Source organism: Grampus griseus (assembly GCF_964374135.1).
Source record: "Grampus griseus genome assembly, chromosome: 3".
Taxonomy (NCBI): domain Eukaryota; kingdom Metazoa; phylum Chordata; class Mammalia; order Artiodactyla; family Delphinidae; genus Grampus; species Grampus griseus.
The window spans coordinates 154,647,018-154,891,090 of record NC_139019.1 but is presented as its reverse complement, the minus strand read 5'-3'; the positions used below and the strand labels follow the sequence as shown (position 1 = coordinate 154,891,090).

Here is a 244,073-nt window from a genome sequence, read left to right as displayed (position 1 = left end):
GTTTGCGGGGAAAATGTAGAGAAACAGCATTTGGAGATACAGTTTTGGCTGATTGTGCAGGGCAAGCCAGTGCGTGTTAACATTGGAAAGGGTGGCTGGAAAAGGGTTAGTCGATTTTGGTAACTCAATTTTGGCACTTGGGCCTAAGACAAAGAGAACCTCCGGGAGTCCAGGACAGGTTGTCAGGAAGCTCTGAGGCTGGCAGGGTCTTCAGAAACCAGTGCAGTCCCTCACTTTATAGATGGGATCACTGAGGCTGAGTGGTCTTGGGGTCCGGGGCAGGGCCTGCCCTGGGGCCAGCAGGGGCTTCTGAACGGGTATGGGGCGGGCAGCAAAGGGAGGCTGGGGATGTGGATCCCTGCTCTCCCAGTGCTGGCCTGTAGGGGTCGACCGCCTCACAGTCCAAACATTGACCCTTTTGAGTGAACGAGAGAGCAGTTAAATGCCGTCTGGGGCAATAGGCATGAATCCAGAATATCCAGGGCTAATTGGGATGCAGGATCTGGCCTGAGGCCGCCAGAATCCGGAAGGAGGCCAGAGGGAAGGGGGCACTTTAGAATCATCCCTGGAGGCTTAAGGTGTTTTTTTTTTAAATAAATTTATTTATTTTTGGCTGGTTGGGTCTTTGTTGCTGCATGGGCTTATCTCTAATTGCGTTGAGTGGGGGCTACTCCGCTGCAGTGCGCGGGCTTCTCATTGTGGTGGCTTCTCTGGTTGCGGAGCACGGGCTCTAGGCGAGCGGGCTTCAGTAGTTGTGGCACGTGGGCTCAGTAGTTGTGGCTCGCGGGCTCAGTAGTTGTGGCTCGCGGGCTCTAGAGCACAGGCTCAGTAGTTGTGGCACACGGGCTTAGTTGCTCTACTGCATGTGGATCTTCCTGGACCAGGGCTCAGAACCCGTGTTCCCTGTATTGGCAGGCAGATTCTTAACCACTGCTCCACCAAGGAAACCCCGGTTGTCGTTTTGATTGTTGAACTGTAAGAGTTATTTATATATTCCAGATACTAGACTGTTATTGGATATATGATATTAAGCCTACTTTCATTATTTTAAATCCAATCCCCACTCATTTACCCTACGAGGTAGATATTTTAAGATCCATATTAAAGAGATAAAACTGAAATCCAGACAGGTGAAGTGATTTACCAATTTCATACTAATAAGTGGCAGAGGTAATATTAATGTCCAGACCTTTAAGGTTCCAACTCTATTCTACATGTATTGGACATTGGCTGTTTTTGCCCCAACATCCTTTTCTTCCTGTGCAGCATCATGATTTTGCTGTGGCAACCACACCTTACAACTCTCAGCTCCTATCTTTCAGGTGAAGCTGAATGCACTCCTGGGCTGCAGAAGTAGAGCCCATGTTGGCCTTAGCTAATGGCACATTCTACCTCTGTGACCATAGTGGTTCGGTGATGTCCATGTGCTTCCAACCAAGCCAATCAGGGTCAAGGAGATGCCATTCTGGTCTCCTGGGGAAGTAAACCAGCTCTTGTGCTGATGGGGCTATGACCTCTCTGAGCCTGAGAATGCAGTTTACTTGGAGGAAGCAAGGCTAGCAAATGTGTCCTGGTGTCAGTGTCTGAGGGCCAAACCATGCTATAAGTGACGTAAGCATACCCATGGCATTTAAGCTTTTGTGAGACACCATACTTCTCTTTGGCTTAAGCCAGTTTGGGTTGGGGTTTCTGACATTTGCAACCAAGAGTCTTCACTGATACAGGTTACCACCAACAGTACTCCATGTGGCCAATGCATCTTTTTCAATAGGTTTTTATTGAAATGGTTATATTAGCAAATCCCACACATACAGGTATACACTATTGGAATATAGGTATATACCATACAAGTTTACTACTTAATTATACTTACATCAACCATACATTTCAAAGGGCTAAGATCTGATTGCCAAGAAGTCAGCTCACATTCTACTTGCAGGTGCCTGTGTTCTAGACAAAGTAACCCCCCTATAGTGAGCTCCCAAATTAAGCTAATGATCAATTTTGCTTCTTGGATATTTGATGTGTGTTCTTTATGGCACGAGCTATCCAATGGTGAATTAAATTTAAGTGCAGTTTCCCTTTCATCCCTCAAGGTGGACAATGTCATTAGCTACATTTAGGTATATCCCAAGCCTCCCCCACCCCAAATTACCTTTGCTACAGTTAGAAAAATAGTTTTGTAACTCACCCTCTGAGATGTTGTGCATAGTTAGCAGGAACCCAGAGTAAGAGGAACTCTTTGAGTGACCTAAATATGAAAGCAGTAACTTTGATATGAGTATAAAAGCTACTGAAGGTAAAAAAACAATTGTGACATATGTGGCCTAGGACTTGGACCAACTCCTTCTCTTGTACAGGAACAGGATTGTTCTATTAGGTGATGGTGTTCCCCATATTCCAAATAGCATGTCCTAGCTTGGAGTCTTTTCCTGTTTCTGTAATCACACTGGTCAAGTTTCCTTAGCCAGAGCCATTGCTGCTCAGAAGTAGACCCTGCTTTCCATTCTCAGCTTAAGACACCAGATTCTGGCCCCAAGCATGGTCCGAGGGTACCCCTCATCCAGCTGGGTCAGCAAGACAGGCCTGGGCTTCTAGGGGATGAACAGACATAGTGCCCTCTCCACTTCTCTCTAGGATGGCACATGTCATCTCAGGCTGGGCACCCAGCAAAGGAGCTAGGACTCTGGCACGGGCCGCACCTACTGACCTGGTCCACGTGGGATGCAGTGGCAGTAAGCAGTAGGCAGTTAGCCTTTCTGCTTAGGAACAGCTTACTCACCTGGGAAAGATATGGCCTGAGGTGTGATAGTTTACCTATCCCACATCTTTTGTATTCCACAAACATCTTGGCTCAGTACCTCCGAGTCACTAGAAAACTCCTTTAATATCACATAGTGTAAATATCCTTGGACCAAATTATGGATGAAGGATAATTCTAAGAGCAAATTAGAGTTCACTTTGTGTTGGGTTAAATTTGTAAAAAATAGCTCAGAACATTCATCTGTAACTAATAGCTGTAAAGAGAGCTGGAGAGAGAGGGTGATAATCAGCTGAGGGATAAGGAGCTGATGAAGGTCAGTCAGACTTGCCAGATGACCGGCATGACCCTTCCTTACACACACACCTGCCCAAATGGACTGGTGACAAATAAGCCGTTTCAGCCCAGCATTAAACGAGGGGGGGACCCTAGAAGCTGTGTCCCAGGGGATCAAGGGCCCACTGCAGCTGAGAAAAATGTGCTAATGACATCCTCCAGCTCTTGGCTTTTCCACAGAAGAATGTGTGTGGTTTGTAAAGGTGTTTACAGCTGAGCTGGACGCCAGCCTTGGCTTGAGCATGCATGCTCTGGCAGCTGCCTCTGAGCCACCAGCAATGCTTCCCCAGGCCTGTTGTTTCTGAGAAAGTCACTCCTTTCAGGCTGCCAAACTGGGTCTGTGTCACTTCAAACCTCCATTTTTTTGTGTATGTGTATGTGGAAGAGTCAGTGGGAGGGACCAGGAAAGCCTGGGACAGGTCTGAGTGACTCCAACTGCACTGAATCCTTATGAAACTTTAATTCTCAAGTTTGTATGAAGTTCAACGTTTCTCTGTTTTTTGTTTGTCATAAATTATCTTCCCTCTTCCCCAAGTCAGAGTGAAGAAAAAAATGGCTTGAGCTATGGTGGAACTGCAAGAGGCAAAACCCCAGATAAGTCCCAGGTTACGGACTGGGCCCCCCCACCAGGGCCTTGTGAGACCATTAGAACCAAGTCTTGGGCAGACGTGTCCTTTTAGCAGTCGAGACCGTTGGCATCGCCTCCCCTCTGTGGTCACTGAAGGCTGGTGGGACGCAGCTCTGGAGAACACAGGTGACTGCTTTTACCCTATGTCTGGTGAGGACCCACTGGACTCTCTTCTTCAAGGCTCAGTCTTTTGGGATCTTTCAGGGCACCCCTAAGAAAGAGGGCAAACCTCCTGACTTGACTCCCAGAGGAGTGATAGAACCTGGCCAGTTGGGGACACGGCCCCTGTGGGAGAAACCCTTCTCCCTGGTTGTGGGAACTGGCATGCTTTGCTTTTCCTGCTGCTTTGCAGGGCAGTAAAAAAAAAAGCACAGTTCCACGAAGGAAACACAGGCACCTTACTTCTGTATCCTTCTTTCTGAATTTTCTCTGATGTTATGAAGCAAAATCTTTAAGGCATTTTCCAGTCCTGCTGAAAGGATCTTAACCATCTACAGATGTCAAATGAACCTGTATACTCGACATTCATTTCTTCCTTTTCCAAATGGACTTTGGAATGATTTACCAACAAAGCCAAAAGAAAAGGCAACACTAGATGCATCCCACTTGTAACAATTGCCTTTAACAGGGAAGAGACACTTATTTTAAGCTGTGGGTGTCGACTCCCGTATGTGGAGTTGGGAGTGAATGCTGAGTTTAATAACTCCAAACCCCATCTCTGGGCATGAGTGAGGCTGCTCCTGGCATGGCAGTGAGGTGAACACCACTTTTCTTGAATAGGGAAGTTACACTCAGTGGTTTTTCTAAATCAGTTGCTGTCTATAGCCCCTTCTGTCCTTAAATATCAGTGTACCCAGGGCTTTATCCCAAGCCTGTTTCTCAAATCACTGGGCAGTTTTCACCCCATTCTGATTTCCATCATCATCTGAACTTAGCTTAGGAACCCCAGGCCTGGCTGGACACCCACTCTGGGAGATTCTAACTCCAGTGAGTGTGTGTGGGAGGGGGGAGAGGGAGAGATTTGGGGCACCTGAGGGACTGGATTACATGGAGACTACTTTGGTAGGTGTAGGTGACATGTACATTTAAAACACAGCTTCCCAGGATTCTGAGGCACAGAGGGGCCTCACCAAACCACTGCCTGAGATCCAAGGTTACATCTCTGTGCCTCCCCTAGAGGTCCTGCCAGCCCCCAGATCTAAAGTGTCCCCACAAGGGCTCTCTCTCCCTGTGTCCCACCAACAACCACTGGGTCACCAAGACTGGCGCCTGGGCTTCCTCTTCAATCTCATGGCTCCCTCCTTTCCCACTGTCAGACCCCAGCACTCAGGCATTGCAGGGCCTACCCAGCTCACCCTGACCCCATCTCCCTCTCTTTCCAAAACAGAGGTTTGGGCCCTCCCCATAGCAAAGCCGTCCCTGCCCAGGAGGTGAAACCCACGGCCTTGCTGGTCTCAGCTTCTCTTGGCCTGTCTTCACTGGGGGTGTAGCATCCTCGGCAACCACAGGTCCTGTTGGTGGGGTCCCTGTGCTGCACCGTGCCCTTCCATCTATGCCCTGAAACCCCCTCTTCACCATTCACCATCATTTCATTTGGGCTTATATCCCAGTTGGTTGTTAATGTGCCAGTTCCCATAACAGCTAAAATTTTAATAATCACTGGATTCAACTTAACTCCCTGTATGTGTGTTTGGTACATAGTGAGAACTTACTACCTTTTTCCTTCTAAATGCTGCTTCCTGGAAATAGTGCTTTTGTTTCACGACATTTATGAGCAGCAACCATTGTCAAGGTGACCTGACATTAACACCATCTCCTTGTTTTCCTACAGCAGAACCACTGCCTAGATAATAAAGGTGAACAGCAAGCAAGATAACATTTTGATTTTTCTTCAATTAAAACCAGTTTCATTTAACATGTAGATCAAGGAAAGAACTGGATGTGAGGGATAATAAAAATAGGAGAAGAGCTTATGAAGTCCACAGGAAATATCAAGTTAGTCAAATTTAGTAATCCTATTTTGCTTAAACCCTTTGCGGCCGCATCTTTCGGAAGCTAGGCTGTTGCATGCATCAGTTCAAACCGGTGTTCAGGGAAGTGCTTCATGATGTTCCTCTGAGACAGGGCTGAGGAGGGACCAGGAGATGGAGCCTTTCTTCAAAAGTGGGACTCACCAGACTTTGTCAGGGGGTATTAACCACCTGGTGGTGGAACGTGTCTTCCCCTGAGGGGGTAGAGGCAGGCAGCCCTGGACAGACATGCTGCCCACTCACACCACCAAGCCCGACCCTTGTACTGCGGACAGTTTGGCTGTTATCTGGCCAGCCGCCTCTCTGCTCTCCTGAAAATAACAGGAAAGGAGGGCTATGGGCAGTTCTTCCCTTAGGAAGTTAAAAATCACCAAATTGTAAGCGTTTGCATTTTAACTGTCACAACCGAATTCCTCGCAGATCAGCTGACGGTTCTGGCTGCTCCGGACCCTGCTCCACCCTCGTCCTGTGGTGCCTGCTGGTTCTGTACCCAGCTCAGCTTGGAGACAAGGTAGAGGCCTTGGCAGGAGGAAGAGGCTGGAGTCAGGCCCAGCTCAGAGCAGTCCACTGGAGGGACAGAGGGTTTATGGTGTAAGAAGCTCACTCCTCTGCCCCTTCCACTCTTCAGATAGTACTCCCCACCCCCTTCCCCCCAAAGCCTACAAAAAACAATCAGAGGTTATCATATTATTCCTGGCTAATGATCACTGCAGCCGGAAGACTTGCAACAACTGAGATACTCATACAGGGCAGAAGCACCTCTCCACACCCCAACTTTGCCACATGGCCAAGGCACTCGGCTCCCCGCACCGCAAGCTTCTCACGGGCAGGACTGCCCACGGTGAGAAGTGCCTTCTCACAAAGCTCACAGGACAAGCAGCCCTGGTGCCCTATCCCCTGCCAGGGTCCTGGGGGCGGCTGGGCCGAGGCTTTCCCCTCGACTCAGCAGACAGCAAAGCTCTGTTGTTTGGGATGAAAAATGCTACCCTCGCTATTCCTGGAGTATATGACCTCCCCAGAGAAGTTACTGCCTCTCCTGACAAAGGCAGGACATTCTCTAGCTGAGCAGGAAAGTGGCCCCAATTTTTAGGAAAAGGGTGTTGAGCTGGGATCTAAAGCACTATGCTGAGAGAATTCCCCTGTCAGAAATGCCTCCTTGGTTATTTGACAGTGAATGTGTGCCTAGATTTACCAGAAATTCAAATATTATATTAATAGGTGGACTTTTAGGCACCTGAATATTTAATTTCATCTCAAGTAATTTCATTTCTTTTCAGTAATATCTGGAGTGAAATTTAATGTATACGCTTTTTTTTTTTAAATATATATGAAATGTAGTATTTGTTTTATTTATTTATTTATGGCTGCCTTGGGTCTTCGTTGCTGCGCCTGGGCTTTCTCTAGTTGCGGCGAGCGGGGGCTACTCTTCATTGTGGTGCGCAGGCTTCTCATTGCAGTGGCTTCTCTTGTTGTGGAGCACGGGCTCTAGGCACGCGGGCTTCAGTAGTTGTGGCAAGCGGGCTCAGTAGTTGTGGCTCGCGGGCTCTAGGTGCGTGGGCTCAGTAGTTGTGGCGCACGGGCTTAGTTGCTCTGTGGCATGTGGGATCTTCCCAGCCCAGGGCTCAAACCCGTGCCCCCTGCATTGGCGGGTGCATTCTTAACCACTGCGCCACCAGGGAAGCCCCTGTATATGCTTTTATAAGATTTTACTAATCAGAAGAAAACACTCCATTCGGATCTGAGTTCTGGTTCAGGAAAACAAGGTCATGGTAGGGTCGACATAGTCAGAACTAAGCCATTTTCTCTGTCAGGTGAGCCAAACCAAAGATAAACGCAGGTGAGTGTCTGGAACCTCTGGCAGACTGAGTTCTAATCTCCTTGAGACATATTCTCTCACTGTAAAGCCAGTGGGACAAACCTGTCTTTCTGAATAGTGTTCTCTTGGAACTGTTTATCAAAAATATTTTTACAGTACAAAGACTATAGTACAAAGGAAAACCAAACAAAAGCCCTTGGTTAAAGGTAAAAAGAAAAAGCTGCTACAACCTTAAAATTCTGCACTGTTCCAGCCTCAAATGATAATAACATGCTGCTGGTCACTCGGAGGTGATGTCACTCCCTGGTTCTCTGAGGGGTTTTGTTCCAGGCACAACTGTGTCTGAGGCATCTTAGCAACACATCACAAGAGGAGAAGCCAGCTGCACACGAAAAATGGCAAGTGTTCACTTCAAACTCTGTCCTACAGAGTCAATACAAATCACAGGGCAACTCTGCATGGCTTGCTGCTGGATCTAGGCATATGGAACTGAAGTTTCCACTCTCATACAAGGATGTGAGGATTTACATTTACATCTCTCCATAGCTTATATCGATGGGAGAAACAGGCTGAACTATGATGTGTCCTTAAGCAAAAAGGATGCGTAATTTTTATAAATTTACTCACTGTGGTTCTGTGTTGGGATTACTCTTAAGATACATGTTTCTTGCGATGTTAACCTGACGTCATCCCAGGCATGTGGGAAGAGCATGTGTGTCCCTCATGTCTGCCACGCTGGCTACCAAGGCTTTCCTGTAAGCTCCTGTGCCTGCTTCATGCTGAAGCTGAGGCTGGTGGGAGGGGACTGGGCTGGATGTGTGAAGACTGAAGACGGGTGCTTATATGGTATTTAACAGCAAGGAGGTGGTTTGGTTTTCTCAAGAAAGCACTCAGAACATTCTGATTTTGACAACCACTGGCCGTCACCTGGGGATCACCATGCCCAGCTGGCCTCCTGGGCACTATCTCCCCATACACCTCAGCAGTTGCCAAGAAGACAAGTCCACTGGCCTCAGGGACAGGGCCTTCAGTGTTTCAGTGGTCACATAAGCACTTGTCACCTTATGTCATGCTCTATGAGGGACGCTGGCAACAACACAGACAACTGCCCATCCTGCACAGCCTGCAGCTCCACTGCAGTGCGCTGGGTCAGTCTCAGAGGAGGGACAAAAGGCAAGGCTTTCTCTTAGGAACCTTTAGAAAGAGGTCCTTTAACAGGAAGTAAAGTAAGAGACAGGAAAATACAGAGGGGGCCAAGGAGCAGCAACTTGTGCCCTACATCAGTAAGAAGCAGTGCCTGCAGGCTTTAGTATGCATTATAAGTGGGGGGCACAAAAGGTATTTAAAAACCCCCAGCGGCACCCCAACACAGAATAGCATGTGATTATTCAGAGACACGTTGGCAATGCAACATTAACCCCTGGGCCCCGCCTCTTCTCTGGAAACAGCCAGGCTTGCTGGGGCCCATACTCAGTGGCTAGCTTTGGGTAGGTTTTCGGTGCCATGAGGCTACCTGGGCAATAACGTTGTCCTCAAAGCCTCACCTTGGGGGAACTTGGCAATTTAACCCTAAGCCCCAACCTGTGCTTGGAAAGCACTGCCATTCTTCCAAAATGGACACTGACAGAAGAATACAAAATAAGAAAGGTGATCATAAATCAAATCACAAAAGAGGTGACAGCCCATTTTTAAAAATCAGGTTTTGTTCTCATCATACATGTCCAAAGAAGGTTCGATTGTGGAGAATTCACTTTCATACACCAGGCTCCGAGGGGACAGAGAGTTCCGATGAAAGAAGTGACCGCCTAAAAAAGGAACAAGAAAAACAGACTTAATAGGTCGTCAGGCCTATACTCCCCACATGGCTTGAAGGAAAGAACACAGACTACTTCAAACGATCACATTTTCTCAAATATCTCCATTTTGGGCTCTTATCATGAAAAGAATACAGGCATCCCTCAGTGTAAGCACACTTTAAACACATAAATTCCAGTGCTTGGATCCCCAAGAGATTAACCACTGGAGTTCTTCAAGCAAAAGCTGCCTGTCTTTTTCTTAAGAGAAAAAGATTCCACTTATACATTTGAAGACTTCTGTCTGGGGACACACGGTCACGTGGAGAACTGTCAAACCTCCTGTTTGAGCACCTGTTCTGGGCTGAGCCCGATGGTGGGGGTAGGGTGGGCACAGAGTCATCAGCTGAGCAGACTGACAGATGTGACTTTGAAGCTCTGATAATGCATTAAGAAGTTTTTATTTATATCAAAGTTCATTTACATTGTTAATTCTACACATGTTAAGACCAGTAATCTCCAGTCCTCCTTTCTCAGACAGCCACTTTGCGCTGATCCATGTCCCTAAATAATATGCCTGTGTTGATCCTTCCTAATTGTTTCAGTCTTAGACTTTATCTACTACACTCCTCCTATGGAAAATGAGGATTTTTCCCCTCCCCTCTACCACATCCACACATATTTTCCATTGCCCCAATATAACTATATTTTGATTAAAAAATTCAGTGTTAACAACAAGGTCCTACTGTATAGCACAAGGAACTATATTCAATATCTTATAGTAAACTATAATGGAAAAGAATATAAAAAAGTATATATATATAGATACATACCTATATATCCATATATATATCTGAATCATACCAGAAACTAACACAACATTGAAAATCAACTATACTTCAATTTAAAGAAAGATTTAGGGCTTCCCTTGTGGCGCAGTGGTTAAGAATCTGCCTGCCAATGCAGGGGACACGGGTTTGAGCCCTGGTCCAGGAAGATCCCACATGCTGTGGAGCAACTAAGCCCGTGCACCACAACTACTGAGCCTGTGCTCTAGAGCCGGCAAGCCACAACTACTGAGCCCACGTGCCACAACTATTGAAGCCCGCGCACCTAGAGCCCGTGCTCCGCAACCAGAGAAGCCACCACAATGAGAAGCCCTTGCACTGCAATGAAGAGTAGCCCCTGCTTGCTGCAACTAGAGGAAGCCCGCAGGCAGCAACGAAGACCCAACACAGCCAAATAAATAAATTAATTAATTAAAAAAAAGATTTAAAAGATTGTGTCTACATTATTTGACTATTTGTGCTATTCAGAGCTGAGCCATGCTTACTCTGGTCCTTCCTTTTCTGAACAACTGTTTGTTTTTACAGCCTTATTGAAGTATATGTGAAATACAACAAAATACAACAAAATGCACATATTTAAGGTGTACAGTTTGACAAGTTTGGACATATTGTATGCACCCCTGAAGCCATCACCTGAATCAAGATAGTGGACACCTCCATCACCTTCAAAACTTTCCTGGTGTCTCTGATAATTCTTGCACTTCTCCAACTCTACTCCTATCTCTCCAGGTAGACCACAGATTAATTTGCATCTTTTTAGAATTTGATTTAAGTGGAATCATATGGTAATTTATTGGCTTTTACAAATAAAAAGCTGCTATGAACATCTGTGTACAAGTCTGAGTGTGGACATGTGCCTTCCTTTCTCTCTGGTAGGTACCTAGGAGTGGAATCACTGGAAAAGTATGTTTACTTTTCAAAAATGGTGGTACCCCACCAGCAGTGAATGAGAATTCCAGTTCCTTGGCTCCTCGTCGGCATTTACATGGTCAATTTTTTACATTTCAGTCATTCTAGTAGGAGTGTAGTAGTATCTCATTGTGGTTTTAGTTTGCATTTCTCTGATATTTGGCATCTTTTCCTGTGCTTATTAGCCTTCTTTTGTGAAGGCTTTTGTTCAAATCTTTTGCCCACTAAAAAAATTGAGTTGTCTTCCTATTATTGACTTGTAAGATTTTTTTAAAAAAAATTCTAGAAACAAGTCCTTTGTCAGATATATGTTTTGCAAATATTTTCTCCTGGTCTGTAGCTTGCCTTTTAATTTTTATAACAATGCCCTTTGAAAAGGAAAAAGTTTTGAATTTTGATAAAATCCAATTTATTGATTTTTCCTTTTATAGTTTGTGCTTTTTGTGTCTGAATAAAAAAATATTAGCCAAATCCAAGGTCATTAAAATTTTCTCCTATGTGTTCATGTTTTATATTTTTAGCTCTTACATTTAGATGATCCACTTCAAATACATTTTTGTATATGGTGAGAAATAAAGGTTGAAGTTCAGCTTTTGCCTATGGATATTTAATTGTTCCAGCATCATTTGTTTATAAGATTATCCTTTCCCAATAGAATTGCCTTGGCACTTTGGTTGAAAATCCATTGATCAATGTGTATGGTCTTTTTCTGGGCATTATTCCAGCAATTCGTTTGTCTATCTTTACACTAATATAACACTGTCTTGATTCCTACAGCTTTTTAAATCTTGAAATCAGGTATTATAAGTTCTGTAACTTTGTTCTTATTGTTCAAATGATATGATGGGCAGGGAGGAGAGGAAGGCTGTTATAAGGAGTATAGACAAGTATTAAATGAAAGCATTTCATGCACTAGTATGAGTAGTAGGACCATTTCTATTTTCTTGTTTAACTTTCCTATATTAAAAACTTCTACATTTAAAAAACTGGGATGAATTCAAAGATGCTTACCATCTGTATAAGCAGACCTCTTAGAGGAGTCCCAAGTAAAAGATGGGATCTTTGATCTCTGACAGCTGAGTCTCAACCCTCAGAGGAATCTGCATAGTCCAACAGGGCTAAAGGGTTAAAGATTTTTTTTTAAATTTGGTTGCACAGGGTCTTAGTTGCAGCAGGCAGGCCCCTTAGTTGTGGCTCCAAGGCTCCTTAGTTGTGGCTCACAAGCTCCTTAGTTGTGGCATGTGGGCTCCTTAGTTGTGGCATGTGAACTCTTAGTTGTGGCACGCATGTGGGATCTAGTTCCCTGACCAGGGATCCAACCTGGGCCCCCTGAATTGGGCAGAGTCTTATCTACTGTGCCATCAGGGAAGTCCCAGGGTTAAAGATTTAAAAACCAAACCAAACAAACAAAAGAAACCCAGCAAAAGAAGAGGCTTCCTGCTCTGCAGGAAGAACTAAAGCTGCCAGAAGTGGAAATGACCTAAGTTTTTGTGTTAGTGTACTGATCAGCTGACACTAAATCTTTGGTAATAAATAATGGGTCAGAATTTACTCAGTAATCTACCCAGCTATTAACCAGTTTACTTGAGAAAAATATAATATCAAGAGAGGAACACACAAGCAGCTGAATTTCAGAGAAAGGCATGATGCTGGCTTTGCCAAGAAAGCACAGCATATTTTTCAACACCTGGAAACATCCTATTTACTGATTAACTGATTATTATTATTTTTGTTATTGGCTATGTAATGTTATTAAGTGAACTCTTGAGGTATAACCTATATACAGATGTGCACAAAGTATAAGTATACAGCTCAGTGAATTTTTACAAAGAGAACACACCCATGAAATCACTGGATCAAGAACTAGAACCCTACAAGCACCCCCCAAGGACCTCTATTGATCCCAGTCACTAGGCCCTCTCTTCTCCTCCAAAGGAAACCACAATCCAGACTTTTCAGACCATGGTTTAGTTTTGCCTATTTTCAATTTTACATAAATAGAAACAGAGTATATCTTCTTTTGTGTCTGGATTCTTTCAGACAATATTATGTTGTGACATTCATCCATGTCATTGAATATAGCAGTAGTTTGTTCATTTTCACTGCTGCATGATATTCCATTGTATGACTACCCCACAATTTATTTATCCAATCTTCTATTGATGGACGTTTGCTTTGTTTCCATTTTGGAGCTATTATGAATATTGCTGTTAGGAATATTCTTGTGTTTCTTTTTTGTACATGTGTATGCAATTCTCTTAGGTAAACTAGGGGTGAAATTGTTGGGTCTTAGGGTATGCATATACTGGCAGTTTTGGCAGATACTGGCAGTTTTCCAAAGTGGCTGTAACAATTTTTACCCCCACCAGTGGATAAGAATTCCAGTTGTTCTATATCTACACTAATTGTTGATATTTTCTGACTTTTAAATTTTTGCACTTCTGGTGGGTATATAATGGTATTTCATTGTGGTTTTAACTTACATCCCCTGATGTCTAAAAAGGATGAGCACTTTTTAATATGTTTTTAGGCTGTTTATACATCTTGCTCATCCTGAAACATGTATTTATTTCTTTTGCTCATTTTTCTATCAGGTTGTCAGTCTTTTCCTTCTTTATTCTGAGTATGAGTCCTTTGTCGTAAGTATTACTTATGACATTATGTAAGTAATATATGTATTAGTTATTACTTTGCTATAAGTATTATAGGTTTTCTTCTAAAATAGTGTATTGTGATGAACAGAATTTCTTAATTTTAGTGTGGACCAATTTATCTATCTTTTATTTTATGGTTAGTGCTCTTCTGAGTCCTGTTTAAGAAACTGCCTATCCCAAGGTTTTGAAGATATTCTACTTTATCTTTCAGAAGCTTCATTGTTCTACCATTCATATTTAGGTCTATGCTCCACTTCAAATTCATTTTTGAGTATGGTGTGAAGTAGGAATCAAGATTCATTCTTTCTTTACAGATATTCAGTTGATGCAGCACCACTTATTGAAAAGACCATCCTTATACTCACTATGGTACAGTGATACCTTTGTATGATTCAAGTGTTCATAAATGCATGGTCGTTTTAGGACCCTATTCTGTTCTATTCAGCTATTTGTCCATCCTTGTATCAATACCTCACAATCTTAATTACTGTACCTTTATAAAAAGTCTTAATATCGAGTTCAGTAATTCCTCCACTTCATCATTCTTCAAGATTGTCTTGTTATTTTTGGCCTTTTAAATTTCCATGTAAATTTTACAATCAGCTTGTCAAATTTTACACACACACACACACACACACACACACACACACACCCCTACTGGGGTCTGTTTGAACCTGCAGTGGTCAATCTGGGGAGAATTAACATCTTTATAATATTGAGTCTTAGAACCTATCAACCTGGTATATTCATTTATTTCAGTCATCTTTAATTTCTCTCAATGCTTTATAGTTCTCTGTGTAGAAATCTTGCACATATTCTTTTAGATTTATTCCTCAGTATTTGATGCATATTTGATGCTTTTGTAAATGGTATCTTTTAAAAAATTTCATTTTTAATTGCTTATTGTTGGCATATAGAAAGAAAATTGACCTTGCTAAATTTACTTATTCATTTTAAGAGCTGATTTGTGGAGTCTTTTGGAGTTTTTACATATACTACTATGTTGTTTGTAAATAGTGACAGTTTTATTTCTTCCTTTCCAATCCTTACATCTATTTCTTTTTCTTGTCTTTTCATATTGGCTAAGACTGCCAATAAAATGTTGGAGAAATCACAGGAGGTATCTTGATTTCCAATCTTAGGGAAAAGTTTTAAATATTTCATTATTTAGTATGATGTTTGCTGTAGTTTTGAAAATACTCACTATTAGATAAGGAAGAATGGGTGCTGAATTACAGCAAATGTCTTTTCTGTATCTATTAAGATAAAAATACGACTTTTCACTTTCATTCTGTTAATGTGTTGAATCGCACTGATTTTCAACCTTGCATTTTTTAACAAATCTAACTTGGCTGTAATTTTTCCTACTTATATATTGTCAGATTCATTTAGCTAATATTTTATTTAGAATATTTGTATCTATATTCATATAGTAAATTAACTTGTAATTTTCCTTTTTGTAATGTCTTTGTCATGATTTGGTGTTAGTGTTATGCTGCTCTCAGTGAAGGACTTGGAAGTATTCCTCTTTTTCTCTTCTCTGGACAAATTTGTGTAAGACTGTTTTATTTCTTCCTTAGATGTTATAAACAATTCATCAGTGAAACCACCTAGGCCTAGAGTTTAAAAATTTTTTTTAAATTAATTAATTATTTAAAAAATTATAGTTGATGTTATAACATTAATAATATAATATCTATAATGTTACATTAGTTTCAGGTATACAGCATAGTGATTCAATATTTTTATAGATTATACTCCATTTAAAATTATTATAAAATTTGGCTATATTCCCTGTGCTGTACACTATATCCTTGTATCTTGCTTATTTTATACATAGTAGTTTGTACCTGTTAATCTCCTACCCCTAGAGTTTTTCTTTGAGGGAAAATTTTAAAATATGACTTTAATTTATTACTTAGATGTAGGAGAATTCAGATTTCCTGTTTCTTCTGTGTCAATTTTGGTAATTAGTATTTTTCAAGGAATTTGTCCATTTTCATTTAAATTTCAGAGATTCTTAACACAAAGTTGTCATAATACTCTTATTATTAATTTTTTTATTATAGTAAAAAACATAACATAAAATTTGCCATCTTAACCATTTTTAAGTGTATAGTTGAGTAGTGTTAAGTATATTCACATTGTTGTGAAACATCTGAAGAACTTTTTCACCTTGCAAATCTGAAATCTATACCCATTAAACAACAATTTCCATTTGCCCCCCTCCTTCTGATCCCTGGTGACTACCATTTTACTTTCTGCTTTTATGAACTTTATTATTCTTATTTTTAATGTATGTAAGCTCTGTACTGATGTCCTCTTTTTTGTTCTTCTTATGGGTCATTTGGGTCTTTTTTCTTGATCAGCAGAGGTTGTCAATTTTATTAGTCTTTTCAAAGAAACAACTTTTACTTGGTTAATTTTTTTTCTACTGTATATTTGTTTTCTAGTAAATTAATTTATGATCTTTATTATTTCCTTTGATTCAGTTTGCTGTTCTTTAACTGAGAGGAATGCTTACAAAACTGATTTTTAGCCTTTCTTCTGTTCTAATATATGCATTTAAAGCCACAGATTTCCCTCTAACATGGCTTTAGCTGCATCACACAAGTTTTTTTTTTTTTTTGCGGTACGCGGGCCTCTCACCGCTGCGGCCCCTCCCGTTGCGGAGCACAGGCTCCGGCCGCTCTGCGGCATGTGGGATCCTCCCGGACCGCGGCACGAACCCGTGTCCCCTGCATCGGCAGGCGGACTCTCAACCACTGCGCCACCAGGGAAGCCCCATCACACAAGTTTTGATATGCTGTGATTTTATTGGCATTCAATTAAAAATTTTTTTTATAATTACAGCTGCAATTTCTTGACTCATGAGGTTTTTTTTTAGAAGTTTATTACTTGATTCCTATCATTCCAATATCTTTTTGTTATTGATTTCTAACTTAATTCCAGTGGTCAGAAAACATACTCTGTATGACATCAATCCTTATATATTTGTTGACATTTGCTTTATCACCAAGAATATGGTCTATTCTAGTAAATGATCTATGTACACTTGAAAATAATATATATCCTGTAGTTGACGAGTGCCATATATATGTCAATTACATTTTGTCTATTAATTATGTTGTTCAAATCTAGATCCTTAATGAGTATTTCTCTGCTTGTTACCAAGAGGTGTGTTTAAAATTCCCACTGGGACTTCCCTGGTGGTGGCACAGTGGTTAAGAATCTGCCTGCCAATGCAGGGGACACGGGTTCAATCCCTGGCCTGGGAAGACCCCACATGCCGCGGAGCAACTAAGCCTGTATGCCACAACAACTGAGCCTGCGCTCTAGAGCCCGTGAGCCACAACTACTGAGCCCCTGTGCCACAACTACTGAAGCCCAGGTAACTACAGCCTGTGCTCAACAAGAGAACAAGAGGCGCCACTGCAATGAGAAGCCCGTGCACCGCAATGAAGAGTAGCCCCCGCTCGCCACAACTAGAGAAAGCCTGAGTGCAGCAGCAAAGACACAACACAGCCAAAAATAAATAAATAAAATTAATTAATTAAAAAAATAAAATTCCCACTGTGATAGTGGAACTGTCTTATTTTAGATCTGTCAATTTTTCCTTCATATATTTTGAAGATATATTAGGTGCAGAAATTTAGAACTGTTTTCTTCATGATGGATTAACTCCTTCATCATTATGAAGTGTCTCTCTTTACCTTAAAGCGTATTTTGTTATATTTATATAAGAATTTTCTTTTGGTTAATATTTACATGGTATATATTTTTCTATCATTTTACTTTCAACATTTCTGTCTCATATTAAAGAACTATTACACATTTATTGATGTATATGTATATAAATTTTAAATCTAGTCTATATTTATCTTTGAGTATTTAAGCATCCATTTACATTCATTACTGACATATTGGGATTTAAATTTATCATTATATTGTTTTGTATTTATCCGACCTGTTCCATATTATTTTCCTCCTTTTTATTTTTAACTCTTCTTAAAGATGACTTTATTATTCCATTCTCCCTCATAAGTTTATTATATATTATTTATTATTCTTTTAGTGGTTTTGCTAACCTAGAGACCATTATTTTTTTAGTTGTTACCCTGGATCACAACATGTATCTTTGATTTATTAACATCTAATATAAATTGGTGTTTTTAATTATTCCTGTAAATACAAGTGTCTTAAGAATACTTTTATTCCATTTATCCTCTCCCATCTTTTTGTGCAATTAATGTCAACTAATTTCCACAAGACATTATTATTAGTGTTTTATATTACATCGATTGTCATTTTACCTGAATATTTACCCTTGATGTTGCTGTTGAATTTTCCTGCATCTCAATGTTTTTATCTGGAATAATTTTCTTCTGCCTGAAGAACTCCCTTTCAGTGTTTCTGTTTGTTGGAAAATGTCTTGTTTCATCTTTATTTTTATAAGTTTATCTTTATTTTTAAAAAAACTTTTAAGAGTATCATAATTAAAAAAAAAAATTTATTTATTTATTTATTGGCTGTATTGGGTCTTAGTTGCAGCCCGTGGGCTCTTTGTTGTGGTGTGAGGGATTCTCTCTAGTTGTGGTGTGCAGGCTCCAGAGTGGGCTCTGTAGTTATGGCATGAGGGTTTAGTTGCCCCGCGGCATGTGGGATCTTAGTTCCCTGACCAGGGATTGAACCGGTGTCCCCTGCATTGCACTATGGATTCTTAACCACTGGACCACCAGGGAAGTCCCCTCATCTTTATTTTTGATGAATTTTTTTCCCTATGTTTTTAGGTTGGCATGTTTTTCCCATAACACTTCATTCCACTGTTTTCTGGTTTCCATTGTTTCTGTCAAGACACCAACTGTCAGTCCTCTGTTGCTACTTTAAAAGTAATATATTTCATATAAGATAGATAACCAGCAAGGCCCAACTGTACAGCACAGGGAACTGTACTCAATGTTCTAGGATAACCTATAAGAGAAAAGAATCTAAAGAATAATGAATATATTATATGTATAACTGAATCACTTTGCTGTACACCTGAAACTAACACAACATTGTAAATCAATGATACTCCAATAAAATTAAAATTAAGAAAGTAATATATTTCATATTGAAGGAGGAAAAACAGAGTTGGAAGACTCACACTTCCCAATTTCAAAGTTACTACAAAGCAACAGTAATCAATACCATGTGATCCTGGCACAAGGACAGACATAGAGTCAATAAAATAGAATTGAGAGTCCATGAATAAACTCATATATTATGCTCAACTGAATTTTGACAAGGGTACCAAGACTATTCAACAGGGAAAAATGAATAATCTCTTCAACAAATGGTACTGGGACAAATGGATATCTACATGCAAAAGAATTTGTATCTCTACCTCACATCACATACATATGTTGACTCAAAATGGATGAAGATCTAAACATAAGAGCTAAAACTACAAAACTCTGGAAGTTTTTGTGACTTTGAATTAGGCAATGGTCTCTCAGATATGACACCTAAAAACACAAACAATGAAAGAAAAAAAAGACTCCTTCAAAATTAAAAATTTGTGCTTGAAAGACATTATCAAGAAAGTGAATAGACAAAGAATGAAAGAAACTCTTTGAAAATCATATATCTGATAAGGGTGTAGTATCTGAAATATATAAGGAACTCTTACAACTCAGTAACAAAAAGACAAACAATCCAATTTAAAAATGGGCAGGGCTTTCCTGGTGGGAGAGTGGTTAGGAATCTGCTTGCCAATGCAGGGGACACGGGTTTGAGCCCTGGTTTGGGAAGATGCCGCATGCTGCAGAGCAACTAAGCCTGTTCGCCACGACTACTGAGCCTGTACTCTAGAGCCTACAAGTCACAACTACTGAGCCCGCACACCACAAATACTGAAGCCCGTGCACCTAGAGCCTGTGCTCTGCAACAAGAGAAGCCACCACAATGAGAAGCCCACCACCACAATGAGAAGCCCGTGCACTGCCACAAAGCGGAGCCCCCCACTCGCTGTAACTAGAGAAAGCCCACATGCAGCAATGAAGACCCAATGCAGTCAAAAATAAATAAATAAAATAAATCAATTTATAAAAAATGGGCAAAGGACTTGAATATACATTTCTCTAAAGAACATATAAGTGGTCAACAAGCACAAGAAAAGATGCTCAATGACATTAGTCATTAGGAAAATCAAATCAAAACCATGATGAGGTGCTACTTCACACCCACTAGAATTGGCTATAATTTAAAAAGAAAAGGAAAATAATAAGTCCCGATGAGAATGTAGAGAAATTTGAATCCTTGTACATTGCTGGTGGGAATATAAAATGGTTCAGCCACTGTAGAAAACAGTTTGGAGGTTCCTCAGAAAGTTAAACATAGAATTAATTATCACATGACTCAGCTATTCCACTCCTAGGTATATACCTAAAAGAATTAAAAAGAGGGATGCAGGGGCTTCCCTGGTGGCGCAGTGGTTGAGAGTCTGCCTGCCGATGCAGGGGACACGGGTTCATGCCCCGGTCTGGGAAGATCCCACATGCTGTGGAGTGGCTAGGCCCGTGAGCCATGGCCGCTGAACCTGCAAGTCCGGAGCCTGTGCTCCGCAATGGGAGAGGCCACAACAGTGAGAGGCCCATGTACTACGAAAAAAAAGAAAAAAAAGAGGGATGCAAACAAATTCTTGTACACCAATTCATAGCAGTATTATTTACAGCAGCCAAAGGTGGAAGTAGACCAAATGTTCATCAATAGATGAATGGATGAACAAATTGTGGCATATATATAGATACAACAAACTATTATACTATTATTCAACCATAAAAGGGCATGAAGCATAGATACATGCATACTATGATGTGGATGATCCTTGAAACATGCTAAGTGAAAGAAGGTAGACAAAAAAGGTCACGTATGCCATATGATTCAATTATTAGAAATATCCAGAACAGGCATACCCATGGAGACAGAACACAGATGAGGTGGTTACCAGGGGCTGGGGAGAGTGGAATAGGGAGCAATGACTTAATGGGTAGGGGGTTTCCTTTTGGGATGTTGAAAACTTTAAAAAACTAGATAGAAGTGGTGGTTACACAATATTGTGAATATACTAAATGCCATTGTTCACTTTAAAATGGTTAATTTTTTGTTATGTGAATTTCTTCTCAGTTAAGGAAGTATCTTTTATTCCTCTAACTGCTTTTAAATTTTTCTTTGCCCTTTTTTTTTTCACTTTTACTATTGGTGTGGTTTCCTTGAATCAGTGGTTTGATGTCTTTTGTTAGTTCTGGAAAATTCCCAGCCATTATCTATCCAAATATTGCTCTGCCTCAATTTATCTCCTTGCCTTCTATGACTTGAATTACATGTAAATTAGATTTTTTTCATCACAATCTAAACTCTCTTATGCCTTTTCCTGTATTTTTCTCCTCTTTTTCTTTTTGTGTTTCAGGTTGCATATTTTCTCCTTTCCAGGTCATAAATCCTTTCTTCAGTGATGTTTAAGTTGATGTTAAACCTTCTATTGAGTTATTACTTTCAACTAGTATATTTTTCAGTCCTCACATTCCATATAATTCTTTGTTGTTTCTATTTAGTTGCTGAAATTATCCATCTTGTCATTGGTTTCCTAAAAATACTTAAAGTTATTTTAAATTCTATGTCTTATATTTCCAATATTTGTATTTCTTGTGGGTGTAGTTCTATTCTTTGCTTTTTCTCTTTTTTGGTCACTTGGTCATCTGGTATGCGTGGTACTTTTGATGGATTGCTAGACATTATATATGAAAAGTGTGATAATCTGAGGCTGCTGATGGTGGTACCTTCCTCCAGAGGATTTCCTATTGCCTTGGGTGGAAACATACCACTTTTAGGGTATGGGTATGTCACGTTAATCCAATCAGAAATTAAGCAAATTCAGAGTTGCACTTCAGTTTTTGAGAAGGCTAGTCAAATTCTAGTTCATCCTCTAGTTGCAGAGTAAGCCCTCTGGGGATTCCAATGGAAAGCCTAGGGTGTTTATCAGGGTTTGTTCTCCTTGGTGGGCCCTGAACTCTAAGTTTTGTCTCACAAGCCCAACAGGACTGCCTGAGCTCTCCTCATCTCCGTCTGTCAGCCACCACATTTTGGTCACTTCACAGCTATTGTTTATGAATTAGCAAATGCCTCAAATGCTCATTGTTGAACTTCCTTTTTCTCTGGGCTTGTGGCTCCTGAAGTCCTCACTGCATTGATAGCTCTTCAATGTCTTAAGATAGAATGTTTGAAAAAATGCTTTTTCCATATTTGCTGGTTGTGCTTGGTATGATGGTTGAACTGCAACAAGTTAGTAATGACATAACCACATTTCCAATAGTGGAAACCTGATCAATTTATTATCAATTGGCTTAGAGTTCTCTTAGTGTGGCTTAAAGTCCCTTCTAGACCTTCAAATCCTGAAATTGATGAATGCAATTTAAAAAGATAAAAGAGAAGATTTTGCAATTCTCTGCAATATATAAGTACCTGATTATGTGTGTTGTCCTACTTGTTGTTGTTGTTTTTTTTTTAATCTTCCTTCCCCAATTAGACCAAAAACTACTCATGGATACAACTCAGATATATTTTATTTCAGTGTCTTCACATTGGGCCAGTAAATACTCCATAAAATTGAGCTGACTGGGATGTATACTATCCCAATTAGCAACCACTAATTAGTGTTTAAATAGTTTTAACTTGGAACTCTCTCAGCATGAAATAAAAAGGGCTTTCACAGTAAGATACAATCAAAAAGCCAGTAATTAACCACCACTTGCTACTTCTGTATATCACTGATTTTTGGCAGCTATATGACTTTCATAAAGATTATGAAGATTTTAAGTAACTGAAATGTCCATCAATTGAGAACTGATTCAATACACAATGCATTTGTTAATATTAAAGAAAATGAGGCAGACAGATATGTATGCACTGATGTGGGAAAATCTCCAAATATTGGGGGAGAAGAATATAATGGTCTGCATATTATTTTCTGGATAACCTATTGTTTCCTAAATTCTTGGTCTCAAATTTTAAGTATATGTTTTCTGACTCAGTTCTAGCAAAGAGAAAATGGAAGCCTGTCTATGCCTTGACATTGCAAGCTTTTGTAAAAAGGAATTTAGACAGTTAAGGGGATAGTTGATGCAGATGTAAAAACGAAAGAGAATCTTGTAGAGCCATTTACGGGACACTTGTAAGGTTAACATGAAGACAGGAAACATTCACAAAAGCATAAGTCCTAATTGTTTACAAATGTAACCATTAGAGCATCTTGTGACAGTATTTGTGAGTCTCTCTCTGAGATTTCTTTACTTCAAAGGTGTAAAGTTTTCTTCAGGGATGTTAACATTTAATTCTTGAAACACCCTAGGCTAACTTGTCATCTAACTGTTTTCTGTCTTTGGTTTGGCAGAAAGCCTCAGAAATGTCTTTCTTTTTTTTCCTTTGGGGATAAAGGAAAATTAATAGATCAGTGACCAATAGATAATATGTTTAAAACTATGTATAGGAGAGATTTTGTGGGGGGGAAGCATCATATATGATGCTAGTAACTGTTTTAAAAAGGTGCGTGTGAAAGAATATGCTTCTCTCTGCATGAAATCTCTCTGGAACTGTACATGTAGGCAACAGAGACTGCTGGATGAGGCCTGGGGCACTGGGTCAGGGTGACAGGGAGATGTACTTTTCACCTTACACTCTTCTGTACTATTTTGACTTTTTAAAAAATCATGTACATACATTATTTATTCAGAAAAATAATTTAAAATGATTTCTAAGTACAAGAAAAAGGTGATAAAAGGGAAAAACTTAACATTTATTTTTAAAATATTTATTTATTTATTTATTTGGCTGCATCGGGTTTTAGTTGCAGCATGCGGGATCTTCGTCACCGAGTGCAGGATCTTCGTTGTGGCATGCAGGTTTTTAGCTGTGGCATGCACACTCTTAGTTGCAGCATGTGGGATCTAGTTCCCTGACCAGGTATTGAACCTGGGTCCCCTGCATTGGGAGCACAGAGTCTTAGCCACTGGACTACCAGGTAAGTCCCAGGAAAACTTAACATTTATATACAATTTCACAACAATCCCATAAGATAGAAAAGTTATTCTTATTTCACAGAGAGGAAACTAAGGCTCAGAGAGATTAAAAAACTTGCTCAAGATCATAAAGCTAGAAGTTGAATCCTGGTAAATCTGAATCCAAAACTTAAGTTATCTTTCAGTTTTGTACTCTTAAAACATAAGTAACTTGGATTACAGTTATGATCAAACTGCAAAAAACGTTTAACGATAATTTAAAACACCCTAGTTGCAACACCATTAACTGATTTGTTTTTTATGCTGCATAAGAAATGGCAATAGTAAATAAGAAGGTATACCTTTTCTAAGGCAATCAAAATTTAATTAAACTTCAAAAACTTCCCAAGGACTTTACAAAAGTCCTGGTAACAACTTGGATTTAAAAAATACTATGTTGGGCTTCCCTGGTGGTGCAGTGGTTAAGAATCCGCCTGCCAATGCAGGGGACACGGGTTCGAGCCCTGGTCCAGGAAGATCCCACATGCCGCGGAGCAACTAAGCCCGTGTGCCACAACTACTGAGCCTGTGCTCTAGAGCCTGCGAGCCACAACTACTGAGCATGTGTGCCACAACTACTGAAGCCCGCGTGCCTAGAGCCTGTGCTCCACAACAAGAGAAGCCACTGCAATGAGAAGCCCACACACCACAACGAAGAGTAGCCCCTGCTCGCCGCAAACAGAGAAAGCCCGCGCACAGCAACGAAAACCCAACGCAGCCAAAAATAAAAAAAAAATAAATAAAAAATAAAAAAATAAAAAATACAATATTGCTACTACTTCTCTTTCTTTTCAAGAAATTAAAAAAATAGAACATAAGTGAAGACACAAGTTTTCAGCAAATTTTAAGAATTACTTTCACTATGGAAACCTTGCATTCCTATAATTAATGTAACAATGTAATCTACAAATCTTTATCTTGTGTCTTCTTAAAGAAATTAGACAATGCTCAAGTCTTCTTTACCCTGAGGAATCAAGAGTTCACTTGGAGTGAGGCTCCAGGGGTGACGGTGCTTAGCTCTGTGAATGGGGGCTACTACACCCCCCTTCCTAGTCCCCTTTCCTCCTATTTTCTTTGCGTCATTTCTAGCCTGTGGGCCCCATTTCTAGATCAGATGCAAATATTTGCTCACAAGCAGCAAAGCTTTAGGTTTAATGGTGGTTGCACCTGTTGAAAAGTGATAAATGACCAGAATTTTCCCATAAGCTTTCCTCATGTAAAACAGGGATCGTGGTTGGAGGTGAGACAGCTTTTCCAAGAGACCTTTCAAAGGGCTTCATGAGTTCTCACCTGGACCCAGGACCCCTGTTCCTTGATGAAGATGAGCATGGGTAGACATGAGGGAGAGGTAGTGGTGCCCAATGGACCCAAGCATGGAATAGAAGATCAGTTGTAAAACCTCAGCAGTGTGGAGCCTTTCCTGGTCCGAAGGATGCCTGAGCAAGGCTTTCCTATTATCAACACTAGGAAGGACTTTTATAGGTCAGTCCATCTTTCCATACAAGGAAGGAACAAACATTATTGGGTAACACTATATGCCAGGCACCTTCACAAATCATCTATTTCTCACAGCCCTGTGTGGCTATTATTGTAACTTTCATTCCACTGCTGAGAAACTGAGGTTGTGAGAGGGTAAGTGACTGACCCAGTCAGGAAGGGGCTGGTCTGGGACTCATACCTCTGTCGCCTGACTACACGTTCGAATGTGTGGATCACATCGGTCTACAGCACCAAAGAGATGCTGCTTTGTTGTTTCAGTTAACTTAGCTGGCTGTGTAGGTTAAGTATTCCGAGGGTCAATAAAAATTCAATTTGCTTCTCCCAAAGCTTAGCAGTGCTGGCCTTGACAGGAACCTAAATACTATGCTCTGCTGCTGTGAACTTTTATGTCTGTCTTAGGCTGCACATGAATACTTCTGTTGAAGAGGATTCCATCCCGGTTTAGAGAGTGGGAGCCTGAGTTTCAATGTACATTTATATACCCACTCAACAATAAATGCCAGGAGAGAAAGGTGGAAGAGGAGGGTGAGAGAGAGAACATTTAAATAGTGGGGGTGAGTCTGCCTGTCACCCCATACCAGGAGTATCTGCCCTGCTAGAAGAGTGACAGGAGTGCATGACTCTGACGTTTCTTCAGTAAGTTGCAGTCTCCTGTATACCCCCTGTCAGCATTTCACTGGGATTTGAGGGATTTTTCAAATGTAATTTGGGCTACACTTTGTCTTTTGCCTTTATAAACTACCCCTACCTGCTAAGACACAACTTCCCTACACTATAGTTATGATATGCCTGTGACCGAAAGCAAAATGCTGGAGAACTCCCTTTTCTGGGACAGAAATTAAGTCATTTGTGCCTTGAATTCTGAACATTCTTCGTTGCCCACGTGTGTAGGCTGTTCTTGTTTTAGTCACGTGTGGTAGCGTGTGTGTATGGAGGTCATGAGGCAAGAAGCCTCCCAGAGGAAGGGTCAGGTCAGGTCCACCTCTGGCCAAGTGCCCAACTTCGCCCTGAGCTTTGGGGCAGCCTGAGCAGGAAGAGGCACCCCCTTAAGGCAGAGGGCAATGGTGCCTCAGCTTCCTCACCCAGGGTGAGAAAAGCCCTTTTCCCTTGATTAGGAAAGACTGACTGACACTTTCCTCAAAAGGAACTTTCATGAAAAAGGAACTGGATAATTTGAAGATTTACTAGATTTCTTCTCAGTTTTTTGAAGCCTCGTCAAAGAATGGCCAGGCTGTTGCCACCAATATAGCCCACCCATCTTGGGCATCTTTTCATCACCTGGGTTTGCCATTACCCTTTCTTATGCTCAGGTCAAACTCAGGTTTAGCTGCTACCCTAGCTCCTGTTATTTATACCTGCTTTTTGACTCCTCAGTAAAGAAAGTATTTCCCCAAGACAATTTCAAAACTCCTCTCTGAGCTGTACTCTGAGTCAGCATAAATGCACTCATAAAGCTCTGCTGCACTGAGTGAATTCTTCCTAGAGGTCTCCTTACTTACGGGTTTCTAGAATCTTCCCCTTGTCACTGACCCAACTGTTTTCATCCCATTTCTTACCTGCTGGCTTGTTTAAGGTAGCTTCTAAGCTGTAATGTTCTAAACCAGCACCTCTACCTGCTTTCTTCAGTGACCCCAGTATTTTAATTTCAGGAGTCAGTCTGCCTCTAATTCATACCTGCTAAAATGCACGAGCCTCTTCATGGCTCCCCACTGGAAAGCCCATGCTCTGTGCAGAGCATCGCCATCTCTAGCTCTAGAAAAACTCTTCTCACCAGCCCTGCTTGTGTCCTAAATCCAAGCCCATCACACTTCTCAGACTTTCCTACTATTATGCTTTGCACACATGGGTCCTGTGGTCAGCATGCCCTGTAACCTACCTTCCACTTGGTGAGCTTCTCTAAGAGACAAAGCAGAAAGGGGGTTAGAACAGACACCGGAGCCAGGCTATATTCACTGGAGTCTAGCTGCAGCTACTTACTAGCACTTTAACCTTGGCAAGTTATTGGATTTCTCTAAACTTGTTTCCTCATCTGTAAAATGGGGTTAATAATAGGATTGTTGCAAGGATTAAATGAGTTAATATATGCAAAATGTTTAGAAGAGTGCCTATCACATAGTAAGCACTATAGGTTAGCTATTATTATTGTGGTTATTCATTAACTTTAAAAACATAGTGTGTGTATATATACTCTGTCCATTTTTCTGTGATACACACACACTATATATAAAACAAATAAATACATACACTATATATTGGTGTGTGTATATATATATATATAATATGTGTGCATATATAAAGCTTTCCCTTCAGTTCCCTCTGTTTATTTTCCTGTTTTTCTCCTGAGACTCTGAATTCCTCAAGTACAAGAACTGTGCACAGGGCTTCCCTGGTGGCGCAGTGGTTAAGAGTCCGCCTGCCGACTCTCCTGCCCCGGTCTGGGAGGATCCCGCATGCCGCGGAGCGGCTGGGCCCGTGAGCCGTGGCCGCTGAGCCTGCGCGTCCGGAGCCTGTGCTCCGCAACGCGAGAGGCCACAGCAGTGAGAGGCCCGCGTACTGCAAAACAACAACAACAACAAAAAAACTGTGCCCAACCTAACAAATACTGGCCCAATTGTCTCATGGATGAAGGGTGGCCAGCAGTTAGGAACAATAACCCTGGGCTGCCAGGGTCTCATTTCTGACTTTGCCACTTAATAGGTGAGTCATTTTGGCCAAGTTACTTGACCTTCTCTAAGCCTCAATTTCTTAATTTGTAAGAGAAGAGCTATAACTTCTCTCATTGGGATGCTGCCAAGATGAAAATTATAATGTATATAAAACACTCAGCATGGTGTCTGGCACATCCTGTGATCTGAACTGCTAGCTATAGTTAAGTTTTCTCCTGCCCAGCTTCACAGCAGAGATCTAGAATGGCAGTTTCTATTTCAACTGGATTCTTTGTATTATCTGTTGCCATTAAGTTCTATTCTTAAACTGTCTTGATAAGGAATTTAGCATAACCAAATAATTTGGTAGATAAAAAGTCAAGGAACCTTCAGGATCTTTTCTCAACTATTAAAAAGCCTAAAGTTACAACCCAGCTGGCCAAAGAGAAGTCAGATTTAATTTCTTCAGGTCTGAAGTTGCCAGGCAGGATCAAGTAAGCTGCATTCCTGTTGGAGGCTCTTTGGACTAAATTCTTACCAACTTTTGGTCTATTGTAAACACTGAGGCTTCCTTGAAATAAAATACTCTTGAATAATACTATATGTGTGTGTGTAAAAAACAAAACAAAACAACCTATGCCTCATGCATTACAAAAGTCTGTCCAAGAAGGGTTTAAAAACTCTGAAATATCACATCTGTTCCAGACTAATTTCTGATCACTCAATAATTTTTAAAATAGTAAACAAGAAATTATTCAATTTCATACATTGCTTCAATTCATAAAGCTGATTTCTTAGTTGATAGCACCATGCCCATGAAGAAATAAGCAACTGTATTTTGATGCTAATTCTAACTTTGGTTCTAAGGAACAAATCCCACACTTTAAAGAGCACTGAGACCATGAAATAATTGAGATGTAAAAACTTGACAATGTCAGTTCAATCTCAAAGCCACAAAACAGAAGGTTCAAATTTCAATGGATGATGCAAATCTTCCCTAAGATTAATGGAAAGCCCTATCCTAGTAATTCACTCATTTTATTTCTTAGCTTTTGTAAAAAGTCTGTATTTGGTCTGAACAGCACCTACTTTTCTTAGTCTTACTCTCTGCTAGGACTTGAAATAATGTGAAAAGGGTGAAAGTAACAGTAATAGAAACAGTAACATTGCCATTAAATAGTCCTACATTTCCTGACTGTTGATGAAGGAAAATAACAATTCATCATAAATGGGAAATAGAGGAGCGGGAACAACTAATTTGATTTTCACTGGATAAAGGTAGGCGGGGAGGAACTATACTATTAATTGATGAAAATACTAATAAGTGAAAAACATTTTGTAGGTATTAAGGAGAATGTCAAGGCAACAGAACCCATTCTAGAGGGTAAGATCAAACACACTGAGCTTAACTCTCTAGCATTTAGAGTTGGCTGGAAATATCAGGAGGACGACTGAACCAGTGAATCTCAATGAATAATGATGTAATGAATAACCTGTGCAGCTTTTAAAAATCCTTTAACCCCATATGCACTTAACAAGAGAGCCTCCAAACACATGAAGCAAAAGCAGACATAATCAAAGGGAGAAATAGACAATTCAACAACAGTCATTGGAGGCTTCAATACTTTACTTTCAATAATGGATAGAACACTAGATAGAAGATAAAGAAGGAAAGAGAAGATTTAAATAACACTATTAACCAACTAGACCTATAGAGCACTCCACCCAGCAACAACAATCTATATATTCTTCTCAACTGCACATGGAACATTCTCCAGGATAGACCATATGTTAGGTTATAAAACAAGCCTCACTATAAGTAAAATGACTGAAATCATACGAAGTATGTTCTCCAACCACAATGGAAAGAAGTTAGAACTCTATAACAGAAGGAAATTTGGGAAATTCACAAATAGGTGGGATTTAAACAAGCAATGGATCAAAAGGAAAATCATAGCAGAAACTAGAAAGTACTCTTAAGATGAATGATATAAAAACCAAAACATACTAAAATTATGGATGGGTGAAATTGTGCTTACAGAGAAATTTATAGCTGTAAATGCTTATATTAAAAAAGAAAGATCTGAAATCTATAACATAATCTTCCACCTTAAGAGAAGAAGAAAAAAAATGAGACCCAAAGCAAGAAGAAGGGAGAAAATAATAAAGATGTGAGTGAAAATTAATAAAGTAGAGAATAGAAAAATAGACAAAGCAATAAAACCAAAAGTTCATTCCTTGAAAAGATCAAAATTTACAAACCTTTAGCAAGGCATAACTAGCTAAACCATGGATAAGTGTTAGGTGCATATATCTTTGACCAGGCAAAAAAGAACTCAAATTACTAAAATCAGGAATGAAAGGGGACATTACTACTGACACTGAAGAAACAAAAAGGATTATAAGGGAATCTTATGGACAATTGTATGCCAACAAATGTGATAACCTAGATGAAATGGACAAATTCCTAGAGAGACACAAATTACTGAAATTGACTTAACTAGAAATAGAAAACCTGAATAGGCCTATAAGAAGTAAGAGAGTAAATCAGTAATCAAAAAACTTCCCACAAAGAAAAAACCACGACCGGATGGCTTTACTGGTGGATTCCACCAATTAAGAATTAACACCGGGGGAAGGCGGAAGATGGCGGAAGAGTAAGACGCGGAGATCACCTTACTCCCCACAGATACACCAGAAATACATCTACACGTGGAACAACTCCTACAGAACACCTACTGAAGGCTGGCAGAAGACCTCAGACCTCCCAAAAGGCAAGAAACTCCCCACGTACCTGGGTAGGGCAAAAGAAAAAACAGAGACAAAAGAATAGGGACGGCACCTGCACCAGTGGGAGGGAGCTGTGAAGGAGGAAAAGTTTCCACACTCTAGGAAGCCCCTTCGCGGGCGGAGACTGCGGGAGGCGGAGGGGGGAGCTTCGAAGCTGCGGAGTGCACAGCAACGGGTGCGGAGGGCAAAGCGGGGAGATTCCCGCACAGAGGATCGGTGCCGACCGGCACTCACCAGCCCGAGAGGCTTGTCTGCTCACCCGCCGGGGCGGGCGGGGCTGAGAGCTGAGGCCGGAGCGCAGGGAGAGGACTGGGGTTGGCGGCTTGAACATAGCCTGAAGGGGTTAGTGCACCACAGCTAGCCGGGAGGGAGTCCGGGGAAAAGCCTGCACCAGCAGAAGAGGCAGGAGACTTTTCCTTCCCTCTTTGTTTCCTGGGGCGTGAGGAGAGGGGTTTAAGAACGCTGCTTAAAGGAACTCCAGAGACGGGCGCGAGCCGCGGCTAAAAGCGCGAACCCCAGAGACGGGCGCGAGCCGCGGCTGAAAGCGCGGACCCCAGAGACGGGCGCGAGCCGCGGCTGAAAGCGCGGAATCCAGAGACGGGCGCGAGCCGCGGCTGAAAGCGCGGAATCCAGAGACGGGCGCGAGCCGCGGCTGAAAGCGCGGAATCCAGAGACGGGCGCGAGCCGCGGCTGAGGGCGCGGACTCCAGAGACGGGCGCAAGCCGCGGCTAAAAGCGCGGACCCCAGAGGCGGGCGGGAGACGTTAAGGCTGCTGCTGCCGCCACCAAGGGGCCTGTGTGCGAGCACAGGTCACTCTCCACACCCCTCGTCCGCGGAGCCTGTGCAGCCCGCCACTGCCGGGTTCCCAGGATCCAGGGACAACTTCCCCGGGAGAGCGCACAGCGCGCCTCAGGCTGGTGCAAAGTCACGCCGGCCTTTGCCACCGCAGGCCCGCCCCGCACTCTGTGCCCCTCCGTCCCCGCCGGCCTGAGTGCGCCAGAGCCCCCAATCAGCGGCTCTTTTAACCCCATCCTGTCTGAGCAAAAAACAGACGCCCTCCAGCGATCTACACGCAGTGGCAGGGCCAAATCCAAAGCTTAGCCCTGGGAGCTGTGAGAACAAAGAAGAGAAAGGGAAATCCCTCCCAGCAGCCTCAGAAGCAGCGGATTAAAGCTCCACAATCAACTTGATGTACCCTGCATCTGTGGAATACCTGAATAGACAACCAATCATCCCCAATTAAGGAAGTGGACTTTAGGAGCAAGATCTATGATTTTTTCCCCTTTCCTCTTTTTGTGAATGTGTATGTGTATGCTTCTGTGTGAGATCTTGTCTGTATAGTCTTGCTTCCACCATTTGTCCTAGGGTTCTATCCGTCCATGTTTTTTTTTTAATTTTTTTTCTTAATAATTAATTTTAATAACCTTATTATACTTTACCTTCGTTCTTTCTTTCTTTCTTTCCGTCCTTCCTTCCCTCCTTTAGACAACGAATCATCCCAAATTGAGGAGGTGGTCTCTGACAGCAAGATTTAGGATTTTTCCCCATTTACCTCTTTTAGTGAGGGTGTATGTGTATGCTTCTGTGTAAGATTTTGTCTGTATAGCTTTGCTTCCAACATTTGTCCTAGGTTCTTTCCGTCCCTTTTTTTTTTTTTTTCTAAATAAGAAGTTTTTAATTCAATAACTTTATTATACTGTATTTTATTTTTACTGTATCTTCTTTCTTTCTGTCTTTTTTCCTTCTTTCCCTCCTTCCTTCCTCCCTCCCTCCCTCCCTCCTTTCTTTCCTTCTTGCCTTCTTTCCTTCTTTGCTTCTTTCTTTCTTTCTTCCTTCCTTCCTACCCTCCTTTCCTTCTTTCTTTCCTCATACTTCTACTAATTCCCTCTACTTTTTCTCCCTTTTATCCTGAGCCTGTGGATGAAAAGCTTTTGGTGCTCCAGCCAGGAGGCAGGGCTCTGCCTCTGAGGTAGGACAGCCAACTTCAGGACACTGATCAACAAGAGACCTCCCAGCTCCACATAATATCAAACGGCGAAAATCTCCCAGAGACCTCCATCTTAACACCAGCACCCAGCTTCACTCAACGACCAGCAAGCCACAGTGCTGGAAAACCTATGCCAAACAACTAGCAAAACAGGAACACAACCCCACCCATTAGCAGAGAGGCTGCCTAAAATCATAATAAGGCCACAGACACCCCCAAACACACCACCAGACGTGAACCTGCCCACTAGAGAGACAAGATCCAGCCTCATCCACCACAACACAGGCACTAGCCCCCTCCACCAGGAAGCCTACACAACCCACTGAACCAACCTTAGCCACTAGAGACAGACATCAAAAACAGGAGGAACCACAAACCTGCAGCCTGCAAAAAGGAGACCCCAAACACAGTAAGATAAGCAAAATGAGAAGACAGAAAAACACACAGCAGATAAAGGAGCAAGATAAAAATGCACCAGACCTAACAAATGAAGAGGAAATAGGCAGTCTACCTGAAAGAGAATTCAGAATAATGATAGTAAGGTTGATCCGAAATCTTGGAGATAGAATGGACAATAGATTGGACAAAATGCAAGAATCAGTTAACAAGGACCTAGAAGAACTAAAGATGAAACAAGCAACGATGAACAACACAATAAATGAAATTAAAAGTACTCTAGATGGGATCAATAGCAGAATAACTGAGGCAGAAGAACGGATAAGTGACCTGGAAGATAAAATAGTGGAAATAACTACTGCAGAGCAGAATAAAGAAAAAAGAATGAAAAGAACTGAGGACAGTCTCAGAGACCTCTGGGACAACATTAAACGCACCAACATTCGAATTATAGGGGTTCCAGAAGAAGAAGAGAAAAAGAAAGGGACTGAGAAAATATTTGAAGAGATTATAGTTGAAAACTTCCCTAATATGGGAAAGGAAATAGTTAATCAAGTCCAGGAAGCACAGAGAGTCCCATACAAGATAAATCCAAGGAGAAATACGCCAAGACACATATTAATCAAACTGTCAAAAATTAAATACAAAGAAAGCATATTAAAAGCAGCAAGGGAAAAACAACAAATAACACATAAGGGAATCCCCATAAGGTTAACAGCTGATCTCTCAGCAGAAACCCTACAAGCCAGAAGGGAGTGGCAGGACATACTGAAAGTGATGAAGGAGAAAAACATGCAGCCAAGACTACTCTACCCAGCAAGGATCTCATTCAGATTTGATGGAGAAATTAAAACCTTTACAGACAAGCAAAAGCTGAGAGAGTTCAGCACCACCAAACCAGCTTTACAACAAATGCTAAAGGATCTTCTCTAGGCAAGAAACACAAGAGAAGGAAAAGACCTATAATAACGAACCCAAAACAATTTAGAAAATGGGAATAGGAACATACATATCGATAATTACCTTAAATGTAAATGGACTAAATGCTCCCACCAAAAGACACAGATTGGCTGAATGGATACAAAAACAAGACCCTTATATATGCTGTCTACAAGAGACCCACTTCAGACCTAGAGACACATACAGACTGAAAGTAAGGGGATGGAAAAAGATATTCCATGCAAATGGAAGCCAAAAGAAAGCTGGAGTAGCAATTCTCATATCAGACAAAATAGACTTTAAAATAAGGACTATTAAAAGAGACAAAGAAGGACACTACATAATGATCAAGGGATCGATCCAAGAAGAAGATATAACAATTGTAAATATTTATGCACCCAACATAGGAGCACCTCAATACATAAGGCAAATACTAACAGCCATAAAAGGGGAAATCGACAGTAACACATTCATAGTAGGGGACTTAAACACCCCACTTTCACCCATGGACAGATCATCCAAAATGAAAATAAATAAGGAAACACAAGCTTTAAATGATACATTAAACAAGATGGACTTAATTGATATTTATAGGACACTCCATCCAAAAACAACAGAATACACATTTTTCTCAAGTGCTCATGGAACATTCTCCAGGATAGATCATATCTTAGGTCACAAATCAAGCCTTGGTAAATTTAACAAAATTGAAATTGTATCAAGTATCTTTTCTGACCACAACGCTATGAGACTAGATATCAATTACAGGAAAAGATCTGTAAAAAATACAAACACATGGAGGCTAAACAATACACTACTTAATAATGAAGAGGTCACTGAAGAAATCAAAGAGGAAATCAAAAAATACCTAGAAACAAATGACAATGGAGACACAACGACCCAAAACCTGTGGGATGCAGCAAAAGCAGTTCTAAGGGGGAAGTTTATAGCAATACAAGCCCACCTTAAGAAGCAGGAAACATCTCGAATAAACAACCTAACCTTGCACCTCAAGCAATTAGAGAAAGAAGAACAAAAAAACCCCAAAGCTAGCAGAAGGAAAGAAATCATAAAAATCAGATCAGAAATAAATGAAAAAGAAATGAAGGAAACAATAGCAAAGATCAATAAAACTAAAAGCTGGTTCTTTGAGAAGATAAACAAAATAGATAAACCACTAGCCAGACTCATCAAGAAAAAAAGGGAGAAGACTCAAATCAATAGAATTAGAAATGCAAAAGGAGAGGTAACAACTGACACTGCAGAGATAAAAGAGATCATGAGAGATTACTACAAGCAACTCTATGCCAATAAAATGGACAACCTGGAAGAAATGGACAAATGCTTAGAAAAGCACAACCTGCCAAGACTGAATCAAGAAGAAATAGAAAATATGAACAGACCAATCACAAGCACTGAAATTGAAACTGTGATTAAAAATCTTCCAACAAAGAAAAGCCCAGGACCAGATGGCTTCACAGGCGAATTCTATCAAACATTTAGAGAAGAGCTAACACCTATCCTTCTCAAACTCTTCCAAAATATAGCAGAGGGAGGACCACTCCCTAACTCCTTCTACGAGGCCACCATCACCTTGATACCAAAACCAGACAAGGATGTCACAAAGAAAGAAAACTACAGGCCAATATCACTGATGAACATAGATGCAAAAATCCTCAACAAAATACTAGCAAACAGAATCCAACAGCACATTAAAAGGATCATACACCATGATCAAGTGGGGTTTATTCCAGGAATGCAAGGATTCTTCAATATACGCAAATCTATCAATGTGATAAACCATATTAACAAATTGAAGGAGAAAAACCATATGATCATCTCAATAGATGCAGAGAAAGCTTTTGACAAAATTCAACACCCATTTATGATAAAAACCCTGCAGAAAGTAGGCATAGAGGGAACTTTCCTCAACATAATAAAGGCCATATATGACAAGCCCACAGCAAACATCATCCTCAATGGTGAAAAACTGAAAGCATTTCCACTAAGATCAGGAACAAGACAAGGTTGCCCACTCTCACCACTATTATTCAACATTGTTTTGGAAGTTTTAGCCACAGCAATCAGAGAAGAAAAGGAAATAAAAGGAATCCAAATTGGAAAAGAAGAAGTAAAGCTGTCACTGTTTGCAGATGACATGATCCTATACATAGAGAACCCTAAAGATGCTACCAGAAAACTACTAGAGCTAATCAATGAATTTGGTAAAGTGGCAGGATACAAAATTAATGCACAGAAATCTCTGGCATTCCTATATACTAATGATGAAAAATCTGAAAGTGAAATCAAGAAAACACTCCCATTTACCATTGCAACAAAAAGAATAAAATATCTAGGAATAAACCTACCTAAGGAGACAAAAGACCTGTATGCAGAAAATTATAAGACACTGATGAAAGAAATTAAAGATGATATAAATAGATGGAGAGATATACCATGTTCTTGGATTGGAAGAATCAACATTGTGAAAATGACTCTACTACCCAAAGCAATCTATAGATTCAATGCAATCCCTATCAAACTACCACTGGCATTTTTCACAGAACTAGAACAAAAACTTTCACAATTTGTATGGAAACACAAAAGACCCCGAATAGCCAAAGCAATCTTGAGAACGAAAGAAGGAACTGGAGGAATCAGGCTCCCTGACTTCAGACTATACTACAAAGCTACAGTCATCAAGACAGTATGGTACTGGCACAAAAACAGAAAGATAGATCAATGGAACAGGATAGAAAGCCCAGAGATAAACCCATGCACATATGGACACCTTATCTTTGATAAAGGTGGCAGTAATGTACAATGGAGAAAGGACACCCTCTTCAATAAGTGGTGCTGGGAAAACTGGACAGGTACATGTAAAAGTATGAGATTAGATCACTCCCTAACACCATACACAAAAATAAGCTCAAAATGGATTAAAGACCTAAATGTAAGGCCAGAAACTATCAAACTCTTAGAGGAAAACATAGGCAGAACACTCTATGACATAAATCAAAGCAAGATCCTTTCTGACCCACCTCCTAGAGTAATGGAAATAAAAACAAAAATAAACAAATGGGACCTAATGAAACTTCAAAGCTTTTGCACAGCAAAGGAAACCATAAACAAGACCAAAAGACAACCCTCAGAATGGGAGAAAATATTTGCAAATGAAGCAACCGACAAAGGATTAATCTCCAAAATTTACAAGCAGCTCATGCAGCTCAATAACAAGAAAACAAACAACCCAATCCAAAAATGGGCAGAAGACCTAAATAGACATTTCTCCAAAGAAGATATACAGACTGCCAACAAACACATGAAAGAATGCTCAACATCGTTAATCATTAGAGAAATGCAAATCAAAACTACAATGAGATATCATCTCACACCAGTCAGAATGGCCATCATCAAAAAATCTAGAAACAATAAATGCTGGAGAGGGTGTGGAGAAAAGGGAACACTCTTGCACTGCTGGTGGGAATGTGAATTGGTTCAGCCACTATGGAGAACAGTATGGAGGTTCCTTAAAAAACTACAAATAGAACTACCATATGACCCAGCAATCCCACTACTGGGCATATACCCTGAGAAAACCAAAATTCAAAAAGAGTCATGTACCAAAATGTTCATTGCAGCTCTATTTACAATAGCCCGGAGATGGAAACAACCTAAGTGCCCGTCATCGGATGAATGGATAAAGAAGATGTGGCACATATATACAATGGAATATTACTCAGCCATAAAAAGAAACGAAATTGAGCTATTTGTAATGAGGTGGATAGACCTAGAGTCTGTCATACAGAGTGAAGTAAGTCAGAAAGAAAAAGACAAATACCGTATGCTAACACATATATATGGAATTTAAGAAAAAAATGTCATGAAGAACCTAGGGGTAAAGCAGGAATAAAGATGCAGACCTCCTAGAGAACGGACTTGAGGTTATGGGGAGGGGGAAGGGTGAGCTATGACAGGGCGAGAGAGAGTCATGGGCATATACACACTAACAAACGCAGTAAGGTAGATAGCTAGTGGGAAGCAGCCGCATGGCACAGGGATATTGGCTCGGTGCTTTGTGACAGCCTGGAGGGGTGGGATGGGGAGGGTGGGAGGGAGGGAGACGCAACAGGGAAGACATATGGGAACATATGTTTATGTATGACTGATTCACTTTGTTATAAAGCAGAAACTAACACACCATTGTAAAGCAATTATACCCCAATAAAGATGTTAAAAAAAAAAAAAAAAAAAAAGAATTAACACCAATTCCTCTCAAACGCTTTCAAAAAACAGAAGAGAAGGAAACACTTCATAATTCATTATATGAGGCTAGCATTACACTAATACCAAGTCAGACAAAGACATCACAAGAAAATTACAGACCAATATTCCTCATTGAATATAGATATAATAATCCTCAGCAAAATACTAGGAAACTGAATCCTGAAACATAGAAAAACATAATCCTATTATGACCAATTGGGATTTATCTCAGGAATGTAAGGTTGGTTCAACATATGAAAATCAATTAATATAATATACCATATTAATAAAATAAGACAAAAACCACACGATCATCTCAACAGGTACAGAAAAAGCATTTGACAGAACCCAAACTCGTTTATGATAAAAACACGCAACAAGCTAGAAGCAAAAGGGAACTTTTCAACCTGATAAAAGGACATCAGTGAAAATCCCACAGCTAACATCATACTCAACAGTGATAAGACTAAACGCTTTTCCCTCAAGATCAGGAACAAGACATAGATGTCTGCTTTTACCACTTCTATTCAACATTCTACTAATGAAGGCTCTAGCCAGGGGCAATTAAGAAAATGGGGCTTCCCTGGTGGCGCAGTGGTTGAGAGTCCGCCTGCCGATTCAGGGCACACGGGTTCGTGTCCCGGTCTGGGAAGATCCCACATGCCGCGGAGCGGCTGGGTCCGTGAGCCATTGTCGCTGAGTCTGCGCGTCCGGAGCCTGTGCTCCGCAACGGGAGAGGCCACAACAGTGAGAGGCCCGCGTACCGCAAAAAAAAAAAAAAAAAAGAAAATGAAATAAAAGGCAGCCTGACTGGAAAGGAAGAAGTAAAACTATCTCTATTTGCAGATGACATGATCTCGTATATAGAAAATTCTAAGGCATCCACTAAAAAACTATTAGCGCTAGTAAATGAGTGCAGCAGGGTTGCAAGGATAAAAGATCAATGTACAAAAATCAATCACATTTCTGCAGAAATTAAATAAATAAATAGGAAGGCATCTCCTGTTCATGGATTGGAAGACTTAATATTGTTAAGATGACTCTACTACCTAAAATGACTTGCAAATTCAAGGTAATTCCTATCAAAATCCCAGGGGGCTTTTTTTGCAGAGATTAAAAACTGATCCTAAAATTCATATGGAAATGCAAGGGGCCTTGAATAGCCAAAACAATCGTGAAAAAGCTGGAGGACCCACACTTCCCAATTTCAAACTTACTACAAAGTAATAGTAATCAATACCATGGGATACTGGCACAAGGACAGAATAGGGACCAATAAAATAGAACTGAGAGTCTAGAAATAAATTCATATATTATGCCTAACTAACTTTTGACAAGAGTGCCAAGACCATTCATCTGGGGAAGAGAGAATAATCTCTTTAACAAATGGTACTGAGACAAATAAATATCCAACATGCAAAAAAAAAAAAAAAATGAAGTTGGACCTCTACCTCACATCATATACATATATTAACTCAAAATGGATGAGAGAACTAAATATAAGAGCTAAAACTATAAAACTCTTGAAAGTTTTTGTGACCTTGAATTAGGCAATGGTTTCTTAGATATGACTCCTAAAACACAAACCAAAGAAAAGATAGACAAATTGGACTCCCCCCCAAAAACCCCCAAAACAAAAAAACTTGTACTTCAAAAGATTCTATCAAGAAAGTGAATAGAGAACTTATAGGAGAAAATATTCGCAAATCACATATTTGATAAGGGCCTAGTATCTGGAATGTATAAAGAACTCTTACAACTCAGTAACAAAAAGACAAATAATCCAATTAAAAATGGGCAAAGGACTTAAATAGACATTTCTCCAAAGAAGATATTCAAGTAGCCAACAAGCACATGAAAAGATGTGAAACGTCATTAGTCACTAGGAAAATGCAAATCAAAACTACAGTGAGGTGCCACTTCACACTCACTAGACATGGCTATAAGTTTTTAGAAAAAGGAAAATAATACGCACTGGTGAGGATGTAGAGAAACTGGAACCCGTACATTGCTGGTAGGAATGTGAAATTGTACAGATGCTTGGCAAACAGTTTGGTAGTTTTTCAACAAGTTAAACTTAGAGTTAACATATACCCCAGCAATTCTACTCCTAGGGATATACCCAAGAGAATTAAAAAGATATGTTCACACAAAAATTTGTATACAAATGTTCATAGAAGCATTATTCATAAAAGTCAAAATGTGGAAACGACCCAAATGTCCATCAATGGATGGATGAAAAAAATGCAGCATATATCCATACAATGGAATATTATTCAGCTACAAAAAAGAACAAAGTACTGATACATGCTACAACTGGATGAATTTTGAAAACAGTATACTAAGTGAAAGAAGCCAAACACAAAAGGCCACATATTGTATGATTCTATTTATACAAAATGTCCTGGACAGGGCTTCCCTGGTGGCGCACTGGTTGAGAGTCCGCCTGCCGATGCAGGGGACATGGGCTCGTGCCCCGGTCCAGGAAGATCCCACATGCCGCGGACCGGCTAGGCCCGTGAGCCATGGCCGCTGAGCCTGCGCGTCCGGAGCCTGTGCTCCCCAACGGAAAAGGCCACAACAGTGAGAGGCCCGCATACCACAAACCCAAAAAACAAACAAAATGTCCTGAACAGGCAAATCCATAGACACATAGAGTAGATTAGTGGTTTTTGGGCTGGCAGGGGTGAGAGGTTACTGTTAATGGGTATGAGGCTTCTTTCTGGGATGACAAAAACGTTCTGGAATTAGATAGTTGTGATGGTTGTACGACCTTGTGAACATACTAAAAACCACTGCAGTGGCTTTACCCTTTAAAAGGGTAAATTTCATGGTATGTGAATAATATCTCAATAAAAAAAAGAAAAGAATCTTCAACCCCTACTGATTTGAGTATTGACTGCTGTAGTGGACCTATTACTACTAGTGGGAATATTCTCAACTCTCAGGTATGCTGAGGTGGAAGGTTGGGCACATTTACACATACTGATAATCCCTTCAAGCATAAGATTCATATAACATAAAATATTTCAACATCTTCCTCACAAGTAATGCAAAAAAACTTCATTTATACATGTAAAATTGCTCTCATCCAAATTCAGAATTCACTGTTTTTAAAAGAATACAGTACAAACTACATAAAAAAAAAATCTCGGACAGATATAATTTATTACTAATCAGTTATGTATTTTGGAAAATTTTTCGTACACTCACGCTTTCATCCCACCAAATATTTATTGAGCACTTACTATGTGCAAAGTACTCTACTAGGTACCAGAGATACAGTGGCAAGTGACACAGTTAAATGTCCCTGTGGCTGTGGAGCTGACGTTCTAGAGGAGTCAGATCAACCACCGACAAAGGAACAAGAAATTATCAGAGAGTGAATGGCGACCTTGAAGAAAACAAAATGGAGCAACTCAGTTCAGGGCCCGAGGGAGCATCACCACACAGGATGTCCCCACACTTGGGTCCTACCTGGGCACAACAGGAGCCAATGTGAAAAGACCAAAAGAAACAGCATCACTGTTCCTCCCCTGGGGAGTACGAGCATGTTCTGTCTCTGAAACACACACAAATGAACTTTGGGTATGTGATCTCCAAATCAGCCTTCCAAACACAAGTGGGTGAATAACACGCAACAACACAGTCTTTTAATTTTATTATTTATTTATTTTAATACAAAGCTTTGGCATTAGCAATTTTATGAAAAAATAAAATGTACTAAAAATAAATGCTTGTGTGGCATGATTGGTAAATGATGCACAAAAATAGGTTCTTTTTTCCCTCAAGGCAATCAGTCAGAAAGCATTCTTTTCCTTCTTCAAAACCATTCTACCCTATGGAATAAAAGGAAAAAAGAGAGGTCAAGAATTAGTTAACGGGTAGTTGTCAATGTTTTAAAATAACAGAGAAAGTAATCCTAACTGAATGGTGGCCTGGGGTTGTCCCCAAGTATTTCCCAGACCAATTGGGTAAAGCCAGTAAGTCACTAGCATTTTCCTGAACTCAGCAGCTATAGATCTGAGGTCAAGTGGCTCAGTCACTTAAAAGTGTGTTAGTACTTCCAAAAGGAAGGCAGGGAAAAGTACAGGTTAACAGCACTTTGTTTAAAAATGCAGGGACAACTGTGGTACAATTTACAACTTTTCCTGGTTTGAACACATGTTCTAAATGCTGAGTGCCCTGAAATCTGTAGCTGCTGTCTTTACAATATGCTCCTGCTTTATACCTCAAACAAATATGTCATTATTTATTTTGAAGTAAGATTTGAGGAGTACAGACTCCCAGGGATGTAAGGCTTTCTTACAGGAATTCCCCAGATTTTACGTGCGTGCGTGCGTGTGTGTGTGTGTGTGTGTGTGTCCCTAAATCAGGTGCCTGAAGGTACCTGACATCTTTGGAAGTTTCCTGCATTACCCTCAGGCTAATGCTGCCCCCTCTGCAGCCTGGCACTGTGGGACTGCCCTAGTTCCTGAACCCTTACAGAATCTGGTTCATTTCTATGGTTCCCACATCATATCTTCAATTCTGCTCTCTTTTTTCTCGGCAGAATTCCAGACCCATACTTCAAACCTCTTAATCTTTGGTCAACATACAACTCTCCAGCATCTCCTGTTTTATCTCCTCCCCATCATCCTGACTTTCTCCTTCAGCTCTGTATTTTCACCTAACCTACCTTCTTGCTTCCAGTCTCTACCATGAAAGCAACTTCTCAGCCATCAGCAATTTTCTTTTTGCTGAAAAGCCTTAGATATCACCTGCTAGTTACAAAAAAACAGTCCAAATTCTGTAGTCTGCCTACTGTCGCCACCACCTACAGCAGACACGTCAAACCACACAACTCCCTGAACCTGCTCTGCTTTTTCCCACCTTGTGCTTTAATTATGCCTGGCCTGATTTCTAAGTCACTCCCTCCAGGAAGCCTTTTTCAACTCCCTCAGGGCAAAAGTAGCAGTTCCCCTGTGTCTGTGTGATACTCCTGTCATCTTGTGCTGGGTCCGCAGGTACTCCCTGGCTCTTCCGTCACTTCAACCAGCACCGCAGTGCAGAGCACTGAGCAGTGCAGCCCCCTTCCCTTTCCCCAGGGCTCCTGCAGGGCAAGGCCTGGTGCCTCAAACACTGGGGAGATGGTGCCTAATGAATGAAAGGCTGGGTATGAAGGCCATTCACAGAAACTGCAAACAGGGCTCTACACTTGTTTATTGTAGGTCATATTTAAGACAACACATTGTTTTTATAACATTTCCTCTGAAAAACTGGATATAGGACTTTCAATGGGCAAATAAAGATTTTTAAGCTTACTTTTTTTTTTCTGCCTAAGAAATTATAAACAACTATGCAGCCAAACATTAAAGGCACTTCTGAAAAGTGAAAGATTGACCACTGTCAAAGACAGAAGTCCAGTCAAGGCTTCTGCTGCTGTAATCTTCTTTTTGTCACCATGTTTTTAGAAAACCAAATTTATCTTTTTCATCCGCATTATTTGGAGCCCTTAAATGGCTCTCTGGAGTAGTCAAAGACAAGCAGTGTAAAGGAAAGAGTTGGAACCAGAAATACTGGGCTTGAATCCCATGCCCTTCTTCCTATGGCATTTCTTGGGGGTCACTCAGCCCCTCTGGGCCTCAGGGTACTCCTCTGTGTATATATCTCAGGCTCAGAGTGGCTAAAAGAACTAAATACTAAGACAAAGAAGAGTATTCATGATCAAACTGGGGGCAAATCTTTGCTGGTATTGCTACAAAAAAGGCTGTCTCAGGAAAATAAACAATCAGAGATGTGTGCTAGTGTGAGCAAAAGTTTTTAGGTTGAAAACTAAAAATTCAAAAATCTTTAGATCAGTGTTTCTCAAACTGCAGGCTGTAACCTATTAATGGATCATAAAATCAATGCAGGAGTTCATGACCAACATTAACAACAACACAACAAAAAAGCACAGAGAAGAATAGATCAGAGAATACTGATGTAGTAAGGAAAATGTCTGTGGAACTTCTGTTTCAGTTATACATGTGGGGGCACGGTCAAAATATAAAATGTATTTCTTACAGTAGGAAATGGTTAAAAAAAGAGTTTTAAAAACATTGCTTTTGGACTTCCCTGGTGGCACAGTGGTTAAGAATCCACCTGCCAATGCAGGGGACATGGGTTCGAGCCCTGGTCTGGGAAGATCCCACATGCAGTGGAGCAACTAAGCCCGAGTGCTACAACTGCTGAGCATGCATGTGCTCTAGAGCCTGCGAGCCACAACTACTGAAGCCCACACACCTAGAGCCTGTGCTCCACAACAAGAGAAGCCACTGCAGTGAGAAGCCCGCACACTGCAACGAAGAGTAGCCCCCACTCACCACAACTAGAGAAAGATGGCGCGCAGCAACAAAGACCCAACTCAGCCAAAAATAAATAAGTTAAAAACAAACAAACAAACAAAACATTGCTTTTGACCCTGAAGGTTCTAAAAGAGGCAGCCAGCAGAGACCCCTACCCCTCTCCTTGGGCTCTGATCTCTCCTAGGAAGGGACCATTTAGGACAGACAATTCAAGAGGAACTCTGAGAACTAGAAGGAGTCTTAGAACTTCTACCTGACTCAGGATCTGCCTCCAAACAGCTCAGCCTTGTAACTTCTGTCTGAATACGCAGGTCCCAGCAAGCTCATTAGCTTTCAACACAGCCCATGTCAGGGATGGACAATTCTGACTGGCAGGAAGTTCTTTCTTACATGAAATGGAAATCTACCTCCCTGTAGATATCTCCAGAGCTACACAGTAAGTATCACCCTCTGTATGCACTGGCTAGTCACCACAGGACCATTATGAGTATTAAATGGGGCAATGTGGGTAGTAACAGAGCCCAAAACAAGAGTAATTTCTTGGTAGGCATACAATAAACAGTAGCTGTTCTCATCTTTGGCGGTCCTCCAAATACCTGGGGACACCTCTTACATCACCCCAGTCTCCTCTAAGGTAAGCATCCCTAAGATAGAAATGATTACGTTTTCAGACTCTTTCATACTGAAATATGTCAACGTTCCTATTAAAGAGTCCGAGCAAAACAATTCAGAAATATTGAGTAGAGAGTAAAATAGAAACATCAGTTCCTTTGACCTGGCTTAAAAATTTCTACCACTAACCTCAGAGGAGGACAGCTCAAGGGGAACACTGGTGTGGACAACTGAAGACCAATGACCTGCCGCAGAGCTAGGGCTTCTTGGTCTTCAGTTATGCTACAGGATTTCATATTTGTTCCAGTTATTTCATCAAGTTAACCACATCAGATTCATTTCCTCCTCCTGCGACTGTTCTGAATCTTGAATGCCTGGGCTACAATCCTCTGCAAATCTCAGAACATGATTTCTATGCATCAGAATCCAGGAACTAAGAAAGGGCTGTAGAGAATACCTAGCTGAACCTCCCATTTGACTCAAAATCTCTCCTACATCATCCACATATCTTATAACTTGTTCCTCAAATAAAAACAAATATTATTTTTCAAATAAACATTTACTTTTTTATGTTGAGGGAAAAATGGATTTATATAAATGTAAGCTGGTAAATGTTGGGATTTAACAAGGTTTACTTGAATAATGAAGTAGAGCAGAAAACCTCCTCTGGGAACTGAAATTCAATAATGTTGCTTACTTAGGTACAACAAGTGTTAGGGAAGCTAATATGTATAAATATATTTAACTTACATTTATTTGCCTCTTTGACTACTATCCTGTTTAAATTTGCAAAGTCTCAAAATTCAGTAGATTTGTTTGTAGTCATGGTTGAGTACTTACATAAATAGTATTTCATCACGATAGAAGGGGGTGACCCCAGATACATGGACTTTTCATTGATCTCTGAGTTAGGCCCTGAGTGAACACGCAGAGCGTAGTGAGGGAGGCGGAGTGCTTTCACCCCTAGTGGAGCAGCAACCCATGGAGGCCTGGACCTGCCTGGGTTCCGCAGCCCTGCCTTTATATATGGCCAGTACTGCTTCATCTTGCCCACAGGGTTTTACCAGTGACTAGACTGGGTCAAGGTCTTATTGACATCACAATACAATCAGTGTAACACTGTCAGAAAAGTAAACTATAACAGTAGATAGAAAGCATAAGGTGGAATTTACTACTAATTTCCAGACAAATCATTAAAATGTGAAAAGATAGAATCTATTTATACAGAAGACTATCTTACAAATGGATGAGGTTACCCAGAAAATTGAAACAGAGCAATTAAATTGAAAAGGCAATCTCACTTTGATTGTAATTTTTTGGTAAAAGTTAAAAGGTAAGATAGATTTCAAAGACTTCATTAATGAAGAATAATTATAAATTTATCTGCTAAAATAAACTTTTCTCCGGAATTAAACCACACAGGAATTTTTCATCAACATTTTTGGGAAAGAGACATTGAGTAAGAGTGGCTATCTTTTTTTTTTTTTTTTGGCTGCACTGCACGGCTTGTGGGATCTTAGTTCCCAGACCAAGGATCGAACCCAAGACCCTGGCAGTGGAAGTGCAGAGTGCTAACCATTGGACCACCAGGGAGTTCCTGGCTATTATTTTTTTTATCCCCTACAATTAAAAGGGTCTTTAAAAAAATTAAGTAATTACAGTTACAAAAAAAATCAACACATAAAAGCACAACAGGAGAGCAAAACATCACCCAAAATTGTACTAAATTAAGATAATCACCATTAATATTTTGGTGACCATCCTTTCATGCATCCATATGTGTGTGTATACACACACACACACACACACACACACTCTCTCTCTCTCTCTCTCTCTCTGTTTCTCTCTCTCTCTCCCCCTCCCTCTCTCTCTCTCAATTTCTCTCTCTAAATGGAATCATGGAAATTGTCCTTCAGAGTGGTTTTGACTGAAGGCACAGAAATAATAGTCAAATGAACAATTGTAGTATCAACCCTCTACAAAGGCTAATGGGAGAAGGGATGGACTAAGACATGGATCTAAGATCTATGACTTAGATTCTGAGTCATGCAGGCATTTATGAGCGGAACTCTAACTTACAATAGGTAACATGTCTATTGAGCATTCTCTAAAATATCTGATACATGGACTGAGCACCTGGATGATTCTGAGTGGCAGTAAGGTGACTACTAAATTACTTAATAATTCTCTAAAAGTGCCCAGTGTGCAGCTACTTGCTGTGATTTGTTTTCACTCTTTTGTGAAATTTTAAAGAAGTGGGCTTACATTATCATCTAGTTTGATGGGTTGGTATGGGAGTAAACAAAAGAGGTGACTGCAGGTGAAATAAATATTTCTCTCCAAACTGAGGTTTGCATTACAGGTACTCATGAGCTCTTATGATTCGGTATTCTACTTCATGGAAGAAAATTAAATTCATTTGCCAAAGGATAAAGGCAGATGGCCATCTTATTCATAGAACTCTGAAAGAATTGCAGAGGAATTGTTTTGGCTAACATTTATTGAGCACTTATTATGTACGAGGCACTGTGCTAAGCACTTTATATGCTAATTCTCACAACAACCCTATGATGTACTCCTAACTTCTTGTTTTATGGATGACTAAAATAAGCTTCAGATAAATATAACTGCCTAGGTCTCACAAGAAAAATATGGAGGAGCAGGGAGTCAAGTCCAGGTATGCCTGACTCCAGAATCTGGGCAATTAACATTGTGCTATGTTGAAGTAAAACTGCATCAGGTGGGCCCAACAGAAGCAGCTAGCTGTTGACCTGCTGGATGAGGCTGAGGCTATTTATCTGCAGGTTGAAGAATGCCAACTGACATGACATCCTCCCAATATACAATATGTCAAGGATGCCAAAGGGTACTTCTTACAAGTATCTAGCCAAAAGATCAGGTTAGAGGTAATAAAATCATGTCACTGGAAGTGGAGGTTACTTGCCCATTGTTTCTACAGTTGGACTATGAGTATTTAATTAAATCAATTAAATGAGCTTGGTTGGTTGTTATCAATCAATTAAAATGCCAGGACATAACTGAATATAGAGAGCACAGGAATTCTACCAATTCAGGTTCAAATTTGGGCAGTGTCCCAGGGATGCTTTCATCTTGAATTAGTTTTCATGAATACTCCTTAAAAGAAAGGACTGAATAGTATCCTACAGTAAATGCCAAAAATTTAAAGCAAAATAAATAAAGCCAATAAAACCTTTTCTTTATCTTACCCCCATGGAAAGCTACTCTTGGAAAACCATTGGATCAAAATGGACCTCAACTGTTACCCAGCCCAATTTTCCATCCTCTGAAAAACGTTTTACTGACAACAGCCTTGACAACACCCAGCTTCCTTCCGCCTGCATTCTTATCCTGAGCACTCCCTACCCCAACGGCAAACCATCTCACTGGTAAACAGCCTTGCTGACAGATGTTCTTCTTTTTACCAAGGCGAAATTTTGCCTTCCTGTAACCTACCCTTTGGTTCTCATTTTGTCCTATGGAAATATAGTTTATGCTTATTTTCTTTTTCTCCTGACAGTCTTTCTAATATTTGGAAGTCACAGGTCTTTCTGACTGCTTCTTTCTTGCAGGTTAAACATCCATGTTCCTTTGACCACAGGCCAGGGTGCCAGTACTCCACCAAAAGCTAAGTAGATAAGACTCCAGGTAAAGTCTGATAAGCACACAGCGAAGTGGGGCTAATCCTGTCTATGATTAGGACACGGGCATTCTCCAAATACTACGACTGTATTGGTTCCCTTGGCATTTGTTCCATTGTTGATTTATTCTAAGCTTGTGGCTAATGAAAGCCCTGAGATCTTTTCTAAAGTGAGCAGTTGTTGCTGAGCAAGGTGAACTCCCAATCAGTGTTACTGTTCATGAAATAAACTATTTTCCTAGGTATGATCCCATCAGGATCAGTATGAAATTGGTAGAAGGCAATTCTCATGATCTTTATGAAAATTACATATTCTCTTGGGATCATCTGGCACATGCAATCCAAGAAACAATTGGTTACTTACTCATTAGCATTCAAGCTAGCTGTGGCTCTGATGATCATGTAGCAGAGTGTGAGAGCACTGAGGAGGCCAAAACTGGCAATAATAAACCATTCTTCTGTTGACAAAGGAAAGGGAGGAAATCACTCTGGGGAGAAGGCTTATGTCAAATCGATGTCAACATTTCCCTCAAATGCAACGAAGCAGACGTCAACGGAGGTGTAAGCCAAGACTGGCCCAAGGAAGTGAAGCAGGAGGAGGTTTGCCAGAGAGCTACTAAGTGGAGAAGGTTAGTGGAAGTAGTGGTGAAAGCTGCAAGGAAAGCATGGCCCAAACATTTCTTCCAGTTAAAAGTCCTGAGGTTTGTGAGAAGTGTGGCCACCAAAAAGTATGTAGTAAAAAGATGTATATAAAATCGCACATGGACATAGGTTTTAAAAATTGTTAATTTAAATGACAGTAAAGTGGACTAGCCATACTTATAACCTTTCTTTCTTCATTTTGTCACTTCTGCATGGCTGTGTCCCTCATTCTTAAAGAAAGGCTTAGAAATATGGAGCAGTGGTTCCCAAAGATCTCGTGGGTACTCCAAGCAGTCTGTGGGCTGGCCTTCCATGGCATTCACATCTATATTCTTTTCGCTTATGAGTGGGTTTACTTATAGTCTTTATTTAAAAAGGACATCTTATTGGTGTCTCCTGCAAAGAAAAGAACTACCCTTCACAACCCCACTGCTGGGAAGCGGCACTGGCTGTTCTGGCTTTATTAAACAGAAGTAGAAAGGGTAGGTTATTCCAACTCTTGGCTCATCAAAGAGTTGAAAACCTCTGGTACACAGAACTCTAAAGGTTTTTTATCTAGTTTCTTTCTAGATCCAGGAAATAGGTTAATATTTTCCCTTAAGTTTTAAAACTCTGTATCATCAAGGTAACATTCCAAAAACTGTACTTACTGAGAACCACAAAAATAACCTGAGAACCAATCTGACTTCCTAAAAAGTCTTAACTATATTTCCTAAAATATAAACAAACTAGGGCTGGTTTAACAAAGTGTTACACAGTAAAGTTCCCTATACATCTGCAATAATGCAGAGAAGAAATTTATACTTGGAATGCCAAATGTTTATATGCGAAAGCTTTGTATAACATGGGCGTTTCTTAATCTGGTTTTCATGAATCCTACATCTATGCAAAACTGTGTGTGCCTAGGAATTTTTCTAGAAAAAGGTTATTATACTTTCACTGAATTTTAAAGGTTGTGATCTTCAAAAGGTTAAGAAGAACTGTTCTTCAGGATTCCAGGATGCTGAGTTGTTCTATGCGCATTTCTCTGCCCACCTTGGTTTACATTATTAAAATGCACAGCAAACTCTTTCATTTTAGATAACAGTGCAGCCACTGCTTCTTGGAATACAAATTCCTCATCAATAGAGTGAATTTACAAGGTTTTTATTTAAGTCAAAATAAACATTGAAGAACCCATGCAAAATCCACCATTTTTACCCACATATATTTTAAGTTAGAAAAAATATATACTGGCATTTAAAAAAAATTAAGAGATGGCTGATAATCAATTTCAAGAAGCTTAACATAGCATTCTTTATTTTTTTCTTCTTAGGCTTTTATACATGATAAGCAGACTAACTTTTAGAACTTCAATTATGTCTATGTTTCCAATTTGAATATAGCATCCATACATGCATGGCATTTCAGTTATAAAAATTAGTAACCAAAAAGAAGTAAACACTGTCGTAATAATACCCGATGGGCCCAGAGGTATTTTAGCACCAACCTACTGCAGCTGGGATCTCGGTCACCTCTGTTCTCCTCAGTGTGTAGTTAGCACAGTGCCTTGCAAACAGTGGATGCTGGTTGAACGCACTGTGGTTACTATGGCACTACAGACCTTTGATGTTAAAGTAAAGGTAGCTTTGGTCTAATTTAACCGCATGAGTTTTATTTATTAACATGTACAAATTCTGCTGAAGGTGATTAATTTGATACATGAAGTAATATTTTTATCATCAAAACATAAGATTTTGAAAGGATATTTCTATATAAAATATAATGGGATCAGTACTTTATGTAGTAGTAGGTGCTCAATAAATGTCGATCAATGAAGGACCTACCAAAAACTCATTAGTAAACAGACAACCTTTGTCTCCTTTATTACTACTAGATCAATTTTTAAAAATCTAGCCCATAAAACCTAAATGTCAAAGCAGGACAACATGAAATGCTGTTAAAACAAACCATTGGTAAATGGTAAGAAATCAGTCAAATTGTATCAAAGAATAGTTTTACTTATTTTATAACTGAATGAAGTCTCCTTGAGTTTAGAAAATGAGAAAATAAAACTTGGGAAATCATTTTCTAACAATAATTTTTGGTTAGTTAAGATCACGTATACTTCAATTGAATAGACCACACAAGTCTTACTATTTAAGGGAAAACTCTTTTTAACAGCTTTATCCATTTTACTGACTCCCAGAGTTGAGAGGAGTCCCATTAGGGTTAGGGCTCGAAGCTATAGGTAAGCAACAGATATACTGAAAAAGGCAGCACCAGGGTGATGACGAGGAAGATGGGGTGAAAGGTTGTTAGATGAAAGTAACACATAAAGAATGGATTGAAAACAGCTGGCTTGTTACGGGGTGAATGTCCACGAGGCCCACTCGCACGCCTGCCAGCCCACTCATACTTTGGCAAGGCCATCAAAACACTCAGAGCATTTTTTTTTTCCTTCTCGTCAACAGTTCAACAATCATGACGTTCATAATTAGCCCAGAGCATATTTTAAAAGTAGATTACCTTTTGGGTCTTCTCACACTTCTTGTACAATTATACCAAAGAGGTAAGTGCTAAGACACCAAATTTCATAAAAGTGTAAAATAAAGTGAGCAGCAGCTGGCCATCTCAACTGAATTTTTAGGTTCAAATTCTGGATTAGTTTTTTACTAGGTTGCCTGCAGCCTAGGTACTAGAGACCACTGGTGCTCACAGTGCTCACTGAGATGCTGCTGACGTCCTACCTTACATCCCTGTCTGCAATGCAATCGTTTCAAATCAGGCTTATAACCAGCTATTAAGACAAACCTCTGATCAGCTAGTCATCAAATGGCAACTATTCCTATTAACTACACACAAGTACACAAGCTTCTTACTATAAAGGAAGTTTTGTTATTCCAAATATCTGTTTTAACAAAAGTAACCATTACTTTCTCAGTTACAGACTAAGTCACTGTCCCTGGTGATTGCCTCAACTCTCCACCACACATGAAATACCAGCAGCAAATCTGTCCTGTGCCCTGGGCACAGGTCCCACTTACTTGTTACTGCGATGTTGATCTCTCCTGTTCTAGGAGTGAGATCCCCATCCTGAGGAAGAGGCGAGATCCCCGAAGTTCGAAGTGGCTCGAGGCCAAGGGAGTTGTCACTGGCGAGGTCACCTAGGGCTGATCTTCGGTTAACTGCTTGGGTTCTGGTGAGCCTTTCCATATCAAATGCTACGTTATCAGTACATGGCAAATTTGGCTGCAAAATATTTCCAGATTAAAAGTACTTGTAAGATTAACAAATCGTTTTATACAATTCTAAATGTTTGACATCCTGTTGCAAAGACTTTACCAAGTTTTTTCCAGGTGATTTCCTCTCATTTCTCTCCCCATCTACACCTTCCACTCTAATTCCAAGAATTTTTATTTAAAAGAAACAGATGATTTCTTCCACAAAATGGTACTAAGGAAAGCCAAAATCCATTGCAGAACTGAGAAAATTGAACACTTCATCTTTATAAAGTGACAACCTTTTGTGGACATGGCTCACAGGCAGAAGGATTATTATAAAGCTGACAAACAGTGCAGTGTATCACTGGCTCGTATGTTAATACAGGTAACATAAAATATCCTTTCACCCTATTAACTTCTCTGTAATACCCCCATCTATCTGCTAGTCAGTTTTTAAATATCTTCTATCTTTAAACATAAGTAAAGCATACAACCAAGAGCAGATCAACATTGAAAAGACTTTTGAACTCTAAGAAAACTATGTTTCAAAACCTAAGCATTGGGACTTCCCTGGGGCCACCGTGGTTAAGACTCTGCGCTCCCAATGCAGGGGGCCTGGGTTCGATTCCTGGTACGGGAACTAGATCCCACATGCATGTCGCAACTAAGAGTTCGCATGCCACAACTAAGGAGCCCGCCTGTCACAACTAAGACCCAGTGCAACAACAACAACAACAAAAACCTAAGCATCTAATGCTGAAGAAGAGGTACAGAGCTGCTGTGGGGTCAAAGCCTACCAACTAAAAAGTGGATATGAAAGTCCAGGGATGCTGCTAGACAGTGTCAAGGACGGCCCTCGCCAGAAGGAATTACCTAGGCCAGTGTCAGTGGTGAAGAGGTGAAGAAACTACAACATCACTGATGTGATCTCTGGAGATGGAGGATAAATGGGGCATCACTATCTAACTAGATTACATCTAAACTGTCATCTGATAACAGATTTCAAATAGGACTACTTAGATCTGTAAAGCTAAAACAAGGAATTCATCTGTTGGGTCAAAATAAACTTTCCTCTCTATATGGAGATTATTCATTCACTCTTTTATGAGACCAGAAAGTATTTCACTTTCCTGTAAAAAGCAATAATCCTGGACATACACTTCTCTTAAGGAAGGAACTGCAGGAAGTCTCCAAGGTCCTCAGTTAGTCAGTGCTGACTCTCCTGGCCCGGGCTGAAGTGCCCTATGTGGCCGGCACCCAACCAAAACCCCTGCCCAGCTGTCAAAGGTCTGCCCAGGGCTGGCACTGCCCACCTTCACTGACTGCAATTACCATCGCCCAGGAGAGCAAAGCCAAATTTAAGAGGAAGGAACATAAGTGATGACATAGTTTTATACCATGCTGAATGCAGAACAAATTACTATTGGACCAGAGTTAAAAGTCTACATTCTATTCCTTAAAAAAAAAAATATTGGAATAGAGGAAAATCACGTCCTTCTCTCTACCTCAGTTCTTCATCACACATCCACCACCCAACAGAAGCAGGCTGTAAAGTGGACTAGCACAGTTCTTTATCTGCTCTTCCAGAAGTTCCCTGAGGTGGGCTGGACTTTAAGTAATGTGGGAAAAAAGGCAGTGTTGGACTAACAGGATTATCTGGCAGAGAAAGCCAGTGTTTTCTTGTGAGACTTTTAACCATCCACTTGTGCTATGTTATGTTATGCTTAGAGATAACACTACACAAATGTATTAACAAAATAGGAAACATACCACAATTCCCAGGGCCTTCAAAATATTAAGTTTGCACATAGGACAGGTACAATGTTCACTAAGCCAGGGATCCACGCAGGATTTGTGGAAAACATGCCTATAAAAAAAATGGAGAATTATATCACAAATTATATACTAAAAAACTCCTAGGCCAAAATGTAAAGAAATGGAATTTTTAGTTAGTCTGTTTGGTACCAAGAGACAGATATTGGGGATGTATTAAAATTGAGCTGGCATTTGTGGAAATTGAGCTGGATTTGTGGAAAACATGCCTATAAAAAAAATGGAGAATTATATCACAAATTATATACTAAAAAACTCCTAGGCCAAAATGTAAAGAAATGGAATTTTTAGTTAGTCTGTTTGGTACCAAGAGACAGATATTGGGGATGTATTAAAATTGAGCTGGTAATCTGAATCCAATCTTGTATGTTGATAGCTGAATGAGCTGGCAAGCTGAATCCAATCTTGTATGTTGATAGCACTGTATAATGAGTACTGATACGTAGTATTTGGCTGTTTGGTGTTTTTACTCCACCAAATTCCAAAAAAGATTTGAGGAAAAGTAGGAAATTTATTAACAATGAAGATAATGAATTATACCTTATAAATCAGTTGTTTTCAATAATATCTAAAGTAGAAATAGAATTTCAAGAAAATATTAACCAGAAGTTAAAATGAAGAGTTCTCTATATAATTAGTTTCATGGACCTCTGTTTAAATGTCATTTAAAATATTATTTAAAAAGACTTCTAAGCAACCCAGGTTAAATGTTTGTAAAGTTATAAACATTGGGTGGTTGGAAATATTTTTAGGGATGCTCTGTGCTTAAGGATCAGATAACATTTAGTAGCAATTTCCAGTTGAAATGTTGAAGGGAGAGAGAGGATGGGTGATTTTCTCTCTTATTCCAGAAAGCAGAAAGTCACATCCTTGTGACTGGAAATAAATCATGGACGGTTTTGCATTCTTGAAAAAGATGCCTGTGTCCTTTGGAAAGGAGAAAAGATTGTGAAGGAGCTGTTGACATCATTTCTCAAGCTCAAGTACCTCTCCATGGTAGCTCTGAGAACCTGAAATGAGGCCACACGGAAGCCCCAGAGTCCTGGCCAAGCAGAGGCAGGGGCAGGTGCCAGGACAGATGTTCCGGGCACCTTTGGAAGCACTATAATCAGAGTGTTCAGATAAGCCAGAATAAATTTTGAGAAAGATATCAAATTGAACCATGGTTTGCCTTTTAAACTTTGTTAATGTATAATTTATATATAACTTATAAGCAGTTATATACACCTGTTTTAAAATGAAGTTTTGATTTTAAAAAGTAGGAGATCTAGAAAACTCACTTTTAAAATTGGGATTTGGAAGAAACATTCATGCTTACAGCTTCAACCCAAACAACCTAACATCACTTGGTAGCCTTGTACCCATTTCTTTGGGGTAAGAATAAAAATCTTGACAATTAAATATATTCATCTAGTCTGAAATTTACAGATAATGCAATGAACCAGAACCTCATCAGCCTTGGAGGCTTTTATTTAAAACTGAGGGTTTTTACTTAAGAGGTGAAAGTCATCAAACCATAGGCAAGACCTAAATTCATTCAGTATACACAATGCACTGTCACGTCTGTTTCCTGTTCCTTGCATCCAAGTATGAGTGTACTCCAAAAGGGAGATGAAGGCTCCTTACCACAGGGTTCCACCGAGGGCGTGTTCTCAGATGTGGGGTTTACTCCCCAGCAGCTGTGAACTGTGCCAGTGCTGGCTGTGGCCTAACAAAGACTAGAACAAGACCTCTAGTCCTTTTTGAAGATACATACCCTTTAGGTCTGACATAAATGACAGATTCTCCCCCTTGCAAGGGTGCATCTGCCTAATATCTGGCATACTTTTTGAAAGGCCTATGGACCACTGAGGGTTTGGTTAGTGTTGGGTGGCCGGGAAGGTTCTCTAAGCCAGTTCTATGTAGTGTGGACAATGGACTTTGGCCAGCTGGCAGGTGACAGAAGAGATAAGGTTTTGTGATCTCTGATGCAGCTGCTTTGGTGTGGGGCAGCTGACTTGAGCCGGCTGTTTGTGGGGACCTTGGTTTAAGCCAGCAGCGGTGGCCTGGCTTTCACCTTCCCACTCTTACCAGCGTTTTTGCTTTCCCCTTTTCTTATTGTCTGGTCTTTTCTATTACTGGTTATTCAGAAAGGAACAAAATGGTATAATCCTATATTTAATTTTTAAAGCTGCATAAGTTGAGTGTTCTCTATTTATCTGTTCCTTTAACCTTAGTTATAAATGGATTTCTCTTATGTTGGGGTTCTTAATTGTTTCCTTGTAGGTTTGCTGATCTAAAAGAAAGTATCTGGTCCCCTGCTGTGGGGCACTGTAATCAAGGAAAACAAAGACTAACTGGTTTTCTAGGGACAAGCTGAGAAAGAAAGCCTCCCCTCCTTAGCTAACTCAAAATCACAAAGAAATATTTTCTTTCATAAAAAAATAACTTTTCCTTTTGACTATCTGTTTACCCCATGGCTTTCCTACCCCCTGTCCCCAGCCCAGCCAGTGATCCGTCCCTCCCTCCCTCCCACACTCCCTCCTCCATCTGTGCTGTCTTTCCAGGTTCCCAACAGTCCAGCTCCTGCACCTGGCCCAGAGACCATCAGTCCGATTCCCACAGCACATCTCCCTCTTCTGAAAACAAAACCTGACAATGTCTGTCTTCACCTACTGGCCCTTCTGACACATGCCTATCACTCTGCTTCAGGTCACTGACAGAACTGTGGTGAAGAGCTGCCCTGTACTCATTGCTTCTTTGTCACCCATCCTTTTTACCTCTTGCTTCTATCTTCTCAGGTCTACTGTTTTACCAAACTCCACATGGCCTTCCCTTCCTCCTAGGGAAAGTTCTGCTACTACAACACTCTGAGCCTTGACAAACTGCCGTTTCTGACTCCCAGCTGTCTCATCTGAACACTGCGGGTGTGGGTCGCAGTGGGGAAGGTTGCCTGCCATCTATCTTGTGAAGCTGTTTGGAGCAGTAAGTGAAAAACTTAGAAAAGGCACCAAGGACATGCAGATGAAAGGTGTCATTAAACATACATTCAGGCAAAGTAATGTCAACATTTCACATGATATCCTGATACGTGGTCAGAACACTTGAGTGTGCCTCAGGTCCCAGCATGGCCAGCACCAGAGTGACCTCTTACAAGCTTGCAGACATACCACAAGCATGCACAGACACCTCAGAGGGCGGCAGCTGGGGCCAGCCAGACCTTGAAAAGAAGCCCCCTTCTCATTTTTATAGAAGACTTGAATAATAAAAATGCACATAAAAGCAGAAAAGGGCCCAACATATTTAGGGCTGAGTGGTGTACGGGAATGGAAAGCAGGTGATGTGCTGAGGAACAGTGAAACGTGAAAAGGATAAGCGTATCAGAGCTTCAACAAAAGTCCTTTATTCCTATTAGAAATACTTTGGGATACAGAATGTGAAGTGTATAGAACATAAAAGGAACCAAACCAATAATACTGAAATACGATGCTTTCCCACTCTCCCACTTCCCACGTACACCATAAGCTAGAGTGATCAGAACAACGGCTGGGGGTGGGGTGAGGAGTCTACACTGAGGGTGAGTTGTTTTCACAGTTCTGCAGCCTCTTGGTGCCGTGCAAGAACCTGGCAAATATAAAAGGATCCAGGATTATTAAAGGTCAGAGGAAAGAACTCTTTTCCCTGAACTGGGACTGGCAGCAGACAATGTTGAAACAGGCCCTCCCTCTGAGGAGGGGGCATCACGGTAATGCCTCTGCCAGCAGCCAGATGACTGACCCATCTTAGCTCCCGAAGTGGCATCTTAGACATACGGTTATCTAAGCTGCAGAACTCTACTTCTGAAAAGTATTTTTAACCACTAAACATTTTGTGGCTGACCTTTAAATAAAAGAGGCCTAAATAAAGTGCCAGTTTTCCAGTTTCTAAGATGTGTTGGCTAACATCCAAAGGATGATCAACTGTAATCAACTGCCACAAGTATGAGGTCCCAAAGCAATGCCAACTGCCATCTGTCCACAGTAAATTAACAGGACAGAAGGTAAAAAGTAAAGGTCATGCAACAAAAAGCCAGCAATCCATGAGAGGTTTGCTATCTACAGAAAGTCTTAGTTCAGTCTCGAGATAGGCTTGTTAAAAGGAAGGACAGACAAAGGCATCTGAGCTTTTCTTCTCCCCTTACTCAGGGGAAGAAGGGACAGTGAGTGCAGATGCTTTCCAGAGTCTGGCTGTAAAGGGGAGAAGCTGTAGAGTGGTACAGCTTTGGAGATGGGTTTGAAAGAGAATTATAAAAACTGGATAGAAAATGCTTGAGCATGATGAAATGCTGGTGGGTAGAGACAGAAACAACAAAAACTGGAGGGAGCAGATAGTCAATACAGCAAGGTCCCCAAGGAAGGGAAGGTGTTGGCACACAGAGGCCTAGGTTGAAAGAGCACATTAGAACCAAGGAGGCTGTCCTCTCCATCCTAATGGGAGGGAAGGCTGCAAGGGTGGGTGTGGAGGCAGGTACGCATGAAGGCTTGGGGACAGCAGGCTGGGAGAATTTCGGCTGTCTAACAGCCATTATTTTCTGTGAGATTTATGGTGAAGTTACCTGATGAGAGTGAGGAATAAAGGGATGAGTTAGGGTGTTTAAGGAGAATGAATACACCTGGATGTGCTGCTTGAGGAGTAGGGAGAAATGACCAGGGAAAGAGAGGGGCTCCGGGCAGTGCCCCCAGCCCAGCTGGAGGGCTGGTTGGAGCCCCACGGGAGGCAGGGAGGTAGCAGAGCTGTCTGGCAACCAGAGCTAAAGGAAGGCATAGCAGAGTCACACCTCGGCTCAGTTTTAAAGACCTATAGACAAAAGAGGAAGGGCAGGGTATCTCAGGCAGAGGGAAAAAAGCAAGTAGTGGCACTAGAGTTAATTCAAAGGTACTTGAGAGGAATCCACTGGAAAACAGAGGCTTGGAGAAGATAAAGATGAGTAAAGATGAGTAAAGTAAAGATGAATATTTGTGTTGAGCCATCCTCTAGGTCAGTGGTTCTCAACCGGAGACATCTGTGGTTGTCAGAACTGTGTGCAGGGGGTGCTATTGGCGCCTAGTGAGTGGAGCCAAAGATACAGCTAAATAACCCACAATGCACAGGCAGCACCCCAACCTGCCCAACAAAGAATTATCTGGTCCCAAATGTCCACAGTGCCCAGGTGGAGAGACCCTGCTCTAGGTCAAAAGTTGTCAACTTGGGTCATACAAAATGTTGCTTGATGTGCAAAGTTAGTCTTTACTGCACCTGAGAATCATGCTGTTGTCACCATTTCAGTTAGGTGAAATGTTTTGCTGAGGAGGCTGTGCAACACAGAGAAAGCTACAACCTGCTTCAAAGCAAAAGGGGAAGTCGGGGCAGTGGGCAGGTATAGTCTAGACAAGGATCAAAGGACAACCAAGTGAGCAGTGACCTAATTACAGGTGCATAGAAATGCTGTTAAGTTTGCCAAATTCTCATACTGGAAAGCAGACCACAAACACAAAGGTTGAGACCCCTCCTCTGGTGGAAGGTGCAGCCATAGAAATGGCTGAGATCAAGCAAAGCTCTAGACTTCAATAGATGGTATGGAGAGATTGGGAAGATGGCGGAAGAGTAAGACGGGGAGATCACCTTCCTCCCCACAAATACACCAGAAATACATCTACACGTGGAACAACTCCTACAGAACACCTACTGAACACTGGCAGAAGACCTCAGACCTCCCAAAAGGCAAGAAACTCCCCACGTACCTGGGTAGGGCAAAAAAAAAAAAAATAAACAGAGACAAAAGAATAGGGACGGGACCTGCACCAGTGGGAGGGAGCTGTGAAGGAGGAAAAGTTTCCATACACTAGGAAGCCCCTTTGCGGGCGGAGACTGCGGGTGGCGGAGGCGGGGAGCTTCGGTGCCGCGGAAGAGAGCACAGCAACAGGGGTGCGGAGGGCAAAGCGGTGAGATTCCCTCACAGAGGATCGGTGCCGACCAGCACTCACCAGCCCGAGAGGCTTGTCTGCTCACCCGCCGGGGCGGGCGGGGCTGGGAGCTGAGGCTGGGCTTTGGTCGGAGCGCAGGGAGAGCGTGAACACAGCCCGCAGGGGGTTAGTGCACCATGGTTAGCCGGGAAGGAGTCCGGGGAAAAGTCTGCACCTGCCGAAGAGGCAAGAGACTTTTTCTTCCCTCTTTGTTTCCTGGTGCGCGAGGAGAGGGGATTAAGAGCGCTGCTTAAAGGAGCTCCAGAGACGGGCACGAGCCGCGGCTAACAGGGCGGACCCCAGAGACGGGCATGAGACGCTAAGGCTGCTGCTGCCGCCACCAAGAAGCCTGTGTGCGAGCACAGGTCACTATCCACACCTCCCTTCTGGGGAGCCTGTGCAGCCCGCCACTGCCAGGGTCCCGGGATCCAGGGACAACTTCCCCGGGATAATGCACGGCGTGCCTCAGGCTGGTGCAACGTTCCGGCGGCCTCTGCCGCCGCAGGCTCGCCCCGCATCCGCACCCCTCCCTCCCCCTGGCCTGAGTGAGCCAGAGCCCCCGAAGCAGCTGCTCCTTTAACCCCGTCCTGTCTGAGCGGAGAACAGATGCCCTCCGGCGACCTACACGCAGAGGCAGGGCCAAATCCAAAGCTGAGCCCCGGGAGCTGTGAGAACAAAGAAGAGAAAGGGAAATCTCTCCCAGCAGCCTCAGAAGCAGCGGATTAAATCTCCACAATCAACTTGATGTACCCTGCATCTGTGGAATACATGAATAGACAACGAATCATCCCAAATTGAGGAGGTGGACTTTGAGAGCAAGATTTACTATTTTTTCCCCTTTTCCTCTTTTTGTGAGTGTGTATGTGTATGCTTCTATGTGAGAATTTGTCTGTATAGCTTTGCTGTCACCATTTGTCCTAGGGTTCTATCTGTCTGCTTTTTTCTTAAAAATTTTTTTTTCTTAATAATTATTTTTTATTTTAATAACGTTATTTTATTTTATTGTACTTGATTTTATTTTATCCTCTTTCCTCTTTCTTTCTTTTCCTTCTTTCTTCCTTCCTTCCCTCCTTCCTTTCTTTCCTCTTTCTTTCTTCCTTTCTTCCTTTCTCTCTCCCTCCCTCTCTCCCTCTCTCTCTCTCTTTCTACTTTTTCTCCCTTTTATTCTGAGCCGTGTGGATGAAAGGCTCTTGGTGCTGCAGCCAGGAGTCAGTGCTGTGCCTCTGAGGTGGGAGAGCCAACTTCAGGACACTGGTCCACAAGAGACCTCACAGCTCCACATAATATCAAATGGCAAAAATCTCCCAGAGATCTCCATCTCAACACCAGCACCCAGCTTCACTCAACGACCAGCAAGCTACAGTGCTGGACACTCTATGCCAAGCAACTAGCAAGACAGGAACACAACCCCACCCATTAGCAGAGAGGCTGCCTAAAATCATAATAAGTTCACAGACACCCCAAAACACACCACCAGACGTGGACCTGCCCACCAGAAAGACAAGATCCAGCCTCATCCACCAGAATACAGGCACTAGTCCCCTCCACCAGGAAGCCTACACAACCCACTGAACCAACTTTAGCCACTGGGGACAGACACCAAAAACAACGGGAACTACGAACCTGCAGCCTGCAAAAAGGAGACCCCAAACACAGTAAGATAAGCAAATTGAGAAGACAGAAAAACACACAGCAGATGAAGGAGCAAGATAAAAACCCACCAGACCTAACAAATGAAGAGGAAATAGGCAGTCTACCTGAAAAGGAATTCAGAATGATGATAGTAAAGATGATCCAAAATTGTGGAAATAGAATAGAGAAAATGCAAGAAACATTTAACAAGGAACTAGAAGAACTAAAGGTGAAACAAGCAACAATGAACAACACAATAAATGAAATTAAAAATACTCTAGATGGGATCAATAGCAGAATAACTGAGGCAGAAGAAAGGATAAGTGACCTAGAAGATAAAATAGTGGAAATAACTACTGCAGAGCAGAATAAAGAAAAAAGAATGAAAAGAACTTAAGGACAGTCTCAGAGACCTCTGGGACAACATTAAATGCACCAACATTCGAATTACAGGGGTTCCAGAAGAAGAAGAGAAAAAGAAAGGGACTGAGAAAATATTTGAAGAGATTATAGTTGAAAACTTCCCTAATATGGGAGAGGAAATAGTTAATCAAGTCCAGGAAGCACAGAGAGTCCCATACAGGATAAATCCAAGGAGAAACACACCAAGACACATATTAATCAAACTGTCAAAAATTAAATACAAAGAAAACATATTAAAAGCAGCAAGGGTAAAACAACAAATAACACACAAGGGAATCCCCATAAGGTTAACAGCTGATCTTTCAGCAGAAACTCTGCAAGCCAGACGGGACTGGCAGGACATATTTAAAGTGATGAAGGAGAAAAACCTACAACCAAGATTACTCTACCCCGCAAGGATCTCATTCAGATTCGATGGAGAAATTAAAATCTTTACAGACAAGCAAAAGCTGAGAGAGTTCAGCACCACCGAACCAGCTTTACAACAAATGCAAAAGGACCTTCTCTAGGCAAGAAACACAAGAGAAGGAAAAGACCTACAATAACAAACCCAAAACAATTAAGAAGATGGGAATAGGGAAATACATATTGATAATTACCTTAAATGTAAATGGATTAAATGCTCCCACCAAAAGACACAGACTGGCTGAATGGATACAAAAGCAAGACCCATATATATGCTGTCTACAAGAGACCCACTTCAGACTCAGAGACACACACAGACTGAAAGTGAGGGGATGGAAAAAGATATTCCATGCAAATGGAAACCAAAAGAAAGCTGGAGTAGCAATTCTCATATCAGACAAAATAGACTTTGAAATAAAGACTATCAGAAGAGACAAAGAAGGACACTACATAATGATCAAGGGATCAATCCAAGAAGATGATATAACAATTGTAAATATTTATGCACCCAACATAGGAGCACCTCATTACATAAGGCAAATACTAACAGCCAGAAAAAGGGAAATCGAGAGTAACACATTCATAGTAGGGGACTCTAACACCCCACTTTCACCAATGGACAGCTCATCCAAAATGAAAATAAATAAGGAAACACAAGCTTTAAACGATACATTAAACAAAATGGACTTAATTGATATTTATAGGACATTCCATCCAAAAACAACAGAATACACATTTTTCTCAAGTGCTCATGGAACATTCTCCAGGATAGATCGTATCTTGGGTCACAAATCAAGCCTTGGTAAATTTAAGAAAATTGAAATTGTATCAAGTATCTTTTCCGACCACAACGCTATGAGACTAGATATCAATTACAGGAAAAGATCTGTAAAAAATACAAACACATGGAGGCTAAACAATACATGACTTAATAACGAAGTGATCACTGAAGAAATCAAAGAGGAAATCAAAAAATACCTAGAAACAAATGACAATGGAGACACGACAACCCAAAACCTATGGGATGCAGCAAAAGCAGTTCTAAGAGGGAAGTTTATAGCAATACAATCCTACCTTAAGAAACAGGAAACATCTCAAATAAACAAGCTAACCTTGCACCTAAACCAATTAGAGAAAGAAGAACCAAAAAAAACCCCAAAGTTAGCAGAAGGAAAGAAATCATAAAGATCAGATCAGAAATAAATGAAAAAGAAATGAAGGAAACGACAGCAAAGATCAATAAAACTAAAAGCTGGTTCTTTGAGAAGATAAACAAAATTGATAAACCATTAGCCAGACTCATCAAAAAAAAAGGGAGTAGACTCAAATCAACAGAATTAGAAATGAAAAAGGAGAAGTAACAACTGACACTGCAGAAATACAAAAGATCATGAGAGATTACTACAAGCAACTCTATGCCAATAAAATGGACAACCTGGAAGAAATGGACAAATGCTTAGAAAAGCACAACCTGCCAAGACTGAATCAAGAAGAAATAGAAAATATGAACAGACCAATCACAAGCACTGAAATTGAAACTGTGATTAAAAATCTTCCAACAAACAAAAGCCCAGGACCAGATGGCTTCACAGGCGAATTCTATCAAACATTTAGAGAAGAGCTAATACCTATCCTTCTCAAACTCTTCCAAAATATAGCAGAGGGAGGAACACTCCCAAACTCATTCTATGAGGCCACAATCACCCTGATACCAAAACCAGACAAGGATGTCATAAAGAAAGAAAACTACAGGCCCATATCACTGATGAACATAGATGCAAAATTCCTCAATAAAATACTAGCCAACAGAATCCAGTAGCACATTAAAAGGATCATACACCGTGATCAAGTGGGGTTTATTCTAGGAATGCAAGGATTCTTCAATATACGCAAATTAATCAACGTGATACACCATATTAACAAACTGAAGGAGAAAAACCATATGGTCATCTCAATAGATGCAGAGAAAGCTTTTGACAAAATTCAACACCCATTTATGATAAAAATCCTGCAGAAAGTAGGCATAGAGGGAACTTTCCTCAACATAATAAAGGACATATATGACAAACCCACAGCCAACATCGTCCTCAATGGTGAAAAACTGAAAGCATTTCCACTAAGATCAGGAACAAGACAAGGTTGCCCACTCTCACCACTCTTATTCAACATAGTTTTGGAAGTTTTAGCCACAGCAATCAGAGAAGAAAAGGAAATAAAAGGAATCCAAATCGGAAAAGAAGAAGTAAAGCTGTCACTGTTTGCAGATGACATGATACTTTACATAGAGAATCCTAAAGATGCCACCAGAAAACTACTAGAGCTAATCAATGAATTTGGTAAAGTAGCAGGATACAAAATTAATGCACAGAAATCTCTAGCATTCCTATACACTAATGATGAAAAATCTGAAAGTGAAATCAAGAAAACACTCCCATTTACCGTTGCAACAAAAAGAATAAAATATCTAGGAATAAACCTACCTAAGGAGACAAAAGACCTGTATGCAGAAAACTATAAGACACTGATGAAAGAAATTAAAGATGATACAAATAGATGGAGAGATATACCATGTTCTTGGATTGGAAGAATCAATATTGTGAAAATGACTGTACTACCCAAAGCAATCTACAGTTTCAATGCAATCCCTATCAAACTACCACTGGCATTTTTCACAAAACTAGAACAAAAAATTTCACAATTTGTATAGAAACACAAAAGACCCCGAATAGCCAAAGCAATCTTGAGAACGAAAAATGGAGCTGGAGGAATCAGGCTTCCTGACTTCAGACTATACTACAAAGCTACAGTATGGTGCTGGCACAAAAACAGAAATATAGATCAATGGAACAGGATAGAAAGCCCAGAGATAAACCCACGCACATATGGTCACCTTATCTTTGATAAAGGAGGCAGGAATGTACAGTGGAGAAAGGACAGCCTCTTCAATAAGTGGTGCTGGGAAAACTGGACAGGTACATGTAAAAGTATGAGATTAGATCACTCCTTAACACCATACACAAAAATAAGCTCAAAATGGATTAAAGACCTAAATGTAAGGCCAGAAACTATCAAACTCTTAGAGGAAAACATAGGCAGAACACTCTATGACATAAATCACAGCAAGATCCTTTTTGACCCACCTCCCAGAGAAATGGAAATAAAAACAAAAATAAACAAATGGGACCTAATGAAACTTCAAAGCTTTTGCACAGCAAAGGAAACCATAAACAAGACCAAAAGACAAACCTCAGAATGGGAGAAAATATTTGCAAATGAAGCAACTGACAAAGGGTTAATCTCCAAAATTTACAAGCAGCTCATGCAGCTCAATAACAAAAAAACAAACAACCCAATCCAAAAATGGGCAGAAGACCTAAATAGATGTTTCTCCAAAGAAGATATACAGACTGCCAACAAACACATGAAAGAATGCTCAACATCATTAATCATTAGAGAAATGCAAATCAAAACTTCAATGAGATATCATCTCACACCAGTCAGAATGGCCATCATCAAAAAATCTAGAAACAATAAATGCTGGAGAGGGTGTGGAGAAAAGGGAACATTCTTGCACTGTGGTGGGAATGTGAATTGGTACAGCCACTATGGAGAACACTATGGAGGTTCCTTAAAAATCTACAAATGGAACTACCATATGACCCAGCAATCCCACTACTGGGCATATACCCTGAGAAAACCATAATTCAAAAAGAGTCATGTACCAAAATGTTCATTGCAGCTCTACTTACAATAGCCCAGAGATGGAAACAACCTAAGTGTCCATCATCGGATGAATGGATAAAGATGATGTGGCACATATATACAATGGAATATTACTCAGCCATAAAAAGAAACGAAATTGAGCTATTTGCAATGAGGTGGATGGACTTAGAGTCTGTCATACAGAGTGAAGTAAGTTCGAAAGAGAAAGGCAAATACCGTATGCTAACACATATATATGGAATATAAGAAAAAAAAATGTCATGAAGAACCTAGGGGTAAGACAGGAATAAAGACACAGACCTACTAGAGAATGGACTTGAGGATATGGGGAGGGGGAAGGGTAAGCTGTGACAAAGCGAGAGAGAGGCATGGACATATATACACTACCAAACGTAAAATAGCTAGCTAGTGGGAAGCAGCCGCATAGCACAGGGAGATCAGCGCGGTGCTTTGTGACCACCCAGAGGGGTGGGATAGGGAGGGTGGGAGGGAGGGAGACGCAAGAGGGAAGAGAGATGGGAACATATGTATATGTATAACTGATTCACTTTGTTATAAAGCAGAAACTAGCACAACACTGTAAAGCAATTATACTACAATAAAGATGTAAAAAAAAAATAGATGGTATGGTTTTGCAGCATCAGAGTCACCCAGGTACTTAATAAAAACAAACATGCCCGGGTCTCCCCTCAGGATTTGTTTCTGAAAGCTCCCCACTGATTCTAATTTTTGGAAGAAAAAAAGAGAAATAAGAATGAAACTCTTGAAAAAGCCAATGCTTGAGGGACAGAGAGAAAATGGAGCAAACTTCCCAGCATAATCTATTTTCAGCTGAGGCTCCCCTGAGGAAAACAGTGTCACCTTATTAATAACCATCAGTGGTTTTGGCAGCTTTCGTTCTTAGGTCTCAGATGGTCCCAAGGGCCCCTGGACTGAGATACGAAGCCAGAGAAGTTTGAAAGACTCGGCTTCTTCCTGGCTACTCCAGTGTCAAAAGAAATCTGTGCAGGTAAAAACAATTTTTAAAAGCAAGTAAGAGCTGATTATGCTTTATAATGTATCATACTAATCTTTCCCCTGATCTGCATAGTTGACCTTTGAACAACCTAGGGGTGGGGTGGGGTTAGAGGTGTTGATGCCCCCATGCAGCTGATAATCCACATATAACTTTACAGTCAGCCCTCCGTATCCGCAGTTCTGCACATTCAACCAATTGCTGATCATGTAGTACTGCAGTATTTACTACTGAAATAGGTGGACCGGTGCAGTTCACACCCGAGTTGTACAGGGTCAACTGTATTTGTATGTGTATTTCCTTTAGCCTCATGTTTTTATACTGGAAAAACTGTAATTACACAGTTTAATTTTCTATAGCACAGGTTAAATTTAGTTTTACAGATTTCCCTTTATATGTAAACTAAATGATTTGACTTCCTGAATCTTCGTTTTCTGTTTCAGTATATGGAATTATTCTTAAGTTTTGATTTAAAAAACCCAGATCTTTCTAGGCTCAAAATATATAACTTTGTGAATAAGTAAACTAACACCAGTAGCCTCATGGAGACAACTACTACTAATTATTCTATTCATTCACATGTTCCATATAATTAGAAGGTAAGAGTTATGTGGATGTCTTTTAAAAGAGAAGGGAGAAGGAAAAGTCTTTTGATTTTAGGCTCCTCAGTAGGTGACCTCATATTTTTCCAGTCAATGCTCAGAATTGTGTATCTTAGTGTCTCATACTCCCTAGCTTGGCATAGCACCATGGTAGAAATCCACACACTCTTTTTAGGGCACCAGAGTATAGGTGAACATCCTCCTTTTGGAGGGAGGCATGTGGCCCTACATAAAGAGCAGAAATAATACAGAGGCACACCTTTATATTGGCTCTGCCATTTCTGACTTGTGTGACCCTGGCAGCTCTACTATTGACTTTGCCATCCCTTACTGGACAATGGGGAGAGAGTAGATGTAAACTGCACAGAGCAGAGTACCTGACGTGGGGCAGGCACACAGCACATACCAGTCCTCCCCACTTTACACAGCCAAGGCTCAAAAAAAGATTTAATCCAAGTCCTAGAGTTCTGGTACCCAGCACCAAGTGAACACTGCTGAGGCTTTATCAGAGAGCCTAGTGATGTACCCTGATTTAAGAAGGAGAGGAACAGTGGCTAGTTCTGAAAACCACAGAAGTTACAGAAATAAAAATTCTTGACCTTAATGTTTTTAGGCTACTAATGTGCCTCCACACAACCTGTGGAGGTTGTGCCCCTGTGTTTCTCATAACTAGAAAAGGCTTTGCAATCAGTTCTTGCTGAGGCACATGGCTCACCACTATGTGCAGTGTGCAGCTGGGCCTCTGCCTACCAGAAAAGCCGTGGGTAAGGTGGCTCTCAAAATTAAGTGGATACCCACTCTGAAAGGGAGATGTACAAATCACATTAGTATCATTCTATTCTTTTTTAAATTTTTTTGTGGTACGTGGGCCTCTCACCGCCGCGGCCTCTCCCGTTGCGGAGCACAGGCTCCGGACACACAGGCCCAGTGGCCATGGCCCATGGGCCCAGCCACTCTGCGGCATGTGGGATCCTCCCAGACCGGGGCACGAACCCGTGTCCCCTCCATCGCAGGCTGACTCTCAACCACTGCGCCACCAGGGAAGCCCAGTATCATTCTATTTTAAACGAAGAAATTTGACATACTTGCAGGGGAGAATCCGGACAACATCATTCTGTTTATAGCTTTCTATGCAGACTGCACAATGATCAAAGTCTGGGTCTGTTTCCTGAAATGAAAAGCACAGCAATGAAAGTTATACGCTAAAGCTATAAGTACCTAAATGGAGGAGATACGATCCAGCTAAGATTTTTCCTGTGGCAACTGTGGTAAACAGGTGATTATAAAGTGAAAGGTTATAAAAAAAAAAATGTAATGTTTCCATTTGCTTAACTGTATTGACCCAAATTGTAACTAAGCCAGTCTATTTTGTTTTTAAACTATGGTGTAACAATTAATACTAATTCTTTTTGTGAAACGTCTTAGAAATCAGAATACTAATTTTTTTTTAAGATTCAAATCAGCTATCACCTTGGACCATCTAGTGCTGCATCACTATACTGGTCTGAGTAGGTTTTCCTCATCAGGACGCTCATCTGACCACACAGTTAAGTACAGGCAGAAAAGATGGTTGAGCCCCCTAAAGACTCACCCCAAGGATAGGAGCTGTGCATCTGGTCATAGATTTGGGGTAGAGAACAGTCATGGACTCAACTCTATACTAGGTCTTTATCAAGGGTCAGGAAGAGTCAGCCAGGTTTTTGGTCACCCAGGGTAATTGATCTCCTTCCTCCTCTGGATTGGGGAAGGGTTCCCCTGCCTTGTCATTAAACAGAGCACTACCAGGAAAGGCAACACTATTTGCTGTGTCACTGCCGCTTGGACTGAAACTCAGTAGGGTAACTCTTGACAGGTCTAGGAGGTACAAACTTTAAAAAAGTGTTGGTTTTAATAAGGAAAGATGGTTTTGTATTAGCATGGGGGGACAAAGTAGGATGGGTAGGTTGGGTGAGCTCCAGGGAAGTTCAAATTAATGTGGCAGCTGAAGGCTACCAGGTCAAAAAAGCATTTATATTGGTGACCACTCCTCTGGGGTTAAAGTACAGCTGTTGTGATGCTGCTTATATTTTCTGCAAGTGTTTTTACTTTTTTCTTTCTTTAGTATACCATGAAGTTCATTGAAAATGTTTCTATCTTCTGGAGCTGTGTCAAGGAAAACTAGATGTGGGGTGTCAAGGCAGTGGGAATAAAAATGAGTAAAGTCAAGAAAGTGGTAAAACTTAAGAGGATGGAGAATCACCTGTAATTATCCTTCCAGAGCTCTCTGGTAAAAAATTAGAGTTGGTTTTGGGGCAGAAGACAGGTTTGGTTTTATAACTTCAGAGATGCAATTTCTTCATTCTAGATAACCTTAAATATATTGAACACAGGGTCTCACATTAAGTTGCTGTTTTGTCCATAGAGAGCAGAAACAGGGCTCTACCTAATTTTGAGATCTGACTGAAGAATTAGGGTCAGGAATCTCAGCCATAGATGGCCTCTATCACTACCTCTCTGAGTCATTTCCCCTAAGCCACTAGATCCAACCCTAACAAACTGTGCCCTTCTTTCAAACTGCTTAGCCCACTGTACAGAAAGCACCTTGTTAACCAACACTCCCTTGAATGTGGGTCTCTAGTTCTCCAGCTAACTGGTGAAGAACCAAAACATAGAAGAGAGACGCAAAGTCGCATGAAGCACAGGAAGAGAATGCACGTTCCTGGCTACTTAGAGTTCTTCCCCCAAATATGCTAGGTTTTAGCAGAAGAAAACCGTTGAACACCACAGCTAGGGAAACTGTAAGTAGTCCGGTGATGCTAATTATGACAGGGGCATTTAAAATCCAGGAAAATTAGAGAACTGTATGGAGGGTCTCTGAATGACAGGCATACTAAAAATAAGATTTCAAAGAGAAGCTACTTTAGATAGTATGCTTGGAGAAAAAGAATAATCTAACAAAGGAGACACAAATGGTTAGGGTATACTCCCGCCCACCAAATCAAAAGCAAAATACTTTACTGTTTTTATAGTGTTAAAGTGATTTCATTACTGTACCTTATCACCCTTTTTCACTGTTCTGGTTGTTAATTTGCTGATGGCTTTCTTGGCTGCATCTCCAAGACGACGCTATGAAAATTGCAAAGAAAAACAGACATTAAGTGCAAGATCTCTGGATGTTCTTTTTTTTTTTCTGATATTTCAGCTAACTTTATTTTATTAAAATTTTTAATTGAGGTATAATTGAGATACACATTATATTAGTTTCAGGTGTACAACACGATTTGATAGTTGTATGTTTTGAAATGATCACAATAAGTCTAGTTAACATCTATCACCATACAGAATGTTTTTCTTCTTGTGATGAGAACTTTTAAGATGCACTCTAGATGATGTTCTTTATTTTAAAATAATTAAATGTATAAAGTCCCTATTATCCTACATTACTTTCCATGTCATATCGTATGAGAGGATTCTAAAAAAATAATTTAAAAAAGAGAAAAACTGGCAGTTTTCCCCACAGATTTAGCATTCTGGTAAATAAGTGTATATAGTAAAAAAGCCAGGTGTCATAATCACCATTGCATTTTGTATCTAACAAATGTGAAATATTACAGCATTATCAACATCTAGTTCTTGTACATGTCAGAGCTACTGCCACTGTTCTAATAGCTTTCCTGTTCTGCTCCAAGGATGACCCTTATTAGATATATAAGCTCTGTCTTTGTGAAAAGACACCTCTAAAGCTCCTTAAAATTGCTTATCATATCACTGTGGGAGAAGGGATACAATCATGAGCTCTACTTCTGACTCTGCCACTGCTATGCTCCGTGATCTTAGGAAGGTGCATTTACCTTTCCAAGCTTGAGTTTTTCTCATTTGTCTAAGAAGGTTAAGTCAGAAAATCTCTAAGGCTGAATTTATCCAGCATTTTGCAGACATTGCCAACACTGTTAGACACCAAGTACCCAAAGATGAAAAGACAGTGTACCCCTAACCTTGAAAAGCTAACTGAATTGGAAAGCAGACCAGTAAACACATTTTCATCAAGTGCTGTATGACGGAGCATGCCCAGGTGGTGTGGCAGCACAAAGAAGGCAAAATAATGCAGGTGGGGTGGGATAGGGCAGCAGAGGACTGCCAGGGAAGGCTTTGAGAAAATGATGCCTGAGCTAAGACTTGGAAAAGTGAGTAGGAAGGAGTTAGATAAGGAGAGCATTGTGATAGGAAGGGGGATTCTGGACAAAGGAATAGTCTAGTAAAGACAAACAGGTGTGAAGCACAGGTATGTGAAGGCAATTACAGTTCGATATAACTATAACTAGGGTAAGCATATATTACTCAAATTAGAATATTTTGAGAGTCAGAGGGCCCTGTTAATAATTACACTGGGACAACGGGCGCAAACCAAGACTGTTCCAGGCACACTGGGACAGATTGTCACCCTGCATATAACCAGATCCTAAACTGTGGTGCGAGGCAGATGGTGAGGCTGAAGGGGTATGGTGGGAGCTAAAACAAAGGAGACCTTGGATTCTACACTGAGGATAAGACAAAAACAACATAAAATTTTAGGAGGAATTTTAAAGTACACAAAAGAAACCGGAATTTAATGGACCTTTAATGTATTTATCATTGACTTTCAATTATCAGTATTTACCTATATTCTTCATCTATTCCCCCCCCCCTTTATTATGCTAGAGGATTTCAAAGCACATCACAAGCACTGTAGGCTTTCACCCATAAAGTCACCCCAAGTGAACTATGTCTAACAGATATGGGCTTTTGTTTGGTACCACTGTCTTATCTAACAAAACTAACAATAATTAATCAACATAATCTAACACTCAGACTATTTCCCCAGCTGCCTCCAGAATGCTTGAATCAAGATACAAAGTCCAAACATTGCATTTGGTTGCTATGTGTCTCAAGTCTCTTTTAATCTGAGTCCCCTCTATCACATACATGCATATATACATATACATGCATACATACATAAATATTTTTAAAATAGCCTTATGGAGATATAACTGACTTAAACTGCATAAAGTGTACAATTTGATGTTTTAACTTGACTATGAAACCATCACAACAATCAACATAGTCTATCATCCTCCCCAAATTTCCTTGTGCCTCTTCTTAATCCCTTCTTCCTGCCACCTTTTCACTTCATCCTCCATGAACTACTTTCTGCTACTATAGTTTGTATTTTTGAGAGTCTTATATAAATGGAATGACAGTATGTTCTATTTTGTGCATGCTTTCTTTCACTCAGCATAATTATCTTGAGATTAATCCATGTTGTTGCATGCATCAATAGTTCATTTCTTATGCTATGTAGTATCCCATTGTATAGACATAACACAACTTATTTATCCTTTTCCCTGTTGATGGGACATTTGTATTGTTTTCCAGTTCTGGCTGCAATGAATAAAGCTAAAAACAGCAGTCTTTACTTTTCAAACAGCGTACATGTCTTTGTAAGGATTTATACTTTCCTTGTGCTGGGGTAAATAGCTATGAAGTAGGGAAGACTGGCTAATATGGTAGGCGTGTGTGACTTTTTAAGAGACTGCCAGAGTGTTTGCTAAAGTGAGTGTACCATTTTACATTTCCACCAGCAGTGTATGAAAATCCCAGTTCCTCCAAATCCTCACCAACACTTGGTATGCCCAGTCTTTTTCATTTGATTGTAACCATTCTAATAGGTGTGCAGTGGTATCTCATTGTGGTTTTAATTTGTATTTCTATAATGACTGATGATGTTAAGCATCTTTTCATGTACTCATTTGCCATCTGCATATCTTCTCTGGGGAAGTGTCTGCTAGAATCTTTGGCCCATTTTTCTAGAGTTGTTATTATTGACTTGAGAGTATTTTACATATTCTAGAAGTCCAGTGTGCTATCCATTGTGCTACAGAGCCACCTAGAGAGTAGTTTACATACTCGAGATATAATTCATTTTGCATATATTTTCTCTCATTCTGGCAGAAGTTTTTAATTTTGATGAAGTCAGTTTATCAATGTTTCATTTGTTGATTGTGCTCTGGTATTGTATCTAAGTAATCTTTGCCTTATCTCAAGGTTACAAGAGTTCTCCCTATTTTCTTTTCTAGAAGTTATATGTAGGCCTTTATATGTAGGCCTCTGATCCATTTGAGTTACTTTTGCATATGGTTCAAGGTATGGATCAAAGTTTTTTTTTTCATATGACACACAATTGTCCCAGCACCATTTGTTGAAAAGGCTGTCCTTCCTCCACTGAATTGCCTTTGTACGTTTGGCAAAAATCTGTTGCCCATATATGTGTTGATCTATGGCTGAACACTATTTTGTACCATGTATCTATTTGTCTATCATTAAGCAAATACCACACTGTCATGATTTCTGTTGCTTCGTAACAAATCTGAAATCAACTCCAATTTTTTTCTCCTTTTCCAATGTCTTTTTGGTTGTTCTTGATCCTCTGCATTCCCATATTAATTTTAGGTCCATCTTGTCAATTTCTATTAAAAACAAAAGCCTCCTGGGATCTACACTGGGATTGCACTGAATATATAGAACAATTGGGAGACAAATGACATCTTAACAATATTGAGTGGTTCCCCGAACACTGTATATCTCTCCATTTATTTAGTTTTTATTTTTCTCAACAATATTTTATAGATTTCACTGTATAGATCTTATATATCTTTTGTGAGATCTCTAAGAATTTCCTGTTTATGTTATTTCCTGTTTGATGCTAATGAAAATGGTATTTAAAATATTCAATTCCCATTCATTTCTTGTATAGAAATAAAATTCATTAATGTATAATGATCTTGGGACTTCCCTGGTGGCACAGTGGTTAAGACTCTGAGCTCCCAATGCAAGGGGCCCAGGTTTGATCCCTGGTCAGGGAACTAGATCCCACATGCATGCTGCAACTAAGAGTTCACATGCCACAACTAAGGAGCCCACATGCCACAACTAAGGAGCCAGCAAGCTGCAACTAAGGAATCCGTGAGCCACAGCTAAGGAGCCCACCAGCCGCAACTAAGACCTGGTGCAACCAAATAAATAAATAAAAAAAAATATTAAAAAAATAGTTATAAAAATGTATAATGATCTTATATCTTGCAACCTTGTTAAACCCATTTGTTACTTCTAGTAGCTTTTTAATAAATGCCGTCAAATTTTCTTCATAGACAATAACGTCATCTGCAAATGACAGTTTTACTTCTTCATTTCTAATATGGGTACCTTTTATTTTTCTTTTTCCTTATTGTGCTGGCTAGAACCTCCAGTATAATGTGGAAACAAAAGTCATAAGAGCACACATCAGTCTCGTTTCTAATCTTAGGAAAAACCATTTAGTCTTCCCCTTTAAGTGTGATGGTAGCTGTCAGTTTTTCATAGATGCCCCTCTTCAGTTTAAGGAAGTTACATTTTATGCCTACTTTGCTAAGAGATTTCTAAAATGTAATTCAACCCTTACTGTAAAAAAAAAAACAGAAAAAAATAAAAACAATGGAAATAATGCACAAGATGATCATAAAAACACATTAGTGAGCCACAAGTACTAGAAAGAAGCGGAAAAGGCAGCAGGATGGTTCTTTTGCAGCCTCTGTCACCAAAGGACAGAGTCACACAACGTCCATACTAGTCTTCAAAAAATGAGAGAAAGCCTCATATGATGAAAGAGGGGTTTTAACAGTACCTCTTTAAGAAGTCAAGTTCTTGTAATCCAAATGGGTTTGGACCCAATGGCCTACTGACCTTTGACGTTTACCAACAAAGTTTGTGTACGGCCAGATCTGACACCTTTCACTTGATTTTTTTTTTTTTTTTTTTGCGGTACGCGGGCCTCTCACTGTTGTGGCCTCTCCCGTTGCGGAGCACAGGCTCTGGACGTGCAGGCTCAGCGGCCATGGCTCACGGGCCCAGCCGCTCCGTGGCATGTGGGATCTTCCCAGACCGGGGCACGAACCCATGTCCCCTGCATCGGCAGGCGGACTCTCAACCACTGCGCCACCAGGGAAGCCCTTTCACTTGATTTTAATGGCAAATCTGTGCCTGTGGTCTTGGCCTCACTGTTCACCAAGGTACTGGCTGTACCTACAAGAGCTCGTGAAATACCATAGGTGCTCAAAAATCCGTGAAGTGAACAGCTGTCTGCTCAAAACCATTTTTTAAAAAGTTTGTTGGGAGACTAAAAAGGATAAAGGATGGTAGGTCATGTGTAAAAAGGATGGAGGCTTCCCAAATTCCACGGGGATGGAAATGGGGGTAATCAAGGATTAGAAATCATTCCCTTGGTGAAGATGCAATGAATGGACCCTGAGGTCAGTTCTGGGAGAAAAAAAAAAACTCACCTAAATTTCTAAGAGACACACAAAGCATGTTCCCTGATTCTCTTTACTGTCTGGCCATGGAGGGAAGGTTGTAATACTGATCTCTAATTCTGCTTTACGGTCTAATGTGGACCTCTTACACCGGTTGAGGGCACTTGCTGGTGCTATCCTCATCCCTGTCCCTGAGTACAGGGGAGGAGACAACTGTGAGAAGGTATCATGGGCAATGAAGTAGGGGAGGCAAATGGGATTGGTGGGTTTTCAGGAGGTTCGTGGGAGATGGCTTGGAAGGGCTTCTCAGTTTTGAGATGGGCTCACAATGCTGCCCCATTGCTTCTTAGTTGGGCATATCCTCCTCCTTCTGCTCCTTCTATCCAAGTCAAAGTCCTCAAGCTCCTGCAAAACCTCATCCATGAAGTGTACAGGGTGTTCTAAGACACAGCCAACTGAACTGCATCATTGGAAAGCTTTTCACTGTTGGTACCATCAGCGGTTGAGACAAAGTATGGGAGCAGGGAGAACTGGGCAAAACTGAAGATTTTGGGGGTCACCTTTATGTCTGCAACAATTTTTTTGGCCACCAGATGCACAGGATCTCTGGCCTGAACTCCCAAAGCCCCATTTCCCAAGGTGCTCAGGTTCTTGTAGGTGACTTTCCTCTGACATCAAACAGCACGATGTAGGTGTGGGCCTTGCAGTAGGAGGCATGTGTGCTCTGGAACTGCTCCTGGCTTGCTGTGTCCAAAAAGTCCACAAAGATGAGACCAGTAAGATACTGTCCACCATGGCCATGTGCTTATACAGGGTCAGGGTGTATGTGGACAGCTGCTGTGGCTGAAATCCATCTATGATAAATCTCTCCATAAATTTGGGCTTGCCCATGGTGCTGTCCCACTGGCAGATGATCTTCATGTTGTCATCAGCATTGTATTTCTCTTGGTTCAGCTCACAGGGTTTGGCTCTGTCCTGGGCCACTGGCTCCTGGCTATAGAGGGGCCCAGCCCAGGGGAAGGGACTCTTGTCACTGTCAGCCTGTCATTCCAGGAACCAGGCCCTCCGTCTGGCTCAGGGCCCAAGGAAGGCCTCAGAGAGGTGGTTCCCACATGCTGAGCCTGCCATTGGGGAGGCTTTGTCCTCTTGGATAGTCTTGGGTGAGGGCTGGAGACCAGGGATACTGCAGGTTGGCCAACCCTTGGCCAGCTGACCCCTAGGCCCTGTACACTGCCGTCCCTGGACCCTATATCATCCCAGACACCCTGCTAAAAGTTTTTAATCAGGAATATATGCTGGATTTTGGTAAATGTTTTTTTCCTGCATCTGTTGAGATCATATGGTTTTCCTTTTTTTGGTCTGTTAATATAGAAAATTATATTAATTTTTTTTTTTTTTTTTTTTTGTGGTAAGCGGGCCTCTCACTGTTGTGGCCTCTCCCATTGCGGAGCACAGACTCCTGACGCGCAGGTTCAGCACCCATGGCTCATGGGCCCAGCTGCTCCGCGGCATGTGGGATCTTCCCGGACCGGGGCACGGACCCGTGTCCCCTGCATCGGCAGGCGGACTCTCAACCACTGCACCACCAGGGAAGCCCTGATTAATTTTTTGAATGTTAAATCAACCTGCATTCTTGGGATAAATGCCACCTGGTCATGATGAACTATCTTTTTTATATATTGTTAGATATGATTTGGTAAAATTTGTTTAGAATTTTAAAATCTATGTTCAAGAGGGATTCTGTAGTTTTCTGTTTTGTAATGTTTTTGTCTGGTTTTGGTACCAGGATGATGCTGGCTTCATAGAATGAAATGGGAAGTATTCCTATCTTTTCAGTTTTCTGGAGTTGGCATAGAATTGTTATTATTTCTTCCTTAAGTTTTTGTAGAACTCACCAGAAACCATCTGTACCTGGAGTTTTCTTTTTTCGGATAGTTTTAAATGCAATTTCCTTAATAGATATAGGGCTATTTAATTTATCTATTCACCTTGAGTGAGCTTTGGTCATTAGTATGGAATGACCACACTAATGGAATTCATCCATTTCATAGAAGTTGTCAAATTTATTGGCATAAACTTGTTCACAAGATTTCCTTACTATCTCTATAATCTGTAGCGATGTCATCCCATTTTTGATATTGCTCATTTGTGCCTTCTCTTTTTCTCCTGATCAGTTTGGCCAGAGGCTTATCAATTTTATTGACTTTCTCAAGGAACTAATTCTTTGAGTAATTTTCTCTGTTTTTCTGTTTTCTAGTTCACCAACTGCTGCTCTGATCTTTCTTATTACCTTTCTTCTGTCTACTTTTGGTTTAATTTGCTCTTCTTTCTCCAATTTCTTAAGGTGTAAGCTGAGAGTATCAATTCCAGACATTCTTCTCTAATATAGAAATTGCTTTAGTGGCACATTCAAAATTTTGATATATTGTTTTCATTTTCATTCAGTTCAAATGATCTTCTAATTTCCCTTTTGATTTCTTCTTTACCTCATGGGTTATTTAGAAGTTCGTTTCCACATATTTGGGGGTTTTCCAGAGATTTTTCTGTTACTGATTTCTAATTTAACTCCAGGAGGTCAGAGAACATATTTTGTGTGACTTGAATCCTCTTAAAATTTTGAGACTTGTTTTATGGCCCAGAGAGCATTTCCAAAGAATGTATGTTCTGCTTTTGTTAGAGAGAGTGTTCTGTAAACATCAATCAGGTAAAGTTAGTTGATTATGCTGTTCAAGTCTTTTACGTACTCAATGATTTTCTGTCTCCTTATTCTTTCAATTGAGAGAGGGGTAATGAAATCAGACTATAATTGCAGGTTTGTCTATTTCTCACTGCAGGTCTACCAGTTTTCACTTCATTTTTTTTTTAGCTTTGTTATTACCTGCATAAGTGTTTAAGTGTATCCCTGGCAACAGGTTTGCTCTGAAATCTCCTGATATTAATTAGCCTCTTCAACTTTATTTTGATTTGTGTTGGTTTTGTGTAGCCTTCTTCACCCTTTTAACCTATTTATATTTTTATATTTAAAGTAGGTTTCTTACAAGCAGCATATGGTTGGGTCTTCCTTTTTTAATCCAATCTGCTAACCTCTGCTTTTAACTGCGTGTTTAGAGGGTATACTTTAATGTGGCTATGATATGATTATGTTTATGTATATCATTTTGGTATTTGTTATCTATTTGTCCCATCTGTTCTTTATTCTCTTTTCCTGCTTTTTTCTGTTTTGTTTAGGATTGAGTTTTTTGTTTTGTTTTGTCTTGTCTTTTTACAATTTCATTTGTCTCCGTTGGATTTAGCTATAACTCTTTGTAGTGTTACTTTAGTGGTTACTTTAGGTTTTAAGTATGCATCTTTAACTTATCACAGTCTAATTTCAGGTGATTATACTACTTTACATATAGTGTAAGAGCCTTACGACAGTATTCTTTCATTTCATCCCTCTCAGCTTTTGTGCTGTTGTCACCCATTTTACTCATATAACTCCACTATATATTATCACATTTCTTTATACAAATATCTTACAAATTAAAAAATCTTTTAATTGTGGTAAAAACATGTAACATAAAATTTACTATCTTACCCATCTCTAAGTGTACACTTTGGTAATGTTATGTACATTCACATTTTTATGCATCAAATCTCCCAAACTCTTTTGTCTTGCAAAACTGAAACTCTATATATCCATTAAACATTCCCTCCTTCCACCCCCACCCCGAGTCTCTGGCAACCACCATTTTACTTTCTGTCTTTGAATTTGATTACTCTAGGTACCTCATGTAAGAGGAATCATACAGTATTTGTCTTTTTATGACTGGTTTGTTTCACTTGCCATAGTGTCCTCAAGGTTCCTCCACAATGTAGCATGTGTCAGAATTTTCTTCCTTTTTAAGGCTGAATAATAATGAGGCTTAATAATATTTAAGGCTGAGTGATATTGTATGTATACACTACATTTCCTTTATACATTCATCTATTGATGTACACCCAAGTTGCTTCCACTTTTGGCTATTGTGAATAATGCTGCTATTGAACATGGGTATAAAACAATCTCATTGAGATCCTGCTTTCAATTCTTTTGGTATATACCCAGAAGTGAAATTGCCAGGTCGTATGGTATTTCTATGTTTAATATTTTGAGGAATTGCTATACTGTCTTCCACAGTGGCCTCACCATTTTGCAATGCCTAAGGGTTCTAGTTTCTCCTCATCCAAGAAATATTTATTTTGTTTTTTAAAAAATATTAGCTCTAATGATTGTGAAGTGATATTTCATTGTGGTTTTGATTTGCATTTCCCTAATGATTAGTATGTTGAACATCTTTTCATGTGGTTATTGGCCATTTGTATATCTCTCTTTTTTGGGTTGCTTTGGGTCTTAGTTGTGGCACGTGGGATCCTCGAAGCGGCATGTGGGATCTTTTGTTGAGGCACACGGACTTCTCTAGTTGTGGTGCGCGGGCTTAGGTGCCCAGCGGCATGTGGGATCTTAGTTCCCCGACCAGGGATTGAACACACATCCCCTGCATTGGAAGGCAATTCTTAACCACTGGACCACCAGGAAGTCCCTGTATATCTCTTTTTGAGAAATGTCTTTTTAAGTCTTTTGCATATTTAAAAAACCAGGTTTGCCTGTTTTGTTGAATTGTGGGAGTTCTTTATATATTCTGGATATTAACCCTTGCCAGATACACAATTTGCCAATATTGTCTCCTATTCTGTGGGTTGCCTCTTCATTCTAATTTACTGTGTCCTTTGCTACACAGACATTTAAAATTTTGATACAGTCCAATTTATCTATAATTTTTATTACTTGTACGTTTAGTGTCATATCTAAGAAGTCACTGCTAAATCCAATGTTATAAAGCATTTCCCTTATATTGTTGTATAGTTTTAGCTCTTATGCTAAGGTCTCTGACCCATTTCAAGTTAATTTTTGTACATAGTGTAAGGTAATGATCCAACTTCATTTTTTTGCATGTGGATATCCAGTTTTCCCAGCATCATTTGTTGAAAAGACTGTCTGTTCCTCACTGAATGGTCCTGGCACCTTATCAAAAATCATTTGAACATATATGTGAGGGTTTATTTCTGGGCTCTCAATTCTATTCCACTGGTCTGTCTGTATGCCAGAACCACACTGTTTTGATTACTGTAGCTTTGTACTAAGTTCTGAAATCCAGAAGTTTGAGACCTCCAACTTTGTTCTTCTTTTTCAAGGTTGTTTTGACTATTTGGACCCCTTGAGATTCAATATGAATTTTAGGATAGGATTTTCTATCTTTGCAAAAAAGCAATTGGGATTTTGATAGGGATTGCACTGAATCTGGGTACTATTGTCATCTTTACGATATTAAGTCTTCTAATCCATGAACATAGTATGACTTTCCAATTATTTGCATCTTTAATTTCTTTCAGCAACGTTTTGTAGTTTTCAGTGTATAAGTCTTTTACCTCCTTGGTTAAGTTTATTCTTAAATATTTTACTCTTTTTGATGCTATTGTAAATGCATATTGTTTCCTTAATTTCCTTTTTGTTCAGTGTTAGTATACAGGATATATTTTGAAGGTAGATCTGAGAGGACTGATAGATTAAGTGTGGAATATGGAGAAAGAAAGGGGTCAAAGATGATGCTGAGCAGCTTAGAGACATAAGGAAGATTCAGGAAGAGCAGATTTGGAAGGGGAAATCAAAAGTTCAGTTTTGGGTGTATGAAGTTTGAGGAAGTATCCCGAGAACTAAGAAGTGACTACTGGAGATGGCAAGTAGAGGTCACGGTGGCCTCGACAATAATCGTTCAGTGGAAGGACAGGAAGAAAAGCCTGATGCAATGGCCTTCAACTGGCACAAGGTGGTGGTGTCAGTGTACCTTTTAAAATCTTACCAAATTTCCTCATAAAAATGCACAGAGAAACTTTGAGAGTAAAAGTAAAAGCCCACAAACATCTTTAACAAAACCAGGTGAAAGGGTATCTCACAAACCCCAGACTACAAGTAGGTGGGGTCAAACCACAAACTACAGCATTATTCTACAGATACACAATCAGCAGCTGTGCTGAAGTAGTGGAGGGAAGAGAAAACGGGTTCTGACAGTCCTAAGTGCTTGATCCATCCATTATGAAGCTCCCATCAGTCTTTCATCTGATTTTAGCATCCACAGATGAGCACTATAAATCCATCATTTCATTGAGGGTAATGAAATGGTGATTTTCTAATTCTATAATTCATTTGTTAGTTGGAATTCTTCTATAAAGAAGTTTCCCTCATCAACTAGCTGGTTACTATGCAATACAATTTGTACAGAAAAAATAGATGAGTCAGTTTTTAAAAACTGATTTTCAGAATAACAAATTGGTTCTCTAACAACCTGCAGTTTCAATCAACTGCAATATTTATTCCCTGAATGCTCAGTCTCATATTTGACTGATATAGGGAGCTCCTTTAAGATGGCACCCAGGTCATTTTGATACCACCACAGTAGTCTTCAATAGCTTCCTTGCTAATTGGTACAATATTCATCTTATAAATTTGCTTCCCTAAACCTAAAAAAAGCCTTTTCTCCAAGGATGCCTGGGTGGTTTTTTTTTGAGTGGGAAATGGTATTTGAAAATAACCCTAGAGCAGTCTGAGGGTGGAATGGGGTGGGAATGGAGATTCATTATTTTATTAAGAATATAAAATAATTTTCTACTTCTGTCATTCCTTCTGCATTTATTTGGCTGCATTGGGTCTTTGTTGCTGCACACAGGCTTTCTCTAGTTGCGGCGAGCAGGGGCTACTCTTTGTTGCAGTGCGTGGGCTTCTCATTGCAGTGGCTTCTCTTGTGGCAGAGCATGAGCTCTAGGCACGTGGGCTTCAGTAATTGAAGCATGCGGGCTCAGTAGTTGTGGCTTGCGGGTTCTAGGGCATGCAGGCTTTGGTAGTTTTGATACGTGGGCTCAGTAGTTGTGGCTCACGGGCTCTAGAGCACAGGCTCAGTAGTTGTGGTGCACAGGCTTAGCTGCTCTGCGGCATGTGGGATCTTCCCGGACCAGGGATAGAACACGCCCTGCACTGGCAGGTGGATCCTTAATCACTGTGCCACCAGGGAAGTCCCCTTCTACATTTATTAGTTGGAATTCTTCTATAAAGAGAGGTATTCATTGTTACTGGGTTGTCATTGCCATGGACAGAGGAGCTCTGTATTCTTTAGTAAAAGGAAAATAAACCAGGAGTCCATACTGACATTTTCAATTCAATAAGATTAAAGGATTATTATAATATTTCTGTATTTTAAATATTTATTCTCTTACTCTGATTCTTGCCTTCTAATATCATCAACATAATTACTTATTTGCTTTATTCTACAATCTACATATAATAGTTTCAAAATAACAATACTACCAACAATAAGGCTATTAAATGCAGCTTAGACTTTTTTCTTTTTGCCAATAGAGTAATTTTTTTTAATATAGTCTCACATGACATCATATTTGAATTTTATTGCCCTTTTACCAGAAATATAAAGAAAAAATTATGTGGAAGAAAAAAATGTAATCAGAAACAATAAGTTAACCAAAAGAAATACCCAAGTAAGGAACAGTAAAATTGCATTTAAGAAAATTCAATAGATATCCATTAAGATTTTTCTATCACTGACACAAAATATGAATTTGATTTTTTAACACCATTTCTTCACCAAAAATACAAATATAAAACAAAAAGGCCAGTTTAACATTCTAGCTCTCAAAAATGAAATCTTAATTGGTGTTGCACTCCCATTTAGCTCACATACTCTGTACGTCACTATTTAGTGATGGTTCTGTTTTCAAAAGAAAAATTAGACAAAATAACTATTTTTCAAAAGAGGTCAGTTGTCAATATTCTTTTTAATGATAAAATATATACTCTTTAAAATAAAATAAGCTTAGAGACAAAGAAATGAATTTCAGTGACTATCAGTATATTCCTAAGAAACAAAAGCTGATGTGTTATTCCAATTCCTATGGTAAACTGAGTTATTATGATAATATATAATATCAAGAAAAGAAAAGCTTTTGATACCTCAGAACTGCAACATAAAAAGAGTTTAATTTGGGAAGTTAAATTCAGGATTAAAGGATAATAAACTTCTTCTCGGAACTTTTCATCTTAGTCATCTGATCTTTAATACAGATCCTCACACAAGAGATGATTCAGTCTTATACTGTGGGTTGCTTTATTTTTTTGCCCACAATACCAAACTTTTTTTAATCCAAGGAAACGTACCATTATTTTAAGACATATTATTATTTTTATATATTTTAGAAAGATAAAGACACTGCTAATTAATATTTGATTATATACTTTCTTATTCTTTATAATTTCTATTTTACACACAGAGAAAAAAATTTAGACTTAATTGATCATATATTTTTTATCATGCATCAGTCTTCTGCAAACATAAAAGGAAAATGTGGACCAACCAAACCAGTAAACCTTTTCCTAAAGCTTGTTTGTATTCTTCTTTTTTCTTTTTTCTCTCTCTTAATTCTTTTAAAAATTTTTTTGTACAGCAGGTTCTTATCAGTCATCAATTTTATACACATCAGTGTACACATGTCAATCCCAATCGCCCAATTCATCACACCTCCACCCCCACCCCCCTGCCGCTTTCCCCCCTTGGTGTCCATACGTTTGTTCTCTACATCTGTGTCTCAATTTCTGCTGTGAAAACTGGTTCATCTGTTCCATTTTTTAGGTTCCACATATATGTGTTAATATACGATATTTGTTTTTCTCCTTCTGACTTACTTCACTCTGTATGACAGTCTCTAGATCCATCCACATCTCAACAAATCACCCAATTTTGTTCCCTTTTACATATGTACCACATCTTTATCCATTCGTCTGTCGATGGGCATTTAGGTTGCTTCCATGACCTGGCTATTGTAAAGAGTGCTGCAATGAACATTGGGGTGCATGGATCTTTTTGAATTATGGTTTTCTCTGGGTATATGCCCAGTAGTGGGATTGCTGGATCATATGGTAATTCTATTTTTAGTTTTTTAAGGAACCTCCTTACTGTTCTCCATAGTGGCTGTATCAATTTACATTCCCACCAACAGTGCAAGAGGGTTCCCTTTTCTCCCCACCCTGTCCCAGCATTTGTTGTTTGTAGATTTTCTGATGATGCCCATTCTAACTGGTGTGAGGTGATACCTCATTGTAGTTTTATTTGCATTTCTCTAATAATTAGTGATGTTGAGCAGCTTTTCATGTGCTTCTTGGCCATCTGTATGTCTTCTTTGGAGAAATGTCTATTTAGGTCTTCTGCCCATTTTTGGATTGGGTTGTTTGCTTTTTAATATTGAGCTGCATGAGCTGTTTATATATTTTGAAGATTAATCCTTTGTTGATTCATTTGCAAATATTTTCTCCCATTCTGAGAGTTATCTTTTTGTCTTGTTTATGGTTTCCTTTGCTGTGGAAAAGTTTTGAAGTTTCACTAGGTCCCATTTGTTTATTTTTGTTTTTATTTCCATTACTCTAGGAGGTGGATCAAACAAGATCTTCCTGGGCTTCCCTGGTGGTGCAGTGGTTGGGAGTCTGCCTGCCGATGCAGGGGACACGGGTTCGTGCCCCGGTCCGGGAAGATCCCACATGCCGCAGAGCGGCTAGGCCCGTGAGTCATGGCCGCTGAGCCTGCAGGTCCAAAGCCTGTGCTCCGCAACGGGAGAGGCCACAACAGTGAGAGGCCCGCATACCGCAAAAAAAAGATCTTGCTGTGATTTACGTCAAAGAGTGTTTGTTCTTCCTATGTTCTCCTCTATGAGGTTTTTTTTTTTTTTTTTTTTTTTTGCGGTATGCGGGCTTCTCACTGTTGTGGCCTCTCCCATTGCGGAGCACAGGCTCCAGACGTGCAGGCTCAGTGGCCATGGCTCACGGGCCCAGCCACTCCGCGGCATGTGGGATCTTCCTGGACCAGGGCACAAACCCGTGTCCCCTGCATCGGCAGGCGGACTCTCAACCACTGCGCCACCAGGGAAGCCCTCTAAGAGTTTTATAGTGTCCGGTTTTACATGTAGGTCTTGAATCCACTTTGAGTTTATTTTTGTGTATGGTGTTAGGGAGTGTTCTAATTTCATTCTTTTACATGTAGCTGTCCAGTTTCCCCAGCACCACTTACTGAGGAGACTGTCTTTTCTCCATTGTATATCCTTGCCTCCTTTGTCATAGATTAGTTGACCATAGGTGTGTGGGTTTATCTTTGGGCTTTCTATCTTGTTCCATTGATTTATGTTTCTGTTATTGTGCCAGTACCATATTGTCTTGATTACTGTAGCTTTGTAGTATAGTCTGAAGTCAGGGAGTCTGATTCCTCCAGCTCCGTTTTTTTCCCTCAAGAATGCTTGGCTATTCGTGGTCTTTTGTGTCTCCAAACAAATTTTAAGATTTTTTGTTCTAGTTCAGTAAAAAATGCCATTGGTAATTTGATAGGGATTGCATTGAAACTGTAGACTGCTTTGAGTAGTATAGTCATTTTCACAATATTGATTCTTCCAATCCAAGAACATGGTATATCTCTCCATCTGCTGGTATCATCTTTAATTTCTCTCAATAGTGTCTTATAGTTTTCTGCATACAGGTCTTTTGTCTCCCTAGATAGGTTGATTCCTAGGTATTTTATTCTTTTTGCTGCAATGGTAAATGGGAGTGTTTTTTTAATTTCTCTTTCAGATTTTTCATCATTAGTGTATAGGAATGCAAGAGATTTCTGTGCATTAATTTTGTATCCTGCAACTTTACCAAATTCACTGATTAGCTCTAGTAGTTTTCTGGTGGTATCTTTAGGATTCTCTATGTATAGTATCATGTCATCTGCAAACAGTGACAGTTTTGCTTCTTCTTTTCCGATTTGGATTCCTTTTACTTCCTTTTCTTCTCTGATTGCCGTGGCTAGGACTTCCAAAACTATATTGATTAATAGTGGTGAGAGTGGACATCCTCGTCTTGTTCCTGATCTTAGAGGAAATGCTTTCAGCTTTTCACCATTGAGAATGATGTTTGCTGTGGGTTTGTCGTATATGGCCTTTATTATGTTGAGGTAGGTTCCCTCTATGCCCACCTTATGGAGAGTTTTTATCATAAATGGGTGTTGAATTTTGTCAAAAGCTTTTTCTGCATCTATTGAGATGATCATATGGTTTTTCTTCTTCAATTTGTTAATATGGCATATCTCATTGATTGATTTGTGTATATTGAAGAATCCTTGCATCCCTGGGATAAATCCCACTTGACCATGGTGTATGACCCTTTTAATGTGTTGTTGGATTCTGTTCGCTAGTATTTTGTTGAGGATTTTTGCATCTATATTCATGAGTGATATTGGTAATTTTCTTTTTTTGTAGTATCTTTGTCAGGTTTTGGTTATCAGGGTGATGGTGGCCTCATAGAATGAGTTTGGGAGTGTTCCTTCCTCTGCAAATTTTTGCAAGAGTTTGAGAAGGATCAGTGTTAGTTCTTCTCTAAATGTTTGATAGAATTCACCTGTGAAGCCATCTGGTCCTGGACTTTTGTTTGTTGGAAGATTTTTACTCAGTTTCAATTTCATTACTTGTGATTGGTCTGTTCATAATTTCTGCTTCTTCCTGGTTCAGTTTTGGAAGGTTATACCTTTCTAAGAATTTAAGAAGAATTTCTTAAATTTAAGAATTTCTAAGAATTTAGAAGAAATTCTAAGAATTTCTTCCAGGTTGTCCATTTTATTGGCATAGAGTTGCTTGTAGTAGTCTCTTAGGATGCTTTGTATTTTTGCGGTGTCTGTTGTAACTTCTCCTTTTTCATTTCTAATTTTATTGATTCCAGTCCTCTCCCTTTCTTGATGAGTCTGGCTAATGGTTTATCAATTTTGTTTATCTTTTCAAAGAACCAGCTTTTAGTTTTATTGATCTTTGCTATTGTTTTCTTTGCTTCTGTTTCATTTATTTCTGGTCTGATATTGATGATTTCTTTCCTTCTGCTAACTTTGGGTTTTGTTTGTTCTTCTTTCTCTAGTTCCTTTAGGTGTAACATTAGGTTGTTTGAGATTTTTCTTGTTTCTTGAGGTAGGCTTGTATAGCTGTAAGCTTCCCTCTTAGAACTGCTTTTGCTGCATCTCATAGGTTTTGGATTGACATTTGTCTCCAGGTATTTTTTGACTTCCTCTTTGATTTCTTCAGTGATCTCTTGGTTATTTAGTAATGTGTTGTTTAGCCTCCATGTGTTGGTATTTTTTATGTTTTTTTCCCCTGTAATTCATTTCTAATCTCATAGCGTTGTGGTCAGAAAAGATGCTTGATATGATTTCAATTTTCTTAACCTTACTAAGGCTTGATTTGTGACCCAAGATGTGCTCTATCCTGGAGAATATTCTGTGCACACTTGAGAAGAAAGTGTAATCTGCTGTTTTTGGATGGGATGTCCTATAAATATCAATTAAATCTCTCTGGTCTATTGTGTCATTTAAAGCTCGTGTTTCCTTATTTTCTGTTTGGATGATCTGTCCATTGGTGTAAGTGAGGTGTTAAAGTCCCCCACTATTATTGTGTTACTGTCGATTTCCTGTTTTATAGCTGTTAGCCTTATGTATTGAGGTGCTCCTATGTTGGGTGCATATATATTTATAATTGTTATATCTTCTTCTTGGATTGATCCCTTTACCATATTATGTAGTGTCCTTCCTTGTCTCTTGTAAGATTCTTTATTTTAAAGTCTATTTTATCTGATATGAGTATTGCTACTCCAATTTTCTTTTGATTTCCATTTACATGGAATATCTTTTTCCATCCCCTCACTTTCAGTCTGTATGTGTCCCTAGGTCTGAAGTGGATCTCTTGTAGACAGCATATACATGGGTCTTGTTTTTGTATCCATTTAGCAAGCCTGTGTCTTTTGGTTGGAGCATTTAATCCATTCACGTTTAAGGTAATTATCGATATGTGTGTTCCTATGACCATTTTCTTAATTGTTTTGGGTTTGTTTTTGTAGGTCCTTTTCTCCTCTTGTGCTTCTCACTTAGAGAAGTTCCTTTAGCATCTGTTGTAGAGTTGGTTTGGTGGTGCTGAATTCTCTTAGCTTTTGCTTATCTGTAAAGCTTTTGATTTCTCCATCGAATCTGAATGAGATCCTTGCTGGGTAGGGTAATCTTGGTTGTAGGTTCTTCCCTTCATCACTTTAAGTATATCATGCCACCCCCTTCTGGCTTGTACAGTTTCTGCTAAGAAATCAGCTGTTAACCTTATGGGAGTTCCCTTGTATGTTATTTGTCATTTTTCCCTTGCTGCTTTCAATAATTTTCCCTTGTATGTTATTTGTCGTTTTTTCCTTGTTGCTTTTAATAAATTTTTCTTTGTCTTTAATTTTTGCCCATTTGATTACTATGTGTCTTGGCATGTTTCTCCTTGGGTTTATCCTGTATGGGACTCTCTGTGCTTACTGGACTTGGGTGGGTATTTCCTTTCCCATGTTAGGGAAGTTTTCTACTATAATCCCTTCAAATATTTTTTCAGGTCCTTTCTCTCTCTCTTCTCCTTCTGGGACCTCTATAATGCAAATGTTGTTGTGTTTATTGTTGTCCCAGAGGTCTCTTAGGCTGTTTTCATTTCTTTTCATTCTTTCTTCTTTATTCTGTTCTGCAGCAGTGAATTCCACCATTCCGTTTTCCAGGTCACTTATCTATTCTTCTGCCTCAGTTTTTCTGCTATTGATTCCTTGTAGTGTAGTTTTCATTTCAGTTATTGTATTGTTCATCTCTGTTTGTTTGTTCTTTAATTCTTCTAGGTTTTTGTTAAACATTTCGTGCATCATCTTAATCTTTGCCTCCATTGTTTTACCGAGGTCCTGGATCATCTTCACTATCATTATTCTGAATTCTTTCTCTGGAAGTTTGCCTACTTCCGCTTCATTTAGTTGTTTTTCTGGGGTTTTATCTTGTCCCTTCATCTGGTACATAGCCCTCTGCCTTTTCATCTCATCTATCTTTCTGTGAATGTTGTTTTTGTTCCACTGGCTGCAGGACTGTAGTTCTTGCTTCTGCTGTCTGCCCTCTGGTGGATGATGCTATCTTAGAAGCTTGAGCAAGTTTCCTGATGGGAGAGACTGGTGGTGGGTAGAGATGGGTGTTGCTCTGGTGGGCAGAGCTCAGTAAAACTATAATCTGCTTGTCTGCTGATGGGTGGGGCTGGGTTCCCTCCCTGTTGGTTGTTTGGCTTGAGGCAACCCAACACTGGAGCCTACCCAGCTCTTTGGTGGGGCTAATGGCAGACTCTAGGAGGGCTCACGCCAAGGAGTATTTCCCAGAACTTCTGCTGTCAGTGTCCTTGTCCTCACGGTGAGCCACAGCCACCCCCTGCCTCTGCAGGAGACCCTCCAACACTAGCAGGTAGGTCTGGTTCAGTCTCCTCTGGGGTCACTGCTCCTTCCCCTGGGTCCCGATGCACACACTTCTTTGTGTGTGCCCTCCAAGAGTGGAGTCTCTGTTTCCCTCAGTCCTGTCAGAGTCCTGCAGTCAAATCCCGCTAGCCTTCAAAGTCTGATTCTCTAGGAATTCCTCCTCCTGTTGCCGGAGCCCCAGGTTGGGAAGCCTGACGTGGGGCTCAGAACCTTCACTCCAGTGGGTGGACTTCTATTGTATAAGGGTTCTCCAGTTTGTGAGTCACCCACCCAGCAGTTATGGGATTTGATTTTATTGTGATTGCACCCCTCCTACCGTCTCATTGTGGCTTCTCCTTTGTCTTTGGATGTGGGCTATCTGTTTTGGTGAGTTCCAGTGTCTTCCTGTCGATGATTGTTCAGCAGTCAGTTGTGATTCTGGTGTTCTTGCAAGAGGGAGTGAGAGCACGTCCTTATACTCTGCCATCTTGGTTCTATCCTGTGGCCTGCTTTTTAAAAATTCCATATACTCGGTATACTTGATGAGTCCTGTCCTCATCATTGTTTGAAAACATTTTCTTATCAATGGCCCAGAGTTTCACATTTACAGGAGCTTGTTCTCAAGTACCTCCTTGCTGCTGAAAGCTCCAGCTTAGACTTTTTTTTTATCCTTTGAATGTATCCCAATAGAAATGTACTGTTAAAGAAAAGTCCCCTAAAACAATTCATTTCTCTATGTGCTTATATCATCATCTTGAAATATATTTAGGTTCCATTTATTTTCAATTTTGATGATTTCTTTTGTTTTTTAAAAATAAGATCTAAAACATTTAGATGGTTCCAAAGTCAAAACTATAAAACCAGTACGGGGAAGTCTCATCAATCTCTATCTCCTCCATCCTGTTCCCTTCCCCCCAAATAATAACTCTTTATGTTAATTTTTGCTTTATCCTTACATTGTTTCCTTTTGAAAATAAATGCACATTATGTACATGTGCATATATGTATATATGTGATATGTATCTCTCTCTCTATATATCAATGTTTTCATGGTCCCCTCCCCCCGTTTCTTACAATAAATTGGTATGCTAAAACTGTTCTGCACTAAGAGGTCACCCCATAGCAGCATCCAGAGAGCTTTAGAAACCAGTCTCTGTTACAGCTATACACTACTCCATTGCATTTAGAGTATTTCATGTGTAGAGTACTAGTTTATTCAAGCAAACTCCTATTGATGGACATTTGAATGTTTCAAGTCTTTTGTTATTATAAATAATATTACAATGAATTGTATAACAAATATGTCATTTTTTACTTTTGCAAGTTCATTATCAGGCTGATTTCCTACTAGTGAGGTTACTAAGACAAAGGGTAAGTGCATATGCATTTTGCAAGATATTACAAATTCCCACTTCCCCACCACAGGAACTGTACCATTTTGCATTTTCATCATCAATGTATGAGTATGCTTGTTTTCCCTATAACCTCGTCAAGAAAGTATGTTGTCATACCTTAGAATATTTTTTCCCCTGCACTGATTAATAAGAAATCTTAGTTTGGTTTTAAGTCATATTTAACTTATGAGTGTGTATCTCAGTTTGGTTTTAAGTCATATTTAACTTATGAATGTGGTTGAACATCTTTTAACATTTTAAGAACTATTTGCATTTCTTTCTGGTGAACTATTTCGTTTTTTTGCCCATTTTTTTCTATCAGGTTTTCTGTCTTTTTTTGGGGGGGGAGGTCTTCTTTATGTATCAGTGTCATTAACGCTTTGTCTATAATGTAAATTGCAAATATCTTTTTTGTCACTCATTTTTTCGATTTTTCCTTTAAAAAATAGTCAAATTTATCAATCATCTTTATTACTCTACTGGAATTTTGAGCCATAATTCAAAGTTTTCCCAATTCTCCATCAAAAAGGAAAATTTAGCCTTCATTTTCTCCTAATATGTGTAGTTTTATTGCTTATAATCAGATCTCTGCTTCATTTGAAATTTATCCTGGTGTACAACTGAGGAATGGATCTAATTTTGTCTTCTTCCAATTGTCCCATACCATTTATTACAAAGTTCATATTTCTCCACTGATTTGAGATGATGCTTTGTATTAAATTTCAACACTCAGTTGTGTCTATTTTTGGATTTTGCATTTTGTTCTATTGCTCTGTTTATTCATGGATTAACTCTTAACACTCTTTTAAATAAGAGGCTTTATTAGGTATTATAAAACTTGGTGTGGCTAGCCACCTGTTCACTGCTCCTCTTTTTCAGGATTTTTTTCTTCATTACTTATTCTTCTAAATAAATTTTATAATTACCTTATCTAACCCCAGAAAAATATCTGAAAATAGTTTTATTGGGCTTAAGTTAAACTTATGAGTGAATTTAGGAAGAACTGATATATTCATTGTATTGAATGATTATATTCAATAGGAAGAAGGTGTCTTTTCCATTTAAGTATATATTGTATATATACAGTATATATATTTGTTTAAGTATATACGTCTTTCAGGAGTATTTTGTACTTCTTCTCATATAGATTTTATACAGTTTTAAAGTTTTTACCTAGATTGATCCATCCATCCATCCATCCATCTATCCATCCAGGCTGAGTGTGTATGCTCATGTGTGTTACTGACTGCCTCAAGGACTGAGGCTGCCCCACCACCCTGTGTTCCCTAAAGTTCCTTAATGGGTTTCCAAGGTCTTTTTTTCAATTGTTTACAAATTAGAGTCTGTGGTGCTATAGCTATTTTACCAGTTGTTCTCAGATTTATTTGCTGAGGTTTCCCCTCTGAGTCAAGCCCTTTCATTCTGATTTCTGGTTCTTAGGACCACCCTTTTCTTCTTTTGACTCCTTTTCTTGGAGCTACAGTGCAGGTCTTGTTGCTGCTAGTTGTCTGGCGTGACCACTCCTTTTCCAGAAGTTCTTGGAGGTACCCTGCTCCTTGGCATCACTGAAGATGCTGTCTGTGGGTTTTTCCTTTTGCTATCCTAGTTGTTCTTTGTATTTTTAAAAGGGATTTGGGAAGATTAAACAAAATACCCACTGCTTCCATCCTGCTCAGATCAGAATTCTACTGACGAATTTTAAACAAAAGAGTTCCATGATGAGAGCTGAATTCTGGAGAATTCAGATCTGACTTCCAGAGAAGAATGTATGTGACACAGAAAAGACTGGAGACAGAGAGACCAGGTAGAGTCTAGTACTTCAGAGAGATAAGTAGGGCTTGAATTAGGCAAGTAGTAGTGGGGCAAGAGGAGAGGACAAAGTAAGAAAGATTTAGGAGGTAAGACTGACAGAACCTAATGACTGACTGATGCGGGGGAATGAGAAGAGCGGGAAGTCAAGAATGGCCATCCCAGCTTTCTAGTTAGTGACTGGCTATGTGGGAGAGGAATCATGGTAGATGAAAGATTGGCAGAGAGAGGAGAGCAGGCACTGATGGGAGGAGTTCAGCTTCAGCAAGTTGATCTGAATGTATGTAGGGCACCTAATTAGAGATCTCCATAAATATTTAGATATACCATCACTTCCACTTCTGAACTTTCAAAATGTCCTGTAGCAAAAGTAAAAAACATCTTTTCCTTGTGTTTGATAATAATGTCAAATATCTTCATTGTAATATTTTTCTTGGAACTTGGCTTCTGTGTTACTACCTTCTTTTGGACCATCCCTTGAGTTTTAAATACCTGCCTCAACATTTCCCATCACTTTGTGACAGGTATACCTCAGCTATGATTTTGTTCTCTTACTTGAATCTGTCTAAAAGCCATTTTTCCCCCACCTCTTGATTTTGATACTATTTGCGTCATGCTGACTCAAATATCTAAGATGAAGCACAAATTCCTTTTGTGAAGATCATTTTTTTTTTAAGATCCCTTACCGTCACCTACCATGCCAGGTACTTAATAATAATGTGAAATAATTATGATATTTATAGTAACTAAGATTTATTCAGTACATACCATGTGCTAGGTACTGTGGTAAGTCCTTCACATGTACTGACTCATGACACCTTCACAATCATTTTATGAGAAAGAATTACAGTATTCCCATTTTACAGAAGAGGAAATTGAGGCACAGAGAGATTAAGTAATTTGCTCAGATTGAGAGTTGGTAAATATGTCTTATCCAGACTTCCTGAAAAGACTGGAGGGAGGAGGTGTCTTGGGAATCTGCAGTTTTTGAAAGTAAAGGAGGAGGAGGAGGAGGAGAAGAAGAAAAAGAGGAGGGGAAGGAGGGGGAAAAAGTGCCCCCACATGATTCTTTTGCATACTAAAATTTGAGACTCACTATACTAAGTATAAACTACCAACCCTAGCTTCCAAAGCATTTCCCATAACCCTCTACCCACTCATATTCTCCATACTTCTGACTTTAGTTAATAAAGTTACTCAAGTTTCCACCTCACCACACACAGAACATTACAGAATGGGACAAAACCACAGGGATGCATCATTTTATTATACAAAGGAGAAAACCCAAATCCAGAGAGAACTGAGGTGATCTACCTAAAGTTAGTAAAAGTGCTGGGACCAGAAACTTTGGTCTCCTGACCTTCTAGTCCAGTTCTTTTTCCATTATAAATGCCTAAAAGACTTCCCATATTATAAAATATGAAGGGATATTGACCATCAGGGGCTAGATTAATTTATTTCACTTGGTTAAAGACATCAAGAATACCAATGTGAACACTATTCTATATTTGGGTGCAGAGTATCCAAAAGTTTTAAATTGGTAGAAAACAATTTAAAACAGCTTATACTGCTTAATTTAACAGGAATGATCTGTTCAAAGCCAGATGGTTCACAATATGTTGATGGCAGGTCACTTTAATGAGACTCATCTCTGGTTTCTGTTCAGTCATCAGAACTCTCCCATAAATACAGAATTAGGTCTATATCAGCAGATAATAGGGCTTTCTTCTTTTAGACACTGGTGAAATTCAGGTGCTGTAAATATAATTTTTCCCTGACTGAGATAACTGTCTTGTAGTCAGCACCTTCTTTCATTCACTCTCTCATCACTACTACCTTTTTCTCTTTTGCCTGAAAAGAAGTATCCCCAACAGTTTTCCAAGGTAACCATTTGTCTGTGCCCCTATCCTTCCCCCAGCTCTCTACATAACCTTGCTTTATTAATATTATTTTCCTTTGCTCTTCAATATTTTCCTCTTTAAGAACTCTTTCCCCCAAGCCTCTCCTAATGGAAAAGAATCTTTTATCACTCCACTGCTAAAAAAACCTTTGCTGACTCCTTACTGCTTAGAGAGTAAAGTCTAAATTTTTCAGCATGAGAGTCAAGCCCTTCATCTTCTAGTGTCAATATGCTCATCCAGTATCAGTTCAGTCTCAGGTCTCCTCCCTACTATTTCTGATGCCATTCAACTCTTCTGTCTCTCCTTTTATCTCCCCACAGCTCTGTGGAAAATGATCCCTTTGCCTGAATTTCCACCCAGTTCCTGTCTGATGAAGTCTTATTCATCCTTTAAAATTCAGCTCAAATGTCACTATCTTCTCTGGATAACACTCTAATAATATCACTCTGCTCCAAAAGAATAACTCTTACACTACACGGTATTTTGATTACACCTGTCTGCCTTCCCAATAGAATGTAATCTCATTCTTTAATTCATTTAAGCATTTATTGAGATACTGTGACATGCCAGGCCCTGTGCTAAACCCCAAGGATGTAGAACTGAATATCTTAGAAACACTCTGATCTCAAGAAAAAAAAAAATATATATATATTTTTGCGGTACGTGGGCCTCTCACTGTTGTGGCCTCTCCTGCCGCGGAGCACAGGCTCCAGACGCACAGGCCCAGCGGCCATGGCCCACGGGCCCAGCTGCTCCACGGCACATGGGATCCTCCCGGACCGGGGCACGAACCCGTGTCCCCTGCATCGGCAGGTGGACTCCCAACCACTGCGCTACCACGGAAGCCCTCAAGAAAATATTTTGTGCTAGAAAAACAAAGTCTTAAGCTTTGATATAATGTTTAGAAGGCATATAGTCTCTGAATATAGAAAGTGGTATTTATTTATGTAAATTGATCATAATAGCAAGACATAAAAAGAAAGAACACTTGCAATATACTTAAAAAGTGGTAAAATAATACATTCTCAGTTCAAAGATCTAGTTTCCTTTTCTAGTTCTTCTGGAATTGTCAATCCCTAAAAAACATAATAAAATTCAATCTACCATCCAACTATGAAGAAATCTGTCCCTTTTTGACTACCTAATCTTTTCCTAGGGGAAAAACCTTGACAGTATGCACAATAACTTCCCCCCTTCCAATCTGGAAGGAAAAGACTTTTGAACGCACCATTTTTGAAGATTATACATGCAAAGTACTAGCCTTCCTCTGAAGAACATTCAGTGTTCTTCCATGCTCGCACGTGTAAGTGCATTCTTCAGTTAGCTATCTTCTGAGATAAAAATGGGCAGCAAAAGCGTATTTCATTTCAGTAACCTTGAGATATGTATAGAGTCTAAGAATACTGCATACACATTTTGGCAAGAAGCTATAACGAGTTTTAAATACCTAAAACCATATGCATTTTCAGGGGATTTCCTAAGAAGACCTTCTAAACTCAGTAGTCCTAGGTTATGGAATTTTTTTATACCTGCCTTATTCCTCAACAGTAAAATAAAAGTTTTATTGTTCTGGTTTGTCAAACTTGACCACTTTGGGATTAAGGGTACAATATTAACTATGTAATTGTGAACAAGTTTACATTTCTCAGAAAAACCTTAAGTACCCTTTCAATAAAACACACCAAACATCTATCCTCTTGTGTGGAATAACTATCACTGTCTTATTAGAAGGTGACATTTAAGTTTACTGTCAGCCATCATCTGACCTATTTGTATTCAGATGTATTCTAACAAGTTTTCAAGAAGAGCAACCACAGATACCTGGCAGTACACTAAAAAGCCAAAGCATTTGATTCTTATTTCCAGTATAAAATGGTGTCAATTGTGTACATTACACTGTGCTTAGAAAGTTATTCACAACACATGGCTCTCTTTGGTAGCATATTCTGTAGAAAGAACTGCTTCACGATGACAGTTTGTGGGAGAAAATGAGTCTCTCCTTAAACTCACTTATTTTTCTTCACTAATAGTTCTGGTTTCTCTTTTAAAATAGCCAAAGGTTTCAACCAGTTGAGTTGCTGCCACCTTCGTATTAAACTTTAATAAGCTAAGCTTTTTAAGCCACATAAAAATTTCATCAAGTGCTTCTCAACCTTAGGAAAAACGGAAGGAGGAACAAAGGTCAGAATACCACTCTGCTACAGCAGCGTCTGGAGAAGAATGCTTAGGAAGTCTGCGCGCAGTCAGCCGCAAAACCAGTTCCCGTTTGTGGCCTGCGCCAGATGGTGACTATGCTGAGTCCTTCATCACACACAGGCCCCATGGTGGGTGCTAATTAAAGCAGTACCGTCAAAGAGCAGGCTCCTGGGACAAACCATTTGCTTTTTTCAAAAGTCCTTGAGATGCACTACATTCAAACCAATATTTTAGGGTTTTCTTGTCAAGAACACCCTTTTAGAGCTACTCTTGATCGTTTTACTTTCACTCTTTCATGATGGCAATGTATTTAAAAAACACCTTTAATTTATTTTAAAAAGGAGTATAGCATGCTACTTAGTTATATGAAGTTAATAACAGAAGGAACAGATGAAAGAGTTGAAAGAGGTGACTTGTTGCTGGGAAACAAGAATTAGAAGGAGGAAAAGACTGGGCAAAGAATCAAGCTTTGTGGTTTAGACAAAGGTGCAATACTGGACAGACATAAGCAAAAAAAGGAACCTCAACCTAAACCTCACACTTTACACAAAAATTAATTCAAAATGGATCATGGACTTAAATGTAAAACTTTTTGAAAAAAATTAGAAAATCTTTGGTATCTAGGGGTAGTCAAAGAGTTTTTTTTTAGACTTGCCAGCAAAAGCACAATTTATAAAAGGAAAAACTGATAAATTAAGCTTCATCAAAATTAAAAATTTTGCTCTTCAAAAGACCCTGGGAGAAACTGGGAGAAAGTATTTGCAAACCACAGTTCTGACAAAAGGCCTGTATTTCGAATGTATGAAGAACTCTCAAAACTCAACAGTAAAAAACAAACAACCCAGTAGAAAATGGGTAAAAGACACGAATAAACATTTCACTGAAGAGGATATACAGGTGGCATTTAGCACATGAAAGATGTTCAACATCAGTAGTCATTGGAGAAATGCAAATTAAAATCACAAAAGAGATATTACTATACACCTATCAGAATGGCTAAAATGAAAAATAGTGACAACACCAAATGCTGTCAAGGATGCAGATGAACTGTATCAGGGATACATTTCTACTGGGAATGTAAAATAGTACAGTTGCTTGGGAAAAGAGTATGGCAGTTTCTTACAAAATTAAATATGTGCTTATCATAATAACTCAAAAAATTGCACTCTTGAACATTTATGCCAAGGAAATGAAAACTCATGTTCACACAAAAACCTGTATATGAATGTTCATAGTCACTTTATTTATAATAGCCAAAACTGGAAACAATTTTGTTAACCAAGTTATAGTACATCCAAGCCACAGAATACTACTCAGCAATAAAAAGGAATAAACTATTGACATATAACAATTTGGAAGGATCTCAAGGGAATTAGGTTAGATGAAGAAATCCAAACTCTAGAAGTTAAATACTATGTGATTCCATTTATATAGCATTCTTGAAGTGACAAAATTACAGAGTGGGGAACAGACTAGTGTAGTCAGGGGTTATGTAGGGGTGTAGGAGAGAGGTGGCTGCGGCTATAAAAGAATTTGCACAAGAGATCCCTGTGATAATGGGTCTGTATCTTGACTTGGTCACCTGAAACTGCACAGAACTATACACACACCAGCACAAGTTTAACTGGAGAAATCTGAATAAGATCAGTGGATTTTATCAATGTTGATATCCTGGTTGTGATATTTACTGTAGTTATGCAAGATTTTACCACTGGGAGAAAATGGGTGAAGGGTATTTGGGATCTCTCTGTATTATTTCTCATAAACGTATGTGAAATGACACCTATCTCAAAATAAAAAACTAACAAATGTAAAGGACTGGTATTCCTGACAAAAATGCATATAACCTGGATCTAATCATGAAGGAACATCAGACATCAGACAAGCTCAAATCCAAAACAACTGGCCTGTACTCTTCAATAATGCCAATGTCATGAAACAGATTAAAAGAGACGTGACAACTGAACACAACATACAATTTGACTGGATCAATCCAGGGTTTTCTTTGCTATAAAGGACATTATTAAGATTATTTCACAAAACTTAGAAAAGGTCTATAGATCAGATAATGATATTAATGTTAATTTCACTATTTTGATAATCATACACTGTGGTTATATAAGAGAATGTTCTTGCTTTTAGAAAGTACATAATGAAGTATTTAAGGGTAAAGGGGCATCTTATCTCAAACTTACTCTCAAATGGTTAAAAAGGAAATATGGTAAAATGTTAACAGTTGGAGAATTTGGGCAAGGAAATACTTTATATTACTCTTGCAACTTTCTGTAAGCCTGAAATTATAAATAATAAAAATTATCATGATAAAAATTTTAAAGATGTACAGGATGCTGCACAGAGCCTGGCACACAAATGTTCAATAAATTATAGTTTTCAGATATTTTATACATATTTTCAGATGCAGAAACAAGTTGAGAAGCTTAAAAAACTGTGCAAGAGGGACAAGGGCAAACTGGTGGTAAGGTTAGGATTTGAACTCCACACCAAAGTCTGTGCTCTTTTCACTAGAATGAGGAAGGATGAAAATTTCACACCCCTCCATGGGGACTTAGATGTACTCTGAGGAGAGGATGGTGTTATATAAAAATTGTCTTCAAACCACTCTCCAAGCAATTTACTTCTTAGTGTCCTAGAAAAGCATAGGACTGGTAATGGGACCTAATACCTCAAACCTGGCTCCAGGGTAGATATTCTATATATAGCACATCAAACAAACTAAGTAATAAACTCACAGAAAACCATCTGCAAGCCCTTTACTACAGAGCAGTATATTGTCTTTTCTGTTTTTGTTCATTCATCTGAAATCCACTGCGCTGGTCAGTGGAATTTCTAGGATGACTATCTAGATATATCTCTTCTATTGGTCCTTCCCCACCTCATCACTGCCCCATGGCTAAGCTTAAATAGGACAGATAATTTATTTTTAATTTATTTTTTCTGAATAGATAATACATAGTTCAAAATTCACATAGGAAAAAAATTTCACATGGAACAAAAATATATATAGTGAAAAGTCTCCCTCCCCCACCCTTCCAACTCCCCTGCCACTGACAACAGATGTTACCAGCTTAAAAATGCAACTTTGTAATATTTCTTCAAATTACCAGAATTAGCTAGATCACACTATGATATTAAGCTAACCATTTACCTGGAATATTCCAAGTGATCACTGTAAATTTAATAATTTCTCCATTTAGGTATTTCAAATATCCTTAAAATACTTGTATAGATATGTTTTCAACATATTAAAATGATTGAGGGTTACCACTTTTTTTAATGAAAAAATATTCATATTATGTATGATTACAACAGATGTCTATGAATTATGGCCAGTAAGCATCAATCAATATAGAGTACTGGTAGCTCACCTGGTTCCTGTCCCGGGCATTTGTGTACCTGATCTTCTGAATGAAGTAGAATATAAGCCATGCTGAAGAAATAATCATCAAAACAATAAAGGATATTGACACGAAGACTAGAGAGCCACGGCTGAAGTTCTTTGGCGGCATTCGAGTTCCAACTGCTATTGTCATTTGTACAGAGATGTTTTTCTCCAGGTAACTCAAAATATCCTTACCCCTCAATTCTGTAATCATGACAGCAATAATATCTCCAGTGCCTGTAATGTAAAATAAATATATATACTCAAGTGACATTTAAAATTTATAGAACATCAAATATATAAAAATGCTACTTAGCAAAACTACTGTAATTTTTGCTAATGGCAAGGGTTTTCAGATTCAACTTTTCAAATGAAATGAAGTTGCAGTTGGGTATGCTGGCACCAAGTGGGAACAGAAACTTGTTGTGTACTACTTAAGACTTAAACGCACTTAAAGCATAAAATGATTGCAGTGTTAAGAACCATATTAACTTATCTCACAACTATATTTAAAAAACAGATTATTAAATCAGCCAAATGTAACAAAAGATGGTACACAGCATTGTATTATACACCAATAGAAATGTGATAAAATCATGGCAGGTTTTCACTGTAAAACTTTTTCCATCTTAAAATGTTCTTTCGAGAGTCCCAACTCCTTATAAAAAGGTGGAAAAGCATTTATAGTATAAAAATTGGTACTTTTTACATTAATTTTTCTTACAAATGTTTATGGAGCACCTATTGTGTGTAGAACTAGCACAAGGAATAGAAAGAAGCAGAAGTACAGGATATACAGTTTTATAATTTCACTGACTTAGGACACAAATCTGATAATAGAGTTCCAACAGCAAAATGCCAAATGGTGGTATCTTTGATCAATAACAGTTGAAACTAACTTTGATCCTATGTGTATGTCAGACTGGAGGAAGGTTCCTTTTTCATTTACCCCAGAAATCTTGTGGAAATCAAACCCTTCCTGAGAAATGCCCAAACTTTAAAACTCTGGACTAGTCTGGCATCAAAATATTTGCTGCTTCTAACAGCTGTCCAGAGGTTCCGCTACAGCCACTATCTAAGTTACTTATAAGGATGTTTGTAAGTTGCTCTCCTAGTCGTCCAGTTCTTTCAATTACATAAGCAGTAATACAGTAAAGGCAAGTGACTCTCTCTCCTATGCACAGCATGAAATTTCTATCCCTTTCCTTCTCCAGAAAGGGAATAATTTACCACTTTCTTTTAAGCAAAAAGAGAAGCCTTTCTATCACCAATCCAGCTGTCAGTGATCATCCTTTCATAAGTGAAGCTGCCTGTGGCAACATGCAACTTTTACAATAGGCCTTCTTCAAAGAGCCCCGAGACTGTGGGGGTCAAAGGAAGGAGAACAGACATTTTATTTTGGGAAAGAGAAAATTATAACCATTTACTTAAATGTGAATAAAGTTTGTGCATATAAATGTAAACCACCAAAACAAAATCAAAACCCCCCAAACTTGCCCTTTCGAAGGCTTCAATGACTACTACTACTAAATATTTAGTTTATATGTTTCATTTATCATATTTAACTAAAAGGACTATCCTTGTACAATGTGCAGTCAAAAGACCATATACAACTGAAAAGAAATTTAATAATAAAAAGTTTTAAGAAAAGTTTAACCCAATGGAACATACACCTTTGTATAACCTTATTCAAAATTGTGCCAGTCATTTCATGAGAATTTATCAGCAGTTTATCAGAATACTGATTAAAAATCCAAAAACAGAAAGAAAACTGCAAAATTAAAGCAAGCAACAAAGTTAACTCTAATTATCTTTCTGAAGTAAGAGTTCTGATAAGTCAGAAAAAAATCATAAAACGATGCTAAACCATTTAAAATTTCCATTTAGAAACCTTAAGTGCTTTTAAAATGTTGTTCAACAGGCAATGATCTGCAGTATAAGATACCAGGTATGGCTATAAAGTAACTGAGACGGATCCCACAGACAACACATGACAATCAGTCTCATTGCTTTATAATCACACCAGGTACAAATGGTTTTAGAAATCAGTTCTGAGGCTCCCTCTTGAAGACTCAAGCTGGAAAAGGAGGTGGGAAAGCTGCACAGGTAGCCAAGGGAACCAATCCATGTAATGTCATTCATTCAAACAACACTAAATGAGCACCACCTAATTTCAATTGGAAAGCTGTTTGGGAGAAGAAGCATTTAATTATTTCAACCATCCCTTCAACAGTATTTATTGAGCATATCCTATCATCAAGGCTCCTTAATGTTCACTTTGCAAAGAGAGTGGAAAATTATCTGCTGTGAAATAGTAGAAAAGATACATATTGGTCTCTGTCCCTGGTTCCTGGGACAAAGCTCCTAAAACCCTTGCAACTTCCTAAGTGACAGCACTAGGAGTATCTTTTGTTCTAATATTAGGTCTCTGACCTTGGTTCCTGACACAGAGCTCCTAAAAGCCTTGGAATTCCCTGGGTGATGGGAGTGTCTTTTGTTCTAATGGGGTGAATCTTGGCGGGCTCCTGGATAGCTGCAGGATGCGGGCAGGTCACCAGAGAGACCAAGCCATGAGGAGAAGCTTGGACCTTTCAGCCCCACTCCTCAGTCCTCTGGGGAGGGAGAGGGACTACAGATGTGAAGCCTGCATAAAAATGCCAAAGTATGGAGGTCAGAGGGCGTCCACATTGGTGAACACATGGAGGTGGTGAGAGGATGGCATGCCAGAGAGCCCCTTCTCACACACCTTGCCCTATGTACGTTTTCACCTGTATTCTTTATTATATCCTTTATAATGAATCAGTAAATATAAGTTTTCCCCTGAGTTCTGTGAGCCATTCTAACAAATTTTTGGACCGGAGGACGGGGTTGTGGGAACCTCAACTTACTGCTAGTGGGTCAGAAGTACTGGTGACAACGTGGGACTTGCAACTGGCTTCTGAAGCGGTGGTGTGGGGGGTGGGATGTCTTGTGGGACTGAGCCCTTAACTTGTGGGATCTGATGCTAACCCCAGGCAGACAGTGTCAGAATCAAATTGAATTACAGGACACCCAGCTAGTGTTGCTGAAAATTGCTTGGTATGGGGAAAACCCCACAAACATTTGGTGACCAGAAGCGTCGGAAGTGAAGTTTTCCGTGTGAGTAGTAAAAGAGACACACAAGAGTGCTTTTTCCTTTACACCTGCTCTTGATTACATGAAAACTGCATCTGCTCTCAAAGAGCAAAGGACAATTTTAAAGGGACTAGAGAGAGGAGCCAAACACAGGTAGTCTCATGATGCTACTACAATGGAGGAGACTGGGAAGAGTGACAGGAAAGGAGACTAAAACACTGCTGGTCAAACAAAGTGAAAAATAATTACAGCAGATCATCAGAATACCAGCAAAGGCATTAGTCTCAACCATTTTAGGTCGTAAATCCCTTAGGGAATCTGATGGTAGGGCACTCCCTTCTAATTTCAGAAGAGGTTCACAGACTTCCTCATTCCCCACCCATAAAAGGTGATCTGGGCTCAAAGAACTTAATTTAAGGATTGGCTCAGACACTTCACTTTTAAAGACTGTGAAGCCTTGGCCCAGCTTCTGGGGTGGGGTGGGGTGGGGGGAGGATATTAATGCCAGAGAATATGTAAGCTCAGGATAAAATTATGGTTAGATCAAGTAGTGACTGATAAAGAGTTAAGAACTAGTTAGACTGTAATGATGTGAACATTCAAGGAAAGATGACAAATATTTGGAACATTCATCACCACTCTCACATCTGAAGCCCTTGACAAACAATACTAATAAATCATGAATATGGCCTCAGAATCCCATGCATTTCAACATGCCCAGCAGCCAGGATTAATTTGCCAGAGATGCCGATTAAGTAAAAACCTAGTTGCGATACCTGATTTCACCTATTTTATTGAAAACTTTCTCCATTGTTATTCTTTAATGTGAATCTGTTTCCTCTGCTTGAGTATGGCTACTTTAATAAACAATTCTATTCTTCTTTGAGAATTTTCAAGCCTACAGTATAATTTCAATACTATATGAACACTCATGCACTTTATATTAGATCTGTCAACTGGTAACACTTCACCTTTTCTGTGTGTATTTATTTTTGCTGAACCAATTGAGAATAAGTTGCAAACGTCATGACATTTCCTTCTTAAATACTTCAGTATTATCTCCTAAGAACAAGGACACAGTTCATTTATCATACTCAAGAAACTGAACTCTGATATGACGTTGTTCTGCAACATACTGTCCACATTCAAAATACTTGATTCTAATAATGACTCTGAGAACTGTTTAGGTTAGTTGAGTACCCAGTACCTAATCAGGATGTGGGTACTGTGCATAGTTGTCTCTTCTTGTTAGTCTCTTCTGATCTAAAACAGGTTCCTCAGTCCCTTTTGGTCATTCACGACATTAACTTTTTTGATGAGTCCAGGCAATATGTTTTAAAAATGTCCCTCAACCTGGATCTGTCTGATTGTTTCCTCATGATTAGATCTCCAAAGTAAACATTTTTGGTAGGAATGCTACACAGGTGACGTTATGTCCTTCTAGTATGCTACATCAGGAAGCATATGTCGGGTTTTACCTTTATTGATGAAGGTGAATTTTATCACTTGGCTAATAATAATCTTTCATTCAATGCTCTGAGCACCCACTAATGCCCACCTGAATCAGTTACTATAATAGTGTTTGCAAAATGGTGATTTTTCTAACACTATGATTTCTTCTACATTTTGTAAAGTGGTTCTGTACTCAGTATTTTTCTACTTATCTTTTTTTCCTACTAAATAAACAGAACTTCTGGGTTGGCATTTTTTCTGTAAAAAAGAGTCCCCCTCCCCGCAACACTTAGCACTTCTATTTTTTAATGGGAAAAAAGGGTAAGTGGAAAAATATGGTAATGCTGCTATAATCCTGACTACAAAATCCATTTTCAGGGGCCAAAAAATGAACCTCAGAATTAACCTCCTTTGGGCTCTGAAGTCAGGATGTCTAAGTTCAAATTCCAGCATGATACTTAACCTCTCTGAACTTCAGTTTCTTCTTTCAAAAAATGGTATTACCTGCAGGCTTCATGGCCGATGCTCAATAAATGCTACAGCTTACTGAGCTTATTCTACTTGTATTATTATTACTCATGGAAAGCAGAGGAAGGCATTCTTTGGAGGAAACCACAAAGCCCCCACCACAATATTTTGGAACTCCTATTCTAATTTCTCCCACCACCTTGGGAAACACTCAGGTATCTGCTGACCAACACAATCCTCCTGGCTTCCAAGAGGATTTGAGCTTCACCTCAGGGAGTCCCCGCAGCTGGGAAGTATCAGAAATCACCATCCTCTCCCCTCAACTGTCTTCGTCACCCCGCTCCTGAGAATGACTCTCAGGGCAAGCCCAATTCAGTCGGGCAGCTGATACTTTAACTCTAGAAAGGCAGATACAGGAAAAGAGCAAATGAACTGTTTGAGGCACTAGGCCACAAGTGGAGAAAGTGCTTTTACTATAAGCTCTTTCACTTTTGTACTATAAGCTTACCTGCAAAATCCCATTTAGCAGAGGTTTTATGCCTTAATAGATGAACTTGTTTGTTAAGTTCAAATCAGCTGCCAATGTTTTAAGGAATTTTAAAGCTCTTAAATAATTTTAGGAAATTTCCCATAAAAAATAGCTCAGGGGAATGCTGCATTCCCACATTAAGTGTCTGCAATGATACTTTTATAACTTCTGATAGTGGCATCAGTTATTCCTACAGAATTCAATGACCTCTTTATATGTAAAGTAGAACACCATATATTGTAAGTGAAAGAGATTAAAATTTCTTTAAAGGTCTCGAATGGCTGCTGCTGAAGGAAAAGGTAGGTGTAGGTCAGGGATTTTCTGTACTAACCTACCAGTCACATTGCACAGACTGGCTGAGCCCTGTGTGCTTGTGCCTCAATGAATCTGCTCACTTATGATCTGAGGGCTTCTCTTAACTCTCACTTCCACTGACTTAAGTCCTTCTCAGATGTTAATCTACAATACTTTCACTTATTCAAACGTAGTATATTCACTTGTGTCTTCACTGACCCCTTAAAGAATTCAAGGGAGAAAAAAAGATGTTACATTCTATTATGAAATGAATACAGCAGTAATTCTGATCAATGTGGATGACAGGTTGTATCAATTATATATCTCCTACTGAGATTTGTCAGTGGTTTTTCTAAAACACATCTGTCATGTCATTCCTCTGTTCAAAGACTTTCATGTGTCCCTTCCATCAACTAAATAAAATTCAAACTCCTTGACACTCAGGGCATTTTGGGAGGCAAATGGACCTAAAGGTAACTGATAGTCATGTGATGGTAGACACTTCTTAACCAAATGAAGCTGTCAAAGTGACTGAAATAGTGGCTTGTGATCTAAGTAGAATGTAAGTGTGAAGTGTGGAGGAGGATAAGTGGGAGAAAACAGAGAGAGAGTCCAAGGAACAGGAAGCTTCAACAAACCCAAATGACAGGAGAGGGAGAGAAAAAGAAGCAACAGCCGGAGAATAGGACACTGGAGTTGAGACTCCAGAATATAAAAATTCCAGGAAATAATGAGGCCTAGGTTCTTGGTGAGGTGGAATGGTCAAAGGATCTGAGGAAAGAATTTTAGGTTTGGGTGTTCACTCTCCACAAGGTCTGAAGTTGGCCAGGATGATTGCAGGACCATGTGTGGGTAAGTCTGTCAGGAGTCAAGGCCTCTGAGAAGTGACAGGCAGGGAAGTGAATGACTGTGATAAAGGAGGGACACAGGGTATGGAGCAAGAGAATGAAAGGTGAAGTTTTGTCATTGTGGAAGTGCACTGGTTTGAGAGCAGCTGTACTGATTCAAGAAAATGCCAGCACCATGGGTATACAGCTGATGCCCACAAGGTTCACAACACTGACTAACTTGAAATTGTGCTGAAGTTTGAACCTAAACCTCCTGCCCCGAGGCTGACATACAGGAGCTCCATGTGTGAGCCACTGAGCGATTCCAGAGTTGCTTGATAATTCCTGATGATCCTCAACTGTAGTTTGTCCTCAAAAAGAACAAGGGTCTACTGAATCCTTGTTCTTTTATTCCTTGAGTAGGAAGTTCTTCAACCTCACACAAGTGGAGCAAAGGCTCAATGCCCAGCACTCAAATGTCAGTTTCTTTTCTTATACTATCTCCTGCCTATATGCGTTCATCAGGTAATCTCTACATCATAAAAAAGAAAAGATCTCAGGAGCAAAGACCAGCATGGAAAAGAAAGCCACTTTCTTCCTTCAATGTAGAGAGGCAGAAAGGTAGGAAAGTAATTAGGAAGACATCACCAGACACTAAGAGAGTCATCAAATCTTTTAGATAGAAGAGCTCTTAGGGGTCATCTTCAACATAATACAGTAACACCCTATAAATCACTGACTCTTTGTAGGTAACTGGTTCTATCCATGGGTAGTTTTAAGTATTAGAAAGGTCTTTTTTATAACTAAAATCTTGATTCCTAAGTGCCCATTCATGGCTCTTGGAAGCACCACTGAATAAACTGTATTTCATTTACTGATGGTGTAAAATACCATCAACTGTAAGGTGCATCATCACTGTATCCTGTCAATAAACTGTAAGATGCCATCAAATATAAGAAACACCTTCTAGAATCAATGAAAATTCCTCTTCTACACAACAGTCCTTCTGATAGTCAAAGACATCATCTTCCCTGGGGCTCTACCTCAATCTTTTCTCCATACTAATTATTCACAAAGTCCCAAATTATTCTTTTTTAAAAGATTTTTTAAAGAATCTAACATTTACAAGTTAGAAATATCATACAAAAACCTTTCCCCCAAACCATTCAAGAGTAAGTTACCAGCATGCCGCCACATTACCCCCAAATATTTAGTGTGTATTCTACAAACAAAAAACCATTTATAAACAGAGTACAACCATCAAAATCAAGAAATTAACACTGATACATTACTAATCTAAGAGTCCATTCAATTTACTCAATTTCCCAATAATGTCCTTTATAGCGGCCCAGATGAGAGCCATGTATTGCATTTAACTGTCATGTCTCATTAGTCTCCATCAGTCTGGAATAGTCTCTCAGACTTTGCTTGATGTTCACGACCTTGACACTTTTGAAGTCTACAGCCCAGTTATTTTGTATAATGTCCCTCATTCTGGATTTATCTGGTGTTTCCTTGTGGCTAGACTCAGGTCATATACCTCTGGCAGTAACATCACAGAAGTGATGCTGTGCTCTTTTCAGTGAATACTCCCAGGTGGCGCAGTTTTGATATATCCCATTACTGGTGACATTCACTTTGATCATTTTGTAAAAGAGATGTCCTCCAGGCATTTCCACTGTGAAGTTACTCTTTTTCCCCTAGTAATTATTAAATATTCTGTAGGGAGGTATTTCGAGACCAGGTAAGTACTCCATTCCTCATCAAACTTTCAATTTATTTTACTTTTTAGATCAGTATGAAGTCATAGTTACTATTTTTTTTTTTTTTTACTTAATGGTCTAAAATACTATCATTATTCATTTTGATGCTCAAATTCCAAACTGTGTTTGATAAAACACGTTTATAGACTTTTTCCATCCTGTTCTTTTTTTGGACATCATTTTTCAATGTCTTTTTCAATTCTTTCAACAAAGAATGAATACTTCCAATATCAAGAGCAGTATGAGACTAATGTCTTCCTTCATCTGAATATTATGTTCACAAGGATACAGGCCAAGCCTTCAATATATTTTTTAGCAGCCATGGCACATGTTAGCATATGTTGAGCTTACATGATTGAAGGTTCCCAGCTGTCCTCCACTTGAACTGTTAACTTAAGCCACGTCTCCACAAAACCTTGTTACTAACTTTTTTTAAACCCATTTGCAGGCTGACCTAATAAATACTTCCTTTTTGTTGTTATATGTTCCAAGATCCACCTAGTTTTGTGTCATTTTCAAGTTAAGATACTTATATTTATGTTTTCTTATAAGTTTTTTTCAATTTAAAAAAATTTTATTGAAGTATAGTTGATTTAAAATGTTGTGTTAATTTCTGCTGTATAGCAAAGTGATTCAGCTATATGTACACATATTCTTTTTCATATTCTTTTCCATTATGGTTTATCACAGGATACTGAATATAGTTCCCGGTGCTATACAGTAGTAGGACCTTGTTGTTTATCCATCCTGTATATAACAGTTTGCATCTACTAATCCCAAACTCCCAATCCTTCCCTCCTCCATACCCCCTCCCCCTTGGCAACCACAAGTCTGTTCTCCGTCTGTTTCATAGATATGTTCATTTGTGGCACATTTTAGATTACACATGTAAGTGATATCATATGGTATTTGTCTTTCTCTTTCTGACTTACTTCCCTTAGTATATTAATCTCTAGATCCATCAGTGTTGCTACAAATGGCATTATTTCATTCTTTTTTATGGCCAAGTAATATTCCATTGTATATATATATACCACATCTTCTTTATCCATTCATCTATTGATGGAAATTTAGGTTGTTTCCATGTCTTGGCTATTGTGAATAGTGCTGCTATGAACATAGGGGTGCATGTATCTTTTTGAATTATAGTTTTGTCTTTATATATGCTCAGGAGTGGGGTTTGCTGGATCATATGGCAACTCTATTTTTAGTTTTTTGAGGAACCTCCATACTGTTTTCCATAGTGGCTGCACCAATTTACATTCCCACCAACAGTGTAAGAGGTTCCCTTTTCTCCACACCCTCTCCAGCATTTATTATTTGTAAACTTTTTAATGATGGTCATCTGACCAGTGTGAAGTGGTACCTCATTGTAGTTTTGATTTGCATTTCTCTAATAATTAGTGATGATGAGCATCTTCTCATGTGCCTAGTGGCCATCTGTATGTCTTTTCTGGAGAAATGTCTCTTTAGGTCTTCTGCCCATTTTTCGATTGGGTTGTTTGTTTTTTGATATTGAGCTATATGAGCTGTTTGTATATTTTGGAAATTAAGCCCTTGTCAGTTGAACCACTTGCAAATATTTTCTCCCAGTCTATAGGTTGTCTTTTCATTTTGTTTATGGTTTCCTTTGCTGTATAAAAGCTTATAAGTTTGATTAGGTACAAGTTCTTGATAAAAAATTTTTAATGAGTGGAGAAAGAAAAGTTAAGTACACAGTTAGGCATTCCAGCCAGGGAAGATTTAAGTTGAGAAGAAAGTAATTTACATTAGCTTTCACACCAAGCACCAGCACTCCAAAGGCCTTACAATATGTTACTTATGTTTAAGAACTTCTAAGTCTGAGAGCTCTGTGAACTGAACAATTAAGAAAATGGATGGTGGTTGGTGTCAGCCAGGTTTCTCGCTTTTGGAGTGGGAGTTTACAGGTAAGCAAAGAGAGAAAATTAGAATGATCTATGTAATGTAATGGATTAGAATGTAATGGATTAGAGTTGGAGACCTAAGTATGAACTTATTCTTAGCTTAATATAGATGCAAATGGTTATATGTAGAAATATTTATACATATGTGCATATACAGGTATTAGTATACACACATATATTTCCTTGCTCTGTCAACTGGGAAGGCCCAGAAGCAACAGAACCTTAGTAGTAACAAGTACACTTAATACCCAGAGCCTGGTTTCTAATATCATTCTCCAATAAATGGAAACTAGGGTTCCTCAGAGAAATGGCTGATTCTAGGACTGGGACAGGAAATATACACAAGATGATCCTGGAGCATCTTACAGAACCAGAAAAGAAGGAAGTCCTCAAAAAAGCAAAACAAACAAAAAACCGACACCCATGGTAATGGCAACATGTCAAAGGACACAGGAGTCAACTGAAAGAACTCTCAATGGCCAAAGCTGAAATAATTTGATCAAAAAAATAAGTAACACTGTATTACAATACAAAGTATAAAATAAATATCCATGAGTCCATACTGATACATATAAATGACTGAATAAATTATAGAGAAGAGATGAATCATCCAGATGAAATAATTCCAAGTAAATATGTAATACTTTACCCTAAGGAGGGGAAGTCTAACTCCCCACTCCTTAAGTGTGGGCTGTGCACAATGACCTCCTGAAGAGTGTTGCATGGAAGAGAGAAAAGAGAAACTTTATTTATTTATTTATTTTATTATTATAATTTGTTCTGGCTGCATCAGGTCTTAGTTGTAGCACACAGGATCTTTTCGTTGTGGCATGCAGGCTTTTCTCTAGTTGTGGCATGCGGCCTCCAGAGCCCGTGGGCTCTGTAGTTGCAGCACAGAGGCTCTCTAGTTGTGGCGTGTGGGCTCAGTAGTTGCGGCGTGTGGGCTTAGTTGCCCCACGGCATGTGGGATCTTAGCTTCCCGACCAGGGATTGAATCTGCATCCCCTGCACTGGAAGGCGGATTCTTAACCACTGGACCACTAAAGAAGTCCTAAAAGAGAAACTTTATAGTGGAGAAGCCTGACAAACAGCCAGGTGGTCAAGGTCAACATCAACAGTGATCACTCATATTGGTAGTACATGATATGATATGATGAGAATGACACTTTACCTCTGTGGTCTTCCTCCCCAAACCCATATCCTCAGTCTAATCATAAGAAAAACAAACAAATCCCACTGAAGGACATTCTACAAAATACCTGAACAGTAGTCCTCAAAAAACTGTCATAACCAAGAGGAGCCTAAGGAGACATAATGACCAAATGTAATGTGATATCCTGGATGGGATCCTGGAACTAAAAAAGGACATTAGATAAAAACTAAAGAAATCTCAATAAAGTATGGCCTTTAGTTAATAATAATGTACCAATATTGGTTCATTAAGTATAACAAATGTACCATACTAAAGTAAGATGTTAATTATAAGAGAAACTGGGTGCAGGGTCTATGTGAATTATTTGTACTATCTTTGCAATTTTTCTGTAAATGTAAATCTGTTCTAAAAGGTTTATTTTTAGAAAGAGTCATTCTATAAAAGGGAACAACTCATCAGAAAAAAAGGAGGCTAGAAAACAAACAACACTTTTAAAGTGCTGAAATCCAGAATTCTGTATCTGAAGTCCTTGAAAAATGATGGCAAAAAAAGACACTTTCAGGTAAATGAATGATGAGAGAATTCATCACAGCAGATCTGCACTGCAAGAAATGATTAAAAAAAATTATCTATATTGAAAGGGAAATGACACCAGATGGAACTTGTAACTGTAGAAAGAAAAAAAGAACACCAGAAATGCTTATATGTGAGTAAATATAAAAGCCTATCACTTTTCCCTTCATCAGTTTTTCTGTTGCCATTACCCTCACCAACAAAGGATCTCTTTTCATTCCTCCTCTAAAGGCTCTGCAGACTTAGAATTTGACAGTAGGTAGAAAAGCCCTCCTAGGGAGAGACTGTCTAGAAACTCTGGGGGATTTTATACTGTTACAAACATGGAGGGGTGCCTCTGGCATTTAGTAGGAATGGGCCTGGGAGGCTAAACATTCTGTAAATACAAAGGACAGTTCTGCAGAGCAAAGAATTATCCTGCCCCGATATGACTCACATCCCACCCCCTGAAAAACCTGAATTGAGGAGCACTGTAAGGCATCAATTAAGGGGTAAGTAGCCTCACCAGACCTCTGACACATGCAGCCAGGCTGCATCATCTTCCTTAGCAGCTGTGCCTGTGGGACTAATTCTGAGCTTGCAACTGTAAATCCAGGTCATCATCATACGAAAAGCAACCAAGTAAAAAATGTCTTTTGTCCTGTAACCTATGGACCTGATTTCTAAGCCAGTATTCTAAACCCCACGCAGATCCTTTACATTATTTTAGCTTCTTCCTCTTCTGTTGCTGGAGAGGAAAGGATAAGCACAGGCAAGATAAAAAGGCAAATCAAGGGGCTTCCCTGGTGGCGCAGTGGTTAAGAATCTGCCTGCCAATGCAGGGGACCACAGGTTCGAGCCCTGGTCCAGGAAGATCCCACATGCCGCGGAGCAACTAAGCCCGTGAGCCACAACTACTGAAGCCCGCAAGCCTAGAGCCTGTGCTCCACAGCAAGAGAAGCCACTACAATGAGAAGTCCACGCACCACAATGAAGAATAGCCCCCACTCGCCGCAACTAGAGAAAGCCCACGCAGCAACAAAGACCAAACTCAGCCAATAAATAAATTAATTAATTTAAAAAAGGCAAATTAAGTGATGAGTCCAAACAATTTACTCAGGATGCTGAGCCTGCAATGTCCGTGTTAGACAGGAAGGCTAGAAGATAAGTTGTCTTAAGTATCTGGCAGAGGGAGGGGCGCTCCATTTCCAGAGAAATAAAGGACAAATTTAGAGCTTATAAGAAATGTTTTTATACAGAATCATCAGCAGTCATTTTTTTAAAAAGCTGTTATTTTTATTTATTTATTTTTTGGGGGGTACACGGGCCTCTCACTGTTGTGGCCTCTCCCGCTGCGGAGCACAGGCTCCGGACGTGCAGGCTCAGCAGCCATGGCTCATGGGCCCAGCCGCTCCACGGCATGTGGGATCTTCCCAGACCGGGGAACGAACCCGTGTCCCCTGCATCGGCAGGAGGACTCTCAACCACTGCGCCACCAGGGAAGCCCAAAAAGCTGTTATTTTTTAAAAGCTACTGCCTATATGTTTCAGTGTCAGATTTTTCTTGATAATTATGAATTTTTGAAAAAGTAGATGGATCATATGGAAGATACAGAAGACATATATGCAAACTCAGGCCAAAAGATACAATTAAGACTCTGTTTCCTGCTATAGCAGTACATTTAATGCAAGCTCAACCTTTTCTGAGGTAATTAAATCCATATTCAATTAGAACCTAAAAACTTTAAACAGTTAAAACAATAGTATGACTATTATATTGATATTATAATGTATTATTATATATTAATAATATATATTATGAAAAGCCCATTTTCTTGATGGGCTTTAGAATAAAATAACAGATTGACACTAAGTGGCCCCAAATTATGGATATTTAAAGATATTTTGCAATATGTTTGTGATTTATCTTTATTTGTTTTCATAAAGTGTGAATTTTTACTATTCACAAAGTGATTTATTCTATATTTTACAAAGTGTTTTTTTTTCTATTCATTGCTAGATAATAAATATAGAGCTATATACTTTTTTTTTTAAAAGAGAATATGATGGGAAAAAGGTGAAGAGCTATTTAACTAATTCTATTCAACCAGCCAAAGAAACACTAAGCAGCATTTGATACTGCTAACTGACATAAAGATAGAAAAGCAACATTATTATTTGGTTACATGTTTATCTAAATTACTTCATCTTCCCATTAACAATGAAAAAAATGTCCACAGATTCTTACAGACATACAAATAAAACTATAAAAGAGATCTCCAATTTGACAATGATCTGACACAATTTATGACTGTTAAACAGTAAAGTCTATATCAATTTTTAAAAACCAGGAAAATAAATCCTTAACTTTCAGACAAATGTGTATTATTTTAATGTGCATTATTTTAAACTATCCAAGAGCCCATAACTTCCCCCTTTACACTGCCACATATCTGTTCACTACAAAGAACTTATTCTGCCAACTAGAGGTAACAAATAAAACCACAAATTGAGCGGTCTTTCCTGTCAGTGATGTCATGGACACTACGCCAGAAAAGATGTCCTTCAGTCACCAGATGAAGGGCATTCATTAGAACAAACATGAACAAGCTCCTGAAACATCATCAACAAGGCAAGAAAATGAAATACCTATACTTAACAATGTGAAATTTAAAAATTAGTTATAAAATATATCCTTAAATGGAAAGAAACCTTAACAAAGCTAAATGTCTTCATGAAATCATTTCAATGTAGCACATACTTATTTTGTTCAAGGTATTCTGCTGCCCACTGCAGAGAATAGAAAGATAAGACACAAACTTTAACTTAAAGAAACCCGCAGTCTTCTCTCTACTGCCAGTCTAGTATGCAAATGATGACAACATAAAAGCAAAAGGACAGTACTGTCAAGAGGTACAAAAAGACACCGTGAAGACTGCAGGGGCCTTGGATAGTAAACTCACTGAGGGTGTGACCAGGGGTCTTTTTTTCAACTCTTACCATTTCGTATTAGTTCATGTCACAACGCATAGCACAAAGGTTTCTTTTCTTAAATGAAGGGTGGATAGAATTGACATGAGAGCAAGGGAGGACTAAAGCATGGATCTTTGGGTCTACCCCTTGAGATGTGGAGTTATAGGTCACTGGGGGAATCTAGTGACTCTGATGGAAGGGTCCTTGAACCTCATGTAGAAACAGGAAAAGAAGGGGCTCTATGGAGGGAGAGAGAAGCAGTGACACATTAATGAGCCAGGAAAACAAGTGGTTCTCAGAGCATAAAGATTTTCTATGTTGTCATCCTACATAATAGGGATTCATGGCCTTCCAGAGAAATAGATTTAGAGACGAAAAAGGTCTTCCCACACAGTAGGCAACGTGGCCTACATCACAGAGGAGGTCAGTGAAAAATCTGAGACTAAAACCTAGTTTTCTTGTCTTTACCTATTTCTCAAAGCAAGATCTGTGGGCCAGTGGCATTAGCCTCACCTGGAAACTTATTAAAAATACGGAATCTCAGGCTATACCCCAGACCTACTGAATCAGAATCTGTATTTTAACAAAATTTCCAGGGGATCCACACGCACATCAAACTTTGAAGAGTATTCCAGAGCACGTATCTAGATGTGAAATTACTGGATCACAATGTGTGAGTTCTTTAACGTATCAGATGGTGCTAAATTTCTCTCCAAAGTATTGTTATCAAGTCACCGTCTCATATTATTCTTTCTAATTTTCTGTGTATCTAATTACAACATAAAGCCATTTCCTATTGCTCTTACATTCCATTTGCCTTACAAAAGTTCCATTTCCTAAGAATATATCCTCAAACTCTATCCCTAAATTTCCTTATTTTTGTTGTTGTATACTAAAATGTGATAAAAGTTACATGGTCAAATAAATTTAGGAAACCATAGGTTCATCAATTAAAACAAGTCTTTAAGACTTCTCAGAGACCTCATTATGTTTATTAGGATAATAGTGGAATACTTTTCAAGCATTTTCCAAAACTTATTTTATCATTTACCTTTTTTCTCCATGGGTCATCTATGGAACATATCTGGATACACTAACATTTCAAGGAACACAGATGGGAAATCCATGTTAATTTATAGAGAATTCCCTCCTTTTTTAAACAAAAATAATTAAAAAAAATTCAATTCCCTCTCTAATAATCCCCAGATCTTCTTATACTTAAAAGACTCTCATTCTCGCTACTTCTCTGTGGTTCTGTGTATGTAAAATAACATCACAGAGGAAGAAAAACACAATCTGCTCAGCTGAATTTCTCCCTATTCATTTTTCATGTTTTCAGTAAGAAGAAATCGATAAGGTCCAAAATTTCAAAGTTTTTCTTACCTCTAAGGCAGCTGAGGAGAGCAAACTGTCACCTGCTCTGAGACCTAAGCAGAAAAACCAGTCTTTTTTTAAAAAAACTTTTATTGGAGTATAGTTGATTTACAATGTTGTGTTAGTTTCAGGTGTACAGCAAAGTGAATCAGTTATACATATACATATATCCACTCTTTTTTAGATTCTTTTCCCATATAGGCCATTACAGAGTATTAAGTAGAGTTCCCTGTGCCACACAGTAAGTCCTTATTAGTTATCTATTTTATATATAGTAGTGTGTATATGTCAATCCCAATCTTCCAATTTATCCCCCCACCTTACCCCTGGTAACTGAAAGTTTGAAAAACCAGTCTTGAATTCAGTGTTCCCACACATGATGTCCTGCAAAATCAGACTGACCCTTAATTTCCTTTTGGTTTCCCTGAAGAAATGAAAAGTGACCTCTGGATAGTGAAAATCACACGTTCTTTCTATTTTATTCTTTATAACTTTTCTTTAGTTTCAGTTTTTCTACAATGAGCATGTGTTACTTTTGCAATTACAAAAAAAAATTTTTAGTTCTTAATTTGAAGGGAAGAAAACAAGTCAGAGCAATAAAATTTAAATCTGTCTGCATTATCCTATCAAGATACACACAAAAGTATCAATGACCCTCAATTAGGGTGAGATCTTTGCAAGATAACTGTCTGAAATCGATTATGTGAATATTAACTACATGATTAAAATGTTAATTCTTGGGCTTCCTGGGTGGCACAGTGGTTAAGAATCCTCCTGCAGGGGACACGGGTTCGAGCCCTGGTCCGGGAAGATCCCACATGCCGTGGAGCAACTAAGCCCATGTGCTACAACTGAGCCTGTGCTCTAGAGCCTGTGAACCACAGCTACTGAAGCTCGTGCGCCTAGAGCCCGTGCTCCACAACAAGAGAAGCCACCACAATGAGAAGCCCGCAAACTGCAATAAGGAGCAGCCCCCGCTCGCTGCAACTAGAGAAAGCCCGCACGCAGCAACGAAGACCCAACGTAGCCAAAAAAAAAAAAAGTTAATTCTTTAAATAAGTCATTAATCTTTAAAATTTTTATGAATGCAGAATGAAAGTTTATCTAGGTTTCAATTTTAAGAGAGTGAACTGGTGAACTGAAAGACCATCAAAAAACCTTTGTCTAAGCCTCTCTTCTGCTGGCCCTTGCCTGCTTCAGTCTCCTGGTCTGTAAGTGGGAGAGTACCTGTACCATACATGGTTATGGTGAGGATTGGCTATGAAAATATATAAAAAGGGGGCTCCTCTACATCACATGTCATCAGAGAAACATAAATTAAAACAACCTATTACAACGGCCAAGATACAAAAACTGATAACACTAAATGCTGGTGAGGATGTGGAGCAACAGGAACTCTCATTCACTGCTGGTGGGAATACAAAATGGTACAGCCACTCTGGAAGACAGTTTGACTGTTCGTTACAAAACTAAACATCCTCTTACCATACAACTCAGCAATCATGCTCCTTGGTATTTATCCAGGGGAGCTGGAAACTTATGACCACATAAAAACCTGCACACAAATGTTTATAGTGGCTTTATTCATAATTGCCAAAACCTGGTAGCAACCGAGATGTCCTTCGGTAGGTGACTCGATAAACTGTGGTATATCCAGACAATGGAATATTATTCAGCACTCAAAAGAAATGAGCTATTAAGTCATGAAAAGACACGGAGGAAACCTAAATGCATATTACTAAATGAAAAAACCCAGTCTGAAAAAAGCCCAGGTTTTGCTGGGAACATAAAATTGCTCTAAAAAATAAATTCTATTAAAACCCAAAAAAGCTCATAGCCATATAGTGCCTGCCATATACACAGCAGTGCTCAATAAACTGCAACTATTGTTATTAAAACAGGTACATTAGAAATATCCTAAATGCTTCCACAAGAAATGAAGAAATATTACTACTGTAATTATAATACTTACTAAGTCAGTTTCAACATTTATCCTGATAAGATAAAAAGCATCCTTCTCAAACAGGTAATCCTTAAGAATCCATGACATAACTTGGATGAATGATTCTAAATCTAATATATTATTTTTCAAAGTTATCAAGTAAAATGTAAAATGACTAAGGATTCAGTCACAGCCAGTTACTTAATAAGTGCAAGTTTTACAGGCTTTTATGGTCATTATTTAAGAAAAAAGTTCAACTAAAGGAAAAAAAGACATGCATCTCAACAAAGAAATGGCAATACCAAAAATAAATATAATCATTGAATTATGTTGGAAATGATATGGTTTGAGCAAGAGGTAGAATTCCTACCTATAAAGCAATCATTTCTCAGAAGAAAAACAAAGTCTACAGTTTCCTTTTTTTGTTTACCTGGATGAGTCATGGTGACTGGCTCCTCTTTGGATTTATTATTGTAGATGACTACAGCAACTGCATTGTGGAAAGCAGCCCGTGATATTTTCTCTTTAAAGGTGCAATTTCCCCTCTGCATCAAGGCAATCCACTGTTTGATGTTAGGAGGGACAAAGAACCGTGTTTGAGGATCACAGCCCAGATGATCAGCAACTAAATAGATGAGAAAAGAAAAAGAAAACAGACATTAATTTTTTCCTCAAGTAAATAAAATCAATCAAGTCTTCATCAAAGTGCTCAACTATTCTCTGGATACCATACAGCTCTACAGCACTTCAAGCAGCTCACTGCCAGCAGAGCTATAAATACATCCACAAAGGACAATGCAATGAATCTGAATCTATATCTGCACAGGGAGAGAGATGCTTCATTAAAATGTTACCTGTAATGCAAATTAAAACCGTGAAAAATTCTGTTTAACTTTATAGATTGACAAAAATATAAAAGACTGATAATATCCAACGTAGGCTGGTGAAGAGAGGAGGGAAAAAACGCAAATACAGAGAACCCCCCAGAAACCCAAGTGACTGAGCTACCCTGACTTTTGCTCATTCATCTGCAGTTACTCATCTCTTGATCCCCATCTCCCACCATCACCACAAGGAGACTGATTTTGCTTGGGGTAAATGAGGAAGCCAAACTAAACTTTGGTTCAGTTACCCAGCAGTCTTGTTGAAATTCAAGCATGCTTGAACCAATTTCTCAGTAAGTGTCAAAGGAAATTAGAAAAGTTCAGGCCTGTATTTGAAAGTTTAAATTAGCTAAAATAACATGAAACTAGAATTAAGATGTTATTCCTCTAATTTATATTTACTGGTAAATATTACCCTACAGTTTCACATTAGCATACATATATTAACTTACTATATCCACTTGTCTAACAAGATACATAGAGACACCAAAACTATCCCTTGGGACAATAAATTACATGGTCATTGTCCTAGATTTGGAGGGACAGTTTTTTCAAGTACATTTAAATTTGTACTTGAAGCTCATCAATTTCTGATCCTGCAAATACGGTAATCATAGCTCAGGCACTCTTCGCAAATCTTAAAAAGCTGTCCCGGTTGCTCTTTCCACTCCTCATTCTCGCATTTATAACAGGTTAAAATGAAAAGGGAAGGGCAGTTCAGAAGGAGGAAAAAAGTCACAAATGTTATTTTGAAGACTGCAGGTATGTATGCAGTGCCAGAGGACAATGGGCCCAAGCCCTTCCTGGAGCCGGTCACCAGTACTTCGAGCGCTGAGAGGGAGGGAGGGAGAGGACCACAGCACAAAAAGGTAACACTAGAAGCAAATAAATAATGAAAATATTAAATAAATATTAATCAATAATAAAGTGTATAAAAAGACAACACCAGTGGGGAAATGTTTGCTTTCTACACCCCAGAAGCACATTGCTTAGCAAAAGAAATTCTCTTATTATCATGGTGATGGATGGCAATGAGAGCATATTTGCTACCAGGGGTCTCCTAATACACAGTAAGTGGGAGATAAATGATTTCACAATTCGTCATGGTTGATATTGTCGACGACTATGACTCATCCTTTTCCTTAAACAGTTTCTGCACTCTGAAACTTTAGTCCTTTCTCAGTCAAATTAAACAGAAAAAAGCTTATGTCATGATTTTAGTAGTCAACTATTGAAAGACACAGTCAAGGCATCATGAAACTTTGAAATCCTGAAACAGACTTTACTTTCAGTAATATCTGTTTCACAGATAATTATGCTGTTTAAAAATATAAGCGTTTAGCCAATGTGTTATGATAACCTCACTGTCTTGGGAAAATTTTCAAGAATATCTGAAGAGATCTGTATGCTTGTCTTCTGTGAAACATTCACTATTTTTCCTGTGACTTATCCTGTCCTCCCTATGATTTCTTACTCATTCACAGTGCAGTAAAGAGAAAACAACACAGTTATGGAAGCAGCAAGACCTGGGGTCCAAATTCTAGATCAACGATTTCTTAGTTGAGCACTGTCACAGGTTCAATTTTCTGATCTTCTATTTCTACTAATTTATAAAGACTGTATGTGTCAATCCCAATCTTCCAATTTGGGACTGACACATACACACTACTGTATATAAGACAGATAACTAATAAGGACCTACTGTACAGCACAAAAAACTCTACTCAATACTCTGTAATGGCCTATATGGGAAAAGAATCTAAAAAAGAGTGGATACATGTATTTCTATTACAGATTCACTTTGCTGTACACCTGAAACTAACACAACACTGTCAATCAATTATACTCCAATTAAAAAAAAAAGATTGAAATACAATTCTTACCTTACCAGAGTTACGTATGTGAAAAAGTCTATAATAATTCTTCTACCCTTGAGTGCTGAAAAAATTAACTTCCCTTCCCTTAGTTTTCTGGGTGCCATCCTATCTTGTCCTAGTGATCCAGCTTGGTGCCATGGGGATGTTCTACACAAATGTGTGTGAAGTCTACCCACAGCCCGGCAGCACACCTCCACTCCATACCCTTTGCTCCTAATAACTACCACTCTGTTTCATTCTTTCTCCCTGATGCTCTGACAGTATCATTGTCAACTTAGAAGAACAGCAGTTCACTAATTGTCACAATGTCTAACACTGAAAAGACACCGAGGGGAGCAACAACAGAGCAAAATCAAATACACTGAAGGAAAACTTTAAAATTCTCTTAAGGAATGCCCACCCACTAAGAACAGATTCTATGAACAACTGCATTATCAAAACAAATGCCAACAACAGACTGTATGAGCAAAAGAATGTTCCTGCTCCCCCAAATTTATCCAAATCATCATTCACAAAAGGTCTTTGAAAACATTTGTATCAGTAAGAATATAATATGCAATAATAAGAAATTCCAGTTCTTGTTCAAGGAAGTAGTTATTCAGAAAAAGAAAATAAGGGGTTTTCATAATCAGTACCATGGTACGTTTATTTTATCTATCTATTCTTTTCTGTAATCAAAAAATAACTTGAACAATGAAAATAATGTCAACAGCTCTAAAACAAATTCCCAAGAGGACTGATGACTGATTGTGATTAAGTAGCACTACTGCAAAATTTAATACCAGTTGTTTATACTTGAAGCAATTTATTAAGTGAAGACATGGTAGTATGGCATAAAAGATCTATGAACCAGTAAATTTTTTTCATTAAAAGTCATAATGAAAATGTGAAATTATAGGTGATATAAAATATTAAAGTATTTTACAATTTTATTTGTCAATTATACCTCAGTAAATCTGGAAAAAAATTTTACATCACTGAAAAACTTCAGTTTTTTTCTGTATGGCCTTTCCTGTTGAGTCCAGAAATAGTTACAAGACTTTTATTTATTCCTTGACAAGAACCAAACAATTCTGGACAGGAACAATTATGGAATCCTCACCTCAACGAATACTAACTTAAATGCTCAGCATCGTACTAAATACCAAAGAGAAATACAATAGAACCAAACATCTTGGTCTTAAGTGTTAAAGAACCACTAAATGTATTGAGGAGGCATGCCTGTCACAGAAATTAAATATCAGCTAGGTAGTTTAAAGTGCCAACACAGAGAGTGCTTAGGAATTTAGGAAAGGAAAAGAGCAACATAATGGTTCAAGGTTTAGTGGAAGTTGGAGGCTAAGACACTTGAAAACTGCTCAAGCAGAAAGGAGGCGGGTGTACAAGTGACTAGCACAAGAACACAGAACAAAGATTAAGAGCCTCTCTCAAACTCTTGTGAAAATCAAATAAGATGATATATTGAAAGGCTGATATTAAATATATGAATATTTAAAGGGCTCTCTGAGTGGATAATAAATAAATAAAATCTCTCTTCCCTACCCCAGAGCAGCCGGAAGTTCTCCACTTTGATTAATTTCACTTAATAATTTCACACCATTTCTTAAAAATGCAAACACTCCATCTGCTAAGTAGTGATGTCCACATTGTTGTGTGGGTGATGTTTCCTTCTGCGCCCTGAGAACTTGCAAGAGCCTTGTGGGGCTAGGGCACTGATGCATGGTTGCTGGATTCCTTAGGCACGCAGCACAGGTACCCCAATGTGACACTTGCTCTCAGAGGCTGCGTGTCTTGTTTCCTCCACCTTAAATGCCAGTCCCACCACTCCTTTGCTGACCACCTCCTAAGCCTCAGGATTGTGCTAAAATATCTTCTCTGGAACGCCTTCCCAGTCTCCTAAGGCTGAGTTGGGTGTTTTATTCATGTTTCCATGGTACCCTGAGATTCCATTTATTTTAGCATTTATCACACTTTATTAGTAACTGGCTGTTTATTCTAAGTCTCTCCTAAAGCATGAGATCTAGCATCTCTGCCAGTATCTCTGGCATACAGCAGACACTTAACTTACCTGATGACGGGAGCAAGAGAAGAATGACAGAGGGAGATTAAGCAAGACCTGATATAAAGAAAAAGCTGTGCGAAAGACCTCTCTGTTTCATGTGGTAATGTTCTGACAGGGGTAATGTTCTATCAGTTGTTTCCTACAAAAGAAGTAAAAATAAAAATGAGCCTAACTAGTTACCCTAAATTTAGATGTTTCCATTATCAGTATGTTCTGATTATTTGCTTTTCTGTTTTCACATTAATTATAATCTCTTTAATCTTTAGATTTCTTACTTCTACCTTGTCTTTATTTTCCGTTTGTTAAATTTTAATTTTATGATTCAAAGGAAAAAATACAATTCTTTATTTTTGTTCCCAACTTTTTTTTTAATTGAAGTATAACTGATTTACAATATTGTACTAGTTTCAGGTGTACAGCAAAGTGATTCAGTTTTATATATGTGTGTGTGTGTGTACGTGTATGTATGTGTGTATATGTATACATATATATATCCTTTTTCAGATTGTTTTCCATTATAGGTTATTAAATGATGCTGAATATAGTTCCCTGTGCTATACAGTAGGTCCCTGTTGTTTATTTTATATATAGTAGTGTGTATCTGTTAATCCCAAATTTCTCCCTCCTGCCCTTTCCCCTTTGGTAACCACAAGTTTGTTTTTCACCCAATTTTCTTAATTTTATACATTCAGCTACTGGACTTAAGTATCTAGCTTTCATCCCTTCACACTTCCATGGATAAATTTACTTTCTTACTATTTCTACACTTTCACTGAAATCTAACATCTTATTTCTTTTTATTACTTATCTTTATCAGTTGTTTAGTCTAGTTGAAAATGTTTACTCTTCCTTTTGTTTTAACTTTCTGCTAACTTATTTGCAAGTTTCAATTTTTTCTCTTAACCTTGTATATACTTTTTAAAATCCCCCTACCCCATACTTCTGTTATATTTTTTTTCTGTTAGGATCTGTTATCATAATGGCCTGCAAAAGTGATCTGGACCCTAGCCCTTCTTGATTTCTCAGGAACCTTGTATTAATGATCATTCCCTCTTTTTCTTTTTCCTCTCATTTAAACCTGCTTGTCTCTTCCATCTTAAAAATAAAGGAGAAGAAGGAAAGATATCTCAAAAGACTCCATTTTACTGCCACTGTTCTCAAGAGCTGCCTGTACCTGTGATTCTCATCTCCTCAGTATCCACCCCATTCCTCATCACATTTTAATCTCTGCACCCAGCCACTCCACTAAAAGTGCTCTAATTAAAAGGCACCAATAACCTCGGTGTTGCTAAATCCCAGGACATGCCTAATCCTCTTCCAAACTGACCTCGCAGTAACATCTGTCCCAGCTGAGCACTCTTCTCTCTTGGCTTTCAGGGCTCTCATCTTCCTGGCTTTCCTCTTCCTCCTCTTCCTTCACAGCCCTCCTTCCTAGTCTTCTTGACTGACTCCATTCCCTCCACATGAACACTCAAACCACTTGGACATAGGTCTAAGACTCTCCAGAGCTAGAATTCTCTCTACGTTGATGGCAGACTTTTTTTTACTGGAATAACGATGCTCACTAACATTTCATGCCAATCAGCCCTTTTCTGAGAAACTATTTTTCAAATTTTACTTCTATAAATCCATAGTTTCCAATATATACAACTAAATCAGAATGCTAAGAATCAGGAGAGGAATACAGATAATTAAATGCAGGGAAGAGATGGTCTTGCTTTGATGAGCTAACAGACATTCTTGAATGTCTTTACTGGTTCACACAGAAGGAGGCATAGGAGAGCACCTGTAGGCAGGTGAATGGACAGTCACTTTCTAATTTATTTGTTTCCTGGCAGCTTTGCCCCACTTCCAGGCAAGGCCATGGGATCACCTTGAGGTTTCAAATGGATTCTATCAGTTGCCAAAAAAACCCACCCCAAACCAAAACCAGAAACAGAAACCTAATTTAATTTGGGCATCACCTCTACACAGTCATGCTTTAAGTGACACCTACTTGAGAGCAAGCTTTAGGGGGGAGGGAGGTAGACAGACGATCTAAGATGAGGCACACAGAAGTTAAATTACATATGAAGGAGAGGCCTTTTCTCTGTTTTCCACAGGATGTGAATAGGAAACATGTGACTCCAGTTGTTGCTCGCAGTCATTTTGTGATAAAGAGGGGAACAATCTTAGGATAAAGTTAAAGCTATGATGACAAAGGGACACTGAAAGGGACAAGATCCTTGGTAACACTGCTGAGTGCTGAATCTCTGAACCCTGAAAGCTGCCCTACCTTGGAGTTTCCAGTTCTGACACAGGATTAATGTCCTCCTTATCTGTAATCAATCTAAGCAGGAATTTGTTACTTGGAGCACTCACACTTCTCATGTGAGTCAAGTGGCAAAGGTCAAGACTGGGGCTTTATCCCTGCTGAGGGGCTCTCTTAATCCATCAGGATCCTTGGCAACTCAAACCCACCAAGAAGATCAAATCATAAGAAGAAAGCTTCCTGGAAAAGTCCTTTGACACAGGGAGGCAGCTGTGATGCCAATTCTTTGCCTCCCTCCTTCGAGGGGAGTGGTAGCTATTCAGGAGTGGAGAGCTTCACTTGAAGACAAACATTTTTTTTTTAATATCTTTATTGGAGTATAATTGCTTTACAATGGTGTGTTAGTTTCTGCTTTATAACAAAGTGAATCAGTTATACATATACATATGTTCCCATATCTCTTCCCTCTTGTGTCTCCCTCCCTCCCACCCTCCCTATCCCACCCCTCCAGGAGGTCACAAAGCACCGAGCTGATCTCCCTGTGCTATGCGGCTGCTTCCCACTAGCTATCTACCTTACGTTTGGTAGTATATGAAGACTAACATTTAAAGCAAGGGTTCTTGACAAGGATACATGGGTAGAATCCAGGAGGCCAGGGAAATCGTCTTTATTTTCACTAAACGCTAACTGACATTTAGCATTTTCTTCATCTGTAATTCTGTAACCAATAGCAACTACATTAATTTTTGTTATCTCAAAATACTGGTAATTAAAGTTATTAAACCCACACCAAGAGCTTGTTACTTGATATGTTAATAATCACATCTATTACTATGTCACAAATATTTTAAATACGTTGATACTGTGTTTCAGTATACTTGGTTTCCTTTAATCCTATTTACTTTTGTACTGATCACTATCCTGAGAAGAAGTCCACAGTTTTCTTTTTCACTAGACTGCAAAAGGAGTCTCAACTGCCAGGTTTAGTTTGTTTAAGTTATATGACATATTTGTATCTGTTTCTATTACTTTACTTTGTTCTTATTATCCCTAAGCTTCTTTATACTACCCCCACCCCCACTTCTGAATGAATAAAAAAAATTTTCTTTATTATCCTCTTTATTACCCTCTTTTCTTATTACCCTCTTTTCATACTCAAGTTCTATTTTTTAGAAGTTACCCTTAAAAAATTAACATGCATACCTGATAAAAAGTTTACATTTAATCAATGCCTCTATCTTCTTCCTTAATAACACAAGGCTCTTAAAAGGGCTGCCATAACAAAGTACTATAAACTTCGTGGTTTAAACAACAGAAACTTATTCTCTCACAGTTCTGAAGGCCAGAAGTCTTAAATCAAGGTTGTTGGCAGGGCCATCTTCCCTCTGAAGGTCCTAGTGGAGAATCCTTGCTTGCCTCTTTTGGCTTCTGGAGCTCCAGGTGACCTTGGCTTGTGGCTGCATCACTCCAACCTCTGCTTCTGTCTTCACATGGCCTTCTCCTCTGTGTCTGTCTCTTCACTTCTGTCTCTTATAAAGACACTCATCATTGGATTTAGGACACACCTACGCAATCAAGGATGATCTCATCTAAAGATCTTTAATTTAATTACATCTGCAAAGACCTTTTTTCCAAATAACGTTTCCACATTCACAGGTTCCAAGGATTAGGACGTGAATGTACTCCGGGGAGACGACCATTCACCCCCGCTTCAGAATGAGACTCCAACCACCACCTTTCATCGTATGTGTAACTGCCCACTATGCAGTTCCACCTTACTTTAATTATCCCCTCAATGTTTCATACAGTCAATGTTTGTTAAACTTTACCTACAGATGCTTGTCAGTCCTTACATTAGTCAGGGTTCTCCAGAGAAACAGACCAGTAAGATATTTCTGTGTGTATAAAGAGATTTATTTTGTAAGGAACTGGCTCATGCAATTACAGAGGCTGACAAGTCCCAAGATCTGCAGGGTAAGTCAGCAAGCTGGAGAATTGATGGTGGAGTTCCAGTCCGAAGCCTGGCAGGCACGAGACCCAGGGCGCGATGATGTTTCAGTTTAACTCCGAAGGCAGGAAAAAGCCAATGTCCAGTTTGAAGGCAGTCAGTCAAGACGAATTCTCTCTTATTTGGAGGATAATCAGCCCTTCTGTTTCATCCAGGCCTTCAAGTGACTGGATGAGGTCCACCCACAACAGGGAGGGCAACCTGCTTTAATCTGCTTTATTCAATCTATCAATTTATGTGTTAATGTCATCGAAAAATACCCTCACAGAAACACCCAGAATGATGTTTGACCAAATACCTGGGAACCCTGTGGCCCCGTGAAGGTGACACATAAAATTAACCATCACAGTACTCCTCACATCTCAATTTTCCCTTCTGTGTTTCCTCCTTCTCACTTATTCTACATCTTTTAGAACTTCTTTCAATGAAGATCTTTAAGGGTAAACTTGCTTTTTCAGGTAAACTTGTCTTTACACATCTGAAAACTTCTTTCACTTTCCCTCATTCTTGAATGATAAATTAGGGTAAAAAGTCTAGATTGTTATTGTTCTGTTAGCACACTAAAGATAATATTCCATTGTCTTCTGCTTCTCATGTTGAGAAGAGGCTGAACAAAACATTTTAATTATCTAGGCTCTCAAATGTTACCTACTTTTTACTTTTGCATCTAATATTTTTAAGAAGTAAAATAAATATGATCTATTAATCACCAATTTTAACCTCTTCGGATATATTCTGAAGAAACAAACTTTTCACTACCTTTTCATATAGAATTTTAAAGGAAAAGGAAACAATATAATATCTTCTGTACACCTAGAGTGCTGGATATATCAATCAACATTGCAAGAAGGGTCATACGTAGCTGAACTGTCAGCAAGTTTAATTGCCAATAGCTATCCATTATCGTTTGTCTTCTATACTTAGTTACTGTAGATCTCAAATGGATTTTGATTATTTTTTACATCCTTAGAACTTATATATATCTGTTGGATGTTCTCCATGACATAATAAAAAGCATCTTAACAGTAATTTTAAATGATGGCTAACTCAAATCACTTAACTTGAAAAGTCATGTTCAGAAATAATTTCTATTAAAACTGATGTAACAAATACTTCATGCATAAGAGATGCTATAAATCAAAATAACTAAAAATCACTGCTAGGTCCTTCTACAATCATGGTATCATAGTACACATACACAAGTGCTAATTATTTTATCCACAGCACTCCCCATTCCACAAAAGCATCATAACACTGAATACAACTATTTCTGAGGCTCTCTTTTCTGCTGGCTCCTATCCATCATGTATTCCTCCCACCACAGGATGGTTCAACATCCACAAATCAATGTGATACACCACATTAACAAAAAGAAGGATAAAAGTCATATGATCATCGCCATAGATGCAGAAAAAGCATATGATAAAATTCAGCATCCATTTATGATAAAAACTCTCAACAAAGTAAAATGGGTAGAGAGGGAATGTACCTCAACATAATGATAAGCCCACAGCTAACATCATACTCAACAGTGAAAACCTAAAAGCTTTTCCTCTAAGATCAGGAAAAAGACAAGGATACCCACTCTTGCCACTTTTATGCAACACAGTACTCGAAGTCCTAGCCAGTGCAATTAGACAAGAAAAAGAAATAAAAGGCATCCAAATCTGAAAAGAAGAAGTAAGACTGTCTCTATTTGTAGATGACATGATATTGTATATAGAAAACTCCAAAGACTCCACCAAAAAACTGTTAGAACTAATAAACAAATTCCATAAAGTTGCAGGATACAAGATCAATATATGTAAATCAGCTGTGTTTCTATATACTGATAACAGACTATCAGAAAGATAAATTAAGAAAACAATCGCATTTACAATCACATCAAAAAGAATGAAATAGGGTCTTCCCCCGTGGTGCAGTGGTTAAGAGTCCACTGGCCAATGCAGGGGACATGGGTTCGAGCCCTGATCCAGGAAGATCCCACATGCCGCAGAGCAACTAAGCCCATGCACCACAACTACTGAGCCTGTGCTCTAGAGCATGCAAGTCACAAATACTGAAGCCCGCGTGCCACAACTACTGAAACCTGTGAGCCTAGAGCCTGTGCTCTGCAACAAGAGAAGCCACGGCAGTGAGAAGCCCTCGCACTGCAATGCCCCCACTCGCTGCAACTAAAGAAAGTCTGCGTGCAGCAACGAAGACCCAACGCAGCCAATAAAAAATAAATAAATAAATACATCAAATCTAAAAAGAATGAAATACCTAGGAATAAACTTAACCAAGGAGGTGAAAGACCCGTACAATGAAAACTATAAGACACTGACAAAAGAAACTGAAAAAGACACAAATAAATGGAAAAATAATCTGTGCTCACAGACTGGAAGAATTAATATTGTTAAAATGTCCATTCTACCCAAAGCAATCTACAGATTCAGTGTAACCCCTACAAAAAGTCCAATGACATTTTTCACAGAAACTGAATAAACAATCCTACAATTTGTATGGAAGCACAAAATACCCCAAATAGCCAAAGCAATCCTGAGAAAGAAGAACAAAGCTAGAGGCATCATGCTTCCAGATTTCAAACTATATTACAGGACTACAGTAATCAAAATAGTATGATACTGGCATAAAAACAGACACATAGATCAATGGAACAGAATAGTCTCCAGAAACAAACCCACACATATATGGTCAATCAATTTCCTACAAAGGGGCCAAGAACATGCAATAGGGAAAGGACAGTCTCTTCAATAAACAGTGATGGGAAAACTGGACAGCCACGTGCAAAAGAATGAAACTGGACCACTATCTTACACCATACACAAAAACAATGGTCCTTGTTTCATGCAAATTTCTATTGACACAGTTCCCCACTATTTCTTACATTTCACAGGTGCTAGCTAAGTGTGTGATATTGCTGTTATCCCTTGAATTAATGATGTTAGTTAAAAGAGATGACTCATTCTCATGAAAAAAAAAAATTACGGGCTAGGAACAATGTCACTCACACTAACAGGAGAAGTATTTGTCCAGAGGCTAACTAACCACTGACTGAAGGAAGGACTTTAAGTGAAATTGCTGAGGAAGGAGGTAAGAGAACATGAAAAAAAAATCATGAAATCAGTCCCTATTGAGGACAATTAGAAAAAAAATAACACGGTGAGAGACTATTCATATAAGAAAACAAATGAGAACAGGAAGTTTAAAGTTTTCATAATCTGAGATGTTTGTAAACCAATAAATGTAAGTAATGAGAAAAATATTTAAAGTTTATCCTAAATATACAAAATAACCAATGAGATTTGTTGAAGTGGGTCTCAAGATTGGCCGATAATAATAGAAAAGAATACTTTACCTAAGAACCTACTATTCGGAGGAAAAAAGGAAAAGCAGTTATTTTACATCAAGACAATGTTCATCCTTCAAGAAAATTTAAGTGAAAAGAAGAATTCAGAATATGTCTGAGAGATAGAAATGAGACTTTGACGGGGGCAATATACCAAGGTCAACTGGCCAAATGGAGTAAATACAAAAGTTCTTTACAGATCACAAAACTGGCAGACAAGATAGAGTACTGATAGGGGTTCCAGTCATCTACAAAACTGCAGAAATCGCATTTAGCTAAAAGCAGGATGTCTAACAAGTTCCTGATCTGCTTTACTGTTCATTTTGTCTCCCAAAGGATAATTGCTAGGGGTAACCAGAGGAAAATGCTACCCAGAACATAACATATACCCAGACTGTGAAGTGACTAGTAACTTGGAAGAAAGCAACCTATCATTTTACAGTACGCAAAACCCAGGGCAAAAAAGCTGGGTAATTACAAATCATCTTGATGAGAAAGGAAATGAAGAAGCCAGCAAGAATGCACAAGATAAATTCAACTTTAAGGAAGACTCGTACAAAGTAAAGGCCAATGCAGGATGACAATACAGACTTATAAAAATTCTCCCCAAAACTAAAAAGCCCAGAAAGAGTTGAAAGTTGCCGATAATGACAGGAACAAGCAAAGGGGCTTCTCTCAATCCCTTCCCAAAAGATTTAAGTTTTTTCTGAGCAAGAAGAATAGGAAAGAAATAGGTCCACCGCTCAGGGCCAACAAAACAATGGATGAAAACATTTCTCAAAAACTTTTTTGCTTGTTTCCCTGTAAAGGAGAACAACCTGAGAACTAAGACGACCAGAGCAAGGCTAAAGCACCCTGGAAATGGGTTGAGTTCATAAGAAAGCAAATATATTCTTAGGATAGGTCTCCCAGTTCAGTAAAACTGCTGTTCATAGCTTGTGCATTCATGCTGGTTTCTTCAAGTAATCTCTCATTCCATTAAAATAATTTATAATTACCCAGCTTTCTTTGCCCTGGTGTTTGCAAACTTAAAAATGTTATAGTTGCTTTCTTCCAAATTTCTAGTCACTTTGCTTTACATCATCAAATGCAAAGACTACTTCCCAGTCCTCAGCATGCCATCCTCCTCAGCAGTGTCAGAGGTAGCAAACCACTTAACTTTTAAGACAATATATATTTCTTTGGTCTCTTCCTTCTCCTTCTCAGTCTTCTTGGCTATCCAGTTGTCCCAGCACCCTCTGTTGAAAAGACTGTTCTTTTCCTCACTCAATTGTGTTGGCACCTTTGTCAAAAATCAATTGATCATAAATTAAGGGTTTATTTCTGGTTCTCAGTTCTATGCCATTGATCTATATGTCTATGCCAGTCCACAGTGACTTGTAAGTTTTGAAATCAGGAAATGTAGCCCTCTAATTTTGTTTTTCTTTTGCAAGATTGTTTTGACAATTCTACGTCCACATACATTTTGCTGGCCAATTTCTGCAAAAAGCCAGCTGGTATTTTCTTAGGGTTATTGAATCTGTAGGTCAGTCTGGGGGAGTGCTGTCACTATAACAGTATTAAGTCTTTAGATTCATGAACATGGGATGTCTTTCCATTTACTTAGGTCTTCTGGAATTTCTTGTGACAGTATTTTGTAGTTTTCAAGGCCAATGACATTTTAAATGATATTAAAAATATATTTTCTAATTGTTTGTTCTGGCATACAGAAGTACAACTGACTGTGTGTGTGTTTGTATTGATCTTGTATCTAGTGACCTTTCTAAATTTACTCAACTTTAAAAAAAATCACTCTGTAATAATAAATGAGAAACAAAGGTTTAATGACATTTAATTATGGATTAACACAGGCTGCCTTTCTCAATCCATGGCAGATGGTTGTGTATCTCATATGATATCTGAGGTATCCTGAATGAAGAGTGATCCCACAAATGTAAAGCGGATGTCAGTGACTCCCTCACACATGTGTTTTTTCAGTTTATTGCAAAATAGCATATATACTCAGTTACATGGATTTATACATGATACCATCTACTTTTAACTAAATGTCCCTCATTAAATGGACAATGCCTTAAAAACATCCCTACAAAATAAAGCAAAAATAAATTGGAAGAGCTGACATTTCTACTCTTGTACAACCTCTTTTTAGTTACCATAAAAGGTTTTAAAAAACCCAACTAATCAGATTTGTAAAAGAAAGCCCCCAAATTAGAAATGATCATGAAACACTATTAGAAATACACTTATTACAGCTGTTATTAGCTATTAACCTAAGTGTTAGGCTTTAAGGTACTATGTCAAAGAAGACCAATAGTGTGGTTTAACATTTCTAAGTATAATACATATATTGGGGATAAATGTACACGCACAACCAAAAAAGTCTGTGCCCCAGTACTACAGGGAATGGGTTAGAGAGGGCACCAGTAGACACAGGGAAGCCAGTTAGGAGGCCACAGTCTAGGTAAGAGATTAGAGAAGGTTGCAATGGATGTGGAGAGAAATAGATACATTTTAGAGATATTCAGGAATTTGGATCAACAGGACTTGGTAATTAATTAGATATGAGGGGGTTGGGGTCTAAAGATGATGTCCTAGTTTCTGGCATAACACACTGGGTAGAAGGTGGTGTTGACTGAAACAGCAAACGTTGGAGGAGAAACAGATTTTTGGAGGAAAGATGATGAACTGTTGTGGACATACCAGGCTTGAAAGAAAATTGAGAGGGAGAGAATAATTCCACTCCCTAAGCATACCTCCAATAAAATGTTATATATTTTATGTAACAGAAGACATGTACACCATGTTTATGACAGCATTACTTGTAACAGTCAAAAAACAGGCAACCCACATGTCCTTCAACAGCAGAATAGGTCAAATGTGATATATTCATGCACTGGATCACTGACAAAACTATTGCTATATGCAATGACATGAATTTATTTCACCAGTATGATGTGAGCAAAAGAAACTAATCACAAGATGAAAAAGAATACATACCATGATTCTATGTATATAAGTTAAAAAGCAGGCATAATCTCTAGTGTTCAAAGTCAGGACAGTATTTACTTTTGGGGAGGGAGCAAGGGAGAAGTAGTGATTGAAAGGGGACTCCCAGGGAGCTCTGTGGAGCCCATAATGCTCTATTTCTTGACAAGGTTCAGAGTGACGTCAATGTGGTCACTGTAGTAATTCATCAAGCTGTGGACTTATGATGGTGTATTTTTCTGTGTATGTTATAGCAGACAAATACTGTATGACTCCATTTATATGAGGTTTCTAGAGTAGTCAAATTCATAGAGACAGAAAGTAGAAGGGTGGCTGCCAGGGGCTGGGGGGAGAAGGAAAGGCATAGCTTAATGGGTATAGGGTTTCAGTTTTGCAAGATGAAAAGACTTCTGGAGATTGGTTCCACAACAACGTGAATCTAGTCAACACTACTGAACTGTACATCTAAAATGGTTAAGATGGTAAACTTCATGTTACATGTATTTTACCATAATTAAAAAGTAAACGAACAAACGAACCAATCAACCCTTCAGTAATTTTCTACTCCTCTTGGGATAAAGTCCAAAATCCTAACACAGCCTAGAAAGTACTGACCCACCTTTTCACCTCTGCTGTATACCACTCTTCCCCTTACTCTCAACTCCTTTCAGTTTCTCAAGCACACCAAGGGTTTCTTTGTACCTTTGGTCTTCATATATTTTCCTGGCCTGAAATGGTCTTCCTTTCTGTGCCCCTTTTAGTTTAATATCTGCTCCTGCTTTAGCCTCAGCTTAAACATCGTTTCTTCCGAGAAGCCTGCCCTGAGCATCCTAGACTGGGTTAGTTCTCTCATTTATGCTCTCTCAGCATCCTGATACTTTCCCCAAGAATTATTATTAAATTATTACTTGTGTTATTATCTGTTTAATGTTTGTTTTCACCACTAGACAATACACAGGGGCTGACTCACCTTGCTTCTTCCACTAGACAGCCACCAGACAGCATGAAGGAACTTCTTGTCCTGCCTGCCGTACACGTGTTTAATAATTATTTGCTGAATGAGTATTTGAAGAGCTGTCCCACATGAGTTTAGGATTTCTGATCCAGATGAATTATAGTCTGGTGACAACATGCAAATGAGAAACTGCATCATTGACAATGATCTTTGAGCAATCATAAAAGAGAGACATTAGAAAACTAACCTGTGTAAATAGCACTCCAATATTTATAAACTGATAAAGATGGACTGTGTAGATTATGGGCTAGTTAGGGTACTATTAATCCCTAGAAAAATTTCAGAAATAATTATTCAAGGAATAATTTGTAGACACTTAGAAGAGGAAGCTATAATCATGGGGTGCTTGCACAGGTTCACAATGTGTGGGAGACAGAATAATGCCCTCCTCCCAATCCTCCCAATGTCTCCATCCTAATCCCTGGGACCTGTGAATATGTTAGGTAACATGACAAGAGGGAATTAAGGTTGGTAATCAGTTGACTTTAAAATAAAGAGATTACCTTGGACTATGTGGGTGGGCCCAATGTAATCACAGGGTCTTAAATGTGGAAGAGAGGTAGGAAATCAGAGTCACAGAAAGCTCTGAAGATGCCTCACTGCTGATTTTGAAGATAGAGGAAGGGGCCATGAGCCAATGAATACAGGCAGTCTCTAGAAGCTGGAAAAAACAAGGAAATGGATTCTCCCTCAGACCATCCAGAAGGAATACAGTCTTGCCCAACACCTTGATTTTAGCCCAGTGAAACCCATTTAGGACTTCTCACTTCCAAAACTGTAGGATAATAAATTTGTGTTCTTTTAATCCACCTGGTTTGAGGTAATTGATTACAGTGGCAATAGGAAAATAACATACTATTAAGCCATAAAAATGCACTTCTTCTCCTTCCTAGCAAATCAGAAACAAAGTAAATACAATATATTTGTTTTTTTCCATCAAAGAACTTGATTATGTCTTTTATGATATCATAAGACAAAGAAATATGTACTACATGCAAAGTCAATAAAGTAAATTAGAAAATGGTTAAATGCCCTCCCCACTCCCCCAGAAGTGCTGATTAATGGAATAATGTCAACCATCTTAGAAGGTTTTTAGAAACACACTACAAGGGTCTGTTCATTCACACTCTTCCGATACTTTTATCAATAACTTAGAGCAGCGTTCTTAACTTTGGGTCCGTGGACCACTTGAGGCCTCAACAGGCATCTGAACCTCTTAAACTTTATTGAAAACTCTGTGTACATATACACAAATAAGTATTTTTCATCAGAAAGGTCCACAGCTTTCATTAAAGTCTTAATAGGAATCCATAATCCCAGAAGGTTAAGAACCACTGACCTACATGAAGACACAAGAAGTATGCTCATCACCTTCACGGGTGACACAAAGCTGCTAAAAAGAGTAAAGACTGGATGAAAAATCAGGATTCAAAAAGTATCCTGAAAGGCTGAATGAACAGGCTGAACCCCATAAAGGTAAAATCACTTGGCTTAGGGCAGCCTCCATGAAAAAGACCTAGAAGGTCTAATCAGCAGTAATCTCAGTATGAGTCAGTGATCAGGGCTACCAAAAGAACCTACATGACTCTAGGCAGGTGTTCAGAATGATGGAAAAAAAGCATTCTACTCTTTTCTGCATTGGTGAAACCAAGTTGCAATACTGTTCAATTATGCTTTTCTCTTTGGGCCGCCATAACAAATGACTACAAACCTGGTGGCTTAAAACAACATAAATTTATTGTCTCACAGTTCAGGCCAGAAGTCAAAGTGAAGGTGTTGGCAGGGCTGGCTCCTTCTGGAGGCTCCAAGGGAGAAATAGTCCCATGTCTCTCTCCGAAGCCTCTGGTGGTTGCCAGCAATCCTTGGCACTCCCTGGTGATGGCAACTCCTATCTCTGTCTACCTCTATCTTCCCATTGTCTCTCTGTATCCTCTCTTCTCCTTATAAGTACACCAGTCACTGGATTTAGGCTCCACCCTAAACTAGTATGATCTTATCTTGATCCTTAACTACTTACATCTGCAAAGATCCTATTTCCAAATAAGATCACATTCTGAGCTTCCAGGTGGACATGAAGTTTTGTAGGACACTATTCAACTCACTGCATCCTTTAAGTGGAATATTGCTTTCTATGGTTTACAATACCATATTCTTAAGAATGGTCAATAGAAATAGGAATATGAAGTCTAAGGGTTAGAGGACTTGAGTCAGACAAGGAAATTAACTACTGTCTACAAATTTTTGAACTGCCTTTTTTTCCTCCAAAAGAAAAAAAGACTTTCTAACATTCTGTTTTCCAGAGATGAATGTGGTAGATTTCTGTCACTCATTTGTTCAAGCTTGAGCTGTAAAACCATTGGATAGTAATGCTGAGGCCTCAGATGGGTGGTTAGACTTGATGATCACTGATGACTGTTAAGTTCTCAGATTCTAAAATTCCTTCCCCATGTCTCCATCTCCATGGCCCTTTTAACTGGCCATTATACAGTATCAAAGAACCATAAAGCTCTACTAATACAGCAAACACTGTGTGGGAGAGTAGGAGGTAGAGGTGAGTGGGATGCCAGCAAGAAGGTACACATTGTAAAGAAAACTCAGAAGCCCTAGGAACGAAAGAATATCAGAATACAGGTAGCTTCAGCATGGTGAGCAAGGGTGAGATGAATGGCCTGAGGAAAGGAAAGGCTGGAGCCAGACCAAGCAGCAAGTGCCTTGTATACCACAGTAAGGAGTTCAGATTTCCATTCTAAGGACAATAAGAAACCACTGAAGGGTAGTTTAAGCAAGGAGTGACATGACTGGGTGAAGCTTCAAGATCACTGTGGCTACCAGGGAGAAAAGACTGATGGAAGTTAAGAGAAAAAGCAGAAAGACCAAAAAAGGGTAAGAGATGGTTGCTGCCTGTACCAAGATGGCAGGAGTGAAAATGGCAAGCAATAGATAGATATGATACACCCTGAAGGTAAACTGTGGAGGATGGATCAGATGTGGAATGTGAGGAAAAGAAGCCAGGATGAAATTTGTTTAAATAACAAGAGCGGACAGCAATGTCATTTACTGAGATGGAGAAGACTGGGGAACAGTGGTAGCAGACTGGAAGGCAAAAAATAGATATATATCAAAAGCTCCATTTGAAGCTTATCAATCTGGAGGTGTCTCTGAGAAATTTAAGTTAAAGATACCAAGTAGGCAGTTGAATATACGAATCCAGAGCTCAGAGGAGAAGATTAGGCTAAAAGTAAAGATACAGGAAGCTGTCGCAGGAGGCATGTGGAGAGAGGAAAAAATTGTTGTCACAAAGAGTTCTCTTATTTCTTTACAAGAAAATATTTTTGGATTACTGGATATTGTTAAGTGCCCATTTATTTTTGCTTAAGTTTTATGATCTCAAACCTCAGTCAGTTGGGTTCTAAGATTTTTCTCCAGCAACATTCAGCTGCTTGGGTGACAGAAAGCATGGAGAAGATGAATGGAGAGGAGCTCAGATGTTGGGAAAACAGGGAGCTTCTTCAAAGAAAAAAAAATAGGGGGCAGAATTCATTTGCAGTGCACACAGGGGAAAGAGTGGGAATCATACTGTGTACATGGATTAAAAAAAGACAAATTCACCCAATGGCATACAGCAAAGTGCACCAGCCCCATTCACCCCATCACCCCCAGTCGCCAGAGGCAACCACTTTTAACTAGCTCTTTTTTAGTTCTTCCGGTGGTCACCTTCCACTAGTTCTAAAAAGGCTTACAGCCATTATTTCCTGGTTTCTCAGCTTTAGACATTGTGTGTGGATTTACGATGTCACAAATTAGGATTCTGCTCACTTAACACTTCTCCATCTTCCCTCTCTTCTGATTTTATTATTTCATTATTTTCCACTGCAGTTAAACCTTTCTAGTTTCTGCAATTACAGACTATCTCTTGAATCCTCACCTGTGAGATGAGATGAAGATACTGGCCCTCACCTGTCCCTAATATCTCCTTTCTCTCTTCTATTTCTCCAGCTTTGTCATCTATTTATAATTGTATACTCTTAAGGTTGATAACATTTCCTTTCTGGTCTGCAATTATACAGGTTTCTCTGCTACACAAAAGTCGAGCATTCCTGTGAAACCTTTTGTAAGCCAAAATAGCAAAAAGAGAAGAAGCAATTACTGCAGGACACATCTTGCTAACGGACCCACAAAATAAATCAAGATAGAGCACAGATGCTCACAGACACGGTTCACAGCTACGGCAGCTCAATGTTAAGATGCTGAGTGTCGTTCCGGGGCAGGAGCTTGGCGGGGCCGCTCTCACTGCTCTGGGTGCAGCTGTCTCTACACTGGCTTGTCAGGCTACAAAACAAATGCTGAATGCTATTTTCGCTTCTTGCCTTTTTTCCATTAAAAGCGAAAATCCTCTTCAGATTTCTGAAGAGGAAATCAAAAATAGGTACTAGGGCTTCCCTGGTGGCACAGTGGTTGAGAGTCCGCCTGCCGATGCAGGGGACACGGGTTCGTGACCCGGTCCGGGAAGATCCCACATGCCATGGAGCGGCTAGGCCCGTGAGCCATGGCCGCTGAACCTGCACGTCCGGAGCCTGTGCTCCGCAACGGGAGAGGCCACAACAGTGAGAGGCCCGCATACCACAAGAAAAAAAAAAAAAAAAAAGGTACTAATGTAGGTCTTTTGTAAAAGCAAAGTGTAAAGCGAACTTTCAAAAAGTGGAGATTACCCATAGTTAAGTCTTCATGCTTTAACTACAGATTGATCTTAAACAGTGAAAGCCAACAAAACCAATAAAAGCATTAATATCATCATGATAAAAATATCATACAAAAGCCAAGTCCTGTCCCTTTCTAGGATTTACTAACTGCTCAAAACGATGACACATTTTAGCTTGATTCCTGTTAAGACAAGAACACTTGGTCTTAGAGTTCCTCTTTTCTTATTGGTGAAAAACATGAGAGTTCCTCTTTTCTTATTGGTGAAAAACATGCCCTCTTCAGTTATTTCTAGTGTCTTCCAGTTTTCTACTCATTCTAACCACTGCTTGGAATTCATTCAGTTCTTCTTGAAGCTAGGGAATAAACTTAAAAAAAATACCAACCTTAGACACATACTTGTTCACTTTAGAGAGTATGACTTTCCCCCTATGGAGAAGGTTTTATATTAAAAATAATTTCAAAAAAATGAGAGAGAAAAGAAAATGAGAAATGTCACCCACAATCCAATCAACATAACACAACCATTTTAATCTTTGCATATTACTTTGAGTCCCTGTCCACTGTAAGCATATTTAACACAGTCACAGTTCAATCACTATGCATTTACTTTTGTAGGATACAGCCAGCTTTCACAATGATCCCCTTTAATGGCTATGTAACATTCCACTAAATAGATATATCATAATTTATTAAACCCACTTGGGAAGCGATACAAGATGTGGTTAAAGTATAAGCTCTGCAGTCAGACAGACCTACATCAAGTCCAAACTCTACTGAATCACCACAAGATTCAGCTGGTGGATTACCTCACTCGCTTTAATTCGTCCAACACTAATTACCAGTGCCACCCTCCTATGTTCCAGGCTCAACACTAAGCACTGAGTATGCAAGAGTGGACACTGAGACAGGATCTCTGCCTTCAGAAACAGACAAGATAGATATATAATTTCCAACCATGTTAAGTGCTATAAAGAAAAAAACCCACTAAGTGCGAGACTGGAGTGCCTTAAATTCCCACCCACAGAATGAGGATATAGTACTACCGAGAGCTGTTACAAGTATTAAATGATAATCCATGTACAGTATTTGGCACCATTCTTGGTACACAGTAGTTACCCAATATATATTAACTATATCACTGCCTGGGATAAAGAGAGAACACCAAAGCAGGAAATACCATCCTCTCAGTATACTCCTTCCTCTGTCAATATAAATCCTGTACTTTTTCAGGTTTGAGTTTACTGCTAGAAGTTTGATGTGGGTCTTTTTTAGATCCATTTCTCTCCTTATTATGTTCAAGTTTTCTTTTACCTCCCTGAACAAACTGAGTATATTTGTTATAGCTGTGTTAACATCCTTATCTGCAATTCCATCATTTGCCCCATTTCTGGGACTGTTTCTACTGCCTGTTTCCTGTCTGGTTATGGGTCATGTTTTTCTATTTCTTAGCTTGTCTGCTAATTTTTGATTGGATGCTAGTCTTGGATTTCATGTTTTGGGGAGCTGGATTTTACTGTATTCCTTTAAATATTATTGGGGTTTGTTCAGGATTAGTTACTTCGAATAAATCTGATCCTTTTAAGGTCTGCTTCTAAGCTTTGGTAGGTGGGTCCAGAACAGGCTTTCTCCAGGGCTAATTTGGCCTCACTCCATGCCTTGTGCATCAGGTCTTTCTACTCTGATTAGTGAGAATATGAACTATTCCCAGCCTTGTGCGAACTCCAACAATTCTTCCACCTGCTAAGTTTTAACAGTTCTCCATAAAACGTGCAGATCAGTACTCAACCAAAGGCTTGAGGGTACCCCTTTGCAGCTTTCCAGAGCTTGCTCTCTGTGCAGCTCCCTCCTCTCCTATACTTGACCTCCTCACACATTCAAGCTGCCTTTGCCTCCCTGAGCTCTGAACTCTGTCTCATCAACTCGGGGAGACCACCAGATTCTTTCTGGGTCCCCCCCTCCCTGTGCTGCAGCTTGGAAACTCTCCAGGAGGTAAACTGAGGCGGTCACAGAGCTCTGTTGTTTATTTCCTTTCTCTCAGGGATCACTGTCTTGTGCTGTTTTTTGACCTATTTCTAAAACAACTTTGTCAGGTTTCCCAGTCACTTTAGGTGGCAAGATAAACCTGGTGTCTGTTACTCCATTATGGCTGGAAGCAGAACTAATCAAGTTTGACTTCAACTTCCACATTTTCAATGGAACTTCTCTAGACTACAAGTCCAAATAATTTTTCATTTCTCTGATCTTTGTACCATTTACGATCTAGCATAATAACAGAGGCCCTACAGTATATTCTGTCCATCAACACCCCACCATCCCCCATCCCACCATACAGCTTCCAGCAATGCCTGCTATCAGTTTCACTACCAGACCAAGCACCACAGGATTAAATGCAATCACATATTACAGTGGCTTGCTAGTGACAGGCACAGTCCTAGGTGTTTGGCTGAAACAAAGAAGACACTGTCCCTAATTTCCAAGAGCTCACAGTTTGGGACAACTGAGTAATCAAATTCTCACCCATAAATCCATAAAATAGTTTTAATGGGAAAAACTAAGGTATAAACGAACCTTTAGAACAGGGATTGTGGGTTGTCAAAAGTTTTCTTAAAGGGCCAGAGAATAAGTAGTTTAGGCTTGGAAGCCATACAGGCTCCTGTAATAACTGCTCAACTCTGCCGGTGTACCTTGAAAGTAACCACAGACATGTGAGTGAATGGGCATGGCTGTGTTCCAATAAGCTCTGTTTACAATAACAGGTGGCTGGCCCCCTGGCTGGAGTTTGCAGACAGCTTGCACCACCTTCTACAATGGCATGTCCTGTTTGTGCCATCCAGACAAGACTGATCTCAACAAGAAAACCAAGTTCTCTCAGGTACAATTACATACTATGTCTTTTGCACACACCACAGAACCTGTATAACACAAGCACAGTGTAGGTGCTTATCAAGGACTTTTTAATTTACTTCATTTGACATTTGAAGGGTTCCCTTTATTTCACTCAAAATTGCTTCCAGCAGTAAAGAAATCTACACTTACTATGCTTTATGGAAAAAAATGAATGCCTAGTGCATAAAATACTCTAAGATGATAAAACAAACAAATGTTGATGATCCTGACAACTTAATTTCATTTTGTAAATAAGTCAAGGTTGCTATACATAAAAGAACCAGCTGTGAGGACTATCCATGCATCCCAGTGATGTGGACATGGTCCAAAACACTACCAGACTTCTTTGAGAATTATCTAAAGAAAGAGTTCACAAGCACGTTAAAAAACTGCATCAAAAATAATTTTCAATTGTCAAAATTAAAATCTATCCAGAAAAGAAAAAGATTTGGTATATTGCATGTATTTTTCAAATTGTTCAATCAAAAAGATAATCTCACAAAACAAATTCTAAGTGTTTAAATTTGTTTTCATTGTTGTACAGTATGTATGTATATATATGCACACATACACACCCATGTGACTGATGTGAAAAAAACAGTATCCTTAATGGGTTTATTCCGGCAGGTTTGTTTAACAAGATTTGTCTTATTACTTTACAGTCACACTTTGTTCAAGATGGAGGGAATCCTGGAAGCCATCTAATCGAACGTTCCTTCAAATGAAGGATTTCCCTTTTGTAATATTCAAAACAATGCTCTGTAGTTTGTTCATCTCTTAAAACTCATAGTCAGAATTGAACATGAACTAAAGGTGTGCTTGGCCTATAACGAAGTGCGACCAGTGCCACCCAGGATCCAGATGCTCAAATGCATGCAAGATTAGAATGAGCTCGTCAGTGAGCAGGCTTTGTCCTGTGACATGCAGCTCTAAGCCTCATCTCCCCTCAACTCCCTTCCCTGCAGCTAATTTTTTTTTTACCCAAATCAAGACTACATATTCATTCCTATTAACTTTTTTCTTAGTTTCAGCCCACCATTCCATATACTGAGATCCTAAGGATCCTGTAGTCCAATATTTCAGTTAAATATGCCATGTCTTTATCAAAATCACTGGCACAACAATCAAAGAACTTCACAATGTGAAGAATAACAGGAGGAAAAATTGAAGGCAACAAGTATAGACAACACTTTGCCATAAAGAGAAACAGAGAAATGGGATGGCAGCAGGATGGATATTTGGTGGGGAGGTCAAATGTTTAAATATATATATTCAAATATTTATATGCTAATGAATCATCCAAAAGCAAAGGAAAAATACAGTATGTAAAAACATTTTCTAAATTGTTAAATTCTAAATTATTAAATTTCAACACAAATATAATTTATCATATATTGCTTGGTCATCTAATTTATATCAAAATCTGGTTTTTAGAGCCTCCAGCTCCTGAATTCTCCTTCCTTTCAGGATCTCTGCTTCTAGGATCACACTTACTTTTTCTCTGAATATTCTGAAATCTCTAACTATATCCAGTAGCCCCTGCCTTTGCCATTATGAAACTGAACATCACATGGCCCTTTTCATCCAAGATCTTGTTTCCACATTAATCGCCTTTACTCTCAGAATTTTAAAAATCAAATTCAGGCTTAATGGATTCTTCCAACAGAATCACATAAAACATAAGAATCTAAGATTTTTAAAAAAATGTTATTGTATCCCTACAGTCAGCAAGATGGCCAAAAAAAGTTTATTATTTGGTAAAATTGCTCTCCAAGGCTGTAACATCCAATCCTGAACATTCCTAGGCTAAGTGGCCATTACCAAATTCTTCCCACCAGCACATCTGCATACAAAATGACATCATCAACAACAGGGCCTTCTCCTCTTCCAACCCCCACGCTAGGGTCAAACAAAAAGTTAGTGTGCACACACATAAAGCACATTTACAATGTCCACTGCACAGTAAATGCTAGCTAGTTTACATTTGTTTCTAGATCTAAGCTCACCCTTTGAGTAAGTAGTAAGAAAGCAACCATGAACCACGATCTGTACATAAATATAAGGTGTGTTCTTTCAAAAGTCCATTTCTAAAAATGAATTCTTTATCAGTTAAAATATGAAATTTGTTGTCACCAAACAAATGAATCTCCATTTACATCTATTTAATGATAAAGAATATATTTTCAAAGTACAACACTTGTTTATGAAATATTTTATAAAGTTTAAAGTTTCCAAAATGTACTTTTAAAATACTAAAGCATCTAAGGAAAAAATAGCCAATTTGCCCTTTAAAGATATAGGACAAATAAATCTTGCTCAGTAATTCATACATGCCTAATCAATAGAAACAATGCAAAATAACAAGAAAGGTTTTTACTTTCACAAACCAAGTCATAGATTTAAAATGAGTCATCATGTTAAGCTCTAGGAAAACTGTAAAGTTATTTTGTCTTTATGTTCATTTCTCCCAAACATTTGTCCTCAAAATGAATTTTCATTAATTTCCCATCTATTGACCACAGCTGGTTTTTTTTGCCAGGGATTCTGTCTCATAACTGTTTTTTGTAATTTGAACATCACTTTGTTCAGTGTCAACACACAGTAAATCTTCAATAAACATGTTAAGAATCAAATTATAAGAGCTTAAGAGTCAGAAGGAATGCATAATTTTTTCTAAAAATACAAAAATTTGAGACTCACTAAATCAAGAATATCATAATGTGAAATACCCAAATATTACTCAAATTTTAAACCGTTTTCTTTCTTTTTTTATTTGAGGTATAATTGACATAAGCCATTTTCTTAAACAGGAAAAGTTTTAAGAGATTTCTACCACAATTCTTGTTTTTCAAATACATTCCTGGGACTTCCCTGGCAGTCCAGTGGTTGGGACTCTGCAAATCCCTGGTCAGGGAACTAAAGATCCTGCAAGTGCATGGTGCAGCCAAAAAAACCAAGAAACAAAAAAAAAACCAAAAATAAAATACATCCTAAATTCCTGCTGCAAAAGCACAAAAATGTCTTAGATTTCATGTTAATCCATCGGTTTAGAAACAATTTACAGGTAAACTGACATAAAAACCGCCACTAGACTTGTGAGATTCAGGAAGAGGAGAGAGATTTGTTTTGTTCACTGCTGTGGCCCCTCCCTCTGCCCCAGTGCCTTGGATGGTGGCTGGTACCAGTAGGTTTTCAATTAGTATTTGCTGGATTGAAAAACCCTATGTGTGCAGACCCCTTAGTACAAAGCCAGACCCAAACCTGCAGGATCCCACCAACACCATGAGAAAACATGGAGCAATCTCATGCTGTGCAGATACAAATTGAGCCTCTAGAGAACAGAGGACAGGAAGAGAAGACAGACACTCAGGGGAACTGACTGCAGACTCAGTTTCCACACACTGCTCCAATGTATTCACATTGATGCCGTGTTTAAACTCCACCAATTTAGAGATTCATTTAGGTTAACAAATCTCCTCTTGAAAGAATGCAGGAATCATTTAAACTTCTCAATAACCTTATGGTGTAAACATTTCACCATTCCACTTTGCAGATGAAACTGAGGCTAAAAGGCCGAATTACTTTCTTAGAGTCACAAAGTACTTTCCCAGTGTCACACAGTTTATGTACAGCACGACTCAGAACCTTTAATCCTTTAATGCTACCACCTCGTTGACAGGGGAATAGGACTAACCTTTACCCACACATCAGTGCCCAATACCTTTCTCTCCAAACACCTAAAACAAGTTTTCTTAAAGATGGAGCTTTTGTTTGGGGTGATGGGCAAGCAACAAGTAGTTTCAGAACATGGATCACTTATGAGGTAAGTATCTAAAATGAGGATCATGTATTTGGGGTGCCTGGGGGAGTCAAGCCCCAAAGCAAACCACAGATTTCAAAATACTGCACAGGGCCAGCTCTTGCTCTAGAACAGTTTGCCTCTCTCTCTTCCTCTTCCTCCCCTTCCACGTGACCCTCACAGATCTCAGCACCAGAAAATAGACTACCATTGTCAGTGCCATAGTTTGGCAACATTATGTGTCCCAACCACAGTGACTGGCACAGAACAAGCAGGCAAATATTTACTGAACGAACCAAAGGCCAAAGTTGTTTCTGTGGGCAAGGTGGGACCCTAACTGCCTTTTTTTAACAAAGTGGAGATGAGAAGTGTACCCTAACACTTGATTACTGGTGTAAAAATGAACTTTTAAAAGGCAGGTGTAAACTGGGGACAGGCTACAGTCAAAGCCTTACCTGATTCTTCTTCCTCAGCTAGATTGCCTCAAAGAAGAAAACAGCTTAGCACGTTAGCATCCAAATACAGATCTCAGAAGGCGCATGATGTTTTAATATTTTAGAGTATAAAACCAAACACCATTACCTTATTTAGGTTGCCTAGTTTAGGTCATGTTAACATGAACAGCAGCTTAAAAAAGAGTCCCCTCTCAGCATTCTCAGGGTGAGAGTGGGTGGAGGTTGAGAAGAATAGTAGGCATTTTTCCAAAAAGTTTGCTGTGGGCCAAAAAACAAAATCATACTCCACAGTGTGGGAAAAGTTTCCTTTAAAACATGGCCAGAAATTTATACAAATATATGCTTTATACCAAATAATTAAAGAGCCTATGATAATAGGAAGACGTAAGGTTAAGCCAAACGCTTCAGAGACAACTCTCGAAAATTTTACCTATTTCCCCTTTGGTAGACTCCCGTGACCTGAAGACTTGGCTACAGGTTCCAATTGGTATTGGATTCTTCATAACGTATGATTTTCAGGCGTCAAATTACAGTAAAGCTGGTGGGGCAGAATAACAGCCAAAAGCAACAGAGAAGATGCCCATTTTTCTCCTCCACCCTCCTCTCACTTGCCACTTAAGAAAAACGGCACGCCTCTACATTAGAAAAGGGCCTCATCCTTTGAGATTCAATGCAGCGCTAAGTCTGTGATTTCGGGAACGAACCTGTGGATTCCAAAATACAGGTTAAGACCTCATCCATCATGAACTAGTTTTGCGCTCTTCCACCACCTCCTTTGTCTGAGCTGTCCCTGCAAACTCGCAGTTCAATGCCTTCCTGTAAACAAGCTAACTAAACCAAAAAGGAACGTTCTAAGTCTTTCTCAAAAGAAGAACCCAACAACGCGTCTGAAGCCTCATCCCAGGAGTGAGCAGGCGGGGGTGCACACGACGGGAACCTCGACCCTGGGGCCGCCCGCCGAGCTGCGCGACAATCCGGGCCGGGGTTGGGGCGCCGCGCCCGCCGCCCCCGCGCCCAGGCTGCGGCTCCCGCGGGGCCAGGGACCGGGGACCATCGCCCGCCGCTTCGCCACGGCTTCTCTCTCCGCTGCCAGGCACTCACCTCCGTGGATGGGCAGCGGCGCCAGCACCTGACCGCGGACCTCGGCCTTGGGCGAGTCGAGCCCGTAGCGCCCGCGGTCGATGCGGAATGTGAGCGGGGCGCCGCGGCCGGGCTCCTGCACCGTCACGTTGATGAGCGCCGTGTAGTACTCCTGGCTCGCGTTGTCTGCCCGCGCCGGCCACAGGCTGCAGGTCAGCAGCGCGAGCGCGGCGAGCCAGGCCGGGCCCGCCCGCGCCGCACCGCTCATCGTCCCTCCGGCTGCCGCCGCCGCTGCTCTCGGACCGGGCTCCCGGGCCGGCGCCGAGAGGCGACGCGGGCGCGGCCGCCGCGGCTCCGGGAGCGCACGCGCGCGGCCGGTGCAGGGCCGGGCACGAGCACGGCCCTCCTCGGTGCCGCGGCCCTGCTGCTCGCCGCCCTCACGTCCGCGGCTCGCCCGCGGGGACGCGCCCATGGGCCCCTTCGGCGAGGACGACGGGTCAGCCCGCGCGCGATAGTCTCCTCCGGGTCCCTCCAGGGCCATGGGGGCGGGCCCTCTCCATTCCCCGGGGCCGGTCCCGCCGAGTGGGGGCGCCTCGCAAGGACACGACAGAGGTGGGAGATGCGCCCGAAGAAGGGTCTCTGGAACACAAAGTCCCGGTCGCCGAGCTGCTGCCTCAGGCGCGCGCTCGCCACCGCCCCGCCCACTGTCAGCCGGGTGGCACGGCGCAGGCTTGGGGCTCAGCCCCGCCTCCACGCGCATGCGTGCGAGGGCCTGTCCGCTCCCGCCCGCCTGCACGAGGGCCCTAGGAGGCCCCGGCGCTTTCTTAACCCGAGCCCGGACGTGTTTATACGTCAGGCGTGATGCGCCTAGGATCTAGAGCCCGGGTGCTTTCCAAGGGCCTCTGGAAGAGTTTGAGATGAGGTTACAAAAGAAAAAGCTAAAACTTTAAAATTAATTTAAAGATTAAATGTCAATGGGATTACACATTTCAACTGGTCAACTCCAAGTCATATAATTGGCATCACAGGGAGGATGCTTCTGTGCAAATAAGAGTACAAGGGCTCACTAGGCCCGGATCTTTAAGGACATCTGAGTTATTAGGAAGGACCCCTACAGACTAGATGAAACCTCCAGAGTCCCTTGGACAAGGTGGAGACTGTGGTGAGACTTTCCCCCCACCCCAGACCCCCCAGCACACACGCTACCCTATACACACACACACACACACACACACACACACACACACACACACACACACACACCGTATCAGTTAAGCTGTGCACCCTTCTAAAGCATAAATGAAAGGGAAGGGTGAGTCTAGATTTGGGTGTAGCTGAATTCAGGAGCTTATATGATATTGGGCAGCATACTCATCATTGCCATGAAGCAGGGAGGAAGGATGGCATCTTCTGACGAGCCAGGCCTGGATCTCCTGCCTCCTATAGTGGAAAGGGGGTGGAAGTCATCCTTGCTCAACCAACTGTACTGAGAATCCCAGAGAGAGGCAGCATCCCGAAGGAAAGCTGAGGTGCAGTTTCCAGGGAAAGGGTATGGATGTAGTGCAGGCCAACACATCAGATGTCCACTGGTGCCTTCTTATCGACATTCTTAACAATTTCTCCCTCCAATTCCTTCCCTTCCGTCCCCACTACCTTTGTTTGTCTAGTCCATGTCCTGTCCTGAGACTGCGTTTTATTTACTTGCATACAGGAAGTAACCAGGCCACCATCCTAGGCCCTGTACTGAAAGAGGGATCTGCTCTGGCCCTCTCACAGCTGGACCCCTCTCACAGGGCAAGGAGTCCTTGGAACCAAGGTACCTCTGCTCAGGCACCTGAGACCTAGGAATTCCCTTTCCAAACAGTCCTGGGCCTCTTCGGGCCTACATGGTAGGGCTCTTTGTGGTGGGATCTTCTTACTCTGCTCCTATTACTTAACGTGCTGTGGCCTGCCCCTGCTTGAAAAGCTCATGCCCCCTACTACCTTGTCCTTACAAGGGTGTTTCAGAGTGTGGGGTGCTCCTGCCCCCTGGCATAAGAAACAATTACAGAGACCCACAGACGCCACCCTGTTAAGTCAGTTGGGGAGAAAGCAGGTCCTTTCAAGCTCTCTTTTGGCCCTTCTGAATTTGTCAAGGAGAAAGTTGGATCTAAAGTGCTTTTAACATGATCCCCCTTCAAACAAAGTGGGATGAGGTCTTCGTACACAGCTTCAGCAGGCACCAGCATCTAGAGCAATGTTAACAACAACCTGCGTTTGGAGTGTAATAGTCTTTAATTTTATGGAGACCTTTCCATTAGGTCAAGAGATTTTTCATTTATAAGTAGTGATACAAAGCTACCTTTAAAAAAATTGTGGTAAAATACACCTAACATAAAATTTATCGTCATAACCATTTTAAGTGCACAGTTCAGTGATATCAAATACACTGACATTATTATTATTATTTGTTTTTTTGCGGTACACGGGCCTCTCACTGTTGTGGCCTCTCCCGTTGCAGGGCACAGGCTCCAGACGCACAGGCTCAGCGGCCATGGCTCACGGGCCCAGCCGCTCCGCGGCATGTGGGATCTTCCCAGACCGGGGCACGAACCCGTGTCCCCTGCATCCGCAGGCGGACTCTCAACCACTGCGCCACCAGGGAAGCCCTCAAATACACTGACATTATTATGCAACTGTCATCACCATGCGCCTCCAGTCTCTTCTCATCTTGTAAAACTGATAGCTCTGTACCCATTAAACAATAACTTTTCCCTCCCCCCAGCCCCTGGGACCACCATTCTATTTTCTGTTTCTACCAATTTCACTATTCCACTCATATAAGTGGAATCATACAGTATACGTCCTTCTGTCACTAGCTTATTTCACTTAGCATAATGTCCTTCAGGCTCAGTCATGTAGCATGTGTCTGAATCTTTCCTTTTTAAGGATTAATAATATTCCATTGTATGTATATACCATACTTTGTTTATCAGTCTGTCAATGGACACTTGGATTGCTTCAACCTTTCGACTATTGTGAGTGGTGTACCAGAATGCCACTGGTTCACATCCCTGCTTGGCTACATGTCAACTGTGTGACCTCTGCAAGCTCATGTTCCCTCTGAGGTCAATTTCCCTCTGTGAAGTGATACTAATGACCTCTCTCTCTATAGTCCTGAGAGCTACAAATCAGATGATGGGTGCCTGGAAGCTATAGCTGCTGCAGTCACCCCATTTCCCTCTGACTTGCTACTGGAGGCACAGGGACTTGTGAGGGTTTGAGTGGCTGCCTGGGTGAGGACTGCAGTACTGCCCTCCCACAGCCATTACCCAGAACAGACTGTCCCGAACGGATAGACCCTCAGGCTGGTCAGTATCCTGTACACGCAGGCACCGGGAGCCCCACTGCAAGCAGGGGCACAAGGTAACAGCATTTTATTTAGAAAAATGTAAAATACATTTGTACTGGTAATCCAAAACTCTTAATCTTTCCTAACTAAAAACTTCAAGTATAAGAAAAAGTTGGAGGATGGCACAGTGAAGCCCTGTACCTCATCACTTGGGTTCAGCCAGTGTTAACATTTGGTTGCTTTACCTATCGCTTTTATTTTAAAATTGTTTTCCTGAACCATTTTATGACCCTTTGGGCTGTTCTTCTATATTACCATGACCAAAACAATGAATAGCAATTCTGTAAAATAATCCATATCTTACCCTATTCAAAGGTTCCTAAACGTCTAAAAATCCCCCCTGGCCCCCATGTTTTCTTTGAATGGGATCAAATGAAGTTTCTGCATTGGGTTTGGTTATGTCTTTTTCTACAAATTCAGACTTTGAGGTCACAGGCCCAGCTCCAGCAGATCATAAGAAGTAGATGGCCGTCCTGCAAATTTGAGCTTGTGTCCTACCCCAGATATACTGTTTAGAGTTCACCAGAAAATATACTGCATTTTCTGCCATTGTCTTGTCAATAATATGAATACTATTTTTTTCATACTTTTTTGTGTGGACACTTAAGTTATACCACAGTTACTGTAAATTTCCTCATTTTTAATATACCAAGAACCTCAAAAAATGGAAGTGACCCAGGGTCTTCTCACCTCCAAAAGGACCACTAGACGAAGGAAGTGGCAGCCTTCCCTCCCTTTCCTGGTGGGGTGGTGTCAGGGAAGTAATGGCGGGACGTGGGGAGTGAGGACCTGCCACACTGGCGGTCCTCTGAGCCCTGGGCTCATAGGCCACCTCCATGAGAGTGGGCCTGGCGTTGGATTGGGTGATGCTATGAAAATCCCTGTAGACAGAGGAGTGATGAGAGACAAAACGGCTCAGATCTGGAACCTGTAAAGGTCCTGAGTCCAGAATTTAATTCTCCTGAGGACTCTCAAACATAGGGATTGTATGCCCATTCTTCAGATGAGGAGACTGAAGCTCAGAGAAGTAAGATTTTTGCCCAGTGAACTTGTCCCAGCTAATGAGGTGGTGTCCCTGGGGTGGAGACCAGTCTTGGCCAGCTCTAGGACCCTCACTCATTTCAGTCCTGCAGGTTGGTGCCAGGCTCAGGATTCAGAAGATGCCTGGATTTCCTGGTACTTGGCCCAGGCCAGGAAGCCAGAGGCTCCTCCAGGAGTTCGGGTGGGGCCTGGGGCTGATGCTGAGTGGGCACAGGCTGCTGGGGTGGGAACCTTTTAGCAGGATTGAAGGCATCACCTCGTCCTTTGTCAAGATTTATTTGGTCAGAGTGACGAATGACTGAGAGAGGAGACGCCAGCTGGGCTGAGCTAGTCTGGGCAGACCAGCCCTCATGTCTGACTGCTGGTCCTCAGGCTGACCTGGGGTGGTGGCCCCTGGGATCCCTAGGGCCCCTTGCCAGGGGTCCTGGCTGTATCTGGAAGGACCCTCTGTTCACAGGCTGGAGAGATGTGTACAGAAAGAGACTCTTTTGGAAAGCTGTCTGGTGAAGGCAAGGTAGCAGGGTCAGTCTCAGAAAGGACAACACCCAGCTGACTCTGGGAGTCTGAGCAGTGGGAACAGAGGGGTGGCTTCATCAGGGCACAGCTGTTGGGCTAAGTCACCGTTGCATCCCTTCAGGAAGAAAGCATCTGACTGGTCTAGTTTGAGTCAGGTGCCTACACCTTGATCCTAGTAACTCAGGGCACCTTGACTGTCAGCCTGCCAAGGGAACATCAGTGGAGGAGAAATAGCCCCCAGAGCTGACATAGCCCGGCGGCACAGGAGACAAGGGCAGCTCTGTCTGCTGCAGGAAAACCACACAGGTTGCTTGATCCTACTTCCTGCCAGGTGAATGCCGCTGGTTTCTTCCAGAAGTAGAAGTGGGGTTTCGAATCTTTCTCTTCAGACCTGTCATCCAGCTGGGAGGCCGTGCTGCTTCCATTTATTTGTGATCCGCTTCAAGACTAATATTAAAGTCCCAGAAGCTTTTCTTTCACCTGGGGATTACTGCAAAGCAAACTGCCAGTCCAGAGCTGACACCAGGCTTCATGCTGCTTTTAAAACAATGTGGAACACAAGAAAAATAAAACTATGTGCACAAAGATGTTTATTGCAGCATTAGCTATATGGGCAAAACGTTGGAAATAAGCTCATTTACTTGTTAAGCAAATTATGGTACAACAAATTTGAGGATGATTATGCAGCTATTAATATATTGAACAAGTTGTAGCAATGTGAAGAATGCTTATGATGTACTGTTGAGCGTAGACACAGAATACAAAATAAATCTCTGGTTATCACTCTGTAAAATAAGTTCACATGTGTGAATAAGGCCAAGAAGGTAATTGTTTTTACTTTACATTTTTTTTCTATTTTCAAAATGTTGTGTTCCTTTTGCAATTATAAAAAAGCTATCTCTGATGACCCATCAAGAGACCACTGAAGAACCTATTAGAACCTATTAGAAGTAGTGGGATTGTGGAGCCAAGGGTAGGGAGATTGTACAGTGTTGGGCTGGCAGAATTGGGGGGGCGGTGGCTCCCAGTGACCCTCAGTCAAATTCTCCTTCACAGGCCTAATACTCTCCATACATTGAACGATTCTGTCCCCAGCCCTTGGAGCAAAAATAGACATAAATTTGGTCTATTGACTGTGTGCATCTTCGCTGAAGATAAATCTCACATTATTGCAGCACATCAGGTATGAATGCAGGCAATATTCCTATTAGTCCTTACTCAAAAATTGTGCCAGTTTGGTTTAATGTTGTTACTGAAGGCAGGGGGGAGCAGCTTGTTACCCAGGCTGCAGTCACAGTTGGATCTCCTTCCTGCCAATCATTTTTGCCCTAGGAGACGTTACCAAAACGTGGAGAACACATCTCCCAGTGAAGCATATGCCCCCTGGTGGGTGAGAATCTCCTAAGAAAGTTTGGGGTGGGGGTATCCAGACCTGCTCAGATGTATGAAAAGAGATCCTACCTGTGGAGGATGAAGGGCCATGGGGAGAGCCAGGAGACCGCATGCCAACTTGGGGAATGGGTGGCAGGTGCTGTGAGGTATCATTCAGTGGCCATTCCAGCCCCTCCTCTCTTGCCTGACTCCACTGTAGAGGCTATAGGAGGTAAAAACTCAGTTTTCCTGTACGGCATCCATCCATCCATTCATCTATTCACTCCTTCATTAAGCTCATTTTGACTGAGCAGCAGTTCTAAGAACTTGGAATACATAAGCAAATAAAGATCCTCTCCCTCAGGGCACATTCCAACCAAGATGCATTTCTGGCTAGTGTCTTGGGAGGGAAGGTCTGCTGCTGCCACATCTTACCCTTTCTCCTGCCCACATGGGATCATGAGGATGGAAACCACACACTAAGGGTGGTGGAGAAGGGAGGGTGAAGGAGCCTGGGTCCTTCTGTATTCTTTTGTGCTTCTTTTTTAAACCACTGTGTGGAAGATTTCCCATTATTTGTATCTGAAAGCAGTCCTCACTGATATAGAGAAAGTGGGAGTGCAGAAAAACTCTATGCCTGGCCTCTGGATGTCTTGACATCCTGAAGGCAAATGTCACCTGTCCCGCTCATTTTAGAAGATTCTTAAATTAGGCCTCCTGACTGAGGGGACCCAACTCTAAGAATGAAGAAGGAGTCAGGATTTTGGGGTATGAGTGAAGAGGGCAGTTGGGGCAGACCCCACAACAGCCTGGTGGCCCTGTAGGCATGGGGTGGTATGTACTAATTGGGGCCATTTTAGTTGCAGATACCAGAAATCCAGCTCATTATTGAGGAAATTTTATTTGGTCACTTATGAAAAGTCTGGGCATGGTCTAAGCTCAGGCACAAGTGAATCTAAGAGGTCAAATGATATCATCAGAGCTGGGCTTCCTCTGACCCACTCTCAGCCTTGCTCTCTTTTTGGTTGCCTTCATTCATTCTCAGGTGGGCTCTCCCCATATGGGTACAAGATGACCTCCAGCAGGTCCAGGGGGAGCATTCTGTTCTTTCAGAATCCCAGAAGGGCATAGCAGGACAGAAAATTCTTTTCTTTCTCAATGGATTTTCCATTCTGTATTCTGAGTCTCATTGGTTTGTCTTATTTCATGAGTTCACCACTGAGATAGCCATTGTGACCAAGTGGATAAATGCTCTGACTGGCCAAACCTTACCCCATGGGCACTCCTGGAGGCAGACATGGAGTCCCTTCAACACAACCCCATGGACTGAGAATGGAGCCTGTGGTACAGTAAAAAATAAGTATTTGATATTTGCCCCTGGTTCCTGTCATGCAGCCCCTAAAACCATGGCATCTACAGAGTGATAGAGTATCTTCTGTATGCTAAGGAGATGAGGTGGCTGGGAGCCCCTAGATAGCTTCAGGCATAGGGGCTCGTTACCAGAAAGACCAAGGCATGATTAGAGGGTTGGAACACTTAGCCCCACCCCCCAATCTCCAGTGAGGAGACTGAGTTAATCACCAATGGCCAACCATTTCATCAATCATGCCTGTGTATTAGAAGCTCCATAAAACTACTAAACAACAGAGTTTGAAGAGTTCTCAGGTTGGTGAACACATTTGAGGTGCTGGAAGGGTGGCATGCCCAGAGAGGGCATGGAAACTCCACACACCCTCCTTCCCCATATCTTGTCCCCATTTCTTCCATTTGGCTTTTCCTGAGTTGTATCCTTTCATTTATTTATTTTATTTATTTATTTTTCGCTGCATTGGGTCTTCGTTGCCGCACGTGGGCTTTCTCCAGTTGCATTGAGTGGGGGCTACTCTTTGGTGCAGTGCACAGGCTTCTCATTGTGGTGATTTCTCTTGTGGCGGAGCATGGGCTCTAGGCACGTGGGCTTCAGTAGTTGTAGCACGTGGGCTCAGTAGTTATGGCTTGCAGGCTCCAGAGCGCAGGCTCAGTAGTTGTGGCGCACGGGCTTAGTTGCTCTGCAGCATGTGGGATCTTCCCGGACCAGGGCTCAAACCCGTGTCCCCTGCATTGGCAGGTGGATTCTTAACCACTGTGCCACCAGGGAAGCCCATGAGTTGTATCCTTTATAATGAACTGGTAATAATTAGTATTTTACTGAATCCTATGAGTCATTCTATCAAATATGGAACATGTGTGTGTGTGTGTGTGGGGAAACACCTGGGGAGCTGGACAGAAGTGAGGATTACCTGGGGATCTGATACTTGCAACTGGCATCTGAAGTGGGGACAGTCTTGTGAGACTGAGCCCTTAACCTGTGGAGTCTGATGTTAACTCCAAGTAGTTAGTGTCAGGATTGAATTAGATTATGGGACACCCAGTTGTTGTCAGAATTGGCTGGTGTCTGGAGAGTTGAGGAATTGGTTATTGGTGTGGAAAAAAAACACAGTGGTTTCCCAAGGATGCACTCACAAGCATATGGGACATAGATCTAGGTAGGGACAATAACAGATGCACTTGGAGTCCCAACCTGTGACCAGAGGCAGGCTTGCTGTTGTCCTGGGCTCAGAGTCAGAAGGTTCTCCAGCACCAACTTGGGATCAGGTGGCTCCTGGAACATGTCTAAGAGTGGCTCAGGCTGGGAGGGGTCCATTTGGACGTTTCAGGCTGCAAGTAACAGAAACACTGACCTAAATTGACTCACTTGAGAAGGAAATCTAGCGGAAAAGGAGATTCCAGGCAGGCTATCTTGCATGGGCTTTGTCCAAGCCTGTCTTTTCTCACAGCTGCAGATGGATGCCAGCAGTAAGTAGAACAACATATTTCCTTGTTCCTGTTGGGTGGGAAGAGAGAAAGCCTTCTCTCATCTGTAGAATAAAAACCTCATATTCAGCCAATTGTGGTGACCTGCCCAGGTGCCCCTGGACAAATGTGGTCAACAAGGAAATGCCAAGGCTGATTGGGTTAAACCTGGGCCCTGACTGGAAAAGGGAATAGAATTATATCATTGCTTAGACTGGCCTGTTAGCTCACAAGAAATCCATGGAGGTGCATGTAAAGGGGGTGAGTTCTGGGTAAGTACCCTCAATGCAGAGCAGCTGTTGCCTGATACAGCCCTGACCCATCAGGAAGAGACCTACTCGCCTTCCCTACTCTCTCCCCTTCCTGTCCCTTTTCACCATTGATCTCCCCACCACTCTGTTCTAACAGAGTGTTTCTTTTTTGCCCCCTCCTGCTTTCTGACTCCACTCAACAGCTTGTTTCATGAGCTAATTTTAATTGTATATATATTTTCACCTTAGCATTGGCTATATGGGTTTGGGCAGGAGACTATACCTCATTAAACCTCAAGTTATTTATCTTTAAAATAGGAGAGGTACTATTGATCTCACATGGTAACTGGAAAGATTAAACATTACATTTAAGGGTTCTGAGGCTAGCCAAGATGAAGACCACTAAATTCTATCTATCTCATTGATTACAACTAAAAACTCTGGACAAAGTAAACAAGTAAACATGTTAGCAATGACAGGCAGATTGGAGAGAAGATCCAAAACTTGAAGAATAACCCATAATGGACACAAGATTCCCAGATTCTTTTCTTCTGTTATCTCCCAGTTTTTTTAAAATAAATTTATTTATTTATTTTTGGCTGTGTTGGGTCTTGGCTGCTGCGCAAAAGCTTTCTCTAGTTGCGGCGAGTAGGGGCTACTCTTCGTTGGAGTGGATCTTCCCAGACCAGGGCTTGAACCTGTAGTCCCCTGCATTGGCAGGTGGATTCCCAACCACTGCGCCACCAGGGAAGCCCCCATCTCCCAGTTTTGAATTGAGGTCAGTCCCAGTATAAAACTGTGCAGAGAAACCATCTCTCTATCCAGAGGACTAGGAAAGGAGCCTCTGCAAGATGAAGTATGTGTGGGAAAATCCTTGGGCTCATTTTATTTTTCCTTTCTTTTTTCTACCCTCTCCCTGCCCTGAGGACAGCCTTAGTTGCAAACCTGCAATACTGTACCAACAGTGTGAATACCTAAAGTTCCAATAGGAAACTCATATGAGCCAGAGAGTGTGGGGCAATTCCCAGAGAGGAGATAGCTGGAGGAGGGATCCCGAATTCTATGGGTGAGCAGATATATATCCCAGGCTCACCTCCAACCTGCACAGAGCAGACCCAAAGCAAAGTGACAAAGTCTTTTAAAAAGCATTTTATTTTGAAATAATTATAGATTCATAGGAAGTTAAAAATCCTGTGTAAACTTCACCCACCTCCCCCAGTGGAGACATCTTATATAACTTACACATGTAATATCAAAACCAGGAAGTTGACATTGGTGTAATACTATTAACTAGATACAGACCTTATTCAGATTTCACCAGCTTTTACATGCACTTGTGTGTGTGTGTGTGTGTGTGTGTGTGTGTGTGTAGTTTTATGCAGTTTTATCCCATGTATGGATTTGTGTAACCACCACCACAATCAAGACACAACATTACTCCATCCCCACAAATAGACCCCCTCCTGTTGCCCCTTTATAGTTGTACCCACCCCCATCCCTGTCCTCTGCCAACCACTAACCTGGTATCCATTTATGTCGTTTTGTCATTTTGAGAACATCATATAAATGAAATCATACAGTATGTAACCTTCTAAGACTGGCTTTTTCCACTAACATAATTCCTATGAGATCCAGCCAAGTTGTGATATGTATCAATAGTCTGTTTCTTTTTATCATTGAGCAATATTCCTTTGTATGGTTGTACCAGAGTTCATTTGACCATGCACCTGATGAAGGACATTTGGGTTGTTTCCAGCTTGGGGCTATTATTAATAAAGCCACTATTGCTATGAACATTTGTATACAGGTTTTGTGTGAACATAAGTTTTCAGTTCTCTGAGATAAGTGCCCAAGAGGGAAATTGCTGGGTCATATGGTAAGTGCATGTTTAGTTTATAAGGAACTGCCAAAATATTTTCCAGAGTAGCTGTGCCACTTTACATTCCTGCCAAACAAAGCCTTTGAAAACTAAGGTGACATTGGATCTACTACCCACAGAAGATAAGACAGAACTTATAGTCTGAACCTAACTAGGACCGATTGATTGCTAAAACCACCACAACGAAAAGATCATTCTCCAGAGGATTTTAACAGTACCCAGAACCTCACAACATGATATTCAAAATGTCCAGGATACAATCTAAAATTACTTGAAGTATCAATGATGAGGAAAATATGACTAATTCTAAAGGGAAAAGATAATCAACAAAGATGCCAACCCCCAGATAACCCAAATGTTGAAGTAGCTATTATAACTATGCTTCAGGAGGTAAAAGTAACACTCTTTAAAAAAAGGAAAGATAAATATTCTCAGCATAGAAATAGAAACAACCAAACGGAAATTTTAGAACAAGAATCCCCCCTCCCCCATATTTGAATTAAAAATTCCCTGGGTGGGATATATAGCATAATGGAGATGACAGAGGAAATCGTTGACTTGATGGTAGAGCACTAGAAATTATCCAATTTGAAAAATACAAAGAAACAAAATGTGAAAAAAATGAAGAGCTCACAGATCATGGAACAATATCAAAAGGTTTATGACTAGTGTTATTGGAGTCTCAGAAAGAGAGGAGAAATTGATTAGTACAGAAAAACAATTGAAGAAATAATGGCTGAAAAATCCCCAAATTTGATGAAAGGCAAACATTTCCAGATTCAAGAAGCTCAGCAAATCTCGAGGCTAAACTCAAAGAAAACCACACTCAAAGGAAAACACATTATAATCAAGTTAATGAAAACTGAAGATAAGAATAAACCTTGAATGCTGTCTTCATGCATTGGAAGAACTAGTATTGTTAAAATGTCCATACTACCCAAAGCCATCTATAGATTCAAGCAATCTCTAACAAAATTTTCACAGCAAAAGTAAAAGCAATCTTTAAATTTGTATGGAATCACAAAAGAGGTTGAATAGCCAAAGCAATCCTGAGAAAGAAGAGCAAAACTGGAGGCATCACATTTCTTGATTTCAAACTATATTACAAAACTGTAGTAATCAAAGCAGTATGATACTGGCATAAAAACAGACACATAGACCAATGGAACAGAATCGAGAACCCAGAAACAAAATCTCTCATATGTGGTCAATTAATATATGACAAAGGAGAATATTCAATGGGGAAAGGACAGTCTCTTCAATAAATGGTGTTGAGCAAACTGGATATTCATAGGCAAAAGAATGAAATTGGACCTCTGTCCTACACCACTCACAAAAATTAACTCAAAATGGATTCAAGACCTAAACATAAGACCTGAAACTGTAAAACTTCTAGAAGAAAACATAGGGAAAAAGCCTTCTTGACATTGGTCTTGGCAATAACTTTTTGAATATGACACCGAAAATGCAAGTAACAAAAGCACAAATAAACAAGTGGGTCTACATCAAAATAAAAAGCTCTGCACAGCAAAAGAAACAATCAACAAATGAACAGACAGCCTATGGAAAGGAAGAAAATATTGGCAAATCATATATCTGATAAAGGGTTAATATCCAAAATATATAAGGAACTCATACAACTCAAGAGCAAAAATGGAATATTATTCAACCATAAAAATAAGGAAATATTGCCTTCTTCAGCAACATGGATGGACTTGAAGGCATTATGCTAAATGAAATGTCAGACAAAGAGGAAAATCATATGATCTCACTTACAGGCTTACCTTGTTTTATTGTGCTTCCCTTTATTGTACTTTGTGGATACTGCATTTTTTTAGAAATTAAAGGTTTGTGGTAACCCTGCATCAGGCAAGTCTATCAGTGCCATCTCTGTTTCACGTTTGGTAATTCTTGCAATATTTTACTTTTTCATTATTATTATGTTTGTTATAGTGATCTGTGATGTTGCTACTACGACTTGCTGAAGGCTCAGATGATGGTTAGCATTTTTAACAATAAAGCATTTTAGATTAAGGTATGTACATCTTTTTTTATAGACATAATGCTATTTCACACTTAATAGACTACAGTATAGTGTAAACATAACTTTTATATGCACTGGGAAACAAAAAAATGCGTGTAACTTGCTTTATTGTGATATTTGCCTTATTGTGATGGTCTAGAACTGAACCTGCAATGTCTCCGAGGTTTGCCTGTATATATGGAATCTAAAAAAGCTGAACTCATAGAAACAGAGAGTAGATTGGTGGTTGCCTGGGGGGTGGGGGTGGGGTAAATGGGGACATGTTAGTCAAAGGGTACAAACTTCCAGTTATAAGACGAGTAAGTTCTGGGGATCTATGTACAGCCTGGTGACTATAGTTAAGACCGCTAATTAAAAGTTCAAGGAAACACTAAACACACTAAAATATGGTGTGTTCCCTTCCCCACCCATCTCATTGCTGTGTGCCCTGCAGGCCCTATTTGCACTTTCCACTTAGACCAGTGGTTTCAACACTCAATGAAAGTTGACTGAAGAACAAACGAATGAATTCAGCCCCAGGTCTGTTGACCAGCCAGCATTTCTAGCAGGATGTTGGATTTTATTCTTGTTGGAGGACAGAAGGAATGGAAAGTGCCCACTGAACTGAGAAGGCATCTGGAGACCAAAAAACAAGGCAGGTAGCTCCATATAATCCATGGAGCACGTTATTATAGGGTAACTTACTCACAGGATGGGATTGAGGGACAATGATCCAGAAGTATTTATAGCTGCGTGCCACACCACCAAAGGACCACTGGCACAAGGTGCTTGGAAATAGGACATACATTCCTAAGTCAAAATGTGTTAATGGGTAACTAGTCTCATTGGCACTGGGTCAGTGAAGCTTTTCATTGTTGTTTGGGGACATAGAGGCCACCTGGTCCCAATGATTATTAAGCAATACCTATTAACTAAAAAGCCCTTGATGACAAAGAGGTGACTTACTTTACAGTACAGTCCTGGGTAGGGTCACAGAAAGGACAGGAGGAACTGTAAGGACCCAAGATGGCATCAGTTAGGCTAACAGCCATACAGCTCTCAAACAGATCGATCTCCAGGAAAACAGGTCCTTCCTGTGAACCCCTCAAGGTCAGAGCTCAATATACCTTTTTCTCCATACCTTCACTGCCTATTCCCATTTCCCTCACTCCCACCCCAGCTCAGTTGCAGATCTGGCACAGGAAGTGTGTATCTGAGAGGGGGTGCAAACTCCTCAGCTGTGCCTGGCCTGGGATCATCTGTGATTTGCTTGTATGGAACCTCTTTACATAACTACCTTCTTTGATGAAAGACCCTTAAGTTTTCTTTCTGGAACCCTCACTCTGCTCTTGGCTCACGTGCTTCTGGGTGAGCCCTGCCTCCTTAGGTTCAAGAGGAGCTAGTTGTCCCAGCTTGGCCAAGAAAGTCACCCCCAAGCAAGGTTGATTTGTCCTTTAGGCACAGAAGGCACAGTGTCTGGGGCCCACAATACTTCCAGGGGCTCACAGCAGTGTTTCAATTTCTCTTAAAATCAGAAGAAAAAACATTATCTTTTAGGGGTCTAAGATTATATTCATCTTCATACCAATGCGATTGTGAAATAGATTATAAAATATGTTTTATGGAGGAAGGGGCCCATGAGGGCAGAAGTCCCAGGGGCCTGAAAATCACGATGCAGACCTGCTGACAGGCCAGCAAAGAGCCCAGTGCGGACATGTGCTTCTGGCTGGTCTGCAAGGGGGTGGTGTTCCAAATCCTTGCTGGAATTTATGGGGAGGAGGGTTGCCAAACTCATGGAAGGTCAGCTGTGAGCTACAGCTGGGAGAGGGGTTGTGCTGCCCACCCACTTGGGGAGGGTCTTCCCAAGAGGGGAACCAGGACAGGAGGAAAGAACACGCTTTTGATAGTATCGCAGGTGCAGGTAGGCCTCAAGGCATAGCTGAGCTGGACTTTCAAGTTTCTTGAGCCAAGGACTCTGGAATTTTGCTGGGACCAGTTTGTGTTGGATCTCTATTATTCACCACCAAAAGAGTCCTGGCAGATGTAGCCTGTGAGGAAATAAAGGCCCTTTTCCTTAATAAAACAGAATGCAGAGCTGCTTGACTACTTTAAGATTACAGGCCTATTCAAAGTTTTCAATTTCTTGTCAGTTTTAAAATTTTCTATGTTTTAGGAAACTGCCACATTTATCACGCTGTCATTTTTTTTTTTTTTTTTTGTGGTACGCGGACCTCTCACTTCTGTGGCCTCTCCCGCCGCGGAGCACAGGCTGCGGACGCACAGGTCCAGCGGTCATGGCTCATGGGCCCAGCCGCTCCGTGGCATGTGGGATCCTCCCGGATCGGGGCACGAACCCGTGTCCCCTGCATCAGCAGGCAGACTCCCAACCACTGCACCACCAGGGAAGCCCTCACGTTGTCATTTTTATTTTTAGCATGAAGTTCTTCTTTATAATGCTCTCTTATTCTTTATAGTTCTCTTTACTTCTTACCAACCAACCCCTTGTTATTCCAACCCCCTCTTGTGGTTAATAATTTGTTGTATTAAATTTTTCTGTTCAAATTACTCAGTGACTTCTCTCTCCTGACTGGATTCAGACTGATACATGTATTTTTATTTTTAATTCTAATTTTATTTTATTCTTGAACAGGTAAGTGTGTCAGTCAGGATGGGCTAGGTTGTTCTGTGGTAACAAACAATGCCAAAGTTCCATTGACTTTCCAACCTTGTTTGGGCTACATGTTCATCCCGAGTTGTTGGCAGCTTCACTTCATGGACTTCTTACTCAAGGACTCTGGCCGGCAGAGATCTCACTGCTTGGACACTACTGATCTCTGGAGTGAGAAGAAGTGCATAGCACCTGTCACTTCTGCACACATTTCATTGATTGAAGCAAGTCACATGACTGCATCTAACTTCCAAGGGATGCAGAAGTGCAGTCTGATCATGGGTCTAGCAGGAGGAAAACCAGAAGGATCAGTGAACAGCACTAATGACTATCAGAATGGGACATTCATGTGGGATATATTCACATGGGATACATCACTGGAATATAGTCAAATGTTTCAGAGATCAAGCAATCCTCCCCACCAAACAGATAAGCACTTTTATTGATTTCTGTGTAAACTTCCATTTTTCATATTTCTTTATGCAAATACAAATAAATGCTTGTATATCTTATCTCCTCTCTCAACATGGGTAAAATGAATATATTTACACATTAAATATTAAATATATATATTATATATTCTGTTCTGTAATTTGTTGGTTTATTTTTTAGGCAGTTTTTTTTTTTAACATCTTTATTGGAGTATAATTGCTTTACAATGGTGTGTTAGTTTCTGTTTTATAAAAAAGTGAATCAGTTATACATATACATATGTTCCCATATCTCTTCCCTCTTGCGTCTCCCTCCCTCCTGCCCTCCCTATCCCACCCCTCCAGGTGGTCACAAAGCACCGAGCTGATCTCCCTGTGCTATGCGGCTGCTTCCCACTAGCTGTCTATTTTACGTTTGGTAGTGTATATATGTCCATGCCACTCTCTCACTTTGTCACAGCTTACCCTTCCCCCTCCCCATATCCTCAAGTCCATTCTCTAGTAGGTCTGTGTCTTTATTCCTGTCTTACCCCTAGGTTCTTCATGGAATTTTTTTTCTTATATTTCATATATATGCGTTAGCATACGGTATTTGTCTTTCTCTTTCTGACTTACTTCACTGTATATGACAGACTCTAGGTCCATCCACCTCACTACAAAGAACTCAATTTCGTTTCTTTTATGGCTGAGTAATATTCCATTGTATATATGTGCCACATCTTCTTTATCTATTCATCCGACGATGGACACTTAGGTTGCTTATATCTCCTGGCTATTGTAAATAGAGCTGCAATGAACATTTTGGTGCATGACTCTTTTTGAATTATGGTTTTCTAAGGATATATGCCCAGTAGTGGAATTGCTGGGTCATATGGTAGTTCTATTTGTAGTTTTCTAAGGAACCTCCATACTGTTCTCCATAGTGGCTGTATCAATTTGCATTCCCACCAGCAGTGCAAGAGTGTACCCTTTTCTCCACACCCACTCCAGCATTTATTGTTTCTAGATTTTTTGATGATGGCCATTTTGACCAGTGTGAGATGATATCTCATTGTAGTTTTGATTTGCATTTCTCTGATGATTAATGATGTTGAGCATTCTTTCATGTGTTTGTTGGCAGTCTGTATGTCTTCTTTGGAGAAATGTCTATTTAGGTCTTCTGCCCATTTTTGGATTGGGTTGTTTGTTTTTTTGTTATTGAGCTGCATGAGCTGCTTGTAAATTTTGGAGATTAATCCTTTGTCATTTGCTTCATTTGCAAATATTTTCTCCCATTCTGAGGGTTGTCTTTTGGTCTTGTTTATGGTTTCCTTTGCTGTGCAAAAGCTTTGAAGTTTCATTGGGTCCCATTTGTTTATTTTTGTTTTTATTTCCATTTCTCTAGGAGGTGGGTCAAAAAGGATCTTGCTGTGATTTATGTCATAGAGTGTTCTGCCTATGTTTTCCTCTAAGAGTTTGATAGTTTCTGGGCTTACATTTAGGTCTTTAATCCATTTTGAGCTTATTTTTGTGTATGGTGTTAGAGAGTGTTCTAATCTCATACTTTTACATGTACCTGTCCAGTTTTCCCAGCACCAGTTATTGAAGAGGCTGTCTTTTCTCCACTGTATATTCTTGCCTCCTTTATCAAAGATAAGGTGACCATATGTGCGTGGGTTTATCTCTGGGTTTTCTATCCTGTTCCATTGATCTATCTTTCTGTTTTTGTGACAGTACCATACTGTCTTGATTACTGTAGTTTGTAGTATAGTCTGAAGTCAGGGAGCCTGATTCCTCCAGCTCCGTTTTCCTTCTCAAGTTTGCTTTGGCTATTCGGGGTCTTTTGTGTTTCCATACAAATTGCAAAATTTTTTGTTCTAGTTCTATGAAAAATGCCAGTGGTAGTTTGATAGGGATTGCATTGAATCTGTAGATTGCTTTGGGTAGTACAGTCATTTTCACAATGTTGATTCTTCCAATCCAAGAACATGGTATATCTTTCCATCTACTTCTATCATCTTTAATTTCTTTCATCAGTGTCTTATAATTTTCTGCATACAGGTTTTTTTTCTCCTTAGGTAGGTTTATTCCTAGATATTTTATTCTTTTTCTTGCAATGGTAAATGGGAGTGTTTTCTTAATTTCACTTTCAGATTTTTCATCATTATTGTATAGGAATGCTAGAGATTTCTGTGCATTAATTTTGTATCCTGCTACTTTACCAAATTCATTGATTAGCTCTAGTAGTTTTCTGGTAGCATCTTCAGGATCCTCTATGTATAGTATCATGTCATCTGCAAACAGTGATAGCTTTACTTCTTCTTTTCCTATTTGGATTCCATTTATTTCCTTTTCTTCTCTGATTGCTGTGGCTAAAACTTCCAAAACTATGTTGAATAAGAGTGGTGAGAGTGGGCAACCTTGTCTTGTTCCTGATCTTAGTGGAAATGCTTTCAGTTTTTCACCATTGAGGTCAATGTTTGCTGTGGGTTTGTCATATATGGCCTTTATTATGTTGAGGAAAGTTCCCTCTATGCCTACTTTCTGCAGAGTTTTTATCACAAATGGGTGTTGAATTTGGTCAAAAGCTTTCTCTGCATCTATTGAGATGACCATATGGTTTTTCTCCTTCAGTCTGTTAATATGGTGTATCACATTGATTGATTTGCGTATATTGAAGAATCCTTGCTTTCCTGGAATAAACCCCATTTGATCATGGTGTATGATCCTTTTAATGTGTTGTTGGATTCTGTTGGCTAGTATTTTGTTGAGGAATTTTGCATCTATGTTCATCAGTGATATGGGCCTGTAGTTTTCTTTCTTTGTGACATCCTTGTCTGGTTTTGGTATCAGGGTGATGGTGGCCTCGTAGAATGAGTTTGGGAGTGTTCCTCCGTCTGCTATATTTTGGAAGAGTTTGAGAAGGATTGGTGTTAGCTCTTCTCTAAATGTTAGATAGAATTCGCCTGTGAAGCCATCTGGTCCTGGGCTTTTGTTTGTTGGAAGATTTTTAATCACAGTTTCAATTTCAGTGCTTGTGATTGGTCTGTTCATATTTTCTATTTCTTCTTGATTCAGTCTTGGCAGGTTGTGCTTTTCTAAGCATTTGTCCATTTCTTCCAGGTTGTCCATTTTATTGGCATAGAGTTGCTTGTAATAATCTCTCATGATCCTTTGTATTTCTGCAGTGTCAGTTGTTACTTCTCCTTTTCATTTCTAATTCTATTGAGTTGAGTCTTCTCCCTTTTTTTCTTGATGAGTCTAATGGTTTATCAATTTTGTTTATCTTCTCAAAGAACCAGCTTTTAGTGTTTTTGATCTTTGCTATTGTTTCCTTCATTTCTTTTTCATTTATTTCTGATCTGATCTGTATGATTTCTTTCCTTCTGCTAACTTGGGTTTTTTTTGTTCTTGTTTCTCTAATTGCTTTAGGTGCAAGGTTAGCTTGTTTATTTGAGATGTTTCCTGTTTCTTATGGTAAGAATGTATTGCTATAAACTTCCCTGTTAGAACTGCTTTTGCTGCATCCCATAGGTTTTGGGTTGTCGTGTCTCCATTGTCATTTGTTTCTAGGTATTTTTTGATTTCCTCTTTGATTTCTTCAGTGATCACTTCGTTATTAAGTAGTGTATTGTCTAGCCTCCACGTGATTGTATTTTTTACAGATCTTTTCCTGTAATTGATATCTAGTCTCATAGCATGGTGGTTGGAAAAGATACTTGATACAATTTCAATTTTCTTAAATTTACCAATGCTTGATTTGTGACCCAGGATATGATCTATCCTGGAGAATGTTCCATGAGCACTCGAGAAAAATGTGTATTCTGTTGTTTTTGGATGGAATGTCCTATAAATATCAATTAAGTCCATCTTGTTTAATGTATCATTTAAAACTTGTGTTTCCTTATTTATTTTCATTTTGGATGATCTGTCCATTGGTGAAAGTGGGGTGTTAGAGTCCCCTACTATGAATGTGTTACTGTCGATTTCCCCTTTTATGGCTGTTAGTATTTGCCTTATGTATTGAGGTGCTCCTATGTTGGGTGCATAAATATTTACAATTGTTATATCATCTTCTTGTATCAATCCCTTGATTATTATGTAGTGTCCTTCTTTGTCTCTTCTGATAGTCTTTATTTTAAAGTCTATTTTGTCTGATATGAGAATTGCTACTCCAGCTTTCTTTTGGATTCCATTTGCATGGAATATCTTTTTCCATCCCCTCACTTTCAGTCTATATGTGTCTCTAGGTCTTATGTGGGTCTCTTGTAGACAGCATGTATATGGGTCTTGTTTTTGTATCCATTCAGCCAGTCTGTGTCTTTTGGTTGGAGCATTTAATCCATTTACATTTAAGGTAATTATCGATATGTTATGTTCCTATTACCATTTTCTTAATTGTTTTGGGTTTGTTATTGTAGGTCTTTTCCTTTTCTTGTGTTTCTTGCCTAGAGATAGTCCTTTTGCATTTGTTGTAAAGCTGGTTTGGTGGTGCTGAACTCTCTCAGCTTTTGGTTGTCTGTAAATTGTTTAATTTCTCCATCAAATTTGAATGAGACCCTTGCTCGGTAGAGTAATCTTGGTTGTAGATTTCTCTCCTTCATCACTTTAAATATGTCCTGCCAGTCCCTTCTGGCTTGCAGAGTTTCTGCTGAAAGATCAGCTGTTAACCTTATGGGGATTCCCATGTGTGTTATTTGCTGTTTTTCCCTTGCTGCTTTTAATATGTTTTCTTTGTATTTAATTTTTGACAGTTTGATTAATATGTGTCTTGGCGTGTTTCTCCTTGGATTTATCCTGTATGGACTCCCTGTGCTTCCTGGACTTGATTAACTATTTCCTTTCCCATATTAGGGAAGTTCCCAACTATAATCTCTTCAAATATTTTCTCAGTCCCTTTCTTTTTCTCTTCTTCTTCTGGAACCCATATAATTCAAATGTTGGTGCGTTTAATGTTGTCCCAGAGGTCTCTGAGACTGTCCTCAGTTCTTTTCTTTCTTTATTCTGCTCTGCAGTAGTTATTTCCACTATTTTATCTTCCAGGTCACTTATCCTTTCTTCTGCCTCAGTTATTCTGCTATCGATCCCATCTAGAGTATTTTTAATTTCATTTATTGTGTTGTTCATCGTTGCTTGTTTCATATTTAGTTCTTCTAGGTTCTTGTTAAATGTTTCTTGCATTTTCTCTATTCTATTTCCACGATTTTGGATCATCTTTAATATTATCATTCTGAATTCTTCTTCAGGTAGACTGCCTATTTCGTCTTCATCTGTTGGGTCTGGTGGGTTTTTACCTTGCTCCTTCATCTGCTGTGTGTTTTTCTGTCTTCTCAGTTTGCTTATCTTACTGTGTTTGGGGTCTCCTTTTGGCAGGCTGCAGGTTCATAGTTCCCGTTGTTTTTTGTGTCTGTCCCCAGTTGGTTCAGTGGGTTGTGTAGGCTTCCTGGTGGAGGGGACTAGTGCCTGTGTTTTTGGTGGATGAGGCTGGATTTTGTTTTCTGGTGGGCAGGTTCACATCTGGTGGTGTGTTTTGGGCTGTCTGTGGCCTTATTATGATTTTAGGCAGCCTCTTTGCTAATGGACGGGGCTGTGTTCTTGTCTTACTAGTTGTTTGGCATAGGGTGTCCAGCACTGTAGCTTGTTGGTCGTTGAGTGAAGCTGGGTGTTGGCGTTGAGATGGAGATCTCTGGGAGATTTTCGCCATTTGATATTACGTGGTGCTGGGAGATTTCTTGTGGACCAGTGACCTGAAGTTGGCTCTCCCACCTCAGAGACACAGCACTGACTCCTGGCTGGAGCACCAAGAGTCTTTCATCTACACGGCTCAGAATAAAAGGGAGAAAAAGTAGAAAGAAAGAAATAAAGAGGGTAAAATTTTAAAAAAGTAAAATAAAAAAATAAAGTTATTAAAATAAAAAATAATTATTAAGAAAAAAATTTTTTTAAGTAAAAAAAAAAAACAGACTGGCAGAACCCTAGGACAAATGGTGAAAGCAAAGCTATACAGACAAAATCTCACACAGAAGCATACACATACACACTCACAAAAATAGGAAACAGGGAAAAAATAATATATCTTGTTCTCAAAGTCCACCTCCTCAATTTGGGATGATTTGTTGTCTATTCAGGTATTCCACAGATGCAGGGTACATCAAGTTGATTGTAGAGATTTAATCCGTTGCTCCTGAGGTTGCTGGGAGAAATTTCCCTTTCTCTTCTTTGTTCAGACAGCTCCCAGGGTTCAGCTTTGGATTTGGCCCCGCCTCTATTTGTAGGTCGCCTGAGGGCGTCTGTTCTTCGCTCAGACAGGACAGGATTAAAGGAACAGCTGATTCGGTGGCTCTGGCTCACTCAGGCCAGGGGGAGGGAGGGTTATGGAGTGCGGGGCGAGTCTGCAGCAGCAGAGGCTGGCTTGACGTTGCACCAGCCTGAGGCTCGCTGTGCGTTTTCCCAGGGAAGTTGTCCCTGGATCACAGGACCCTGGCAGTAGCAGCCTGCACAGGCTCCTGGGAGGGGAGGTGTGGAGAGTGACCTGTGCTCGCACACAGGCTTCTTGGTGACTGCAGCAGCAGCTTTAGCATCTCATGCCCGTCTCTGGGGTCCACGCTGTTAGCCACGGTTCGCGCCCATCCCTGGAGCTCCTTTAAGCGGCACTCTTAATCCCCTCTCCTCATGCACCTGGAAACAAAGAGGGAAGAAAAAGTCTCTTGCCTCTTCGGCTGTTCCAGACTTTTTCCTGGACTCCCTCCCAGCTAGCCGTCGTGCACTAACCCCTTCAGGCTGTGATTGCGCCGCCAACCCCAGTCCTCTCCCTGCGATCCGACCGAAACCGGAACCTCAGCTCCCAGCCCCTGCCTGCCCTGGTGGGTGAGCAGACAAGCCTCTCGGGCTGGTGAGTGCTGGTCGGCACCGAACCTCTGTGCGGGAATCTCACCGCTTTACCCTCCGCACCCCTGTTGCTGCGCTCTCCTCCACGGCTCCGAAGCTTCCCCTCTCCACCACCTGCAGTCTCTGCCCACGAAGGGGCTTCCTAGTGTGTGGAAACCTTTCCTCCTTCACAGCTCCCTTCCACTGATGCAGGTCCTGTCCCTATTCTTTTGTCTGTGTTTATTCTTTTTTCTTTTGCCCTACCCAGGTACATGGGGAATTTCTTGCCTTTTTGGAGGTCTGAGGTCTTCTGCCAGCATTCAGTGGGTGTTCTATAGGAGCAGTTCCATGTGTAGATGTATTTCTGATGTATCTGTGGGGAGGAAGGTGATCTCCGCATCTTGCTCTTCCGCCATCTTCCCATCCAGCTCTGTAATATGTTTTTTTATAAACTTAACATCATGTCTTTTTTAATACACAGTTTCTACCATTTTTTACACAGCTACCTAGCATTCTATCACTTAGGTGGCCCACAGTTATTTTAATCAGCACCATCTATTAACTGTGGGCACCCTCTAGATGAACACTTGGAGTGTTACCAATCTTTCCTATCATAAACAATGAGTAAAGTAAGGAATTTTGCATGTGTGCTACTGTATTAGTTTGCTAGGGCTGCCATAACAAATACCACAGATATGGTGGCTTAAACAACAGGAATTTATCTTCTCACAATTTTGGAGGCTAGAAATCCAAGATCAAGGTGCCAGCAGGGTTGACTTAATTCTGAGGCCTCTCTCTTTGGCTTGTACATGGCCTTCATATATTTTCATGTGGTCTTCCCTCCATGTGTGTCTGTGTCCTAATCTAATCTTCTTATATGGACACCAGTCATATTGAATTGCAGTCCACCAATATGACCTCATTTTACCTTAATTGTTTCTATAAATGTCCTATCTCCAAATATAGTCACATTCTGAGTTACTTGGGGTTAGGACTTCAACATGTGAATTTGGGGACAGGGACATACAATTCAGTCCATAACAACTGCTATATTGGTTGGCAGCAGGATAGCTGGGTCAAAGGATAAATGTAATGTAATTTTGATAGCCATTACCAAATTGCCCTTCATGGGATGCTATAATGGACCGAATGTTTGTGTTCCCTTGAATGTCATGGTATTTTGAGGTGGGGCTTTGGAGTAGTAGTTAGGGTTAGATAAGGTCTTGAGGGTGGGGCCCTGGTCTGATGTGATTAGCACCCTTTTATTTATTTTTAAAAAATAAATGTATTTATTTATTTTTGGCTGCATTGGGTCTTCACTGCTGCATGCGGGCTTTCTCTAGTTGTGTCAAGCAGGGGCTACTCTTCATTGTGGTGCATGGGCTTCTCATTGTGGTGGCTTCTCTTGTTGTGGAACATGGGCTCTAGGAGCATGGGCTTCAGTAGTTGTGGCATGCAGGCTCAGTAGTTGTGGCTTGTGGGCTCTAGAGCGCAAGATCAGTTGTTGTGGCACACAGGCTTAGTTGCTCCGCGGCATGTGGGATCTTCCCAGACCAGGGCTCAAACCCGTGTCCCCTGCTTTGACAGGGGGATTCCTAACCACTGTGCCACAAGGAAAGTCCCACAGCACCCTCTTAAGAAGGGACACCAGAAAGCTTGCTTTCTCTCTCTCTTTCCACATGTGCACAAAGAAGAGGTCATGTGAGCACATAGTGAGATGCACATAGTGAGTGCCGACAAGCCAAGAACAGAGCTCCCACCAGGAACTAAATCAACTGGCACCTTGACCTTGGACTTCCCAGCTTCCAGAACTGTGAGAAAATGAATTCTATTACTTAACCCACCCAGTCTATGGTATTTTGTTATGGAAGCCTGAGCAGACCCATTTTCCCACAAACTTGACAATTTGTCAAGAGTGTGTTGTCAATATTATGTGTGAAAAAAAAAAAAAGCTGGTGTGATTTTAATTTGCAGTTCTTCTGTTATTGGTGAGAACATGCACTGTTTCATATATTTAAGGACCTCTCATTTCTTTGTGTGTGTGTGTGTGTGTGTGTGTATGAATTGTTTGTTCATTCTTTACCTATCTTTCTATTAGGTTGTTTGGTTTTATTCTTTTCTATTTCTAGGAACTCTTTATTTGGCCAAGTAATAAGGGGATGGTATACCTTAGCAGCAAAATGTAAGAAGGCAGTCATCTAAGGGTTGGGTAAGAGTGACTTCTCTTACTTTCTTGCAAGTTTATATATGTATTTGTCAACTGTTGGGAGAGGTATGTTAAAGTCTCCCTCTATAACTTTGGATTTCTCTTTTCAGTTCTTTTAAGTTTTGTTTTATGTATTTGAAACTATGTTGTTGGGTCCATACAGATTTAGAATTGTGTTGTCTTACTGCTGAATTGAGTTATTTATCATTATATACTATGGTTTGAATGTTTGTATTCCCTCAAAATTCATATGTTGAAATCCTAATACCCAAAGATGATGGTATTAAGAGGTGGGGCCTTTGAGAGGTATGTAGGTCAGGAGGGTGGAGCCCTCTGCCCCTTCCACTATGTGGGGACATAGTGAGAAGGTACCAATTATGAACCAGGAAGAGGGGTATCACCAGAAGGAGACCACACTGGTACCTTGATCTAGGACTTCCCAGCCTCCAGAACTGTAAGCAATAAATTTCTGCTGTTTACAAGCTACCTAGTCAATGATATTTTGTTATAGCTACCTGAATGGACCAAGACATTATATGATGTCTCTTTTTACCTTTACTAATTCTTCTTGCCTCTAATTCTCCTATATCTGACATTCGTATAGCTAGACCAAATTTCTTTTGGTTAATATTTGCCTAGTATATCTTTTTCCATCATTTAAATTCCAACCTTTTGGTGTCCTTATATTTAAGGTTTATTTCTTTTAAGTACTGTGTGGTTGATTTTTAAAAATCTAGTCTGACAATTGTGATCTTTTACTTGCAATATTTAGCTTGTTCCTATTTAATGTATAATTGTGTTGATATCTACTATCTTATTAATCTTTGACCAATTTTACTTTCTCTCTTCTCTGTTGAATTCTTTGGACTAATCAAATCTTCTGGATTATTTCATTTTATAGTTAACTACACTTCTTTTGTTAGTCTTTTCATAGTTAACCTAAAGAGTGCAACAAACATCCTTGTTATGCTAACACATATATATGGAATCTAAAAAAAAAAACAAAATGGTTCTGAAGAACCTAAGGGGCAGGACAGGAATAAAGGTGCAGACGTAGAGAATGGGTTTGAGGACACAGGGAGGGGAAAGTGTAAGCTGGGACGAAGTGAGAGAGTGGCGTGGACATATATACACTACCAAATGTAAAATAGATAGCTAGTGGGAAGCAGCCACATAGCACAGGAAGATCAGCTCAGTGCTTTGTGACCACCTAGAGGGGTGGGATAGAGAGGGTGGGAGGGAGACGCAAGAGGGAGGAGATATGGGGATACATGGATATGTATAGTTGATTCACTTTGTTATAAAGCAGTAACTAACACACCATTGTAAAGCAATTATACTCCAATAAAGATGTTAAAAAAAGAATGTAACAAATTATTACTTTTTACCATTTCTTAATACAAATTATTCCCTTTACCTTTTCCCTATTAATGTTAGATGCTCAAAACAGTTCAATTCCATAGACTCTTCCTGAGTTGTGCATTACTTTGGTATGTGTTTATTTCTACATGTATTTTAACTCCCACATGATATTACTTTTATTGTTTTGTATTCATTTATTTTAACCCATATATTTACCCTTTCTGTGCTTTTCATTTCTTTTTTCAATTCTGTAATTCTCTCTGAGATTACTTTTCTTCTGACTTAAGAACTTTATTGAGATTTTAGGTTTTATAATAAGTTTGCTAAGAATGAATTTCTCTTGGTTTTTTAATTCTTGAAAAGCCCTTATATCCCTCCATTTTTGATGGACATTTTCTTTGGCTATAAAATTTTAGTAATTATTTTGTTTCAGTATTTTAAAGATGTTTCATTGTATTCTGGTTTGCGTCATTTCTGATAAGAAGTCTGCCATCGATCTTATTTTTGCTTCTTTGAAGGTAATGTACAGGCATACCATGGAGATATTGTAGGTTTGGTTCCAGACCACCACAGTAACGTGAATATTGCAATAAAGTGAATATTGCAATCAGGTGAGTCACACAATTTTTTTTTTGTTTCCTAGTGCATATGAAAGTTATGTTAGGGCTTCCCTGATGGTGCAGTGGTTAAGAATCCGCCTGTCAATGCAGGGGACATGGGTTCGAGCCCTGGTCTGAGAAGATCCTACATGCTGCGGAGCAACAAAGCCCGTGTGCCACAACTACTGAGCCTGTGCTCTAGAGCCCGTGAGCCACAACTACTGAAACTCACATGCCTAGAGCCCGTGCTCCTCAACAAGAGAAGCCACCACAATGAGAAGCCTGCGCACCACAACGAAGAGTAGCCCCGCTCGCTGCACCTAGAGAAAGCCTGCGCACAGCAACGAAGACCCAACACAGCCAAAGATAACTAAATAAAATAAATAAATTTTAAAAAAGGTTATGTTACTGTTGTCTGTTGTGTGACATAGCATTATGTCTAAAAAAACAATTGCCTTGTGACTGGTGTCTGAAGTCCAAGGAGCGGGTCATGAGAACCTCCAATCTATAGCTGGTGGTCAGAAGCACCTTGGCTTGTGACTGGCATCTGAAAAGTTGGTTGTGGGCAGTCTTGAAGGATTGAACTCTTAGCCTGTGGAATCTGATGCTATCTCCTGGTATATAGTGTCAGAACTGAGTTGAATTGAATTCTTGGATACTCCTCTGGTGTACAATAATTACTTGGTTGTATGTGTGGGAAACTGCCCCCCTGCGCTGCATTGGAAGTGGCTTCAGTGCTTTTAAGATTTCCTCTTTTTTTCCTTTGGTTTTCAGCATTCTTACTATAATATGCTTAAGTGTGGTTTTCTTTGTACTTATCTTTCTGGGGTTTGCAGTGCAACTTGAATCTGTGCTTTGATGTCTTTAATTAATTTTGGAAAATTCTCAACCATTCTCTCCTCAAATATTGCTTCTTCTCCATTTCTCTCTTCTCACTTTATGGGGCCCCAATTTCCATGTTTTCTCTCTCACTCATGTGATCCACATGTCTCTAACACTGTTTTCTGTATTTTCTTTTATTTTTAAAAAATCTCTGTGCTTCAATTTGGATATGTTCTATTTGTAATAACTTGTCTCCATGATATTTGTCATCAACTACTTCCCACCCTGAATGCTAAGGCAATTTTCCCATCAAGAGGTAAAATCTATTCCGTTATTTTCCTTGTATCTAGGCTGGGCTTAGAATCCACTTAAACAACAGAATGCAGTGGAAGTAATATTCTTGGACTTTTCAGGCTAAATCATAAGAAATCATTCACTTTCCATTTATCCTATTAGAATGCCAATTCTGGAGCAATCTGGTGACCATGTAGGAAACCTGATTACCCTGAGGCTGCCGTGCTGTGAGGCATCCTAAGCTAATCATACATACAGAACAACCATAGGTGCTCCAGTTGATAGTCTCCACTGAGCTCAACCTTATGGTTATCCCCCAGTGTGCTAGTCATACCAGTGAGTGTGAGATTACAGAAAATATATATTGGTCTCTGCCCCCAGTTCTTGGTACAGAGCTCCTGGTACCCTTATAATTTCCTAAGTGATTAAAACATTAGGAAACATCTCTTATTCTAATATTTGTTTTTGATCCCATCCCTGAAACAGGACTCCTAAAACCCTTGTGAGTTTCTCTCTCTTTTTAAAAAAATATATTTACTTATTTATTTATTTTTGGCTGCGTTGGATCTTCGTTGCTGCACGTGGGCTTTCTCTAGTTGCAGCTAGTGGGGACTACTCTTTGTGACAGTGCGCGGGCTTCAGTAGTTGTGGCTTGCAGGCTCTAGAGTGCAGGCTCAGTAGTTGTAGCACACAAGCTTAGTTACTCCGTGGCATGTGGGATCTTCTTAGATCAGGGCTCGAACCCATGCCCCTGCATTGGCAGGCAGATTCTTAACCACCGCGCTACCAGGGAAGTCCCAACCCTTGTTAATTTCTAAGTGATAAAAGCACTATGATCATCTTTTGTTCTATTGAGGTAACTGTGAGTGAGCTCCTGGATGGGGCTTGTCACTAGCAAGACCAAGTTATGTTGAGAAGTTTGAAACTTTCAGCCCCAATTCCCCACCCCATTCTCCAGAGAAGGGAGAAGGGCTAGAAACAGCTTTAATAATTGATCATGCCTATGTGAGGAAGCCTTCATAAAATCCCAGGAGTAGGAGGTTTGGAGAGCTTCTAGGTTGGTGAATACATACACACTGGGAAGGTGATGCACCCCAGCTCCATGGGGACAGAAACTCCTGCACTTTGGACCCTCTCAGACCTTGCCCTATGTGTCTCTTCATCTGGCTGTTTATCTGTACAAAAGTCATACCCTTTAATAAACTGGTAAATGTAAGTAAGTGTTTCCCTGTGTTCTGTGAGCTCTAGCAAATTAATTGAACCCAAGGAGGGGGTTGTTGGAACCTCTGATCTGTAACTGGTTGGTCAGAAGCAAAGGTGACAACCTGGTTTTATGACTGGCATCTGAAGTTGGGGGGACTGTCTTATGGGACTGGGCCCTTACCCTGTGGGACCTGACAGTAGCTATCTCCAGGTAGATAGTGTTAGAATTGAGTTAAATTTTAGAACACACAGCTGATGTCACAGAGAATTGCTTGTTGTGACCAGATGTGTCAGAAGTAAAATGCTCTGTGTGAGTTAATAAAGGAGACTCATAGGGAAGAAAGTCATAGTAAGGAAGAAAGGGGTTTTTCTCTACATAGGACGGGGAAATCTGGGTTTTTCCTTTACGGTGAGATTCTCTTGGACCAACCTATCTGTTAGTTAAATATCACCAAACAACCTCAGTTGATGTTACATGGAGCAGAAGAATCTGCAGCTAAACTCTCCTTGAATACATGACCAACAAAACTGTGAGATAAAATAAAATGATTGTGGAAGCCACTAAGTTTTGGGGTAATTTTTTATGCAGCAATAGCTAACTGGGACATATTTCAGTACTTGGCAGTGGGGTGCTATCTTAATGGAAACCTGAAACATGGGGCATTGGCATAGGGACTGGTTGGTGGGTGGGCACTTAAGGGGCCTTGAGGAGACTGTTGATGAACACCTGAAGGACAGTGAAGAGAATGCTATTTGGAGTCGGGAGAAAAGGAGACTGGGACCCTTGTTATGTAGTTTGGCAACACTGTCACCTGTAGTATTGCGGAAAATAGAAACTGTACTTACTGAACCTGTGAACCTGGTTGGCGAGAATTCTGGGGAGATTTTAGAAAAGGCCAACTGCCCTTTTCTGACTGCCTGTAAGAAAATATGAGAAGAAATGAAGTAAAAAATTTGCAGTTCAACTTTGAAGCAGATCTTAGATAAAATAGTTAAAAGCCAGGACTACATAGGTTTGAAAAATAAAAATTTTCATCCCTAGCCTTTACCAGCAAAAGATTCTCAAAGTTAGGGCAAAGATCTGAAACACTAAGAAAGATTTAACAGTGTGCTCAGTAGGGTTCCTACGAATCCCTGCAAAACAAGTGGGCCTCTAAGAATTTTAAGAATGTATCTCCCAGACTCTTTCAACTAGATAAGCAGGCTTCCAAGAATCCTGAGGGCCTTGTCCCATAGCACCCTGATTCTCAGCCCAAGCTATGAAAAAGGCTTATTCCAGAAAGAAATGAAGATGTGGCTTTTATCCAATGGAGTGGCTTACAATTGGATACACAGTAAGTGTACAACATTTTAAAAGGAATTACAAGACAATAAAGATTCATTGTGGCCTTTTGGACCCCCAACTTTCTGTGAGTAGGAAGCAAGTGAAAACACAGGGTATTTTTTTTTTTTTTTAAAGAATGACTCAGAAGGCAAACCCAATGATTCTCATGGAGACTCATTCCCAGGGAGAAGAACCCAAGTCAGGGAATTGGCAACAAATTCCCAAGTGGAATTCAGAATTGTTATGGAGCAGGAACTGCTGTGCACCTTCCTTTTAAGAGAGTCTGTCTGGTCCAGTTTTGTTCACAATTTCTCTCCTTGGCCTGAGAGGAAAGACTCTCATTTAAAGTTCCACTGAAAGTGGATACAATGGGGCAGATTTCATATCCCAAAAGGAAGTGGGGTGCTGTTACCAAAAGAAGGATCAGGGATGCTAAGAGGTACCAAATTTCCATAATGATATAGAAATCTGTCCATGACATAAAGTTAAATGGAAAATAGCTAGTTTTAAAACAGCTTCTATGTTATGGTGCCGTTTAATGTATGTGTGTGTCCCAAACGAAATGTCTGAAAATTGAAAAGAGCTAAATCTTCCATTGTTGGTAAAAATATGGGGAAGAATTTATTCTCATACATGGCTGGTTGAGAGAAATCTGGCAACATCAATTAAAATTTGAAAGATACACTATTCAACCCAGCAATCTCACTCCTGGAAATTTATCTCACAGGAATAAAATCAGTGGTATGTAATTACTGTGTATAAGTATGGCTATTACAGCATTGATTTTTTGGGTGCAAAAAAATCCAAAAGCAAAATGAATACTCATCAATAAGAGAATGGCTGGAGAGGTGGAGTCAAGATGGCAGCCTGGGAAGATGCAGAGTTCGCATCTCCCACAACTAGGGTGCTTGTCAGATGCTGGTGTGTGACCTCAATCCGCAAGGAGATGGAAGGAACCCCCAAGTGAACTGCTGGGGGTTGGGCTGAAGTTCCTGCAGTGGGAGCTCTGAGTCCAAACCACTGGACTAACAGAGAACCTCAGACCCCAGTGAATATTCATAGGAGTGAGGTCTCCCGGAGGTCCTCATCTTGGCACCAAGACCCAGCTTTACCCAACAGCCTACAGGCTCCAGTTGGAAGCCTCAGGCCAAACAACCATTAAGACAGAAACACAATCCCAACCATCAAAAAAAAAGAAAAAGAAAATGAGATGGCCAAAAAATATGTCACAGATGAAGAAGCAAGGTAAAAATCTACAAAACCAAATAAATGAAGAGGAAATAGGCAATCTACCTGAAAAAGAATTCAGAGTAATGATAGTAAAGATGATCCAGAATCTTGGAAATAGAATGGAGGCATGGATTGAGAAAATACAAGAAATTTTTAACAAAGATCTAGAAGAACTAAAGAACAAACAAACAGAGATGAACAACACAATAACTGAAATGAAAAATACATTAGAAGGTATCAAGCAGGATAACTGAGGCAGAAGGATGAATAAGTGAGCTGGAAGACAGAATGGTGGAAATAACTGCTGAGGAGCAGAATAAAGAAAAAAGAATGAAAAGAACTGAAGACAATCTCAGAGACCTCTGGGACAACACTAAATGCACCAGCATTTGAATTATAGGGGTCCCAGAAGAAGAAGAGAAAAAGAAAGGGTCTGAGAAAATATTTGAAGGATTATAGTAGATAACTTCCCTAACATGGGAAAGGAAATAGTCACCAAGTCCAGGAAGTACAGAGAGTCCCATACAGGATAAACCCTAGGAGAAACACACCAAGACACATATTAATCAAATTAACAAAAATTAAATTCAAAGAAAAAAGGTTAAAATCAGCAAGGGAAAAACAAAAAATAACATATAAAGGAATCCCCATAAGGTTATCAGCTGATTTTTCAGCAGAAACTCTGCAGGCCAGAAGGGAGTGGCAGGATATACTTAAAGTGATGAAAGAGAAAAACCTACAACCAACATTATTCTACCCAGCAAGGATCTCATTCAGATTCAATGGAGAAATCAAAAGCTTTTCAGACAAGCAAAAGCTAAGAGAATTCAGCACCACCAAACCAACTCTACAACAAATGCTAAAGGTACTTCTCTAGGCAGGAAAAACAAGAAAAGAAAAAGACCCACAAAACAAACCCAGAACAATTAAGAAAATGGTAATAGGAACATACATACTGATAATCACTTTGAATGTAAATGGATTAAATGCTCCAACCAAAAGACACAGACTGGCTGAATAGATACAAAAACAAGACCTGTATATATGCTGTCTACAAGAGACCCACTTCAGACCTAATGACACATACAGACTGAAAGTGAAGGGATGAAAAAATGATATTCCATGCAAATAGAAATCAAAAGAAACCTGGAGTAGCAATACTTGTATCAGATAAAATAAACTTTAAAATAAAGAATGTTACAAGAGACAAGGAAGGACACTACATAATGATCAAAGGATCAATCCAAGAAGATAAAACAATTATAAATATCTATGCACCCAACATAGCAGCACCTCAATACATAAGACAAATGTTAACAGCCATAAAAGAGGAAATCAACAATAACACAGTATTAGTAGGGGACTTTAACACCCCACTTACACCAATGGATAGATCAGCCAAACAGAAAATAAATAAGGAAACACAAGCTTTAAATTACACAATAGACCAAATAGATTTAATTGATATTTATAGAACATTCCACCCGAAAGTGGCACAATACACTTTCTTTTCAAGTGCACACAGAACAGTCTCCAGAATAGATCACATCTTGGGTCAAAAATCAAGGATTGGAAAATTTAAGAAGATTGAAATTGTATCAGGTATCTTTTCTGACCACAATGCTATGAGATTGGAAATCAATTACAGGAAAAAAACTGTAAAAAAACACAAATACATGGAGGCTAAACAGTGCACTAGTAAATAACCAAGAGATCACTGAAAAAATAAAAAAATATGCAGAAACAAACGCCAACAAAAACATGACAACCCAAAACCTTTGGGATGCAGCAAAAACACTTCTAAGAGGGAAGTTTATAGCAATTCAATCTCACCTCAAGAAACAAGAAAAATCTCAAATAAACAATCTAACCCTACACCTAAAGCAACTAGAGAAAGAAGAACAATGAAAACCCAAAGTCAGTAGAAGGAAAGAAGTCATAAAGAACATGGCAGAAATAAATGAAATAGTAATGAAGAAAACAACAGCAAAGATCAATGAAACTAAAAGCTGGTTCTTTGAGAAAATAAACAAAATTGATAAACCCTTAGCCAGACTCATCAAGAAAAAAGGGAGAGGACACAAACCAATAAAATTAGAAATGAAAAAGGAGAAATCACAACTGACACTGCAGAAATACAAAGGATCATAAGAGACTACTACAAACAACTCTATGCCAATAAAATGCACAACCATGAAGAAATGGACAAATTCTCGGAAAAGTACAATTTAAGACTGAACCAGGAAGAATTAGAAAATATAAACAGACCTCTCACAAGTAATGAAATTGAAACTGTAATTAAAAATCTTCCAACAAACAAAAGTCCAGGACCAGATGGCTTCACAGGTGAATTCTATCAAATATTTAGAGAAGAGCTAAAACTGATCTTTCTCAAACTCTTCCAAAATATTGCAGAGAGAGGAACACTCCCAAATTCATTCTACAAAGCCACCATCAACCAGAAAAAGATATCACACAGAAAGAAAATTATAGACCAATATCACTGATGAACATGGATGCAAAAATCCTCAACAAAATGCCAGCAAACAGAATCCAACAACATATCAAAAGGATCATACACCATGATCAAGTGGGATTTATCCCAGGGTTGCAAGGAATCTTCAATATATGCAAATCACTCAATGTGATACACCATATTAACAAATTAAGAAATAAAAACCATATGAAAAAGCTTTTGACAAAATTCAACACCCATTTATGATAAAAAACTCTCCAGAAAATGGGCATAGAGGGAACCTACCTCCACGTAATAAAGGCCATATATGACAAACCCACAGCAAACATCATACTCAATGGTGAAAAACTGAAAGCATTTCCACTAAGATCAGGAACAAGACAAGGATGTCCACTCTCGCCAATCTTATTCAACATAGTTTTGGAAGTCCTAGCCAAGGCAATCAGAGAAGAAAAAGAAATAAAAGGAATGCAAATTGGAAAAGAAGAAGTAAAACTGTCACTCTTTGCAGATGACATGATACTGTACATAGAAAATCCTAAAAATGCCACCAAAAAACTACTAGAACTAATCAATGAATTTGGTAAGGTTGCAGGATACAAAGTTAATGCATAGAAATCTCTGGCATTCCTATACACTAACAATGAAAAATCAGAAAGAGAAATTAAGGAAACAATCCCATTTACCATTGCAACAAAAAGAATAAAATACCTATGAATAAATCTACCTAAGGAGGCAAAAGACCTGTATGCAGAAAACTATAAGACACTGATGAAAGAAATCAAAGATGACATAAACAGTTGGAGAAATATACCATGTTCTTGGATTGGAAGAATCAATACTGTGAAAATGACTATACTCCCAAAGCAATCTACAGATTCAGTGCAATCCCTATCAAACTACCAATGCCATTCTTCACAGAATTAAATTAAAAAAATTTAAAATTCTTATGGAAACACAAAAGACCTCGAATAGCCAAAGCAATCTAGAGAGGGAAAAACTGAGCTGCAGGAATCAGGCTTCCTGACTTCAAACTATACTACAAAGCTACAGTAACCAAGACAGTATGGTACTGGCACAAAAACAGAAATATAGATCAATTGTACAGAATAGAAAGCCCAGAGGTAAACCGACGCATATATAGTCACCTAATTTATGACAAAGGAGGGAAGAACATACAATGGAGAAAAGACAACCTCTTCAATAAGTGGTGCTGGGAGAACTGGACAGCTACATGTTACAGAATGAAATTAGAACACTCCCTAAGACCATACACAAAAATAAACTCCAAATGGATTAAAGACATAAATGTAAGACCAGACACTATAAAACTCTTAGAAGAAAACATAGGAAAAACACTCTTTGACATAAACCACAGCAAGATCCACCTCCTAGAGTAACAAAAAGAAAAAGAAAAATAAACAAATGGGACCAAATTAAGCTTCAAAGCTGTTGTACAGCAAAGGAAACCATAAACAAGACAAAAAGACAATGCTCAGAATGGGAGAAAATATTTTCAAATGAAACAACGGACAAAGGATTAATCTCCAAAATATACAAAGATCTCGTGGAGCTCAATATCATAAAACAAACAACCCAATTAAAAAATGAGCAGAAGACCTAAATAGACATTTCACCAAAGAAGACATACAGATGGCCAAGAGACACATGAAAAGATGCTCAACAACACAAATCATTAGAGAAATGCAAATCAAAACTACATTGAGGTATCACCTCACACCAGTCCGAATGGCCATTATCAAAAAATCTAGAAACAATAAATGCTGGAAAGGGTGTGGTGAAAAGGGTACCCTCCTGCACTGTTGGTGGGAATGTAAACTGATACAATCACTATGGAGAACAGTATGGAAGTTCCTTTAAAAACTAAAAATAGAACTACCATATGACCCAGCCCACTACTGGGCGTATACCCTGAGAAAACCATAATTCAAAAAGAGACGTACCACAATGTTCATTGCTGCACTATTTACAATAACCAGGACATGGAAGCAACCTAACTGTCCATTGACAGATGAATGGATAAAGAAGATATGGCACATATATACAATGGAATATTACTCAGTCATAAAAAGAAATGAAATTGAGTTATTTGTAGTGAGGTGGATGGACCTAGAGTCTGTCATACAGAGTGAAGTAAGTCAGAAAGAGAAAAACAAATACCGTATGCTAATGCATATATATGGAATCTAAAAAATAAAAATGGTACTGATGAACATAGTGGCAGGGAAGGAATAAAGACGTAGACATAGAGAATGGACTTGAGGTCACAGAGAGGGGAGGGGGAAGCTGGGGCAAAGTGAGAGTAACATCGACATATGTACACTACCAAATGTAAAATAGATAGCTAGTGGGAAGCAGCAGCATAGCACAGGGAGACCAGCTCGGTGCTTTGCAATGACCTAGAGGGTTGGGATAGGGAGGGTGGGAGGGAGGCTGAAGAGGGAGGGGATATGGAGATATATGTATGTATATGGCTGATTCACTTTGTTGTACAACAGAAACTAACACAGCATTGTGAAGCAATTATACTCCAATAAAGATACATTAAAAAGAAAGAGAATGGCTGAATCAATAATGGTGCATCTATATAGAGGGATATTATAAAGCCATTAAAAATAATGAATTAAAGCTTTTCTGTGGACTGGGAGGGATTTCCAGGAGTATTGGTGGTTGAGAAAAGCAAGAGGCAGGAAAGCATCTGTAATAGAACCAATTTTAAAAATGACCCAAACCCCTTGTGATAAAAGTTATATAAAATATGGAAGGGTGCATATTAGGCTACCTCTGGAGCATGGAGATTGGGTGGAGGGGGAAGGAGAAGGGGAAAGGCCAAGCAAAAAAGAAAGTTGAAAAATCACACTGGAAATGTAATCCTAATTACATGAATGCATACACATAAACCTATTTATGTGGAGGCAGATATGTAAAGACAAATTTTAACCATTTCTGGAAATATATTTATTAAAAGGTTAACAGTGGTTATCACTGGAAAATGGACTTCTGTTTATATTTACTTTTCCTTTATGTTTTTAAGTATTATTAAATTTAAATTAATAATAATAATATAGTAAGTTATTATTAATTTGATTAGGGAAAATTATTTGAATTTGGAGCATCTCAGGCCATGTGGGCTGCTGCAACAAAAATACCATAGACTGGGTAGCTTATAAATAACAAATTTATTTCTCACATTTCTTGGTCCTGGAAGTCCAAGATCAAGGTGCCAGCAGATTGAGTGTCTTGTGAGAGCCTGCTTCCTAGATATCTTTTTGCTGTAACCTCATACGGTGAAAGGGGCAAGAGAGCTTTCTTGAGCTACTTTTATAAGGGCAGTAATCCTATTCATGTGGGCTTCAACATGTGCACTTGGAGAGGCACAAACATTCAATTTGTAGCATGGAGGAAAGAAAAGAAAAAAGGAAAGGAAGAAGGAAGGGAGGGAGGGAGGGAGGAAGGAAGGGAGGGAAGGAGGGATTCCCTCTGAGCCCAGGCTTCTCCTGGCAGAGAACACATCAGTGAGGGAGCACACAGCCCTGAGCCCAGTGGGTCTCACAGTGCAGAACCAACTTCTCCTTTACTTGCAGTGGTTACACAGATGCCCCAGGCTCTGGTTCCTGGAATCAAAGGAAACTGAGGGAGCAGATTTGTCTTCCTGTCCCCAGGAGCCAGGGTATGGGCATGCAGCCTCGTGGTGGCCCTCCTGGAGCCTGAGGTCAGCAGAGGCCCTTCATGGGACAGCAGTGCCGAGGAGTGCCCTGGGGCACGATGCCACTGTATGTCGCAGAGTTCAGAGGCATGGCTTTGAGGCCCCAGAGTGGATGGTTCCCCATCAATTCCTGTCTCAGCTCTCCTTGGCTCCTTGGTTCCTGCCCAAGCCTGCCTCTCCCACCTTCCTCTTGACCTTGTCAGCTGCCTGGTAGGCTTCCAATAAATCCCTTCTCTGCTGAGTCAAAAAGAGTTCGCTTCTGTTGTTTGCAGGCACCGCTGTTCATAATCAGCCCCGTGGAGAGATGGGGAGCTAGGCCTGTCAGTTCTGTGCATGGGGTCCCTGGGCCCACAGCCCCTCCCACTCTGCTTTCTCCCTTCTGAACTGTTACCCGGGCAAGGCTCACACAAATGTCACCTCCTTGGCAAAGCCTCCCCAACTCCTGCCCTGGCCAAGAGGTTTACGACATTTTCTTGCCAAAGGCCTCGAGTCAGCATCCCCAGGCAGGGCAGGCTGGGGTGTATTGGAGATGTGACCCCCAGCTGGGTCCTCAGGAGCTGACACTGAGGGAGTGAGCTTTGCTTTCCTGGTGATGGCAGGGGTACGGGGGTTGGGGGAGCCTGGGACTGTTAGTTTCAGGTCCCACACCAGCAAAGCTGTGGTAATTTTTTTCTCTGGGGCCCTAGAGTCAAATACACTCACCCAATGACCAAAAGCAAGGTCTGCAGACCACTGAAGCTGTTCCACACATTCTTCTTGCTCATGGAATTGGACCCCACTACTTGGGAGAGAGTCACTGTATTCCCTTCCTGGTGCTGTGATACAAATCACCACAAACTTGGTGGCTTAAAATCACACACTTCCATCCTCTCACAGTTCTAGAGGTCAGAAGTCCTAAATCAGTCTCACTGGGCTAAAGTGAAGGTGGCGAGAGGGCTGGTTCCTTCTGGAGGCTTCAGGGGAGAATCCATTTCCCAGACTTTTTCACTTTCTAGTGGTCACCTGTGTTCCTGGGCTTATGGCCCCTTCCTCCATCCTCAAAGCTCATCACTCCAATCTCTGCTTCCACCATCACATCACCTTCCTCTGCAGTCGAGTCTCCTTCTGTAAGTACACTTATAAGTATACTTGTGATTTCATTTAGGGCCCACTTGGATAATTCAGGATAATCTCCCATCTCAAGATCCTTAACTTAATCACATCTGCAGTCCCTTTTGCCATGCAAGGTAACAGTCACAGGTTCCCGGGATTAGGATTGGACATCTTTGGGAGCCATTATTCAGCCTCATGCAGTCACCCTGGCATGATTATGCTTACAGTGCATGTGCCTCCTTCTGGTCTTTTTCTCTTCAGAGGGGCCATTGTAAATACTTCCTCTTGAGTGTCTGCATGAGCAATGCTATGCTCTCACCACTTCTGCAAGCCCCAGTGAGCTTCCCAGTGGCCAGGGCAAAAGTTTCAATTCATTTTGTCATGCATGCCTGTCTTTCCAGCTAGGGTTAGAGGCCACTGCTAAATGTCCTTGCCTGTCTCAGCACCTACACCATGCTTGGCATGGGATGGGCTTCCACAGCATCTGCTGGCCAGTCACAGAGGAAGAGGCTGTTCCCCTAGGCCCACACTGAGGCTACAGCCCACAACAAGTCCTCTGTCCTCTTGGAGGTCTGGATAGGAACCTCTGCCCTTCTCCCTGGTCCCTAACCAGAGTGCCCTCAATGCCTCCTTCACTGCTCAGCTGCTCCTCTGAGATTCGTAGGTGAGTTCCATTCTGGTGACAGAGGGGACATATGCCTTCCCTGGGAGCCAACCTGACTTATTCCCCCAGCTTGACCAATCCTGACTCCATCACTCAGAACCCACCTATGAGGAAGGGCCACCAGGCATACCTGACAGGTTCTGGAACCTTCTCTTTTGGGTGTAAAAAAGGAAAAAACGAATAGTGTAATTTTCAAGTGAATGGGAAATTAAGCCCAGACCAGATGACAGAGGGCTGTGGATAGATTTCATCTGAATGGATGCCAGCCTCACAGCCTCCTCAGGGTCCTGAACACAACTGACTACAGCCCAGGCAAGCCACAGGAAGAGACTAGAAGGCCATTGGGATTGTACAGAATTGCTGTGGCCCAGAGCTGGCAGAGGTGCAGCAGCTTCTCAAGAGAAGCCTGAGACCCAGATTGGTATATACAATCTCCAGTTCTAAATGTTTGCTTCCAAGTAACTAAACTGCAGCCACCACGCAGGCCTGGCCCAAGGGGTCTGGACCAGAATGTGGGTCTCCAACTGTGCCTCTGCCTGATACCATGCTCTGTGGTGCCCAGGCCACTGTTTCCTCAACATGGGGATTGTGGACCACCTGTGTCAGCATCACCTGGGGACACAGGTTACCAGTGGGACTCCTGGGCCTGAGCCCCATGGGTAGTGCTTAGGACCCTGCATCTGCCACAGGTGCCACAGCAATAGTTCCTTTTAAACTTCCGGATTTGAGAACCCTGGCTAAAGTTCATCATGGAGCCCTGAGGAATCCAGACATCCAGAGCTGTTTAGCTCCAGTCAGTGTCATATTTGGGACTTAGGTGACATAAGAGTTCCTTTAAAAAACAATCCCACCTGCTAAATAAAGTTTGCTATCAAGCTTTGCTGATGTGGGCAGTGGGAGCATGGACTCTAAGGCAGGCAGAGCAAGCTTGAGTTTTTGAAAACGAGTCCAGCCATGCCACTTGTCTGCTCACACCCTCCAGCGGCTCCCCATACATTCATAGTCCAGTCCTTGGCCAGCTCATGGTCTCAGGCCCTGGATGCCTCCACCTCTCTGCTGTCATTCTCCACCATTGCGCTTGCCCCTTTGCTCAAATGTCACTTTCTCAGTAAGATTTCCTCTGATCTCCCTATATAATGTAGTCTTTCCCACCCCAAACTCTCTCCCTTCCAAACAATTTTTCTTCCTAGTCCACAGCTGCTTCCACATTCTAACATCACATTATAGGATGTTTTGTTCCCAGCTGTATCCTCAGAGAGCAGTGCCTAACACACAGTGGGTGCTAAATAACTACTTGTGGAACGAATGAATGAAGGAACACACTACAAGTTGTTTCCGCCTAAGGGCCTTGGCGTGGGCTGGTGCCTTTGTCGGGAAACTTCTTCCTCCTCAACACACAGTTGGCTCCTTCTTGTTACTCAGGTCCCATTAAGTGTCCTCACCTCAGAGAGGACTTCCCTGACTCTCTAATATCCTACCTCTCAGTCTTTATTTGTCATCCTGCTTTATTTAATTTTTCTTTAACTTGAGATATAATTAACATAATATAAAATTTCATGTAACATAAAACTCACCATTTAAAAGTATACAGTCAGTGCTTTTGAGTGTATTCGCAAGATTGTTCAACCACCATCAATGTCCAATTCCAATTCCAATAACACCCATTACTCCAAAAGGAAACCCTATGCTCATTAGCATTCTCTCCTCATCCCCCTCCCCCAACCCTGCAACCACTAATCTACTTTCTCTATGGATTTGCCTATTTTGGGCATTTCACATAAACGGAATCATACAATCTGTGGCCTTTCATGTTTGACTTTTTTCACTTAGGACATTATTTTCAAGGTTCACCCATGTTGTAGCATATATCAATACCTTAATCTTTTTTATGGCTGAATAATATTCCATTGCATAAAGTGACCACATTTTGTTCATCAGTTCATCAGCTGATGGACATTTGGGTTGTTTTCACTCTTTGGCTGTTATGAATAATGCTGCTATGAACATTCACGTACATGTTCTTGTGCGAATGTCTATTTTCATCTCTCTTGAAAATGAAAGTTCTTATCACTTTAGAGTTCTTATCACTTAGAGCTCTTATCACTTTCTGAAATTATTACTGGGCCTACTATTTATTGACTGTATCTACCAGGGCCAGGGTTAGGGTACAGTGAGTGAAGAAGCACTTATCTCAGGTACAAAATATAAGAAGCATGCCCCAAACCTCAGTCATCAGCATAAATACTATTTTTATGCAATATTTTAAAAAATCAAAGATAGGATCCGTCAAAGTGCTGGAGCCTGAGGCAAAAGGGAAAATCAAATCCTGTCTCTATTTAAAATGTTGATCTTTTGTTCCCCATGGATTTTTGCCTTAGTTTTGATTTTTTTAAATATTGCATTAAAATATTATTAATCTTGATGGTTGAATTTTGGGGCACTATTTTACATTTTGCATGGAGGAAAGTGCCTCCTTTGCCTTAGTCCCCTCAGGGTGTGAGTACCATGGGTGCTCCATCTCTAACACACACAGAAGGCTCTCAGGAAGCTCATGTCTGGCTGAAGGAAAGGATTGTCTGTGAGCAGGGGGTATACAGTCAACTTTGAATTTAGGGCAAGCTCTCAAGCTGTGAGGCCACGGCTCCCCTGATGCCCTTCAGAACCCAAGGTGAGAGGGACTGAGGCCAGTCCCCAGGGAGGGCTGCTTGATGGAGAGGAGGGAATAGATCCCAGGGCATTGTGAAGAAGAAATGGACACAGATCTGTGAGCAACTGATGCGGGGAGGTTGGCAGAGGAATTTTACCATCCAGTTAGGCATCTGATATCTGGCATTGAAGGTGCAGGAGGCCCAGCATGGCTTTGGGGACAGGTTGGCTGGGACTGCCTGCTCTACAGATGCATGCCTGAGCCGGGTTGGGGGTGTCAGAAGAAGGGCGCCTCCCTGGTAGCCCCATGCAGCACTGGCACCAGCTTTGGTCTTTGTGAGACTCCAAGCAGACAACTCAACAGGGCTTCAACCCAGGTGCAGAATTTAACCAAAGGGGAGCCAAAAAACTCAGCAAACAAGATAAATATTTTAATGCAGTAGTAAAAAAATTAAATCAGGAAACTATTGTCTATATACTGGCCACCTGTTTTTGTTTTTTTAAATAAAGTTTTATTGGAAACTTGGCAAAAATTAGAGAATAAAAGCCCCTGGTGCTGGCCATAGCATCACAGAAGGGCACTCTCATGCCCTTCCTGGGGTGTCCTGGGTGTCCTGGGATGACAGTGGCTTTAGCAGGGCTCTCTTTGACCATTTCTTTCCCTCATGACTGAAAGGACTGGGTATTGACACAACCCTTTTGGAAAGTAATTGGTCGATACTTACTAAAATTTAAAACCCACTTCTCCTTTGGAGCTATCATTGCATTAAAAAAAAATCCATTTAAGGACTTCCCTAGTGGTGCAGTAGATAAGACTCCATGCTCCCAGTGTGGGGGGCCTGGGTTCAATCCCTGATCAGGCAACTAGATCTCACATGCATGCTGCAACTAAGAGTTCACATGCCACAACTAAGGAGCCTACTGCCACAACTAAGGATCCAGCGAGCTGCCACTAAGGAGCCCTTCAGCCGCAACTGAGGAGCCTGCCTGCCGCAACTAAGGAGCCCACGAGCCACAACTATGACCTGGCGCAACCAAGTAAGTAAATAAATATTTTTAAAAATCCATTTAAGTTTTTATATCAGGTCCCTGTATTAAGTACTCCCATTTAGCATGATTTTAATTTCTCTTGTCTGGAATCTGATTGATTTATCTTCTACATCCCTGAGCAATCATTTTAGGGAGAGAGGAGAATTATACCAAGGAGTGGGATCACTGGTTTATAGGAAATATTCACACAATTATTCAAAATACTGCTAAAGCATTTGCCAGCATGGCCAGCACACATAAACTCCCTCATCAGCAAATGAGAGGCCTCATCCCCTCACATTCTCATCAATATTTGATATTATCTACCTTCCTAACTTTTTATTTGGCTACGTTGGGTCTTCACTGTTGCTCACTGGCTTTCTCTAGTTGCGGCGAGTGGGCGCTACTCTTCGTTGAGGTGCATGGGCTTCTCATTGTGGTGGCTTCTCTTGTTGTGGAGCACGGGCTCTAGGCACGCGGGCTTCAGTAGTTGTGGCATGTGGACTCAGTAGCTGTGGCTCGTGCGTTTAGTTGCTCTGCAGCATGTGGGATCTTCCTGGACCAGGGCTCAAACTCGTGTCCCATGCATTGGCTGCTGGATTCTTAACCACTGTGCCACCGGGGAAGTCCCTACCTTCCTAAATTTTGAAGTTTGGGCATAAAAGTTGTATTTCATCTTGGTTTTAACTTGTTTTTTTCCTGATTCTTAGAGAGTTTTGTTTTTCTTTCTTTTTTGTATTTATTTTTCTTAATTGAAGTATAGTTGATTTACAATATTATATTAGTTTCAAGTGGAAAACATAGTGATATTTTTATAGATTATACTCCATTTAAAGTTATTATAAAAGAGTGGCTATATTCTTTGTGCTGTACATTACATCCTTGTATCTTATTTATTATATACATAGTAGTTTGTATCTCTTAGTCCCCTTCTCCTATCTTGATCCTCCCCTCACTCCTCTTCCCATTGGTAACCACTAGTTTGTTCTCTGTATCTGTGAGTCTGTTTCTGTTTTGTTATATTCATTCATTTTATTTTTTGATTCCATATAATAAGTGAAAACATACAGTACTTGTCTTCTCTGTCTGACTTATTTCACTAAGCATAATACCCTCCAGGTCCATCTATGTTGTTGCAAGTGGCAAATTTTCATTCCTTTTTATGGCTGAGTAGTATTCCTTGTATGTATATACCACATCTTCCTTGTATGTATATACCACATCTTCTTTATCTATTCATCTGTTGATGGACACTTAGGTTGCTTCCATACCTTGGCTACTGTGAATAATTCTGCAATATTGGGGTGCATTTATCTTTCTGAATTTGTGTTTTCATTTTCTTTGGATGTATACCCAGGAGTGGAATTGCTGGATCATATGGTAGCTCTATTTTTAGTTTTTTGAGGAACCTCCATACTGTCTTCCACAGTGGCTATACAAATTTACATTTCCACCAACTGTGTACTTGGGTTCCCTTTTCTCCACATCCTTGCCAACATTTATTATTTGTTGTCTTTTTGATGATAGCCATTCTGACAGGTATGAAGTAATATCTCATTGTGGTTTTGATTTGCATTTCTCTGATGGTTAGCGATGTTGAGCATCTTTTCATGTGCCTGTTGGTCATGTGTATGTCTTCTTTGGAGAAATGTCTATTCAGATCTTCTGCCCATTTTGCAATCAGTTTGTTTGATATGATGTTGAGTTGTATGAACTCTTTATATATTTTGGATATTAACCCCTTATCAGACATACCATTTACAAATATTTTCTCCCATTCAGTAGGTTGTCTTTTTGTTTTGTTGATGGTTACCTATGCTGTACAAAAACTTTTAAGTTTAATTAGGTCCCCTTGTTGATTTTCCCAGAACCACTTATTGAAGAGATTCTTTTCCTTATTTTATATTTTTGTCTCCTTTGTCATAGATTAAATTTCTCTATTCTGTTCCATTGATCTATGTGTCTGCTTTGTGCCAGTAACATACTATTTTGATTACTGTAGCTTTGGAATATAGTCTGAAGTCAAGGAGCCTCATACCTCCAGCTTTATTCTTTTTTTCTTAAGATTGCTTTGGCTATTCTTTTTTTGTTTTTTCTTTTGTGGTTCCATACAAATTTTAGGCTTATTTGTTCTAGTTCTGTGAAAAAGGTCATGGTATTTTCATAGGGATTGCATTAAATCTGTAGATTGCTTTGGGTAGTATGGACATTTTAACAATATTACTTCTTCCAATCCATGAACATGGGGTATCTTTCTGTTTATTTGAAACATCTTCAATTTCCTTCATCAATATATTATAGTTCTCAGAGTATAGATCTTTCACCTCCTTGGTTAAGTTTATTCCTAGGTATTTTATTCTTTTTGGTGTGGTTATAAATGGGATTGTTTTCTTGCTTTCTCTTTCTGATAGTTTGTTTTTAGTGTGTAGAAAAGCAATCGATTTCTGTATATAAATCTTGTATCTTGCAACGTTACTAAATTCATTTATTAGTTCTAATGGTTTTTTGGTGGAGACTTTAGAGTTTCCTGTATATAGTATCATGTCATCTGCAAATAGTGACAGTTTTACTACTTTCCTTCCAATTTGGATGCCTTTTATTTCTTTTACTTATTTGATTGCTGTGGCTAGGATTTCTAATATTATGTTAAATAGAAGTGGTGAAAGTGGGCATCATTTTTCTGTTCCTGAATTTAGAGGAAAATCTTTCACTTTTCACTACTGAGTATGATGTTAGCTGTGGTTTTGTCATAAATAGCCTTTAAAATGTTGAGATATGTTCCCTTTATACAAACTTTTTGAGAGTTTTTATCATAAATGGATATTGAATTTTGTCAAATGCTTTTTTTCTGCATCTATTGAGATGATCATGTGATTTTATCCTTTGTTTGTTAATGTGGTGTATCACATTGATTGACATGCAGATATTGAACCATCCTTGCATCCCTGGAATAAATCCCACTTGATCATGGTGTATGATCCTTTTTCTATATTGTTGAATTCAGTTTGCTGATATTTTGTTGAGGATCTTTGTATCTATATTCATCAGAGATATTGGCCTGTAATTTTATTTTATTTTTTGTAGTGTCTGTCTGGTTTTGGTATCAGGGCAATGGTAGCCTTGTAGAATGAATTTGAGAGTGTTTCCTCCTCTTAAATTTTTTGGAATAGTTTGAGAAGGATTGGTATTAACTCTTCTTCATATGTTTGGGAGAATTCCCCTGTGAAGACATCTGGTCCTGGACTTCTGTTTGCTGGGAGTTTTTTGAATACTGATTTGATTTCTATACTAGTAATTGGTCTGTTCAGGTTATCTATTTCTTCCTGATTCAGTTTTGGAAATTTTGTATGTTTCTAGAAATTCTTCCATTTTTTCTAAGTTGCCAATTTGTTGGCATATAACTGTTCATAGTATACTTTTATGATTATATCTATGTATTATTGATTGTGATTTCTCCTCTTTTATTTCCTATTTTGTTTACTTGGTCCTCTGTCTTTTTTTCTTAATGAGCCAGGCTAAAGGCTTATCAATTTTATATTTTCCAAAAAATCAGCTTTTGGTTTCATTGATCTTTTCTACTGTTATTTTCTTGTTTCTATTTTATTTATTTCTGCTCTGATCTTTGTTATTTCCTTCCAGCTCTGGTCATCAGCATCCTACTCCCACACTGCCCCCTCACAATCAGTCAGTCCCCAAGTTCTGTCAATCCACTTCCTTAGCACTGTCTGTTCCCATCACTTCTGCTCCATCCAATCATTCATCCACCCAGCCATGTTTCTCTCCTTCACTTCTTACCCTCTTTCTCAGTTCCTTGCTGACCTCCTTGTCCTCAGCTATACCTTCGTTTTCACCTAGCACACTGATCATAGGACCATATTTCTGGAAAAGAATGTGACCTTGTTAGGGACTGTGACCCTTGGATCTCAAGGACTTAAAGGGTAAAAGCCAAACACCTCTTTGTGCATTAGCCACCTACTTTGCTTTCCGTCCCCTACTCTTGTACCTGCCATTTAGTCACAAGACACTTCCCAGAGCTCAGCCTACTCTTTGAAAGATAGTCATGCTGGGTATAAGATTCTTGGTTGACACATATTTTTCTTTCAGCACTTTGAATGCATCATCTCACTGCCTACCTTTGATTCTGATGATGTTCTCTTGTACATGATGGGCTGGGGTTTTTTTGCTGCTTCAAAGATTTTCAAACGTTTTTCTCCTTCTCTTTCAGAATTTTTACTATGATATGTCTGTATGTGGATGTCTTTGAGTTTATCCTAGTTGGAGTTTGCTGAGCTTCTTAAATGTATAGATTAATAATTTTCATCAAATTTGACAAATTTTTAGCTATTATTTTTCAAACAATTTTTTCTGTTCCTTTCTCTCTTTCCTCTCCTTCTATTCTTCCCATTATGCATATGTTGGTGAGATTAATAGAATCTCACATTTCTTTGAAGCCCTGTTTACTTTTTTTTGTTCTTTTTTTCTCTTTGATCTTCAAGTTGTATAATCTGAATCAATATATCTTCTAGTTTGCTATTTCTTTCTTCTGCCAGTTCAAATATACTCTTGAGCCCTTTTAGTAATTTTTTCACTTCAGTTACTATGCTTTCGACCCCAGATTTCCATTTTCTTCCTCTTTATAATTTTATATCTCTTTATTTGTATTCTCTGTTTGATGAGACATTGTCATCATATCAACCTTTATTTCTTTAAGCACAGTTTCCTTTAGTTCTTTGAACATATTTACAATGGCTGCTTTGAAGTTTTTGTCTGTTACATCTGACATCTTGGTCCTCTCATAGGTAGTTTGTGTTGTCTGCTTTATTTTTTCCTCATGCATGGGCAGATGTTCCTGTTTCTTTTCACATCTTGTAACTTTTTGTTGGAAACCGGAAATTTTAGAAAATATATGTTAACAAATTTGGATACTGGTCTTCATCCCCACCCCCCACCCCCAGCCTAGTTGTTGTTGTTTGCTTGTTTATTTGTTTGGTGACTTAGGTGGACTGTTCTAGTGAAGTAAATCTATTTTGCTGGCAGTGTGAAGCCTTTAATGTTGCTCCTCAAAGGGTACAGTCTTGGGCATGTGCACAGTCACCCTGAGATGACAGTGGCTTTGGCAGGGTTCTTTTTGACTGTCTCTTTCCCTCATCTCTCTGTTATCTGTCTTTCTTTGTTGGTATCACACCCATCTGTTAAGCTCCACTAATTCTTGGATGATTTTTCTATTGCTTTTGACAATGTCCTGGGACATATACTGTTCCACAGTCTGGTCCAATTAAATGCAAGCCCCCTTTTCAGCAGTAGTTTTAAAGGTCAAATTTTGAGTTTTGTTCTGAACTCAGTTGGGTTCTTCATCACTGCCTTTTCCCATGGTTCTTTCTGGTAACCTAGCTGTTTTATGGTTTAGCTTATAGTTCTCATAAAGCTACCAGTCTCCTACTAATTGCTTAATTGCAATTAACCTAATTGCTTATGGAAATTTCTATTGTTTTTGAGAGTGCCCTTAGGCTTGAAATTTGCTACATTATGTTTCAAATAAAGTAATTTCCTCTGGGTAAAGCTTGGGAGTTCTCTGTTCTTATGGCCTCCCTCTCCCTGGGCAAAGTCTCTGAGCCACTGCTCCATCATGGGTAATGGGGACAGTGACCCACTTTCTCAGAGTGATATCTTTGCTTTATGGGCAGAGCACTGTGTGGGGGCTGTAGCATCTGGTCTCCTTGGCTTGCCTCTCCCAGCGTGGAAACTTCACCTTACAAGTGAGCTGGGGTGAGGGTAATCAGGGCTCCAATATTCTCTGACTAAAGCACCTGGGATAGAGTTTCCACTCTATGAATAGGAGCTGGTGGAGGAAGGGAGCCTCTGACCTCTCAGGTTTACTAACTCAGGGTTTAACCTTTACAACATGTAAATGGGGTGTGGGGATGAGAAATACTGGCAGTGTGTTCCTCTTGGGGAGATATGGTAGCCCTTGACTGGAATCTGGGGGGAGAAGGAGCCCTATGTTCTTGGCTGCACCTGCCTAGATTGGAGCATCTATCATGCTGAGCTGAGAGTGAAGAGTGAGGAAGTGGGTTCAAACACCATAAACTTTCACTGTTCTTACTGAGTTTCAGTAGATTTTCTTAAATAAGTTTTTATTCATTTACTCTATGCTCTTAAGACAATTTATAGAAACTTAAAAAAAATCATTTTCACCACCTATGCTTGTTTTACTGGGGAGCGGGTCCCTGGAGCTCCTTACACGACCATTCTAGAAGTGGAACTCCTCCCACCTGCTCTTTGAGATTTCTGCTTCTGATGCTTGAAAGAGACTCTTCATCATCACTGCTCTGAGAAACTTTTCTGGCCCTGCCCTTCCCGTCCTCTGTCCCCAGGTGTTTCCTCTTCTGGTAGCCCCAAGTGTTTGGAATCATATTACTTTGGAAGGAGATAACCTTTGAGAGATAAACCTATCTTTTGCTGTCCCTGCACTTCCCCATTTCCCTGCTCATTATTCTGGGTACACAAGCCCTCTCAGGTTTGGGAGCCTCATTCTACCTCCCACAGTGATTTACTGTAATTTTTTGGGTATAATCCTTGAATGGAATTTTATAATTTGGCTTTAGAAATTATTATTTTTGCGGTACGCTGGCCTCTCACTGCTGTGGCCTCTCCCGTTGCGGAGCACAGGCTCTGGAAGCGCAGGCTCAGCGGCCATGGCTCACGGGCCCAGCTGCTCTGCGGCATGTGGGATCTTCCCGGACTGGGGCACGAACCCGTGTCCCCTGCATCGGCAGGCAGACACTCAGCCACTGCGCCACCAGGGAAGCCCCTAGAAATTATTTTTAAAATTAATTTAAAAAATCAAAGTACTGCTAGAAAATAATCTATAGTGTTAAAGGGCTTATAACAAAGGTCAGCTATCCCTTTTCTCCCCTTCCCTTCCTTTTTCCATTCCCCAAGAGCACTCTGGGGTAATGGTTAGGATGGTCACACCTGCCAGCCATCCCTCAGAGCAGGCTTTTCCAGGAGTTCCTGCCCTACTTGCTCCAGTCTGCCCTATTTCCCCATGTCTTCCCTTGTTCTCTCCTTGCGTTGTAGCCTATGATTGCTGGTGCTCATCACCTTTCTTATTTCCTTATTTGGTGCACATATTTTGCAGCAGGAACATATCCTGATGTTATTAATTGTTGGCAAGGATTTGGGGGGCCCCCTGAATCTTGTTGGTGGGGATATAGACTGGCAAATATTCTGGAAAGCAATATTCTGTGAAATTAAGAATGTATAGATCCTGTCCAGTAATCCCACGTGCATAGAAATCTCCCACAGCTAGAAGCTGGAAGTCTTCACTCTTCAGATTCTCAAATACACGCTCTCTCTGTGTGTGAAATTTTAATCAATTTAATTTTTGGATAGGTAATACATCGCATAATTTAGAAGCAGAAAGTCTTTTTCTATCCACCCAGTCCACATCTCCCAAAGTTAACTATTATTAGATTTTTGTGTATTTTAAAACGTTTAAAAAATTTTAGAGACTTTGAATGTAATATAAGCAAATATAAATATATATTTCTTCCCATCCATTTTTACACAAATGCTAACATACTATACACGCTTTTTTATACCTGTATCATACAGTGGGTACCTTTTTATATCAGTAGGTAAAGAGCATCCTCATTACAGCTGCACAGTATTCTGTGGTAGGGCTGTGCAGTGATTGATTTAACAAGTTTCCTATTTATTGACACTTGGGCTGTTTCCAATCTTTTTCTGTCAAACAGTGCTGTGATGAATAGCTGTCTTCAGGCTTATTCATTTGGAGGTGTACAAGCATGATGGTAAGATAAATTGCAAGAGATGGAATAACTATGTCACAGCATACACATATTTGCAATTCTGGTGAAAACTGCCAAATTCACTTCCATAGGACTGTATCAATTACACTCCAAAGAGCAATGTGGGGGTGTCTGTTTCCCCATCTTTGCCCACACAATTTTGCAATTATTAGTCTGTCAATCTAAGAGGTGAAAACAGCATACCAATGTGGTCCTCTTTTGAGTGAGGTTGAACATTTCTGCCATCCCTGAGCATCTCTTCATAATTTGAGTCATTTGCATTTCTTCTTCTATGAAACTGTTTTTTATCTCCTGCCCATTTTTCTATTGGATAGTCAATCTTTCCATTTTCTTTTGAATCGTCTTCGGTCATACGTTTCCCCCACCCCAAATTTCCCCGGAACTCCTCCCTTTGAGGTTGCTGTTTACCTCTCTGCTGCCCAGTGTGAAGGTCAGCTCTTGGTTCTTGTCTTATTTGAATTTTCAGTAGCACGGGACACAGCTGACCATCCCTTCCTTCTTGAATCTCTCTTTATCAGCTTTTGTCTCTTCTTTGGTTTTCCTCTTAACTTCTAGAAACCCCTTCTCAATGTCCTTTGGTGGATCTGCTTTATTTCCCCAACCTCTAAACATTCGAATGCCCCAGGGCTCAGTTATCTTCTCTCTGTGCCCTGCTCTCTAGGTGTTTTATCTGTGCCTCTGGCTGTAAAGCAGCCTGCACAGGGAAGCCCCCCAGATTTATATACCCAGGCCAGATCTGCCCTCAGAACCCGAGTCGTGTCATTCCAATTCGTACCCGACACCTTCACTGGGTTGCCTAATGAACATCTCAAACTGAGCATGCTCCAAATCAAATTCCTGATTTTCCCCTTTCATCCTACTCCTCTCCCGGTTTCCCACAGCTCAGTAAATGGCAGTGCCATTCCTTTATTTGCTAAGGCCCCCAAACCTTGGAGTCTGTCTTGACCTTTCCCTTTCTCTCACATTCGACTCCATCAGCAAATACTCTGAAGGTTTTACCTTCAAAATATATCCCAAACCGGGTCACGTTTTGCTACCTCCACTGTTACACTCTGGCCCAGGTTACCTTCTTCTCTCGCCTGCATCCTGTTAGCGCCTCCTAGCAGGTCTCCTTGCTAAGTGCCTGCGTGTGTGAGATCCAGTGATTAACTATAAAGACAGACCTAGACAGAGAGGTTGTATATATTAGTGTTAAGAGATCTTAATTTAAACCAAACTGTGCTCTACCCTGATGTATTTTATTTATGTTTTAATGCAAAAAGGCAAATAATTATTGAAGTAAATGAGATGTAACTGTCCACAAAAGCAGTAAGAGTAAGTAAATTGGCTGAAGAGATTTCTGCATTGCTATGCTGCACTAATATTATTGCTGACTTAGCTCCTCACTGTCAGCCCATCCAGTGTGCATGCAGAGGCCAGGAGAATGCACCAGTCTCCCACTTGGGCTCCAAGAAGGAGTTTAGGCATGCCTCTTCAGCAGGTGGGGGCTCTCTAGGTTCTGGGTTGGGCTGGGGAGCAAAATCTACCTGCTGTCACAGGAACAGGAATAATGTAACCATTAGTTACTTCCTTATTATGCAAATACTGTGCTAATCAAATTTTTTTCCTTAGGATAAATTACAAAAGTAGAATTATTGGGTTAAAAGGTATCAAAGAAATCTTTCTAAAATGGACCATGTTTTCTAAAACTCTTATATTAGTCTGGGTTCTCCAGAGAAACCAATAGGAGAGATAGATAGATGGTAGGTAGATAGATAGATAGATAGATAGATAGATAGATAGATAGATAGATAGATAGATAGATAGATATAGATGATGGGTAGATGATAGATAGATGATAAGGAATTGGCTCATGTAATTATGGAGGCTGAGAGTCCCAAGATCTGCCATGTGCAATCTGGAGAGTCAGGACAGCCAATGGTGTAAATTCCAGTCCAAATGCAGAAGAACCGTGTCCCAGGTCAAAAATAGGCAGAGAGCGAGTGAATTCTCCGTTACTTCACCTTTTGTTCTTTTCAGGCCTCCAACTAATTTGGGTGAGGCCCCCTCACATTGGGGAGGACAATCTGATTTACTGAGTCCACTGATTCAAATGTTAATTTCATCCAGAAACACCCTCACAGACACACCAGAATAATGTTTGACAAAATATCTGGGTACCCTGTGGCCCAGTCAGGTTGACACATAAAATTAACAATTACATCACCTCTTAAAACACTTTAGTGTCCCTCCTGCCCCAACCCAGAGCTCCAGGGTAAACTCCAAGCTCCTTGGTCTTCCCCAGGTGAGGGGGTTGTATTTCACCATATGGCCTCTGCAAGTCTTTCCTGCCATTGCTCTCTGCCCCCGACACACTGGATTCCTGTCTCCGCCGTCTCTCTGCTGATCTTTTCCCCAGCTTGCCCACTTGGTGGAGGTCTATTGGTGGGGGTTCTAGCTTATGCCTCAGGTTTGTTCATTCCCAGTTAATTTTCCTACTCTTCTGGTCTTGCCTGGAGGCCCAGCATTGGATATCTAAGGCAGTGTCAGGCTCTCTGCTCAGCCTGAGGGCAAGGGCCTGGTTGTGCTGAGAAGCATCTTGTGTGTGTATTTTAAGATCTCTCTGGATCTGTTCCCTGCCCCAGGGATCTAGGGCTCCCATCTGAGTCCTGAGAGTGAAAAATGGAGCCATTTTCACTGAAGACGCTGTGTACTGGGATGTGAACCTTACAGCATGGATGCCGGTGGCAAAGGGTAGCATGATGGGGAGCGTGGGGTGAGGCCTGCTGTCTTCTGCTGCTGGGGAAGAGGCACAGCTGTGCCCAGCAGAGCCCACAGAGGGGTGTGTGCAATAGGGGAGTGGGGAGGTTGTCTTGAGCATAAATGAGACAGTAGATGCACCAGGGGGCACAAGGGGCTCAGCAACCCTCCAAAGAGGAAGGGGCAAGAGTGGAGGAAAGATGTGTGTCATTGTGTCTGTGCTGGTAGGAAGACCCAGAGGCCATTTGGAGCTCCCCTTGGCTCCTCAGCACCCTGAGCAGCAGAGCCTTGCTGGACAATGGACCCTGGTAGGCCCAGGCCCTGTCCCTGCAAGCTGGGTGTCCTTGGGCAATGGCTTTGCCTGTCTGAGCCTCCGTTTTGTCACTTGGCAAGGGGGATGGTGATAGCACCTATCTCGTGGGATGTGTCAGGCTGTATATAAAGTGCCAGATCTGGGGCTTAGCACCCATGATGGAAGCATTTCAGTTTTGGGGTGAAATGGAGCTTCCAGCTGAGGCACACCCTGACTGTGGCTCCTGACTGAGTTATCTGGCTCCCTGCTCCCTTGACTCATGGATGGGGTGGTCAAGAGTTAGAGACTGTGGAGGGCACTGCTTGGGCATGCTGTGGGTGGGGTGCCCCCTCCTTGGGAACCTCATATGAGCCCTGCAGCGTGGGGGATGAAGTGCCCTGAGGTCTGATACCTGCCTGCGGTATCTGAAGGACGAGGGGCCACACTGGTGGCTGTCTGTCTCTGAGTTGTTAGGGTCTGTGGTGTTCTGGGACAACTTTGGATACACGTTTGAGAATCATCCTGGGGTTGTCTGGGGTCCTGCCCTGGAGGGCTGTCAGGTGGATAGACAGGCCTCCACAGAATCCTGGCTGAGTTCCCGGGATAAGTCACTGGTCACTGGCCACAATGGAGACACCCGCCCCAAGAAACTAGGGTGGGTAGGGAAGCAATGTAGGGGGCAGGGGCTTCAGAGGACCCACAGATTGCGCATATGAGATGAATTGATTCTGAACCCCAGCCAGCCCCAGGGGTCTCTGAGGCAAACCCCAGACAGGGACATCTTCCTGTCCTAACCCCCCTGTTCCTTCCCTGGAGGGCTCAGAGAAAAAGTGCTAGACAAAAAAAGAGAGACCATAGCCATGGCCCTTCCCTGGCCTCCTGTGCACAGTGGGGCTGGTGGTCGTCCCGGAGCCCTGAGGCCCAAGTGCCTGCTGTGCGGCTCAGCTGGGCGGCCTCAAACCTGCTGTGTGGCAAGGATCTGTGTCACCTGGCACCAAACTGGGCCTCACGGGCCTCACTCTTGGGCACCACCTGTGTGGCTGACACCTGCCCCCCAGGAATAGGCTCCAACTGCTGCATCCCCTGTGGGCCATCTGACCTGGCCATAGGGACTGAGGCCAGGACGGCAGGAGGACAAAAGGGCCTCTACAGGGAAGGGCCTGGAGTCCTGGATGTGACTAAGGAACCATCCAAATGGCTGTGAGCAGGACACCATCCCTCTCTGGGCTCCGAGGCTGCACCTGGAGAAAGGGCACCAAGATCCCCACCTGCGGAGTTACTGAGAGAAGACCCTCCTCCTGGCCTGGGCACCTGGGGCTTGGTACCAAGTGGGTGCTCAGCGAGGCGGGGAGCAGGGCCCCTGGGATGAACCTAAGACACAAGCACACTCAGCTTGAGTCCCCTTGGCCCTGTGATCTCTGTGGGGCTGGCCATGGGCTGCCTCCTTCCCTCCTTCCCTGGACCCTCTCCCAGCTGGGGATGAGCCCAGGCCTCACACCACCATCCTCACCTGACACCTATTCTGCACTGGGTCTCTGAGGGGCTTGCAGACTAGAGGGAGCAGATGTGGGTGAGGGGGCTGCATGTCAGGAACCTCTGCCCAGAAGGGGGGACTTACAGCTGAGGTTGCAGCTCCGACTAGATCAACATGCTCAGGAACAGCATGCCAGGCAGCGGGAAGAGCAATTGCAAGGCCACAGAACTAGGAAATAGGAAATAGCCTCAAGCCTGGGGGTGGGCCGCTATCAGCAGTGACGTGCTTGACTTGCCTCCCACCTAACCTCCAGAGTTTCGGCTGCGGGCCCTGTACTGCTTCTCCAACATCCTTTCTTCATGCTCCCCACAGCCTGGAGGAGGCTGCCGCAATCTCCCAGTATGAGATGGAGAGGACTGCGAGGGGTATGGCTGAGCTAAGGAATTTGGAATCTGGCCTTGGAGAGAGAGCTGGGATCCTGGGCCTGGGTGAGGGATTGCATGAGGCAGGGGGGACAGTGGCCAGCTGCCCCCAGCCCCTTGACCTCACCTGCTGCTTCCTGAAGCTCAGCATTCTGGGGTTTCCTCATAGGTCCCTGAACTGAGTTGCTCAGGAGCAGGGAGCTGGAGCCAGGTGACCGGCAAGGTCAGGGCCCATGGGTAGACTGGGAGCCCCCTCCAGAGTGTCCTGACTCCCTGTGGCTGGGGAAGGATATAACCTCCTCCTTCCCGGGCAGGCATCCCAGAGCTCCATGGGCATCAGCCCTGGACCGGCCATCACGTGTCTCCAAGGCCACTAACCCCTTCTGTGCCACTTGCCCCTGCTCCTGACAGGCAGCGCTCAGTGTGACCAGGATGCAGGGACAGTCCCTGCTGATGTTTGTAGGGGTTTTGTCTAATGTTGCCCCAGACACCAAGGGAGTGTGTTGGGTAGGGACGAGGGGATCAGGAGGTGCTTCTAGTCAGCTCCTGGAACCCCCCAGGACTCCTTGGGTTTGGCACCAGGGCCCCACCCACACCCCTGTGGGAGCTAGATATGGTGTGAGGCAGGGTGGGAGCCTGGGTTTGGCTGAAGCCCAGTTCCTGCTCTGCTACCCACTCCACTACTCACCCTCTCTAGGGTCTCAGATGGAAAGGGGTGGGCTGCTCTGGTGCAGAGCAGATCCCATTCAACCCTAACGTGCAGCATTCCCATGCCTCTGTCAGGCTGCAGGGCCCTTCTGGGGCCTTGCTGAGGTCCTGGGTTCATCAGGCAGAATTCCTCGAGTTGGGGGAGGCACCTGGGGTGCTGGTTGCTCTGGCTTTGCCTGTCCCTCAGGTGGGACCCAAGGCCACACTGCCAGGACAGAGGTGTCAGGTCCTAGCTGAAGGGGGCCTAGACTCTGAGAGTCCTGACATGGTCAGGAGCTGGCCAGGATGCATCAGTGCACCTTCAACACATCACTGCCCTCGGGCCCTGACCAGGAATGGGGGTGTACATCACGCTCCCTGACTTCTTGGCTGGGTGACGTGGTCACTTGCCAGGTGGGGACTCAGCAGCTCCACAGCCCCTCCACTTCCTGGTCCAGAAACTTGGCTCAGTGTGTGAAGGGCTGGGTGAGAGCCCCAGGGGAGGAGCTTCATGGTGGGCTGAGGGTCCTCCCTGGATTCATCACTCCTTGCCCAAACAAGAGAGGTGTCTGGCCTCACACAAGGCTGTCAGTATCCATTCACCGGAGCTTACCTAGCATCTACTGCACACCAGCTCATTTTAGCAGGACATGGGGTTTATGGAGTGGAAATAGCCACCAAGTCCCCCTCCTGAGCTGTGGTCACAGCATTCCTGGGCCTGAGCTGGGAAACTGCCCTGCATCCTGGCAGAAGCCCACGGGTGAGAGACATGAAGTGGATGTGGATACGCAGGGTATACCAATGTGTTTACACCAACTCTAAAATTTACAATGTACTGTACACACTGTCAAGTCTGTGACTCAAATTTGTCCTGCTGACCAGCATTATAGTGGTCACCAGAAAGCTATCCCAATACCAGCAGGATGCAGAAAGGGGGTGCACGGGGCTGCAGAAACCAGCCCATCTCAAGGGGCAGGGTCAGGTCCATCAGTAGAATGGCAGAGGCCACTGGTGGGCTCTGGCCCTTCTCACGTCATGGTGATGTTTGCTGGAGATACAGAGGCTCCCAGGCCATCTGGAGATGGACCGGGTGTCTGTCTCCATGGCACGAGTCACCCACTGAGAGCAACACTGCAGTCACCCAACACCTTGGGTCATCGCCGAGGACAGACAGACTGACCAACAATGTGAGCATCACTGTCCTGAAGGTAGGGCCCCTGAGGCACGGGCCACCCCTGTGTTTGGAGGCTCTGGGCCTTTCCAGGGCTGAGGCTCCACAAAAGGTGGAGAAAGGTCTCCTGTGCTGTGTGGTCACTGTGATGGGCACCAGGCCACAGGGTCACGGTTTGCAAAGCAGCGAGGCACCAATGCCTCCTCCTCCCACTGGGCTGGCTGGGGCAGGGCGGCAGAAGGCTTCTGCTGGCTTCCTCTCCTCCTCCCCCCTCTCCTCCTCCTCCAGCTCAGTGCTTTTCACGTCTTCCCCAGAATAGAAGACCTGCAGATTTAAACACGCCGAGCGAGGGTGGTGAGAGCCTGCTGGCCCGGCCCGTGGTTATACTCCTGTCCAGCCCCCCACCCCACAGGGGCACGTGCAATCCTCTTGGCTCAGTCCTTGGAGCCCGCCACTGCGCATCATTTCCAACCTCCGCTCGGCTGTGTTAACAGGCCGAACAAGCAGGAGGTGGTGTGTGTCTCTCTGTCATAAGAGTATGGACTGGGGTTCCAGGCCCTGGGGCACACATCTCAACTGCCCACGGGGCAGCCTCCAGTCGTGGGGGATCGTGGTTCCAGCCTCTTCTCCCTACCCCAGCGCTTAAGTTCCTCCTCCACCTCTAAGACCCTGGTCTGACCTGCCCCCTCCCCACGGAGGGGCTCCCAGGAGGCTGACAACCGAGTGTAGATGAAGTCCCTCCACTCTGTCTTGGCCCCAAGCGCCCCACCTGCTCCCTCCACCTGCCTCCCACACTTGTCTTGGCACAGAGACTCACCTTAGAGATTTCCACCTCTCTTTTTCTGTTTGGTTCTCTGGACTCTCGCTTTCATAAGAAGCCAAATAAAGACCTAGTCAGAAAATGAAGTGATATTAAGCATTTATGAGCCATGACAATAACCTCTTCTACACCCAGAGTCTCACCTGCTTTTTGTTTTTAAATTAAATTGTTGTTGGGAGGTAACTGTAGATTCACAAGCAATTGTAAGAAATAATACAGGGAGATCCGTGTATCTTTTACCCAGTTTCCCCCAATGGTAACCACTTGCTAGACTATAGGACAGGATCATCACCAGGATTTTGGCGCCGACACAGTCAAGATATAGAACATTCCATCACCACAAGGATCCCTCATGCTACCCTTTTATAGCCACACACACTTCCCTCCCATCCCCACACCTCTCTTAACCCCTGGCCACTACTAATCTGTTCCCTGTGTCTATATTTTGTCATTTCAAGAATGTGATATAAATGGAATCACACAGTATGTAACCTTTTGGGATTGACTCTTTTCACACTGTAATTCTCTAGAGATTCATCCATGCTGTAGTGTGTATCAGTGTGGTTCATTCCATTTTGTTGCTGAATAGTATTCCATACCATACTTTGTTTAACCATTCACCCACTGAAGGACATCTGTATGGTTTCCAGTGTTTGGCTGTGACAAATTAAGCTTCTGTAAACATTGGTGTATGAGTTTTTGTGCAAACTTGTAAATTCATTTCTCTGGAATAAATATATGCCCAAGAGTGTAATTGCTGAGTCACATAGTAGTTGCATATTTAGTTTTATAAGAAACTCTTTGTCTGGTTCTACATCCTGAAGATTTTCTCTTGCTTTTTTTTTCTAAAAGTTTTATAGTTTTACATTCAAGCCTGTGATCCATTTTGATTTAATTTTTGCATAAAGTGTGAGACTTAGGTTGAAGTTCATTTTTTGCCCTATGGATGTCCAAATGCACCTGCACCATTTGTTGCAAAGACTATCTTTCCTCCACTGAATTGCTTTTGCACCTTTGTCAAGAATCACTGTGGGTCTCTTTATGGGTCCTCTATTCTGTTACATTGATCTATGTGTCTGTCCTGCAAACACCACACTGTCTTGAATACTGTAGCTATTCAAGCTATATTGGCCTTAATACTGGGTAGAGTGATTCCTCCTGTTTCATTCTTCTTTTTCAAAATTGTTTCAGCTATTTTTGTCCCTTTGCATTTTCATATAAACTTTAGAATAATCTTGTCTGTATCTATAAAAAATCTTCCTGGAATTTTGATAAGAATTGCATTAAATCTGTCCTGAAATTTGGAAAGGAGAACTGATATCTTTGCTATGTTGGAGTCTTCCAATTTATGAATTCGTGTCTCTCCATTTATTTAGATCTTCTTTGATTTCTTTCATCAGCATTGTGTAGTTTTTAGCATACAAATTCTATACATGTTGTGTTAGATTTATACCTAAGCATTTCTTTTTTGATTGATTGTAAATGGTATTGTATATTTAATTTCAGTGAACTCATATTCATTGTGAGTACATGGAAATAAAATGATTTTTGCTTGTTTATTTTGTATTCTGTGATGCCTGCTGAACTCATTTTGTTCTAGGAGTTTTTATGGATCCCTTGGGATTTTTTACATCTTCTGCAAATAGGGGCAGTGTTAATTCCTTTCTGATATGTATGTCTTTTATTCCTTTTCTTGCCTTATTGCACTGACTAGGTCTTCCACCAATGTTGAATAGGAGTTGTGAGAGTAGACATCCTTGAGTTGTTACCAATCTTAGTGGGAAAGCATTCCATCTTTCACCATTAAATATGATGTTAGCTGAAGGGTTTTTGTAGATGCAATTTATCAAGTTGGTAAATTCCCTTCTATTCTTATTTTTTCTGAGAGTTTTTACCATGCACGGGTGTTGAAATTTGTCAAATGCTTTTTCTCCACTGATTGACACAATCTAGTTTTTTTTTGTTCTTTGGCCTGTTAATATGGTGGATTATATTGGCTGATTTTCAAATATTGAATAGCCTTGCATTTCTGGAATAAGGCCACTCGGTCATGATATATGATTATCTTTATATTTTGCTGAATTATACTTGCTAATATTTTCTTAGGGATTTTTTGCATCTATATTCATGAGGGATTAATCTGGGTAGAGTGTATTATCTGTACTGTCTTTGTCCAGTTTTCATATCATGATAAGACTAGCTTCATAAAATAAACTGGGACGTTCCCTCCTCTTCTTTTTTCTGAAGGAGATTGTGCAGAGTTGGTGTTACTTCATTAAATATTTGGTAGAATTCTCTAGTGTAACTATCTGGGCTCAGACATTTCATTTTGGCATGTTTTTAAATGAAAATTTCAATTTCCCTATTAGCTATAGGGTTATTCAAATTATCTATTTTATGTTGAGTTGTGGCAGTTTGTGTTTTTTGAAGAATTGGTCCATTTCATCTAAATTGTTAAATTTACATGCATAGAGTTGTTCATAGTATTTTCTTACAAGTCTTTTGATGTTGGCAGAGTCTGTAGTGATACCCTATTTCATTCCCGATACTAGTAGTTTCTGTCTTCTCTCTCTTTTTCTTTGTCAAGAAGTTCTTTGCTAGAGGATGGAAATTTTATTGTGCTTTTCAAAGAACCAGCTCTTCAATTAACTTTTAAAAATTGTTCTGTTTTCTGTTTCATTGATTTCTGTCCTCTTGTGCTCTTATTTCCTTCCTTCTGCTGACTTTTGGTTTATTTTGCTCCTCTTTTTCTAGGTTCTGGGGGTGGGAACTTAGATGATTGATTTGAGGTGTTTCCTTTTTTTTCTAATGTATGCGTTACATGCTGTAAAATTCCCTCTCATCCCTGCTTTAGCTGCACCCTGCAAATTTTGATAGCATTTTCATTTAGTTCAATTTTAAAAAAAATTTCCTTGAGACTTCTTAACTCATGGATTATTTAGAATTGTGTTGTTTAGATTATAAGTGTTTGGACATTTTCCAGTTATCTTATGTTATTGATTTCTAGCTTGATTCCACTGTGATCACATGCTGTGAACACATGCTGTATGATTTCAATTACTTTAATTTTGTTGCACTTAGGATATGGTCTATCTTGGTATATGTTCATGGGCAAATGAAAAAAATGTGTATTCTGCTGTAGTTGTATGGAATGTTCTATAAATGTCTATTAGATCCTATTGTTTGATGGTATTGGTGAGTTCTGCTATGTCTTTGCTGATTTTCTGTCTAGTTGTTATATTAATTGTTAAGAGAGGGTGTTGAAATCTCCAAACTATAATTGTGGATCTATTTATTTCTCCTTTCAGTTCTATTGGGTTTTGCTTCATAAATATTGCAACTCTGTTGTTTGGTAGATACACATTTAGGATTGCTATATCTTCTTGGGAGACTGACAATTTTGTCATTACATAATGTCCCTCTCTGCCTCTGGAAATTTTCTTTCCTCTGAAGTATACTTTATCTGATATTATTATTGCCATTTCTGCTTTCTTTTGATTAATGTGTCCCCATCCTTTTACTTTTTAACCTGTCTACATCATTATATTTGAAATGAGTTTCATGTAGGCAGCATATAGTTGGGTCATATTTTTAATTTATTCTGCCAGCCTCTGTCTTTTACTTGTTGTATTTGGACCACTTACATTCAATATAAGTATTGATATGTTAGAGCTTAAGTCTGCCTATTTATTTATTATTTTCTATTTGTTCTGTGTTTTGTTTTTCTTCTCTTTCTGTGGGTTACCTGAACAGTTTTTAGAATTCCATTTTGACTTATCTACGGTAAATTCCTAAAGGATATTTTCACTGGATATAGAATTATGGGTTGGCAGTTGTTTTCTTTCAGCACTTGAAAAATGTGCCACTGCCTCTGGCTATGGTTTCTGATGGGGAACCTGATGTCATTTGAATTGTTTTTCTCCTATAGGTAAAGTATCATTTCTCTCTCAGTGCTTTCAAGATTTGTTTCTTTTTCTTTAGTTGCCAGAAGTTTGACTATGATGAGTCTTGGTATGGGTTTCTTTGGGTTTATCCTGTTTGGGATTCACTCAGTTCCTTGAATCTGTAGGTTTATGTCTTTTCCACATTTGGGAAATTTCCAGGCATTACTTCTTCAAGTACTCTTCAACCATACCCAATTTGTCCTCTCCTTCCCAGACTCTGATGACATGAGTGTTAGATCTTTTGTTATAGTCCCACTGGTCCCTGGGGCTCTGGTACAGTCTATATTTTTCTCTGTTGTTCAGATTGTAAAATTTCTATTGTTTTATCTTCCAGCTCACTGATTCTTTCCTCTGTCCTCTCCATTATGCTGTTGAACCCATCCGTTCAGTTTTTTATTTTAGTTATTGCACTTTTCAGTTCTAAAATTTCCATTTGGTTCTTCCTTATATCTCCTGTTTCTCTGCTGAGATTTTCTATATTTTCACTTGTTTCAGGGAGCCTGAGACTGACTGGATTGCCAGCATGCCCTGTCAGGGGAGGTCTGATGGAGCTGAGGACAGGGCCAGGCTTTTGTCAGAGGCTTTTACCATCCCAGTTGGGGCCCAATACATCTTAAGTCCCTTCTCTTGAATTTCTCAGCTCTTTTGGGGAGGTAGAGGGAAGGATAGGAAGAAGAGAAGATCAAAAGGGAAGGTGCTTCTCTCTAAGGGTATTCCAGAAGGGCCGGGATTTTATTTGCAAGTTCATAGCTGTCTGTCTGACTGGCACACAGCAGACTCTCTAAAAGTATTGTTGACTGAAGGAGTGAATGAAATGCCCCCACCCCACCTCTGCCCTTCCTGCCTCTAGACTCTCCCGACCTCTCTCCTAATGTGCCTTTGACACATTTTATTGCCCAAGTTCCACTGGGTAATGACAACAGTCATCATAATAACTAGTGTAGTAGGTTGAATAATGGGTCCCAGAGATATTTAGGTCCTAATCCCCTGAATATGCCCTTTTGGGACTTCGCAGATGTGATTTAATTAAGGATCTGGAGATGAGGAGATTATCTGGGTGGGCCCTAAATGCAATCACAGGTGTCCTTATAAGAGAGAAAGGGGGAGATGACTACAGAAGGCAATATGATGATGGAAGCAGAGGCTGGAGTAATGTACTTTGAAGATGGAAGAAGGGGCTACAAGCCAAGGAATTCAGGCAGCCATTAGAAGTCATAAAAGGCCAAGAAATGGATTCTCCCACCAGAGCCTCCAGAAATAACCAGCTCTGCCAACACCTCTATTTTAGCCCAGTGTAACTGATTTCAGACTTGCTAACTTCTGTAATCATAAGAGGCTAAATTTATGTTGTTCTGAGGCACTAAATTTGTGGTGATTTGCCACAGCACCAGTAGAAACTAATACAACTAGTATTGATTGAGTGCAGTCCTGTGGGCTTTGCTTGTGTCACGTCAATTAATTCTCACCATGGCCCTGGGAAGTAGTTTCTCTCATTACCTCATTACCTACCCTTTAGAGATGCAGTAGGTGAGGCTTAGAGAGGGTGAGAAAGCTGCCCAGGGTAACACAGCTTCTGGGGTGGGAGCAGCCAGGCTGGTTTATCCATCAGGCTGCTGAGCTTCTCATGTATGTGGAGTAGGGGAGACTCCAGATATGGATGAGACCCCCCCAAAATTACTGGCTCCAAAATATAAAAAATAAAATGGCAAAATTGAAAGTATTAACGATTCAGAAGCAAGTCATTAAAAAGTCCTTCCTCCTAATTTTTTATTTTTGGCAGAAAATGTTTTCCTGGGCATGGGTGTGGGTCCCTGTGTAAAATGCCTGCCATGACAAGGAGCCAGGCCTCCTGTGTGCTGAGCAGCGTTCTCCCAGGGTGGTACCAGGGCATCCTGCATCCAGAGAGCAGCTAACCATGGGGCCACTCTGCTCCCCACAGGGTCCATCAACTCAGCCAGATGACTGTTTGCTTCTCCAGCACTTTCTCTTCTGGAGGAGGGAGCTCCAGGAGTATGCTCATTTAGCAAATTCATAAGCAAATCTGTTGTGTCTGACAAATGATCGGATGGAAATACTGACTATTTAAGGGGACAGACATCAACAGTGCTCTGGAGAAAGGATGCCTCGTTTCATGCTGGTGTGTATTACACATGAACACACACACATACACAGGTACACACTCACACACGCAAACATGCGCATGCACACACCAGGTGTGGAAAGACCCATGGTCAGCCTAGTACTTTGCCACCCCCACATGAGCCCTGGAAGGGCTATTTTTATCATCATGCCCACTTTCCTGATGAGGAAATTAGGGTCAGACATCGTTCAGATTTACAATGTCCAATGGCATCCAAACTGTGCCTGGGGGAAGCCTGGCCTTGGGGGCCCAACCTGCAGCTCCTCAGGCCCTGTCCTGTGCTCTGGGGGTAGCAACTATTCAGTTGGGGGATGCAGACTTCCCTGCTTCCTTGCAGACCTAGCACACATGGGCGTGGTACATCCCTGCTCAGAGCAGGGGCCCTGAATGGTGATGTGACCAAGAGACCACCCACGAGTTCTGTGGCTGGGTGTCAGGGAGGCCATGGGGCCACCTTACCATCCTCGCTGAAGATGGGAGCAGTGTGCAGGTAGTGGGTGATGCTGGGGTCTTGCTCGAAGGGACACTCCACTTGTTTCCATGTGATGAACTCTCCTACTTGCTTGGCCAGCTCCAGAAATTTCTGCCAGGGACACAGAGACACAAAACGATGCACCCTGAGTGCCTGGAAGTCACCTGTGACAGTGGGGCCGGCCCTGGCCCAGTGTCTCTCATCATCCCCAGTGAGGCCTGCCTCTAGGGTGGGCAAGGTGGGACACGGGGCAGAAAAATGATGGAATCACCCATCAGGAAATCTGGACGTTTGTCACATTTCTTCATTCTCTCTGAAGAATTTGCTATGCCCAGCACCTAGGGTTCACCTGTCCCCCTTGTCATGGCGAGAGAGCAGCCTTGGGCTATGCCATCAGCAGGCAGTGCATTTAGCTAGAGGTGACTATTACTTTAGTTTCATTCTGTTTATTTTTGTGGTTATCTCAACTAATGGCAAGAGATATATCCTTACTTACAACAACTTTGTTTACATAGAGAATGAGGCGAATACATTTAAATAAATGTATTTAAGTAAAATTTAATTCATTTAAGTAGAATTTTAATTGAGTAAAATTTAAGTACATTTATTTAAGATTTTAAAAACTGCTAACTTAAAGCAGGATTTTAAATACAAAGCTGTGACTGGGTGAGAACCCCACTCTGTGGCATTCTTTGATCAGCCTTGGTGTCTGCCCCCAGTCCCCACTGCTCATGCCCCAGGATCTGGGGCCATATGAGTACCTGTCTTCTTGCCCCTCACTGCTCCCCCACCCATCATTCTGCCCAGGCCTTGATTCTGAGGACCAATACAAGAAAGGCAAGAGACAGAGTGTGCGTTGGGACCAACTGGAGAGTGAGCTCCCAGGCCCCCATGGCCCCTGCAGTCTCTCCCAAGTCCAGCCTCTTCCATATCGCCTCCAGCCTGGACTGCCCCCTGGGATGCAGAGCCCAGGCATCCTGCTGGACTGGGCTTCCTCCAGCTATGCCGGACCCTACGGGTAAACAGACCTGTGGACAGCATGTGAAGGTCTGCTGGGGTGTCCATGTGAAGCCCCACAGCAGAGGCAGCTCCAGGCCAAAAGGCCCAGGCATTCATTGTGGGCCCTGTCAGCAGGAGACACGTGCAGAGCCTTTGGGGGGCCATGTGGCATGTCCACTCCTCCTAGCCACTCTGTGTGGTCATGGTGGCAGCCCTGTTTCACAGAAGGAGAGACTGAGACTTGGACAGAGCGAGAGGCTGGCCCAGGACTGGTGCCCTTTGGAGTTGGAGGCTGAGTGGGGCAAGCAGTAGGGTAGGGCTGGCCCTCTCGCAGGAGAAAAGCCCCTTCTTTCCTGTGGATTGGGGGGTACCACTGCTCATGGCATGCTCTGTCTGACTCAGTGACCATCTGCTGTCACCATCCTGTGCCCTTGGGGCTCCTGGGTCCCATTCCTCCCCCTCCCCATGCCTAGCCCACCAGCCACTTCGAGACGTACATGCTGGGTAAGCTTGTATGTGGTGTCGAGACATGGAGTGGATCAGCCTGGCCTTGCTTCTAAAGAGCTTGGGGACTTGGGTGCTGTGACTGAGGGATAATAGCCCGCTATAGAAGGGGCCTCTCTCCTCCTGTGAGGTCAAGGGGAACTTCCTGGAAGAGGGAACATTTGAGCTGACAGTGATGAGTGTCTGCAGAGGGAGAGGAAGTCTTTCTCTCCTTCCCACTCTGCCTGACACTTCCTCCTGTTGCTAAGGGCTCCTACTTTGGAAGTACTTTGGAAGGCCTCTCCTGACTGTGAACTGTGCCCCTGTGCAGCTCCTGTCACAGCACCATGTCAATTGTCACTGTGGGTCTGCAGGGCTGTCTTTCTTGCCAGCCTGGGGCTCCTTAAGGACTGAAAATGATGCTACTTCACCTGTGCTAGACATGAGGACTGAAAATGATGCTACTTCACCTGTGCTAGACATGAGGCCTGCGCAGAGTGGGGGTCAATGCCTTCATGAGCCTCAGTCTCTTCCTATGGAAGATGTGGGGAGACCCCAATAATCCCACTCTGATGTTGGCTGCAAACTGCTGCACTCTGCCTCGGAGTCCTCCAACCATTCAGGGCCAGAAATCCTGCTCTGGGAGCTTTTATCAGCCTGCTTAACTAGGTGGCAGGCCCTCCAAGGCCCCTGGACCCTACCTCAAAGTTGATGTGTCCATTGGGGAGGCGGTTGGCACAGCCTTCGTTTAGGAAGTAGATGTCTTTGATGAGCAGGCTGAAGAAGGGGATGACGATCTGGAAGGGAGAGGGTGCAGGTCAGCCCTCAGTTGGCCTCCCCACAGTGGCTGCATAGGAGAGAGGCAGCCTTGCCAGCAGCCACCTGCCCCAGGGACCTCAGATACAACACCAGGATGCAGAATGTGGGAGAGACTTCCCACCTGGGCAAGGCTGGCCAGCCTCAGGGCTTCATGGGCCATAGGCTACATAGTACGTACCATGGGGAGCAATGTGGAAACCACAAAGAAAGGAGGCACAAACTAGGGCCAGACCATTTCTTTCCAAGTCCCACCAGACCCCAGTGCAGTGCTGATTGAGCTCCTACTGTATACAATGCCATTCCCCTTCCTGTTGGGGCTGGGTGAAAGATGCATAGTTTCAGTGGCCTTTGAACATTTCTCCCATCGTCTGTTGGGAAAGGCCAATGGAAACTTCTCCCCACAGTCCAGGGGTCCACAGACTTAGGTCTCCTGACTCATGTGCCCCAGGAGGAATGGAGTGTGCCGAGCACACTTAAATATAAAATAAAAATTTTAGAAAAGAATAAATATATTGAAATAGAAAAATATTTTTTTTAAGTTTTGGTTTTATGAATCAAAAAATATGCTAATGGAATGTGAATTATCTGCTGTGAAATTCTGTGGCCTCTTTTAAAAATATACATTTAACAATTTGCCATTCTATGTCTTTCTTGATGCTAAAGATCTGATGCTGCTGCACTATGGTAAGGCTGAAAGCATCCCTACTCTGGTTCCTGAAGGGACAGGCTTATGTGCTCAGCCTGAGAAGGATGGGGTCTCTGTGTTTCACTGTCAGATGTCTTGTTTCTCCCTCCTTGTTCCATACCTGCTAACCCCTAGAGAAAGGAGTCCAACTGGTGACAGCTCAGACTACTCTTGGGGAACCAGCTGGGTCTACCTTGTGTTGTGGGTTGAACTGTGTCCCTCAAAAAGTTATGTTCAAGGACTTCCCTGGTGGTGCAGTGGTTAAGAATCCGCCTGCCAATGCAGGGGACACAGGTTCGATCCCTGGTCCGGGAAGATCCCACATGACACGGAGCAACTAAGCCCTTGTGCCAAAACTACTGAGCCTATGCTCTAGAGTCTGCAAGCCACAACTGCTGAAGCCTACTGAAGCCAACTGCTACAACTACTGAAGCCCACGGGCCTAGAGCCCATGCTCCACCACAAGAGAAGCCTGCACACCACAACGAAGAGTAGCCCCCACTTGCCACAACTAGAGGAAGCCCGTGCGCAGCAACGAAGACTCAATGCAGCCAAAAATAGAAAGAAAAAAAGTTATGTTCATGTCCTAAACCCCCCAGTGCCTATGAATGGGAACTTATTTGGAGATAGAGTCTTTGCTATGGATGGAATCAAATGGAGATAAGGTCACATGGATTAGGTGGGCTGGTATTTTTATAAAAAGAGGGAAATTTGGACACACACAGGGAAGGTAGTCATGTGACAACAGAGACATAGATGGGAATGATGCAGCCACTAGCCAAGGAGTGCCTATGGCCATCAGAAGCTGAAAGAGGCAAAGAAGAATCCTCCCCTAGAGCCTTTGGAGGGAGCATGGCCCTTCCAACCTTGATTTTGGCCTCTGGCCTCCAGAACTGTAAGAGAATACATTTCTGCTGTTCTAAGCTACCTAGTTTATGTGCTTTGTTATGTCAGCCCAGGAAACTAACACATCTGCTCTGCCCTTAGGCTCCAGAGCTGGGCACATGTGGCCAGGCCAGCTAGTGCCAGCTTCCAGCCCATCACCCTTAGGCCCGGGCACCAGGCCCTGACACTTCTGGCTCAGGGACTGCCTAGGTCATTCCCCAACCAAGCTGACAAGGGCTTTGATGTGAGGACCTGGGCACTGACCACTCGGCACAGCATAGAAGCATGGATGGCTCAGCTGGGCGGGGCAGATGGGGAAACCAAGGTCCATAGAGTGGTAGGGCCTGGCACAAGGTCCAGCTAGTGATCACCAGGGCCAGGACCAGAGCCAGGTTTAGCAGGGTTTGTCCACAACTGAGGGGTTTCCTGGGATGCAGGACTTGTGATACTAAACCTGGGGCAGTCCTAGGCAAACTGGGATGAACTGGTCACCCTAGATTTATGTCACTTCCACAAACATTTGCTCATGTCTTCTCTATGCTAGGTGCCGGGACTTGGGGGACAGTGAGAGTGTGTCACACACATTCATTCCTGATCCCAGTATAGTGGGAGACAGTCAAGGGAACAACCTACAAAACAAGGAAGCCTCATCTTGGCTTCCCCCACGCTGGCTTTAGTCCCTTGCTGTGCTCTCAAAGAGTGTCTCCACTTACGCCCTTGTCACCGGGGCATTGGTGGTGGGCCTGAGTGCTTCACTGTGCTGAGGTATATACACATGAGATCATGTTTCATCCTCATCACTGTCCTGTGAAATAGGGCTTTTATGACCCCACCTCACAGATGAGGAAGCTGAGACTCAGACAGGTTAAGTAACTCATAGAAGCTCACACAACAGTAAGTAGTGGATGCAGGACTAGGACTCTGCTCCAGAGCCCCTGTCCTGTCTTCTTCCTCACTGTGCCAAGAGGGAGGGTGGTCTCTATCCATCTCCCACCACCCACACTGGTGCTGAGTCCCTGGTCCAGTTCTTGTTCATGATGGCTGAATTGAGTTGGAATGGGGAGACCCACTGAGACGGGCAAGGGTGGGGATTAAGGGCTGTGGGACTCTGGGGACAGAGACGGCTCCTCATGGGCCTGGTGCAGGTTTCCTGGTGGCAGGGCCATTGAAGTGGTCCTCTGGGTGGCAGCATTTCCCATGTGTGAGAATTTTTCACCACTTCTGTCTGTCCACATGACTGTAAACCTGGGCCATTGTTTTCTGGACCTGAGCATTTCCATCAGAACCCAGCTCAACCTGGAGGGCACCCAGAGAAGCCTGTGTGGAGGGTGCTTTGTCACAGAGACCAGGGGAGAGTGAGGGGCAGATAGGAGCCAGCCATAGGCAGGAAGAAAACACAAAGTGACCTCCTGGCCTCAAAGTTTCAGCTGGGGGCACTGGGAGACTGCGAGAGCATCTGCAAGCTTCTTTCCCTCCTTCCCTACTTCATTTCCTCCCTCTTTCCTTTCCTCTCACCCTCCCTCCCTTTTTTCTTCCTTCCAACCTCCAGCCTTCCATTCTTCTATCTTTCCTTCCTCCCTTCCTTGTACACTTCCATCCATCTATCTATCCTTCCTTCCATCCATTCTTCCATCCATCCATCCATCCGTCCATCCATCCTCCAACCTTCCATCCATTCATGAAGGAGCTTCTGTGGGTCTAGCCCATGGTCCATAACTCCCTGGAAGTTAGAGGAGAATGCAGTGAAACTAAGTGCACAGCTCTGTCAGTCTCCCACCTATAGCCCCAGACCTAAATGCACAGCGTCCCAGCACCCCAGAGCTAGAAGGGGTGCAGAGAGCGGGAGCACAAAGTCCCAGTCTGTTCACTCTGCTTTCAGGGTAGAAGGAAAAGAGTGTAGAGCACCAGTGCTGTGACTGACACCTCAGTCCAAAGGCTGCAGCCTCCTCTAGGCACCCCCACCCACAGTCCAACTCTTGGGCCAGAAACCAGTACCCCTGTGACTGCCACATGGTACCTGTGCCCCGAGGACGGAAGGTAGAAAAGACTGGAAGACTTAGAGTCTGATTCCTGGCTCTGTTGCCTACTTGCTGAGTGACTTGGCTAGTGAGGGCTCCTCTCTGAGAATCAGTCTTCTAATGCAGAAAGTGGCAATGCTGAAGTCTACCCCATGGAATAGTTGTCAGAATTAAATTGGGAGATGGTGGTCAAGTGGCCCTCATGCGGTGGGTGCTCAGTGAAGCGAGAGTACCCCTGCTGCCCTGGTTTTCCAGCTTCCTGGCTCCCGGGGGACAGGCTCACCTGCCCTGGGACTTGAGGACATGCCTTGCTGAGTGCTGCACCCCTGCACCAGGCTCCCCGGGACCCAGCATTGCTGAAGTGCTGACAGCCTGAACAGGAAGGGTCAGCTGGACAGGACATGGCCAACAGTGTGGCCTGGGTCTGCGCATAATCTGTGCTCTGCGGGGAGGAGGCTGGGAAGGCCTGGTGGGTTGCACGAGCATGCATATCTCAGCCTGCTCCCCAAACCCGACCACATATGCATCCAATACGATCACAGAGTCACTTCGAATTTCAAGAACAGCAACTGGTTCTATTATCCCGTGAGCTGGAAGCAACTTCCACAAACTATGGTGGGGCCCTGATTCCACCAATGTTCCTGCAAGAGACCAGACTGAAAAGGCACAGCAAGTCTTGCTGTTTTCTCCCCATGGAGATGAACGACTCTAATCATCAAGCTGGTGACAGGTTTTAAGCTGGCGGATCATGGCAATCCCAGGACCTGGGATGGTTTCTTGTATCAGAGGCCACTAGGAGAATTTGGAGGAGAAACAAAATTGATCAGGATGACCAAATGCTCTCCAAATGCAAATGTATAAGAACAAGATCTGTGAAAATGCAATTCTGTGGCAAGAAGCCACAGAATTTTGGTTTAGTCATTTCCAAAAACATAAATGTGATCTGAGGCCACATCAATGAAGGTATTGCCTTTAGGATAAGGAGGTGTAAGACCCTATGTACTTGGAACCACAATTTGATCTGAAACAGAGGGACCCTGACAAATGGAGCTGTTCAGAGAACAAAGGGACCCAAAAAGGGAGGGAACTGGAGACCACAGCATGGCAGGGCAGGCCTGGGGCTGCTGACTCAGGAGGAGAGAGGGAGGCGGGGCCTGGGGCTCAGAAGGACTGGTGGCTGGAAGAGGGAATGGCCTTACTCTGTGTGGTCCTCTGGAGAGGACAGCCCCAGGTGGCTGACACAACCCCACAAGGCAGCACTTGCTACCAGTTAGAGCTGCTGGGGGGTGGGTTGATCTGTTTGGGGAGGTGGTGAGTTCCCTATACTGGAAGCATGCGAGCAAGGTGACACGACTCTCTTATTATAGATGCTGCAGAAGGGCAGGGGATTGGACCAGATGACCTTCAAGTCACCACCCCACCTGGGCCTAGGTGGTCTGGAGCAGGGAGGGGCTCTGAGGGCTGGGCAAGCCTCTGACTTACCTTCTCTCGGCTGCTGTGGGCGGTCAGGGAGCGGTGGGCTGCCCCGCGCAGGGCTGTTCTATAGTTGCAGAAATTCCCTGTTGGGTCCATCTGGTGCTGGAAGGAGATAGGGAGGCATTTGGGCAACTGTGTCCTGGGGATGGCTGGTGGCACCCCGCAGCCCAGCAGCCTTGCTTACCTCGAGGATGAAAAACTTGGCTGTCTTCACCTTGGCCCAGGTCTTCTTCAGTCTTGAGACAGGGCTCATGTTCATGCCAGCTGAAAGAGGGAAGGCTGAGCTGGGGGCAGGGCCAGGCTGGGAGGACTGTTCTGAGCTGCACAGTCCCTCTGTGAGGCCCCCAGCTGGCCTAGCCCCTCAGGCTGCACCCTGACCAGGGCTGATGTTTGTGGAGCCTCAGCCTGCCAGATGGAGGGTGGGTGGGTGCTAATGGACACTGTGTACAGGTAGGCCTGGCTTCTGTATGTGCAGGGCCCCTGTCCCAGTCCCTGTCCCACACTGGCCCTATACTGTGACCAGGGGCCTGCTTTGGGCCCCTGCTTTCCCTGGGTCTGGGGACACACTGCCAAGCTCTCATCAAGCACCCTGAAAGCCCTGGGCTTGCCTCAAAAGGGGCACCTCCCCAGGACCTTTGGGGTGGGGTGGGGGGAACATGGGCCCAGCCTGCACCCACCCCCTGCTCAGGTGGCTTGCACCCCACCTGCCTGGGTGTGCCCACTCCACCCTCTCTGGGAGCACTTGCCCCGGGGGCTCCAGGCCCACTCACAGATGATGGCCATTAGGGAGTTGAAGTTGCCGATGTTGAAGCACTCACGGGCTACGTCGATGAAGAACTCAATCACCTGGGCCCTCTGTTTCTTCTTGGACAGCTGGGGACAGGGCATATGAGCCTCAGTGATGAGGTGTCCCCACCCTGCCCTGACCACACACCCTGCTTACCTGTCCTATCCCTCATTAATCTTCTTTAAGCCCATTTCACAGCTGAGATGCTTGATGCCAAAGCAATTTGTAGCCCAGGGACTGAGGCTCTCAGTGCACCCTGGGTGGAGCTAGCACAAAGCTCATTGCCATGGAGGGCCGGATGGGGGCTGGCGGGACTCCTGTTGCCACACAGGAGCCACCTGCAGCATGGGAGGTGCTGGGGGCCCCCACATGTCCTCCTGCCCTCTCAGGCCTAGCTCCAGCACCCCTACACCTAGAAGCAGAAAACATGACTCCCTCACCTCTCTTCCCAGCACCAAACTTCTCCACTTCACACGGGGTGCGGGGACCCCACGGTGACCCCGAGGCTCTGTCCCCTAGCAGCCCCACCAATGCTTTCTGTCAACTGACTGTGATTTCAACCGCAGCTCGAGTCGAGTGCGTGAGACTTTGATCTCTCTGATGGGTCAGAACCAAACTGTGTCCTCTCCCAGGCTGAAGCGCTGCCTGACTCTGGGGTGGGCTCTGTCCAGGCTTCACTCAGGCAAACCCCCGTCTTAGCTGCCAGGCCAGTGATGCGGTGTCAGAAGCAGGCAAGGCCCAAGGAACCCTACAGTGTTCTTTCCACGTAGATTGCCCTCCTCCCATAATTGCAGAAGTGGTCCTTACTGCTGCCAAGAAGCTTGCTGTGGTGTCTGAGGAGCTGTGCATCCAAAACCCCTTCCGAGAGCTGCCCGCCTGAGGTCCTGCCCTTTCATGGGACAGCCCACACGGGGATGGTGATGGTGACCGAGCAAGGTGGGGGATCAGGGCCAACTACTAGGGTGGATGTGGGCACTCTGACAGGAAGCACTGTCTCAGGCTGAGGTATCACAGATAAGCTTCTCCTTTCTCGGTCGCAGACCCCTCATAAACACCTTATGCCCCAAGCTCTGTCTCAGTGTCTGCTTCCAGAGAGCCCACCCTGGCACATATGCTGCCTCCAATCTTCCCCTGAGACGGGGGACCTTGGGCTTCACCTGACAGTGGGAGAATAGGCTTGGGAGAGGGTTCCACTGCCATAGGAAGGGAAGAGGGTGGGCAGGGTCTGGCTTGGCGGGGCTGAGACCTGGTGGCGAGCATGTCCAGCTCAGTGTTTCCTGGTCTTCCTGCTTTCCAGGAGAAGCCAGAGACCTGGACTTTAAAGTGCAATCTCCCACTTCTTAAAGGTTAGATTATTTCTACCTCTAAGTCCTGAGTGAGCCAAATGGAATTTATCTGCAGGCCAGACCAGTCCGCCCCAGGAACAGGTGGAAGAAGCAGAGCCCGCCCCCCTCTCCCTCAGCAAGCATCTCTCTGACACCCTCTGTGACTGGCAGGTGGATCCACGCCAGGCAGGATCCACTGGCACGCCAGGATCCACCGCATCACTGACCTGGCAGCTAAGACGGGGGTTTGCCAGGCTCTACCCAGAGGGGAGATATCACTACAGGCAAGCTGGGTGACACCCGGTGTCCCAGAGCGTGCCCAGCCTGGCCCTGGGCTTGGAGACAGGCTCATGATGCTCTTCTGGTTCCCTCCCAAGAAGGCTCCTCTCAAGCCCTGGCCACCTTTGGCCATGCCAGGTCAGGCCCTGGCTTCCTACGCACCATGCAGATCTCAGTAGCCACAAGGTAGCACAATCTGTTGAACCATTTCACGTAAGCCTCCAGGTTGTTAGTCTTGTCACTGAAACAAGGCTAGGAAAGACACAAGGACCATGCTCAGGCTTTTTGTCAATAACTTTTTGAACACGAATAACTTTTTGAAGTCAGCCATGATCATTATAGACAATCTGGGAAATGTCGCAACCTCAAAACCATCCACAAATATCTCAAAACCATCCAAAAATACATGATTTGACATGTATCCTTCTAGTCTTTTTTTCTATACACTTAAAGACGTAACTTAATATGATATATATATATCATATACCCACACACATAATTAATCCTCATTATTCACAGATTTTGTGTTTGCGAATCTACTTCCTAAAATTTCATTTGTAACCCCCCCAAATAACACTCATGTCACTTCTTGGTCATTTGTGGACATGTGCAGAGTGGCAAAACATTTGAGTCACCCAATGCACCTGTGTGTTCCCAGCTGAGGTTGAGCTGATGCCCTGACTTCTGGTTTCAGCTCCCATACTGTAAACAAGTGTCCTTTTTGTAGTCTATTTAGTGTCTTTTTTTTTTTTTTGGCACTTTTGTGCTTTTTCTTGGTGATTTCACTGTTTAAAGTGGTCCCAAGCACAGCGCTGCCATGCTGTCTTGTGTTCCTAAGCACATGAAGGTTGTGACGTGCCCTAAGGAAAAAAATATGTGTTAGATAAGCTTCATTCAGACGTGAGTCACAGTGCTGTTGGCCATGAGTTCAATGTTATTGAATCAACAACATATATTAAATAAGGTCTTATTAAACAGAAACACACATAAATCAAGGTTATATATTGACAGGTTGATGAAAATGTTGTGATGAAAGGCTTGCAAGGAACCTAACCCTATGTTTTCCCCGGGAGTAATGGCTCAGTATTTGCTAATTCAGTGTTCACAACGACTATAGGATATAAAGGTGAATAATGAGGACCAACCATATGTGTTTACGTATGTATGTGTGTATGTATGTTTCTATCTCTATCTCTATATTCTATATATATTCCCACATTTTTCTACATGAACCCTTTCATGTGCTGTAAAATATTCTTTGGAAACATAATTTTAAAAATTGATGTAGACTATTCCACTGTATAAATGTACTACAATTCCAGAGAATCCAAAGGAAGTAAAGAAAGAAGGAAAAAAAGAAGCACAAGAGGTAAAGAAGACAAGGTACAACAGAAGACAGTAAAAACAAATCCATCTAGAGCAGTAATTACCCTGATATAGACCAGTCACTGTAATTTTAAAAATCCAGCCTTCTGCTATTTTCAAGAGGTAAACCCCAAACCCAAGGATATAAGTAAAAAAATTGAAAAATACACGTGATAAATATTTATGTGATATTTATCATCACATAGCTATATTAGTATTAGACAAAATAGACTTTAAGGCAAAAAAGGACTCCAAGGCAAGAAGCATTAAGAGAGTTTAAAGGGTAACTGCATAAAGATAAAAGTTTTGATTTATTGAGAATATGTCATGAGTCTAAATTTGTCTGCACCTAATAGCATAGCTTCAAAATATGGAGGCAAAAATAATCCAGAAAGGTAAATTCCTTATAAGGAGGAAATTAAGAATACTTGTTCGTTAAAAGACACAATAATGAGAATGAAAAGCAAAGCAACCAACTAGGAGAAGAAAATTTGCAGTACATCTAACTGACAAGGGATAATTAACTAGTACACATTTTAAAAACTCACTCAAAACTCTTAAAAATCCTTAAGAAAAAGACAAATCACCAATAGAAAACCGAACAAAAATCAGGGACAGGCATTTCATAGACGAGAAAACAAGAATGTCCAAAACACATGAAAAGATGCTCCATTTAACAGTTTGACAAAAATTAAAAAGCCTGACAATTTCAAGCGTCAGTGAGGCTGTGGAGCAAGAATAACTCCCTGCTGGCAGTGTAAATGGATACAGCCTCACCTGGCATCATCTGGTAAGGTTAATCATATGCCCACCCTGTGACGGACACAGTGATTCCCTTCGTAGGTATATATTAGAGCAACATCTCAAAGTGTTGTCCATGGACTCCTGGGGGTCCCTGAGACCGTTTCAGGGGGTCCACAAGGGCAAACCTAATTTCATATTCATAGATTATTGCCTTTCACCATGTTGACATTTGTACAAATGCATAATAGAATGATGGGTAAAATTGCTGCCACCTTAGCCTGAATCGAGACAGAGTCACCAAATGACACCAGTGGCCATCGTGTTCTTCACTACCACACACTCACAGTAAAAGAAAAAAAGTGAGTGTGACTAAGAGTGTCCTTGAGGACAAAAAACTTTTCAGTTTTATTAAATCTCAATCCTTGAGTACATGTCTTTTTCATGTTCTATGTGACAAAATGGGAGTGCAGTTGTCCCTCGGTATCTTTGGGGTGGGAATGGTTCCACCTCCCCCCTCAGATACCAAAATCAGAGGACGCTCAAGTTCCATATGTAAAATGGCGTAGTATTTGCATAAACCTATGCACATCCTCCCGTGTACTTTAAATCATCTCTAGATTACTTATAATACCTAATACAATGTAAATACTATGTAAATAGTTGCTTGGGTGAGCAGTAAATTCAAGTATTGCTATTTAGAACTTTCTGGAGTTTTAATTTTTTCTAATATTTTTGATCTGAGCCTGGTGGAATCTGCAGCTGCAGAACCTACAGATACGAAGGGAGGACTGTAGACATAGGCACTTCTGCTGCACACAGAGTTTTGATGGTGGTCTTGCGGGAAAGCACTGGTGTGACTGACTTGTGAGCTGAACTTTACTCATGGAGCACTATTTTTACCTGAAAGAAGGACTGACCCATTGTGGTTACTCAGACTTCAGTATTTGGTTGATATTTCCTTGAAAATCAACAAAATGAGCCTGTAACTTCAAGGAAAACAACTGATAGTATTCGTTGCCAAGGATAAAATTCAAGTTTTCAAGAGAAAATTGGGAACTTATAAAACATGTATCTGCCTGTGGAGTGTGACAGCTTCCCAATACTTAAGAACTTTTTGGGTGATATCAGTAGTGAATATATATAATGAATATCATTTTAAAATATCATATAATGAAACATGCCAACATTCAGAAGGTCTGCTTGATTCAGTGAACCCATATTTTCCAAATGGACAATATATGTCACAAAATCCTGCATGGGCAAAAAGATCCATTCAAGATGCAAGATGGACCAATGAATTTTAAAGTGATAGAGTTTATTTTCAGATTCCAAATTGCAGCTGATGTTAAAAAATTACCCCTTGTTGAGTTTTAGTGTACTATCAAAGAAGAATATTCACAATTATCTGAAAAGGCTGTAATATATGCCTCTCTATTCCAACTACATATTTGTGTGAGGATGGATTTTCAACTCAAATAATGTTAGGTCAAGAGATTGAATGCAGAAGTAGATTAAGAGAATTCAACTGCCTTCTATTTTCAGTCATTAAAGAGATTTGTAAAAATACTGTAAAACAATATCACTCTTCTCATTAATTTTTTTTTATTTTGGAAAATAGAGTTATTGTTCATAAAACTTACATTAACATATAATGAGTTATGATTTTTGAATAAATAAATATTTTAAAAAGTTATTGGCTTTAATGGCTAATAGAATAAATACCGGTAGATATTATTAGTACATAATCAAAAGTTCTTTGGGGTCCTCCATAATTTTTAAGAGTGAAAAAGGCATCTTGAGACCAAAACATTTGAGAACTGGTGCCCTAGAAAAAATGTACCCACATACATTAGAAATGTGTAAGAATGTTCATAGAAGCAATATCTACAATAGCCAAGAGTCTGGAAGCAACACAAAAATGTTCATCTACGGTAGAGTGGGTAAAGAAATGTCACGTGCAATCTTGATGTATTTCACAATAAAAAATAATACTTGGAAAGGGCCAAACCCCCAAACAAAACAAAACAGAACAACAAACAACTCAATAAGAGTAGCAAAGTCTCCTTTCCACTCTTCTCCCAGCTCCATGCTGGGCTCCCCAGAGTAACCAGTATTCCTAGAGATTGTCCACACACATGTGCAAGGGGATATGTATCATGCACCCTCCTATCTGTTGTTGTTACACAGATGGTCACATACTCTTTGCCACTGCTCTTCACTTTACTTTCTTTTCTCAACAATGGACCTTTGGTGATTATTCCATTCTTACAGTCACTCTTATTCTAATAGTTGCATAGCATTCTATGTATGGATGTATTATAATGTTTAATCAAGTCCCTGTGGATGGTAAGGTAGTTTGCTTCCAGCCTTTGGTCATAAAGCACAGAAAGATATCCCAAATATCTTTGTGCATACATCTTTGTGTACATGTGTGTGTATATCTGCAGGGTAAATTGTTAGGTGTGGAAAGTTGGGGTCCAGAGTGTATATTTCAAGTGTTGATGCTATTGCCATGCTGCTCTCCAAAGTGGCTGTGCCAATTTTACCCCTTACCAGCCGTGTATGAGACGGTCCCTTTCCCTGCACATACACACCCATGTTTAATCTTTGCTTATCCGAGAGGTGAAATGCAATTGCATATTCAGTTTTCTCTTCTTTTATTAGGTGCCAGGGCAGAAGACAGGATATTTCCAGTTCTGGTTCGGATTTAACTCCTTGATAAGCACCAGGCTAACTGCTGGTTGGGCTCTGAGAGAGAGGGGCAGGCTCTGAAATTCCACCTTCAGAGGGAAGAGCATGCCCTTAACTTCCCTGGGCAGCTGGCACCAGCCCGCGTTACCCCGGGTGGCCGCTAGAGGGCATCAGCGCCCACCGCAAAGCACCGGGAGGGCACATGGGGTCTTGGAGCGGGCCCCGTGCGAACCTCTACCCTCTAACCCACCCAGGGCTCCTGCTCCTCGACCGCCACTCCGCCCTCGCTGGGTGGGTGACCCGGCCAGGCTCATCCCGCCCTCCCAGGCTTCCCCAGGACTCAGGGCTGCTGGGGTGTGATGGCCTTGGGCTAGGGGCATGGGTGGAGTGGGCACGACCGCTCCAAGCCCATCTGCCCTTGGTCCCTCCGAAGCTGGCTCAGCTGATGCTCCGGGGATCCCCCAGAGGGACCGGTGAGTAGGGGTCACTGCTGGGACAGTCCGTCCAAGGGCCTTCTACCTTTGTGCTGGCCAGAGGGTCCTTGTTCACAAAAGCCTGGACAAATTCCTCAGGTCCAATGTGTTGTAGCCGTTCCTGCAACAGAGACAGAAAAGGAGTTGGGAAAATGGGAAATGTATGGGGAAGGGGTGCTCCCTGGGGGCCTGGCATGGGCCCAGCTGCCCTTCTCACCGGGCCTCTACAGCCCTGTTCTGGGTTGTCACAGAGCTTAGCACCATCTTGAAGGGGGCAGCCCCTCCTTTCCCATGCTCAGGGGCTGCTGTATTTCATGGGGGCAGGGGTCAATGTCTCCATAGGGAGTGCTTGTAGGGTGTGATACCTAGGAAACCAGGCTCGGAGTCGGGTAATTGAAATGACCTGCTCCCTCCAGGGTAGGCCTGATGGCTAAGAGCATGGGGTCTGGGTCAGAATTGAATCCTGGCTCTGTCCCTTCTGCTGTGTGACTTCTGGCAAGTCACTTAAACACTCTGGCTTTAGCTTCCTCAACTGTGAAAAGACAATAATAATAGCACCTATCTGGTAAGGTGGTGGGAAGATGAGATAGTGCACGTAACTCTTGAATATAATGCCTGGAAACCAGTAAGGGTGCCATAAACGATGGAGGTTTAAAAGAAAAGAACCCTACTCCCCAGCTTCCCTTCTCTCTGGGGCAGGCCCCTTTGGCCTCTGCATCTACAAGGAGCCCAATATACTGGAGGTTAGGCCAGGGCATCCCTTTCACACACAGGAAGGCCTGTCTGCGCTTCTCTGGAAAGCTGGGGTGGGTACAGTGTGACTGTGTGAGTCCTGGATGGGGAAAACCGAGGCCCGGGTGGGGAAGGCCTTGGATGTGGGAGGATCACACATCAGGTGGTGTCAGAGCCAGGATCTGAACCTAGTTCCTCTGTCCCAGGCCTGGACTCTCAGGCAGGCCAGAGGTCAAAGTTGGGCAGGGCTGGTACCTCCAGCCTTCCTGTTCCTCGCCCCAGGTGTGGTGAGAGACTGCTCCAGAGTCAGGGTCCTCTGGAGATGCCTGGGTGGCCCTGATGTGATGGGCTCAGGCCCTGGGTTAGGCTGAGACCAGGTGGGGTACAAGACGGGGAGTTGGGGGGTGGCCCACTATTTTCAGTGTTCCAGGCTCTGGGTCTGAGTGGAGGGCGGTGTGGGCCTGCTCACCAGCTCTATGTGGGTCAGCTGCTGAGCCAGTGTGTAGGGGTCACTGCAGATGCTGAGGAGCTCCCTGTGGATAGAGGCTGGAGGCTTGTTCCTGTAGGAGATGGGCTTGTCAGTGCCCAGCAGGCTTTCCGGCCCCTGGCCCAGAGCTGCCAGCTTCTGGTGCAGAGCCTGCAGGAGCTGATGCATCCTCTTTCGGTATGCCTGGAGGAGGGTAGAGAGAGGGTGCTCAGGCCTGGAAACCTGTCTCCGCATATCTAATAGCTGAGGCAGGCAGGCTCCCCAGCTGTCAGGGATGGGCTGCTCCTAGGTGTGCCTGCACCTCCCCGACCCTGAAATAGGACCCAATCCAGGGCAGGCTGGGTTTGGGGCCTACAGTCAAGGCTGGCTGGGGAGAAGGCTGCAGGATCACCAGCGGGAGCCAAGAAGAGTACACATTAGGGAGAGTGGCTGGGTGCAAGCCCCCCCAGCTGTCTGGGGAGAGGGGCAGCATGGGGTGGGGACTGCCAGGGGGTAGAGGGATAGAGGAGGGAGATGTGGAATGGACCCTGCCCTGGGTGCTAGTCTTTTGCTTGGCTTCAATGGGGGTCCCCTCCTGTCTCCCAGGCCTAGCTTAGAGAGGCTTTCCCTGACCAGCCTTGCTGTTCATCCTCTGCCCCTGGCACTCTGTCTCCAGCTCACCCTGTGTGACTTCCTTATGGGACCATTGCAAGAGACGATTGGGGTTGTTTACTCCCCTGCAGAATGACAGCTCGGCAGGGGCAGGGAAGTCTGCGTTAACCTCTCTGTGTCATAGCTCTGGGCATGCAGTGGACACTTGATAAGCATTTACTGTACCGACAGAGCCCCTCACCATGCAGCTCAGATGCTGGGCTTGGTGCAGGGACCACCCTCCCACCCCATGGGGAAACTGATTATTGCCCCTCAGAGACCCCTATTTCCAAGGAAGGTGCATCAGACTAGCTGGGTTTACTGAGCAAGTGGTCCACACATTCCCAAAGGTTTGGTCAGTAGCCCACAAAACAGGCCCCCGACTGGTCAGCAAATGGCTCCCCCAGAGGTGGATTCAACCCCCTTGAGCAAGGACCTGGCCTGGGAGTGGCAGTGGGCATCTGGGGCCTGGACTCCTGCCAACAACAAGGTGTCAGGAAGACAGGTTCCCAGCGGGGCCTGGTCCCAGAGGCCTCAGAAGAAGGTTGTGGATAGACAGTACTGCCAGGTAATTTCAGATAGAAAAAGTGCACATTCTTCATGCACACAAACCCAGAGGCATTTTGCAGGTGGGGCGTAGGGTGTAGGGCTTGCCTGGGGGACCTCAGTGTTTCCTCAAGTCTCTGATGGGACTCAAAGGAGCACTGAGGTCCAGCATTGTTGGTGCCCAGAGCTCTGGTGATGGAGGTGGCATCCCAGCCCCTTATGAAAGTGCTTCTCTGTGGAGTGGCCAGGGCAGCTGTGGTAGAGCCCTCAGGACACAGGAAACCCGAACCCAAGCCCAAACCCTAACACTAACCCTAACTCCCAGAGCCGTGGGGGGCAGACCCAGAAGGCACCCATGGGTTAGCTGGGCAGTGTGTGGGTAAACTGATGTCCAAGTCTTCCCTTTGTCGCCAGTGGAAGGAACAATCCGTCTCAGCTTTGCTGTATCCAAAAGTGTGGTCAGCACCCATGCTGCCTCCCAGGTCTTCATTTGAGTGCCAGGAAGATGGTGAGTTAGGTCCAGTCAGAGCCAGCCCCGGTGACACAGTCACTGGTGATTCCCAACACCTCCACCAGCCCCCCACCTCTCTCTGCTACCCAGCCCAGAGGTGGCTACACTGGCTGTTGAGATCCCGCATTTCCCACTCAACCCTCCACCATCCCATCTGCCTCCTCTCCTGTCACCAGACTAACTCTCACTGGCACCAAGGACCTCCTGTCATGAAAGCCAGGGGCTGTTTCTCAGGCAGCATCTGCCTCAGCTCCCCAGTTTCTCCTGCCTTGGGCTGTTTGTAGGCTTGTCTGTCTGCACTGTGATTGCATGCTGGGTTCCTCCTGCCTCTGTCTATTCCTCTCTTCACCATCCTCTGTACTTCATTCCTGGGTTTTCTGGTTCATGTGCAGAGTGTCGTTTAGTATTCGTGTGCAGACAACCTTCTCCTCTGATCTCCAGAGCCATGTGGGCAAGGGGCCACCTGGACCTGGTGCATGCAAGAAGTCCTGCTCTCCTCCCCAGGCCTGCCTCTTCCACCTGCATCCCTGTCCGCTGAACGGAGCACTGGCATCAGGCACCTGGATGTGGAGCCATCCTCAAACCACCTTCTCCCTCAGGCCCTCCAGGCCATCACCAACCCTCTTGATTTTGTCTTCTTCCATTTCCATGCTTGTCATCCACCACAGTGTATGTGGTCCAGGCCATAGTCATTTCCCTGGTGGCTGCAGTGGCCTCCTCAGTGGGCCCCATGCATTCACGCCAGCCTCTCTCCATTCCACCCTGTAGCAAGAGTGTTCTGTTCAAAATGCACATTTGACCACTGCATACTTCTTCCCTAAATTGCCTCCCTGCTTTTGCAAAGACAAAAAGCCTGACGTGGCTTGGAGGCCCTGAGGTCAGCTCTGGGCATGCTCAATGGCCTCCATGTAGCCCTTGCTCCTCTTTTCTGTGCTCCAGACACAGACCACTCCCCAATCCCTTTGACCCCTTGTCCCTCCTGCCCCATGACCCAGGCAGGACCTGTACAGCCTTCTCCCTCCAAGCTCCATGCCCTTCCTTCAGGGCCCTTGTCCAAGCCTCTCACTGGAGTACCAGCTCCATGAAGGCAACACTGGGTCACTCTTTGCTGGTCCCCAGCATGAACAGGAGGGGCCCACACATATTTGCTGATTAGATAAAACTGGCCTTCACCTGCTTCTAGACAGTCAGCCTCTCCAAGGCAGACTTCAGAGCTCTACTGAAGTCAAGGATGCAGTGCATCTGTGGCTACAGTTTGATAGAACCAGGCACTGGCCCTATCTTTAAAAATATGCAGACAATTTAGCAGGACTTGTTTCTATTGAACCAATATTCACTCCAAACAATTGCCATTGCTTGCGTGCTAATTCATTTAAAAATTTTCCTTTAGCGTTAACCTCAAGCTTATGTGTTTTTTCCTGAATCTTCTGTTCCCCCTCTGAATGTGGGGAAGGTATTTGACCTTCTCTTTGACCTCCTCTCATTCTCTCACTGATTTCTACACCTTGTGGATACCATCTGGAAGATCTCAGTGAATCTGGGCAGGCCCAGGGACCTACCGCTGAGAACGCCAGTGTGTTCCTTGTCACTGTCAGGAGCCCACATTCGAGAGCCGGGGTGCACCCAGCATGGCTCAGCTCTCCCCCAGTGGCTCGCCTGTGAGCTGGAAGGATGGGGACTGGGCTGTTTTCTCTGTCATTCTCACAGAGCTGCCTGCTGCATGCACGGAGCCGAGTGTGAGTGTAGAGGTCGCCATCCAAGCGTGGCCTGGGTGGTGGCCATGGCTCTCCAGGTGCCTCCAAGTTCTCTTGGACTGAGCGTTTCGTGATTAGGATCCATTTCTATCCAGACGAGTACGGGCCCTTGTTTTCTGAAGTTCCTGAAAGCTCCCACCTGAGCCAGCCCGCGGCTGATGTCCAATGGGCTTAGCCCACCTGCACAGGCAGGAGTTCTGCACCCACTGCCAGCTCGTTCTCTGAGTCAGCTGTCCACCACCTTTGCCCTTGGCGGGAGGTAGTAGACAGCCATGTGAGTGGGAGAGCAAGGCCAGAGCGAGGAAGGCTGCCCATACAGTCAGCCTCCTCTGGCCAGCCCAGTGGGTGTGGCCAAGGCACTGCTGTCCTCCTGTCCTGTCTCCCTCACCAGGGCTGTGACCCTCTATGCCTTCCTGTGATCCCCCAGTCTCTCTCAGCCTCGGCATTGGTCTTCCTGAGTTGTAACTGCTGAGCCCAACCTACCAGGATGGGAGCCGAGGGTGGACTGGAGCAGCACAGAACCCACAGTCATAGAGAATGGCCTTCCCAGAGACGCTCCAGCCCCTTGTTCCCGGTTACTGAGAGGTGGTGGGGAGCACAGTGAGGACATGAGGCTTCCAGGAAATGGCAGGGGGGCAGGAAGAAAGAGAAAGGTGTCACCTTTCACAGCCACTTTGATGGGGAAGCCCCACTCCTTCCTGGCCCTGTACCACCTCCTCCACGTTCCTGAGCAGCATTGTTCTCCTCACAGCCCTTTGAGGGAGGGCTTATCATCTTCCCTCTTACAGAAATTAATTTAAGGTCCAGAGAGGTTAAGTAACTTGCCCAAAGACACGCAGTTCTGAAAACACTGTGTTCATCTCATTGTATTATGCACAACACTTTATATCATCCTATCTTGATCCTATCTCTGTGTAAGAAATCTTTTACAAGATGATTCTGAAATGTTTTTGGAGCAAAAGATATAATGCCTATGATTTAAAAACATAATTTGGAGGGAGGGGAAGTGTGTGAGGGGATAGAAGAAACAAGTTTGGCAAAATGTTGATAATTGTTGAAGCTAGGCTATGAGCACACAGGAGTTCGTGGTTACTACTATCTATGTTTGTATATGTTTGAAATGTTCCATAACAAAAGTTTCAAAAAAGTTAAAAATAATCCCCATGTGCCTGAACTTTGGAAAGAATTTGTTCCTCATCATAGCTCACATTTACCAAGTGCTGAAATACGAGCACACGTGACTTCAGGGCCTTTGCCGCAGACCTGTGTGGTGGGAGCAGTTATCGTCTCTGTTTGACTGATGAAGAAACTGAAGTTCAGAGAGGGGAAGCACCTTGCCCAAAGTCACATAGCTGTGGTTTCTGAGCTGGGATCTGAGCTCAGAAGGTCTGACCCTGACCTCATGTTCTGAGTCCTGTGGGCCCTGCCTCATCAGTTTGGTTCAGGGCTCACCAGCTCCTTTCCCAGCTGAGACTGTGCCTGTGCTGGGAGGGGAGCAGCCTGCAGTCCACCCACAGCATCCAGGGGAGGGAAACCAGCACCTACAGGACATCCCCTTGGAGCAGGTGCTTTCTGGGGAAGGGAAACTTGGGGATTACAAAGACACATGGGTCACCCCTGGCCTGAGCCTGGGTGGGTGGCATGGAGACTAGGGAATCCCAGGTCCAGTTCTCACCACTCAGCACACCTAATTGGATTCCGAGGGAAGGAATGAGAAATGCCCCGAATGAGTTATTTCTGCTTTGAAAATCCACACCTGGTGGATGACTGCTTTCTATAGCCCATTCATAGGTCTTGGCTGTATCTTATTTTCATCTACTGGGTAGTTAGAAAAGATTTCCCAGCACAGTCTTGACAGATTTTTTGAGGGCTCAGTGAGGAGGCACTGCTTCTCAAGGAAACAAGCCCAGGACTTACACCCATCCCACGCCACGGTGGCCAGAATGGCAGGGTCTGCCTCTGAAATTGCTCTGCCAATGGCAGAGGCAGGCCTGATAAGGGCAGATAATCCATCTTGTCAATGGCTTAGACCTCACCTGCTTGAAGGCCTACTGTGGCAGAGGAGAGAGATAAAGCAGAGGACTGGGCTCTCATCTCACTACATACCCTCTGCTCCATCCATCCATCCATCCATCCATCCATCTACCGTCCCTGCAACCATCTATTTCCCACCCACCTCCCCTTTTATACATTCACCCACCCACAGATCCATCAATTCACTTATCTATCCTTCCTCCCTCCAGTCTAACATTTGCCCTCATCCATCCATTCATACATCCATCCACCATTCATCCATCCATCCATCACCATCAGTCCACCATCCATCCATTCATACATACATCCACCGTCCATCCGCTCACCCACCCATCCATCCATCCACCATCCGTCCATCCATCCATCCATCCATCAATCCACCCACCCACCCTCCCCTCCATGTTCTCACCCACCCACCCATACCCACACACACCCATCCACCTACCCATTCACTCACCCTCCCATCCATCTAGTCATCCATCTACCCACTCATCTAGCTATCATTTCTACCTTTCTCCTCCACTTCTTTCCATCAGTCTCTCCACATCCACTTAGCCCATAAATCTCCCTGCCTACCCAACTTCCCAAACATCTTTCCTTCCCCCTCGACTCATCCATCAAAGTAGCCAACTATGTACCAAGCCGGTCAGTCAGCATCTCCCCTTCCTGCTTCATCCTCCTGATCCATCCAATCATTGAGCCTTCCCTGAGTCTCCTTTCTGCTGCAACCTAAGCCAAGTGTTATAATCCCCAGATGGATCAGGGGATGCAAAGGAGGAGGAGGAGATGACCCTCATCTCACCGAGCTCTCATAACAACTAACTTGCTGGCTATGTGAAATGACCTCAGGGCAGGGCATCCCTTTCTGAGCCTCAGTTAGGCCTTGGACTTTACAGCTTCCTGGTGCCCAGCCTGCCTTGGCAGTTCTCCTTTGGCTCTGGCTGGCTCTGTGTTCAGACCCACTGTGGGGCATGTCACTAGCTGTCAGCTTGCCACATTCAGTCTCCTCCCAAGGCAAGCAACAGGCACTCCCCCTCAGTGTTCTCACCCTAATCCTGGGAGGTAGGGAGTAGGGAGTTTTGTTCCTCTTTCACCTTTAAGTGCCTTCCCCAGAGTAATGCAGCTGGAAGAGCAGGGCAGGGTGTGGGGCGCAGAGGCACCAGATGCCCAATACACTGGCTGCCTCCCAAGCTACTGGGGAAGAGGGTTCTGCCAGGCCAGCCTAATGGGTCATTGACCTATGGCCCGACCACGCAGCCACAAGAGCCCTTCACTTGCCATCTGATGCCACTGATGAGAGCAGGACAGGAGAAAGGTCAAGAGACCAGGCCTGGAACCAGAGGCCTGCTCTCCCTGCCAGCTCTGCAGTGCCTGATTCTCTGATGGGGCGGAAAGGGGCTGATTTTAGAGGGGCTGCAGTGTGCTGGTGGGGAGATGAGGACCCTGAGGCCATCCCAGGAACAGGCTCAGATCTGGGGTGTGAGGGTGTAGACAAGGTGAAGAGAATCCCGCTTGGCTTGCCCACCTCGTCACAGGGGGCGATGCGGCCCACCACATCCTTCAGGTGACTGATGGTCGACTCCTCCTGGAAGTCCCGAGGGAACGTCTCTGTCCACTCGGCCAACAACTGGAGCAGTTTGGGGCCAAACTTCCGGACCTGGGCCTGCAAGGCAATCCGAGGGTCGTCTGCATTTGGTGAGGGTTGCTTGGGAGGTGGGGGTCACAGCAGCCTCTGTCTCAGCCACTCACTGCGCGTCTGGGCTGTCCGAGGGGCAGCAGCAATGGCCGAGGCGGGGTGGGCCTCGTGCCTACTTTGTGCCAGGAGACAGAGACGGGACATGGGGATGGGGGCTGACCACAGCAAAGCAGAGGGGGACAGACACACATTTGGAATGGGGGTCATCTCTTGTTTGTAACTGCCAGTCGTCCCATCTCCCTTTCTGTGGTGACAGCATCTGTTTTCCTGTGGGGTCTCCCTCTCCATCCTTCCCAGCTGATCCTGACCCAGGGCTCCAGGAGTGTGCCCAGATCAGTGCTGGCCAATCAGGGCATGGCACACCCCCATCATGCACTGTGATTGGCTCACAGAGGGGCATGTGGCCTAAGCTAAGCCAATGAGATCGGGGCTTTTATTTATCAGGCTCCTCTTTCCACAGGATTGGGAAGGGTAGACCATGACCCTGGAGCCGCGGAGGCCAACAGACCGTACAGAGAACCTGCCTGAGCCAGAGTGAGGCTGGCCAGAGGTAAACAAAGCAAGGGGTCTTAGGGAGAAAGACCACGTTTTAATGGTGCTTTAGTCCCTGGAGCCAGTGGTAGCTTGAGACTTTGCAGTTATATGAGCCAGTAAAGTCCCTTTACCTTAGGCCCGTTGAAACTGGGTTTCTATCACTGGACAGCGGAACCCTACTGACACATGTATAAATAGACAGTTGTAGCCCATGGGATATGGCGAGGGACAGAGGAAAGGATATGGGGAACCGAGGGAAGGCTGAGCCAACAGTGGACCCGCAGAAGAAGAAAGGGTGGAACAGAGGGTGCTGGGGGCAGGGAGACCAACAGGCACGGCAGGGCCATCCCAGGCCACAGATGGGGATCTACTCATGGGGCTCTGGGGGCCCAGGTTTGGGCTGTGTGAGCTCAAGGCTCCCCTAGGGCATTGGAAAACAGCACTGGGGTTAAAGGTTCTGACTCTGTCCCTTCTGGCTCTGGGCTTCAGACAAGTCAGAAACCCCTGTGGGCTCCTTGTCAGGAGAACGGGAGCAATTGCTGCCTCTCCAAGAGGTTGATTCACAAGTGCATGTCAGGGGAGACCCAGTACACTCGGAGGCCCCCGGCCCTGCCCTGCCTCTCACCTTGTCCAGCACTGGCTTGTCCAGCTGCTGCTGCTCGATGCACAAGTGGCAGACCCGGGCCAGGAGCTCCTGGGGCTCGATGAAGAGGCGGGAGCTCAGCAGGAAGGTAAAGATGTAGGCTTTCTGGGGGGATACGGGAGAAAGGCAGCATGTGCTCACAAGGGCATGGAAGGACGTGCCTCCCAGCCTACTCCACCCCCAGGCCCAGCCAGCCCCAGCTCTGCTGTCTCCCCCATGCCTGGTGGAAGAGAGCCCAGTCTGCTACCCCTCCTCCCCACTGGGTGGATCACCCACCTCAGGGTAGTAGTCAGCTTTGGGCACCAGCTGCTCGATCAGGGTGTCCAGGGAGGCTGAGGATGGAGCTCCATCCAGGAGGGGCTGCCCGGCCTGCTCACCATCCGTGGGCTCAGGGTGGGGTGGGCCGAGGCTGCCTGGAGTGACCATGTCGGAGGTGCTCAGTGTCCGGGGCATGCCTACCTGCAATGGCAAGGGGCATTTGGACCTGCTGGTCCCCTGGGATCCTGGCTGGGCAGGCCCTGCCTCCCATAGGCTCTTCTGTGCCCACCTGAGCCCAGTGATCACCTCCTGGGAGGGCTGCCAGGGAGGGATCCCCCCACCCCATAGCCACTGCATCCCCAGGAATCATCTCTTTTCCATTATCATTCCTAGCCATTTAGGGACTGACTGTTTCCAGTATCCACTCCTACTCGCAGTGAAGGTTGTTTTTGACCAGGCTTACACAATCAACGTATTTGCCCTGCTGCTGGCCACAAGAATGAGTCGGGGGTGGACCTGATCCAAACTAGAGGGCTCAGATGCAATCCTAGAACTTCTGTGGCACTTGAAAGCTCTTTCCCCTGGGTCCCTGAGCAGTGGAATGGCACGGTTGGAACCATCCTGTCCCTCAAGGAGCCAGGAAAGCGAGCACATTCCTGAGTTCCGTGGGTGAGGCCCTGGATCCTGCTGTGCCCGAAGCTGCTCTGTGGACTGCTCCATCACATGAGTCGGTTTGAGTTTCTCTCAGGTGCAGCCAAATGACGGTCCAGGTTCTTTGTGATTAGGACCCACTGACCTGTCCCGCTATTCCCCCCTTGCAGGAAGGCTCTCCCACCATCTTCAATCCTCCATCCCTCTGCACGTGGCTGAAGTGACTCCCCCTAGGTGGGACCTTCCCTGTTTCCCTGCAGCAACCCGTCAAGGCTGGGCCTGACTTCCGGTGGGCATCAGCAGATTCTCCCTGTTAGCACTGTGGAGTGCTTGGGGTGCTGCTGGTGCCTGGTATAGAGAAAGGTCTCCAGCCAGACCTCCTCCAGGTGGGGCCACAGCACACATATCTTCTGACCCAGCACTGAGTCAAGGTCCTGGCCTGCAGCAGGCACCCATCCACGAGTGTGCACTGGACAGTGCTTCCTCCCTCGGGCTCTGCACATATGCCTGTTGGCCAGTCTTCCTGAATGAAGCCTTTGGGGCACTTGTGGCAGCGAGTCCTGGCCAAGCCTGTGACTGTTTAACCATCTCCCATACGTTTAACCAGCTCCCATACGTAACCATCTCTCCATACATTCAAGCAGCCCCCGCAGCCTTAACTGTGGAGTCCTGCAGGCTCACCACAGGGACCTTACAGGGAGCAGCCTCCCCACTGCCCCTCTCACCTCACCCCTGCTGCCCCCATGGCAGACCCTGGCCCCAGCCTGTTTCTGACTTCTCCTGCCCGCTGGTGACCTGGCCCTGAAAGTAAAGACAGAGGGACTTGGAGAGTCCAAGCTGATGTTGGGGATCAGAAGCAGCCCTGCAGAGGGCTGTCCCTAGGGCATGCAGCGACTGGGTTACGGTGCAGGGAGGGTGCGGGAACCAGTCTGAACAGCGGCCTGGACAGTCCCAGCCCTAGGGACAGCCACAGCTTTATTTCACCTTTCCAGCAAAGTTGTAAGTGTTCAATTTTCAGTTGATGAAACTAAAATTTCACAAAATTGTCTCCTGTCCATCCCAGTGGGAAAGCTGCTGCACATGAGGGCACACGGGGGCTGCCCTGCAGGGAATGGTGGTTAACTCTGGGGTGAGCGCTGCCTCTGCCGCACACCCAGAGCCCAGAACCAGAGCCCAGTTCCACTAGACAGAAAGCTCTTGAGGCCAGGAAGGTCCGCTCTCTCCTGCCAGACACCTGGCACCTCCTCCCTGTAGCCTGTCCCAGATCCCAGTTTTCTCAAAGATGAGCCAGTAGTGGAGGTGGAGGCAATTCTGGAAACCTCTCTGTAGCTCAGGGTGGTCCGTCAGACAATGTGAGAGGGTCTGCAGAGGGGCCTTTCTGGGGAAGCCAGGATGCCACAACTTCAAGAGGTGAGCTGGGAAGCATCCAGAGCACCTCAGGTCTGGCCTGGTACTGGGGGCCGGGTGTGGGGGGCCGGACACACGAGGAAGGGGGGAGGGCTTGGACCCAGCTCTGTTCCGAAGCAGCAAGTTTCCACTGGAGGTCAGGGGTTGCGTGGAGCTGGGGGCCAGAACCATTATGACTCACAGGGATGCCCAGAGAGCAGATGGGTGGCTGATGTTGCCCTCCCACCTCCAAGCACCCATCCTGTTGCCAACTGGGCTCTGGCCCGATTATCAGTGAATGGATGGGCTTGGCCCCCTCCTGCAGTCTCTGGTGTCTCCTGCTGTTGCTGATTCATGCGTGCATTCATGCGTGCATGCATGGAGTGGCTGCAGACGGACAGGACCTCTCAGAGCTGGCAAGGGGTTGGGGAGGCAGACATAAGCAAGCCAAGGCATGCAGAGAGACTGTACCACTGAGGCTCTGAAGGGTGTGCCCAGGCAAGGGGAGAGGGGATGATGACTTCCTGCATCTGGGTATTCCTTTGAGATAGGGTGGGTGCGGTCAGAGCCACAGTAGTGCCCTGACATTCCTCTCACCCCTCCCCGAAGGTGCGCTGGCACAGACGTCATCCTCCTTCCTTGAGCAGGGGCTCCAGCCTACTGGGAACACAGACGGGCTGCGGAAGTGGCCCCCATTCACCCTCTCCCATAGTAACTGCTTTTATTAATTTCTTACCTATTTTTCTGTCCTTCTGTATACAAGGACAAGAAAATATAAATATATATATTCCCCTCTTTCTTTATTACACAAAAAGTAGTGTATTGCACACACTCTCCTGTGCTCTTTTCACTAACAGTACATTTTGAAAATCTTCCCATGGCAGGACAGAGCACGTTCATGCTTTTTATTTTTTAACTGTCCCACAGTAATCCATTGTTTGGATGTCCAACGGTAATTTTTTTTAACATCTTTATTGGAGTATAATTGCTTTACAATGGTGTGTTAGTTTCTGCTTTATAACAAAGTGAATAAGCTATACATATCCATATATCCCCATATCTCCTTCCTCTTGCATCTCCCTCCCACCCTCCCTATCCCACCCCTCTAGGTGGTAACAAAGCATGGAGCTGATCTCCCTGTGCTATGCGGCTGCTTCCCACTAGCTATCGGGGTAATTTTTAAAAGCCAACTCAACTGTCCATCAACAGATGAATGGATAACAAAATGTGATGGATACACACGACGGGCTATTATTCAGCCTTAAAAAGGAAGGACATTCTGACATGTGCTACCACGTGGGTGAAACTTGAGGACTCTAATGCTGAGTGAAATAAGCCAGACACAAAAGGACCAATCTGTATGATTCCTCTTACATGCAGCTCCTGGAGTAGTCAAGTTCATAGAGACAGACAGTAGAAGGTGGCTCCCAGGGCAGGAGGTGCATGGGGAGTTACTTTTATTCACAGAGAGCTTCAGTGCTGCAAGATAAAAAGAATTCTGGAGATGGATGCTGGTGGTGGTTGCACAACAATGTGAATGTATTTAATGCAATTGAACTGCACACTTAAAAATGGTTAAGATCGTAAATTTCATGTTATGTGTATTTTACCACAATTTTAAAAGAAGCCAGTGATGCTGGGAAACTTGTTTATTGTCACAATTTTCCTTGAGAATCCTTGGAATCACCAGTAGTTCCCCAATGTGTGCTTCTAAGCACACAGCCTGCATGGTGTACATGAGCAGCAGCTGGG

The 244,073-nt window shown here is 41.8% G+C and overlaps 2 protein-coding genes and 1 pseudogene across 4 annotated transcripts; all 3 read right to left on the bottom strand.

Annotated features, from left to right (window-relative positions):
• Positions 1 to 42,050: 42,050 nt before the first annotated feature.
• Positions 42,051 to 149,834, bottom strand: RNF130 (ring finger protein 130). Of its 2 annotated transcripts, XM_082649753.1 has the most exons (9): positions 149,533 to 149,834; positions 120,587 to 120,781; positions 101,778 to 102,028; positions 71,460 to 71,531; positions 69,512 to 69,594; positions 54,604 to 54,700; positions 52,657 to 52,861; positions 49,353 to 49,446; positions 42,051 to 42,231 (listed from the first exon to the last, which is right to left on the bottom strand). In XM_082649753.1, exons 1-9 carry the CDS (start codon positions 149,777 to 149,779, stop codon positions 42,216 to 42,218), a joined length of 1,260 nt encoding a protein of 419 aa, XP_082505879.1. In that variant the 5' UTR covers positions 149,780 to 149,834; the 3' UTR covers positions 42,051 to 42,215. The 2 variants fall into 2 exon arrangements, with proteins under 2 accessions (XP_082505879.1, XP_082505880.1); XM_082649754.1 differs by lacking the exon at positions 49,353 to 49,446 and having other exon boundaries at positions 149,533 to 149,825.
• LOC309820943 (rab-like protein 2A) lies at positions 77,033 to 79,100 on the bottom strand (annotated as a pseudogene). Its single transcript has 2 exons — positions 79,017 to 79,100; positions 77,033 to 77,767 (listed from the first exon to the last, which is right to left on the bottom strand). The product of its transcript is annotated as a rab-like protein 2A (transcript).
• Positions 149,835 to 208,353: 58,519 nt separating the features above from the next.
• Positions 208,354 to 240,479, bottom strand: RASGEF1C (RasGEF domain family member 1C; the record flags this gene model as incomplete). Its single annotated transcript, XM_082652068.1, has 13 exons — positions 208,354 to 208,378; positions 208,872 to 208,944; positions 215,418 to 215,541; positions 217,614 to 217,709; positions 222,802 to 222,897; positions 222,980 to 223,059; positions 223,566 to 223,668; positions 225,349 to 225,438; positions 230,506 to 230,580; positions 231,661 to 231,861; positions 238,679 to 238,816; positions 240,009 to 240,131; positions 240,303 to 240,479. The coding sequence occupies 13 exons, from the start codon at positions 240,477 to 240,479 to the stop codon at positions 208,354 to 208,356; spliced, it is 1,401 nt and encodes a 466-aa protein (XP_082508194.1).
• Between the last annotated feature and the right edge of the window lie 3,594 nt (positions 240,480 to 244,073).

Excerpts from the sequence above, each read along its gene's own strand:
- RNF130 (XM_082649753.1), bottom strand. The coding sequence starts at position 149,779 with ATGAGCGGTGCGGCGCGGGCGGGCCCGGCCTGGCTCGCCGCGCTCGCG. Across the intron at positions 120,782-149,532 it reads GCCGCTGCCCATCCACGGAG|TTGCTGATCATCTGGGCTGT; the intron begins GTGAGTGCCTGG and ends TCATCTATTTAG. Across the intron at positions 52,862-54,603 it reads TGAAGGCCCTGGGAATTGTG|CCAAATTTGCCATGTACTGA; the intron begins GTATGTTTCCTA and ends AATATTTTGCAG.